At 43.8% G+C, this 288,358-nt stretch overlaps 1 protein-coding gene across 1 annotated transcript; it reads left to right on the top strand.

The window, feature by feature from the left end:
* Window positions 1–74,312: 74,312 nt before the first annotated feature.
* On the top strand, window positions 74,313–256,325 carry SLC45A4 (solute carrier family 45 member 4). The gene is made up of 8 exons (XM_033933011.1): window positions 74,313–74,553; window positions 163,536–164,189; window positions 208,353–208,541; window positions 211,176–211,355; window positions 227,825–228,897; window positions 229,452–229,551; window positions 239,458–239,669; window positions 247,545–256,325. Exons 2-8 carry the CDS (start codon window positions 163,952–163,954, stop codon window positions 247,905–247,907), a joined length of 2,355 nt encoding a protein of 784 aa, XP_033788902.1. The 5' UTR covers window positions 74,313–74,553; window positions 163,536–163,951; the 3' UTR covers window positions 247,908–256,325.
* Window positions 256,326–288,358: the final 32,033 nt, after the last annotated feature.

Genomic DNA, 288,358 nt, shown 5'->3' with positions numbered 1-288,358 from the left:
TGCAGAACTTGCCTGTCCCTCACAATTGAAAAATGTGACAGTAAAACAGCACCCTCTATTGGTGAGACTGTGGGTGGAGGACTCCTGCTCAGCTTAGAGGGAACGGTCCCTAGGCTTGCAAAAATGCCTACAATGTAGACAGCCTGCCTCGGATTGTTGTTTTTTTAAAAAAACCTGCGTCCCGATTGAGTGGTTAGACAGCGGCAGGATGCCTACCGCTGCCTACAATTGGGACGCTGTTAATAAAATTTAACCCGAACGCTGCTGGCTGAATGTCCATCCCTGCATGTTTATGATTGTGGTAGCTCTGAGCATTAGGGCCTGTATTTTCTTTATTTTTAATTCTTTATTCATTTTATAACTTTCATCAAGTACATCAACATTGGTATTAACATTTTAACATAGAGAATGACACGGTGACAAAATTCTTCACTGTTCCCATTCCCGCGGATAACCGCAGGAAACCATCTTCGTGTCATTCTTTAAGGAGAGAGGGAAGAATCGGAGTATGAATGGCTACAACCACTGACCCACAAGCTTTGCTTTGAAGAATGCTGGTGTGAAAGGACTGAGGTTGAAATAGACACTAAAAAATGACATGGGATTATTTCCCGCGGTTATCCACAGGGACGGGAATGGTGATGAATTTTGTCACCCTGTCATTCTCTATTTTAACATAGAAATATCACTTGAAATTCTACAATTAATCTTATCAAATTAAATTTATCCCCTTCCCTCCCATCCTTTAATATTTCATAAAAACATTTTCCAATAATAAATTTCCCCCTCCCCCACCTTATTTTCATTTGTACTAATCGGGGAAGAAAAATATATACTCATTCTTTCCAATATTCTGATAATGGCCTCCACACATCCTGAAATGTATTAAAGTTCCCTTTTTGAATGGCTAATGTTTTTTCCATTTTATAAATATGGCATACCGAATTCCACCAAAAACTAAAGTTCAGTCTATTCCAACTTTTCCAATTAAGTTATTTGTTGTATGGAAACTCCTGTCAAAATGAGCAATAGTTTATTATTTTTAGAGGATATTTGACTCTTAGCCCTCATCTCCATGCCAAATAATATTGTATCATAGGATAATGCCACATGATTTTCTAATAAACAATTTATTTGACACCAAATTGATTTCAAAAATTCCATAATAAATGAACAATAGAATAATAAATGGTCTAAAGTCCCTGCTTCGAGATGACAATGCCAACATCTATCAGACTTAGAGCTATCTAATTTTTTTAAACGAACAGGGGTCCAGAATGCTCTATGCAACAAGAGAAACCATGTTTGTCTCATACATGCAGATATTGTACATCTCATCCTCCAAGACCAAATACGTGGCCATTGAGAAGCAGAAATTTGATGCTTAATCTCAATGCTCCAAATGTCTCTAAGACCTGTCTGTTTTTTTATTCATGAATCCAGATATTAATTTCTACCACTGCGCAGCCTGGTATTCCAAGAAGTCCGTCTGAAAGCATAAGAACTCTAAACTATATTGATTATTAAGATTTTTCCATTCAGGGAACCCTGCCTGAATGGCCTGTTTCAGTTGCAACCACTTATAACTTTGTGATTTATCAAGACCAAATTTTGTGTTGCAACTGTGAAAACTCAAGCAGTTTACCATTAGATATAACATCATGTAAACTACGTATTCCTGCTATTATCCAATGCTTCCAGACGACCTTAAATCCGCCTATTTGGATCTTGGAGTTAAGCCATATAGTTTGATTTGTAGATTTTTGTATTGGAATAGGTGTTAAATTATTAACATATCTTATAGTTTTCCATGTATCTATTAATATTTTGTTTTCTTTATACAACCTAGGCATTTTAATGCTAAGAACATGACACAGCCTTAGAGGAAACAGGAGTTGCCATTCCAACCTCAGCCAATCTGGAAAGCTTTTCCATGAGTTCTGGGAGGACCCAATACATACCCTGGTGCATAATATAGGACTGATGATACCTATAAAAATTTGGAAAATTTACCCCTCCCTCTGTAATTGGTTTTTGTAGGGATACTAAGGCAATCCTAGCATGTCTACCCAGCCAAATAAATTTTGTAAGAATATTATTTAATTTTTTATAAAAAGACCCCTGAAAAAAAACTGGTATCATATCCATTTGGTAACAAACCACATGGGAAATCATCATTTTAATAGTTTAGACTCTCCCCCACCAGGATAGATGTAAAGGATTCCATTGCTCACATAATTCTGTAACCTTCTGTAATAAACATTTTCATTTATTTTTATTGTTTCTTCCAGTGTGTTTTTTATCCAAATACCTAAATATTTTATTCCCTCCTCTTTCCAGAAAAAGGGAAATGAACTGAATAAACCTTTTGTACAATAGACATTGAGTGGAAGAACTTCTGATTTATTCCAATTTATTTTATAACCGGAAAATCTTCCAAATTTCTCTATCAATTCTAGCAGGCATGGAATGGTTGTCTCAGGATTTCTCAAATAAAGCAAAATATCATCTGTGGAGACCTTATATTCCTGATCACTATGAGGAATACCATGTATCTCCTTCGCTTGCTGAATAGCTAATAATAAGGGTTCTAATACAATATCAAAAAGCAAAGGAGATAATGGACAGCCTTGTCTAACCCCCCTCTGCAGACAAAAAACATTCTAAAGAATTATTATTAATATATAATCTAGCAATAGGGGAGCTATACAATGTTTGGATCATTTGAATAAATCCTGATCCAATACCAAACCAATTTATTGCTTGGTATGTGAATGTCCACTCCACACGGTCAAAGGCCTTCTCTGCATCCAAGGATATAGAAAAGGCTGGATCATTAATGGCTTTTGACAAATTTAACATATGCATAGCCAACCTGGTGTTATTTGAAGAGTGTCTCTGAGCAACAAACCCTGTCTGGTGCATATCAATAATAAAGGGGAGAGCCTTAGCCAAACGTAAAGCCAATATTTTAGCTAAAAGTTTTCCATCAACATTAATTAAGGAAACAGGCCTGTAGTTTGAAACCAATGTGGGATCTTTATTTGGCTTTAGTAAAACTATAGTAACTGATTCTGCCATAATACCCTTTATGCAACCATTAATTAGTTGTACCTGATATAAATTTAACAGATATGGTAACAGAGTAATTTGAAATGTTTTATAAAACTCTACTGTGAAACCATCACCACCTGGAGTGGATCCAACTCTACGGGACCCCAATGCTGTTTGTAATTCTTTTAGTGATATTGGCTTTTCTAAGCTTTCTTTTATATGCTCAGGAATTTTTGGTCCCTTAATTAAATTTAAAAATTCTAATCCTTCCTTTTCTTTATCTAAATAAGGCTCAGAAGAATACAGGGCTTTATAAAATTTTAAAAATTGTTCTAGAATTAAACCAATTTGAGAGTAAGTATTCCCTTTTTCATCTTTCACCATCACTATTTTTGTTTTTGTTTTTTGCTTTTAGATAATTTGCCAATAATCTTCCCGCCTTATTCGAATTTCCATAATGCATCACCTGCTGAGAAAATAAGTCTTTTCTTATCAGTTTAGAAGAAATCTCATTATATTTCCTTTTAGCTTTCAAGAGATCTTGTAGTGTAGAGTATTCCCATTTCTCAATCAATTTTGATTCTAAAATCTTAATGTCTTGTTCCAAACTAGAAAATTGTTTTTTAATTTGTTTTTGTAATATAAGCTGAAAAATAAATAATTTGACCTCTTATAGTTGCCTTAAAAGCATCCCAAACAGTTTCTATGGAGATATTTTCAGTATTATTAATTTGAAAAAAACTCTTATTTTTGACTGAATTTTCTCAATTAAATTTGGTTCTGCAAGCAATGTATTATCAAATCTCCATATAGATCTACTATTATCTTTATCACTTATTTTGATTTTAATCCATACCCCTCCATGATCAGATATAATAATTGGATCTATGGAGGCTTGTGTTACTTGTTGAACTAAGGTATTTGAAACAAAAATATAATCTATTCTTGAAAAAGATTTATGAACTTGGGAGCATAAAGAAAATTCCCAATCATTAAAATGAAATATTCGCCATATATCATTTAAGTCACAATTTTGTACCAAATTCTCTAATCCTAATGACTTCATAAATCTACTTGATTTTTTATCCATTAAAGAATCTATAACAGCGTTGAAATCCCCACCCACAACTAAATTAGAAGCAGTCAGTGGTATTAACCATTGTTGTAGAGTTTTGAAAAATTCAATTTGATTCGAATTAGGTGCATATACCGTACATTGAAAAGTGCCAGGGTAGTATTTCCCATTTTCATGTCTACATGTATCCATCTTCCTGAAGGATCAGCATTAATCATTTTAAATAAAGCAGTACATTTTTTATTAATTAAAATTGCTACACCTGCCTTTTTCCCTATAGCTGGGGCAAAAAAACAATGTTTTACCCAATCTCCTTCTAATTTTTTTGACTCTGTAGCTGATATGTAAAGTAATGTATGAAAAGTTATGAAAAGTAAGGTATGCAAAGTTTGTAAAGTAATGTAAATATTGTATTGTCATCGCCTGGAAATGACCAGCCATCTTCTAATGTGATCCGCTTAGAACTGCAAGGTACAAGAAGAATAGAAATCACTAATGTAATGTAATGTAATAGATGAGTCTCTTGGATGTAACATATCTACGTTTTGTTGTTTTAAAAATAAAAGTGTTTTCTTTCTTTTTATTGGATGGTTGAGGCCATTAATATTTAACAAAAAAAATTTAAGCTCCATTTAGATATTTACTCCTATAACATATGAACTTCAACAAATTTACTTTATCTTATTATAATTTTCCTGTGTATAACCTTTTCCCCTTAATTTACTATATAGAAGATCCCTCTTTTCCCTTAATTTCTTAAATATTATATTTCTAAAAACCCAGGAACCCTTCCCTACTCCCTCCCATATCCCTTCCTTTCTTATATTACGATAACTTGAAGACATCAGATCAGACTAGCCTCCCTTCCCTTCCCCAAGCATCATATTTCATTACTTCTTCCATTTTCTTCCATACTTCCATACTTTACATCATATTTCATTACTTCTTCCATTTTCTTCCATACTTCTTCCATTCATTACATCTTCCAAGGATGTGCTGAGACTGGAGTAGGTGCAAAGAATGGCCACCCGGATGGTCTCGGGACTCAAGGATCTACCATACGAAAAACGGCTTGACAAATTACAGCTATACTCGCTCGAGGAGCGCAGAGAGAGGGGGGACATGATTGAGACGTTCAAGTATCATATGGGCCGCATCGAGGCGGAGGAAGATATCTTCTTTTTCAAGGGTCCCACGACAACAAGAGGGCATCCGTTGAAAATCAGGGGCGGGAAACTACGAGGTGACACCAGGAAATTCTTTTTCACTGAAAGAGTGGTTGATCGCTGGAATAGTCTTCCACTACAGGTGATTGAGGCCAGCAGCGTGCCTGATTTTAAGGCCAAATGGGATCGGCACATGGGATCTATTCACAGGGCAAAGGTAGGGGAGGGACATTAAGGGGGCAGACTAGATGGGCCGTGGGCCCTTATCTGCCGTCTATTTCTATGTTTCTATGTTTCTATTTTACAAAACGATTAATCTATATATTAAAGATTTTAAAATCCTTCAATTTCCTCTTTATATAAATCATGTTAATAAAACCTTCATTCTAAATTATAATATAGAATTCTATATGAGATATTAGAAAAAGCAAATGTTTAAATAAAAATTATATGCTGTTCAATATATCATTCAATTATAAAATTACCTAAGATTCTCCCTCTCATTTAATAATATTAAGTTATTTTAATCTAAAAATAGATTACATTACTTCAATTTATCAAATCTAATTTAGAAGTAAAACCATTTAAATTAATTCAAAAATCATCAATATTGCAAATTAAAAGAAATATCCTCCATCTAAAATCCATTTCCTTTTTGTTAATGAATAGAATTTATTAGAATTTATTCTCATAAAACACAAAATAAGTCTCCCTGTGGTTTCTGGTGCCGGCGCGGAACATTTGCCTCGGGCGCTGGGGTATATGAGGACTTTGTGCTCCGGTAGCTCCTGAGGCATATGGAAACATTAGTGCTGCGACGACGTGTTTAGCTGACTTCCTTGTGTCGGGCAAATTTAAAGCTTCCAGTTTCCGGTGTTCAATAGAGGCTAAGGGAGCAGACAATGTCCAAGTGCCTGCTCACTTAAACACAATTTTCATAGCGGAACCGAAGGAAACGGCAGAGCCTGAGAGGGTGAAGATTTTGGACATCGCAGAGTACCAATGCACAGAATGGCCGGGTCCTCGTGGATGTTAGCTCTGCTGAAAGAACAGATTCTGCTGGCTCTGGTGCCTCAGAGAGAGCAGTTTTACAGACAAACCAAGGGACAATGATACTTTGCAGAGGGTTTGTTTACTTTAAATTTAGAATTGAAGGTCTTTTTAACCATGGTCCCTGTAGCAGCAAACTAAAAATGGTAATGGTGAAACTAATTAATTTCAAAATGATGAGCCATGTTAAGTATATTTGATTTACTTTTAAGAAAAATGATCGAATTTAGCAGAAATGGAGGAAGTTATTACAGAGAGTGTAGTACTACAATGAATAATTCTTAAAATAAATATAAAATATTATACTGCTATTTTCTTAAATAAGACTTGAAAATTATTACATTTTCTGATGTTATAATATTAAAAAGAAAATCCTTATTTATTTTATTTTAAATCGTTGATATTTAAATAATCTTATAGATCTGATGGAGTTTAAAATAATTTGAAGATATTTATGAGATGGTTAATTGTTATTTAGGTGCTTAACATACCTAATAATTTATTTTATAAATTAATTCAATTGAACTCTTAACTTAATTGGAGTTGATACATTGAAATATGGTGATGCAATAATGGTTTTTAAATCAACTTACCACTATTAGGAGGGATTGTAAAGGAAATTCTAATGTATTTCTGATATTTAGAATGATTTTGTTAATATAATGTAATTTTGATTTATACATTTCTTTACTGAATCGAATTCATGAAGATTTTTATGTAAGAAGTATGGTATATAATTAAAAGGGGAATTAAGGGGGTTTTAAATATATTGATTGATCAATTTATATAGTAAAGGATAAATAGTTAAAATAGATGCTTATGGGAGGGATAGGGGTGCCAGTCTGTGCTTATGTCTTCAAGTTATCATAATATAAGGAGGGGTGGGATATGGGAGGGTATAGGGAAGGGTTTTTGGAATCATAGAATTATAATATTTAAGAAATTAAGAGAGGGGAGGACTGTTTTATATAGTAAATTGAGGGAAATGAGTTATGTGCAGGAAAATTATTACAAATTGAAGTATTTGTTGAAGTTCACAGATGATGGAAATAAATATATTTATGGAGCTTAAATTACTTTTGCTAAATGTTAATGGCCTCAACCATCCAATAAAAAGAAAGAAAACACTTATTTTTAAAACAACATTATATTGACATATGTTACATTCAGGAGACTCATTTATCAGTCTTAGAGTCTCAAAAATTAAAAGGAAATTGGGTGAAACATTGCTTTTATGCCCCATCTGTAAAGAAAAAAGCAGATGTTGCAATATTGGTGAATAAAAGATGTAATGTTACATTCAAATTAATTGCTGATGATCCTTCAGGAAGATGGATACATGTAGATATGAATCTGGGAAATACTACCATGGCGCTATTCAATGTATATGCACCTAATTCGAACCAAATTGAATTTTTCAAATCTCTACAACAATTATTGTTACCACTGGCTGCTTCTAATTTAGTTGTGGCAGGGGATTTTGATGCTATTATAGATCCTTTAATGGACAAAAATCCTAGCAGAATTATGAAATCATTAGGGTTGGATAATTTGGTTCAAAATTGTGATTTAAAAGATATATGGTGAATATTTCATTTTAATGATCGGAAATTTTCATTTTGCTCCCATGTTCACAAATCATTTTCAAGAATAGATTATATATTTGTTTCAAATGCATTATTTCAGCAAATAACACAAGCCTCCATTGATCCAATTATTTTGTCTGATCATGGTGGGGTGTGGATTAAAATTAAAATAAGTGATAAAGATAATAGTAGATCTATATGGAGATTTGATAATACATTGCTTGCAGAACCAAATTTAATTGAGAAAATTCAGTCAAAAATAAATGATTATTTTCAAATAAATAATACGGAAGATATCTCAGTGGAAACTTTATGGGATGCTTTTAAGGCAACCATAAGAGGTCAAATTATTTCTTTTTCGGCGTATATTAAAAAACAAATTAAAAGTCAATTTTCCAGGAATTGGTGGGAAGGGTGGGAGATAAGAGCATATCATTTATACCATTGATGATTATTAAGTGATATATTTATTGTTAATTTGTTTGGACATATTGTCACACATAAGTTTGAAAATGAATAAAGAATTAAAAAAAAAAAAAGTAAGTTCGTTTTCCAAATGCTGGGATGCTTCCATCATCTGTTTTACAAATTCTCAAGGATCCGTGAATAACTCGCCAGCTCTGTCTCTGACCGTCACAAATGTAGACTCACCGCTCAGTTCCCTGAATCTACCTTAATATCAACGGAACTGCAAGTTCCCCGAGAAAGGGACCTTCTCCTCCAAGTTTAGAAGTGCCACTGGATTGCAAAGCCTTCTTTTCTCTCAATTTCCTACTTCGACTTCCATTTCCACAATCTTGATTGCCATCGGAAATGACCTCCTCTGCCGACGCACTTCACCTCACTCGCACCTCATTGAGCATGCAGTCTGAGCCCCTGAAAACATAGCGGGCAAACGGATCCGCCCACAGATCAGCCATCCGTCATCTGGGTCTCCATTCTCCAATCTCCAAGCCGCCCTGGACTCTTTCCGATTTAGCCCTCCAACAATTGAGCGCGCCGCAGCGGTGGATTTAGTCCAAGCCACGCAGCTGAGGCCCAGGGATCACAGCCCTGTCAGAAGGACTGTTTTTTTTCCGAACCAGCCGATTTTCTCTTGCCGACCCGTTTCCCATGGATGGCTTCACAAAACAATCTCCCCTCATTCAGCATGTCTCCCCTGTCTTCAATCTCTGATGAAGAACAATTAAAGACATCAGAATCAGCAGATCGCACGATTCCATCTTTAGATTCTTCAGATGTCAGCATATTCTTGAATATATTAATTACATCAGCAGGCGTTTTTTTTTTAAACTTAGAATCGTCTCCTGTTTTAAAATGTTTTCTAATTCCAACAGTTCTAACACAGTTAGAAGTCAGTTATAGCAGCCATATTTAAAGTTAAAAATATATATTAATATAGAATATTCATTTATTTCTAAAGTTCTGAATTATTTATATTTTTCAATATAGATTTTTGTTCTTACCATTATTTTAATTCTCAGTTCATGGGTATTTCTTGAGAAGATAGGAACTCCTTAAGTTTTTCTGGGTCTTCGAAGAAATGAAACTTATCTTTATAGGTGATTTTCATTTGTGCTGGGTAGAATAGTCCATATTTTGCCCCCATTTCTCTTAATGGTTGTCTTAGCTGTAAAAACTTTTGCCTTATTTAAAAAGCTTTCTTGGCCAAATCCGGAGTGACAATCAATTTAGAGTCTTTATATATTATATTTTGTGCTTCTCTAGCTGCTTTTAAAATATCCAGAACATGTTGGAATCTCATTAATTTGAATATTATTGTTCTTGGCTTACCTTGATTTTGGGATTTTTATGCTCCAGTTCTATGAGCTTTTTCTATTTCTATTGGTGCTTTTATCCTGAGTGGAAGAATCTTTGGTATAATTTCTTCAAGAAAATAAATCATATTTTTCCCCTCACTTCCTTCTTTTAATCCTATAATTCTCAAATTCTGTTTTCTAGAATGATTTTCAAGATCTATCATCTTCTTCTGCATTACTTTTAACATTTCATGATCTTCTTTATTTTCTTGTATTTGTTCTATTTTTTCTACTCTATTTTCCATGTTGTCAATTCTGTTGGTAATAATATCCAGTTTACTGTTCATATGATTCATTTCTTTTCTTATCTCCATCAGAGTTAAATTTATGTTTTCCAAATTGTCTATAACATCTATAACATCCAATGCATCTATAGATGATGAACTTCCATTTGATGTCTGTGGATCTTCCTTTAGTCTTTTGTTTTTTCCTAAAGACTTTGCTGAGATTTCCTGTATCTTCTGTTTAGTAGATGTCATCTTTGAAGATTTTCCCCCAAACAAAACAAAAATTATTATTTATTGTATATTAAACTTTTGTATTAGATGCTCAGAGGAGGGAGTTCAGTCTTCAGCCAGCCATTCACTCAGCCTCCAAGTTCCGGAATCGGCCTGTATTTTCTTATATTTCTCTCCTCTTTCTTTCAATTCTGTGCTTTAGCCTTATTTGCTTAAAGACTAATTTTGAGTAAACCTTTTGGTTCCGACCCCTAATTCTGGCTGGACTGAGTTATTGAGTACCAGGGGAAGAATATGGATTACTTTTCCCACAGAAACCTGGGTTTACTGATCCCTACCTGAACCCACCACAAAAAATTGCTGTATTCATAGTAATTTGACCCTAAGATTGCTTCCAGGCAAGGTGGGGTTAACAATTGCTTCCTCTGACCAGGCTGGCTGTGTGTATAGCAGAGATCTCATCAATATTAAAGCTGATATGTGCAGATTTACATAACAGTATAAGATGAAAGTTGTGCCAGTCAAGATAAATTATGGTGTGTATGTGTTACTTGGCGTTTCCCTCGGGTCCTGTCTTTCAAGTGAACAGAGAGGAAACTCTCACCATTTCCTGCTTCATTCTACAGGGAGGGGGGATCTTGAAAGAGCTAAGAAAAACCTTGCAAAGCAACTCCTTGGACTGCAAAGTGGAAGGAAAGGAAAGTGTGAACACGGAAACAGTCTTCTCATACAGGAGACAAATAAGATATATTAGCTGCTTGATGAAGTCGATGAGTCAATGAGGCAAAACAGTTTATTTGACTGTAGACGTAAAACATACTGTGCAGAATAAAGAAATTAGTGACTCTGAAAGTGCTAGTATTGCAGCTTATCAAATTAAAGCTTTTGTTGTGTTATATTATAAAGAGATTAGGGATGATATGCTGAACCATAGGTTTATCCATCTGTGCTCACGAGCATACTGCTGAAAAAGTCAATCACAGCTTTTCAACTCCTCCTCCTTCTCCATGATCTCTGCTGATCCCTTCAGTTTGTACCAAAGCTGGTGACAGACAACAGAAGAAGACAGGAGAAGGAGAGATATGGGTAATTCTCCAAAACCAGATGTCTGATCTGCTCAGTTGAAGTTAAAACAATCAATGAAGAAACAGTAATGTAGTTAAAACATTAACAAGCCTCTAAGAGGAACAATGAATTAAAGAAACATAAATAGCCTGAACATTTATGAAGCTCAACTATTACTCTCTTGTAATCCTATATACAGTCTAGTCTGATTGACAGTGAAATCTTAGCTATAGAGCCGACCATTAAGCTTCAATCAGAAAGCAGGCATATCAGATAAATTGCTGGGTAGTGGGGGCCGGATTCTACTGTAGTAAAATCTGTAAACCCTAGCCATACTGGGACAGACCACAGATCCATCAAACCCAGTATCCTGTTTCCAACAGTGGCCAACACAGGTCACATCTACCCAGTCCGTTCCACTTAGGGCTCCTTTTACTAAGCCGCGTTAGGGCATTAACACGCGGAATAGCGTGCGCTAAATTACCACGTGCGCTAGACGCTAATGCCAGCATTGAGCTGGCATTAGTTCTAGTCGCGTAACATGCGCTAAAATACTGCATGTGCTAAAAACGCTAACGCAGCTTAGTAAAAGGAGCCCTTAGTATTTTATAGACTTCTATCATATATCTCCCTTGAGCCGTCTCTTTTCCAAGCTGAAGAACCCTAGCTGCTTTAGTCTTTCCTCATAGGGAAGTCGTCCCATCTGTTTTTTGAAATCATATTTCTCGCCTTTCTCTGTACCTTTTCTAATTCTGCTATATCTTTTTTGAGATGCGGCGACCAGAATTGCACACAGTATTCGAGATGCAGCTGCACCATGGAGAGACCACAAGGACCTTATAACACTTTCATCTTTGTTTTATTTCTTTCCTGATAATTCCTAACAGAGTCAGCATGGGTTTGTGTTTCTTATAACCCGCTTTTCCAGTTTGCTGTATTTCTTTGAAGGTGTGAATAAACATGTGGATATAGCAGAGCTGGTTGACGTAGTCTATCTAGTTTTTCAGAAAGCTTTTGACACATTTCTCAGGAGAGGCCTCTGAGAAAATTAAAGAATCGTGAGATCGGAGGCAATATTTTGTTGTGGATTAGGAACTGGTTAATAGACAGAAAACAGAGGGTAGGGTTAAATGGCCATTTTTCTCAATGAAGGAAGGTAAATAGTGGAGTGACGCAGGGATTTGTACTGGGACTGGTGATATTTAACATATTTATAAATGATCTGGAAATTGGAATGAGGTTTTTAGTGCTGGCTGGCGCGCTGAATGCGCTACTCCGACGCTCACAGGAACTCTATGACCATCGGAGCAGCTCAGAGCATTCAGCGTACTGGCCGGTGCTAATAGCCTCTTGCGCGGTCTTGTAAAAAGGGGAAAATTTGCAGATGACACTAAACTGTTCAAAGTTGTTAAAACGCATGCGGACTGTGGAAAATTGCAAGGACCTTAGGAAATTGGAAAACTGGGCTTCCAAATGGCAGATGAAATTCCATGTGGACAAATAGAAATTGATGTGCATTGGATAGAATAATCCAAATCATAGTTACCAGGTGCTAGGGTCCACCTATGAAAAAGATCTGGGTGTCATTGTAGAAAATATACTGAAACCTTCTGCCCAACGTGTGGCAATGACCAAAAAAGCAAACACGATGGTAAGAATTCTTAGAAAAGGTATGATAAATAAGACTAAGAATATTATAATGTCTCTGCATTGCTCCATGGTATGAGCTCACCTTGAGTTTTGTGTTTGATTCTGGTTTGCCATATTGCAAAAAGATATAGCAGAAAAGGCTCAAAGAAGAGCGACCACGATGATAAAGGCGATGGAACGCATCTCATATGAGGAAAGACTAAAGAGGTTCGGGCTCTTCAGCTTGGAAAAAAGATGCCTGAAGGGAGATATGATTTCAGTCTACAAATTCCTGAGTGGTGTAGACTGGATTCGAGTGGATTGATTTTTTTTTTTACGCCATCAAAAATGACAAAGACTAGGGGATACTCGACGAAGTTACAGGGAAATACTTTTGAAACCAATAGGAGGAAATATTTATTTCTCATAGAGAACAGTTAAGCTCTGGAACGCATTGCCAGAGGATGTGGTATGTGATGGCGGTTAATGCAGGTGTGTTTAAAAAGTTTCAACAAGTTCCTGGAGGAAAAGTGCACAGTCTGCTATTGAGAGAGACATGGAGGAAGCCAATGCTTGCCCTGGTATCGGTAGCACGGAATGTTTCTACTATTCGGGTTTTTGCCAGGTATTTGTGACCTGGATTGACCACTGTGGAAATAGGATGCTGGGCTAGATGGACCTTTGGTCTGACTCAGTATGGCAATTCTTATGTTCGTAAAGGGAGAAAGAGTGGTGGGGAGCAGGAGGAAAGGTAGGGACTGAGGTGGTGGGTGAGAGGGACACCGATTAGAGAATGACACGGTGACAAAATTCATCACCATTTCCGTCCCCGCGGATAACCGCGGGAAACCATCTTCATGTCATTCTTTAAGGAGAGAGGGAAGAATCAGAGTATGAATGGCCACAACCACTGACCCACAAGCTTTGCTTTGAAGAATGCTGGTGTAGAAGGACTGAGGTTGAGATAGACACTGAAGAATGACAGTCTCTGGTATCCAGAGCAGATATTGTGATGTCATAATGCCTCATTCCACCAGTGCCTAAGAGCCAATCACATCAGTGATGTCACAATGGCTTCATTATCCTTGGCTCACATAAGAATCAGAGTATGAATGGCCACAACCACAGACCCGCAAGCTTTGCTCTGAAGAATGCTGGTGTAGAAGGACTGAGGTTGAGATAGACACTGAAGAATGACAGTCTCTGGTATCCAGAGCAGATATTGTGATATCATAATGCCTCATTCCACCAGTGCCTAAGAGCCAATCACATCAGTGATATCACAATGGCTTCATTATCCTTGGCTCACATAAGCACAGCCAATGACCCGCAAGCTTTGCTTTGAAGAATCCTGGTGTAGAAGGACCGAGGTTGAAACAGACACTAGAAAATGACATGGGATTATTTCCCGCGGTTATCCGCGGGGACGGGAACGGTGATGAATTTTGTCACCATGTCATTCTCTAATACCGATTCTAAAAGGAAGAAATGGTTGATAAAGGGGAACTAGGAAGAAATACATGGGGGGAAAGGAAAAAACTAAACAGTTGAGGCTGGAGGAGAGAAGCAAAACCAGTAGGGAAGAGCATGGGAGTCCTGAAAATGTGAATGTTTGAAAAAAAAGTCTTTACATCTAAAAATATGGGAAACCCCTTTGCTAAACATAATAATAATTTGGTGGGATTTTATTTGCGTGTCACACTCTTTATCACGCGCCATTTCAGAGCAGTTGCACGGCACTTCCTGTGGTGTTAGCATAAGAGTAAAACCTGGGGGGGCTGCAGTCCCTGTGGAACATTTGGTGGCATGTTCGGGGGGGGGGGGGGGGGGAGGTAGGAGAAAGCACCAGTCTGAGGGGGATAATGCTAGAGAAGGAGCAGGAAGGTCAAAAACCAAAGAAGCATTGGTCCTTTGTGATGTGGTGTGTTGTGGGGGGAGGGGAGGTACATAGATGAAAACGTGCGGGACAATTGCACGAGGACAAAGGAGCTCAGACAAATGCGCGCAGGACGTCAGCGCGCCAGATTAAAAGTTACATTTAAAGCGCTCCGAGGGGGTGTGTAGAGGGGGAACCCCTCAGTTTACTTAGAAGTGTTGGCACTGCCGTTAGGGGGTTTGGGGGGGGGGAACCCCCCATTACAAAGGAAAGTGTAATTTTTCCCTGTTTTAGTGAAAAATTATAGTTTCCTCTCTAAGTGTGTGTGTGTGTGTGTAGGGGGGGTTCTCCAATCCCTCTCAACAGCAGCGCCAATACTTCTAAGTAAACTGGGTTAGGGTTAGGGTTAGGGAGTGATTTAAATTTAACTTTTAATCTGGTGCGCTTTATTTGAGCTCCTTTGTCCGCGTGCGATTGTCTGGCGCATTTTAGTCCCGTCACCAGAGGGGGTATCTCTGGGAATTTGGAGCGTCTACATCACTACTGCTAATTTCTATAGTGCCGCCAGATGCGCGCAGTGCCGTCCATTGCATTAACCATGTAAACGACAATCCCCACTCGACAGAGCTTACTATCTAATCAACCATCAGCCATTAGCCTCTCTGTACTGCACTATTTTGCATCTCTCGCTGATACATCAGTGATGCGTAGCAGAAAATGTTTGGTTTTAGTCCTGCTCCGCAGTCCTTTGCAGCCTTTTTCCCAAATGGATGTAAATTGATGGCACTCGAGCTTCACGATTCCAAGAGCCACTTTAGCAAGAGCTGCAATAGCACTCTCTGAGCACTTGGCCCTATATCCTTTCCTTTCATCCAGAGTTCTTTCAGCTTGTCTAGTTCCCACTGCTTACGGATGGACCTGATGAGAAGCAGTGCTGTGCCTGCTGAGATCTGGCAGGACCTGAGGCAGAAGAACAAGACTCTCAATATTTTCCTCATTACAAATGGATAAACTAGCAAAGGGACAGGAAGAGTACAGAAAGTGTGGGGCTGCTGCATTAGTATTACTGTATAATACTCAAATATAAACCTAGATATTTGGGGAGTCTTGATTAGGGTTACCAGATTTTATGTCTACTAAAAGAGGATGTATGATCCTGTCCCGTTCTACCTCTAGGTCCACCCCATTCTGCTCCCCCCCCCATTTCGCTCCCCAAACCCAGCTCCACACAAACCTCATCTCTTCAGGCCGGGACTGGAGTGCATCTGCGCATCTGCCTAAACTCCGTCCTCATCTGCACAAGCATCAAACACTTTAAGATCATAAGTAGCAACATTCTAGAGCTCAGATTGTGATGTCATAATGCCTCATTCCACCAATGCCTAAGCTCCGTCCTCATCCGCACAAGCCTCAAACACTTTAAAATCCTAAGTAGCAACATTCTAGAGCTCAGATTGTGATGTCATAATGCCTCATTCCACCAATGCCTAAGCTCCGTCTTCATCTGCACAAGCCTCAAACACTTTAAGATCCTAAGTAGCAACATTCTAGAGCTCAGATTGTGATGTCATAATGCCTCATTCCACCAATGCCTAAGCTCCGTCTTCATCTGCACAAGCCTCAAACACTTTAAGATCCTAAGTAGCAACATTCTAGAGCTCAGATTGTGATGTCATAATGCCTCATTCCACCAATGCCTAAGCTCCATCCTCATCTGCACAAGCCTCAAACACTTTAAGATCCTAAGTAGCAACATTCTAGAGCTCAGATTGTGATGTCATAATGCCTCATTCCACCAATGCCTAAGCTCCGTCCTCATCCGCACAAGCCTCAAACACTTTAAAATCCTAAGTAGCAACATTCTAGAGCTCAGATTGTGATGTCATAATGCCTCATTCCACCAATGCCTAAGCTCCGTCTTCATCTGCACAAGCCTCAAACACTTTAAGATCCTAAGTAGCAACATTCTAGAGCTCAGATTGTGATGTCATAATGCCTCATTCCACCAATGCCTAAGCTCCATCCTCATCTGCACAAGCCTCAAACACTTTAAGATCCTAAGTAGCAACATTCTAGAGCTCAGATTGTGATGTCATAATGCCTCATTCCACCAATGCCTAAACTCCGTCCTCATCTGCACAAGCCTCAAACACTTTAAGATCATAAGTGTTTGAGGCTTGTGCAGTTAAGGCAGAGCTTATAAGAATGGGGCAAGGACAGGGACAAGGACAGCAACAAAACTCATGAGGAGGGGACGGGAAAAAATTTGACCCTGTGTCATTCTCTAATGAAGAGATTCACCCAAAGTGGATACAATACATTGAATAGTAATCAAGTACTCTTAAGTCTTTTCCCTATCTGTCTCTGCAGGCTCACAAACTGTGGTGCCTGGGGGCAATGGAGGGATTAAGTGACTTGCCCAGATTCACAAGGAGCAGGCTGGGATTTAACTCACAACCTCAGGGTGCTGAGGCAGCAGCTGTAACCACTGGACCACTCACCTCCACAGTGACCTCACAAGTCTGACGTGAGTTTGGTTTATATTTGTCGACCTTTTTTTCCCCTTTTCTGGGGGAAGAAGGTTACCTTGGGTTTATATTCAAGTATATTCGGTAAGTGTCTTAGGCAATGTTTGCTCTAAGCTAGGGTTCCCAGACGTCCAGATTTCCCCGGGCATCCGGACGGCTTTTCAAAACCCGGCACTTTGTCTGGGTTTTGAAAAGCTGGTGAGATCGGGGCCGGGGCTGGAGTGCATCTGCGCATGCGTGAATGAATGCAATGTGATGACGTGGTGAGACGAGATTTGTGTGGGGCTCGGTTTGATGGGTAGAATGGGCGGGGCTGGGGGGGTGGAATGGGGCAAATCCAGAGGCGGAACGAGATGGATCCGGGGGTGGAACGGGGCGGTCATGCGTCCTCTTTCACCAGATGGAAAATCTGGTAACCCTACTCTAAGCTGTGGGAGAGTCCTCCAGATGTCTGGATTTACCCGGGCATGTCCTCTTTTCAGAAGACTGTCCGGGTGTCTGGATGATTTCCTGGACAAGAGAGAGTTTGTCTAGGTTTTGAACTCACTCTCTCCAGCCCATCCCCCACCTTGGGAATAGCTCTTGTGAGTCTCCCCTATCCATACATACCCAACGTGACCATATATTTTTTTCATCAAAAGGGGACATCTATTAATTGTCAGTCCCGCCCCAATCCTGCCCTAGCCACGCCCTAATCCTACCCTAGCCCCACCCCAATCCTGCCCTAGCCCCACCCCAATCCTGCCTTAGTCCTGCCCCCAATCCCACCCCCGATTTCTTCCATTCATTTTTCATGTACACATAATATCTTATTACTTCATAATGGTAACCATAAAATTAAAAAAAAACTACAAAGCACACTACGCAGAGAAAATGTTAATTACCACTTATATTTGCGGGGTTTTCAAAGATGTCAAGGCAAATGACTTTAAAATATGCAGTGTCACCTCAGTAACTATAGAAAAATAGACAAATATAGTGCAAAATATAGACAGCCGATATAAATTCTCAAACTGACACATTTTGATCACTAAATTGAATATAAAATCATTTTTCCTATCTTTGATGTCTGGTGATTTCATGAATCTCTGGTTGCGTTTCCTTTTGACTGTGCATCCTTTCTTTCATTTCTTTCTTTCTGCACTCAGGCCCAACAATTGTCCCTTTCTATTCCCTCCCTCCTTCCTTCCTATGTCCTTAGTGCCCCCAGTGCCTTCTGCCCATGTCCTTAGTGTCCCAGTGCCTCCTTCCCATGTCCTTAGTGCCCCCAGTGCCTCTGTCCTGTGTCCTTAGTGTCCCCAGTGCCTCCTTCCCATGTCCTTAGTGCCTCTAGTGCCTCCTCCCATGTCCTTAGTGCCTCCTTCTTATGTCTTGCCTTCCAGCCTTTGTCCCACCCCCTCCCCCAAAGCTAGCCTGCCTGTCTACCTCCTTCCCTCCCTCAAGTGCCTGATTCAAACCCCTTCCCGGCCCGTGTATCACCACTGCCTGCCAGCCTCCCTCCTTCCCTCCCTGTTGCGCCGATTCAAAGCCTGGTCCGCCGCCGCTGCTTCTTGCCTTATTCCTAACGTCAATTCTGACGTCGGAGAGGAAGTTCTGGGCCAGCCAGGCAGCGATTAGCTGGCCAGGAACTTCCTCTCTGACGTCAAAATTGACGTTGAGAAGAAGGCATGAAGCAGCGGCGGTGGACCGGGCTTTGAATCGGCGCGTTAGGGAGGGAAAGCGATCACCATCCCGGTGTCCCAGTGCACAGCTTCGGGACGCTGTCCCTGAAAACAGGACATTTTGGTGTCCCGAAGCAGTGGGTTGGGACAACAAGACTCGAAAACGGGACTGTCCCGTTGAAAAAGGGACGTATGGTCACCTTATACATGCCTCCTCTGGTACTGTAGTTTCAAAGCTTCACTCTGCAGAGCCTGCCTATGCGAGAACAGGAAATGTTGTAGAGTAGGAAATGTTGGGGCAGGCCAACAGCAGCAGGATCACTTACTAACGCTGACAGTTACCCAAAGTTTTGAAATAGCAGCGCCGGAGGAGGAATGTGGGGACAGGGGAGACTCGTTGAGCCATCCCCGACTCCAGGTGTGTGTATGTGTGTGTGTGGGGAGGGGGAGGGGGGGCTAGAGAGAGAGAGGCTGACCTGGGGGTAGTTTTTAGGTTAAACTAGGAGTGGGGAATGGCACTGTGGGTGGGCTGGGAGTGGGGAATGAGCGGAGGCAGGGATAGGTATCATCTTTTTTGACTTACCAAATCTGGTAACTCTCCCTACAGTCCTGCCAATGGTGGGTGCTGTCTCAGTATCACATTTTCAGTCACTAGGGACAGGAAGGTTGCCTCTAGTCCTTCACAGCTTGCCTGCTTCATGCCATTAAAAATATGATACTGAAACAGCACCCCCCACTGGCAGGGCTGTAGCTGGAAGACTTCTGCATAGCTTAGAAAGAATACAGTACTCCCCCGATAATCGCGGAGGTTCCGTTCCAGGAACCCCCATGAATCTTGAAAAACTGCAAATACGGTTTTTAGTGGGGGAGACTGGAGAGGGCAGTTGGAGAGGCAGGAGAGAGCAGCCGGAGCGCCGGCGAGTGAAGGAAATCATTCGCGTTATGCTCCGACTGCCTCTTCCTGCACTAAAGTCGGGCCTCGCCAATCAGGAGTTGCGTGTCAAAGCAGGAAGCGGCGATTGGAGCATACCACGAGTGATTTCCTTCACTCGCTGGCGCTCCGGCTGCCCTCTCCTGCCCGGTCATTCGTGGTCGGAAAATACCATGAATGACCGGGACCACGAATAGCTGACCGCGAATAACCGGGGGAGCACTGTATTGGTCCTAAGCAAAGGTTTAGTCTTTGGCTCCCCTCCCCCATTAACATTCAGGTCCTTAGTTTGTTGGTGCCCAACAAAGATTCTGATATTGAAATTTTACAATCAGGATCACCCTACACAGTGGTTTACAATGGAGAATGACACGGGGACAGATTTTTCCCTGTCCCCGCGGGAACCCATTTTCCCGTTCCGTCTCCGCGAGTTCTTTTCCTGTTCCTGCAAGCTCCATCCTCATCTGCACAAGCCTCAAACGCATTAATGCTGGATTATTGCAACTCCCTATATCTTCCTTGTCCAGCCACTATGATAAAACAACTCCAGACCATACAAAACACCGCCCTCAGATTGATCTACTCACTCAAAAAATATGATCACATAACAACTGCCTTCTTAGACTCTCATTGGCTACCCATACAAGCACGAATCCAATTCAAATTCTACTGCAAGTTTCAAGTTTCAAGTTTATTAGTTGGCTTGTTCAATCGCTTAATCGGATTTCTAAGCGATGTACAGTAAAATATACTTTCATAGGGAAACAAAAACATTACATACACTTAATTAATTATAATATTGCCTGATATTCAAAGCATTACACGGCTCTTCCCCCTCCTATCTAAATAACCGCTTAAACCAAATCTCCACCTCAAGACACAGAAGAACCTCGAACCCTTTCGCCTTCCCCCCCCCACTCAAAGGCACACAACGCAAGAAAATGTTTGACAACTTTCTGGCAACACAAGCAGCAAAAATCAACCATTCCATCTCCAATCTTATGACAATATCAGACAACCTCAAAACATTCAGAAAATAAATCAAAACCCTGCTTTTCAAAAAATTCATCCAAATATCTTAACCCCTCCTCTTTTACCTCCAGAAAATTCACCGACCTTCAGATAACCTTCCCCCAAATTACCCACCTTAACACCTTCCAATTAAACAAATACCATCAATAGATTGTAACCTACCCTCTCTAACTGCATTCCATATGTATTTTTCATACAGTTCTTCATTGTCAGTTTAATTTCCATCCTATAAGTTCACATAGAATTTTTCTTTTTTCAACCATCTTTATTTTCTCTTCTTTATTAATTTCCAGGTACTTTAGTTAGATTGTGAGCCTTCGGGACAGTAAGGGAATTTTTTTAAGTACCTTCTTACTTCTCATTTATAATCTTAATGTATATTTTCTTCAAACCGCTTAGAACCTAAAGGATATAGCGGTATATAAGAAATAAATTACATTACATTAAAATCATATGTGCTCAAGGCTTGTGCGGTTAAGGCAGAGGTTACAGAAATGAGGCAGGGACAGCGACAAAACTCATGGGGATGGGATAGGGAAATTGAGTTCCTACAGGGCCAAATTTGTCCCTGTGTCATTCTCTAGTTTACAACCCAGTTCTTGGGCAATAGAAATACTGCATGCAAATTTATCTCATGTATATTCATTGTGGGTATCCTGAAAACCTTACTGACTAAGTGTGTCCTGAGGATCTGGTTGAGAACCCATGGTTTAACTGGTGTACAACCTCTGACCCCATTCATCCTATGACAAACCTAATTTACCACCCTGTACAGTAACCTTCTGAAGGCGTTTGTGAGTTGCTGCTGTTTCCGTTAATACCTCTTCATTAACTCTGTAGTTGGATTGCCCTCCGGCGAAGCACTAAGATTGCAAAATGTCAGGGATTTAGGGTGATCAGGGGGCAGGACAACTCGTTTATGCTGTCTTGCCACTTGTGAAACTGGGTCAAAATTTTGCAGTGTCCTCTATAGAAGATCACCTTCAGCATGGCACACATACCACTGGGATAAGTTTTACAGTGGTGCCTCGCATAAAGAACGCCTCGCACAGCGAACGCTGCACACAACGAACTTCATGTCATGATTCATACAACGAACTTCATGTCATGATTCATACAACGAACTTCGTGTCATGATTCATTCAACGAACTTCATGTCATGATTCATACAACGAACTTCGTGTCATGATTCATACAACGAACTTCATGTCATGATTCATACAACGAACTTCGTGTCATGATTCATACAACGAACTTCGTGTCATGATTCATACAACGAACTTCGTGTCATGATTCATACAACGAACTTCGTGTCATGATTCATACAACGAACTTTGTGTCATGATTCATACAACGAACTTCGTGTCATGATTCGTACAACGAACTTCGTTTCACACAATGAAGTCGCCCGAGCTTCCACGATCGCTGCCGATGTATTGCATCCTTCCGCGCAGGCACTGCAGGCAGTCGTTAGTCACTGCGCTTAACGCGTTTCACATAACGAACTTTTCGCATAACAAACTTGCTCCTGGAACGAATTAAGTTCGTTGTGTGAGGCACCACTGTATTTGTAAAAATTACTAGAGCTAAGTATGGGCATCATTGTTTTCGTTACAATCCCAGAGTAACTGGCAAGAAAGGGAGGATGTCGGAAATATTCCTGTAAATGCCTTTTACTAAGCTATGGGATAGAGAATGACAAGGGGACAAATTTGTCCCCGTCCCCACGGGATCTGTCTCTGTCCCCGTCCCGTTTCAGGCTTGTGCAGATGATGAGAGAGCTTGCAAGGATGGGACGGGACAGAGATGGAGATAGATCTTGCAGGGACGGGGACAAATTTGTCTCCGTGTCATTTTATTTTACTTTTTTAATTGAAAATTTTTTTTCTCATGTTAGAACATAAGAATAGCTTTACTGGGTCAGACCAATGGTCCATCAAGCCCGGTAGCCTGTCCTCACGGGGGCCAATCCAGGTCCCTAGTACCTGGCCAAAACCCAAGGAGTAGCAACATTCCAGAGCTGAGATTGTGATGTCATAAGGCCTCATTCCACAATGCCTCCGAGCCAACCTCATCAGTGATGTCACAATGGCTTGATTGTTCTTAGGTTCTTACTTGGCACATGTAAGAGCATAAGAACAGCCATACTGTGTCAGACCAAAGGTCAATCTAGCCCAGTCTCACGGTGGCCAATCCAGGTCCCTAGTACCTGGCCAAACCCAAGAGCAACATTCCATGCTACCGATCCAGAGCAAGCAGTGGCTTCCCCCATAAAGGAAAAAAGTCACCAAGCAAATATTATATTAAAATCATACAATTCTTCCTATCAAGCCCACATCAAGAGGAGCTAAGAAGAGTCAACGAAAATATTTACCGTACTTAAGCCAAATACCTGTATATAATTCTAAGAAATTATTTCATCGACTTCTCAGCATTATCCACATGCCCAACCTTATTTTAAAGAAATGTTTCCAAATGAGCAGAATCCAGGAAAACAAAAGGATCAGTACCCCCATGTAATCAGACATTTACAAGGAAATTTTAAGAAAAAGGTGCTTCCTCCTGCCTCAAGACTCTAGGTCTATTTTATAGATCACTAGCTCTTTAAGCCCGTTACATTAACGGGTGCTAGAGACGCTTCCTCCCTTTCCACTTCCCCTTGCATTTCCCTTTGCACGGTCTCCCTCGTGATCAGGACGGAGTGGAGGGGGCTGCCGGCCGGGGCCGGCGGAGAGGAGCTAGGCGGCTGGAGGAGTAGCAGCAGTCGCTGCCGATCACAGCCTCCGTCCTACCTGGATTTGTTTTTTTTTCTGCATCGGGAAGGTGGAGAGCGGCCTGAGAGGTTCGCTACAGCGGCTGGCGAACCTCAGCAGGCCGCTTTGAAGAGCAGCGGCAGCGGGAGGGAGGGGTCTCTGGAAAACGCGCCTCCAGTTAGCGCAGGCGCTGTGAGGTGTGACCCAGAAGCACACCTCACGCCACCAGGAATCACGATCTTTGAAAAGCGCATGCGCGCTTAGCCTTTTATTATTATGGAAGCGGATAAAAAGTTGATCAGAAAATTGTCATTCAGTAGTGTTTCCGAATATCTCCTTATAATCGCTAAAACCTGCGGATAGATTCTAACTTTCCAACAGTTCAGCTAAATTTCTTAAAATACCTTTAACATTCCAATTTCCCATACTGTTCCCATAAAAACACATTGCTTATGATGGAAGGTAAGGGTATCATAGTACAGTAGACTAGGAAGTCAGATCATTGGACCTCTTATGGTCTAGATATCATTTCAAGTCCAGACATCCTGCACCCTTGTTTCTTAATCATGTATGCTCACTCCGCCTCCCTAGCCTAACAATGAACGTATAAATCGGTGATGCGTCCAAACTGCGCCAGACAATCGCGTGCAAAGCCGGGCCGACAATCGCACGCAGGACATCAGCGCGCCGGATTTAAACTCAATTTAATAGTGCTCCGAGGGTGCTCCGAGGGCCTGTGTGTGGGTGAACCCCCCCCACTTAACTTAGTAGTGTTAGCACTGCCATTGAGGGGGTGTATGGGGGGAACCCCCCCCACACACACATTACAGAGGAAACTGAACTTTTTCCCTAAAAAAATAGGGAAAAAGCCTGTTTCCTCTGTAATGGGGGGTTCCTCACCCCCACAACACCCCCCCCCCAACGGCAGCACCAACACTACTAAGTTAAGTGCGGTGGTTCCCCTCCCAAAACCACCTTTGGAGCAGTTTCAAATTGAGTTTAAATCCGGCGTGCTGATGTCCTGCGTGCGATTGTCGGCCCAGCTTTGTCTGCGCGCGTTTTTTAAAATCTGCACGCGGTTTTGACTATGAACCTATAAATCATGCAAGGGTCCTTTTATTAAGGTGTGCTAACCGTTTTAGCGCACGCTAAAGATTAGTGCGCGCTAAATGCCAAGACATCAATTATATTCCTATGGGCACCTTAATAAAAGGACCCCAAAATGACATAAACATCTTTTTTTACCCTTAGAAAATCTTCGTCTTTTAGGCTCAAAAAAATGAAATTGTTTACCCTCAAAAATATTTAAAAAAAAACATTCACAACAAAATCTAGAGCATCAGAATTTAACATGTAATTCTAATAGTCACTGGCAACCAGGCTTTCTCCATTAATAACGGTGAGACGTGATTGCATCTTTTGGCATTTATAAAAGTCCCGCTGCTGCGTTTTTCATGGGTTGGGGCCTCCCAAAATTTGACACTGTAATAGCCACATAAACCAAGTTATAATGATAAAAGCATATATTAGTAGTACATGGAGTGAAGAATTATCCAAAATCTGGCACATGACCTGAATCATTTAAGATCTATCCACAAGAAGTGGTGAGAGGATAAGGCCTGTGTTGAAAACCAGATATCTTCTGATCTAAGGGGGGGGGAGGGGTTTAAACCTCAGCAGATTCCCATTCAGCCAGCTCTTAATAGCCTCTATGACATCACAGCTGTAAAAAAGCTGAATTTCATCCACATATCTATAGGGTTGCTATTCAAAGCTATTTAACCAACCAGAAAAGACTCCTGTTTGGTTTAATTGCTCACACAAGCAAGGAGAAAGGACCAATATTCCATGAACAAAATCGTACGAAAACGCAAAGAGGAACGCAAGCCTCTGGATGTCCAAGAGAAATAATTTATTCAAAACCATCACATTAAAATCAAGGTAAAAGCAACCTCAAGGTAAATTACGAGGTACAAATCGAGTCACCAATGGAACATGCTCACAAAGGTGAGACTCGGACCCTACACGGTCCATGTTTCGGCAAGTAATCAGGACATGATATCAGAAGGTGACTGAAGCTGGCGCAAGCGGGAGGTGGAAGATGCTCGTGCCAACAGACATTTCAAGAGGTACGTGGTGGGGGGTACTCGAGTGGTGGGAAAGAGAAAGGGGTGCTTGGCGGGGCAATGCCAGGCACCACCGTCCCCGGGTGCCTCCCTCCCTTGCTCTGCGTTTTCATTTGGACTTTTAAAAAAAAAAAAATTTTTTTTAATGGTTCAAAAAGATAGACAAACGGAGATCAAGCACTTCTAGGAAATGGCCCTTCGGGGGGAAAAAAAGACTGTTTAAAAAAAAAAAAAAATTGAAAAGTAAGGTGGACAACTTGTTATATATATAATGTGATTTAAATCAAGAGGAAAAAAGACCTCAAAATACCCCAAGAATGTAATCAATAAGTCACAAACTTTTCGGGGTTGGGTATAATCACTGGTCAAAAACCCTTGAATGTATATTTTTAATTCAATTTTAATCTTTTATGATGCTTTTATGATTGATTCTTAAATAAATAATGTGATTGTAAATCAATTTTTTGTTATTTCTTCATTCTTATTAATGAGCGTTAAATGACCAGCAAGTGTATATTTCCAATTTGTATCATTTTCTTCTGGCTTAATTGAAAAACTATAAAAGCACTTATCTTAGTCACCCGACAGAGGCCCAGTCTGTTTCGCACCAATGGGCTTCTTCAAGGGTAATAATAGGGCTTATAAGTTTGCCAGTTGAATTTCAGTATTGCTCATCGCTCGCTCATAGAACTGCTGCTCGTTCTACCCCGAAAAGTTTCTGACTTATTGATTACATTCTTGGGGTATTTTGAGGTCTTTTTTCCCCTTGATTTAAATCACATTATATATATAACAAGTGGTCCACCTTACTTTTCAATTTACCCTTTGGACACTTTATTGTAATGTAATGTAATGTAATGTAATTTATTTCTTATATACCCTACATCCGTTAGGTTCTAAGCGGTTTACAGAAAATATACATTAAGATTAGAAATAAGAAATAATAATAATAATAACTTTATTTTTATATACCGCCAGCTATCTTGCGACTTGAAAAATTCCCTTACTGTCCCGAAGGCTCACAATCTAACTAAAGTACCTGGAGGGTAATAGAGAAGTGAAAAGTAGAGTTAGAGGAAAAATAAAAATAAAATAAACATTTTAACAAGACAGCATTGATCTAAATACTTTGGAAGGTAGAAGAGAGGAGAGAAAGGAATAGAAGCAGAAGGGGGAGCCGTTGAACAGTAGAATTCTGCAGCATCCACTATCTCCTCCTCTCCCTATTGGCTAAGGCTCTTAACATTTGCATATCTTCTTCCCATTGGCTAAGGCTCTTTGCCTGCATTGTGATGTCATAGAGCTTTATGGTTATAGAAACCTAGACACATGATGGCAGATGAAGGCCAAATGGTCCATGTAATGTAATGTAATGTAATGTAATTTATTTCTTATATACCGCTACATCCGTTAGGTTCTAAGCGGTTTACAGAAAATATACATTAAGATTAGAAATAAGAAAGGTACTTGAAAAATTCCCTTACTGTCCCGAAGGCTCACAATCTAACTAAAGTACCTGGAGGGTAATAGAGAAGTGAAAAGTAGAGTTAGAGGAAAAATAAAAATAAAATAAACATTTTAACAAGACAGCATTGATCTAAATACTTTGGAAGGTAGAAGAGAGGAGAGAAAGGAATAGAAGCAGAAGGGGGAGCCGTTGAACAGTAGAATTCTGGAGAAATTTAAATGACAGAAATAGAACAAAACAAAGACAAAAGGCAAAACAATAGATAAAATTAAAGATAAATCATAAGCTGGAAAGAAAAATAAAATAAAACTTTGTCTTCAATCCACGGATTCAGCGTCAGTGATGAAGTGGAGCAAGGAAGTTTAGGAGGAGCGATTGACGTTTCCAGAAAGGGCTTCTTCAGGGAAGAGACTTGGCAGACAGTCCCAGGACTATTGTGTTTTCCATTGTTTCATTCAGTTCATTAAAAAAAAAAAAAAGACAATTTTCCCCCAAAAAAGGAAGAAGACATTTTTCCCAATAAAAAGACATTTCCCCACCCCCCAAAAAAAGAAAGAAAATGGTCATTTTCTTTAGTGGATTTAGATATCATATTGAAAATGCCCCTCTGTGTCATTGTCCCCCACGCTCTGGAATGTCTGCCCCCTGTCCTTACGATTAGAACATTCCTTTGTCAGCAAGAGGAAAGCTGGAAAGCTCTGAACTTAACTAGGCTACTAAAGAGTTCTTCTTTTATAAATTGTATTTCTTGGGCAGGGGGGGTTCTACAATTCTATTATTTTAAACCACTCAGAAGGGCAGTAAACTTGAAACTTCGAATATAGGGCCCCTTTTATCAAACCCTGGAAGAGCTTTTTACTGTGGGTCGGCAAGATAAATGCTTTAACGCTCATTCAGTTCCTATGAGCGTCAGCACATTTACCTCACTGGCGCCTAGCATTCCGAGTGCAGGCAGCGGTAGGCGTCCTACCGCCATCTGGTAGCCAATCAGGAGGCACATTTTTTAAAAAAAGAAGAGTCCTAGGCAGGATGCCTACATTGTAGGCCTATGCAGCAAGTCTATGGAGGCACGTACCCATTCTTAAGCACACCCAAAGTGGGGGCGGGGGTGTGGTTTCACCCAGAAGTGGCCTTAGGCGGGCTTAAGCGTTGGTACGTGTCTCCGTAGATGTGAGACAAATGCCTTATATGTGGGCCTGCAAAATGCTGGCCTATATTTAAGGCGTCTGCTGTAGAATAGGCATGATTCTGAATTGACATGCGATTGCAGGCTCTTCTTAGGTGTCTTAAACAGAATCAGGCTCATGGTGAAGCACAAAACCACAAAGCTATATGGTTTAGATCGAAAAGTAGTGATCATGTTTCAGGGTATTATTTATCTAAAATATTTATATCCCACAAATCCAAGAATGCTAAGTTAAAGTTGCATACATAATTAGTGCTGGGACTACTATTTATGAGTTAGGACTACTATTTATGAGGTCCCATGTAGTCATTTGGCATTGAATATTGCCACATAACTCACAGCTTTTGCCCAATTCGCCCTAGGAACGCCTCTCTCCTTTTCATTTTAAAAAAATGGCTGATTAATACTGATACTTAACAGGACTTCTCAGGGCTTGGAATATTGAGCTGGTCACTTTTTGCTCGTATTATCCTGACCTGAGGAAGAAGGTTTTGACTTTCGAAAGCTCAAAAGTATCTTTCTTTCATTTTTTTGTTCATTACCTTTCAAATGAACCATCACACCAAACACAGTTTTTATGCAGGAAAACTCCACTACATTTGAGGTATTTCCCTATCATTCCAGGATAAAAGTGGCATGTTTCAAAGGAATGGACTTCCTGACTGAGGATACTTTTATGTAAGAACTCTTTGGCCCTCACACTTAATGCATTGCCTTGGTTTTAGAGCACAGCTTCCCAAATTGTGTGACGGGACCCCAAAAGGGATCACAAAACCTGCCTTTGAGATCACAAACTAGGTGGACTCTGCACCTCCAGGGGGTCACACACATTTATTTGGGGGGGTCACATCAAAAAAAAAAGATTGGGAAGCACTGGGTTAGAGAATATTCTAGTACCTCATGTTTCCTTTTGAGTGTGTAGTAATCTGGTTCTGCCAGTAGAGGGTGTAAAGGTAGTCCTAGCAGAAGGAGCTTAGACATAAGTGCCCCTACTAGAATCACAGCCAAGTGATTATCTCATCCAGAAAGGGAGAAACTCTTTAAGTATGACGAAATGCATTCAGAGTGCAAGAAAATGTATTGGAAGGTCGCAGAAATATTACTTATCTAATCTAATGAGGATTTATCTAGTACAGGTTCAAGGTGACTTACAAGAGGCCCTTGCAGCATCATGTGGAAATAGTTACCTCACATTGAAGAGGAAAATTACATTATGTTGTGGAGGACGGGTACATTGTCAAGGAGAGAGTGCAGGGTCATGGAGCTGAAAGGAATTTATCAAATAGGTAGGTTTTCAAACTTTTCCTGAAAGTGAGGTAGTTCATTTCTGTTCTTATGAATGTTGGAAGGGCGTTCCAGGTTCTTGTAGCAACGAACATGAAAAGGGTGTTGAATATATGCTTGTATTTCACTCCCTTGTATGAGGGGATGATCAGCTGGTGGGTGCTTCTTATCCTGGTTGAAGAGCAGGGGGAGGTGGAGGACAGGTAGGTTATTTGCTCCGGCGAGTTGGTATTTAGTGCATGGTGTACAATGCGGGAAAGTTTAAACAAGATTCGGGCATTTACATGCATCCAGTGAAGTATGTGATAGTATGTAGAGACGGAGTTGCAGTTGTAGTATGTGATAGTAGTTGTAGTATGTGATAGTATGTAGAGACGGAGTTGCAGTTTTCTGGATCAATTGAAGTGTGTACATTTGGTAGGAAGTTATGTCCACGTGGAGAGAATTGCAATAGTTGAGTTGTGTTAGGACTAGCATTTGAACTGACATTGTACAGTGGCTGCTATAGAAGAAGTAAGGTTCCAGCGGCTGGATATTTGGGGTGCGTCGGAAAGTGTGAAGTCAAGCGGGATTCCAAGCACCTTGGAGGTCTTCTCAATGTTGAGTGTCGCATCAGAGGGTAGGGTTAGGACCATGGGTGCTGACTGTGTGGCAGTGTGGAACCACAGAAACTTGGGGCGTCTTCTACTAAACCGCGCTAGCAGTTTTAGAACATAAGACCATAAGAATTGCTGCTGCTGGGTCAGACCAGTGGTCCATCGTGCCCAGCAATCCGCTCACGTGGCGGCCCTCTAGTCAAAGACCAGCGCCCTAACTGAGACTAGCCCTATCTGCGTACGTTCTGGTTCAGCAGAAACTTGTCTAACTTTGTCTTGAATCCCTGGAGGGTGTTTTCCCCTATGACAGACTTTAGAAGAGCATTCCAGTTTTTTACCACTCTCTGGGTGAAGAAGAACTTCCTTACATTTGTACGGAATCTATCCCCTTTCAACTTTAGAGAGTGCCCTCTCGTTCTCCCTACCTTGGAGAGAGTAAACAACCTGTTCTTATCTACTAAGTCTATTCCCTTCAGTACCTTGAATGTTTTGATCATGTCCCCTCTCAATCTCCTCTGTTTGAGGGAGAAGAGGCCCAGTTTCTCTAATCTTTCGCTATACGGCACTGCTTCCGACGCTCATAGGAACTCAATGAGCATCGGGAACAGCATAGGCCATTCAGCGTGGCTCTCTGTGCTAAAACCGCTAGTGCGGTTTAGTAGAAGAGGGGGGTTGGTTTTGGTGGTGTTTAGTTTTAGTTTGTTGGAGAGTGCCCAGGAGTAGATTTTTTCAATGCCTTTGGAAACTTTTTTAGAGGGCTCCCTTGCATCGGCATTCAGTGGGATTGAGAAGAATATATTGTCTGCATAGGATAGTAGACATTCGCCATCGGTAAAGTTGCCCAGGGTGCTCATAAAGATGTTGAAGAGCACAGGTAAGAGTGGACACTCGAAGTACTCCACAGACTGCTTTTCTTCCAGTTTTGGGAGAAGGTGCCATTTTTCCATACACAGTATTCTTTGTTTGTCGGTGGGCTGGGGTGGGGGGGAGGAGAGTCAGACCACATGAGAGAGGATGGGAGGAAAAGGAGTACATGCACATTTTTGGCTGCTACCCAGAAGCAATGCAGATACCAGCCAATAGTGCAGAACCCTACATAGCTAAATGTCCAAATTTAGGACTACTATTAATGAGGTCCTATGTGGTTACTTAGCACTGAATATTGCCCAAACCCACATAACTGCCAGCTCCTGCCCAGTTCGTCCTAGGAATGCCTCTCTCCTGCTCATTAAAAAAAAAATGGCTGATTAATAATGATACTCAACAGGACTTCTCAGTGCTTGGAATATTGAGCTGGTCATTTTTTGCTCGCATTGTCCTGGCCTGAGGACAAAGGTTCTGACCTTTGAAAGCTATTGTTAGTGTTTTTGGTGTAATGGTTCATTTGAAAGTTAATAAATGAAAAAACAACAACCCAAAAAGAATAATGAAAGAAATGAAATACTATTTTTTATTGGACTAACAATAGCTCCTCTTCACTGTTCTCTTTCTTTCCCTTTCTCCCACCAGACCTTTTTCTCTGCTCACTCCATCCCTCTCTCCAAATACTCTTTATCCTCTTCCCAACCCTATATTTCTTTTCCTGTCTCCTTTCTCATTCCCATTCTTCAATCAGTACTTTTTCACTCCTTTATAGCCTAATCCTATTGGTTCTTCAACCCTTGCCTCCTTCCCCTCAGCTCTCCTCTCAGGCTGCCTACACTTGATCTCTCTCTCTCTCTTTTTTTTTTTTTTTTTTTAATTGTGCAGCAGTCTGATGGCAGATCCTCCTTTCCTCCCCCTGAAGCCTGCCGGCCTTCCCCCAAGCCGACCTGCCACCGATTCCGCCTCCCGCCACTCACCCCCTGCCCGCTGCCGCTAGCCGACTCCATTTAACCCCCCGTTGCTGCCGTAATTCTAAAAGGGCCAGGCGCATGCAGCAATTGCACCCGCCGGTCCATAAGCCTTCCCCCGACTTCAATTCTGATGGAGAGAAGGTTTAGGGGCCGGCGGCGTACAATCGCTGCACACGCCTGGCTTTGGAGTTGGGGCAGCGAGCGGAATTAAATGGAACTGGCGGGCGGGTCACAAGTAGGCAAGGACCAACAGTAGCATTGTCTATCGAGGCCTGCAGTCATTGTAGCAGCGCATTGAGCCCACCCTTTAATCCGGCCCTGGATGCGTAGGAGGCTAGGGGGGAAGCCGAACACCAGCACTTCAGACTGACCCTCCCCCCTCCCCCTCTAAAGCAGGAGTGGCAGCGGCCGGCCAGAAAGAGGCAGCACTACCGCTCCTGCTTTAGGGGGCGAGGGGGAAGGGTCAGTAAGCGAATCAGGAGGCCGATTTTTTTTTTGTTTTGAATTGATTCGAATTGATTCACCTGAAGTGAATCGGTGAATCGATTCGAATCGTGAATTGGACAGCACTACTGGATAGCAGAGACTGTCATTCTGTCTATCTCAACCTCAGTCCTTCTACACCAGCAAGCTTCAATGCAAGACTTGAGGGTCAGTGGCTGAACCCATTTGTACTCTGATTCTTCCCTCTCTCTTTAAAGAATGACATGGGGATGGGAACGATGATGAATTTAGTCACCGTGTCATTCTCTAATTTGGTGTGTGACACATGCATTGGGCCCTTCTCCAGCTCCCTCATTTAAGGAGCCTGATCTCCCAGTGACCTAGATCTCTTCATTTTCCTTCTTCTACTCTGGCAGCTCAGCATGTCTCATTTTCTATGCTGGCCTTGTTTGTGGTGGTTGTGCTGCAGAGAAGTGGCTTCTAGCTGGCATGGAGTCTTTCTTCTTCTGTGTCCTGCCTTCTCTGATACTGCTTCTAGTTTCTAGGGTGGGGTGCAGCGGAGGCAAGATGACATGTCAGTCAGCAGCCATGTCTCATGCCAAACAGAAACAATTAAGATTGGAGGACCAGGGGGTGAGCAACGGATAAAGTGAGAGATGCTGGGCCATGGGAATGGGTCTGGGATGATTCATTGCGGCCGTTTCACCATGGCCAGTTCAGTGCAGCCATTCAGTGCAATGAACTAGCCACTATGACTCGTCCTCACATGCATTCGGGCACAATAAACCTCACAGTTGTTGAGTTCACCGTCCCTCTATGCCGCCCCTCATTACACCCTCCCCCTCCCCCTCCAAAAAAAGTGATCCTGCACCTCTCCTGTACCGGCACCTCTCCAGCAGCTTTCAATCTGGCACCTCTCCTGTATGATTTGGCATGTGAGGCAATGCCCCCACCTCTCCCCAAAATTATACCATCAGGGCGATGCCTTCTCCCCCCAGTCACCCCCTCAAATTCCAACACCTCTCCCTTACAGCTTTCGATCCGGCACCTCTCCCTTGTGGCTTTCCTTCTCCAGTCCCGAGAGGATGATTCAGTGTGGCCGTTTCATCACAGCCGCAATGAAACGTCCTGCGATGAATCGTCCCATTCTGGTGAGAGTAGGGGAAGAAAAGTGTGAGAGGGAGTTGGGGGAGGAGAAAGGATAGGATGCAGGATGGTGGGGGGGGAGGGAAGGGGGAAGGAAAAACTGCAAAGACAGGGGAGGACCTGCAGGGAAAGAAGAAAGAGGAAGTGGTGCTGGTCCTGCAAAAAGGAGACAGAACAGGAGTGATTAGAATATATCAGTTTTTGGACTGTGCATCTGCCAGAACTAATTTTAGATATGGCTGAGGCCTGTGAGAAAAACCTCACTGATTGTCCTTCAGTCTCCAGCACAGTGGTGGTAAATCTCCAGCTTTGTGGTCTCTATTTTCTGCATACCCTGCCTTAGGAGTGAAAACTGAGCATGTGCAAAGGATGGGCCTCCCTTGCACATGCTCAGTTTCACTAAAACCAAGATTGCGCAGGGGGAGGGGGGAAGCAGGGCAGGCAGCGCGGCAGTTCAAAAAAAGAAACATTGCTGGAGGAGGCCTTATGCTGACGGGGCTTGAGGAACCCCTGCCAGCCTATACAACTGCGGTTAAGGCAGTGGGGGGCAGTGAGAAGCAGGGAGGTAGGGAATATTTTGTGCCCTCCCCCACTTTGGGCTCAGTTCCCCCCAAACCTGAGATCTGGCTACACCACTGGATAATAAATTATTTTTCACCTGATTTAGAAGAGACAATACCCTTAAGGACAAATCCCTGCAGGAAAGAAGGAGCTGCTGTGTGAGAGAGAGGAGCTGTGAAGAATCTGACATATGTCCCAGTACAGGAAAGTTCAGTTCTCAGTAAATTCCATTGAAGAGAAGAGGAAATCCAACCCTTGTCTTCGGAGAGGACTAGTCCTTGAGACTTTCATGTAACCTTTATTTGGCATTGTTGCTCAGAAGCAACATGTGTTTCTATGGCTCTTATGGGAGATCTGCATCTACAAATGCCTGTTACTTGACACTTTTGCTCTCATTCAACATCATGTTACGGAGGAAAAGTCCATAGTCTATAGTCTGTTATTGAGAAATACATGTGGAAGCCACTGCATGCCCTGGATTGGTAGCATGGAATGTTGCTATTCCTTGGGTTCCAGAATCTTTTGTTACTTGTTGGGATTCCAGAACCTTGCTATTCTTTAAGATTCTGAATGGAATGTTGCTACTCCTTGGGTTTTGGCCAGGTACTAGTGGCATGGATTGGCCACCATGAGAACAGGCTACTGGGCTTGATGGACCAGTAAGGCCATTCTTATGTTCTTATGCCAATTAAAAGTTTAAAGCCTTAAGGAGAGGGGAAGAGACAGAAGCTGTGGGCTTTTCATGTCATCAATAATTTCTGCAGATGTTCCTTGCTGTGAAGACTGTCTTAGAAGGAAACTACATCAAGAATGACCTTTTTGCTGGTGAGCAGGAATGACTTTCTTTCTGAAATAATTTCCTTGAACTGTTGAAATCTGTTCTTTAAGTTATCTAAATAGAAGTGTTGTTTGGTTTGGGTTTTTTTTACATTTTTATAAATATACATCCCTGCCAGTTTCAGCAAGTAAAAGACTTTGTTTTCGGAACCACACCTACTCTGTCTACTGAATCTAGATTCTGCAAATGAACTGAGGTGGTAAATCCAGTGTCGAGATTACTGTGCCCCTCCCAACTGTAAGAACCCTGATTGTTCTTTATTTGTATGACAAAGAGCTGGAGTGGGGCTTCTTAAATTTGTCCTTGGAACCCCATAGCCAATCTGATATCCAGGAAAATCCACCACAAACATTCATGAGGTTTGTTTGCAGATATATAGAGGCGATCAATATAACATAGTAAATGACAGCAGATAAAAGACCTGTGTGGTTCATCCAATCTGCCCGACAGTCATGTTCATTCTCAAGGCATTTTTGAAGCAACAAACCAGTAACTATTATAAGAACATAAGAACTGCAATCACCGGATCAGACTTTGGTCCATCAAGTCTGGCGATCCGCACATGCGGAGGCCCTACCAGGTGTACACCTGGTGTAAATTAAGTCACCCATACCCCTCTATGCTTTTAAATCCTAGAACGGTGGATTCTGAAATAACCTCCTCCAGGAGAACATTCCAGGTGTCCACCACTTGTTGCGTTAAGCAGAACTTCCTGATATTTGTCCTGGACTTGTCCCCCCTTAGCTTCAGTCCCTGTCTTCTTGTCCGTGTCACATTGGACATTGTAAATAATTTTTTTTCCTGCTCTATTTTGTCGATTCCTTTTATTATTTTGAAGGTCTCGATCATATCCCCTCACAGTCTCCTCTTCTCAAGGCAGAACAATCCCAGTCTCTTAAGTCATTCCTTGTATTCCAAGTTCTCCATACCTTTTACAAGCTTCGTTGCTCGTCTCTGCACCCTCTCCAGTAGTTTTATATCCTTCCTTAGGTTGGGAGACCAACCTTGGTATTCCAAGTGTGGTCTGACTATTGCTCTATATAACGGCATTATAACTTTCTCTGCTCTACTCGTGATTCCCTTCTTTATCATGCCTAACATTCTATTTGCTTTCATTGCCACCACCGTGCATTGGGCTGACGGTTTCAGTGTCCTATCTATCAGTACACCCAGGTCCTTTTCCTGTTTGCTTTTACCCAGAGTCGCACTTGACATTCTATATTCGTGTTCCTTGTTCTTTCCACTTAAATGCATTACTTTGCACTTTTCCACATTAAACTTCATCTGACATTTCTCCACCCATTTCTCTAACTGACACAAGTCATTTTGGAGTTCCTCGCTATCCTTCTGTGATCTGATTGCCCTGCATAGCTTTGTGTCATCTGCAAACTTGATGATCTCACTGGATGTTCCTTCTTCTAGGTCATTGATGAAAATATTAAATAAGATGGGCCCAAGTACCGAGCCCTAGGGTACACCGCTAGTCACCTCCTTCCAGTCTGAGAACTTCCCATTTATGCCCACTCTCTGCCTTCTGTTCTCCAGCCAATTTCCTATCCATCTTTGTATATCCCCCTCTGATCTAGGCTTTGTATTTTCCTGAGAAGTCTCTCATGTGGAGCCTTGTCAAACGCTTTCTGGAAGTCCAAGTATATTATATCCACCGGTTCCCCACTATCGATTTGTTTGTTCACGGTCTCAAAAAATTGAAGTAAATTCGTCAAACATGATTTCCCTTTTCTGAAGCCATGTTGACTGGCTCTCATCAGGTCATGTGTATCCAAGTGGCGGACTATGCTATCCTTAATCAGTGCTTCAGCCATCTTTCCAGGGACAGACGTAAGGCTCACCGGTCTGTAGTTGCCCGGTTCTCCTCTTGATCCTTTTTTGAAAATTGGCGCGACGTTCGCTATCTTCCAGTCGCCGGTATCTGTCCAGTTCTAATTGACAGGTTGGCAAGTTTTTGCAATAGTTCTCCGATTTCAACCTTTAGTTCTTTTAAGACTCTCAGGTGAATTCCATCCGGTCCAGGGGATTTGTCGCTTTTGAGTTTGCCGATCTGGTAGTATATCTGGTCCAAGTCCACTTCTACCGTGGCGAGGCTGTTCTCTGTTACTCCTTTGAACACTTTCACTGCTTCTGGTATTGTTGCGGTGTCCTCTTTCATAAAGACAGATGCAAAGAAGGAATTTAGTCTGTCTGCAATTTGTCTTCCTTGATGTACCCTTTTCTTCCTTGGTCGTCCAGCAGTCTACTGCCTCTTTTGCGGGTTTTTTCCCTCTTACGTACCTAAAGAAAGGCTTGAAATTTTTGGCCTCTTGCGCTATTTTCTCCTCATAGTCCTTTTTGGCTTCCCTCACCGCCTTGTGACATTTCTTCTGATCCTCTTTGTGTTTGTTCCAAGCTTCGATTGTTTTCATGCGTTTCCATTTTTTACAAGTGTCCTTCTTTTCTTTTATGGCTTCCTTCACCTCTCTAGTAAGCCATGCCGGTTCTGCTTTGCCTTTGTTTTTCCTTTCTTTGGAGATCCGCAGAATGTAGAGATTTTGTGCTTCCGTGATAGTATTTTTCATTAGGGACCATGCCTGATCTAGCGTTTTAACTTTGTCCATCTTATTTTTGAGCCGTCGCTTCACCATGACTCTCATGCTATCGTATCTTCCCTTTTTAAAGTTTAAGGTCGTGGTTAAGGTTTTGGTACGTTTCCCTTTCCCGATGTCAAGTTTAAAGTTGATCATGTTTTGATCGCTCGTCCCCAGCGGGACCGGGACCTCTACTTCTTTTGTCAGTCCCGTAATGCCATTTAGGACCAAGTCCAAGGTGGCGTTTCCTCTCGTCGGCTCTCCCACCATTTGTTCCAGGAAGCAGTCCGCTAGTGCTTCCAGGAGCTTGGCCTCCTTATCGCAGTTCGAGGTTCCCAGGTTCCAGTCTATCCCCGGGAAATTGAAGTCTCCCATGATTATTACATTACCTGTCCTACTTCATGTTTTAATTTCCTCTATCATTTCTGAGTCTGTCTCCTCCGTCTGTCCTGGGGGTCGATAGTAAAGGCCAATTTTTGTGTCTGCTCCATTTTGTCTAGGAATCTTGATCCAGAGGGACTCCAGCTTCTCTTTCCTTTCCGTCATAGCCTCTCTAACAGATTCTACTCCTTCCTGAACATATAGGGCAAGTGTTTGCGCATAAGAGTTTCGCCATAAGTGCAGCTCTTGTGCGCATGCAGCAGGCAAACATGGAAGTGAAGCATATATTGGTGTTGTTCCTGTAAGCCTTTCAATATAAGCCTTTCAAACTTTTTTTTTTTATCATTAAAGGCTTATATTTAAGTGGAGAAAACAGGTACCAACGTGTGCTTTCATTTTCAGCTTTGCTCAGCCTCGCACACGTGTGTTGGTCACTCCCAGAGCTTAGAGGCTTCCTTCCACTTCCAGATTCAATCAACACTGGCAGATTTTAAGGAGCAAAGCAAGAGGTGGAAAGGGAACTTGTATACCACCTTTTTGTTGCTTTGGCATTTCAGAGCTGATATGCAAAGCAGTGGGCACTGGAGGATTAAGTGACTTGCCCAGGGTCATAAGGAGCAGCACTGGGATTTCATCTCACAACCTCTGGGTGCAGAGCCACAACTCTTCCTCAGCTGCCTCTTTTCAAATGCCCTAATGCAGCGGTCTCAAACTCGCGGCCCGCCAGGTACTATTTTGAGGCCCTCTTGGTCACATGTCTCTTTAGCTATAAATTACAATATTATTATTACGACTTAGCCAAAAGGAAAGATTTATAAACTATAGAGTTTTACCTCATGCAAAATTGTAATTTCTTTAATAAGACATTAACTATTTTTTCTGCGGCCCTCCAAATACCTACAAATCGAAAATGTGGCCCCGCAAAGGGTTTGAGTTTGAGACCACTGCCCTAATGCCTGCTCTGAGCTGGTCTTCTTAGGTGCCAGCAGTAACATAGAAACATAGAAGATGACGGCAGAAAAAGGGCTATAGCCCATCAAGTCTGCCCACCGTACTGTCCCTTCCTCTTAAGTCTATACCTAGTGACTATTTATTCAGATTGACTCTCTTAGGGATCCCCTCTTTCCTCCTCTGACCCTCGTAGGTCGTAAGGGTGGTTTTATTTTCCATGCTGTTCTCTGAGCATTGGAGAGGGAATAGGAAATGAACTCACTAACATCCATTTGACTACATTTAAGTACTGTTTGCGCTAATATTTGGCTTGCATGCTGTTTCCCAAGGTAGCACTCTCTAGAAATTCTGCGCAGATTAACACCGGCTCTAGTGCAAAGCTAATCGGCATTAGGAACTGCGCACTAAACATCCGATTGGCTACGAGGTCCCTAAATCCAGATTAGGAAGCCCTGAGCTGGTGGTTATAGCTACATCTTTCCCCCTTCCATTTCTGGAACTGCTGGTTCTTGTGATCAGACAGCATGCTGATTTTACATTGCCATATAGCAGGAAGCATGAAGGGGGTGCTGATAAGTCTTTGGCTTTTCCTAGTTCACCTACTTTTAGACTAATAATACTTTCATCATGTCAAAGTTTATTGTTTTGTATGCGTCTCTCCTAAATTTCACAATTGTAGCCTGATTATTTTATTTTTTGCAGAAATGGCGGAAATTCTAACAAGATGGCGGCCAGTTAAGCCACCTGCTGTGCCATCTCCCTTCCATGTTTCTATTTGATTTTATTTTTTTCTAAGTTCCCCCTACATATTTGCTTTATTTTTCATCATCTTTTAATTTGGTTTTCGTTTTTGATCTGATTTGAATTTTTGACCCTTCAGCTATAAACATTCTTCTCACCTTTGAAGTAGAGTGGGGAGTTTGCCGAGGTGATAAGGAGATGGAAGTTTGCCCGCCGAGATGAAAGCAACACTTCGGATCGGAGGGGTTGGCCTGTAAGGACGTCCTGCGTGCTGCGGTGATCAGGGAGGACAATTGGCCGTCAACTGTGGCTGATGTTTAGTAATATATAATGTATAAGTCTGTTTTTGTTTTTTTTAATTTTAAATTTTTTTTAATTTCTGATTTTATTTAATGTAAAACGCTTTGTATTTGGAAAAGCGTTTAATCAAATAATTTAATAAACTTGAAAACTTGAAACTACAGTGGATTGCTGGCCTGCTGCCTGCCTCCAGGGTATTCTTCCTTCTTGTCGGACTTTTACTTTGGAGATCCGCTGCTCCTGTTCTGATCGTGTGGGGCAGTGGTCTCAACCCTTTGCAGGGCCACATTTTGGATTTGTAGGTACTTGGAGGGCCGCAGAAAGAATAGTTAATTTCTTCTTATTAAAGAAATGACAATTTTGCATGAGATAAAACTCTTTATAGTTTATAAATCTTTCCTTTTGGCTAAGTCTTAATAATAATATTGCAATTTATAGGTAAAGAGACATATGATCAAGAAACTGTTTTATTTTACTTTTGTGATTATGATAAACAAACCGAGGGCCTCAAAATAGTACCTGGCGGGCCGCATGTGGCCCCCGGGGCGCGTGTTTGAGACCACTGGTGTGGGGGGTCTGCTGGCAGAAGAGACTCGGTCATGCCATCTGGAGTGCGCCTGCCCCCGTCATCGGAAGCCGGTGACGATGTTCTGGGGCCTGTGTGGCCGGACATCGGGGGACCTCCTGTGACCTGTTTAGCCCTCCAGCTCTCCTCAGCATAATACCTTCAGCTTTTGGGACCCTCCTGCCTCTTCTGCCTCGCCTTTGATGGAGCCGATGTTTGCTCCAGTTGTCCACTGCCTTTGACTGCTTTTCTACTTACAATCTTCGGCTGTTGACTCCCTCCTGCGATGAGGATCCTGAGATCTTCTTTGGCCAGTGATGGATTGACTCGGCCATTGTGTCCCGCTGTTGCCTTACACTGGACTGAATCCAATTGGACCTTATTTCACTTTTATTTTTATTTTATTTCTCTATTTTTAAATCTCTAATTTTCTTAAATTTACTTTATTTTTATTTTTAAAGTTCTATGGAGTTCCTTCCTGTATTCAACTATTACACTCTAAACCGCTTAGGTCCGTAAAATGCGGGAGCGGTATATCAAATTCTTCATAAACAAACATTGAGGATGCCACATTAGCTGTAGGGTTACCATATGGCTCCAGAAAAAAGAGGATAGATTGAGACATCTGGGTTTTACTTCCATTGCTTTCAATGGAAGTAAAACCCGGTTATCAGCGGGGCAGGAGTGTGGAAAGCTTGCTCATGCCCGCTACACCTCTAGACCACCAGGGATTCCAGTGGCAGAGGTACGATGGACAGGGCAGGGAGGGGGGACAGGGTGCAAAGCCTTGCGGCCCCAACGGAGCCTGCAAAAGCCTGGGAGGGGAGCGGGTGGGCACTAGCCCGAATATAAACTGGGACCTCATTTTTGGGCCAGTTTTATGGCCCCCAAAATCCTGGTTTATACAAAAAAAAAAAATGACAGAACACGTAGACAAACATGGTTTAATGGGACAGGGTCAGCATGGGTTCAAGCCAAGGGAAGTCTTCACCAATTTCATTAATTTATTTGAAGGTATGAATAAACATGTGAGCTGGTTGATGTAGTGTATCTTGATTTTCAGAAAGCTTATGGCAATGTTCTTTATGAGAAACTCATGAGAAAATTAAAGAGTCATGGGATAGGAGACAATATTCTGTTGTAGATTAGGATGGAAAGGGGAAAAGGAAGCGGGTTGGGACTTGTATACTGCCTTTCTGTAGTTATACAACCACCCTCAAAGTGGTTTACATGCAGGTACTTCAAGTATCTTCCCTATCTGTCCTGATGGCTTCACCATCTATCTAATGTACCTGGAGCAGTGGAGGATTAGGTGACTTGTTTGGGGGGTCATGGGGGCGCAGTGTGGGATTTGAGCCCATGACCTCAGGATGATAAGGCTGTATCTCTAACTACTATGCCACACTCACCCTCCGTTAAAAAATACGAGGTAGTGTTAAATAAACATTTTTCTCAGTGGAGGAGGGTACATGCTGGAGTGCCGCAGGGATTTTTTTACTAGGATCAGCACTATTTAAGATATGATCTTGAAATTGGAACAACAAGTGAGATGAATAAATTTGCAGATGGCACAAAACTATTTGAAGTTGTGAAAACATACGAGGACTTTGAAAAATCGCAGGCAGACCTTAGGAAATTGGAAGACTGGGCATCCAAATGGCAGATGAAATTTAACGTGGACAAATGCAAAGTGATGCCCATCGGGAAGAATAATCCAAATCATAGTTACCTTATGCTGGGGACTCAGCACCCAAGAAACAGATCTGGGTGTAGGCTAAAATCTTCTGCCCTGTGTGCGGCTGTGGCAAGACAAGCAAACAGGTTGCTGGGAATTATTAGGAAAGGGATGGCAAATAAGACCAAAAATATTATAATGCCTCTGTATCACTCTATGGTGCATCCTCACCTTCCGTACTGTGCACAGTTTTGGTTGCCATATCTCAAAAAAAGATATACCGTGTTTCCCCGAAAATAAGACCTACCCTGAAAATAAGCCCTAGCATGATTTTTGAGATAGTTCTTAATATAAGCCCTACCTCCAAAATAAGCCCTAGTTGAAGCACTGGATTTGCTGATAGCAGCGCTCCCCCCTCCCCCAACCCCCGGCCGACCCTTCCATCTCTCCCTCCCATCCTGTCAGACCGCTTAAGCCACTCAGTGCAGGAAGTTCGGCAAGTCTCGTGAGATTCTAAACCGTGAGACCTGCCCGAACTTCTCACACCGCACTACTCAAGCTAACCAGGGGGGGAGGGGGCGGAATGGCAGCAACAGGGAGGTAGTAAACGCGCTATTTGCAAGGTGACGAGAGTAAGTGGTAAAATCTGGAAGAGGAGATGATAGTGAGACAGGGTGACTGGAGGGAGGAGGGCAATGTGGGTATGAGAGACAGTGAAGACTGGAGAGCGATATAAGAGACTGATAGGCTGATTGAAGCGGAGATGTGTACGTGAGAGAGACGCATGCAAAAAAGAGAACACTGGAAGAGAGCGAAAGAAGGTTGACTGGAGGGGGATGTGAGAGAGAGACTGGGTGAAGGCATGGGGTATATATGAGAGAAATAGAGACACTGGGTTACAGGCTGAAGGGAGGTATGGGCGTGAGAGGTAGTGGAAAGTCACAAATGGGTCCTGGTTCACCTAAAGTTGTGGTACCTTTGCAGTGGCTAGAGGGGATCCCCAAGCCCTACCAGCTGAGTTGGGGGCAGGAGGTAAGCAGATATGCAGGTTGCTATGAGAAGCACCTGACAATTTTTCATGGTTCAGGTTTTTCATTTGCCTTTGAAAGGGCTGCTGAAATACCGTGTGTCCCCGAAAATAAGACCTAGTGCGTTTTTTGGGCCCCAAATTAATACAAGACAGTGCCTTATTTTCGGGGAAACACAGTAGCAGAATTGGAAAAGGTTCAAAGAAGAGGCACCAAAATGATAAAGAGGATGGAACTCCTCTCGCGTGAGAAAATCCAACCTGAAGAATAAAACAGTACTTGAAATGATTGTGATCTGCTATGAACTCACAAGGGCTATGGCACAATACAAATGGTAATGCAATTTATTTTAAGTATTTATATACCACTTATAGCCTCACGTGGCTTACATTCAGATACTCAAGCATTTTTCCCTGTCTTTCCTGGGGGGATCACAATCTGTCTAATGTATCTGGGGCAATGGGGGGATTAAGTGACTTGCCCAGGGTCACAAGGAGCAATGTGGGTTTGAACCCACAACCTCAGGGTGCTGAGGCTGTAGCTTTAACCACTGCATCACACTCTCCCCATTCTCTTCATGGTTGGGCTGAGAATCTTTCAGTAGCCCCTCATATTGTGATGTCATAATGCCTCATTCCACAATCCTTAAGAGCCAACCTCATCCGTGATGTCACAATGACTTAAGAACATAAGAAGTTGCCTCTGCTGGGTCCAGACCAGGGGTCAATCGCGCCCAGCAGTCCGCTCACACGGCGGCCCATCAGGTCCATGACCTGTAAGTGATCCTTTGTCTAAAAGCCTTTCAATCCCCATTGTTCCTTTTTCTATACCCTTTCATAATCCTATCTCTACCTCTATCCTAATCCTATCTCTATCTCTACCTCTATCTATATCCCTCAATCCCCTTATCCTTCAGGAACTTGTCCAATCCCTCTTTGAATCCTCCAGAAGCGCATTCCAGGTGTCCACCACCCTTTGAGTGAAGAAAAATTTCCTGGCATTGGTTCTAAACCTGTCCCCTTTCAATTTCTCCGAGTGCCCCCTTGTTCTTGTAGTTCCCAATAGGCTGAAGAACCTGTCCCTTTCCACCTTCTCTATGCCCTTCATGATCTTGTAAGTCTCTATCATGTCTCCTCTGAGTCTCCGCTTCTCTAGGGTGAAGAGCCCCAGCCTTTCCAGCCTATCTGCGTATGAAAGGTTATTCCCAGCATTTTTCCCGCTCAGTATCTTCTTTGGATACTCTTGTCCGAACCGTCGACGTCAGGTCGACTGTCGGCTTTCCCCTTCTTCTTAGTTTAAAGTCTGCTCTATTTCTCTCTTGATGTTGTTTGCTAGCAGTCTCGTTCCTGCTGTGCTCAGGTGTAGTCAGTCCCTCCTGAAGAGCTTGTTCTTCCCCCAAGCTTGGTTTCCCTATTCTTGTGCCCATTTCCTAGACGCATTTGCCTCACTGTGGAATAACTTGTAAGTTTCGTGGCTCCACATCATATTTATTTATTCGTTTTTCTATACTGTTCTCCTAGGGGAGCTCAGAATGGTTTATATGGATTTATTTGGATGCTCAAGTATTTTTCCCTGTCCCGGTGGGCTCACATTCTACCTACTTTACCTGGGGCAATGAGGGATTAAGTGACTTGTCCAGGGTCACAAGGAGTAGCATAGGGTTTGAACCCACAACCTCAGGGTGCTGAGGCTGTAGGTCTAACCTCTGCGCCACCTCAGAATGTGCCTGCCAACCCTATACGAATGGCAGGAAGTCATTCAGAAGAGGTGGCAAAGAGGTTAGGGCACAAAACGAAAAATAGAAACACTGATTCACTTTGTCCCATTAATTGCTGATGCTAGGAAGAAACAGTGGCACATTCTTGCCATTCGTCACTGTGCCATGTGGAACGTGCCATGTGATCTGACTATTCTAATTCATAGTTCACTATCAATTATTTCATGTGCAATAATCAATCGCATTCTGGGACTCACGCACTGCTTTACTCAGCACCGATTGCCTGGAAAGATATGAACAGCATGCAGTGCCAAGAGTGGCTGTGTAATTATTTCCTTCCTGCTCTTCAGGTTCTCAATTTAACCATCGTGTGTCCTCTCCAACAGCCCATTCCTTTCCAGGTGATGCTATGTTCATTTCAGTACAAAGGTATGCATGAAAGTACTTGGAGCACATGTGTGGTTGAAGCATAAACAATGGACAATTTCCTGTAGGAAAAGTCTGTTATTGAGACAGACACGGGGGAAGCCACTGCTTGCCCTGGATTGGTAGCATGGAATGTTGCTAGTCTGGGGATTCTGGAATCTTGCTACTCCTTGGGGTTCTGAATGGAATGTTGCTACTCTAGGGTTCCGGAATCTTTTGTTACTCTTTGGGATTCCAGAATCTTGCTATTCTTTAGGATTCTGAATGGAATGTTGCTACTCCTTGGGTTTTGGCCAGGTACCAGAGACCTGGATTGGCCACCGTGAGAGTGGACTACTGGGCTTGATTGACCATTGGTCTGACCCAGTAAGGCTATTCTTATGTTCTTATTTATAAACATTACATTAATTTTCTTATTTTGCTAGAATCACAGATAAGAACAGACAAATAGCCATACTGGGTCATACAATGGTCCATCTAGCCCAGTATCCTGCTTCCAAAAGTGGCTCATCCAGGTCACAAATACCTGGCAGAAACTCAGATAGCAGTAACATCCCATGCCATGGATCCTGGGGTAAGCAGTAACTTTACCCATGCAGTGGCATAGCGAGGGTGAGAGGCGGTTTGCGGGGATGGGGACCGAGCTTACGGGGATTAGTCCAATAAAATGGTATTTTCTTATTTCTTATTATTTGTTTTATTTTTATTTGTTAATTTGTAAAGTGGTGATTGTTATGTATCAGTTTTTTCCAAATTTAAATCTACTGTCTTTATATTTTGCACAGTATTAGAGGACATGTATTACTGTTTTTGTGGTGTTGTAGTGTTGCATTGTATGTAGAGTCTGGTTTCTTGGCGGTTCAGTTTAACTTTTGTTTACATATTTCTATTTTTAGTTTGTGATTATTCCATATTGGGCGAGGGTGTATTTGTCTGTGTGTATGAAAGGGACATGGCTTTCTGATAGCATTGACTGTACAGGATCTGGTTTGTTTAATTTTACAATGTATGTGTTGGTGTTCTAGTGCTCACTGCAGTGTTTAAGATGCTGCCTTTTCCTAGGTACACTCTTGTTGTGCGATATGTGGATTGTTACTAAAAATCATATTTTTCATATAGATGGGGGGGTGTCAAAAAATGATGGGCCCCAGGTGTCACATATGCTAGGTACACCACTGCCTAAGAGCCAACCTCATCAGAGATGTCACAATGGGTTCATTGTCCTATACTTGGCTCACATAAGAATCAGAGTATGAATGGCCAAAGCCACTGACCTTCAAGCCTTGCATTGAAGAATGCTGGTGTAGAAGGACTGAGGTTGACATAGACACTAAAGAATGACATGGGATTGTTTCCCGCGGTGACGGGGACGGTGATGGATTTTGTCACCGTGTCATTCTCTGCATCCGATCTCATTATGGAAACATAATTCACGTTTGTCCAATGCTACCACTATTATAAAGCCATTAACTTACCCGAGGCTGTGCTTTGCTTAGCTATTAAAATAGTTCTGAAGCAAATGAATCATTGGTTGTGTCATATTATATATCTGAGGCACATTCAAAGGCTAGATAGAGCAGTACCTGCCATTCCTTGAGGCTTAAGTCTTAATGCCGCACCCCTTAATCATAGGATTTTTTTCCACTTGGTATAAAGATCAATTAGGGAAGCTGTCCTGATATTATGCAATGAATCCTGCATCTCATGACTTTAATCACTTCTGAAGTCTGGGGATTACGAGGGGGTGCTGAAAAGTTCTCAGACCAGCCAACCAGCTTCCTAAATTCTAAGCATTATTTTACCACTGTAGCTGAAAAGAGTGTTATCTTATTTCATTAAGTGCCAATTTGCAGAAACAAAATTCTATGTTTTTGACATTGTTTCAGATCATTGATTGAACCATACCCACGTCCCCCTCCCCTCATATTTGTTTCACACTTGATGAGCAACAAGTATTACTTTTTTCCAGATTTTTCCAGTATTTTGTCTTCCATAGGATCAGTGGAGTAGTAAAAGAGGGTGGGGTGACTGCCCCAAGCACCATCTTGATGGGGCATCAGCAGCTCTCCGCACCACACGCCACGCTCGTGCCCTCCCTTCCCTGACCCCTCATACCTATTTATATTTTTCACCAACATGAGCAACTACTTCTAGCCTGCTACTCACGCTAGCCTGGCTCCCCCTGAAATCACTTCCGGGTCTCGGGGCCAGGCCAAGAGCAGCAGGCTGGAGAAGCTGCTTGCGCTGGCAAAGATTTTAAGAAGTTTGGAGATGGGAAGGGAGGGCACGAGTGTGGTGCGGAAGGAGTGGGGCTGTGGTTGGCACAAAAGGTCCGCACCTTCTGTGCCAACCACAACCCCACTCCTTTCGCACCATCATTTATTTATTCAATTTTCTATACCGTTCTCCCAGGAGAGCTCAGAATGGTTTACATGAATTTATTCAGGTACTCAAGCATTTTTCCGTCTGTCCTGGTGGGCTCACAATATATCTAATGTACCTGGGGCAATGGGGGGATTAAGTGACTTGCCCAGGGTCACAAGGCGCAGCGTGGATTTGAACCCACAACCTCAGGGTGCTGAGGCTGTAGCTTTAACCACTGCCCACACAGTGGTTAAATTATCAAATTTACTAATTAAGATAGGAGCCTATTTATTTAGGTGCCTCTTATAGGATTTGCTCCTAAGTGTAATTTCCTAATTGTTCATGCCTAAAAAGTATAGGAAATGCCTATCATTACATTACATTACAGATTTCTATTCCGCCATTACCTTTCAGTTCAAAGCGGATTACAAAAAGAGTTGTGGAGGGAGGATTACAAAGTTAGATCAGAAGTCGTTTCCAAGAGAGGGTTAGCTGGGAACAGGGGTTAGGGAGAGGGTGGTAAGAGGGAGGTATTCGTGGTCTTAAGCTTTATTCAGGGATTTCTTGAAGAGTATAGTTTTTATTTCCTTTCTGAACATCTTGTAGTCTGGGGTTGATATCAATAGGTTGGAGATTTGGTTATCTAGTTTTGCTGCTTGAGTGGCTAGTAGGCCGTCGTATAGTTTTTTCTGTTTTACTTCCTTGATTGGGGGGTATGTGAATGGGGTATGTGTTTTTCTATGCCTGGTAGAGGTAGTTTGGATAAGGCGGTTGTTTAGGTAGATTGGGCTGTCCCCGTTTATAGTTTTAAATAGTATACAGTAGAATTTAAATTGTATTCTTTCCTGGATTGGAAGCCAGTGTGAATCGATGTATGCCTCAGTGATGTGGTCATATTTCTTCAATGAGTAGATGAGTCTCAGAGCTGTATTTTGAATTGTTTGTAGTTTTTTAATCATTATTGCCGGGCAGGAGAGGTAGAGGATGTTGCAGTAGTCCAGTATACTAAGGATTAGTGATTGTACTAGGAGCTGAAATTGTGGTCTTTTGAAAAATTTTCAGACTTGTCTAAGGTTTCTCATAACTGCGAAAGATTTCTGTATTGTTTTGTTTATTTGTGGTTGATGGTGCAGCCTCTGTCAATAGTCATACCTAGTAGTTTTAGGGTGGTTTGCATAGTTGATAGAGTTGATTTCTAAGTTGGTTGTGGTTGGGACTTTGTTATTTTCTAGGAGGATGAATTTAGTTTTGTCTGGGTTGAGTTTCAGTTTATGATCTTCCATCCACGTCGTAACTGTAACTAGTGTTCGGTGTAATGTGTCTGGCATTGCGAGCTTTGGTTGGTTGAAAAGTATGAGGATGGTGATGTCATCGGCATAGCTATAAGTGGTTAGGCCTTGATTGTTCAGGTAAACACCAAGAGAGGCTGTATATAGGTTGAAGAGAGTAGGGGAAAGTGGAGATCCTTGCGGTACTCCGCAGGGGTTGGACCAAGGTTTGGATTTTTTTTGTCTGCTTTTACTTTGTATGTTCTGGATTTTAAGAAACCTTCAAACCATGAGTATACTTTATCTGAGATGCCTATTGAGTCCAAAATTTGCAGTAGGATGTTATGGTCTACCAAGTCAAATGCCGCCGTCAGGTCTAGCTGTATGAGCAGCATTTTTTTTTCCAATGCTGAGGTGTTGTCTTGCTGTGTCAATAAGGGAGCATAGTAATGACTCAGTGCTGAAGTTAGTTCTGAAGCCAGATTGCGTGGGGTGGAGTAAGTTATGGTCTTCGAGATAGTTGGTGAGGAGTTTGGCTACTAGTCCTTTTGTTAATTTGATGTATAGAGGTATTGAGGCAATTGGTCTGTAATTGGATGGGTGGTCTGTTGGTCCTTTTGGATCTTTTAGGATTGGGGTGATGATGATTTCGCTGAGGTCAATTGGGAAAATGCCATCTGTGAGCATGGTTTGTATCCAATGTAGGAGTAGGGTACAGAACTTAGTGATCGCTGATGTCAGGAGATATGGTGGGCATTGGTTGAGTTCACAGAATGCATGGTTGTATTTATTGTAGAGTTTGTTGAATTCGGTCCAATGTATCTTAGGGAATTGGGACCAAGTTCTGTCTGCAGCACATGATTCATTTTCTGTGGGAAGTGTTGTGACATAAATTAGGTGGGCTGGGTTATTCTTGAGGGTAGCTCTGGTGTTTGTAATTTTATTCTTGAAGTGTTCTGCTAGGAGGGAGGCTGAAGGGGAGAGGTTATTGTTAGTGGTCATATAGGGTTTGTGTTAGTTAGATCTTTTAGTATTTGGAATAATTTTTTGGTGTCTTGGGTTTCCGTGCTTATTAGGTTGGTGTAATGTTTTTTTTTCTCTTTTCTTTTAATAGAAGTTTGTATTGTTTGTTAATTTTTTTCCAGGTGGTTTTCGTGTGATCTAGGTTGGTTTTTCTCCATTTTCTTTCCAGTCGTCTACATTGTCTCTTGAGTGTGAGTAATTCGTCGTTGAACCATTGGTCTGATCGTCTGCATGTTCTGGTTTTAGTTCGTAGTGGGGCTTGTTCATCAAGGATGTTATTGCTCAATTTGCCCCAGTGTGAAATAAAGTCTTTGGGGTTATCTTCTTGTATTGTTTCATCTACTTTTGACCAGAATAAGGTGGGCTCGATGTGTTTGCGTGATGTGTAGGTTACTATTTTGGATATTGGTTTGTTTTTGTTTTTGGTCCAGTTAATGTTGAAGGTGTATGTGTAGTGGTCTGACCAGAGGGATGGGGACTAGGTTCCATTAGACATTTGAATTTCTGAAGTAGATGTTTGATGGGTCATGAAGGCTGCGATATCAAGTTGGTGTCCTTTCTCATGAGTAGCTTGTGGGTTTAAAATTTAGAAGGATAAGGCATTGAGGAAAGAAAGGAGGTTCTCTACTGGCTTGGATGAATGGTCTTCAAGATGAAGGTTTAGATCTCCTAGGATAAGGTTGTGTGCTGCTGTTAATGAGTTTTGGTATATGAAGTTTTCAAATTCGGGCCTAACCGTGGCCCAGTTTCCCGGTATTATATAACAGAGCATGCAGTTTATTGAGTTTTTTAGTGTGGTGGCTGAGATTTGACATGCTAGAAGGTCTATGTAAGAGGTGGATGTTTTTTCCAGTATGTTTAGGGTTAGGGAGTCTTTGATTAGGATTGCTAATCCTCCTCCTCTTTTTTTTCTCTCTGCAGGTCACTGTAATTTTGTATCCTTGAGGGCAGACTTTCGTAATTCTTGGGTCTGTGTCCGATGTTAGCCAGGTTTCTGTGAGGAAGAGGCAGTCTAGGTTTTCGTTTTTTATCTAGTTTTTTATAAGTTCTGTTTTGGGGCCTAGGGCTCTGATGTTTAAGTTGGCACATTTAAGAGTTGTGGTTTCTGTTTGGTATTTGTGATTCATTTTAGGGTAGACGAGTGAATTTGGATGATGGTGAGGTTTGGTCTTAGGTTGTGTTGCTCTTCTTCCCCATGTTGGGGATATGGGGTGTTGAACGCTTGTTTGGTGGTTAGAGTTTCTGTCTGTTGGAACTCTCCTGTTAGGGTGATGGGTTTTTGTTTGTAATTGAATTGGTGGGTATGTTGGGTAGGTTATTTGCTTCTACCTTACAGCTGGAGATAAGAAGGATTATCAATAGGAGGATCTGGGTGTTTGTTTGTGGGATTAGCTTCATTATGAAGGTTGGGGCAGATGGTTAGAGGCAGCGTGGTTCTCAGTGATTAGGTTGTTGTTCTTGTACTGTGTTTGCATAGGAGTATGTGTTGTGAAAGGAGCTTTTAGGAGTGGAAGTTGTTGTAGAGAAGTTTGGCATAGATGGCAGGTCTCTTCTTGGTCGCTTCGCAAAGGTGCTCTCGTTAAGGCGAGCGCCTTTGAAGCGTACCTTAGATGGCGCGCCGAACGGCTGCGTGCCGTTAGGCGCTGAGCCTTTTATTGGCTCAGCGGTGCACCGTCGGGAGGGGAGGGATGGAGTTCGCTCCCACGCCCAGAGTGTGCCTTACTTTGCTCCTGCTCTGCCCCGCTTGCTCCCGGTCCGTGGAGGGAAGTGTAGAGGTCCGGGATAGTCAAATTTTGCAATTTACCTATTTAAAATATGAAAACACTGAATTTTCATCTTTTCATTTTTATACAGTCATAAAAAGCAACCTATGAATTACAGTTAACATGTATTTATATTGAAGTTATTCATACAAATGTGACCACAGAAGATTTAGGAGTGAGTAGTTTTTTAAGATATGCGATTATATTGTAAGTCAATGTCACAAATCAGCCCCAGATGTAGTCTCTCATCATATTTTCATTATATTGTTCTTGATAGTGGCGTTCGAAGTCCAGGATATCCAAAAAATATATAAATATGATGGTAAATAAAGGCCAAATGGCCCATCCAGTCTGCCCATCCACAGCATACACTATCTCCTCTCCCTAAGAGATCTCACGAGCCTGTCCCATGCTTTCTTGCATTCAGCCACAGTCTGTCTCCACCATCTCTACTGGGAGATTATTCCAAGTATTGTCACCAACCGGCTCAGGACAATGGGCCCTGAGTGGCTGGGACACGGGAGTTGTGCTCTTGTGAGCCGCGGAGGGCTGCACAAGGAAAATTAATGGAAGAAAAATACTGCCACACCAGGTAAGGGTAGTTACTTAAATCAAACTCAGGATTTATTATTTCACTGGTAGTAAACATAAACTCGGTCAGGATATTTCTGTGTTTAGCAAATAGTCCCAAAACAGTAAAAAGGAAACCACAAAACAGCAAACTGTCCCAAAAGTGGAAATGTCCCAGTTCAAGGCTTTCTCTAAGATTCAGGCTATTGGCTTCAGCCCCTACTCATTTCCAAGCAATGAAAAACCAAAATATTCAAAATTCAAACAGTTCTTAAATTGACTACCACAGCACTAGTCAGAGCTACGGCTGTGACTTACCTAGCTGCTAGAATACTGGGCAGGTAGTGCGCTTCACGTGGTGATAAACTGCCAAACAGGCCCACTATCCCACCACAAAATACGTGAGGCGAACCCCCACTACCTGGGCTGGTAACAGTCCTTTCTCATGGAAGAGAAACACAAAGAAAAAAAAAAAACCTTCACAAAAGTCTTTCAATCTTTTGGAGCTCTTGATTACTAAAGCTCCCACAAGGCAATGCATAACCATGGAAGTCCTTCATATAATAAGGTCACAGCTACTCACATTTATTCCTCGAGCGGCTTCCTTCCAGGAAGCCCACTTCCATTGCAAGAATTTCACTCATTGGAGCTGCAGAAGAATCTAGGTCAATTTCCATGGCTTGGGATTCTTCATTATCCTTGAAAGCAGATTCTTCTCCGGCTTCCATCAGCTCCATACATTCAAGTGGAGAACTGCCATCAGTATCTCCCAGCCCTGAGCTCTCCTGCGTGTCCTGTGCCTCTCCTCCTTTTAACTGACTTCCCAGGAGCTTTCCTCTCTGGGCAAGTAGTTTGCAGCCCCGCCCCCAACCCTCAGGTGGGAAGTATTTCCTATCAGCAACCCTGGGCCCGAGAGGGGGATGGGCGCTCTGCACTCGTGCTCTCTGACTCCCTCTAGAGAGCATTCTAGTTTTCAATCTGTTTGGCCACCTTAAGATCATCACATACTATCATACCCAAGTCCCGCTCCTCTTTCATGCACAAAAGTTCTTCATCCCCTAAACTGTACCGTCCCAAACGCATGACCTTGCTTTTCTTAGTTGCCGAATTTCAGACCTTTCTTCAAGCTTCGTTAGGTCCTTCCTTATGTTACTCATGTCATCCTGGATGTCTACCCTATTGCAGATTCTGATGTCATCTGCAAAGAGGCAAACCTTCTTCAGCAACATCGTTTATAAAAATGTTACAATCTCAGTTGACCACTGCCTTCTGTCGCCTTCCACTAAACCAGTCCCTGACCCAGTCCGTCACTTTGGAGCCCATACCAAGAGCACTCAGTTTATTTATTAGTCGCCTGTGTGGAACACTGTCAAAGGCATGGCTAACATCTAAATACAACAAGAAGATTGTGGAACAGAAGATCAGATGTACCAGTTTATAGTTTAATAAGGGTCCAAATAATTGAAAATAATAATCTTAAAAGCAATCCACAAAGGGTGTATACAGTCACAAGTGACTCAAAAGATCAAAACCAAATAATATATGAAATATAAATGACCCAACACAGGCCGCGTTTTGGCAAACTATAAATGTCTTGGCTGTCTTAAATATGAAAACATAAAAATCACAAAAAAATCCAAGTAGTTAAGAGGCTACAAACAAACTTCTGTGGACGGATTGGCTTTGGGGGAGTGGGCACAAACGCGACACAGAAGGAAGGGAAGGAGCATGAACACGGGGACACTAGCTTGGGACATAGGAGGGAGGGAATAGAAAGGGAGAACTGATGGGCATAGAGAGAGAGGAGTGAGGAATAGAAGGATGAGAGGGAGAAATGTTGGATATGGTGGTGGAGAGGGAACAGAGAGACAAATTGAAGGAGTTTGCAAGGGGAGGAATGTTGGACATAGTGATGAAGGGAGAGATGTGGCATTGTTCTGGAGAGGGGTGATAGAAGGAGAAATGGGCATGGGGATGGTGGGCAGTGGTGAAAAATGCTGCACATGATCCGGGAGATGAGAAAGGGAGAAATGTTGGATGTGACAGGAGAGGGGATGGGAGAGATGCCTGGATCTCTCAAGACAGATGGACAGTGAGAGAGAGAGAAGGAGACATATTGCCAATAGGGGTGGAGGAGAGAGGATGAAAAGTTGGACACATGGAGGGACAGAGAGAGAGGTTGTTTGGGGAAGGGAATGGGGTCTGGAGGAGAGGAAGCATGCAGGAAGCAGAAATAAATAAATATTGGAACTGCAACCTGAGACTCGTGAAATCACCAGACAACAAAGGTAGAAAAATAATTTTATTTTCAATTTAGTGATCAAAATGTGTCAATTTTGTGAATTAATATCTGTTGTCTATATTTTGCTCTATATTTGTGGACAAATGCAAGGTCATGCATATAGGGAAAAAGAACCCGTTGTTCAACTACAAATTGGGGGGGGGTATTATTGGGAGACAGCAGACTTGAGAGAGACTTGGGTGTGCTGGTGGATGCATCGATGAAGCCATCTGCACAGTGTGCAGCAGCCTCGAAAAAAGCCAACAGGATGCTGGGCATCATAAAGAAGGGCATAACAACCAGAACACGGGAAGTCATCATGCCATTGTATCGAGCGATGGTGCGTCCACATCTGGAATACTGCGTTCAGTATTGGTCGCCGCACCTCAAGAAGGACATGGCGGTACTTGAGAGAGTCCAAAGGAGAGCAACGAAAATGGTAAAAGGGCTGGAACACTGCCCATACGCCGAGAGGTTGGATAGGCTGGGGCTTTTCTCTCTGGAGAAGAGGAGGCTCAGGGGAGATATGATAGAGACCTTCAAGATCATGAGGGGCATAGAAAGGGTGGATAGGGACAGATTCTTCAGACTGAAAGGGACAGCAAATACGAGGGGGCATTCGGAGAAACTGAAGGGAGATAGGTTCAAAACAAATGCAAAGAAGTTTTTTTTCACCCAAAGGGTCGTGGACACTTGGAATGCGCTACCGGAGGAAGTGATCAGGCAGAGTACGGTACAGGGATTCAAACAGGGATTGGACGGATTCCTGAAGGATAAAGGGATCGTGGGATACTGAGGGAGGAGCTGGGATGTAACACAAGTATAGAAAGCTAATCAAGTAATGAGTATAGAAACCAAAACCAGGTCGTGCATGTGCAAGACCGGAAGGTTAGGACTTCGATAGGAGGACAGGATTTAAATGAGAAACCAAGGTGGCAAGAGAGCCTCTTCTGGTGATACAGACAGGTCGTGACCAGTCTGGGCCGCCGCGGGAGCGGACTGCCGGGCAGGATGGACCTATGGTCTGACCCGGCGGAGGCACTGCTTATGTTCTTATGTTCTTATGTTCTTATGTTACTGATTGCATATTTTAAAATCACCTGCCTTGACCTCTTTGAAAACCCACCAGATTATAAATGATGATTAATATTTTCTGTGCATATAGTGTGGAAGAAATTGCATTACAATTAGCACTATTATTATGGGGATGGGATCAAGGGTGGAGCTTGGGCAGGTTTGGGGGCAGAGCTTGGGTGGGGGTACTCGGTTGGTATTTGTTAAGCTTAGGGGGTACTTGGTTTGAAGAAGTTGAGGAACACTGGATGCAACATGGATTCGCTAGAGGTAGGTCTTGTCAGACAAATCTGATCAATTTCTTTGGGTGTTCAGAGAATTGGATAGAGGGAGTGTGCTAGATGTAGTGTATTTAGATTTTAACACAGGGTACGTGGGCCGCCTGTTGGGGTACACAGCCTGGCCGCTGCCGGGGATCTCTCCCTGCCTCCCGCCGGGGATCTCTGCCTACCCCTCACTGAAGCCGCCGCTGGTGCCGCCGTGGATCACTCCCTGCCTCCCCACCCACTGCACCACCGCTCACCCCCGAAGCCAACCCTGTCACCTCACCGGAGCTGGCACGCTACATCCCATCCCCCAGCAACAACTCCGCGCAGGGATGGGCAACAATGCACGTGCAGCGACTCACACACTGCCGGCCCACAAGCCTTCCCTCCTACATGAATCCTGGCGTCGGAGAAAAGGTTCTGGGCCAGCCAATCGCCGCCTGGCTGGCTTGGAATCTTCTCTCCGACATCAAAATTGACGTTGGGGGGAAGGCTTGTGAGCCGGCCACATGCAGTGTGTGAGTCGCTGCACGCGCCGTGGCCCATCCCTGCATGGAATTGCTGCTGAGAGGAGATGAAACATGTTTGCTCCAGCAAGGTACAAAAGAGTACCCCGAGATTTTTCCCCAAAAACTCCGTAATAGAACCCAAAGCTTGAACTTAAAATAAAGGGTGGGTACAGGTCACCAATACCTAGTGAGTATTAAAGAACAGAAAAAATTAAGAAATACTCACAAAATACTGGTGATATCATCTGCCCATCCCGGGCGTGCCCCCAACTGAAAAGGATTAGGTCCCAATTCATGCCCCATACTTTCTTTGTCTCTGTCATTTCAGAGGTCAGGTACCTGGGGACACATCTTAAAGACCAGAAATCATCTTTCAAACATGTCCAATTTATTGTGAGCTTTACATCTCTTTTATATTATTCTAAATGAATCAGTGTTGTCAGCATGTGTCAACATGTGACGTAAACACAAACCATATATGGACACAGGTCACATGAAACTTTAAAGAAATCAGCATTTTTTCTATCTCAAGACTGGAGTCCAAAAGGTCAGAAAAGCCTTGGCCAGCAGAGCCCCTAATCTAAATCTGTTTGCAAATACGGCTTATAAAAACAATTGAATTCACTTCACAACAAGTTAAGAACATATCTGTTCAAACATAAATGTCCTTTTACTATTTTCAGTGAAGGAAAGACAAACAGGGTCTGGTTTTCTTACAGCTTTAAACAACATATGCCTAAGGAAAACTACCAAGGTACATGATACTGATACGTGTCCCTTCAAGTCCTTTGGCCGATGACTGGAGCAATTAGGAGCAATACTAGGCTGATCTTTCAGTTTGTGATTGTACAGCTGCACGTAGGCTCCAATTCTGAGGCCTGTCGAGTCTGTTGCACTTTTCCGGTGGAGCAGTGTGGTATATATTTTTTGTATTTTGATTATTGATACCACGTGGGATAATTTATTTAGTTTTGCTCCAGCAAGGTGGCAGGGTTGACTTCGGGGTGCAGGCAGGAAGGGATTCCCAGCGGTGGCCTTGTAGGCATTGTACATCTTAGCAGATGCTTCCGTGGAGTACCTTTTCCCTTTTGTCTTGATAAATTGACAACATATGTAGCAAAATGCATCTGCCAGATGTTTGCAGCCTCTGCATGTCATCTAAAACAATGCAGATATGTTACCGCTTAGTCAGCTGGAACTGAACTGAGCTGGTGAGCTTAAGATATCTATAGTTATACTGTACTATTATTTATATTGATGGAAGTTTCTAGAAAGTTCCTGGTTTCTCTAAGAGGCCCATTTACTGAGATCTATGGACAAAATTAGTGCAGCAGGTGCCTACCATCGATTTTGGCCTGTGGCAATTCAGAAATTACCATGGGTCAAAAAATGCGTGACTTATACGAGATGCAGGTTTCTGCCCACATGATCTGCGGTAACAGCACATGTGAAAAGCCCTTATCTGCCTTTTTTTTTTTTTTTAAACAAGCGGTAAGGGCTACTTCACTGTTCTGGCAATAAGAAGCACCACACACCTTTACTGAAGCATGCCAGTGCATTGTGGGAACGCACACCCAGAACACGCCCCTTCCTTCACCCACAGCCTCGGTAAGCCTTACTGCCTGGTAAATCTTTTTTTTACCTGCGATATCGTTTGCCACTCGGAAATACCATACCATGCCTTAATAAAAGAGCTCCAGTTTACCCAGTTTGGAATCAATCTGGAATGTTCTTCAAAAAAGGTCAATTTCAAAATATCAATGTCCTGGGCTACAAAAGCAAATTTTGAGGAGAATGATAGACATTTTCTATACTTTTGTGGCATAGGTAATTAAGTTTTTCTCTTAAAGTTTGTACATGTACTGAGCATTGCACCTTTAAACTGTTGGTTGCTTATACACTCTGTGTTGCAATTGCTAATAAACACATTTATAAAAAAGAACATTTATTACCCAAGAACAACAATAAAAAAATATTATGCTTTAAAGTGCATTCAAATCAATTTTACCTGGCAGGAAAGGCCCCACCTGGCTAAATTACTTTCACTGCTCACCACTGATGTGCAGTTTTAATTCACTGGACATTGCTGCCGAATATCAGCTGTGACCAAGCAGCACTACTTGGTTTGGTCCAGGGGTGAAGTAAAGACAGAACAAGGGTATTGGTAGCATGGAATGTGGCTTTTGGCCAGGTACTAGTGACCTGGATTGGCCACCGTGAGAACGGACCATTGGTCTGACCCAGTATGGCTGTTCTTATGTACCTGGTTAGAGGCGAATTTCATTCCACTAACTGGGTCAGTGCCTTGTTAAAGTTAAAACAGCAAAAAAAAAAAAAAAAAGCCTGTTCTAACTGGTTCATAGACAACCCCGCGAAAGACAAAGACGCGCGCCGACAACTGAGCGCAAGACGGAGGCGCGCGCCTAAGAAAATTACAGTTTTTAGGGCACATTTTACTGTAAACTTAACTTTTCCCCTAAAAACAGGGAAAAAGTGAAATTTTCAGTAAAATGTGGGGGGATACAACCCCCCAAGCCCCCCCCAACGCCCCCACAACGCGGCGCAATCTCTATTAAGTAAAGTGGGGGGGTTCCCCCCCCGTTGGAGCCCTAAAAACAGTAATTTTCTGCGGCGCACGCCTCCGCGCTGCGCGCGCCTTTGTCTCAGCGCACTTTTGACCTGACACCGTTCTAACTTTGTCCTCTTAGGCCCCCTTTTATCAAGTCGCGTTAGGGTTTTTCATCACCAGCTGATGAGGTAAAAGCTCCGATGTTCATAGACTTCCTAGGAGCGTCAGAGCTTATACCACAGTGACCGGCAATAAAAAAAACAACCAACCCTAACGCAGCTTGATAAAAGGGGGCCTTAGTTATCAGGGCACCTGTCTGAATATTTAGACCGTACTAAGACAGACCAATGGTCCGTCTAGCCCAGTTTTCTGTTTCCAACAGTGGCCCATCCAAGTGACACGTACCTGCCTGAAACCCACACAGTGGCAGACACCCAGATAACTGCTGGTGTCTGCAAACGACCTAAGTGTTTAATACTGGTTTCTGGATCAGGTCTGCCACAGAATATTCAGGTATAACTCAGCCCGTGGTTCTCAGTTACTTTAAAGCCACTAACCACTGTGGGCTGAATATTGAGGGGGGGGGGGAGGATATATGCAGATCTATCTCATGTAAGCCACTTTGGTATATGTCTAAAGCAATTTCTGACTTTCCCTAGTTTTTACTAGTATTACCCCCGTGATATCAGAAGGAAATATACTTTGGTATATGTGGCATATATGAGGGTGGTTTGAAAAGTTTGGTTAAAAAAACCAAGTTAAAACAAACATTTTAAATAAAAACCCAATTATATTTCTCGACATTGTCTCCATCAAAGCCTGTACACTTTACCCACCCTCCCCCCTTTTTACTAAATCATGATAGCGGTTATTAGCACAGGGAGCCGCGCTGAATTCTCCATGCTGTTCCCGACATTCATAGAGTTCCTTTGAGCGTTGGCGGCAGCACGCAGCATTCAGCGTGGCTCCCTGCGCTAAAAAACGCTATCACGGTTTAGTAAAAGGGGTTAGTGCAGTGAGTGTCCGGTTTTTCCATCCTATCAGAAAGATAGGTTTTGTCAAATTTTTAAAAATATGTGTTTAACGTGGTTGTTTGGTTTTTTTTTTTTAAACATTCTTTTCAAACCACCCTTGCAAATGTTGAAAATAAATAAATATTCATGGTGGCTATCATAAAAACCGAACTGGCTGGATGTGACTTGAGGATCAGGTGAGAACCACAGCTCGAGTGCTTCAATCTCACTTAAACAGAAGGAAGAAATGTTCTGGTTTTTAATGTCATTCTTTCCCTAAATGTCAAGATGTCACCTCTAACACTGAAGTTGCCTCAGGGCAAATTGTATTGAACATTTAAATACCTTCTCTCTTAAGATAATTTCTACTTGTGATGTTTCATTTTTATGTGACTTACTGATGTGTTTATTGTACCCTGCCTAGTTAATAGACTGGCTATGGATGGAAAATAAATAAACATCTTTCCCCGGTTCTTTCTGGTTCTGCATTCTTGCATCATTCCCAGCTTGATTTCTCAGGCCCCGATGCACAAAAAACTTACCATGGAAGTACGACTGGTTATAACCAGTCTTAGTTGCAAGGTCAACGCGCAAAAGGGTTCTCAGCGGCTTTTACCGATCGTGGTAGCTGGCACTGAGAGCTCTATGCAAATGCATTTCATGGAGCTCATCAATATTAAAATGAGACACTCCCCCCCCTGTAATGCATAATAGGGAAAGCCCACCTCTTACCGTGCAGAATGTTCTGGCAGGTCCGGAGCTATCGGTAGCTTGTGTTATGTGGGTGGGCGTCCCACACCTAACAGCTGCATCCTGACCATAGGCAGGGGCCACGCATGCACAGAAAACATGCACGACAGCTGCATCCAAATTGCACGAAATGCAAAAAACCCAAAAAAACCCAACAACCCAAAAAGACGTGCTCTGTGATCACAGCCCTGCACTGTCCCGAGCCTGCGTGCAAGAGTGGCAACTAACGCTCAGCTCTTGCGCACAGGCGCCAGGCACGGTTCTTCCCCCTTTCACCCCTTTGCGCCGAACCCAGCCCAGCCAATGAAGATCGCACCCGACCCAGCATTTTTCACCGGGTCATTGGAGATCTGTGCGTCCTGCCCTCAGTGGCTGAGCCGCATGCAGTGGCATAGCGAGGATGAGAGGCGCCCGGGGCGGTGGCGTCCCTCCCCATCCTCTTTTCCACATTCCCCACTCCATCCCTGCCCCCTCCTGCTGCTCATGTGTACCCTTTCCCTTTCCCCGTACCTCTTTAATATTCTCAGCGTGAGCAGCACACCCCAGCCTGCTACTCGCGTCGGCGCTGGCTCTTCCTCTGATGACACTTTCTAGATGCGGGCCCGGGAAATGATGTCAGAGGAAGAGCCGACACAGGTGTGAGCAGCAGGCTGGGGTTGCTGCTCGTGCAAGGAACGTTAAAGAGATACAGCGGAAAGGAAGGGGCGCGGTAGTGGAGGGGCAGGGAAGGAGCGGGGAGGGCAGAGAGGACAGGTGCCGATGCCCAGGACGGACTGATAGCATAGCGCGGCACTGGCTGCATGCTCTCCAGCAGAGGACCTGCATTTGGTTCCCAACCTTGACTCATCCAGAATTAACAGCCTCTGGAAAGGAGAGAATCCTGCTCACTGCGCAATGGCGACATCTTGTGGCCACACGATTGCAGCGTTGAAGAAGAAGCCTCAGTACATGACCCTCCCTGCTAGAACCATTGTTGCACACACTGAGCTAAATAAGCTGGGAGGGGGATATAAAATGGAAGAAAACAAAGTGCATGAAAGGTAACTTTATGTGTTGACATGCTACTTATGCATACAAATGTACAAAATACTATAGAGGAAAAATCTGTAAAAGATGCCTAAATATATAGGTGCCTAAATTAAACACCTAACTTAATTAGTATATTGGCTTCAAATACTACTACCATGAATTATTTCTATAGCGCTAACAGACATACGCAGCGCTGCACAGTCACAAAGAAGAAGAAAACAGTCCCTGCTCGAAAGAGCTTACAATCTAAGCAACCAAGACAGACAAACAGGATGTCATGGATACAGTTAAGGGGAACAGTTAATCAGCTGGCTGGGTTGAAAGGCAGAGGGAGTACAGGACAATCAAGCCATTGTGACATCACTGATGAGGTTGGCTTTTATTGGTGGAATTAGGCATTATGACATCACAATCTCAGCTCTGCTTCCCAAAGACTGAAACCCTTCACACTACTGCTACTGCTTTGAATTATTTTTATACTGATACCGGACATATGCAGCACTGTACAGAGTCACAAAGAAGATGACAGTCCCTGCTCGAAAGAGCTTACAATCTGAACAGCCAAGACAGACAAACAGGATGTCATGGATACAGTTAAGGGGAACGGTTAATCAGCTGGTTGGGTTGGAGGGCAGAAGAGCAGGGTTAAGGATTTAAAGCTATATAAAAAGGTGGGTTTTCAGTCTGCTTTTAAACAAGGAAAGGGAAGGGGCTTGACGGACAAATATGAGCTTTAATAATAACAACTTTATTTTTATATACTGCAATACCACAAACAGTTCAGAGCAGTTTACAGAGGAAGAGACTGTATACAGACAGCGATATTACAAAAAACTTTCAAAATTACATTAGCATGGTAAGATAAATCAAATTTTTTCTGGAAGTGTTTTAGAAACATAGAAACATAGAATATGACGGCAGAAGAGGGCCGGCGGCCCAACAAGTCTGCCCACTCAAGAACCCTCCCTCCCTGGTGTACCCATCTTTTATGCATAACTCTGTAGCACCCCCACTTGTTTGTCCCATCAACTTTTGAAGTTGAGTACGCTACTAGCCTCGACCACCTGGCGTGGAAGTTTATTCCATTGATCAATCACCCGTTCAGTGAAGAAGTATTTCCTGGTGTCACCATGAAATCTTCCCCCCTTAAGTTTTAGCGGATGCCCTCTTGTTGCCGTGGGACCCGTAAGAAAAAATAATTCTTCCTCCACTTCAATGCGATTTGTGATGTATTTGAATGTTTCTATCATGTCCCCTCTTTCTCTGCGCTCCTCGAGAGAATATAGGCAAAGTCTGGTCAGACGTTCTTCCTATGTGATGTCTTTAAGTCCTGAGATCATCCTAGTGGCCATTCTCTGGATCGACTCCATTCTCTTCACATCTTTTTGATAATGCGGCCTCCAAAACTGGACACAGTACTCCAGGTGAGGTCTCACCCATGGATCTGTATAACGGTAGTATGACTTCAGGCTTTCGACTGATAAAGCTCCTTCTGATGCAACCCAGCATTTGTCTAGCCTTTGCTGAAGCTTTCTCCACCTGATTGGCAGCTTTCATATCTTCTCGGATGAGAACTCCCAAGTCCCTTTCTGCAGTGGATCTCGCTAAGTTTTCACTGTTCAAGGTGTATGTTCTGCATGGGTTTCCGCTCCCAAGGTGCATTACTTTACATTTTTTGGCATTAAAGTTCAGTTGCCAAGTACTGGACCATTGTTTCAAGTTTCAAGTTTATTAAATTTTTGATTAATCGCTTTGTCATATTTTCAAAGCGATGAACATAAATACAAAGTAATAGGAGTGGATACAAAATTACCTTATTAAAAAAATAAAAATAAAAATTACGTATAATCTAAAACATTAATTATCCATAATCAGTAAACATATACTATATACATACTTGACAAGACATGAATAAAAGGGAAAAGGGATAAGAAATACAAAATTCAATAAAAAGAGAGGTAGGGTCAAAACATGAGGTTGGGAATTAAAATTAATGCATCATTGTGTTCCTATTTATGAGTACTTAATCGAAAGCGTCTTTGTAAAGGAACGTTTTTAGGTTGATCTTAAATTTATCGATATCATGTTCTTTTCTTAAATAGATTGGCAAGGAATTCCATATTTGTGGTGCTGTAACTGAAAAGATGAATTGTCTTCTTGTATTTATAATTTTAAGAGAAGGAACTGTAAGTAAATGTTGTTCATTGGACCTTAATGGTCTATTAGTGGAATAGGGAATTAGAGTTCTATAGATAAAGGCCGGAGTTTTAAAAAGCATTGCTTTAAAAGTGAGCAGACATATTTTATATGTTATTCTGTGCGATACTGGAAGCCAGTGGGCGTTTTTGAGAAGTGGCGTTACATGATCAAATTTTTTTTTTTTTGTTATTAATTTAATGGCGGTATTTTGAATTATTTGTAACCTTCTTATTTCTTTTTGTGTAATCCCTTGAAAGAGGGCATTGCAATAATCAATTTTGGAAATTATTAGAGAGTGTACCAGGATATTTAATGATTTAGAAGAAAGATATTGCGAGAGAGAACGTATTTGACGAAGTCTATAAAATGAAGATTTAATGGTATTGCTTATATGTTCATGGAAGGTTAATTTGCTGTCAAATGTAACTCCTAGAATTTTAATACTGTCAACTATTTGAAGAGGAATGTTTTTTATAGTGATGGGAGTAATAATTTTAGAAGTTTCTTTCCAAGGAAAAAGTAATGTTTTTGTTTTTTCAATATTGAGGGCCAACCTATTTATATCTAACCATTGATGAATTTGTTCAAGTTTATTATTTATTGATATAATGTCTGAAGTACTGTTGGGATCTAATGGATGCAAAAGTTGTATATCATCCGCGTATGCGTAAACATGAAATCCTATTGACTGACAAACTGTCATCAATGGTGCCAGAAAAATATTGAAAAGTAAAGGGGATAAGATAGATCCTTGAGGAATACCATGGGAAGATTGTGAGCTTTTAGAATTTGTATTATTAAATGTAACTGTGGATGTGCGATCTGTGAAATAAGATATGAACCATGATAATACTTGATCAGTAATGCCAATTGTTTGAAGTCTGTCTAATAGAATATGATGGTCAATGGTATCAAAGGCAGCAGAAAGATCAATAGATATTAATAAAACTGATTGGTGATGATCCAAGAAGTAGTGGATCGAAGAAGTCATTCCTATTAACGAATATTCTGTACTGTGGTATTGTCGGAATCCTGTCTGGTTTGGATGAAGGACATTAGTTTTCTCAATAAATTCTGCAACTTGATTGAACAACAAAAGCAGGTCCTTCTCCATAGTGCCGGGCCCAGTTGCTCTGCCCACAATGTTGCATAGTTTTGCATCATCAAGGCAGAAGCGGAGTCAGAGAAGTTTATCAAAGAGATAAGTTTTGATTGACTTCCTAAAAGTTTGATAAGAAAGTGCGTTTGAAATAAAGTTGGTTAAACGTTTATTCCACAACTGAAAAAAAGAAAAAGTAATTGGGTGATTGGTGTCTATCTTCTTAGTCACGATTCTACATAAGATAGGTGCCCGACAGCGCCTAACTCCAAAGTTTAGAGGCAAAGGACTTAGGCTCTGTTAGGTGCTGGATAGCCCTAATGAATATGCATGAGAGAGATTTGCATATAATGGAGGAGACTGGCATGCAAAGCTGCTCCATGCATATTCATTAGGGCTGTCCTGAAAACCTGAGTGGCTGGGAACCACTGCTCTAAAGGAATTAGGGGCCTATAAAACGGTGTCAGGTCAAAAGCGCGCCGGGACAAAGGCGCGCACAGACAATTGAGCGCAGCGCGGAGGTGTGTGCCGCAGAAAATTACAGTTTTTAAGGCTCCGACGGGGGGTCATGGGGGGGAACCCCCTCACTTTACTTAATAGAGATTGCACCGCATTGTGGGGGCATTGTGGGGGGTGTGGGGGGTTGTAACCCCCCACATTTTACTGAAAACTTCACTTTTTCCCTGTTTTTAGGGAAAAAGTTAAGTTTACAGTAAATTGTGGAGGGTTACAACCCCCAAACCCCCCACAATGCCGGCGCGATCTCTATTAAGTAAACTGGGGGGGCTCCCCAACAAAACCCCCCCTTCGGAGCCCCTAAAAACTGTAATTTTCTTCGGCGCGTGCCTCCGTCTTGCGCTCAGTTGTCGGCGTGCGCCTTTGTCTTTCGCGGGGTTGTCTATGAACCCTATAAAACCCCGGCCTACATGGTAGACGCCTAAGTTTCAGTTAGACACGATTCTGTAATGGGCGCCTAAGTGTGACTGCCATACAATTACAGAATCTGTCCCTTAGGCCATGGTTCTATAAAAGGCACCTAGGTCTTTGGTGCTGTTGAGTGCGGTTGCCAATCATCGCTGTTTGTAGAATTGTGCCTACCGGAGACTCACGCGTTCTTAGGTGGCAGTAGGCGTTAAAACCTTAGGCACCCAGCCATTTGAAGCCAGGGATTTCTTGGCCTAAATGTGTGCACTTAAGGTAGATGCCTACTGGCGAAAACATGTCCAAAATCTACCCCAAATCTACCCCTAATGATGCCTACTTGCCGGTAGATGCCTCAGTGTAGACACCTGCCTTGAAGTGGTAGGCGCCTACTGGCTAATTAATTTTTATAATATTTTTTAAATTGGTTATTCATGGCGCTTTCAATTATTAATGCTGATTAAGCCAGTTTAAAAACTTAAGTTAGGCACCTAGATTGGCTAGACATGCCACTCTAGGCGCCAAACTTCAGGCGTAGTTTTAGAATCTGGGCCTTGAGGCTTATAAGTTGTTGCAAATGACTATTCTGAAAGGGTGCTTGGAAGTTGCATAGCGCCTAAATGCAGGTGGGGCGTTCACATGAGTGGGGCATGGGCGGAGCTGTCACTTATGCGTTCAGCTTACAGAATACTGTACCTCTTCCGCAAGTAAATGTACATTCCGGCACCTATCTTTGTCATGAATCGCATCTACATAGGCGCTTTAGGCCACCTAACACCACTTCCAGCCTTAGCCACGCCCACAGTGGCATTAGGCGGCCTGAAGCACCTACGGAGGCACGATTCTGGTGCTGATTTTTTAGGCACTGGTAGGTGCCTTGAAACTCAGTTAAAAATGTGTAAACGGCTTTTTTTTATTGAGCTTGGACCTAAAAAATTGGCGTTGTTTAGAGAATCAGGGCCTAAGTGTGAATTCTGTAACAGTAATTGCGCGCACAAGAGCCATTTTAGAATACTTGGGAGTGATTATGTCGATCACAGGGTGGGATAATGGGTAGAAAAGACAATGGTCAAAGTCAGGAGGATGCTTGCGTGCTTAAGGAGAGGAATGGCCAATAGGAAAAGGGAGGTGATAATGCCATTGTATGAGTCTCTGGTGAGGCCCCATTTGCAATATTGTGTACAGTTTTGGAGACCTCACCATCTCTTAGCGAGAGGAGAAGATAGTGGATGTTGTGGATGGGCAGACTGGATGGGCCATTTGGCCTTTATCTGCCGTCATGTTTCTGTGTTTCTAAATAAATTGGTAAGAGGTCCTGCCAGTATTCTGGGATATATCCTCTTTGGCATCAAAGCTTTCTTCCATGAATGGGGCAATAGCCACTCCATTCCAAGCCATTGGCAGCTTCTTCTCCAAGCGATCCATCTCCAAGATTTTCCTCTATGAACACCAAAGAGAAATATTTGTTTAGCGTGTTTGCTTTGTCCTCATCACTCTCCTCATAGCTGTTCTCAGCATCTTTCTTACAGTTTCATTCCTAGCCTTTCTCCTTTCCCCAATATTTCAGAAAAAAAGGTCTTGTCATCTGTCTGTACATCTGTAGAAGAAAAAGGTCTTGTAACCTCTCCTTACATCTCCAAAAATGAATACATCTAAAAGACTAGAACTCCATTTTTAAAACAAAGATCCCCCTCAAAGACACACTCCCCCCTAAAACATAAACCATACTGTACTCTCTCTACAGCAGTGGTTCTTAACCTGGGTTCGACCAAACCCCAGGGGTTCGGTGAGTCAGTCTCGCGGGTTTGGCGGAGGTCAAAACACACCTCCGAGTCATATAGCGCTTCGGTCATGTTCAATCATCTATCAGTTATTCAGTGAGCAGCAACATTGTCATGCAGATTGCTTCAAAAATTCTGAGTTCATTCTCATTTTAGCGTACATGGCTGATATCTTTGCAGCTCTCAATCATCTCAATAAGCAGATGCAGGGTAGTGGAGTCAACATCATCGAAGCGGAAGAAAACCTGAAAGCTTTTCTAAAAAAGCTACCATTATGGAAACGACGAACAGAAAACGATAACTTTGCAAACTTTCCCCTGCTAGACAACTGTGTAAGTAAGATCGAAGATGCATCTGGAATCGGAGACATTTCTGAACCCGTGGAACTGAAGCAAACTATTGCCACGCACTTAGATGAGCTTGCAAAGTCTCTCGACGGATACTTCCCTACAAGAGAGTCATATCCAGCATGGGTGAGACAGCCGTTCACGTTTAGTGTTGAGACAACAGATGTCAATGATGAATACCTCGATGAAATGATTGAAATTCAGCAGAGCCAGGTTCAACAGCAACTCTTCAGAACAACAACGCTCTCAACGTTTTGGTGTCAACAATTGGTAACGTACCCTGTTATTGCTAAGAAAGCTCTGGAAATTTTCATACCGTTTGTTACAACATATCTTTGCGAGCAATCCTTTTCGAGGATGCTGGACGTAAAAATGAAGAAAAGGAACGGACTTTGTGGCGAAAATGACACGAGAGTGGCACTTGCCAAGGTAAAGCCACGCATTTCTGAACTGGGCTCTGAGAGGCAACAGCAGAAGTCACACTGATTTGCAGTAAATTTCATTATTATGTTGTTATTATTATTTGAAATATAGGAGAACTTTTTTGTTTTCAAAATTGATATTATTTTTTCCCTCACTGTATACCTATGTTTTGAATTTGTAAAAATCATATTTTATTTTTCCAATAAAGAAGGGTTCGGTGAACACGCATATGAAACTGGTGGGGTTCAGTACCTCCAACTAGGTTAAGAACCACTGCTCTACAATGTAAAGTAACTGTATATAATGTATGTATGTATGTATACATTTTCTATTACTCTTTTCCCTAAACAAAATATCTGAAGATTCAGAATCTGTTATTGCTACATAGTAAAGTACCAGGTCTGGGATCACATGGACATCCAACACACTGCACTTGCAGCTGATGAAACATGTCATTTACTCATCTGGGAGGATATTACCTAATAGATGTCTAATGAGGGATGTGACCATTGAAATATGAAGTGACTTGTTATAAAAAATATGTGCACGACAGATTGGGGCACAGAAAGGATTTTGCATGGGTCATTTCTCCCCTTCATGTCCCATGTGGTGATGATACCTATGAGGGGGGGGAGAGTGGCGGAGTAGGAAGAGAAAGTACTGGACAGAAGGCAAGGGAGATCATGAGAAGTTCTGTGAATCTGGCCCAGTGGTCTCAAACTCGCAGCCCGCCAGGTATTATTTTGAGGCCCTTGGTATGTTTAACATAATCACAAAAGTAAAATACAGTGGTACCTTGGTTTACGAGCATAATTCGTTCCAGAAGCATGCTCTTAAACCAAAACACTCGTATATTAAAGCAACTTTTCCCATAAGAGTTAGTGTAAACTTGAACAATTCGTTCCACATCCCCCCCAACTTAATTACTATTAGGGACGCCTCCACCGCTGCCTCTGCCACCGTCCCATCCACGCGGCTCCTCCAATTCTCCTCCTCTGCTGCTGTTCGCTGCCTCTCACTGCGGGTGGTGCTGGCTAAGCAAACCGCCACCATAGAACCCGACTAGACACTGTTGGCTCATCATGACCTATAATGGAGTTGTGGTGAAATGTTTATGTGGCACCCTTTTTGTGTAGTTCACAGCAGTTCCCTAGAGTGCTCTGTTGCCATGTCTGGGTGGCCAGTCCATCATAATGCTGGCCCTTCCCATGACAACCAAACACCTGGACTTACAGATAGACGATTATCGAAAAAACAAACATATTTTAGAAGCACTTTTCAAGAATGGACATTTTCCCGCTGCTGACTTTGGGCGACTAGTGCCTATGTCCAAATCGAACTTAGACGTATTTTTTGATTATGGCCTTCCACACCTTTGCTAAATCACACATTGTTCCAAGAGAGAGGAGATAAGTAAGGGATCAGCAGGGGGATCCGAACCAGACAGACAAGCTGCTGTTAATTCCAGATTTATCTAAGAAGAAGTGAAAGGAATCCAGGAAGAGTGAGAATACATGCTGGATACCTGATATGAAGTAGATCCAAAGTCAGATTGTGAGCCCACCGAGACAGATAGGGAGAAATACTTAGAAACATAGAAACATGAAGGCAGTTAAAGGCCAAATGGCCCATCCAGTATGCCCATCCACAGTAACCATTATTTCTTCCACTTTCTATGAGATCCCAGGTGACTATCCCAGGCTTTCTTGAAATCAGACACAGTCTCTGTCTCTACCACCTCTACCGGGAGACTGTTCCATGCATCTACCATCCTTTCTGTAAAAAAAGTATTTCCTTAGATGATTTCTGAGCCTATCACCTCTTAACTTCATCCTATGCCCTCTCACTCCAGAGCTTCCTTTCAAATGAAAGAGACTCGACTCTTGCGCATTTACGCCACCTAAGTATTTAAACATTCTATCATACCTCCCCTCTCCCACCTTTCCTCCAAAGTATACAGATTGAGATCTTTATGTCTGTCCCCTTACGCTTTATATAGTAACATAGTAACATAGTAGATGATGGCAGATAAAGACCCGAATGGTCCATCCAGTCTGCCCAACCTGATTCAATTTAAATTTTTTTTAAAATTTTTTTTTCTTCTTAGCTATTTCTGGGCAAGAATCCAAAGCTTTACCCGGTACTGTGCTTGGGTTCCAACTGCCGAAATCTCTGTTAAGACTTACTCCAGCCCATCTACACCCTCCCAGCCATTGAAGCCCTCTCCAGCCCATCCTCCACCAAACGGCCATACACAGACACAGACCGTGCAAGTCGGCCTAGTTCAATATTTAATATTATTTTCTGATTCTAGACCCTCTGGGTTCATTCCACGCTTCTTTGAACTCAGTCACAGTTTTACTCTCCACCACCTCTCTCGGGAGCGCATTCCAGGCATCCACTACCCTCTCTGTAAAATAGACAAAGACCACGCACCATTTTGGTAGCCTTCCTCTGGACTGACTCCATCCTTTTTATATCTTTTTGAGTATCTGAATGTAAACCGCTTAGGTTATAAGCATTGTATAAATGTTAAAGTAAATTAAAAAAAAAAGTCCTGCTTGTTTTAGTTTCAAGAAGTCATGTGTGTGTGGAAGAGGGAGAACTGTGAGTCCCACAGAGAAGGGAGAAGGGACTTTGCCTTATGTAAAGTGATTGCACAGACAGGAAGGAAAAGTTGCAGAGCACAAAAATAGCAAGAAAAAGCTGAGAAGGAAGACTTTCCAATCAATTGCAAAGCACTTACAAAAGGAGTGGAGTTTGAGATGGGTCCAAAAACTATCTTCAGGAGGAGAGATAGCCAACCGCTAAAGGCCAAGGGGATATTAAATACTGGGAGCAAGTTTGATACTTCTTGCCATTACCTTACTTTACCTCACCCTTATGCTAAGCCGTGATAGAGATTTCTACCACGGCCTGGAGTGCTAAATGCTCTGATGCTCATAGAAGTCCTATGAGTATCGTAGCAGCATTGGGGCTGTGGTTTAGTTAATGAAAGCCTTTATTTCTGTGGACTATGTGTCTCATTGGTTTTAATTCCCTGCTTTTGTACATGTATGAGTTGTATTCAAAGGGCTAGATTCACAAAGCTTACTGATTGGTTTGCGACCCCAACCTGATTCATTAACCTTGTGGCTGATCTGATTCTGACCTGCGCATGCAAATGAGGGGAAACAGCATGCAAAGCAGAAAGGACGTGATTCACTAAACTTTTTCAGGAGCACCGACTGGGCTGGCTGATCAAAAAAGAAACGACTAGTGGGGACCAGTCGCTCACGACCTTTCCTGCTCTCTGCCGACTTCTTCTGCCTTTCAGCCCTGACTTCTCCTGCCTTGCTGCCCCGACTCTCCTCTTGCCGCCCTGCGCCCCGAATCTATCTTGCTGCCTCGACTTTCCTGCCCTTCCTCCGCAGTGCGAGACCGTGGTTTTAACCCATGGGTTTAAAGCGGGTTAAAACCACGGGCTTGTGAAGTATTAAAAAAGTAAAAAAAGAAAAAGCAGCGCGCAGCTGTGTAAGCATGCGCAGACCATCTACAGACAAAGAAGATGGTCTGCGCATGCTTCAGGATCGCTCACTAGCGATCCATGTGGTCGGTGGGGAGCGTTCCTCCGATCGCCCCCATTTGCATGCTGACCCTTGGTTAATTCATCAGCCTGCCACAGATCGGGCAGAATCGGGCAGGTTAGTGAATCTAGCCCAAAGTGATTTAACCATCCAGAAAAATTCTTGGCTGGTTAAAGTTAGGGCTACCAGATGTCCAGATTTCCACGGACATGTCCAGGGACCTGGACGGCTTTTCAAAACCCGACACTTTGTCTGGGTTTTGAAAAGCTTCTGGCAACGAGCGATGTCGGGATGGCTTTCGCGCATGCATGGATGCAACGGGGTGATGTCACGCACATGACATCGTTGTGTCACACCAGCGCATGTGCAAATGCTGTCCGACATTGCTCATGCGGGTTGAAAGGGTGAGACTGGGGTGCAACAGGGCATAGTTGGCCAGAACGGGGCGTTCCTGGGGGCGGGGCCATGGGTCCGGATTTTCCACTGACTATTTTGAAGGCATTCTGAGGGTGGAGTTGGCACATGGCCGATTTAAATGCCAATATTCAGCAATTAACCAGCCAAGGTAACTGCAAAAATAAGATTGAATAAAAGTCCAGTCCTATATATATATATGATGCCCCTTAATGGGTTACATGCTGACTATCACACTTAACCAGTTCTGCAAACCTGGAAATTCAAAGCCAAGGTTTGGACATGGCCCAGCATTTAATTTCTGGGCATAATGCTGGTGGCAAACAGCCTTGGAAGGGCTCGACAAAGGCTTTTTTAATGCAGATGCCTACCTGCCTTTTTTAGTGTTTTTCCAAATGTAGATTATGTGGGCTTAGAGTGGAGGAGTAGCCTAGTAGTTAGAACAGCTGCCTTAGTGCCCTGAGGTTGTAAGTTTGATTCTCACTGCAGCTTCTGGTGACTTTGGGCAAATCACTGAACACTTCATTGCCCTATGTACAAAATAAGTCAGGTTAGGTGTCATCAACTCGTGTTCGAGTCCTAGCAACTTGATAATGATATCAAGTTTTCATGGCAGAATACAAAAGTAGATTGCCGGACCTTCTATGCAGTATGAATTTGATGTCCACTGCCCATCTGCTGCTGCCCAAATAGGTGGTACATCGTTAGTCTGACATAAGAACATAAGAATTGCCGCTGCTGGGTCAGACCAGTGGTCCATCATGCCCAGCAGTCTGCTCACGCGGCGGCCCTCTGGTCAAAGACCAGCGCTCTAACTGAGACTAGCCCTACCTGCGTACGTTCTGGTTCTGTCTAACTTTGTCTTGAATCCCTGGAGGGTGTTTTCCCCTATGACAGGCTTGGCTAATTTCCTAAAAGAAAAGTCCATAGGCCCATATTGAGATTGCTTGGGGAAATCCACTGCTTAATCCTAGGGTAAGCAGCATAAAATCTGCTTTACTACTTGGGATCTGGGTTGGCCACTGTTGGAAAGAGGATACTGGGCTTGATGGACTCGGTCTATCCCAGTACCGCAATTCTTATGTTTTCATGTACTGGTTAGGTGACTCGGTTTTATTGTCACAGACACTGAGGCGTAAAGTGAGGGAAAACGAGACAGCATGGAAATGACCCTGAAACATCCCCACTCCCCCTAATGAGGGAGAGTGGCCTCCAGACAGCCAACACCTCGGAGAGGGCTATTCTGGAAGCTTTTTAATGGGTTTTTTATTTTATTTTTTTGCCATTCACAAGATGGCGGCCGCGGCGGAGGCTCGCGAGCCCTCTTCCCCTCCCCTTCGCAGTCCTTGAAAACCTGCTGCCAAGGTGATTCCGCCTCGCGCCTCCGCGGCCGCCCAATCCGCTGCCCCGCGGGCGGGCCGGCCCCGCCTCGGTGGCTGTTTGTATATTAATGAAGCGTGCCGCCGGAAGCGTTGCTAGGAGCTCGCTCGCTCGCGCTGTGTTCGTGTCCGTCCGCGGGACGCTCGGATTTCGTTGTGGTGGTTTGCTTTTTTTTTTTTTTTTTTCCCCTCTCTCTCCTTCTCCGTGGCTCTCGCCTGTGGGACGTTGGCGAAGAGGGAGCCCCGAAGGACGAGGAGCATCGCCGAGCCGCTTCGGAGGGGCGGCGGGGGCCGCGGCTGGGCATGGTGCTGCTGGCCGCAGGGCTGTGAGGAAGAGAGCCGCCGGGCTGAGGGGGCACCGTGCACGCGCTCCGCTTGGGCACGTTTCCGCGCAAGGAGGAGGGACTCCAGGTAAATGGTGGGATGGGGGGGCGGTTAGGGGGGGGATGTCTCCCTTTCTCCCGGCGCTGCTGATCCTCTTTCCCCTCCCCCACCCCCTCACCCTCCACTTCCTCTCTGCTCATTATTGCACCTGTCTCGGAGGCGGCGCAGCCGGGGGGGGGGGGGGACAGGCTTTTAAACTTTTCGTTTCAGGGGACTCACGGGTCTGGGAGGGGGTCTGAGAGCGGTAAGGTACCACTGTTTATTATTTCTATAGCGCTGAAAGGCGTACGCAGCGCTATACGTTTTAACGTAGCGTAAGACAGTCCCTGCTCTGAAGAGCTTACGATCTAAATTTAGACAGGATCTCCTCCTCGCTTACCCCCCCCCCACACACACACACACTATGCGCTCTCTTTCCCTCTCCTCCCCGGGGGAAGGAGCCGGGGCCTCCAGCCTGCGTTCTCGTCAAGGAAGCCCGATCGTCCTCTCGCAGATCGGCCCTGGGGCTAACACCTGCAGACCCTTTTTTTTTTTTTTTTTTCCAATCGGGTCGCTTTGGGGGGTCATGTAGTCGCCGATCTGCGGAGGTGACTTCGATTGGACTCTTTTGCAAGAGGTCGATCCTCCTCCTTCCCCCCCCCCCACCTTTAGCTCAAGGCGGCGCTGAGGAGAAGGAGTTTATTTACGTGACGTGGAGAAACTTGATGCCCTGTGTTTTTGTCCTGCTGGTGCATTACAGTACATTGGCCAGGGGCTGTTGTGTTGTAGATTGTGCGTGTGTTTTTTTTTAGCATTCATTGTATTCTGCATCTGTAACAGCTGTGCATGGACAGTTTTGCATTTCTTGAGGCGTTAGGGGATGCGCGTAAGGCTTGTTCAGGCACCTTAAGCGTATGCAAAATCGATTTCTTAGCGTGTAAGATAAAATGTATTAAAGCCTTTGGCTGAAACAAACGGGAAACATTTAAATCGAACAGAGGATTTTTTTCTGCGTATAACCTACGTTGTATAACAAATTTCAATAAGCATATTCTCCCAGTCAGCTCTTTTTGCAGCAGTGCTAATGTTTTGCAGCAAAAAAATGAACGTATAGTTAGGCATCCGTTACTTAATCTAATGATGCTAGTTATTTTAAATATGGGGTATTTTTTTAAGACTGAGTGAAACTTTCTTCCCAGCCAATAAAATATTTATTATGGAATTCAAGAATAGGAATGAAAACACCTTTTTTAAAATAGTCTTCTCCACCTCCTCACATCAGACTTGCTCTTAGTAGTATGGAGAATTTACCATTGTGGCATTTAGTAATTACAATTGGCACACTTAATTCATTAATTTTCCATATTTTAATTTAAAGTTACTTGATCAATTAGTTATAGTTGGGTAAGTATGTATCTTCATACAAATGACTATAGTGGATCACTGACTTGTATGGCTAGTGTTAACTGCAATATCCAGCTGTAAGAAACTTTGTGTGTTGTCCAATTTTGATATACTGTCTGTGGTTTACAAATTAATTAACATAGAATAGATGCAAAATATATCTCTGTAGCTTCCCATCTGAGTACTGTGTATTGATGCACCTGTTTGTCCAGTTTGTCTTGACTAGATGTAAGCTCTTTTGAGCAGGAACTGTCTCTGTTGTGATGTGGAGTGCTGCATATGTCTAGTAGAGCTATAGAAATGATCAGTAGTAGGGTAGCTTGTGTTCTGTACCTACATTGCAGGGGAAAAGGACAGTGGTAGTAGCTTTGCTACTTTTGGCATATGGACTAGTGCAGTGGGGAGGAGGAGAGGAAATGCTGTCCACCTCTTGCTCCCCCCTCCAGCCATTAGATATTTGATCACTTTATTTTGAGTATTTATAATATGTAGAGTAAGCTGCAGAAGAAATTAAACAGGAGCAAAAATGTTTTCCTGAGCTAAGAAATGAGCTCTGTTCTCTGTGGTGTTCTGCTATCTGCATAGTGCTTTAGCTCCTCCCCCTCTGCAAAAGACAAGGTCCCCTTCAACAGAGTACAGTATTTATATTAGGGTCTCTTGTGATCCACATCGCACATCATTTGTGACTTCTTTCTTTAACAGCTGACTTGCTGAAAGATGTGATTTTTTTTTTTCTATCGTGGTAACCTAGGAATGTTTTTCTTTAAAGAAGAAAATGGATCTACTGTAGGTTTTAGTCTAAAGAAATGATTTCTTGAAATATTTAATATTAATGTGGTAAAAGATCGACTTTGGGAGTAGAGTGGCCTCCTTTGTAAGTATTACCTTAAGTGTTTTGCTCTAAACTTAGCTAACCTCGCTCATTTTCCAGAGCAGAACATAATGCAATACGTATATCAATTCAGCTGGGTCAGGGGAGAAGTAGCCAAAATCTCTTGGTCTGAAAGAGGTAGAAGTGAAACCAGGCTTTCACTTCAGATTTTTTTGTGTGAGCGCAGCATAGTTGGATGTTTTATAAAGCTTGCTGTTTGCTATTTCTTGTTATGTAATAACATTGTGTTGAATGAGTAGAGAATTACTAGATGTGGTAACGGAGATGGTCATATCAGACTGCGTGAAATAGAATACTTTGAGCTAATTGCATGTACCTTGGAAAGGGTTGTTAAATAAATGTTTGCTCTGTCTCGATCAGGTAATGTGACTTTAACTCTTGCCAAGCTGCTTGATCATTAAGCATGACTTGGATTTTAGAACTTGGCCATTCTGTGCTGTTCAAGTAATAGGAGCTTCTGGTTATGAAACACAAATTTTTTGAGCCCCTGTTTATCTAGAAGTAGTAGGCAATTCTCCTGTTTGCACGCCTATCTTGGGATTTTAGTCTGTTTCTGGTGCATACATCTGGGCTTCCTAGTGTACCAGTCTATTGCTGGTGAGGTTCCAGTGTGTCATACTGGTGATGAAGGTATGAGTATGAACATTGTTGAATGCATGGTGCTTCTTGTTGGTCAGAAATAGAACAGCACTGATGGATTTTACCCTTGACAGTAAATCTCCCTTTTGGCCCTTTTGTTGGCAGAAACAACCTAAAGTTTAATCTGCCCTAAATATAAAAAAGGGAAAAATAGCATATAATTGAAGTATGGCTGTATCTTGATTAGGTGACACAGAAGCATGAAAGGAATGATGTAAACTGAGAACTTGAGAATGTTGAAATTATAATGCTTTTTAAGGGCCCCTTTTATAAAGCTGCAGTACCGATTCTCCTGTGGCAAATGCACTGAAACCCATAGGAATGGAACGGGCTTCAGTGCATTTACTGCATAAGAATTGCTACCGTGGCTTTGTAAAGGGACCCTGCTAAATGCTGTAAATATTGAATACTGAAAGGCAGAAATACCTATAGCACTTCTCCTCCCCCTTACAAAACCGTAGCACAGTGGTAACAGCTCCGACACTCATTGGATTCTGAGCATTGGAGCAGCTACCTCCGTGGCCGGTGCTAAAAAACAAAACACGCTACAGTTAAAAAAAAAAAAAAGGTGTGTGTGTGTAATGCAAAATCAAGTTAACAATTCCTTGTTTCCAAAAATTTTCAATAAATAAACCTTGACTTAAAAAAAACTATTCTTGTCAAAGAAGCAAAAATGGCCTTCAGAATGTTTAACTCAAATCCCCTATTGTTATGAAGGGTACTGACATAGACTTTAATGGTTGTACTATTTTGTTGCTATGAGTTGTGCTTTAAATGCAGTCATTTTAGGGGGAAGTGTGTGGCATGTGGCTCATGAAATTCTTTGCCTACCCTTGCATGTAAACAGGGTGCGACTGCTTCTCTGGCCATGGTTTGGACCGAGGATGCAGGTCTTATAGAAGGGGATCCCTTGTTGGAGGGACTTGGGGGAGCCCTCTCAAACATTTTCCTTTAATTGCCCAGAGTACTTGAGGAGGAAGTATTGGTTTTTTCCCTGAGGTGGACACCCTTTTACTGCAATTATGAAGGCGACCACAGTCTTGGTTCAGGGAGATTCTGCACTTACCATGATAAGAAAGCAGAGTAGCAGCTTCTTTGCTTTTTCATTAGGGATGTCTGGTGTCCAGGCTGCTATTTGCAGGGGCTATGTCACATGGGCGATGCTACAGTGGGTGTAGTAGTTCTCAGAGTCCCTAGGTGTCTGGCTTGGAGTCCTGTACAGTCTTTTGGCTGACATTCTGTATAATCTGGTCTGCCTTTTATCCTACTTGTTAGCCTCTTCTGTGGGTGTGGGTCCCTCACTAGGATGTAGATGCGACCTCTAAAAGGTTAAGCTAATTGCTCTTTACTGAAGACCTTGAAGTTGATGAAAGATATGGGGGAGACTGTTTAGAATAATTTAATCAAGCTAAGCCTTTCCCCCATAATGATTATGTTTTCAATTTCTCCTTATTATATACGTTGACTACCCCTATTATTATTATTGAGGTCTAAGAAAGGGATTAAGAATTGGATATTTTATAAGAAATTTCATTCTGAATAATTTTCCTTCTCTGTGTTTCTTGCAGCAAGATGTATTCTTGTGAATTTTATTTGAAAGTTATAAATAAATAAATTAAAAAAAGAAAGATATGGGGGAGGTTTGTTTTCTTTGGCTCCCTACTCCGCATCAGAAAAAATCGCAGCACTCTACAGCTTCTAAGGGCCATTTCAAAGGTGCAGGTCATTTTCATCCATGTGGTGTTCCCCGGGTTATTTGGAGGGATGGATGAGGCAGACCTTCCAGCAGGGTTCTTTTCATGGCCCCTGCAAGTCTGTTGCTGCTAGCTTCTCTGGGGGAGTGGCTGCTGTCAGTCTCATAATGTTAGTTAGGGTATTGCTGGCAGTACCTGAGGCAGTTGTAGGGTGAAGGCAAGGAGATAGTGGTCAAGGGTTCCCAGCTGACTTGGTCAGTTATAGGAAAGCTTGAACCTGCCGCTAGCGTGGCAACTACATCAAGACTGGCTGTCTCTGTGTGTTGGCTGCATATGGGAGGTGAGTGGGTATTGAAACCTAGCTGGTGTAGAACATCTTTGAAGGCTCGGACCTTGGGGTCAAGAGTCCAGTGCACATCCCGACAAGCTGCTAAGGCCTGTTGCTTCTACCTCTACAACATCACCAAAATTCACCTTTTTCTCTCTGATCACACTACCTAGATCCTTGTCTACACTCGTAACCTCATGCTTAGATTACTGCAATCTATTTATTTTTAACTGGCAGTATCGCCTCTTCCCCCCACTGCAATCTGTGCAAAACTCTGCTGCACGACTCGCCAACCTTGCTACACTCATGTCATCCCTTTCATTAAGTCACTTAACTGGCTCCCTATTCTCCATCGCAAACAGTTCAAGCTCCTATTGCTGACCTACAAGTTTTCATTCTGCTGCCCCTTAATATCTCTCCTCTCTTCTCTCTCCTTATACACCTCCTAGAGCAGTGTTCTTCAACCACCGGTCCATGGACTGGTGCCGGTCCACAGAAATTTCCTGCCGGTCCACAGGGCCAGCATGTGCATCAGGCCCAAAACTGTGTTCTTCAACTGTCGGTCTTCGGTGTGATCGATGCATTGTTAGTAAGATTATATTGTGTGTATATATGAAAAATGAATGGAAAAAAGTGTTTACAATTTGGACTATGGGGGCAGGGTCTGGGGTAGAGATGGGCAGGGTCTGGCCCATGACTTAGCCCGCTGGTCTGCGGACCAATGCCGGTCCACAGAATAATTATTTTATTTCTGCCAGTCCATAGGTGTAAAAAGGTTGAAGAATACTGTCCTAGAGAACTTCGTTCCTCAGATAAGCTGCTCTTAGCTGTACCTTTCTCCTCCACTGCCAATTCCAGACTTCATTCCTATCATCTAACTGTCCCCTATGCCTGGAATAAATTATCCAAGTTTATCCGCCAAGCCCCTTCCCTTGTTTAAAAGCAGATTCATATCCTTCAATCCATAACCCTACTCCCCTCTGCCCTCCAACCCAGCCAGCAGATTAACCGTTCCCCTTAACTGTATCCATTACGTACTGTTTCTCTTGTCTGTTTAGATTGTAAGCTCTTTTGAGCAGGGACAGTCTTCTTTGTGACTCTACAGCACTACGTATGTCTAGTAACATTACAGAAATAATTAATAGTAGGATGAAAAGTAACCAAAACATTATTCCTTAAGACAACACTGAGCTGTGATTTCATTTGGTTGAAGATGGACCCTAACATGTGCCATGTTTTGGTTTGTAAACCTTTCCTCAGGAGTCCATCTGGTAGACTGCCAAACTGTCCAAATTATATATTATCCCAGGACAAGCAGGCAGCATATTCTTGACTGATGGGTGACGGCACCGACGGAGCCCCGGTACGGACAATTTTAGAGTGATTGCACTCTAAGAACTTGGAAAGCTCTAGCAGGCCGCACCGCGCACGCGCGAGTGCCTTCCCGCCCGACGGAGGCGCGCGGTCCCCAGTTTCTTAGTTTCCGCGGAGCTAAGAAGACGCACGTTTCAACGGCTGTTGAAAACTTTTGTTCCTTATCGCCTTCCCGCTCGCGTAAACTTGTTCGGAAATATTTTTTCCTTCTTTTGCTTTCTTTTCTTTGTTTAAAAAAAAAACCCAAAAAAAAACTTATTTTGTTTTCTTTTCATTTTTTCAGTTTCGCCCCGGCGGGGCCTGTTGCCACCATCGAGGCCTTGGCCTTCGATTTGGCAGAAGCCGTTTTTACCTTCATGCCCCCTCAACCCGGGTTTAAAAAGTGCCAGCGGTGCGCTCGACCAATTTCACTCACAGACCCGCACAACTGGTGTCTGCAGTGTCTTGGTCCTGACCACCGAGCGTCCACCTGCACCCGCTGTGCGACTTTAAAAAAGAGAACTCTAAAAAACCGCCAGATCCAACAGCGGTTATTTGGCGCCGAGATGTCTGATTCCGCAGCACCGACATCGGGCCCATCTCAGTCGGCACCTACTTCGTCGACACCGCGCGATACCGCGCTGGCGTCGCATCCCGCAGGTAAGCCGGCTAAGAAGCCTTCCCCGTTGGAGTGTCCTCCAGTCTCAGTAGCAGCGAGTCCAGTCCTGCCGACCTCGAGGTGGCCACGGAAGCGCTCCGCCCCTATTGAGGTGAGCCCCTCGACATCAGGTTCCTCATCCTCGGGGCGTAGAGCGGCACCGCAGGTACCGCAGAAGAAAAAGGCGGTACCGGTGCCTTCGCTGGACGAGCGGATTGCTGCTGTCCTGCAAGTGCAACTTAAGGAGCAGTTACAACAACTCCTTCCTGCACTTTTGACACCGAGCCTTCCAGTCCCGGTCCGGTCTGAGCCACCGGTACCGACAGTGGAGCGCCCTCTTTTATCGGCATCCACTTTGTCGGTACCAGTCCACACTGCTTCATCGACTTCGATGCCAATCTTAGCACCGGAACCGAGAGCTCAACACCAGGCGGTGCAGACTTCGGTACCGACGCAGCATGTAACATCTCCCAGTACCGTGTCTATGAGATCGGGTAAGTCGGCGCGCAAATCCCGACACCTGGAACCCTCCACTCCGGAGTCTCGAGACCGTAGCTCTCATATTAGGGACCCTGATTTGTGGGGTGATTCCGAAGAGCCCTTTCTGTCTGAGGGTGAGTGTTCCTCTGATGAAGAGGATCAACTTGTTGCAGATCCCTCTTCTAAACATGATTCCACATCCTTTACCTCTTTCTTAAGAGATGTGTGAATCTTTCTATTCCCTTGGAGGCTGAGTCTAAGAAATCCAAGGCATTCCTTGATGCTCTGGACTTTGACCAGCCTCCAAGGGAATTTCTCAAACTTCCTCTCCATGACATCTTACGGGAGACCTTTTATAAAAATCTGGAGACTCCCCCGACTGTACCAGGAGCTCCTCGTAAACTGGACTCCTTGTACAAAGTTATCCCCATTCCTGGTTTTGACAAACCTCAGCTCCCGCATGAGTCTCTTTTGGTAGAATCCACTCTTAAGAAATCAGCGGGAGCTAGTGTATATGCCTCAGTCCCTCCTGGCAGAGAAGGAAAGGCCATGGACAAATTTGGCAAACGTTTATATCAAAATGCCATGTTAGCCAATAGGTCAGGGAATTATGCTTTTCATTTTTCCTTTTATTTAAAGCACCTCATACAAAACATGGCTGCTTTTGAAAAGTATCTCCCTGACCGCAAAAAAATCTGCTTTTCATGCCTGTTCTTCCTCTCTTCTCCAGTTCCGAAAATTCCTAGTTAGGTCAATTTATGACACTTGAATTGACGTCTACAGCCACGGCTATGTCTGTTGCCATGCGTTGGTTGGCATGGCTCAGAGTCTCGGAGCTCAATGTGAATCATCAGGACCGCCTAGCAAATGCTCCCTGTTTAGGTGATGAGCTCTTTGGAGAGTCCATGGATTCCACTACACAAAAACTGTCTGCCCATGAGACTCGGTGGGATACTCTCCTGAAGACTAAGAAAAAGACTCCACCTACTCGGCCTTTTCGCCAACAATCCGCCTACCAGCGCCGCTATGCTGCTCGACCCTTGCCACCGGCTACTCAACAGCCTAGACGTCAGCGCCAACAACAGCGACAACCTCCTAGGCCAGCCCAGCAGCAACAGGTGAAGCCTCCTCCACCTCAAGTCTACCCAACCCTTTTGACGTGGTTCTCCAAAGCATAGCCAGTATTCCACCATCTACCCATCTCCCTCGACCCATAGGAGGACGTCTTTCTTGTTACATCAGCTGTTGGGAGAACATCACATTGGATCAGTGGGTCCTCAACATCATCCGCCACGGCTACTCTCTCAACTTTCAGACACTTCCTGCACAAAGTCTGCCAAGAGAGTCTGCTTTGAACACCTCTCAGTCTTCTCTCCTTCTTCAGGAGGTTCAATCCCTCCTCCTCCTGAACGCCATAGAGGAAGTTCCTCTAGATCAGAAGGGGCACGGATTCTACTCCCGTTATTTTCTGGTCCCCAAAAAAACAGGGGATCTCAGACCCATCCTAGATATTCGCGATCTCAACAAATGCTTGGTCAAGGAGAAATTCAAGATGCTTTCTCTGGCAACTCTTTATCCTCTTCTCCATCAAGGCGACTGGCTATGCTCCCTCGATCTCAAAGAGGCATACACTCATGTACCCGTCAATCTGGCCTCCAGACAGTACCTCCGCTTCATGATCAATCATTGTCATTACCAATACAAGGTGCTGCCCTTCGGTCTTTTAAACGTACGCTGTCAAATTGGCTTGCAGCGTGCATTTCATTCTGTTATGCTCAGGCCGGACTGACACTGGAAGGTTCTGTCACGGCCCATAGAGTTTGAGCTATGGCAGCATCTGTAGCTTTCTTCCGTTCAACTCCTATTGAGGAAATTTGCAAGGCTGCTACTTGGTCCTCAGTTCATACTTTTACATCGCATTATTGTCTGGATGCTTTCTCCAGACGGGATGGACACTTCGGCCAATCTGTTTTGCAAAATTTGTTTTCCTAATGGCCAACCTTCCCTCCATCCCTCTTTTTGTTAGCTTGGAGGTCACCCATCAGTCAAGAATATGCTGCCTGCTTGTCCTGGGATAAAGCACAGTTACTTACCGTAACAGGTGTTATCCAGGGACAGCAGGCAGATATTCTTGCGTCCCACCCACTTCCCCGGGTTGGCTTCTTAGCTGGCTTATCCTAACTGGGGACCATGCGCCTCCGTCGGGCGGGAAGGCACTCGCGCGTGCGCGGTGCGGCCTGCTAGAACTTTCCAAGTTCTTAGAGTGCAATCACTCTAAAATTGTCCGTACCGGGGCTCCATCGGTGCCGTCACCCATCAGTCAAGAATATCTGCCTGCTGTCCCTGGATAACACCTGTTACGGTAAGTAACTGTGCTTTATCCCAGGACAAGCAGGCAGGCTATTCTCACATATGGATGGTGACATCAGCAGAGCCCGGATGCGGAAGCTCGCAAGCAGACTTGCTTAAAGAAACTAGAAGTTTCGAGTCGACCGCACCGCGCATGCGCGAGTGCCTTCCCGCCCAGCGTAGGGCGCGTCTCCTCAGTTCTCAGTTTTCCGCGGAGCTGAGAAGTCCGTCTTTGACTCTGTGTTTAACTTCATTACTTCGTTCCTTCTCTGAACCGCGGTTTGTATTTTTTCTTCACGAATCGTTGTTCTTTATTTCTTTTTTTTCTAGTTAAAAAAAAAAAATTTTCAAATTTCCATCCGATTGCCGGGGCAGGCCACTCGGCCACAGCCCAAGGGCTTCGATTTTGCGGCAGTCATTTTTCCTTCTATGTCCCTGCCTGTAACGGGCTTCAAGAAGTGTAGCCAGTGCCAACGTGCGATTTCCCTTATGGATCCACACCGTTGGTGCTCAAGTGTCTTGGGCCAGAACATCAACCGAAGTTGTGAGAGTGCTGTGCTACTCTTCAACCTCGAGCCCTTAAACATTGTCTTTTGGTGGAGAAGCTTTTTGGGATGGATTCTTCCTCCGATCCCTCAACTTCGAAGGCGACCTTGGCCTCACCTTCAACCAAGACTCCTGCTTCTACCTCAAGGCTCATCAGACCTTCGTCGTTTGCAGCGGCTCTCTCTTCGATGACATCTGCTGTATCTTCCCCTGTTATCTCAGGTCAGATAGCTCAGTAGAAAGTTCCAGCGGTGGTGCTCAAAGTACCTAAGACTTCCAAGTCGAAGCACATTTACACTGCCTCGGTGGAACCTCCAGCCAAAGCAGGTGGTCCGGTTTCAGACGCGGATCCATCCTTGCTGGCTTCTTTCCAGACCATATTGGAGAAGCAATTCATTCAGTTCCTTACTAATATGTGACTGAAGCTTCTTCCTCTCATCCAGCCTGGGCATTCTGCAGACTCCCGAAAGGTCGAGTCGCTTCCTTTGTCTCAGCCTGAGCTTGCACACTCTTTGCAGGGAGCAGAGGCTCTGCGAGTGTCTGGTCTTGCATCTAAGCACGTGAAGCAAGGAGCAGAATCTTTGCAAGTGCCTCAGCAGGAATCCTCACACTCTAAGAAAGGAGCAAAGTCTTTTGAGAGTGCATCGAGGTTCCTCCATCAAGCCTCTAGAGCTTCGATCTACAGCCTCCAGTCGTATCCATTCTTTGGTAGCATTGGCTGCTTCTATCTCCGAGGCCACGTCTCCTCGATCTTCGAAATCTGCTTCCAAGCACCGTTCTCATCGTCGATGGAGACCTTCATCGAGGCATACTTCCAGGCATAGTTCTTCTTCTAAAGAACGTCCCTCTTCCACTAAGCCTCAATCTACTCCTACTTCGACTAGACCGCCGACTCCTCGCTCGAGGTCTCCACTTCCACACCTCGAGGTTGCAGCGGTTTCGATTGCTTTGTCCAATTCTCCATATTCTTTTGATGCCTTTTTTCCTGCCGAAGCTTCATCTTCGACCCAGGCTGCTTCGACATCCTCGAGTCCTGATCGAAGCAAAGCATTGGCAGATCAGCTATCTTTCTCATCTTTTCTTCGTCAGATGGCTGTTGACTTGGATCTTCAATTAGATGCTTGTTCCAAATACTCTAAAGAGTACCTCGAAGTCATGCATCTACCTCAACCTCCGGCAGAATCACTCAAGTTTCTTCTTCACAAGCTTTTGTCTCAGACTTTTGCCAGATGCCTGGAGACTCCTTATACCATTCAGCTGTTCCAGGCAAATTGGACTCTAGGTATAAAACTGTACATCGCAAAGGGTTTAACAACTCAGTTATCTCATCAATCCCTGCTTGTGGAGGAGTCCTTAAAGAGGTCGCATCCTTCCAAGGTCTATGCCACCGTTCCTCCTGGAAGGGAAGGGAAAACTATGGACAAATTTGGATGTCGCATTTATCAAAATTCTATGATGTCCTCTTGAGTCCTCAATTATAACTTTCATTTTATTACTTATTTTGAATTCCTCACAACTCTTTTACCTAAATTTCTGAGTTATTTGGATACTCAAAAACATTTTGAATTTCAAGAAGTCATTGCTTCTTTATCACAAATCAGACTACATCTACTTCAGTCGTCTTATGATGCCTTCGAGTTGTCTGCCCGGGTAGCTGCTTGCTCTGTAGCCATGCGTCTCCTTGCCTGGCTTCGTACCATTGACATGAACCCTAATCTTCAGGACCGCTTGGCCAATATTCCTTGTGTAGGCAATGACCTCTTTGATGAATCTATCGAGGCAGCCACCAAGAAATTATCTGACCATGAAAAATCTTTTGCCTCTTGTCAGACCTAAGCCAAAGTCAGCTCCTGCCAAAACTACACAAAATCCTCCTATATATCAGAGGTGTTTTGCTCCAAGGGCGGCTCCTTACAATCGCCCTCCTCCTAAGAAACAGCAGCTTCAGAAGCAACAAAAATCTCAACCGTCTGCTGCACCTAAGGCTTCACAGCCTTTTTAACTGTCTCAAACAGAGCATAACCTCCATCGTTCTGTTTCTGACTTCTCTTCCCCCTATAGGAGATCGTCTCCATCATTTTTACCACCGATGGATGACAATTACATCTGACCTCTGGGTATTGACCATCATCAGAGAAGGATACTCTCTTCATTTCACTCAGGTTCCACCAGAGCTTCCTCCAAGAGAGTATCCTTCCAATCCTTCCCAGACCGCCCTTCTTCAGGAAGCTCAAGCTCTGCTTCGTCTCCATGTTATCGAACCAATTCCTCTGGAACAGCAGAACAGGGGTTTTTACTCCCGTTACTTCCTTGTTCAAAAGAAGACGGGTGATCTGCGGCCCATTCTGGATCTCGGGGCTCTCAATAAATTTTTGGTCAAAGAAAAATTTTGAATGTTGTCCCTGGCATCCCTTTATCCCCTTCTCAAGCAGAACAACTGGTTATGCTCTCTGGATCTCAAGGAGGCCTACACTCATATTCCCATTCTTCCAGCCTCCTGTCAATATCTCAGATTTCGGGTGGGGAATCTGCATTATCAATACAGAGTGCTGCCCTTCGGCCTGGCTTCATCTCCCAGAGTGTTCACCAAATGCCTGGTAGTGGTAGCAGCAGCTCTAAGGAACCATGGTCTTCAGGTATCACATTATTTATGTGATAATATGCCCTTGTCCTAAGTGGTATGTTGGAATGTCAACTCGACCTTTTAGAACAAGATTAACAGAATACAAATCTAACTTAAAAAATAGAAAAATGACAGCTCCCCTTGTTGAACATTGTGTTCAATTCAATCACAAGTTCAATGACCTCAAATGCTTTTGCATAGATAAAGTTGAGGCTCACGTTAAGAGGTGGGGATAAACAGAGGCAGTTACATCAGAAAGAATGCCGGTGGATTTTCAATCTTAATACGGTTAAACCAGCAGGTTTAAACAGTGCCATAGATTGGTATGCCTTTTTCTAATTACCACCATGTAAGAGTTCTTAATAGTGGGTTGTGAAATCATTTCCGAAGAAGGTGACGTCATCACCTTCATGACATTAAATACAGTAGTACACTTCCGGCAGTTTGCCGGCGCCATTTTTTGACCTGTTAAATACGGGCTTAGCTATGCACAGTGAGTATCTTCAGTTAATGTTTTATTAGTAGCTTGACTGTTTGTATTGATTTTCGAGTACAGAAAACTGATGTCCATTATCTCTTTTACAGCCAGAATAGCTTGACCCTTGACAAAGCCTTAATCGGCGAAAAGGGTCCCGTCGGGCTTCGTATGTACCGGCTGAGCGTTTCTGACACACAAGCGGCCAACTAAAGATAAGTGCCGCTAGTTATGTTATTTTATTTGTAAAGTTGCATACAATACAGTGCATTTTGACTAAAGAACGCAAAAAAAGAGGATATTAAAACATGTAAAAAACGTAAAAGTATAATATGAATACCCAATGAAAGAAAACTGCTTACCTGCCACCAGCTGTTTCAGTAAATTTTACCGAACAGCGCAGGACTCTGAGGGTTTCATATATAAATTTGCATTACTCGACTTGGAAAGTTTTTCAGCCAAGTCACACAAGTTTGTTTCATTTGTGATGTCATCAAAGATTCAACATCTCATGGGGTTATTGTAGTGACCCAACGGACTACATGGTTCCTACAAAGTTTGGGATTCAAAATCAACTTTCCAAATCCCAACTTCAGCCCTCACAGAATCTACAGTTCATTGGAGCTATTCTGGATTCTATCCAACTCGGAGCATTCCTTCTACAACAACGTCTTGAAGCTCTTCTTCAACTCTGTCATACAGAGTTCCCGCTCTTCCATCTCAGCCAGGCACATGATGGTACTGTTGGGTCACATGGCCTCCACAGTACACGTTACTCCTTTTGCCAGACTTCACCTCAGAATTCCTCAGTGGACCCTGGCATCTCAATGGACACAGGTTTGCGACCCACTTTCTCGACACATAAGTCACTCCTTCATTGAAGCAGTCTCTCCGTTGGTGGATGCTCTCTTCCAATCTCTCCAGAGGCTTGCTTTTTCAGACGCCCCCCCCACCCCATCAGAAGGTCCTCACGACAGATTCTTCGACCTACGCTTGGGGCGCTCATCTCGATGGTCTCCGTACACAAGGCCACTGGACCAGTACGGATCATCAGTGTCGTATCAATCTGTTGGAACTCAGAGCGATCCTCAAGGCTCTTGACGCTTTTCAACATCTTCTTCATGACCAGGTAGTCTTCATTCGGATGGACAACCAAGTCGCTATGTATTAAGTCAACAAACAGGGAGAGACAGGATCTGCCTCCCTTTGTCAAGAAGCTCTGAAGGTTTGGGACTGGGCAATCCGCCACAACACCTTCCTCAAAGCTGTCTACATCCAAGGGGTGAAGAATTGCTTGGCAGACAACTTGAGTCGTCTTCTACAACCTCACGAATGGTCACTCCATTCCTCGCCTCTTCATCACATTTTTTCACAGTGGGGAACGCCTCGGATAGATCTCTTTGCAGCTCACCACAACTACAAACTGCCTTAGTTCTGCTCCAGGATATACTCTCCTCATCGCCTCGAGGCAGATGCTTTTCTTCTGGAATGCACAAATCTCTTCCTGTATGCATTCCCTCTCATTCTCAAGACTCTTGTCAAGTTAAAAAAACGACCATGCCACCATGATTCTGATTGTTCCTTGGTGGCCGAGATAACCTTGGTACTCCTTTCTACTTCAACTCAGCTGCAGGGAGCCATACCTTCTACCAGTTTTTCCATCTCTGCTTACACAGTCAGGGATCTCTGCTGCATCCCAACCTGCAGTCTCTACACCTGACAGCTTGGTACCTCTCAACATGACTCCTCTTCAATTTTCTCAATCTGTAAGAGACGTTTTAGAGGCTTCTAGAAAGCCTACCACTAGATAATGTTATCACCAAAAATGGACTAGATTTTCTACGTGGTGTTTTTCTCATAAGGAGCCTCAACATTCCTCCTTATCTTCGGTATTGGATTACATTTTGCACTTATCCACTTCTGGCCTCAAGTCTACATCGATTCGAGTCCATCTTGGTGCAATTGCGGCTTTCCATCAGCCTATTGAAGGGAAACCCCTTTCTGCTCATCCGGTGGTTTCCAGATTCATGAAAGGACTTTTCAATGTCAAACCTCCTCTCAAACTGCCTCCTGTGGTTTGGGACCTCAATGTTGTCCTTGCTCAACTAATGAAGCCTCCATTTGATACAATTGACAAGACTCATCTGAAGTATCTCACTTGGAAAGTGGTGTTTCTCATTGCCTTCACTTCTGCTTGAAGAGTCAGTGAGCTGCAAGCTTTAGTTGCTGATCCACCTTTCACTGTCTTCCATCATGGCAAGGTGGTCCTTCGAACTCATCCTAAATTCCTCCCTAAAGTGGTATCGGAATTTCATCTCAACCAACCCATTGTTCTTCCAGTGTTTTTTTCCAAAGCCTCATCCTGGAGAAATAGCTCTTCATACTTTGGACTCAAAACACACAGAACTGCTCCTCAACTTTTTTATCCTTTGATCCAAATAAGTTTGGACATCCTATCTCTATGCATACCATCTCCAACTGGATGGCTGCTTGTATCTCATTCTGCTTTGCCCAGGCTGAATTACCCCTACACAGTAGAGTCACAGCCCATAAAGTTCGAGCAATGGCAGCTTCAGTAGCTTTCCTCAGGTCTACATCTATTGAGGAAATTTGCAAGACTGCTACTTAGTCCTCGGTTCATACTTTCACTTCTCACTATTGTCTGGATACTTTGACCAAACAGTATTACAAAATTTATTCTCCTAAATTGCCAACATTCCCACCATCCCATTCTGGTTAGCTTGGAGGTCACCCATATGTGAGAATAGCCTGCCTGCTTGTCCTGGGATAAAGCATAGTTACTTACTGTAACAGGTGTTATCCAGGGACAGCAAGCAGCTATTTTCACAACCCATCCACCTCCCCTGGTTGGCTTCTCTGCTAGCTATCTGAACTGAGGAGATGTGCCCTACGCTGGGTGGGAAGGCATTCGCACATGCGTGATGTGGTCGACTTGAAACTTCTAGTTTCTTCAAGCAAGTCTGCTTGCGAGCTTCCGCATCCGGGCTCCGCTGATGACATCACCCATATGCGAGAATAGCTGCCTGCTGTCCCTGGATAACACCTGTTACGGTAAGTAACTGCTTTTTTGTGATGTAAAACACTAGTTAAAATGAAGGTGTATGTGTTGAGTGACAGTCGGAACACCATTGATGGATTATCTTAATTTTTTGGATTTGTTTATAATTTCTTCAATTTTTAATCATCGTATCTTTCAAAAAGAATGTAGAACTAGAAATGGTTCTGAAAAGAATGACAAGGGAGGTGTTCTATCCCCTTTATTATAACAAAAGGCTTAATTGGGTCTCTTCAGCTTGGAAAAGAGACAGCTGAGATGGGGTATTGTAGAAGTTTATAAAATCATGAGTGGAGTAGAATGAATAAGTAGGGGAGGATTGTTTTGTTTTGCTTGGGGGTTTTTTTTTGTTTTTTTTTAATCTCTCAAATATACAAGAGGGCACTCCCTGAAGTTAACCAGCAGACTGAAGAGATTTTACACAATGCACAATAAAGCTGTGCTATCTGCTGAAGGATGTGGTACAGGCTACCAATATAGCAGTGTTCAAATATGATTTAAAAGTATTTGTGGAAGAAAAATACGTAATTTGTTAGCCAGGCTGATTTGAAAGCCCTTGCTTATCACTGGAAATGAGTTTACAGTGAGAGGCTAGAGAAACTGAGCCTCTTCACCCTTGAGAAGAGGAGACAGAGGGGACATGATCGAAACATTAAAGATAATGAAGGGAATAGACTTTCGCTCCTTAAAATGCACCTGACCATAAGACACACCCACCTCTAGACGAGGAAAAACCAAGAAAAAAAAAATTCTGAACCAGTTGGTGTGCCCTGTGCACTGTCCCTCCTGTGGTAGGCTGGGATCAGGGTAAAGGGCACATCTAGTGGTGGGTACTAGTGCTGCCCGATTTTCCAATTCGATTCATCGATTCAAATCTTTGTGTATTTAAAAAAAAAAAATTGACCTCTCCGATTCAGCCCTGAATCGGAGAGGTCAATTTTTTTTAAATACACATCGATTTGAATCGATGAATCGAATTGGAAAATCGGGCAGCACTAGTACCCACCACTAGATGTGCCCTTTACCCTGATCCCGGCTTACCACAGGAGGGACCGTGCACAGGGCACACCAACTGGTTCAGAATGGCCCAGCCCTTCTCCCTGCGCCCGGCTGTCATCACGGTCACGAATCCTGCTGTGCCAATGCTGCCACTCAAAACATTAAAAAAAAAACAACAAAAAACACTCTCACCGTTTTGGGGATTCCCCAGCCTGGCTCTGGTCTAGAGTTGCATCATCAGAGGTGGGACGGCCTTGCAGAGGCTGCAGAAGGGAATTGACTCACTAAAGCTACGGAAGGAGAGAGCGGTGCAGCTGCTAATCCAGGCTAGTGTTACAGAGATGGTATGAAAAATCGAGTCAGGCCGGGGAATCCCCAAGCTGGTGAGAGCCAATGAGAGCTTGTTAATCGGGAGGGGGGAGTGGTGCCGATGGACCTGGGAGATAAGAGGGAGGGGTGCTGATAGGAGGAGAGGAGGGAGTGGTGCTGCTAGACCTGGGAGGTGAGTGGGTAAGGTACTGTTAGTCGGAGGGGAGGAGAAGAGAGAGAAGCCCTGCTGGCTCTGGGGGTGGAAAGGAGAGGTGCTGCAGCTAGTCGGTGGGGGACACGAAAGTAGAGAGGAGGGAAGGGAGAGCTGCTGTTGGAGTTCAGTGGTGGAGGGAGGTGAGAGGGAGAGGTGCTGGATTGAGAACAGAGGAGAGTGTTGCTGGACTTAAAATGGAAGAGGGAAAGCTGCAGCAGGATTGAGGGGGGAGCAGTGGAGGAGGAGAGTGGATGGGGGAAGGGGAAAGAGCAGTGGAGGAGGAGAGTGAGAGGGGAAGGGGGAATAGAAATGCTGCTGCTGCTACACCCAATTGTGGAGAGAGAGAGGGAAGGAGGGAGAAGGAAGACCAGGAGAGGAGAGGAAAGAGAGATGCCAAGACCATGGGAGGGAGGGAAAAGAAAGGTGATACTAGACCATGGAGGGTGAGATGTCAGGGCATGGGGGGAGGGGGTGTGAAGGAGACAGATGCCAGACCAGGGGAAAGGAAGGGGAGGACATGGATGGTTAGCACGGAGAAAGAAGAAAGAAGGAGTCCCTAGCAAGCGAGTTATCAGAAGACAACCAGAGCCTGGGAACAACATGATTTGAATAATGACCAGGCAGCAAAAGGTAGAAAAAGCCATTTTATTTTCTGTTTTGTGATTACAACATGTCGGATTTGAAATGTGTATCCTGCCAGAGTTGGTGTTAGACCACAAACGTGAGCTAGGATTTAACAGAGAGGTAAAGTCTTTTTTGTTTGTTTATTTTGTTTATACCATAGCACCAGTGTGGGTAGGAGAGGGCAAAGGGGGTGAAGAGTCTATAAAATAAACCCACCAGGATGTTTTAAAAAAAACACCCAATTGGGCAGGAAAATCAAATCGAATTGAAAATTCAATTCAATAGGCTGAATCAAATCAAAATTTTTTTTCCTGAATCGGGCAGCACTAGTGGGCACGTCTAATGATAGGGAGCCCCGAGCCAGCCCGCCTGCCCCAAACAAGCGCCCTAGCCCCAAGCCTGCCAGCCAGCCCCAAGCAAGCCCCCCCCCCCCGTACCTTTTTAAATTTTTCCAAAAGCTCCAGCCGGCTTTGCTCCCTCCCTGCCCGCTGCGGCAACCTTCGCTCTTCCGGGCTCCTCATTTTTCAGCTAGCGGCGAAACAAATCAGCAGCACTCTTGCTAGGCCCCGCACTGTTTTCCGAATGGCTGCCGTAGGTTCTCATGAGACTCGTGAGAATTTACGGCAGCCATTCGGAAAGCAGTGCAGGGCCGAGCAGGAGAGTATAAAGCTTGCTCCTGATTGCTGCACTTCTGATTTGTTTTGCCGCTGGTGAAATGAGGAGCTGGCTGGACACTAGACCACCAGGTAAAACAGGAGCGACGGCGGGTGGGCGGATGGACTGTGGGGGGGGGGGTTTAAAAAAAAAAGTGATGCAGTATGTGGGCAGGTTTAAAAAGGAGGTGCTGTGGCAGCGGGTGGGCAGGTTTAAAAAGGAGGTGCGGTGGCAGCGGGCAGGAAGGTCTGAAAAGAAGGTGCAGCGGGTGGGTGGGTTTAAAAAGGAGGTGCAGCGGGCAGATTTTACAATGGTATGGGGGGAGGATAACAATTTGTACCTTCACTTCATAAGATGCACTGAGATTTCCACCCACTTTTGGGTGGGAAAAAAGTGCGTCTTTGGAGCGAAAAATACGGTAGTAGAGAGAGATTGTTTACCCTCTCCAAGGTGAAGAGAACGAGAGGGCACTCACTAAAGTTAAAAGGGGATAGATTCCGTACAAACGTAAGGAAGTTCTTCACCCAGAGAGTGGTGGAAATCTGCAACGCTCTTCCAGAGTGAAAGCACCCTCCAAGGATTCAAGACAAGGTTAGACAAGCTCCTGCTAAATCGGAACGTACGCAGGTAAGGCTAGATTCAAATAGGGCACTGGCCTTTGACCTAAGGGCCGCCGCGTAAGCAGACTGCTGGGCACAGTGAACCACTAGTCCAACCCAGCAGCGGCAATTCTTATGTTCAATTTATTTGATATACCACAAATACAACCACAGTTACTCTAAGCCAGGGGTGTCCAATGTCGGTCCTCGAGGGCCGCAATCCAGTCGGGTTTTCAGGATTTCCCCAATGAATATGCATGAGATCTATTTGCATGCACTGCTTTCAATGCATATTCTTGGGGAAATCCTGAAAACCCGACTGGATTGCGGCCCTCGAAGACCGACATTGGACACCCCTGCTCTAAGCAGTTTACAATAATATATTAAACAAAAAAATTAAAAAGACATAAGTGAGGCAATAAACAAGAATACAACCAACATACAAACAAAAAAGGGTACAAGGGGGATAAAGAAAGGGAAGGTTACAATAAAAACAAAAAATAGTTGGGAAAGGGGAAGGGTAACAGTGAAATTCTGCTCAAACAATTAACAATATAAGCTAAGAAGTCAAGAAGAAGGGTGATCCATAACTTGAATAAAGTAAGGAAAAGTTCAAGAGCATAAAGTCAAAGAAAAATAGTATGACCTTTAAAAGTCGCAAAAGATTTTCGATGCAGATGTAGTAGGGTAAGGAATTCCAAAGGGTGGGAGCCATAACAGATGTACTAGTGCGCCTTAGTAAAAGGACCCCTAAGTTTGTTTGTTTTTTCATTCATATCCCTAGCTCAACACCTAAGATTCCCCCCCCCCCAATTTTTTTTTAATTTTTTAATAGACACATACAAATTAAATACATCAGTCGGAGCACGTACAAAACTTGTTCAAAACTGAAGATAAGAGTCATCTGCGGGGTTTCTGCACAGAGACTAAAGAACTCAACAAGACAATTCAAAAATCATCTCCCAATCCCACCCACCCTCCCCAGCACTCCAGTGTTAAAACGCCAAAAAAATTTTTTTCAAAAATTCAACAGGGCACCAGGAGCCCAAATGGCCCAGAACTTTCTCCAATGACCAGGCCCACAATTCTTAACATCCAAATATTCATACCTCAAAAGAGTGAATAGTTCATTTTTCCATAGTAATAGTAGGTATCTCTGCCTGGCGCCACAATAAGAGTATACATTTCCTAGCCAATAAAGAAGCTTTTTGCAATAACAAAGAATTACCCTTAGACAATCCCAAGGAAGAGATTTGAGAGAAAAGCAGGACATTAGCCCGCAATGGAACTCGCCTTCGCATGATCGTCACACCTAAGATTTTAGTCTTTAGTGAAAATTTTAAAGGAGCTCCTTTCATAGTGAAACTTAGAATGTTTTCTGAAAATTTTTTTTGAAGAAAAGAGCAACACTGCAGTTTTTGGGGAATTAACCTTAAGCTTGTTTATTGTAAGCCAGTCTGCAATAGTGTCCAGTATTACTGAGGTAGATGAGTATGATGCAGGTGAATGAGTTTCTAGTGGAAGAATAATAAGCTGGATATCATCTTCACACATCTACATTTTGTGATCTGCTGGGTTCTCTGGATGTGAGTTTCATTTAGGATGGCTTATCTTGTGTATAGCTACATCCACTATAATAAAACCCTTAGCGCGCATGTGCACTTCAATCTCCCTGCAGTCATGCCGCACATGCGTAGTGCCTGCCTCAGCTAATTTCCTGCCTCCTGCCCCGATCTCTGACGCTAGCTGACTTCCTGCCTTCTGACTACTCTCCTCTTGACCAGCAGCGGCAGCAACTGTGGGGCATTTGCTAGGCCAGCCCACTTCGATAATGTGAGGTGGGCCGGCCTAGCAAAAGCCCTGAGGCTGCCCGGGCTAGTGGATAATGGACAGGGGGAGCAGGGAAGGGAGAAGGAGTACTACTGGCTAGGGGGGAGGTAAAAGTAAGGGAGAAGGGCTATTGCTGGACAGGGGGGATCAGGGAAGGGGTGCTGCTGGACAGGGGGGGAGGTAAAAGGAAGGGAGAAGGGATACTGCTGGACAGGGAGAGCAAGGAAGGGCTGCTGCTGGACAGGGGGAGCAGGAAGAAGAGAAAGAAATAAAGAAAGGCTTCGGCGCCCCATTGTGCTAAAAGTTTACACATCTGTTTTAGCACCCATTAATGTAACGGGCTTAAACACTAGTACATATATAATACTTTTGGTTCTATTTATTTAGGCCAGTTGGTTGCATCAGCTTCCTTAATACTGGGAATGCATGTTTCTAGCATCTGTATTTATCCTGGAGAAAATGGATATTTATCCTGCAAGGAATCCATCAGTTTGCTTGTATGTGAAGGCAGTCTGACTTTTGTGTTTGATCTCATGAATGGAGTAGTTGCCATTGAATGCTAGTTAAGAACTCTTATACTCTGCTAAGGCAAAATAGTCAAAGTTTTGGTGTACTGAATTCACATTTTGAGCTTCATTGTCAACACGGTTTGTGGTCTCTGCTTTAGATAATTGTGCTGTAAACCCAAGCTAATACAGTATTTATCCTGTTAAGTATTTGAAAAATGTCATAATGTGGCTTTATGACCACATGTTTGTTTAATCTTTTAAGATGGCCATTGTTGCAGACAGCTGAGGTTTAATTTCTTAGGGCGTCATTACAGTCTGAACTCTATAGCCTTTGAGTTAAATGTTTTTTTGTGTTTGGATATTTAAGCCACCTCTTTGCTCATGTGAGTCTCTCAGCTGTTGGCAACCAAACAGATTTTGCTTGGCACTATGTAATGTTGCTTAACTGGAATTGTCCTTTCACCTGTTGAAATTTTTAGTTAAAGCAGCCTGAATGTCTGAAACATGGATATGAATGCAGTGTTCTGTTTTGATTTTGGACAAATTCATCTTTTGTTCATGTTGGAAATCCCTTTAAATCTGATTGGCTGGTGCTTCTCAAAATAGGTTTGGGAACAACTGACTTAGAAAAGACTCTAAGCTTGGCAATATTTTGCCATCAACTTTTGGATCACAAGTTTATATCCTACCTAGCTTGATAGAAATTTGACTCGTGTGCAATGCGTGTGTTCTCATTCTAGTGAGCAAGTTGTCAAAATGTATTTTCAGTTTGACACTGGCATCTTGTTGGCAGCCTAGGTAGAAAGGTCAGTGACACTACAGAGTTTTTAGTTTACCATTTATTCTTTGTGGTAACGTTACAGCTTTGGTCATATTGATATCTGTGTTTTCAGCACCTTCCTGAATTGGAAGTAAGTAGGAAGTCAGCGCAGGCTGCTTGGGAGGTTGTTTCAGGTTTTGTAACCAGGTTTCATTCATAGGACCACCACTGGCTCAGAACACAGCCCCATCTAGATCAAACTGTGGCAAACCCACTGCCCACAGGGGCCATCATCTACACTCGCAGTTGATACAACGCATACAAATGCACCGCCCAACAGCTGCAAGCAACGGTAAAAGAGGCCAATACAGGAAAGCACAATCAAGCAAGCGGAACCTGCATGGTCCAAACTCAGAGAAAAACAAAACCGAGGAGCAGCTCCAGCACCAGACTGCATGACCGGTACAGGAACAGTAAGTCTGCCTCCTTGGGCCCCCATGGCAGATTTCCCAAATACCCTATTCTCTTCACTGCACCAACCTATTCTGCAATGGGTTGCAAGACGTCTACACCTCTGTATCACTCTTAATATTGCCAAGTTTCCAAGTTTATTTAAAATTTTCTATCCCACCCTTGGGAAAACCTTCAAGGTGGCTTTCAGTTTAAAACATGTTAATTTCTTTTAATTTACAATACAATACACAAAGCTGCGATTATTCCTAGCTGACACCGTGGGATTCAAGAATTGATATGATATATGAATTTTGGTGGGCTCTTTGGCCGAAAATATCATTTTTGGACTAGTGTATGCACGGCATTGCAGTTCATGGGCCTGGCACACAGTGTCTCAGCCTCAGTATGCTTCCCAGAAGGTCCCAGTTCCTAGTTTCAGGGGTGAGTTGTGATGTAGTGTAGGATTTCTCTTGGATGTCTGCATTGAGAAATGCATTTAAAAAAAGAGAGCCTGCCACCGCTATGCCTTCTGGTAGTTGCTTTCATTAGAGCCTATGCAGGAGAATTGGGCTTTGGCAGGGGTTGGAACTAGGTTTGGTGGCTTCTTGCTGTGGTTCCTTTCTATCCTTCAATTTTTCCTGCCGGAGGATTGGTGCAATTCATCATTGTTGCATAGTTATCCCTTGAATGGAGTAGATTGGGGAAGGTTCTTTCAGCTTTCCCAGGCCTTTTCTTTCTTGAAGACAATTTGCTTTCTCTCTCTAGGAGAAAGGGTTAGAAGTTGAGGATGTACACTTGATATTGGAATCTCTAGTTTATTTGAGATAGTGTCGCAACACTTTCTGCCCAGTACTTTGATGCTGTGGCAGAATGTGACTGCACTACCCTTGATATTCAGGATCTCTTTAAAGCTAACATTTTTCTATGGCCTGGCTAAGTGCACAGTGCAGCATGGTTCTCATGTAGTTATCTGCATCTTCCTTTGAGCCTTTATGTAGGCCCAGGGGCATAGCTTCCTGGGTCAGACCAAGAGTCCTTCTAGCTCATTGGCTACTATTGGAAATAGGAGAATCTAGGGCACAAGTGAGTGGTAGGAACCTATTTAGTAGCAACATTCCATGCTACTAATTCAAGATATGCTGTGGGTCTCCCAAGTCTGCCTTGGTAGCAGACTAATGCCTTTCTTCCTGGCTGTTGGCTAATTTTTCTTTGGAGGCAAAAATCCAACTAGTGTAACAGTAAGTGAGTAGATATACCAGGCGATCAAAACTAATCCCCTCAAACCAAGCCAAAAAGGGGAAAAACTCTTAGTATATAACTAATGGTCACCACACAAATAATAGAAAAAGCCTCATAAAAATACACGTAAATTAGAGGTTATGAAAGGACTTTCAAAAGCTCTCTTCCTCCAGTTATCAGCAGGTTTTGGTTTTATGCCCTTAAGGGAATTAGTTTTGATAATCTTTCTTGGAACCAGCCATGCTATCGGCCTCTGGCAACATCCTCTGGCAGTAGTTTCCAGAGATTAGTTTGTGTTGAATGTTAAACTTTCACCAGTGGGGACCAGCTGTGGTGATCTCTTGGGGCATGACTCCTGTTTGTCTGGCCTCTCAGCTATGGGATGCTGTCCCTTGCCTAGCTGTTAAGGAGTTCCTAGCACTGTTTTTAAAAACTGGGTGTCCAGGCTGTTACCTTGCTTCCAGGTGGCCATAGTCTCCTAGAGCAGATCTACAGCTCTGGAGGGTCACGGGCAACTCAAGGAAAACACTCTGGCGCTTGGCTTCAGTCTTCTATTTATTTTGGTTCAACCTCCTGCTTTACATTGCACTTCTACTATTCATTCAGTGGACTCTGTCTCTTCTGGGTGGTGGTTATGCCCACTCTCAAGTTTATGGGCCTGTGGCCTGGTCTGGTGTACCTATCTACAGAAGTCCAGGTGTTACTTTGGCAAGTTTCAGCTGTTTGCATTTTCTTTGGCTGGACTGTGATTTTCTCTCCAGCTCCAGAGCTAGCATCCAGCCTCACTGGCCTGCTGAGTTGTTAGGACAATGTAGATCAGTGCTTACTTATATTGAGGCCTATCCAACGGAGAGCTGTCTGGATCATGAGTGCCACCCTATATAGGATATAGAGCGAGGCACCTCCTAACATGGGGTTCACTGCTTTACTGTCTTCCTATGAAGATGGGACTTATCTTGATTTCACAGGTCTCCTTTACTCCACTGTATCCTCTAATATAGCATATACAGGTGGGCATTGAGGCGGTTGAGTTCACAGAAGAGACTTTGACCATGGTCTAACTAGTTCCACATTGGATTATAGTAGTCGACTGGACTGCTTCAGTTGCCACAGCCTATTCTTTCAAGCACATTAACTCGTAGTGCATATTTTTGACTCTAGCTCCTTACTTGGCAGCATGGCCAAACACTCTAAGAGCTCTGGCTGTTTAGAAGTATGTTTTAGGTTCTGGTTTTTTTTAATCACCTTATAAGCTCATCTTCTTGGGGTCAATTAGACCAGCTCCTCTTCTGAAGAGAGAGTGTGGCACCTCCTACTTGTTTGGGCTCGGCTTCTTCTATGGATCCACCCCATTTCAGAATATAGAACGAGGCATCTCCTGCCTGTTTAGCCTTGTTCCATTTCTATCTATACAAGTGAAGCATAGTGTCTCCTGCCAATTTGGTATGACTCCATTTATGGGTCCATTCCATCTTACAGTCCAGAGGGAGAGCCTCCTGCCCTTTCAGCACAGATCCATCTATGGCTTGGCTCTATCTATGGCTGTAGAGCGGAGTGCCTACAGCCTGGTTGACATGGCTTCTCTGCTGGATGTAGACTGCAGATCAGGCTGCAGGGGTTCCATTGATCCTTCACTGGAGGTGTAGCTTTGCTCCAGCTGCATCTGTGCCATGGTTTCATTGCTGATGTGGAGCACAGCTCTGGCTGCACGTGTAGAGTGAAGCTTTGTGTACTGGGTTGACATCAGCTCCTGGTTTGACATGGCTTCACTTGCCTTCTTGGCACTACTCCATCTCTAGATGTAGAGCACATCGATTCATCAGACTGCGTGTGCCTCCATGAAGGCATACAGCTTGGATTTGAGCTGTCGACTACATCGCATTTTCGACACTGTACACAGCTCCATTTCTGGGGTCAAGTGATCCCTGAGATGATTGGTAGGCACATTCAGTGTGAGCTGCTGTTTGAGACACCTTCCTTGATTGTCCAGTGCTTCTTCATGGTTGTCCAAGCATCATCATGGAATAGCTCCTTCTTTAGGAGGTGGTGATGACTGACATCGGCCTTGCAGGCTGGGGAGCACATTACTGTCGCACAGTGACCCAGGGGCAGAGGACCACAGCAAAGGCAACCTGACCCATCAATAGCTTTGAACTGCGAGCCATTTGGAGGATCTTCTTTGTGTTCCTGCCTTGGTTGCTGATTAGCCGAATCCTCCACAGAATCGATAGGGAAGCATTGGGGACAGATGATTCTTGTTGCATTGGATTGGCCGCATCAGCTGTGGTATGTGGACCTCATCTGTCTCCTGCTTAACAAGCCCTTGTGGCTTTGGTGGACATGGACCCTCCTGCATGAGGGACCCGTTCTTATGGAAAATCTTGACCTGTTTTGGTCTTGCAGCCAAGATCTTGAGCAGGTGAAAAGGAGAAAGAAGTGATTTTCTGATTTGTCACTTCCACTTTGCTGCATGCTCGCAAACATTCCATGTCTGCAGCATATTCCAGTGTGGTACTTGTATGACTTTGTCAGGTCATTTGCCAAGCAAATGGTCTGGATTATTGCTGCTCAGTGTTCTTCATGGCTTATGAATTGGGTTGTGGATGCGACTTCCCCAAACAACCTCTGATTAAGCTGCCCTTACAGCCTCTCTCTTCCTGGCTCTTGTTTTCTTTCCTCCACTCTTGTTAATATGTGGAATACATTTGGTTTAGGCGTCCACATATCCATGCCTGTTTTACAGTTCTAACCTTTGTCATCAATTATTTTTAGTTTCTTTAACCAATTTCCTCATTTTTATCAGTTCCCTTTTGAAAGTTAAGTACCATATTCTTTTTGAAGCTCCAACATGTTGCACAATGCCAGTTACCACTTTGGTGACAAACCAAAGGTAAGAGTGTTAAGCACAGATGCTGATAGCATGCGCTGTCATATTTTTCCCCCCCCTCCCCCTTAATTTAGTGCCAGTTCGACAAATTCTATGCTTAAGATGTATTCCACCCCCAACTGAAGGAAATGCAGTCACCTATGGGAAGTGTGTGTGTGTGGGGGGAAGGGTGGAATTCCTTGAGCCATGTTTCCACTTGCTAAGATGAATAAAATAAGATTTGATTGAAGCAGTGCACTATAAACAGGAGTGTGTGGCGCGGTGGTTGGATCTACAGCCTCAGCACCCTGGGGTTGTGGGTTCAAGCCCCGCGCTGCTCCTTGTGACCCTGGGCAAGTCACTTAATCCTCCATAGCCCCAGGTACGTTAGATAGATTGTGAGCCCACCGGGACAGAGAGGGAAAAATGCTTGAGTACCTGATTGTAAAAACCGCTTAGATAACCTTGATAGGCGGTATATAAAAATCCTAATAAACTTAAACTTAATCCTTGCAGGAACTCAATTTCCTTAGCAACAGCAGCAGATGAATCCAGAGACCAATGGGATAGCACGCATCTACCAGCAGGCAGAGATAGAGAAACTGATTAACAGGTGGTCCTATTGGCTGGCACTCCTCCTGTATCTCCAGTATGCTCTATCACCCAGCAGGTGAGGGTCACTATTCGAATAGCTCCTGGTTTCTGGCTGTGACTGGAACTTTATTTTCTCCTGTTGAGGTTTCTCTTCAGTGAGCTGGCGATGCTATTTCGCCTGTTGAGATTTTCTCTTCAGTGAGACAGGGGTGTCCGGCTGAACGGTGCCGGCTTTAGGGGTTACACCTGGGCCCCACCAGGTCCCTGCCTCACTCTCCGTCCATTGCTAGAGGGTCTGACTGGGTCTCGATTTTTTTATTTTTATTTTTATTTTTTTTTTCCTTCTTCCCCTCTCTGTTTAAAAAAAACAAACAGTAGACCACAGTTGCTACATTCTGCTCTGTTAGTGCTGCACATCCAGCTCTAACTGGCTTCAACCGGCCCTAACAACAAGCTTGTGAGTATGTATGTATTTTTTACTGTTTGAACTTCAGGTTCTGTTTGGGAGTCTTCGTACAGTGGGTTCGGTCAACATATGATTAAGGAATGGATATTTTATTGAGGCTAAGTTTTATGACCAGAAATCCGTTGAGGGAGTCGGGACTTTCCCGCCGTTTGCATGCACGCGCTTGGTTTCCTTGTTGGTTACAGCGCGGCAGTAGCGGTGTGATTTCATACTCAACACTTGTTCTCCTCGTTGAGTTTCAGTGCAGCAGTAGTAGTCCTGTTTATTCCGAGGCTCTCTTTCGTCGGTGTTTCACGGCCATGTGCAGCTGATTGTGCAGGTGCTGGTTTATAGCAGTGCGCATGAGATGGGACATGTGTTTTCCGGCGCTGTGGGTAGCACCGCACCGTTCTTCTGGTTATTCCCCGAGTCTGATTTTCTTTCTTTGCAGGCCGTGGCAGGGTAAATATTGCGGGGCTTGAATCCGACTATGTTTCTAGGAGCGTTGATGCAGCGGCTACATGTCGGTGAGAATCAGGCGTGCGCTTGGGTCTCCGGCAATGGCGGGAGAGCTGCAGCGTTCTGGTAGTTTATTTACAGCTGACTTTGGTCAGGGTATGCCGCAACTTCTCTCCTTTCTGGTTCAGACAAGTTGTACATGTTTCACCAGCTTTGGGCCAAGCTTGGGCAGATTTATGTCTGTCTGTGTTCCTGCTGTATTCCCTTGAAGGAAGCTGCTAGTTTAATCGGACTCTGGGGTTAGCACTCAAGGGGATTACCAGAGAGACTCTGACCTGTGCTAGGTTACCAGTCTCGGTTTGTCTCCGGACTGGGTCGACATACGGGAAATCACGGCACAGTGAGATCAGCAGTAAGATAGTACCCTGTACTTCACATGGGTATCTTTTTGTCTCTCTTGGGGTCCCTGCAGATTGAGCCTTTGTCTGTTGGTAACTGTCCTTATTATTTTGGCCTCTGTGCTGCGCTGCATGTGTCTGGTAGTGGCATAGAATATATATGCCTAAAGGTAGTACTAACAGTTTCTAAGTTCGGGCTGTCTCCATGGGCATAATGACACTTCATCTTCCTGTGGCCAGGACTCTCTTTCTATATTTCTGAGAGGGCCTGGACTTCAGATTTCCATGCTTATCATGCTGGTTTCTCCTGTCGCCATCTTCTCATGGCACATGCTAGATGGACCCCCCGATCAGACAGGAAGGGCTGTGCAGCTTCTTTTAACCAGGAGCCAGTTACCTATTCTGTCAAACCCGCAGAGGAGCGCGCGCTATGTGGCTGTTAGCCTCATCCCTGAAGCTCTCATTAGCGATGTGAGCTTTGTCTGCTACCTATTAGGATGCTGTTGTTTTCCATGGGGTGGTAGATGCAGCATCTTGATTGTGTCTAGTACGTATTCATTTTAAAGGTCATACGTATTTCGCTCACGTTGCATGGAGTTAGTACTGTTTTTATGGTTCCAATATACTCCTCTTTACATTGTGAAACTTAATTTTTTCCTAGGAGAATTTCTTTCTTCTTACAGATCCTACAGTTCTCATCCTGCCGTTCCCTGACCTTCTGCACTTCATTCTGAGGGGATCTTGACTTCTTCCAATGACTCTTCAGGCTTTCTCATGAGGGAGAAGACGCTATAATGTTAGGTCAGGGGGCTGTGCACATTTTTCAGGATGCTTGCAACTTTACATCCTCCTCAGGTTTCCGGTTCATTCTTGGAGTCTCTGTTTTGTGTTTCACTTTTAAGTGTTACTGGTCCTCAGGGCACTTCTTGTAGTTCTTAGGGAACTAAGGGACATTGTTCCACTTACTGCATGGTGGCCAAGACGGGGGCATTGGGCAGGCTGGATCCCATTCTGCTGAATTAGTTTCTCAGGGTTAAACATTTCTGCAGAAAAACTGGGAGAATATTTACATTTTCACTATGGACTCCGAATCGGCACTAGGTTTGCTTGCCTCTGTTGGAGCAGCACTTTCGATTTTGGCACATGCCATTTCTCCTACCCAAGGCTTCACGAACATTTTAGAAAATGTGGGCAGTGGTAGCGTTTTGGCGCTACTAGGCGATTCATCTAATTTCTTCTTGACTGCCTGCTTGATTCGGACGACTTCCAGTCGGGCCATTTGACTGACACGAAAAAGGTGGTATCTTTTCCTCAGTTCTTTACACGTGCATCTTTGAATTTGCACAGCGCTCTTTTCTCCTGTACTATTTATAGGTATATCGGGGTAATGTTTTTATTCATATAGGGGAGACATGTGTTTCTTTCCGGAGACTTGGGCGTGGGGTCTCGGTCTCAGATTGTTATTCTTCTTCGCTTACCATGACCAAGAGTATGGGATTCTGTACAGTTTCTGGGATCCATATTGCTGACTCCACTGGGAACTTCGGCTTGCTTTCCCCTTCTTAGGCTACAGCAGTCGCTTTTGTTCCGGTGGTTCCCGGTATCTCAGGGATCCAATTATTTGGTATGCTCCTCCTGCATCGCTCTGTTTGATTTGGTGGCTCAGCGCGATTTCTCTTTTCAAGGCATGTCTCGGTCTTTGCTGGACTAGCTCATGACCACCGACCATCCCGGGCTGTCGGGTTGGGGGGGGGGGGCTCGGTGGCTTCCATCCTCAGCTCCAGGAGTCTGGTCTTCAGAGGCGACTCAGTACTTGTTCATTCTTCTACTCTTGAGCAGGGTCAGGCTACCTTTCTGGAGCTTCAGATCATTCTTCCAGATTGCCGTTGAGGGTCCTTTTGGTCAGTATTAGGATGGGGGTATTTCTCTACAGCTTGGGCAGTAGGTGTTGTACTCAGTTGGCAGGTGAAGTTGTTCTGCTTCAATGGGTGAACTCTCATCTTCGTCTTCTGTTGGCAGCTTTTTTTATCAGGATAAGAGTTTGGATAGACTTTCTCTCCGTGGAATCTGAGCATGGCCCATTTCTTGTATGTTACAGTGTACAGCGCTGTGTACGCTCTGGAAAGTATGCATGTTAGTAATAGTGTAATCTTCTGCATCCTGGATATTGAGATTTGTGGCTCAGGCGTTCTAGCTCTTTTTATGGACGTGAGATCTCCTTGACCTAGACCTCATGGCCTCGTCTCTCAATTCTAAGCTTCCTAGCTTCTTCGGCGGGCCCAGGGAGTGAGAGTTAGAGGGGGTAGCTGCATGGCTCCTTTCTCGCCTCTGCCTTCTCTTTTTCAGTGTTTTCCGCTGGCTGATGATGGCTTGGATTTGCCATCTCGAGCTCGCTTTCTGGGCACAGTATTTGTAAAATCTCTGGATTGGCGGCGCCATCCTTACTATGCGGATTTGATGAGTCTTTCGACAACCAGACTAAGAAGTTTCCTGGTATCTCCGGCTTTGCTCGCCTAGGGTCCGATCAACATGGATATTTGTACTACTTTAGTCTTACGACCTAGTTTTTTGAAAAATCTTGGCTGACGTGTAAGGGTTATGCGAAGCAGGTTGTTTCTTCTCTTATCCAGGTGCTACGGACGTCTTCTGCTTCCTTTTGTAGGTTTTTCCTTTCTTGGGTGCTTCTTAACGTTTGAACCACTCCAGAGTTCCTTTTTGGCACAAGTGTATTGCCGAGGGCTTAGCGTTCAATTCCCTTCAGCTTCTAGTGCCATTCTTGGCTTGTTACAAGGGCTAGGTATATTGCTCTTCGCTTACTTCTCAGCTTCATGTAGTTCAGTTCCTAAACAGAGTGCGGTATAGTCATGTGCCTCTTAGAAAGCCCGGTTTGGAGTACAATCTTCATGTACTTCTTCTCAGTTTACCGAAGGCTTCATTTCATCCTTGTCTTTTGGGACTCTAAAGGGCTGTGCCGTTAAACATGGGGTTTCTTGTGGCCATGGCTTCAGCTCTGCAGTTTTCTATGTTGCAGGCCTTGTTCAATGGGGATTCCTATTTCTGATTTCCGAAATATGGGGTATCAGTTCGGATGGTACCACTATTTCTTTTTAGGGGGGTGTCATCCTTTCTTTTATATCATGCTCGCTTTTCCTTCTTCCTGGGAGGAGAAATTGAGAGCAGTGCTTTTATTCACTTCATTTTTTGATACGTACGTAGCGTTCTCCGTGAGCTCGGTTTCTAAGGACTTTTAGTTGTTTATATCTCCTTTTTGTATTCTTTAAGGGACGCCTCAAACGTATGGCGGCGTCTGAAGCCTCAATGGATCCAGGAGGACATTCTTTATGCTTGTTTGCTGGCAGGGAAGTGGTTGGCGAAAGAACTTCATGACCATTCCGCCGGAGCGATGGCTACTTCTTGGGCTCGGCCCAGAGGTTTTTTTCCTTGGAGATTTGTCTCGCGGCTAATTGGTCTTCCGAGAGTGCTTTCTCTCAGCATTTCTGCTTGGATGTGTGGGCGCATGCGGTAGGGGCGTTTTGTGTTCGGTTGTTGCGGAGGCAGCGTTTGCTTCCCACCCAGATTGAGGATTGCTTTGCTACATCCCATTGGTCTCTGGATTCATCTGCTGCTGTTGCTAGGGAAGGAAAAATTATGTTCTTACCTGTTAATTTTCTTTCCCTTAGACGCAGCAGATGAATCCAGAGTCCCACCCTTTCTGGATATTGTCTCTCGGTTTTTTCTTTTGCAACTTTCGCAGTTTGTTATTATGGCAGGTTGTTTTCTGTATTATTGCATTTTGAGATTTGTTATGGGAAAGAAGTTTTTTACATGCTATGCCTATTGATGGTTACGAATGCTTGGGCAAGGAGCTATACTGGATAAACAGGAGGAGTGCCAGCCAATAGGACCACCTGTTAATCAGTTTCTCTATCTCTGCCTGCTGGTAGATGTGAATTATCCCATTGGTCTCTGGATTCATCTGCTGCGTCTAAGGGAAAGAAAATTAACAGGTAAGAACATAATTTTTCCTTCCCACTGCTGGAATTGCTGTCAAATCAGCTTTGCTGTCAAATCATCTTTCCTTCCCATCATAACATATCAACATTTATTTACCAATATCCTGCTGTAGAATTTTTAGGAGGTTACTTGCCTGAACCCAGAAATGTTGTTGATCTTGGAATCAAAAGTGTGTTCTTATTGTTGTTGTGTGTTGTTTTTTTTTTTTAATCTTTTTGAATGGGTATCTATGTAGCATCTTAAGGACCACTATGTTGAATTGGGAAGTTAAAATGCTTAATATCCACCTTCATAGGTTGAGACACCAACCTTTCTGAATTTCTATTCATTCTTAACCGAAACAGTTTGTGCTGAAGGTTTGAATCGAATGTGCATGGATTGCTTAGAGCAGTGCTTCCCAACCCTGTCCTGGAGGAACACCAGCCAGTCGGGTTTTTGGGATAACCCTAATGAATATGCATGGAGCAGATTTGCATGCCTGTCACCTCCATTATATGCATATTCATTAGGGCTATCCTGAAAACCTGACTTGGCTGGTGGTCCTCCAGGACAGGGTTGAGAACCACTGTTTGCTCTGTTTATTTGGAATTAGGGGGTGGGGTCCTCTGTTTAATGTGCTGACAGTATATAAAACTATGGTGCCTTGAAGCATGACCTCTCCCTTTTTCCATGGGGGGGGGGAACTCTCAAACCTGTTGGCTATATTCCTTTTGTGTGGTAATCTCTTATTAAAAAAAAAAAAAAAAATCTAAATGTCACTACTAGCAGGTTGATAGATTAAAGTGGATTGTTTTAATTGGACTACAAAGTTCAAGATGTAAAACCTCTGGCATTTTGATGATGGAGCTATTTTTAGTGATAAGTACTTTTTTGTCATGTGTTGCATGAGTCAATTTTGCTTTTAAATGTGTTAGCAAAATTTTTGGGATGTGGTGGTTTGGGGGGATGGTTAGCTAAAATGATTGGCATACCAGGTGTCATTGCTGTGAAATGTGTTTAGTGCTCTAGTACAATTGTACAAAATGTATCAAAATCCAATGTGGAAAGTTTATTGAATGCATATGCAGAGCCTTTGTAATTTCTCATTTCATAAACTCAGCAAAAATGCAAGTGTCTCTAATCATTTTTAAGGTCCTAGTTCTGTAATTCAAATATTCCCATGAGTCATGCACAGGGCAGTTGGTTAGCCTGTAGTCTTCTGTATCTATAGTTTTTGCTTGGGAGAAAATGGTTGTCTGTAAATCTGCTTCAGTTTTAACCATTGTGCCTTATTTCTCAGTGTTAAGCTTCTCAGTAGAACCTAACTGACAGATGAATTTCGCTATACAGTCCTCTATATTGCACCTTAATTATGAGCATTGTGTGGCACTGTTCCTGTCCAGATTAGATATAACTTCCACAGGTATAGAAAAGTCCTTTATTGCAATAAAGCTTGGTATCAAGTCTAAGCAACAGCCAGCTCTCTGTAATGAAGCAGTTTCCTAGATACTTTGCCAATCTCAGAAACACCTGTTCCCATCCTTCTATTGCCAAGAGATGTTGCTCTACTGGTCTTTAAAATGAAGCCTCCAGAATATTTCCTTGTAATCAAACCTATTTTTGTATTTTTTTTTGTCACCTAAAAACAAATGTTAAACCAGCTTATGAAGTCTTCCCCCCCTTCCCTGACTAGAAAGAATCATAATGTGCTTTATCTATAATAATAAAACCCTAGAGCTTGCATATGCTCTTGAAAGTTTGTGATTCCTGGCGCCGTGAGGTGTGCTTCTGTGGCAGTATTCTATTTCACACCTCATGGAGCTTGCAGGGGCTGGAGGCGCGTGCGGTGGCTGAAGGCGCGTGACTGTGGAGCTTTGTCAACGGCGGTCGGCTTCAAGTGTGTTTGTCGGGGAGAGAGAGAGAGAGAGAAAGAAAAAAAGACATACAGACGGCCAGCGGCCAAGGAGAGAGAGAAAAAGAAAAAAAGACAAACGGCCAGTAGCCAAGGAGAAAGAGAGAAAGAATGATATACAGACAGGGGACAGAGAGACAGACAGAAATAAAGACAGACAGCCATAAGCCAAGAAAAGAAAGAGAGAAACAAAAAAAGACAAGACAGTGGGCAAGGAAGAGAGACAGAAAGAAAAGGGCCAGGGAGAGAGAAAGAAAGACATACATCCTATATAATGCTCCCTGCCGCCATGTTTTCTGATCTGTGGCCGGATTCTATTTTAGAATGCGGCGGCAGGGAACACTCTGGCCACTCCCTCCTCCCGTCCTCGCTCACCAACCGCTGGAGGAAGCACAGGCAAGCTCCCTCCCTGCCCGCCGCCCTGTCACTCCTCACATGCGCACGACGCCAAGCCAATAGGCCACTGCCCAGCAGAAGTCCCAATACAGCGCCGACCACAAGGGAATTGCGCACAGGAGCCCCGCCCCGACACAACCCTCCAAGATAAGCAGCACGGACATGGAGCCCCGAAGGCAGCACGAGAACATGTGCCGACTCTGCCAAAAAGGCCTGGCGCACAGCTCCACTTGTGCAACCACCGCGCACCAACTGAAGAAAACGCCACGGACACCCGCCCGCCCGCCCGCAAGGCAGACCCTCAGGACGACGCCTGCAGCTCCGAGCAGCCAGCGCTCCCGACATGCAGCCCGCCGGGAAGAGGTGCTATTGGACCGGGGGAGCAAGGAAGAGGGACCGTGGGAGCAGGGAAGAGGTGCTGCTGGACCGTGGGAGCAGGGAAGAGGTACTGCTGGACCGTGGGAGCAGGGAACAGGGAAGAGGTGCTGCTGGACCGTGGGAGCAGGGAAGAGGGACAGGGGGAGCAGGGAAGAGGTGCTGCTGGACTGTGGGAGTAGGGAAGAGGGACAGGGGGAGCAGGGAAGAGGTGCTGCTGGACATGGAAGTGGAGTGGGGAGGGAAAAGCTGCTGGTGAGAAAAGGGGGCTTGGGCTGAAAGGGAACAGATGGGAGAAGGGGGCTGGGGGGAGGGTAAAAATGGATTTGGAGCTAGGGGACATGTGAGGGATGGAGGCCTTACTATCGCCCGTTAATGTAACGGGCTTAAACACTAGTAAAGTTACTAAAACCTCTTAGGTTTATACTAGAACTTAAGAATTGTCATTTATATTTTCTGAGATGATGATGATGATAAATTGACTCATATATCCTAGCTGAGAAGAAATGATAAAAGCCAAAGCTGGGCCGTGCTGTACTGGCAGCCAACAAAAAGAAAGTCCAACTGCAAAACAGAAAGCGTAAATAGATCAGAGGCAACTTGAATAGCAGATGTTAAGATGGTACAATTTATTAAACATAACACAAAACAAAAACATTTCGTAATATCCATGTAAACAAACAAAAACTGTTTAAGTCCGGTGGAATAAAATTCATTGCAAGGATTTCATATTGCAGCACTAATTCCTTATCCGAACATAAGAATAGCCTTGCTGGGTCAGACCAATGGTCCATCAAGCCCATTCTCATGGTGGCCAATCCAAGTCACTAGTACCTGGCCAAAACCCAAAGAGTATCAACATTCCATGCTACTGATCTAGGCTTCTCCCCATGTCTTAATAACAGACTTTCCTTAGCAACGGCAGCAGATGAATCCAGAGACTAGTGGGGATAGCACACATTGATTAGCAGGTGGAGATAGAGAACTGATTAACAGGTGGTCGTCTTGGAAAGAACATCTTCAGTATGCTCTATCTCCCAGCAGGCCATGGTCGCTATCTTTATAGCTCCTGAATTCTGGCTGTCTTTGGTCGTCTGCTCGCCTGTTGAGATTTTCGCTTCAATGAGAAAGGGGTGTCCGGCTGCACGGTGCCGTCTTTAGAGGTTACACCTGAGCCCCCCCCAGGCCTCTGCCTCACCCTCCCCTTAGAGCCAGTGAGGGGTGTTAGCTCCCTGTGTTTCTTCTTGCCTTAAAAAAAACAAAAAACCCAAACAGGGAGTTTATAATTGGTGTAGCTGTCTTTTTACTTGGTAAGCAGACTGCAACTACCTCTTTATTCAGCACTTCTTGTGTGGTGCGGGTAAGATTCACTTTACTCGGTTTCTTTCTAGGTGGTTTTCCTGTGCTGAGGGTGCAGAGTCATTTTTCTTTTATTTGGTGCAGTGCCATGGCAGCAGAGGTTGTTAAAAAGGTGTTCCCGCTGTGGGAAGCAGCGAACACCGTCTGGTTCATGCTCTGCAGGGTGCGCGGATGCATTGGGGGAGGAGGTGATAATGGCGCCGGTTGAGTTTGCGTTTTCCCACTCAAACAACGCGAGTTTCGCCGGCTATATCGGCAGGTGCAGCCTCGGCGGCGGTTTAAGACTTGCAGCTGCTTATTGCAGCGCTTCCTTCCTTGCCGGCGATTTCTCTTCTCGACGGGGGGTCGGCTGTAGTGCTAGAGCCTGTGTCGGTGGTAACGGCCGGGCAGAGGGTGGGTGTTTCTGCACGGCAGGACTCTGCTCTACCGGTGGGGCAGCTCGGAACGGCTGCGGTATCCAGTATGTCTAGTGGGCTTGCTCAGTCAGAGTTTGTGCTGCTTTTGCATAAGGCCTTTCTTCTGCAGAGCACTCAGCCTTCCCTTCAGGGGGGGTTACTTTACCTGCTTCTCAGCCTACTGTTATTCTCAGCCTACTGTTACTCTATCTCAGCAGGGTTTACAAGCAGCTAAACAGCGCAGAGTGGCCCCTGTGCATTGCGGGGACGAGCTATTGGATTCCGCTTTATCCTTGCCTCCTCCTGAATCTCTGGCAGATAGAGATTTGGCAGATTCAGAGTTAGAAGAGACTCTGGGTAGAGAGGTGGATGATTCCACAGTGCTCTAGCTTTTCCATAAGGAGGAATTATCCTACTTTATTTCTAAGGCATTGCAAGGTTTGAATATTTCTCAGGCAGATCCACAGGTCTCTGAGGCGGCTAACCCGCTTCTGGCGGGCACAAGGAAACCGCCTAAGACTTTTCCAGTCCATGAAGCTATGACGAACTCATTTTCGCCCAATGGGACACGCTGGAGGCTGGTATCCGTTTGGCGAAGGATATGCGGCAGTTATCCCCGGTGGCGCAGGAGGAGATGGAGAAATTTAAGCTCCCGAGGGTGGACGTTTTGGCTGCGGTTACCAAGACGACTACTTTGCCGGTTGAGGGAGGTGTAACACTTAAAGGACTCCCAGGATAGGAAAATTGAATCTATGCTGAAACTTTCCTTCAATGTAGCGGCTCTTACATTGCAAGCAGCAGTAGTGTGTAGTTCCTATGCAGCACGAGCTTGTTTGCAATGGGCGCAACAAATGCGTTACGATATTATTCGTGCTTCTGCGAAACAGATGTCTCTTTCGGTAGTTTCTCACAGATCGTTATGGCTCTGTCATTGGGCTGCGGATGCGGTGTCTAAACTTTGGCTCGTGAGGCTCCCTTTTTCAGGGGCGTCACTTGTTTGGTGAAGATTTGGATAAGTTGGTCAAAGACTTCAGGGATTCCAAAACACAAAGATTGCCGGAGGATAAGCCTAAGGGATCTTTGAAGCCTGTAACTCCCAAGCCCTGCTTTTGGGATGTTAGAAGATATAGTCCTGGGAAACCGTTCTTTCGGCCATCTTACGGGTCCTCCTTTAAGTCCAAGCCGAGGTTTCAGCAAAAGAATTCCTTTCGTCCTGCAAAACCCCCAACCGCTCAACTAGCCCGTACCCCGGCCTTACGCAGTGCACAATGACGGGGACTCTGCTCTCTCCACCATTCCCATCCTTCTTGGTGGAGTGGGCAAAGATAACTTCCGATCAATGGGTATTGGACATTGTTCGAGAAGGTTACAAATTAGAATTTTCTTCTCCCGTCGCAGATTCTTTCTTGGTGTCCCCGTGTTCGGGGGTGGCCAAGAGAGAGTCCATGCAAGTTACTCTTCAGATTCTTCTGGTTATCGGAGTGGTAATTCCGGTTCCTCCAGAGCAGAGGGGCCAGGGAAGATATTCCATTTACTTTGTGGTGCCCAAAAAGGAAGGATCGGTCAGACTGGTGCTCAAGCAGGTCAATCAGATTCTCATCGTCGGACATTTCCGCATGGAAACAATAAGATCGGTTATTGCGGCGGTTCAGCCGGGAGAGTTCCTTATGGCGCTGGATCTTAAAGAAGCCTACTTACATATTCCCATTTGGCCGCCGCATCAGCGGTATCTGTACTTTGCCATTCTCGGCCATCACTTTCAGTTTCAGGCGATGCCGTTTGGCCTGGCAATGGCTCCAAGGACATTTTCGAAAGTGATGGTGGCTGTGGCGGCATTTCTTCGCAAGGAGGGCATTCAGATTCATCCATACCTGGACGACTGGTTGATTCGGGCCTCTTCCAGACAGGAGAGTTTAACTGTGACCCAAAGGGTAATTTCACTTCTTCTATCTTTGGGATGGGTGGTCAACTTTCCGAAGAGCTCTCTTATTCCCTCCCAGTCTTTGGAACATCTGAGGGTCTTGTTCGATACGAAGGTGGGGGAGAGTCTTCCTTCCCAGAGCTTGGAGAGAAGTTGCAGTCTCAAGTTCGTCTTCTGCGATCTCCCGCTTCTAGAGTGTGGGATAATGTCCAGGTTCTCAGATCCATGGTGGCAGCTCTGGAGGTAGTGCCTTGGGCTCGCTTTCATATGAGACCACTGCAACAATCACTTCTCGCCCATGGTCATCTGTGTCTCAGAATTACAATTGTCGACTTCGCTGGACTCAGCATGGATTGGTGGATCAGCGGGACCAATCTGTTCAAAGATATGTCACTGGTGTCGCCGGACTGGATCATAGTTTCTATGGATTGCCAGTCTGTTGGGTTGGGGGGCACAGTGCCTTCAGTCTTCAGCACAGGGGGTCTGGTCTCTGGTCGAGGCTCAGTGCTCCATCAATCTTCTGGAATTGCGGGCGATCCAACTGGTGCTTTTCGCGTTTCAGGCCTTGATTTGGAATCGGCCAACCAGAGTCTTTTTGGACAGTGTCACGGCAATGGCCTATATCAACAGACAAGGTGGTACCCGCAGTCCTCAGTTGATTGAGGCGATGGTTCTACTTCGGTGGGCGGAAGCTCATCTTCCTCTTCTCTCAGCGGCTCACATTGCGGACTTCCTCAGCAGAAATCGTCTAGATCCCGGAGAATGGGAACTCTCTGATCAGGCATTTCAGCTGCTGGTGCAACCCTGGGGCATTCCAGAAATTGACCTCATGACCTCGTCTCGAAATGCAAAGCTTCCTTGGTTCTTCAGCAGACACAGGGAGCGGGAGTCGGAGAGGGTAGACGCGTTGGCTCTGTCTTGGCCTCCCGGTAGTCTTCTTTATGTGTTTCCCTCTTGGCCAATGATAGGTCATGTCCTCCATCGTATAGCTCTATCAGGGATTGGTGATATTGGTAGATCCGGATTGGCCGCGCCGGCCGTGGTATGCAGATCTGATGCGCCTCTCGATGGGCGAACATTTGCGGTTTCCGGTGACTCTGGATTTACTTCATCAGGGACCAATCGACATGAAAAATCCATCCCGCTTTGGTCTTACGGTCTGGCTCTTGAAAGGGTTGTGACTGAGACGTAGGGGTTATTCTGAGCAGGTTATTTCCAATCATCAAGCAAAAAAGAGATCTTCTACTGCATCTTATGCTAGAGTATGGAGAATGTTTGAATCTTGGTGCGGTGATCAAGTTTCAAGTTTAATCAAATTTGATAAATCGCTTATTACATACTAAGCGAGTAACAATAAAATATGCGTTATACAGCTTTAAAAGGGGATAAAAACAAACTGACAAAACAGACTCAGATACATAAGGGAAGGGAAAAGAGAGGGAAAAAGTTACAAAATTGCTATTATTCAGATGAGAAAAAAGGAAAAGCCAAATAGGGAGCAAACATAAGGAATGGGATAAAATTGTTAAAATGGATTGTTTAAAAATTAAAAGAAGCTTTAAAAAGAAAAGTTTTTAAATTGGTTTTAAATATATTGAGGTCTTTAGTTTCTCTTATGTATAAAGGCAGGGCATTCCAGGTAAGAGGGGCCATTACTGAAAATATGTCATGACGTCTGGTTCCAATAATTTTCAAGGAAGGAATCATAAGCAACCCTTGAGTTGTGGATTGAAGAGAACGAGTCGTGTTGTGTGGAATTAGTAACCGGTCTATAAATTGAGGTTCGTTGGTAGATAGTGTTTTAAATACTAGAAGCAATATTTTTTATGTTATACGTTGATTAATGGGAAGCCAGTGCGAGTCTATTAAAAAGGGAGTTACATGGTCATATTTTTTTCCTTTGTGAATAATTTTAATTGCCGTATTTTGGATTATTTGTAAACGTTTTTTTTTCTTTTGAGTGATGTTTAACAATAGCGAATTGCAATAGTCTAGTTTAACGATGACAAGCGAATGTATTAAAATGTTTAAGGATTTGGGTTCTAGAAACTTGGACATGGAGCAAATCAAACGCAAACGATAGAAGCAACATTTAACTACATTACTGATGTGATCTTGATAAGAAAATTTGTCATCGATGATAACCCCGAGTATCTTTAGTGGTGATACCAAACTTATGATTGTGTTATCAATTAAAAATGGAGCCGATAGTTTTAACCCCTGTTTCATTGGGAAGAGTAATGCCTTAGTTTTTGTTATATTTAAAGCTAGTCTATTTTGTGTAAGCCAATTTTTTATTTTTTCTAATTTTTGGTTAATTAGAAGTATTTCATTAGAATTTTCGGGGTTAAAAGGGTGAGTTAATTGAATGTCGTCTGCGTAAGTGTAAGTAGTAAAGCCTATTGATTGACTTAGACTTAGTAAAGGTGAAAGAAAAATATTGAAAAGTAAGGGAGACAAAATCAGGGTATTTCTCCTTTCCATGCTTCTTTAGCTTTAACATTCTATCCTTTCTACAAGATGGAGTTACCAAGGGCTTGGCTTACAATTCTCTTAAAGTTCAAATAGCGGCAATTGCTTGTTACAAAGGCCGTGTGTCTCATTCTTCCCTTGTGGCTCAGCCTGATGTGGTTCGGTTTCTGAAAGGGGTAAAACATATCCGTCCGCCTGCTAAGAAGCTCTGTCCGGAGTGGAGCCTTAGGGTAGTTTTTGGGAGGCTTACAGAGGGCCCCATTTGAGCCTTTGACCACTGCGATGCTAAAGGATGTGTCACATTGAAAGCAGTGTTTCTTGCAGCTATGGCTTCTGCCCAGTGGGTTTCTCAGTTGCAGGTGTTGTCATGCAGGGACCCTTTTTTGTGAATTTCAAATTCAAGGGTTTCTATTAGGACTGTGCCTTCATTTCTTCTGAAAGTTGTCTCTTCCTTCCATATCAACCAGTCTCTCTTCCTTCCTACTTTTCGGAAGCAGGACTGGGGAGGGGGGGGGGTGCGCTTTTCTTCGCTCCGTTTCCTAGATGTGCGTAGAATTATTCTTCACTATCTGCAGATTACTAACAACTTTCGCTGTTCGGATCACCTCTTTGTGCTGTTTGTGGGATGCAACAAAGGTATGGCAGTGTCCAAAGCTTCCATTGCTAGGTGGATCAGGGAGACCATTACTTCCACTTACTTGGTGGCGAGGAAGCGTTTACCGGAAGGTCTTCATGCTCATTTCACTAGAGCGCTAGCTACTTCCTGGGCAGAATCTAGGGGATTTTCCTTGGAGGAGATTTATCGTGCGGCTACTTGGTCTTCAAAGAATACCTTTTCTAAACATTACAGATTGGATGTGGCGGCATGTGCAGAGGCTGCTTTTGGTGCTTCGGTCATCGCGGAGGCAGCTTTTGCTTCCCACCCTGTTTGAGGATTGCTTTGCTACATCCCACTAGTCTCTGGATTCATCTGCTGCTGTTGCTAAGGAAGGAAAAATTATGGCTTACCTGTTAATTTTCTTTCCTTTAGATGCAGCAGATGAATCCAGAGCCCTGCCCTTTTTGCATACTGTGTTGGGGTTGTCTTTCGCTTGTTTCAGAAGTTTTGTTATAGTTGTAGTTGTGTTCTGCATTAATATCTTTGAAATTTGTTATGGGAAAGAAGTTTTTGCATTCTGATAATTTTCTGGTTCGGGATGCTTGGGCAATGAGCAATACTGAAGCTGCAGGAGAGGTTCTATCCAAGACGACCACCTGTTAATCAGTTCTCTATCGCCACCTGCTGGTCGATGTGTGCTATCTCCACTAGTCTCTGGATTCATCTGCTGCATCTAAAGGAAAGAAAATTAACAGGTAAGAAAATTTTTCCATGGACTTTTCCTCCAGAAATTTGTCCAAACTTTTCTAAAAAAACAGCTACACTATCTACTTTTACCATAACCTCTGGCAATGTGTTCCAGAGCTTACACTATATTCTGAGTGAAAAAAATATTTCCTCCTATTGGTTTTAAAAAGTATTTCTCTACAGTTTCATTGAGTGATCCCTAGTCTTTGTAACTTTTTGACAGAGTGAAAATTCGATCTACTTGTACCTATTCTATTCCACTTGGGATTTTGTAGACTTCAATCATATCTTCCCCTCAGCCTTCTCTTGTCCAAGCTGAAGAGCCCTAACCTTTTTAGTCTTTCCTCATAAGAGAGGAGTTCCATCCCCTTTATCATCTTGGTTACTCTTCTTTGAACATTTTCTAGTGCTGCTATATCTTCCTTGAGATAAGGAGACTAGAATTGAACACAATACTCGAGGTGAGGTCGAACCATGGAGTGATAGAGGCATTATAATATCTTTAGTCTTGTTAATTCCTAGCATCATGTTTGCTTTTTTTTGCTGCCGCCACACATTGGTAAGAATGTTTCATCATATTGTCTACAATGACACCCAGATCCCTTTCTTGGGCACTAACCTCCATGATGGACCCTAGCCTCTGGTAACTGATTTGGGTTATTTTTCCCAATATGCATCACTTTGCATTTGTCCACATTATTTCATCTGCCACTTGGGATGCCTAGTCTTCAATTTCCTAAGGTCTGCCTGCAATGTTTCACAATCCGCATGTGTTTTAATAACTTTGAACAGTTAAGTGTCATCTGCAAATTTAATCACCTCACTCGTTCCAGTTTCCAGATTGTTTATAAATAAGTTAAATAGCACCAGTCCCAGTACAGATCCCTGTGGCACTCTGCTGTTTGCTTTCCTCCATTGAGAAAAATGACCATTTAACCCTACCCCCTGTTTTCTATCCGATAACCAATTCCTAATCCACAACTGAACTTTGCCTCCTATCCCATGACACTTTAATTTTCTCAGGAGCTTCTCATGAGGAACATTGTCAAAAGCTCTCTGAAAATCTAGATGCACTACATCAAATGGCTCACCTTTATCCACATGTGTATGTATTCACACCTTCAAAGAAGTCGAGCAAATTGGTGAGGCAAGATCTCCCTTGACTGAACCCATGCTGATTCTCTCATTAAATCATGTTTGTCTGTGTTCCACAATTTTATTTTTTATAATTGTTTCCACTATTTTGCCCGGTTCTGACAACAGGCTTACCCAGATCTCCCCTGGAACCCTCTTTAAAAATCGGTGTAACATTGGAAACCCTCCAATCTTCAGGTACTACAGTTGATTTTTAGTGACATTTTACAGATCACTAACAGCAGGTCAGATGGAATAATCTCATCACCAATTGCAGATGGGGCTGAAGAGAAACGGCCTTGGGAGTAAGCAAAACCAAAATCTTCAAGAACCAAGAAGAGAAAATGAGTGAGCTGCTCAATGCTTAATAGGAATTCTCGAAACTTTAAGAGTATTTAGTGCTTTAGGCTGCAGTAGAAACCTCTACCATGGCTTAATTTAAAAAAAAATAAAAAAAAAAGGGGGGGGGGAGAATTACTGTCTTTTTGCTTCATAAGACGCACCCCTCCCCCCCAAAAAAGTGGATGGAAATGTAAGTGTGTCTTATTGAGCAAATATAACAATCCCCCTCCCCCATACCTTTTTTTAAAAGAAAAACTCCAGCGGTCCAGCGCTGTATCAGCAGGAGCTTTCCATGCTCCTGCCCCTCCCTCACTGGACGGCTGCCTCGGAGTCATCTCTTGCAGCAGAGCGGCGCACAAGGCAGGCGCGAGCTTTTTGTGCTTCTGCCTGGCCCCGCCCTGCTCCCTGAATGGCTGCTGTCAGTGAAGACATGGGAAACAATAGCTAATGTACAGAATCCCTTTTGTCATGAATCTTGCAGAAGGTATCACTTTGAATCTGACTTCATCTCCTTCTGCAGTGGAGAAAAAGCTCCCCCTTCAGTTTTGCCTACTGCAAGCAAACTCGGAAGGTGTGTTCTGATCTGCCCTGCTGCTTTTTGGTTTTTTGAGTATTTTTGTCATTGGTATTCAGATTTTTCTGTGTGGCTTTGGTGCTCGGAGGTCTTTGACTGGACTAATGATTTTGGCATATTGAAGCTCAGTTTGGACCAAGTTAGTCCTCTGAGGGTAGCCACTGAGGTCCATTAAATTAAAAATTTATATATAAATATAGACGAGAGGAGTCCTTTTTTGTTTTGTATAATTGAGACTTGTTTTGGGATCCTCATTAAGCTCTCTTGAATAGTGCCTGTGGAAAGTTTTTTTTTTTTTTTTTTTTAAGGTAGGACCTATATCATACAGCTATCCTATATAATAAAACCCTAGCTGTGCATGCGCACTCCTGTCTGCATACTTCCATGATCCGTAGGTCTGTGGCCGCAGGAGTGCGCATGTGCGAGTCCCCAGCCTTACACCTACCTACACTCGCCGGCAGGACTCGCCGCCAGCGCTGGATTCCCTTCTCTACAAAGACAGGGGTCTTAGGAGGCCCTAAATCGCCCAAACTCACAGCCCCATATGGCACAAACCTCCCTCCAGTGTTGGCAGCTGCAGCACGCTAAACAGGCTGCTTCGCGGCTTTCTCCTGCCGGTGAGTCTCCTGCTGGTGACGTCATCAGTGACGCGACAGAGTGACTAAACTGCAGCAGAAAGATGCGAAGCAGCCTGTTTAGCGTGCTGCGGCTGCCAACGCTGGAGGGAGGTTTGTTAAGGTCATGTCGCATGGGAAGGAGACATAAGAGAGTCACCAGGGGGTTGGGCTGGAAGGGTAGAGAAGCGTCTGCCTCGGGTGCTTCAGGCAGCAGCAGCGTTTACAATTCGCTGCTGTTGCCGGCTTCAGGCCTTCCTCTCTGGCGGGTCCTGCCTAAGGACCCACCAGAGAGGAAGACCTGAAGCCAGCAAAAGCAATGAATTGTGAATGCTGCTGCTGCCTGATTAAGTTCAAGGAGGAAAGGGAGCAGAGGGGGAGAGAATGGCTTGGAGGGAAGAAGACATGGCAGGGCATGGAGGGAAGGAGGAAGGTATGCCAGACTAAGGGAAAAGGAAGGAGGAGATGCCATATGGAACAGAGAGAGAGGGCGGACACTGGATGGAAAGAGAAGAGAGAGCAGTGAATGGAAGGGGCAAGACAGAGGGTGAACAGTAGATGGAAGGGGTAGAGAGAGGGAGACAGACACTGAATGGAAGTGTGGGGGACAGGGGGAGCAGACGTTGGAAGGAAATGGAGAGGAGAAAGAAAAAAGGGCACAGGCAGGATTGAGGGAAGAGGATAGAGTTAGAAATAAAGATAAGAGAGACAGGGGGCCAGGGAGAGACACAGACAGACAGCATCCAAGGAGAGAGACAAAAAAAAACAAGACAGACATCTACTCTAGCACCTGTTAATGTAACGGGTTAAAACACTAGTTGTTAATAATCTCCACTAGAGAATGACACAGGGACAAATCTTTCCCCGTCCCCATGGGAACTCATTTTCATATCCAATCCCCATGAGTTCTTTTCCTGTCCTTGTCCCATTCCTGCAAGCTCAATCCTAATCTTCACAAGCCTCAAACACTTTAAGGATTATGTGGTTTAAGGCAGAGTTTTACAGGAATGGGACAGGGACAGGGACAAAACTTGCAGGGACAGGAAAGAGAAATTGAGTTTCTGCGGGGGTGGGGACAGATTTGACCCCGTGACCCCATGTCATTCTCTAATCTCACCTGCTAGTTGATGGTCATAACTTTTCCATTAGTCCTTCACACTATTCTAGACCAGTGGGATAGTTATCTGGTAAGATCTAATTTCTCCATTGTTTGGAAGCACTAGTACCTGATTTAAGCTTTGTCTTTACTCCCAAAATGTGTACGACCATGAAACCAGTCAATTTTATACTTGTTTTGGTCTGCCTTCCTATAGGACAGGGATCTCAAAGTCCCTCCTTGAGGGCCGCAATCCAGTCGGGTTTTCAGGATTTCCCCGATGAATATGCATTAAAAGCAGTGCATGCACATAGATCTCATGCATATTCATTGGGGAAATCCTGAAAACCTGACTGGATTGCAGCACTCAAGGAGACTTTGAGACCCCTGCTATAGGAGAATTTGAAGAGACAGATGGAAGTTTCTGTGAATGTTATAGGATAAATAGTATTATCCCAGGACAAGCAGGCAGCATATTCTTGACTGATGGGTGACGGCACCGACGGAGCCCCGGTACGGACACTTTTAGAGTGATTGCACTCTAAGAACTTGGAAAGTTCTAGAGACCGCACCGCGCATGCGCGAGTGCCTTCCCGCCCGACCCCGACGCGCGGTCCCTCAGTTTCTTAGTTTCCGCGGAGCTAAGAAGTCGCATTTTCAACGGCTGTTGAAATATTTTTTCATTCGCCTTCCCGCTCGCGTAAACTTTTTCGGGTTCTTTTTGCCCTTCCGTTTTTCTTTCTTTAAAAAAAAAAAAAAAAATTTCTTTTATTTTTGTCAAGTTTCTTGATTTGACCCGGCGGGGCCTACTGCCATCATCGAGGCCTCGGCCTTCGATTTGGCAGAAGCCGTTTTTACGTTCATGCCCCCCCAGCCCGGGTTCAAGAAGTGCCAGCGGTGTGCACGGCCTATTTCCCTTACAGACCCGCACAACTGGTGCCTTCAGTGTCTGGGTCCGGAACATCAGGCCTCTACCTGCACCCGCTGTGCCACTTTGAAAAAGCGGACTCTCAAAAATCGAGAGATACAGCAGAGACTGCTTTTCGGCACCGACATGTCCGACCCCGCGTCTTCGGCGCCGGTCTCGGTACCTGTTTCGTCGGCACCCACCTCATCGACGCCACGCGATACCGCGTCGGCGTCGCAGCATGCAGGTAAGCCGGCTAAGAAGCCTTCCCCGCTGGAACGTCCTCCGGTCTCCATTGCAGAGAGTCCAATCCTGCCGACCGTGAGGCGCCAGCGGAAGCGCTCCGCCCCTATTGAGGTGAGTCCCTCGACATCGGGCTCCTCATCTCCGGGGCGTCGAGCGGCACCGCAGGTACCGCAGAAGAAAAAAGCGGTACCGGTGCCCTCCCTCGATGATCGCATTGCGGCCATCTTGCAGGTACAGCTGAAGGAACAGCTCAAACAACTCCTTCCAGCTCTCCTGACACCGAGCCCTCCGGTATCGGTCCCCACTGAGCAACCGGTACCGAGCGTGGAACAGCCAGTATTGTCACCATCCACTCCTTCGGTACCGGTACACTTGACCTCATCGGCATCGATGCCTGTCCTCGCACCGGAGCCTAGGTCTCATCACCAATCGGTGCAGACATCGGCTCCGGTGCGACCGATAACATCGCCCGGTACCGCGTCGGTGAGGTCCGGTAAGTCGGTACAGAAGTCCCGACACCGAGAACCATCCACCCCTGAGTCTCGGGACCGTGGTCCCCATGTTCGAGACCCTGATCTGTGGGGCGACTCTGAAGAACCTCTTCAGTCAGAAGGGGAGTGTTCTTCAGAGGAGGACGAGCCTGTTCTGCAGGATATTTCCTCCAAACCTGATTCCACCTCTTTCTCTTCTTTTTTAAGAGATATGTGTGAATCTCTTTCCATTCCTTTGGAGGCTGAGTCTAAAAAGTCCAAAGCTTTTTTGGACGCTCTTGATTTTGACCAGCCTCCAAAGGAATTCTTGAAACTCCCTTTACATGACATCCTGAGGGAGACCTTTTACAAGAATCTGGAGACTCCTCTTACCATCCCGGGAGCCCCTCGCAAATTGGATTCCCTTTATAAAGTAATCCCTATTCCTGGTTTTGATAAACCACAGCTCTCTCATGAGTCTCTTCTTGTAGAATCCACCCTCAAGAAGTCCTTAGGAGCTAGTGTCTATGCCTCTGTCCCTCCTGGCAGAGAGGGTAAAGCCATGGACAAATTTGGTAAGCGACTTTACCAGAATGCGATGCTTGCTAATCGTTCTGGTAACTATGCTTTTCATTTTTCGTTTTATTTAAAGCATCTCCTTACCACCATGGCTTCCTTTGAGCAGTACCTTCCTGTGGGGAATCGTGAGGCTTTCCATCAGTGCTCTTCAGCTCTTTTCCAGCTTAGGAAATTCATGGTAAGGTCTATATATGACACTTTTGAGCTTACCTCTCGAGCAACAGCCATATCTGTAGCCATGCGCCGTTTGGCTTGGCTCAGAGTCTCTGAGCTTGATGTTAATCATCAAGACCGGTTGGCTAATGCCCCATGTTTAGGGGATGAGCTGTTCGGAGATTCTATGGACTCAACGACCCAGAAGCTCTCGGCTCATGAAACCCGCTGGGATACCCTTCTTAAGACCAAGAAGAAACCTCCACCTTCACGGCCATTCAGACAGCAAACGGCCTATCAGCGGCGTTTTGTGGCTCGCCCCTTGCAGCCTTCCACTCAGCAACCTAGGAGGCAGCGTCAACAGCAGCGGCAAACACCTAGACCTCAGCAGCAACAACCAGCTAAGCAGCCTCCTCCACAAAAATCGACTCAGCCCTTTTGACTTGATCCTCGAGGGCATAGCCAGCGTTCAACCATCTCCTCTCCTCCCTCAACCGATAGGAGGACGACTGTCTTTCTTTCTCAGCCGGTGGGAAGTTATCACCTCGGACCAGTGGGTCCTCAACATCATCCGCCACGGCTACTCTCTCAACTTTCACACCCTTCCGGGTCAAAGTCTACCAAAAGAGTCTGCTTTGCACACTCCTCAATCTGCCCTCCTTTGTCAGGAGGTTCAGTCCCTCCTACTTCTAAACGCCATAGAGGAAGTTCCTCTGGACCAAAGAGGGCAAGGATTCTACTCCCGGTATTTTCTAGTCCCCAAGAAAACAGGAGACCTCAGACCAATTCTAGATCTGCGAGATCTCAACAAATGTTTGGTCAAAGAAAAATTCAAGATGCTATCTCTAGCTACGCTTTATCCTCTCCTCGATCACAACGACTGGCTATGCTCTCTCGATCTCAAAGAGGCCTACACTCACATTCTAATTCACCCGGCCTCCAGACAGTACCTTCGCTTCATGATAAATCACTGTCATTACCAATACAGAGTGCTCCCCTTCGGTCTTGCCTCCTCTCCAAGAGTGTTCACAAAATGTCTGGTAGTGGTGGCAGCATTTCTGCGCTCCCACCACCTTCAGGTTTTTCCCTACCTGGACGATTGGTTAATCAAGGCCATTTCTTCTCAGACTGTTCTTCTGGCCACCAACCAGACCATCTTTTTTCTACAACTCCTGGGGTTCGAAATCAATATACCCAAGTCTCACCTTCTTCCTACGCGGAGACTTCAATTCATTGGAGCGGTACTGGACACGGTCCAGATGAGAGCCTTCTTGCCGGACAACCGTCTTCACAACCTCCAATCGCTCTGTCAGCAGGTGCTGTCCCAGCACTCCATTTCTGCAAAGCAGATGATGATTCTCTTGGGTCACATGGCCTCCACAGTTCATGTCACACCCCTGGCACGGCTTCACCTGCGCACTCCTCAATGGACCCTGGCTCTCCAGTGGTCTCAAGCGACAGACTCTTGCTCACGACACATATCTGTGACATCGTCTCTTCGTCAGTCTCTGCAATGGTGGTTGATATCCTCAAATCTCTCCAGGGGCCTTCTGTTCCATCTGCCTCCTCATCATCTGATCATCACCACCGACGCCTCCCCTTATGCATGGGGAGCTCATCTGAACGAGTTCCAAACTCAGGGCCTTTGGACTCCTCAGGAAAAGAAGCATCACATCAATTTCCTGGAACTCAGGGCAATGTTCTATGCCCTCAAGGCCTTCCAACACCTTCTATTTCCTCAAGTCCTTCTAATTTGCACAGACAACCAGGTGGCTATGTACTACATCAACAAGCAAGGGGGAACGGGCTCTCGCCTCTTATGCCAGGAAGCCCAGAGAATCTGGTCTTGGGCATCCTCGCGCCGCTTATTCCTGAAAGCGATTTATATTCAGGGAGAACAGAACTACTTAGCGGACAAGCTCAGCAGAGTTCTCCAACCCCACGAATGGACTCTCGACCCATCGACTCTACAGTCCATCTTTGCACAATGGGGCACTCCTCAGGTGGACCTTTTTGCAGCTCCTCACAATCATCAGTTGCCCCAATTCTGCTCCAGACTTTACTCTCCTCACCGTCTGGCAGCGGATGCGTTTCTTCTGGATTGGTCCAATCTGTTCCTTTATGCTTTCCCTCCTCTGCCTCTCATGCTTCGGACCTTGTTCAAACTAAAGAGGGAACGAGCCACCATGATCCTGATTGCACCACGGTGGCCCAGACAGCATTGGTTCTCCCTTCTACTTCAACTCAGTTCCAGGGATCCATTTCTACTTCCACTGTTTCCATCTCTGCTTACACAGGATCAGGAAACCCTCCTCCATCCCAACCTGCAGTCTCTACACCTGACAGCTTGGTATCTCTCGGGCTGACTTCAACTGATCTTTTGTTATCTCAGCCTGTTCGCTCCATCCTGGACGCCTCCAGGAAACCAGCCACTCTGCAATGTTACCATCAAAAGTGGACGAGATTTTCTTCTTGGTGTCTCCTACATCATCATGACCCCAAGTCTCTTGCAGTGGAACCTCTATTGGATTATCTGCTTTCTCTGTCTACTTCTGGTCTCAAGTCTACTTCCATCAGAGTTCATCTCAGTGCCATTACGGCTTTTCATGAGCCAGTCCAGGGGAAACTCCTTTCAGCTCATCCCCTGGTCTCCAGATTCATGCGAGGTCTTTTCAATCTGAAACCGCCTCTCAAAGCACCTCCGGTGATCTGGGATCTGAACGTGGTTCTCTCCGCCTTGATGAAGCCTCCATTTGAACCCTTGGCTACTGCCTCTTTCAAGTTTCTCACTTGGAAGGTACTTTTTCTTATTGCTCTCACCTCTGCCAGGAGGGTCAGTGAGCTACATGCACTAGTTTCTGATCCACCTTTCACTGTTTTTCATCACGACAAGGTGGTTCTACGTACACATCCAAAGTTTCTCCCTAAGGTTGTTTCTGAGTTTCATCTCAACCAATCTATTGTACTACCTGTTTTTTTCCCTAAACCTCACTCTCATTCCGGGGAACAGGCTCTTCATACTTTGGACTGTAAGCGGGCTTTAGCTTACTATTTAGACCGTACTAAGCCCCACAGATCATCTCCCCAACTTTTTTTGTCCTTTGATCCGAATAAATTGGGACGTCCTGTTTCCAAACGTACGCTATCTAATTGGCTTGCTGCGTGCATTTCATTCTGCTATGCTCAGTCCGGACTGACACTGGAAGGTTCTGTCACGGCACATAGAATTAGAGCTATGGCAGCATCTGTAGCTTTCCTCCGTTCCACGCCCATTGAGGAAATCTGCAAAGCTGCTACGTGGTCCTCAGTCCATACTTTTACATCTCATTATTGTCTGGATACTTTCTCCAGACGGGATGGACATTTCGGCCAATCTGTTTTGCAAAATTTGTTTTCCTAATGGCCAACCTTCCCTCCATCCCTCTTTTTGTTAGCTTAGAGGTCACCCATCAGTCAAGAATATGCTGCCTGCTTGTCCTGGGATAAAGCACAGTTACTTACCGTAACAGGTGTTATCCAGGGACAGCAGGCAGATATTCTTGCGTCCCACCCACCTCCCCGGGTTGGCTTCTTAGCTGGCTTATCTTAACTGAGGGACCGCGCGTCGGGGTCGGGCGGGAAGGCACTCGCGCATGCGCGGTGCGGTCTCTAGAACTTTCCAAGTTCTTAGAGTGCAATCACTCTAAAAGTGTCCGTACCGGGGCTCCGTCGGTGCCGTCACCCATCAGTCAAGAATATCTGCCTGCTGTCCCTGGATAACACCTGTTACTGTAAGTAACTGTGCTTACTCTGTACAGGGTTGCATACATCTGGAGGTGCTCTAGAAATAACAGTAGTAGTATACGTTAATAAATGAGTAGAAAGTAGGGACTTGCAAATTTTGGGGTTGAAGTTCCAAATAAGGCTAAGAGGTCCTTTTTACTAAGATGCACTAATGGTTTTAGCATGACTACGGACCTTTATATGTAGAAAACAAATAAAAGCAAGAGAAAAAGGAAACAGATATGGTTCTCCAAACTAGTGGCAGAGAAAATAAAGGCAAAAGAGTTGGCGTTCGTGAGATATAAAATAACCCAAGAAGAGGAGTGCAGAAAGGACTACAGGGTGAAACTGAAAGAAGCCAAGAGAGAGACGTCTGGCGGAAGAACAAATGGCTAAAAATGTAAAAAAAGGGAGATAATTTATTTTCAGATATTAGTGAAAGGAGGAAGATGAAAAATGGAATTGCTAAACTAAAAGATGGTAGGAACCAATATGTGGAGAGTGATGAGGAAAATGCAAACGTGCTAAACAAATACTTCTCTTCTGTGTTCACTGAAGAAAATCCTGGAGAAGTACTGAGATTGTCTGGCAGTTACACAAGAAAATGGAGTAGATTCTGCGCCGTTCATGGAGAAAAGTGTTTATGAGCAACTTGAAAAACTGAAGGTGGACAAAGCAATGGGACCAGAAGGGATCCATCCCAGGATACTGAGGGAGTTCAGAGAGGTTCTGGCGGGTCCTATTAAAGACTTCAACAAATCTCTGGAGATGGGAGTGGTTCCTGAGGATTGGAGGAGAGCGGATGTGGTCCCTATTCACAAAAGTGGTCACAGGGATGAAGCGGGAGACTACAGGCTGGTGAGCCTCACTTCAGTTGTTGGAAAAATAATGAAAGTGTTGCTGAAAGAAAGGATAGTGTACTTCCTTGAATCTAATGGATTACAGGATCCTAGGCAACATGGCTTTACAAAAGGTAAATCGTACCAAACGAACCTGATTGAATTTTTTGATTGGGTGACTGAAGAGCTTGATTGAGGACATATGCTAGATGTAATTTACTTAGATTTCAGCAAAGCCTCATAGGAGGCTCTTTAACAAACTTGAAGGGATGAAGTTAGGACCCAAAGTGGTGAACACCAGAGGGTGATGGTTAATGAAAGTTGCTCGGAGAAAGGAAAGGTGAGTAGTGGAGTCCCTCAGAGTTCGGTGCTGGGGCCGATCCTGTTCAATATGTTTGAGTGACATTGCTGAAGGGTTAGAAGGAAAAGTTTGCCTTTTTGCGGATGATACCAAGATTTGTAACAGAGTAGACACCAAAGAGAGAGTGGAAAATATGAAAAAGAATCTGCAAAAGTTAGAGGAATGGTATAATGCCTGGCAACTAAAATTCAATGCAATGTAATGCATTTGGGGATTAATAATCGAAAGGAACCGTATATGCTGGGAGGTGAAAAGCTGATATGCATGGACGGGGAGAAGGACCTTGGTGTGATAGTGTCCGAAGATCTAAAGGGAAAAAAACAGTGTGACAAGGCGGTGGCTGCTGCCAGAAGGATGCTGGGCTGTATAAAGAGAGGCGTAGCCAGTAGAAGGAAGAAGATGTTGATGCCCCTGTACAGGTCGTTGGTGAGGCCCCACTTGGAGTATTGTGTTCAGTTTTGGAGACTGTATCTGGCGAAGGACGTAAGAAGACTTGAAGCGGTCCAGAGGAGGGCGACGAAAATGATAGGAGGCTTGTGTCAGAAGATGTATGAAGAGAGACTGGAAGCCCTGAATATGTATACCCTAGAGGAAAGGAGGGACAGGGGAGATACGATTAAGACGTTCAAATAGTTGAAGGGTATTAATGTAGAACAAAATCTTTTCCAGAGAAAGGAAAATGGTAAAACTAGAGGGCATAATTTGAGGTTGAGGGGTGGTAGATTCAAGAACAATATTAGGAAATTCTACTTTACGGAGAGGGTGATGGATGCCTGGAATGTGCTCCCGAGAAAGGTGGTGGAGAGTAAAACGGTGACGGGAGTTCAAATAAGTGTGGGATGAATACAGAATATCTAGAATCAGAAAATAATATTAAATATTGAACTAAGGCCAGTACTGGGCAGACTTGCATGGTCTGTGTCTATATATGGCCGTTTGGGAGAAGATGGGCTGAGGAGGGCTTCAATGGCTGGAAGGGTGTAGATGGGCTGGAGTGTTTTGATGGAGATTTCGGCAGTTGGAACCCAAGCACAGTACCATGTAGAGCTTGGGATTCTTGCCCAGAAATAGCTAAGAAGGGGGAAAAAAAAATTAAATTGAATTGGGCAGACTGGATGGACCATTCGGGCCTTTATCTGCCATCATCTACTATGTTAAGTTGCCCTGGGAACTGCTTTTTGCTTGGTTACTCGCTTATAAGCAATGATCACTGTAGCATGGCTGTCCCTTGGACTGCAGCAGGGACCAGTACACCACTGATCATAGGCCCTGGCGTGCTTCCCCAAAAGGGAGGAAGACCCTGCACTGTTGCGCTTATTAAAAAGAAAACAGTTATTATGCAGTCAGGTTCTAACAGATGAGATTTATGGAGTCACTTTTATTCAGCAACTGCACTCTAATCAGGCAAAGATCCACACTTGCCAAAATCAAAATAGAGTTCAGAAGGCTTCATAAAGCCCAGATTCCCTGGGTCAAGAAAGCTCAGATACTTATCAGCTCACAGGTGAGCACAATTCCACTACTGGTGAGTAGTGCTGCCCGATTCGCGATTCAAATTGATTCACCGATTCACTTTGGGTGAATCGATTCAAACAGATTCGTTTTTACAAAAACCCGAACTCACTGAAGTCGTCCCCCTTGCTTTCCCTCTGCCGCCGGAGTCTGTCCATCTAATGTAACTTCCGGTTTTGCAAAACCGGAAGTTACATCAGAAGCATGGACTTAACAAAGGGAGGCTAAATAGTAATAGTAAGTTTTAAAAAAAGTAATAATGAAAGGTTCAGAGAAGTGTGCGTTTCGGGCGTTCTGGCCATTTTCCGTCCCGGATTGATTTCTGATGATCCCCCCCCCTTAGTGGGAAGAGCGGATTGCGGGGAAGGGGGAGAGTGTGCCTGCCCGCCCCATAGCAAAAGCCTGAGAACCGTGCCAGCCAATCGTCCTCCACCTGCAGTGGCTGCTTCCAGTCAAAGTGAGAGGAAGGACCCGGGAAGGGGGGCAGTTGAAACCCCCCCCCGCCAGATGCGCGAGGATCTCGCCCGTGGTAAGTGCTGAGCCGACATGTTGTGAACGGCTCGGTCGGCCTGGGCTTCCCCCCCCCCTTCCCCCCCCGCAGAACCTGGCCCGCATGGTGTTGTTTGAGTGGCTCTACGAGCATGGCCGCTGGCAACCTTACTCGGTCACCGTGTGGCTCCACATCGAGAACGTGCTGAAGGAGATGTCCGGGGCAGCACGGTGCTGGGCAAGGTGTACCTGCAGCTGGTGTCCTACGTCATCGACCTGCAGTCCATGCACCAGTTCCGCCAGGACAGAGTTGAGTGGCCGAGGGGGCTGCACTGACGGGCATTTTGCCTGAAGGGGGCGAAGGATGCTTCCCCTGGCACTGCTGACCAGCAGGTATCGATGGCATCCTCACCTCAGCAGTCTTGTACTCCTATTCTACCTCTTGCTGGCTCCTCTCAATGCACCCAGCAGTGAAGTTCTCCTTGCCATTCTCCCCAGAGCCAGTTTGCAGCTTCTCCCCTTCCCCATCACCCACTTCTGTCCCAAATTCCTCAGTCCGAAATCCAAGAGCCTGTTCTCTCTTCCCTCCTACATCTCTTCTTATATGCAGCATTTCCCTTCTCTCGCCCCCCCCTCCCCCTCCATAGTCCAACATCTTAATGAGCCATAGGTATAGAGTGCCTTCAGTGACTTTATGGCAATCCCCCTCCATAGCATATTAAAAAAAAAAAAATATATATATATATATATACATACAGTAAGCCAGAACAGGGCTCAGGAGAGGAAGGTGCCAAGGGGTGGTGGGGAAGGAGGGAGAGATGCAGGATGAAAAGTGTATCCTGCCAGAGCTGGTGTTAGACTGCAAATGTGACTTAGGATTAACAGAGAAAGGAAAAGTATTTTTTTGTTTACACTACAGCGCCAGTGTGGGTAGGAGAGGGAAAGGGGGGTGAAGAGGCTATAAAAGGGTTGAAGAGGCTATAAAATAAACCCACTAGGATGTTAAAAAAAAAAACCACCCAATTGGGCAGGAAAATCGAATCGAAAAATCGATTCAATAGGCTGCATCGAATCAAAATATTTTTTCCTGAATCGGGCAGCACTACTGGTGAGACTTTGTTATTTACACTCCATAGCACACTTCTCACCAGTATACTGTGGCAAAAATCAGTCTCTTCAGATTCCAACAGTTCAAAAACGCATCTCGAACAATATAATCTTCCAATGGCTTCCTCAACTGTGCCAAGGATGTTGCACAGCAAGTCTCTGCACATCAGAGCTGCAGAAGGAAGATTCAGTGGACGCCAAAGTATGCATTAATTCATAAATGCACTTCACAATTCAATGCCAAAAGATGATAGGGCAAGTCCTCCCCTGAATCTTCTTCAAGATTGTTAAACAGCTCAAGAAAATCTTGTCCCAAGCAGGGTGACTGGCAAACCTGAAAGGTAAGTCAACTTTCTACTTGAGCTAGATTACTATAACCCTCCTTTCCTCAGGTGGCAGCCATTTTGTGCATGACCCAGCCACCCAGGCATAAAGGAAACCCCCTCCAAAAAGATATCACATTCTTGGTGCAAGTTTCAAAACTCAAAATCAAAATGCTGCTTTTAAATTCTTTATAGTGTCCACAACCCCTTACTCATTAGACAGTTTCTCTGGCTTGTTAAATGTCCCAAAATTCAGCTTTCACCAAAAATTTCAAACCAAGAAAACTCCTGGTTTAAATAAATGTTTCCCCAGTTCTGGAAATAGTAATGCACTAACTTCCATGCACTTCTCTGAAGTATTTCAGGTGAATCAGTCACTTCAATTAGTTCTGGACAAATGTCAGCTGCTAGCTGGCCATTTTCCTCAGGACTTTGCATCTTTACATCCACTGATTGCTGTGGACCCAGAGCCTTTCCTTCTAGGTCTGCTCTCCTTGGCTGCCTCTAACTCTGGCTTCCACATTTCAGGAACTCTGAGTTGCTGAGCCACACGGGGGAGGTCTGCTATTCAGCTCTGCCTGCCTTTCAACCTCCTTAGCCAGCAACTGCTGCTCTTCTTCCTTGCTTGGAGGTTCCTGTGTCAACAACTTCCTGGCTGTTTGAACCTGGATCTAGGTATCGCCTTAAGAGCAGTACTGTGGCTAGAGTCGGGAAAGAAATTAACTGCAGTGCTATGAATGTTTGGGCACTGGTCAGCTCTAACTAGCCTCACAGGAGTGTTCTTACTGCTTCTACTTGGAACAAAGCTGGCGCTGGTGTTAAGCTTGTGGCACTACGCTGCCAAGGAAGAGCACTTGTCTTTATTTGAGCTACTAATCCAACAGAAAATAGTGCATGGATATAGGGTAATGCAAAGCTTATACATATGAAGAACAAAAAATAGAAACTGCAGTGATGTACAGGACGCCAAGAATTTTATTAAGAAAACATAAAAAAACATAAGACTGAGAGACCCTTTTTTATGTTTGCTTAATAAGTCTTGGCGTCCTGTACATCATCACTGCAGTTTCTGTTTTTTGTTCTTTGTTTCGATATTTGATTGCAGTTGAGTTGGATCTTCTGTTTGTTGTTGCTTCCTAAGCTTATACATATATGCATGAGGAAATATTCATAGATGAATACAATAACTCTGAACACACATGCACAAATAGTAATTCTATGATGCAGACTATGCGTAAGAAACTAGGTCACTCAGAGAGGTTCAGTACTAAATATCTAGCTATGTTTCCTATCACCAAATCTCAAACTTACCCAATTTAAGAACACTGCCTTCTATCTAACCTGCTGAACTATAGAAGGATGCTCTTTCCTGGGCAGTGAGCCAGGGCCTTCTCCTTTTTGTGGGTCTTAGACTGATTACAAAACGCCACAGGTATTCATTCATGGAATGGTTGAAGCCAGCACCAACAGCTGTCAGTCCTTTGATCACTAGAAGTAGTTATGCTCTCTAGCTGGGGACAGTCTCACTCTGTCTCTCTCCTAGAGCAGGTAGGCACAAGGAGACTGTCCCCTAAAACCTTGTTTCAGGGCAGCTCAGGAAGGCACATTAGTCTAAACAGACTCTTCTCCTGACTGCCATGGTCTCTTCACTCCAACTCCAATCTTCCCTCCAACACACAATTTGTTACCTTCTCCATCTCCTCATCAATTCTTCCAAGATACTGACCAAGCCCTTTCTTCTCTTTCTGCCACCGATGTCTCTGGCCAATCATTGTCTCAGTTACCTGGGCACTTGTTGGTCACATACTAAATGTCTAGCAGACTCTGGCCAATGTCCGATGTCAACATAACCACCCTAGAGAGATAAGGGTGCCAAACACTGGTTGTTAGTCCGAGCTGGAGGCTTTCTTATCTCAAAATTCTTCTGGAAGTGAGGGGCCCTGCTCAGTAAGCTGACCTAGCTGACAGCCAAGCAGCATGTAACATTCCAAGATGTGCTGGCAGTAGTGAAATTGATTCTTGGCATCACTAGGCCCAAAAGCCTAAAATGGTAGTGCAGGCATAGCCCTACATTTCTTAGCTGCCACCACACATTGAGCTAAAGGTTTTAGTGTATCCTCAACAATAACACCTTTATCCTTTCCCCGGGTAGTGATTCCTAATATAGAATCCAGCACCACGTAGCTATAGTTTGAGTACCTGTTTCCCACATGCATCACAAATTTGTCCCTGTCCCCGCAGGAACTCAATTTCCCTGTCCCGTACCCCTGAAGTTTTGTTGCTGTCCCTTCCCCATTCCTGTAAGCTCTGCCTTAGCTGCACAAGCCTCAAATACTTATGATTTTAAAGTGTTTGAGGCTTGTGCAGATGCAGGAATGGGGCAGGGACAGGAAAAGAGCTTGTGGGGATGGAAAAAATTTTGTCCCCATGACATTCTCTTAATGTCATCTGCCATTTTGATGCCTAGTCTTGCAGTTTCACACAGTCTTCTTGCAATTTTTCACAATCCTCTTGCAAATTAACAACTTTGAAGAACTTTTTGCTCATCAGCAAATTTAATTCTCACTAGTTTATTCCCATCTCTAGATCATTGATAAATATGCTAAGCAATGGTCTCGGCACAGATCCATGGGAAGCCCCACTATTTACCTTTCTCTATTAACAATATTGACCATTTAAACCTACTGCTTTCTGTCTTTCAACCATTTCTTAATCCATAGTAGGACATTTACCTCCTATCCATGACTTTCTAATTTCCTCAGAAGTCTTTCATGAGGTATTTTATGAAATGCCTTTTGAAAATTCAAATACACAATAGCAACCGGTTCACCTTTATCCACATGTTCGTTCACTTTTCTTTGGGTCTCCTGGGTGGTACTAGTATCCCAGCCAGTTGAGCTCTTCAGTTAGCTGCTGTTTGTCCCTGCCTTAGAGGTTCCTGTGTCGGCAAAAGATAGACATCCAAAGTAGAGTTTTATAGATTCCAATGACAAATAATCGTATCTATAGTGCAATAAATATCCTGTCTCATTACTTAGAGGGAAAAAGACCTCAGACACCCTTCAGATCATTTTAAACAGCCAAAGCTGATCAATTGACTGAATCCTTGTAATCATTGGTCATAAAAACCCTCTTAACTTATTGTAAAATGGCTGAAGGTAACACTCTCAAAATCAAATTCAAAAATGGAACTTTAGCTTTGGTGGGAAATTCTGATCCCAATGGGACCCGTTTCACCCAAGGCTTCGGGGAATCTGTAAGAACGTTTGTATGAAGATTGGTATCAAGACAAGCTCCTCTTCCAACACCAACCAAATGAAAGTATATCCTATAACCCACAATTAAACACTGACAACAAACATGACAACTTACCAAACTTAAAACACAAACCACAAGCCAGGATCATAAACTTTCAATCCTGGGAAAATTAGCAAGCCATGAAAGAAGACCTGCAACCATGCTTCACAGCTGTGACTGTTCAAACTTTACAAAGGCTGAAACAATGCATCTAATCGGGAGAAACATTGTAGTATTCCAAACAAAGGTCTAAACTAGGGGTGTCAAACTCAATTACATAAGGGGCTGAAATTTAAAACATAGGCTAAGTCACGGGCCATATTTTTTATTAAGATACTTACTTCTTGATAGAAGTATAGATACTTCCTCACCCTGAGACACCATTCCACCTGGTTATTTTCACCTCATAGATGTTACCATACTTAATCCCAACTTGATTCAAATAGCCATTCTAGGAATAGGCAGTGAAACTCTTTTTGTGTGGAGGTGGGGAAGGGGCTGAATGCTCTGCCCCAGACCCTGCCCCATAATAGTACTAATTGTAATACCATTTTTTCCATTTTTCGTTTATACACAATATAATCTTATTAACAAAACATAATAGTTAACTACAAAATTAAACTACACAAAGCACTCAACATTCATTCTTCTTCCCGCATAGACAGGATGCTGCAGCAAACACTTCTGGAGCAGGCCAAAGGCGGGAGGCTGGCTTCATTGTGCCATTGGCTGCCTGAAGATTTTACATTTCAGTGGTGGGTGTGGGAGTCGGGTCTCAAGGTGGTTCCTGGAGAGAGTTTCACTAAAGTGTAGGGTCAGGTGCACAGTTACTGCAGGCTGCGTAAAATGGCCAGGTGGGCTGGATTTGGCCCACAGGCCTTGTGTTTGACACATGTGGTCTAAGCTAACCTGTGTTATCTAAAAAAAATTAAGATTTCAACCTCAGTCAAAACCCACTTGTATACATCTACAAATAAATCCCGCCTTTTAAACACTTCTCTTCATTCAAACTAACGTATAAGCAGGTACATCTACAAATAAATTCCAGTGTTTTATATAAGTGGGTTCCATTTCTTAATTTGATTTTGATTTTTTAAAAGTTTGTTCAGCCACTTTATAATACGTAGAGGGGTTTTACCTGTTTGAGTACAAACACAGAGCCAGGATATACAGCTTTTTATTGAATTGATATTTATTGCACTATATTTGTCATTGGGATCTATTATAACTCTACTTTAGAAGTCAATCTTGATGATCACTTGTAGGATTCCTGTGTCAGGCCATTTACTTTGCCAGCTCCCTGATAGCAGTACTGGAAAAGGCAGTAAAAACTGCAGTTTGTGTTGCAGAGCATGCCTTGCCATATTGGGCCATCTGTGTACTCACCATGACTGATCTCCATACTCTTGGCTAGATGGCGGAAGACTCTGTTTGATCTTGGACAGCATGCCAGATCCAATGGAAAGCGGCTCTTTTGTTTGAGGGGACCTGCAGCTCTTCTCGGGAATAGTTATTTTTAGAAGGATGAGGTAGTGGGGGTATCATAGATACTAGGCCAACTTTTTGGGGGATCGGGAGTTGTAGCCATTAGATTTCAGGGTTATTAGAATTTAGGGGGGGGTGTTGTGGCTATGGAGGGAGTTATTAGTATCAGTCATTTGCGGGATCGGGAGCTAATTTTGAGGGCATGTACAAGGGATTTTCTGCACATAGTAGTAGGATTTTGACTCTCTCTGTCAGTTTGAGCTGATCATTGCTCATCCATAAACGGGAAAGAACATTGGCATAGTGAGGATAGGAGGCACCTGGGGCAGTGGCACCGCGTTCCTTCCCCATACCCAGTGCCACATTCATGCCCTCCCTCTCCCCCCAATACATTTTTAACTTCACCAGCACGAACAACTTCTCCAGCCTGCTGCTTGCGCCAGCGTTGGCTTTCCCTTTGTCACTTTCTGGCCTTTGTGACCCAGAATTGATTTCAGAGGGGAGTCAGGCTGGCGCAAGCGGCAGACCAGAGAAGATACTTCTGCTGCTGGCAAAGATTTAATGGAGTACCGGAGGGAGGAAGAGAGCGATTGTGGCATTGGGAGGGGGTGAGGGATGAAGAGTAGTGCTTCCCAATTCAGGGGAAAAATTTTCGATTCGATTCAGCCTATTGAATTGATTTTTCGATTCAATTTTCCTGCCCATTTAGATGTGGTGGTTTTGTTTGTTTTTTAAATATCCTGGTGGGTTTATTTTATAGCCTCTTAACTCCCTTTTCTCTCTCCTACCCACACTGGCACTGTAGTGTAAACAAAAAAGACTTTTCCTCTCTGTTAAATCCTAGCTCATGTTTGTGGTCTAACACCAGCTCTGGCAGGATACACATTTCAAATTTGACACATTGTAATCGGAGAAAAAATAAGAGAAAATTATTTTTTCTACCTTTTGTTGTCTGGTCATTCAAATCATGTTGGTCCCAGCCTCTGGTTGTCTTCTGATAATTCGCTTGCCAGGGTCTCCTTCTTTCTCCATGATAACCATCCATCTTCCATCTCTGTCCTCCCCTTCAGTTTCCCTTCCTGGAGGTCTGGCATCCTCCCTTTTTTTCATCTCCATCTTTGCAGCTGCAGGATATATGCCACCATCCCCAGATCCAGCATCTCCTTTTCTCAACTAACTTTTCATCCACCATCTCTCCCTCCTTCCCCACCACCCCAGGTTCCACAAGCTCTCCCTTTCTCTTCCCAACTACCTTCCTATTCAGTATCTCTATCCCCCAACCCCCTCTACACCATCCCTTGTATCCAACTTCTCTCCCTTTCTGTTCCTTCCCTTCCTAAATCCCATTGTCCACCATCTTTGTGGATGATACCAAAATCCCCAATAGAATAGACACGCTGGATGGTGTGAATAACATGAAGAAAGACCTGGCGAAGCTTCAAGAATGGTCTGAAATTTGGCATCTAAAATTGAATGCTAAGAAATGCAAGGCCATGCATTTGGGCTGCAAAATCCCGAGGGTGAAGAACTTATGTGCAAGATGGAAGAGCGGGACTTGGGTGTGATTGTATGTGATGATCTTAAGGTGGCCAAATAGGTTGAAAAGGTGTTGGCGAAAGCTAGAAGGATGCTAGGTTGCATAGGGAGAGGTATGGCCAGTAGGAAAAAGGAGGCATTGATGCCTCTGTATAAGACTCCGAGACCTCATTTAGAATATTGTGTACAATTCTGGAGGCCACATCTTCATAAAGATATAAAAAGGATGGAGTCTGTCCAGAGGAAGGCTACTAAAATGGTGTGGTCTTCGTGATAATGTGTATGGGGACAGACTTAAGATCTCAATCTGTATACTTTGGAAGAAAGGCAGGAGAGGGGAGATATTGATAGATGTTTAAATACCTACGTAATATAAATGTACATGAGTCTAGTCTTTCATTTGAAAGGAAACTGCAATGAGAGGACATAGGATGTTCGTTAAAAGGTGATAGGCTCCAGAGTAATCTGAGGAAATACTTTTTTACGGAAAGGGTAGTAGATGCGTGGAACAGTCTCCCGAAAGAGGTAGTGGAAACAGAGACTGTGTTTGAATTCAAGAGGGTCTGGGATAGGCTCGTGGGATCTCTCGGAGAGATAGACAATGGTTACTGTGGATGGGCAGACTAGATGGGCCATTTGGCCTTTATCTGCCGTCATGTTTCTTTCTCTCTCTCTCCCCCCCCTCAGTCCTGTATATGCATGTTTCTTAGAACCCGCGCTCTGTTTAATTCTACACCAGCACCCCCCCTCCAAAAGACCTGCATGTTCCACCAGCTTATCCCTGGCCTCCCGAAGTTTCAGCTAATTACCACAGCCTACAGAGAGGATCACTGGTACTGTAGTGATCCTTGCATGCTGCCATCGTCTTCAGCAGCACATTCCCTCTGCCACTGTTCCGCCCCTCCTCTGACGTCGGGGGCAGAATCGCGGCAGAGGGAACGTGCTGCTCAGGATGACGACAGCCTGCGGTAATTTAGGTAAGAGCAGGAGGCTAGGGGGAAGCTGGAGGACACTGAAGCACTTCCCGACTGACCCTTCCCCCCCTTGCCCCCTAAAACAGGAGCGGCAATGGACAGCCAGCAAGAGGTATCGCTGCCGCTCCTGCTTTAGAAGACCTGAAGGCATGGGGAGGCGGTTTAGTCACCAAATCTGGAGGCCGGCTTTTTAAAAAAATTTTTTAAAGGAATCAATTTGAATCGGAAATCGGGCAGAACTAGTGGAGAGGTGCCGGCTAGAGAATGACACAGGTATAAATTTTTCCCTGTCCCCGCAGAAACTCAATTTCCCCATCCTGTCCCCAGGGCTTTTGTTGCTGTCCCTGCCCCATTCCTGTAAGCTCTGCCTTAACCACACAAGCCTCGAACACTTATGATTTTAAAATGTGAGAGGCTTGTGCAGATGAGAACAGAGCTTGCAGGAGTAAGGCAAGGACAGGAATAGAACTTGCGGGGCTGGGGAAAAATTTGTCTCTATGTCATTCTCCAGTGCTGGCTCCTGGGATGGTCAGTCTCCCCCCCCCCCCCCCCCTTGCTACAGTACCGGGAAAGAGGCCTTTTTCAGTGAGTTGCAGATTACTTTTGTGGCATTGTTTTGCACACACACTTCCATGCTCACTGGTTACTGCATCTGGGTGGTAAGTCTTGCATTAGAAGTGATGTAGTCAGTGTGTTCTACCACATTTTTGCATCTACTAGTTTCTGAGCCTGCTGAAAAATTAATCTGTTCAAATCCTGTTCCCACTGGATTCTGCTGTGTGACATTCAACTAGTATTTATAAATTGTTTAGTGACTGCTATTTTGAAACCGGGTCAGAGATGTGGCTGTGCCTTGTTTTGTTGCAAGTCTTGCTGAAATCTAATCCTGGATGTTGGAAGCTTTAACCCTGTGCACCTTTCCTATTGCTCCAGCTACTATATTATACCAGAATATTAGCAGCTCTGCCTTTCCTTTAAATGGCAAAATGCTTGCTGATCTGAGCATCTCTGTACTAACAGTGTGAAGCACTAGATAGACACCGAGGTGAAATTATTCAGTTAGGCTAGAAATGCTAATACTATGGTGGCTCAAGTTTTCATTTTTTATTCATAATCTTTGTATTTTTAATGGCATACTACTTCCTATTTATTTCTATAGCGCAATTTCTCTCACTGTGTACCATGGCACAGTGATGTTCCCTGAAGAGATTCCAGGTATCCCATGAGAGACTCCAGAATTTAACTTCATTTTTAAAAATTTCCTTTATAAGTATACACTAGAATAGATGATTTGTACGTCATGTACGCAAGAGTATCAGTTATGAATGTCTGTGTATGTAAGGATAAAACCATCCAAACAAGCATCATTCTTTGATGTGATTGGTCCTTGAAAACTAATTCCCAAATATATATTCAGGAATAATTAATTGCCCTAAGTGCACTGATTAAACTACAAACAGATATGAACTAATGTGCACACAGGTGATAACACACACTTCTAACACTTCTCAGTGCTCAGAGAACCGTTTTTAGCTTATGAGACTGCAGGGTAAGCAAAATTTTTTAGCCCACTATTGATAAGGCTCAATTCTCAATCATTGCATTGGTTCTTGTAGTATCTATAAGTATAATACTCTCACTTTTTTGATCTTTTTAAAATACTTTTTGTCTTTTTAAATGCTTAACTGCAAAACAGACTTAGCTTTTAATGCAGGGGTTAATTCTGCCCCCACCATGTCTGTTTTTACTTCAAACGCTCTTGCTAAGACATGGTGGGGGACAGAATTAACCCCTGCATTAAAAGCTAAGTCTGTTTTGAAGTTGAGCATTTAAAAAGACAAAAAGTATTTTAAAAAGATCAAAAAAAGTGAGTATTATACTTATAGATACTACAAGAACCAGTGCAATGATTGAGAATTGAGCCCTATCAGTAGTGGGGAAAAAAAATTTTGCTTACCCAGTGGTCTCTATTGCTAAAAACAGTTCTCTGAGCACTGAGAAGTGTTAGAAATTGAAATTATAAAACTGCAAAACAAAAAATTAAATTTGAGTTATTTTATTTAAAGTTCTTTAAGCTATGTAAGGGTAATTGTAACAACAGTAAAACTAAAGTAGATAGAATTGCTAATCAATGTAATGGATATGTCCGTTTCTTAATGCAAATTAACTCAAAATGCAGCTCTATAGTCGACAAGCAAACATGCATTTCATCATCCATCATCTGCACTCACTCTAATTTCTGTTTTCAGCTGAAAATCCAAATTCGCAAAGATAAGATCCATTGATTGCTTTGCTGCTCAAGTTAGAATAAGGATAACTACTGCATAAAAAATTAAAAATGAAAAATTACCTGTCATTAGTTTTCAAGGTGCACACAGGTGTTTATGTGCCACGCAAAACATTTGCTCAGTTTAGTGTGCCGGAGCTAAAGTTCGAGACTGCTGTACTGCTACCAGGTGTACACAACACTGCATGTTAAATATGCAAGAGGTAGTCCTTGCTCAAAAAAGCTTACAAATGGGACAAAAAGTGAATCTGTATATACTGCTCAGACATGGACTTTCAAAGGAAAATGAGATGGATAGGGTAGGGACTAGAGGGAATGACAAGTACGAGTACTTGACAGGTATTTTAGTGTTGCCATGGGGGTCCTGCACTGGCATCACATGGCTAGATTGCCTACAAAGGGTTGAAATGTAATCACAGAAGAAGTGGTTCAAGTGTGTGAACTTGGAGCAGGCACTGTTTTGGACACTCAGGAACTGGTGACATCAGAGAGGGGTCCTAGTCTCTCTGAGCACCCGTTCTATGGTACGCATGTCCAAAGGGGCATGTCCCTTTGGAGCACATAGGAGCGTGAGGCACGAGATTCTACTCCGCTGAGAGGGGGAAGAGAAAAGGAGGATTTAAAGGGAATTGAGCCCCGATGGTAATCAAAGGTCCCATGAACATAAGAATAGCCTTACTGGGTCAGACCAATGGTCCATCTAGCTCAGTATCCCATCTTCACGGAGGCTAATGCAAGTCACAAGTACCTGGCAAAAACCCAAATGATGGTAGCATTCCATGCTACTGACCCATGTCTGTCTCAACAGCAGATTTTGGACTTTTCCTTAAGGAGCTTGTCCAAACCTTTTTTTTTTTTTTTTTTTTTTTTTTAAACCAGCTACATTAACTGCTCTTACCACATCCTTGGGCAGCACATTCCAGAGCTTAACTATTCCCTGAGGGAAAAAATATTTCCTTCTATTAGTTTAAAAAGTATTACTTTGTGGGGGGGTGTGATCATGCAATGAGCAGGGCGGACGTGTTTTTCCTGAGCTCCGTGGTTCTCCCTTTCACCAGCTTCTTTGGACTATATTCTGCTTCTGATTTCTACACCAAGTGACTTCCTTGGCCTTTACTGATCACATGGACAAATTTGTGCACAAGAAAACGGGTCTGATATGAGCACTAAATCTGGGAAACAGGGGCATCTTAAATCGGCAGCTGGAGCGGTAGAAAAAAATGGCAGGCCCCACAGAGACACCTGAGTTAGTGAGTGAGGAGTTGGTTGTTCGTCTAATGGAGGCAATGGTTCAAGCACTGGGAACTAAGCTGGACAAAGTCGATGATTCCCTAGCTATGCTATCTACTACTGTGTCTGATTTTAATGCCCAGGTTACCGAGGTGGAGCAGCGTGTTAGCTCTGCCGAAGACTCCCTCGTGACTGTGCATGTGGAATTTAAGACCCTGCAATGTAAACTGGCTAGCTACGAAGACAAGCTGGAGGATGTAGAAAATCATTCCCGAAGGAATAACATTCACCTGGTGGGAATTCCTGAGACTTTGCTGGACTCGGAGCTGCTCTTTTCCTTGGAAAATGACTGGCGGAGGAGTTGCTTTTTACTAATGCCTTGGGCCACTGCGTGTTGAGTGCACTCATCGTTTGGGCTTAAAGCAAGAGGGAATGCCTAGACCCCGAATGGTCATTTTTCGGATTCTCAACTTTGCCATCAAAGACTCGATATTGAAAGCGTATCGGCAGAAGGGACTTACTTTTCAAAATCATTGCAGGCTTCATGTAGCTTCTCTCCATCGAGGTTTCTCCGCCATTTGCAAACAACTCAGTGAGAAAAAACTGTGTTTCATGTTGCAGTTTCCTGCTAAACTTCAAGTCCTTTACAACGGCTCTAGTGCTCGGGCTCAGGTGCTGCAGTGGTTTCCTGCCACCTGACTTTTCTGCTTAGTTGCTTGGGGCTACTGGGTTTACCTGGCTGACCATCTAGGTGCCTTGTGAGACAGCAGCTGCTCCTGTGTGGAGTGGTTTGGAAGTTTTTCTATTTTTGATCAGGACTGTTATTGTTGGGTTCAGTTTTGAGTGCTTGTTGTCTCATTGCAGGCAGAAAGAACTATGCAGAAGTCTTTTTGATCTGCTCTGCTGCTTTTCTTCTTTTTTGCTAAATTTGTCTTTTTGGTGGCTTTGGTGCCTTGAGACCTCTTTGGAGGGGTTCTCTGCTTGGGAAAGGATGCAGTTTCCGTGGAGCTGGACTGCTGCTTCACAAAGCATGCTTTGGGTGGACCTGTGGAGCCAGCCTGCTGTGTACTACCTTCAGAGTTCAGGGTCTGTCCCCGCTTACCTTCTGCCCCTGTTAGAAGTTGAATGCACCCCAAGTAAGAGCCCTCAGGGTATCAGGGTGTAGGCTGATTTTCCTGCCTCTAGTTGCGTGAGCAGGTTCCGAGGGGGTGGAGGTTTCAGTCTGGGTCTATCTGACTGGCAGCCTATTAGACTGGAGAAAATTTGAGGCAGAAATTCATTTCACTTCACTGCAGCTGTACAGACACAGCTGCCAGACAGGCACTTAGGAAGTAATGAGGCTGCACTTAGTCTTCAATGGGAGAATTGGGAGGGGGTGGGGTCTAAAACAGGGTTTTTAGTAATTTCTGAGGCTACTGGGCTTGATGGACCATTGGTCTGACTCAGTAAGGCTATTCTTGTCTTATGACTTAAAGATAAATCTGAAGACTCATTTTGTTTAACTTTTAGTTGCCATGGGAACTCCTGGCAGCCATTTCCTTTAGTGGCTCTGCATGAGGGAGGAAGCGTAGGATTGCCCCTGCCCCAGTTCACTGCTGGATCACCAGGGCATGCAAGGTAGACCTTTTCAGGTGTGGGACAGATCAATCAACTTTTCTGATAGTCCATAGACCTTGGATGGAACGATCCCCACAATGAGCCCTTTTCAGTTGGGTGGTGCAGAGCTGGCTGGGACAACACATGGGAGGGGTCGCTCCTGTCCTAGCTTACCACTGGACCACCAGGTCTCAAGGCAAGCCCCAAGGAAGGGACAGGGGAGAGCAGAATACTCTATCTGTTGGAATAAGTTGATCTCTGGATTTAAGGCAGGCTTCCAGTGTGTCACAGTCTAGGAAGGGGTTAAAAACTTGTTTGCACAAACTTTTATAACATGAATCGGTGAATTTTGGCATTTATCAGTTAATATTGTTGAAGAGTTGATTTTTAGGGCTCCATGTGTGACTTAGTAAGTTGCACTTTTGTTTTTAATTGTGTTTTTTGTGAATTTAGTGCTTGTTTTTGATGAGGGACAATGTTGTTAGTTTTAGTGACTCATATTTTTAATGTTTTTTGCCATGTTGCAATTATGTTATGTGTATTTTGATGTTATCCACATAGAATTGTTGGATATGCGGGCTATACATTTTTAAACAAACCCTCGAGTTTATACTTGTCAACCTTCTCCCCCCCCCCCCTTTTTTTTTTAAGGGAGGGGGAAAAAAGGGTCACCTCAGTTTATATTTAGATTGGTTTATATTAGATTTTATAAGGTAGTTTGCTTGTATGTTCAAGCATGCACTGTAGAGGAGGGGGGGGGGGGGTCAGCTAAAGGAATACTACACTTCAGCGTTTGCACTGGGGCTTTGTGGATGATTGTCACCCACATGTAATTGGGCTTTCTTGTCCTCTGAGAAAATCTGTTTTACTGGGGATCTTGCCAGATACTTTAACTTGGATAGTCCACTATTAGAAACTGGATACTGAGCTTGGGTCTGTCCCAATATGGCAATGCTCATGTTCTTATGAGATCAACTACATAATTAAAATTTACATGTGAAAAAAAAATTTGGTGCACGAAACAAACCATTCTACAGAAACAAAAATATTACTAAAGCAACCCAAGTTCTCAGTTAAAAACTTTTTTTTAATGTGTTAACAGCTATCACCATTTCCTCCATTAGGAGCTACCATCCTGCCTAATCTTCAAGTGGACAAATTCTAGATAGTGGCTGAAGCTAGCAAACAAAAAGTATAATTGCCTACAAATCTCAACAACTTCCTTTATTGTCCCCATTGTCTTTTAAAAGCAACAGCTGCCAAAGTATGCAGCTTTCTCTTTTGTTACAATGCAGAAAAACAAGCTTACATCTCCTGATCTTTACTTGACTTGCAATAAGTTAAACATGAAGACTCATTTTCTTTAGCCATCAACATCTGGAATTTTAGATACCCCATCTAATTGTGTGTATGATGGGGTGTTGATTCCAGTACAGCAGGAGATTAAAAGCTTGGGAGTGTTATTAGACTCCTCACAATTTCTTGGTCACAATGCTTCAGTGGTAAGGGTGATGTTTAAGATCCATTGGGTACTAAAACTGAAGTTTGCTTTCTCCAGACAATTTTCGTCAAGTGATGCAATATTTTGTTCTACAACATCTAGATTACTGTAACAGAAGATTAGGTTCTTACCTCTGGTATTCTCTTAGTCCCTGATAGATTCCAAACATATGATTTCACCTCAACTCGCGAACCGAGTCTTGCAGAAATCCACATGCTTTTTTTCTTCTGCTCTTCTCACTTGGCTGAGGAATACAGAACCCCCTGCAGTAACGTCCAAAAGCAAAGGGGGCATGGGGAATTTCCCTCTATACAACATCATTCTGTTCTGTTCTGTTTTGCAATATAAAAGAACAATTAAACGGGCAACAGAAAACATAAGCATGAACATGGAACCAACATGCCCTGCGCATCGAGCACTAACTGGAAGGAACATGGCAAAAACATGGAACCAACTTGCCCTGCGCAACGAGCACTAACTGGAAGGAACATGGCAAGAACATGGAAACAACTTGCCCTGCGCAACGAGCACTAACTGGAAGCATGCTTATGGTAGAGATATGCACCCACATATACAGAGGATGAGGCTTCTTCTGATAAAGATCCTTCTTCAAGAGCCTGTTCCTAAAGCAGAACAGACTTCTTTTTCAAAGTTTTTGATGAAAATGTCAGAGACTTTCTATCCCTCTAGAATCTGATTCTAAAAAATCTAAAGCAGTTTTGAATGCATTGGATTTTGATCAGCCTCCTAAGGAGTTCCTCAAAATCCCCCTTCATGACATTTTATGGGAGACTTTTTATAAAAATCTTGAAACTCCTTTGACAGTACCTGGTGCTTAAAGTAAGCTTGACGCCCTATATAGAGTGATTCCTATTCCGGGCTTTGACAAGCCTCAGCTTCCTCGTGAGTCCCTCCTGGTGGAGTCTACTCTGAAGAAGTATGCTGGGGCCAGTGTATATGCTTCTGTTCCTCCTGGCAGAGAGGGTAAGGCCATGGATCACTTTGGCAAGCGTTTATATCAAAATGCCATGCTTGCCAACCAGTCTGGTAATTATGCTTTCCTTAGCAACAGCAGCAGATGAATCCAGAGACCAATGGGATAGCACACATCTACCAGCAGGCGGAGATAGAGAAACTGATTAACAGGTGGTCCTATTGGCTGGCACTCCTCCTGTATCTCCAGTAAGCTCCATCTCCCAGCAGGTGATTGTCGCTATTCGAATAGCTCCTGGATTCTGGCTGTGACTGGAACTTTATTTTCTCCTGTTGCGGTTTCTCTTCAGTGAGCTGTCAATGCTATTTCTTCTGTTGAGATTTTCTCTTCAATGAGACAGAGGTGTCCGGCTGAACGGTGCCAGCTTTAGGGGTTACTCCTGGGCCCCCCCTGGTCCCTGTCTCACCCTCCCTCCATTGCTAGAGGGTCTGACTGGATCTCCATTTTTTCTTCTTTCCCTTCTCTGTTTAAAAAAAAAAAAGGAGACCATAGTTGCTACATTCTGCTCTGTTAGTGTTGCACATCCAGCTCTAACTGGCTTCAACAGGCCCTAACAACAAGCTTGTGAGTATGTATGTGGTTTTTACTGTTTGAACTTCAGGTTCTGTTTGGGAGTTTTAGTACTGTGGGTTCGGTCAATGTATGTTTAAGGAATGGATTTTTTATTGATGCTAAGTAGAAATCCGTTGAGGGAGCCGGGACTTTCTCGCCCTTTGCATGCACACGCTTGGTTTCCTTGTTGGTTACAGCGCGGCAGTAGCGCTGCGATTTCATGCTCGCAAGTTCTCCTCGTTGGGTTTCAGTGCAGCAGTAGTAGTCCTGTTTATTTTGAGGCTCTCTTTCGTCAGTGTTTGTTGCGGCCATGTGCAGCTGATTGTGCAGGTGCTGGTTTATAGCAGCGCGCATGAGATAGGACATGGTTTTTTGTTTTTTTTTTTTTCCTGCACTGTGGGAAGCACCGCACTGTTCTACTTATTCCCCGAGTCTGATTTTCTTTCTATGCAGGCCGCGGCAGGGTAAATTTTGCGGGGCTTGAATCTGACTATGTTTCTAGGAGCGTTGATGCAGCGGCCACGTGTCGGCGAGAATCAGGCGTGCGCTTGGGTCTCCGGCGATGGCGGGAGAGCTGCAGCATTCTGGTAGTTTATTTCCAGCTGACTTTGGTCAGGGTATGCTGCGGCTTCGCTCCTTTCCGGTTCAGACAAATTGTACATGTTTCACCAGCTTTGGGACAAGCTTGGGCAGATTTATATGTCTGTCTGTATTCCTGCTGTATTCACTTGAAGGAAGCTGCTAGTTTAATCGGACTCTGGGGTTAGCATTCAAGGGGATTACCAGAGAGACTCTGACCTGTGCTAGGTTACCAGTCTCGGTTTGTCTCCGGACTGGGTCGACATATGGCAGATCACGGCACAGTGAGATCAGCAGTAAGATAATGCCCTGTATTTCACACGGGTATCTCATTGTCTCTCTTGGGGTCCCTGCAGATTGAGCCTTTGTCTGTTGGTAACTGTCCTTCTTATTTGGGTCTCTGTGCTGCGCTGCATGTGTCTAGTAGTGGCATAGGATATATATGCCTAAAGGTAGTACTAACAGTTTCCAAGTTCAGGCTGTCTCAATGGGCATAATGACACTTCGCATCTTCCTGCGGCCAGGACTCTCTTTCTCTATTTCTGAGAGGGCCTGGACTTCAGATTTCCATGCTTATCACACTGGTTTCTCCTATCGCCATCTTCTCATGGCACATAGGAAGGGCTGTGCCAGATAGGAAGGGCTGTGCATCTCCTTCTAACCAGGTGCCAGTTACCTATTGGATGGTTACTGATGCTTGGGCAAGGAGCTATACTGGAGATACAGGAGGAGTGCAAGCCAATAGGACCACCTGTTAATCAGTTTCTCTATCTCCGCCTGCTGATAGATGTGTGCTATTCCATTGGTCTCTGGATTCATCTGCTGCGTCTAAAGGAAAGAAAATTAACGGGTAAGAACATAATTTTTCCTTCCATTTTTCCTTTTATCTCAAGCATTTGGTTCAGCAAGTGTCTGCCCTTCAGAAGTATCTTCCTGAGCACAAGGTTCCTCTTCTACAATAGTATACTTCCAGTTTGTTACAACTCCGGAAGTTTTTGGAACGCTCAATCTATGACACCTTTGAGCTTACATCTTGAGCTACCGCCATGGCTGTGGCTATGAGGCGCTTAGCTTGGCTTCAGGTATCTGAGCTGGATGTTAACCATCAAGATTGTCTATCCCAGTGTTTTTCAACCTTTTTACACCTATGGACCGGCAGAAATAAAAGAATTATTCTGTGGACTGGCATCGGTCCGTGGACTGGCGGTTGAAGAACACTGGGCTAAGTCGTGGGCCAGACGTTGCAACGTCTCGGAGAAGGCTTCTGGTTCAGTTGCAGGATGCCCGTAGGAGCGACTGCCTGTGGCTTTGTGCACTGAATCAGTTAGGAAGAGGGAGCTGGCTTGAAGATGACGCCGCATTGATCGCACTGTGGACCGGTGGTTGAAGAACACTGTTTTGGGCCTGATGCACGTGCTGGCCCTGTGGACCCGCAGGAAATTTCTTTGGACCGGCACTGGTCCATGGACCGGTGGTTGAAGAACACTGGTCTAGCCAATGCTCTTTGTTTGGGCGATGAACTTTTTGGGGAATCCTTAGATACTAATACCCAAAAATTATCAGCTCATGAAACCAAGTGGGATACTTTGATTAGAAACAAGAAGCCTCCACCTGCTTGTCCTTTCAGGCAACAGTCTTCTTATCAGATGCGTTTTACTGCTCGACCTCTGCAGACCTCTTAGCTTCAACCTCATAGATCAAGGCAACAGCAGCAGCAACCACGCCAGCAGTAGCAGAACAAGCAAGCTGCACAACCCAAAGTTGCTCAGCCTTTTTGACATGTTTTTACGGGGCGTAGCCAGTCTTCTCATTTCTCACCCTTGCCCTCAGCCTATCCGGGGTTGTCTTCAGTTATTCATCAATCGTTGGGAACTTATCACCTCAGACCTTTGTGTCCTCAACATCATTTGTCAGGCTTACTTTCTCAATTTTCAGACTCTTCCACCAGACAGTCCTCCAAAAGAGTCTGCTTTGAACCCTGCACAGTCCTCCTTTCTTCTGCAGGAAGATCTTGGATCTTGTTTTCTCCTCTCACCCCTTATCCTAGTTCAGGGGTTGATATAAGCTGTGTTCTTTACATTATAGTTTTGCTTTGTTTTTCCTGTGCTGTGATATATGAAGAGTTTATTGCTATCACAATTAAAGCTATCAAAATGAAACCCCTTTCCCCCTCCTCTGGACCAGTAATACTTAACTGGTCCAGGGACCTGTCCAGTGGCATCCTTGTCATGACATATTGAAAATCATTTTCTTGTGCCATGGTGTATCAATAAATTTATGTTTAGCACTTCACCTTCAAAAAAATCACTTGAGAGCCTGTATTCAAATCACTCCAATGAAGGAGCAATATTTAATTGGCCTCTCTGTGGCTCCTCTCTATAGATGTTTCTACTGCTGACATGGTCCTCAGATACACCACCTCGGGTTTCTATTGATTCTTAGCCCCAGGCTTTATGCGTGGCCTCCTCATCGGACTCGTGAGTGATATGATACTTTTAAATAACTTATTTTCAATAGTTATAAATAGTTTAAACAGGTTAGTAATATAACTTATCTTAGATGTGGTCTTCAAAACTGAGATAGCTTAGCAGACATATGTCACTAAATAAGTTTCATCAAGGCCGTACATCCCTTTACAGCTCTGTGCTATACTCCACTTGACCACAGTATGTTAACATAACATATTAACATAAAGCCTGGGGCTATGAATCAGTAGGAGCCTGAGGTGGTGTATCCGAGGACCATGTCAGTGGTAGAAACATCTATAGAGAGGAGCCACAGAGGGACCAATTAAATATTGCTCCTTCATCGGAGTGACATATTGAAAATGACATTTGGGTATGACTAGCTATGTTTTTAGGTAGTGTGCTTTAAAAAAAAAAAAAGTATTCAAAACCTCGAGCAAGCTGAGCTGTCTTGATTAGATTCTTCTTGTCCTAGGAAGTCAGACCCCAAAGATAACAGTAGTCCTGGAGTGTGCTTACTTACATTGATAGTCAAACAACTGACCCTTAGCCATTGTCTAGTCTTGCAACTTGAGCATTGATTTAGAGTGTTGCCAAAGGAGGTGCCACTGATTACTGAATGAAGGGTTCACATTCTTCCTATACAAAAGTGGATGCTGTTGAATCTGTATTGAGATTGGTGGGTGATAAAACATCTTATAAGATTCCATTGCCTTCCTTTCTTTCCCAGAGCTATCGATTGAGCCAGGAAAACTGATGATCCAAAACCAAAAGTGCCAAATAAAAGCTCGCTTTCAGGTTTTTCTAGTTGATATCCTTTTGCCTTTGTCTGAATGGAAGCTGAATCTTTGCTTAGGTGGAAGAAGTCATGCATCTGTTATCTGATTGGTCCTTGTAGTGTTTGTGATGACGCTTTCTGACATCACTGGTTATAGATCTATTGGGAGTTATTGTGCGACAGGCTCCAAGGCTTGCCAGTATGCCTGGGAACTGAAGGTGACCTACTTGTAAAAGGAATGACAAACTAGAGAGATTTTAACCTGGGTAGGGGTACTGCTGAACACTGCCCTATGCATTTCATAAATTAGATTTTACTTTGAACAGATCTGCTCAAGATCTGATGTCTAAGGGTTAGGGCTAGCAGCTAAAGTTGTTTAAATTTTGAACTTGTTTGGTTGTGGTAGTGTTTGTTTTCTTTTTTTGAATTCTATATAGTGATTAACCATACTTGGCAATTTAAGCCAAAAATTAATTCTGTTAGCGTATCTTGATTAACATGTATGTGCATGTGTATTTTAGAGTTGGAGGTAGCACTGCTACTAGAAGGGGAAATAGGACTCGTATACCACCTTTTCTGTGGTTACTTATTCAAAGCAGTTTACATATATATATATAGGTACAGTACTTATTTTGTACCTGGAGCAATGGAGGATTAAATAACTTCTCCAGTGTCATGGGGAGCAGAGCTGGGATTTGATCCTACAACATCAAGTGCTGCTTAACTTGTGTACTCAGGTTAACAAAGGAGTAAAGATTTCAAAATGGCTATAATCTTGCGATTTCATGAGATTTTAAAAATTATAGCATGCTGATTAATGCAGTAAAATGTTCATTCTGAAACTTTGAATAAAATTTACCACAGTTTTTTTTTTATTGCTTTGGTGGTGGCATGATTCCAGAATATACATCTGACAAAAACAATGAGCGTACATAGCAGTTTAGTACAAGTGTGCTTGAACATATATTTTTTGTTTTGAAGAAAATGGCAAATACAGGGGATTAAAACTTGTTAAAAGGATAGACTAAAAACCTTTTTTTCCTGCTGCAGCCAATTCTAAGACTTTTGTTTTTGCTTCTTAATTGCACTTTTGCAAAGTTTGGCATTATTTGGAAACCTTTGTACTGTGTAAGGTGCATAGTAATAAGGTTTATTGTCATATAACAAACTTGAAGGTGGGGCACAGATCTCCTAGATGTTTTGTAATCCCTTCTACAGCATTTCTCAAGAAATTCAGCCAAACAAATGGAAGCACTACTTGGTACCTCACGATCTTTAAAGGGTTTGGCATTCATAATGTGTAGAGCAAATTAATTTTGGCACTGATGTCTGTTTACTGTAAGTGGGATTTAAGTAACAAAAGAAGGACCATAAATTGAATAATCTCATTTCCTTTGTAAAATGTGAAAGTCATTTGAAGTTAAGAAACTGGATGTCTTGACATTTAAAAAAAAAATTCTTAATCAGTTTTAAAGGTTTTGAAACCACAATGTTTAGAAAGAAGTTATGTATTGGCAAAATCAAAACATTGATGTTTGACCAGAATACTGCTTATGTTTGGGAGAAATATAGAATATGTAAATTGCTAAAGACCAGAGGGCCAGTCAGCCCAGATTAATATAGTAGAATACCAATTTAACTAGCTGCGAATCCCCCTCCCTCCAGCCCCAGTGGTCCTGAGCCAAGAACCCTCATCCTTCCCCCCCCCCCCCCCCACCCCCTGTCTCCAGCCCCAAAGCAGCAGTGGCAACTAGTCATCAGAGGCAGTGCTGAAAACAGGCTGTTTGCAGCCAGTCCCGGCAGGGCCTTTCCTCTGACATGTTGCTTCTAAGGGGAGGGGAGAGAAATTATCCCAGAAAGAAGGCAGGAAAAATGCTGGACCTACAAGGGGGGGTGTATGACAGTGAGGTGAGAAGGGAGATAAAACTATTTGCACAGTACACAAGTTTCAAGTTCATTTATGGCTTGATATACCGACCATCACATGTATCTGGATGGTTTACAATATTAAAAATTAGAAAAATCTAATAAAATTTAAGATTTAGTTAAAATAAAAGGGCGGTAAAACTAGGAATAAGACAGATTAAGACTTGTTAGAAATGAAAGGTGCTAGGGGATAGGGAAGTTTTAATTACAATATGTAAATAAAAATAAAAAGGAGGGGTAGAGGAATAGGAAGTAACAAGAGGGAAACGGGGATGTCGCTTCTTAAAAGGTTTTTTTCCTCCTTATTGATAGGCATCTTTAAAAAGAAATGTTTTAAGATTTGTTTTAAATTTATTTAGGGAATTTTCACTGCGGAGGTAAAGTGGCATTGCATTCCAGAGCCATGGTGTGACTATAGAAAAAAAATGGAATTTCTAATATAGTATAGGTCTTGATTGAGGGTACTGTCAGCAATTCACATCTACCCTTTTCACTCCATTCAGTATTTCACAGATCTCTTATGACATCCCCATGTATCACCAGTGATACAAGAGCTTTATAACATGTTCATCTTTTGTTTTCCATTCCAATCCTTTCCTCATAATTCCTAACATTCTATTTGCATTCTTAGCCGCCGCCACAGCACATTGAGCTGAGGGTTTCAACATATCCTAAATGATGACACCTAGATCCTTTTCCTGGGCAGTGTCTCCTAATGTGGAACCCTGCATCACATAGCTATAGTTTAGGTTCCTCTTTCCCACATGCATCACTTTGCACTTGCTCACATTAAACATCATCTGCCATTTTGACTCCCAGTCTCACAAGGTCCTCTTGCAATTTTTCACAATCCTTAGAACTTTGAACAACTTTGTGTCATCAGCAGTTTAATTCTCACTAATTCCCATCTCTAGATCGTTGATAAATTTGTTAAAAAGTAGTGGTCCCAGCACAAACCCCTGGGGAACCCTACTATTTATCCTTCTCCATTAAGAATATTGACCATTTAAACCTACTGTTTTCTCTTTCAACCAGTTCTTAATCCATAATGACTGTTGACACCTACCGCACTTCTTAAAACCAGTTAACGGCTGTGACATAGACAGGAAAACTGCCTCGGCTAAATGAGACTCAATGGCTGAGGTAGAAAGAGGCCCTGCCGGCCGAATGCGCACGAGGTGGTGGGGAGGGAGGGAATTCCCCCCTCTCTTATTTTAAGAAAAAAAATGGAATAATAAGGACTAAAGACAAAAAAATGCAGGAGCGGGAAGGCAAAAGATAAAAAAGTTTGAACGACGTTCAAAAACACGTCTTCATAGCTCTGCAGAAAACTAAGAACTGAGGAGCCACGCATTTACGTCAGGTGGGAAGGGACTCGTGCATGCGCAGTGCAGGTGGTTTGTAAACTTTAAGTTCTTAAAGTGGCGATAAACGTTTAAAACTGTCTGTATTGGGGATACGTGGATGACATCACCCACATGCGAGAATATGCTATCTGCTTGTCCTAGTATAATACCACCTGCCTCCAGCCCTGACAGTTGCATTCCCCAAGCATGCTCATTCTGGCATCAGGGGCTTAAACGTTTAAAACTGTCTGTATTGGGGATCCGTGGATGACATCACCCACATGTGAGAATATGCTGTCTGCTTGTCCTAGTATAATACCACCTGCCTCCAGCCCTGACAGTTGCATTCCCCAAGCATGCTCATTCTGGCATCAGTGGCTTAAAGCACTCCACCAACTTCCTAGGTCTTGAGGCAACACACGAAGGTAACTTTGGCAATGGATTTCTTCGACTGGTGAGGCTTCAGCATCCCCACCAAAGGTATAATGCTTAACACAGTGAGGAGGAAGAGGAAATGTGTGGCCCCCACCAATCCTTCTGTGCCCCACCATGGATTGCTGGCTATGCCCAATGATTAATCAATATTAAAATTTTTATCACGTGATTGCAATTAAAAATTATAATCAAAATGCAGCCTTAATAGAAATGTGATCTTCCCTAGCAACAGCAGCAGATGAATCCAGAGACCAATGGGATAGCTCACATCTACCAGCAGGCGGAGATAGAGAAACTGATTAACAGGTGGTCCTATTGGCTGGCACTCCTCCTGTTTATCCAGTATTCTCTATCTCCCAGCAGGAAAAGGTCGCTATTCAACTAGCTCACTGAATTCTGGCTGTGACTGGAACTTTATTTTCTCCTGTTGAGGTTTCTCTTCAGTGAGCTGGCAATGCTATTTCTCCTGTTGAGATTTTCTCTTCAGTGAGACAGGGGTGTCCGGCTGAACGGTTCCGGCTTTAGGGGTTACACCTGGGCCCCCCCAGGTCCCTGCCTCACCCTCCCTCCATTGCTAGAGGGTCTGGCTGGGTCTCAATTTTTTTCTTTCCCTTCTCTGTAAAAAAAATAAAAAAAATAAAAAAACCCACAATTGCTACATTCTGCCATGCTTTTGCTGCAAACTGGCTTCAACCGGCCCTAACAACAAGCTTGTGAGTATGTCTGGCTTTTACAGTTGTTTGAACTTCAGGTTCTGTTTGGGAGTCTTAGTACTGTGGATTCGGTCATCATACATTTAAGGTTTGGATATTTTATTGAGGCTAAGTTTTATGACTAGAAATCCGTGGAGGGAACCGGGACTTCCCGCCCTTTGCATGCACGCGCTTGGTTTCCTTGTTGGTTACAGCGCGGCAGTAGCGATGCGATTTCATGCTCGTACTTGTTCTCATTGTTGGGTTTCAGTGCAGCAGTAGTCCTGTTTATTCTGAGGCTCTCTTTCATCGGTGTTTGTCACGGCCATGTGCAGCTGATTGTGCAGGTGCCGGTTTATAGCAGCGAGCATGAGATGGGACATGTTTTTTTCGGCGCTGTGGGCCGTTCTTCTGGTTATTTCCCGAGTCTGATTTTCTTTCTATGCAAGTCGTGGCAGGGTAAATTTTGCGGGGCTCGAATCCGACTATGTTTCTAGGAGCGTTGATGCAGCGACTACGTGTCAGCGAGAATCAGGCGTGCGCTTGGGTCTCCGGCAATGGCGGGGAGAGCTGCAGCGTTCTGGTAGTTTGTTTCCAGCTGACTTTGGTCAGGGTATGCTACGGCTTCGCTCCTTTCCGGTTCAGACAAGTTGTATGTGTTTCACCAGCTTTGGGACAAGCTTGGGCAGATTTATATGTCTGTCTGTGTTCCTGCTGTACTCCCTTGAAGGAAGCTGCTTGTTTAATTGGACTCTGGGGTTAGCACTCAAGGGGTTTACCAGAGAGACTCTGACCTGGGCTAGGTCACCCAGTCCCGGTTTGTCTCCGGACTGGGGCGACATACGGCAACTCACGACACGGTGAGATCAGCAGTAAGATAGTGCCCTGTATTTCACACAGGTATCTCATTGTCTCTCTTGGGGTCCCTGCAGATTGAGCATTTGTCTGTTGGTAACTGTCCTTATTTGGGCTTCTGTGCTGAGCTGCATGTGTCTAGTAGTGGCACAGGATATATATGCCTAAAGGTAGTATAAACAGTTTCCAAGTTCGGGCTGTCTCTATGGGCATAATGACACTGCGCATCTTCCTGCGGCCAGGACTCTCTTTCTCTATTTCTGAGAGGGCCTGGACTTCAGATTTACATGCTTATCACGCTGGTTTCTCCTGTCACCATTTTCTCATGGCACATGCTAGACGGGCCCCCCGACCAGACAGGAAGGGCTGTACAGCTCCTTTTAACCAGGAGCAAGTTACCTATTCCAGTGTTTTTCAACCGCTGTTCCGCGGCACACTAGTGTGCCGCGAGATGTTGCCTGGTGTGCAGCAGGGCTGCCATCAGGGCAGTACTACCAGTCCTGCATTCAGGGGCCCGGAGCTGACAGGGGGCCCGAGGCAGGGGAGCCAGTAGCTCGCCAAGGCAAAGTGAGTCGATCACCCAGGACTCACTTTGTCTTGGCGATCTAATCTATCAAGCCGATAAGTCTTCTTCTCCCCGACGTCAATTCTGCAGTCGGAGAGGAAGTTCGGGCCAGCCAATCGCTGCCTGGCTGGGCGGAACTTCCTCTCCGATTGCAGAATTGACGTCAGGGAGAGCATGCGTCGGCGTCGGCTTTGGGACCTGTTATCCATTGGTGGGTCATGTTCCCCGATGGCAGCGGCAGAGGCAGTGGCTTGGGGAACGGCAGGGAGAAAGAAAGAAAGGGAGCAGGCAGGGAGACAGAAGGAAAGAAGAGAAACAGAAAAAAAGAAAGGGGGCATGAAGAGAGGAAGAAAAAGTTGGGGGAGGGAATGAGGTGTGGAGGAGAGAAAGCATACAGGCTGATAGAAGGGAAGAAAGATTGGATGCACAGTCAGAAGAAGAAAGTGCAACCAGAAATCACCAGACAAGGTAGGAAAAATGATTTTATTTTAAATTTAGCAAAGTGGAGGCAGTATTACCACAGTTTTCAAAGGAATTTGCCCAAATAACTTAATAGTTAACTGGGTAAATTCCCAGAGATGAAAACGTCCCTTCACTTACTATGCACAGTTCTGAATTTATATCTGCTGTCTATATTTTACAATATGGTCACCTTTTACTAAACCGCAATAGTGGTTTTTAGCGCAGGGAGCCTATGAGCGTCAAGAGCAGCGCTGGGCATTCAGCGCAGCTCCCTGCGCTAAAAACTGCTATTGTGGTTTAATAAAAAGGATGGAGGGTATATTTGTCTATTTTTGTATGCTATAAAAACCAAATACAGAGAGAGACTGAGAGCTGTTGACGAAGAGTTACGTGTGTGTCTTTCTTCGATTCCAGCCAGAATATCAGCTTTGTGTTCAGCCAAACAGGCCCAGGTTTCGCACTGAATAAAGTATTTTTTTATAATTTTTCACTATTCTGTTTACTTAATATTTCATAATAAAGTAATTATAAAATACTTTCTTTGTGTTTATTTGATTCCTATTCAAGAGAATTACTTTATATATAGTCAATATAGGCACAGAGTTAAATTTTTTAACATTTTCTAATGGTGGTGTGCCTCGTGATTTTTTTCATGAAACAAGTGTGCCTTTGCCCAAAAAAGGTTGAATAACACTGACCTATTCTATCAAACCCGCGGAGGATCACGTGCTATGTGGCTGTTAGCCTCATCCCTGAAGCTCTCATTAGCGATGTGAGCTTTGTCTGATACCTGTAAGGATGCTGTTGTTTTCCACGGGGCGGTAGATGCAGCATCTTGATTGAGTCTAGTAAGTATTCACTTTAAAGGACATACGTATTTCGCTCATGTTGCATGGGGTTAGTACTGTTTTCATGGTTCCAGTATATTCCTCTTTACATTGTGAAACTTGATTTTTTCCTAGGAGAATCTTCTTGCAGATCATATAGTCTCATTCTGCCATTCCCTGACCTTCTGCACTTCTTTCTGAGGGGATCTTGACTTCTTCCAATGACTCTTCAGGCTTTCTCATGAGAGAGAAGACGCTATAATGTCGGTTCAGGGGGCTGTGAAGATTTTTCAGGATGCTTGCATCTTTGCATCCTCCTCAGGTTTCCAGTTCGTTGTTGGAGTCTCTATGTTTTGTGTTTCCCTTTTAAGTGTTACTGGTCCTCAGGACAGTTCTTGTAGTTCTTCGGGAACTAAGGGACGTTGTTCCACTTACTGCATGGTGCCTGAGACGGGGGCATTGGGCAGGCTGGATCCCATTCTGCTGAATTAGTTTCTCGGGGTTACACAGTTCTGCAGACAACCTGGGAATATATTTACATTTTCTCTATGGACTCCGAATCGGCACTTGGTTTGCCTGCCTCTCTTGGAGCAGCGCTTTCGGTTTTGGCACATGCCATTTCGCCTACCCAAGGCTTCACGAACGTTTTAGGTGATATGGGCGGTGGTACCGTTTTGGTGCTACCAGGCGATTCATCTAATTTCTTCTTGATTGCCTGCTTGATTCGGACGACTTCCAGTCGGGCCATTTGACTGACACAAAAAGGGTGGTATCTTTTCCTCACTTCTTTACACGTGCATCTTTGAATTTGCACAGCGCTCTTTTCTCCTGTACTATTTATAGGTATATCGGGGTAATGTTTTTATTCATATAGGAGAGACATGTGTTTCTTTCCGGAGACTTGGGCATGGAGTCTCGGTCTCATATTGGTATTCTTCTTCACTTACCATGACCGAGTATGGGATTCTGTACAGTTTCTGGGATCCATATTGCTGACTCCACTGGGAACTTCGGCTTGCTTTCCCCTTCTTACGCTATAGCAGTCGCTTTTGTTCCGATGGTTCCCGATATCTCAGTGCTCCAATTATTTGGTATGCTCCTCCTGCATCGCTCTGTATGATTTGGTGGCTCAGCGTGATTTCTCTTTTCAAGGCATGCCTCGGTCTTTGCTGGACTAGTTCATGACCATCGACCATCCCGGGCTGTCGGGTTGGGGGGCTCCGTGGCTTCCATCCTCAGCTCCAGGAGTCTGGTCTTCAGAGGCAACTCAGTACTTGTTCATTCTTCTACTCTTGAGCAGGGTCAGGCTACCTTTCTGGAGCTTCAGATCATTCTTCCGGATTGCCGCTGAGGGTCCTCTTGGTCAGTATTAGGATGGGGGTATTTCTCTACAGCTTGGGCAGTAGGTGTTGTACTCAGTTGGCAGGTGAAGTTGGTCTGCTTCAATGGGTGGACTCTCATCTTCGTCTTCTGTTGGCAGATCCTTTTAAGGATCAGGATAAGAGTTTGAATAGACTTTCTCTCCGTGGAATCTGAGCATGGCCCATTTCTTGTATGTTACAGTGTACAGCGCTGTGTACACTCTGGAAAGTTTGCATGTTAGTAATAGTGTAATCTTCTGCATCCTGGATATTGAGATTTGTGGCTCAGGCTTTCTAGCTCTTTTTATGGACGTGAGATCTCCTTGACCTAGACCTCATGGCCTCGTCTCTCAATTCTAAGCTTCCTAGCTTCTTCGGCGGGCCCAGGGAGTGGGAGTTAGAGGGGGTAGCTGCATGGCTCCTTTCTCGCCTCTGCCTTCTCTTTTTCCGCTGGCTGATAATGGCTTGGATTTGCGAGCTCGCTTTCCGGGCACAGTATTTGTAGAATCTGGATTGGCGGCGCCATCCTTACTATGCGGATTTGATGAGTCTTTCGACAGCCAGACTAAGAAGTTTCCTGGTATCTCCGGCTTTGCTCGCCTAGGGTCCGATCAACATGGATATTTGTACTACTTTAGTATTACGACCTAGTTTTTTGAAAAATCTTGGCTGACATGTAAGGGTTATGCGAAGCAGTTTGTTTCTTCTCTTATCCAGGTGCTACGGACATCTTCTCCTGTGGCTTCTGCTTCCTTTTTTAGGTTTTTCCTTTCTTGGGTGCTTCTTAACGTTTGAACCACTCCAGAGTTCCTTTTTGGCACAAGTGTATTGCCGAGGGCTTAGCGTTCAATTCCCTTCAGCTTCTAGTGCCATTCTTGGCTTGTTACAAGGGCTAGGTATATTGCTCTTCGCTTACTTCTCAGCTTCATGTAGTTCAGTTCCTAAACAGAGTGCTGTATATTCATGCGCCTCTTAGAAAGCCCGGTTTGGAGTACAATCTTCACGTACTTCTTCTCAGTTTACCGAAGGCTTCATTTCATCCTTGTCTTTTGGGACTCTAAAGGGCTGTGCCGTTGAACATGGGGTTTCTTGTGGCCATGGCTTCAGCTCTGCAGTTTTCTATGTTGCAGGCCTTGTTTAACGGGGATTCCTATTTCTGATTTCCGACATATGGGGTATCAGTTCGGATGGTACCACTATTTCTTTCTAGGGGGGTGTCATCCTTTCTTTTATGTCATGCTCGCTTTTCCTTCCTTCTTCCTGAGAGGAGAAATTGGGAGCAGTGCTTTTATTCACTGCATTTTTTGGTACGTACATTAGCGTTCTCCGCGAGCTCAGTTTCTAACGACTTTTAGTTGTTTATATCTCCTTTTTGTATTCTTCAAGGGACGCCTCAAAACGTATGGCGGTGTCCGAAGCCTCCATCGCTCGATGGATCCAGGAGGACATTCGTTATGCTTGCTTGCTGGCAGGGAAGCGGTTGGCGAAAGAACTTCATGACCATTCCGCCTGAGCAATGGCTACTTCTTGGGCTCGGCCCAGAGGTTTTTTCCTTGGAGGAGATTTGTCTTGCGGCTAATTGGTCTTCCTAGAGTGCTTTCTCTCCGCATTTCTGCTTGGATGTGGGGGCGCATGCGATAGGGGCATTTTGAGCTTTGGTTGTTGCGGAGGCGGCGTTTGCTTCCCACCCAGACTGAGGATTGCTTTGCTACATCCCATTGGTCTCTGGATTCATCTACTGCTGTTACTAGGGAAGGAAAAATTATGTTCTTACCTGTTAATTTTCTTTCCCTTAAACGCAGCAGATGAATCCAGAGCCCCACCCTTTCTGGATATTGTCTCTCAGTTTTTTCTTTTGCAACTTTCGCAGTTTATTATTATGGCAGGCTGTTTTCTGTATTTTTGCATTTTGAGATTTGTTATGGGAAAAGTTTTTTACATGCTATGCCTATTGATGGTTATGGATGCTTGGGCAAGGAGCTATACTGGATAAACAGGAGGATGCCAGCCAATAGGACCACCTGTTAATCAGTTTCTCTATCTCCGCCTGCTGGTAGATGTGAGCTATCCCATTGGTCTCTGGATTCATCTGCTGCGTCTAAGGGAAAGAAAATTACCAGGTAAGAACATCATTTTTCCTTTCTGAAGATGTCACAGAACCCAATATCCTTTACCAGTATCACTTTGGGGGGGGGGGGGAGGGCGGAACACCCCTAATTCCCCCAGTAGAATGCTGTACAAAAAAGTCTCTCCCCAACTTAAAATGTCCCTGGAAACAGATGTAAATTCCAAGGTTAATATAAGTAGACAATGCGTATTCCCCTTGTGAAATGAGGGATATATATATATATATATTTATTTATTTTCATTCAGCTCTAGTCCCATTCAAAACCTCCTAACTATATATTATTCACGTTCTGGATATGTATTGCGTGGCTTTCTAAAGTTTTGATTTCTGAATACTGATTCTGCATATTCCAAAAGCAAATAGGGATTCTGCAGTTGACTGCATTAATCTAGAAGTATTGACATCAACAATCTTCTTCAGAACAAACTTGCTTTGACATTACTCATTTTTTTGAATTTTATCTCCAGGCAGTCCCTGTTTTACAAGCATCCAATTTGCATAATCTCTGCCCTCAACCCGTTGAGTTTTCAGGATTTCTCAAGTGAATATGCATTATCTGTTTGCATGAACTGCCTCTATTCTATGCAAATAGATCTCATGCATTTTATTCTGTCATGGATATTATCATTGGGGAAATCTTGAAAACCTGACTGGATTGTATCTCTTGAACTGAGGTTGGGCATCCTTATTCTACACACAATATTGAGCATAGTCCTTCATTGTGCCTAGGAAGAGACAATTTGGCAATGCCAGTAAATACAATCATTTGCAAATGTTGGTACCTATGGTTATAGAAGGAAGTGTGATCTGATCTAGACTGTTCTGTTAAGCTAGGGGGGTTGGGGTTGGGATGACATAGGGACCTATCAAATGGTAGTTTGGCTTGTATTTTAGCCTAGTTGGAGAGGAAACTGTGCTGCAAAACATCCATATGTAAAAACAAGTAGTTGGACTATAGAAGATTTAAAATATTGTATACTTGTTAACTCTTAACTTTTGTGTGTTTTCTCCTAGATTAATCAGCCACTCGATGGGGATTAACAGTGGATTAGTTGTCCATGTTGCCTTTCCACTTTGTTGCAAAATAAATAACTTCACCACCTCTTCAATGGAAATAATGAAACTGGTATTAACTGAATGGCAATTATGGATTTTTAACTCTAATTCACAGTAAATCAAGCCATATGTTTAAGTTGTTTCTACCAAATACCATTCTGGTTTACTGCACATCTCATAGCTACATGAAAAATTGTGAAGATTCTCCTTGGCAAAGAGGAATATAAGTATTTGCACTTTGCACCAGGAACACAACAGAAGAAGTTGGAAGACAAGACGGCGTCATTTATCTTTGAATATCTGATAGTATTTATACATATATATTATATATAATAAAATATAGAGAGCTCATAAGAGTATATATTTTTGTGATAATGAAAATGGCTCCTCAGAATGCTGAGTCAGAATCTATGCAAGTACAGGTATTACCTGTGGCACCTCTAAAGAAAGAAGAAAACAAGGAAAAAGAGATCCCGGATGAGACTATCAGTGAGAGCTCTATCGACCGAATCCCTATTCGCTTGTGGGTGATGCATGGCGCAGTAATGTTTGGCAGAGAGTTTTGCTATGCCATGGAGACAGCCTTGGTAACACCAGTATTGTTGCAGATCGGTGAGTGGCTTTTTAAATGGTCAGTGCAACTTAGCACTGGATTTCAGAAAAAAATTTTCTTAGGATGCATTTTCATTGTTGTAAACATGTTACATTATTGGATGTGCTGTGGATTCATCTAGCTTCTGTATCACTGGCTATTCATAGGCTGGTTCCAAATAATAATGTCAAACAATTTCCAGTCCTTCCAAATTATTCATTATAACCATATAATGATCCTCAGAGGGCTCCAAAGGCCATTTGGTACTGTGAAACAGATCAGAATTACCTGATCGTCATAGGATCGATACTATGTATATTTCATTGTATATTTCTAAATTATTGAAAAGTATTTCATATAAACTTTACTTAACTTAATTAGTGTAATATATATTCGGGAGCGGATTCATCTAGAGCACATGGCAATCCGGCCCGCCTGACCTTTTTATGTGACCCGCGGCAATACCCCCAAACTTCCCTTTCCTTAGCACAGCAGCAGATGAATCCAGAGACTAGTGGGTAGCACACATCGACCAGCAGGTGGAGATAGAGAAACTGATTAACAGGTAGTCCTATAGGTTGGCATTCCTCCTGTATATCCAGTATGCTCTATCTCCCAGCAGGGGTTGGTCGCTATCCATCTAGCTCGGGTGTCTGGTGCTGCTTGAGATTGTTTCTGACTGTGTAGGGTGCGTTGTTCGTCGGGCTCTCTCCCGCGTGGTGTTTTGCCTTAAAAAACCCACAAAAACAACATGGCGGCTGAGGCACTTAAACGGTGTTTGCGCTGTGGGAAGCGCTGAATACCATCGGGTCTGTGTTCAGCCGGGTGTGCAGACGCGGCTGAGGAGTTGAGTTTGCCGGTTAGCGAGTCTGGGTTTTCCTGCACTGGGGAAGCTTGATTGAGTTCCTCTTCACTCGCGGTTGGGCCTACCACGCTGCAATGCACGTCGGCATCTGGGGGGAGTTTGGCGGCTGTCGGCGCTTCTTGGGAGCTGGTGGAGGACGCGGTGTCTCTCCAGAAAACGGTGCAGGTCGGCCCGGCAGGGTTTGTTCAGGGCACTTTTTCGCCAGAGTTTGTAATGTTGATGCACCATGCCTTTTTATTGCAGAGCTCTCAGCCTGCACAATCCTTGGATTTCAACGTTTCTTTGCTCCCTTCTACCTTTACACCTCCGGGGCAGTCTCAGGCGGCTAAACGTCGTAGACTGGCTACAGCAGAGGAGGGGGGACCCTGCCTCAGTCTCCCCCTTGTCTCCGACTCTTCCCGAGTCCTTGGAAGAGGGGGAGGTGATGGAATTGGATACGGAGGAGGCGCTAGGTAGGGACGTAGATGATCCTATTGCGCTCAGTCTGTTTCACAGGGAAGAACTTTCCTTGTTGATCTCTAAGGCGTTACAAAGGTTGAACATCTCTCAGGAAGATCCACTCGCATCTGGATCTGCTAACCCTCTTATAGTGGGAACGCGAAAGCCGCCTAGAGCCTTTCCGGTTCATGAGGCCATGCAGGAGCTTATTGCGGCTCAATGGGATGCGCTGGAGGCAGGTCTACGGGTGACGAAAGCCATGCGGCAGTTGTACCCACTGGCTCAGAATGAGCTGGAGAAGTAGTTTAAGCTCCCTAAGGTGGCCGCGGTCACCAAGAAGACTACCTTGTCTGTTGAGGGGGTATTGCTCTAAAGGATGTCCAGGATAGGAAGTTAGAATCTTTGCTTAAGATGTCTTTTGAAGTCGCAGTGGTTACCTTGCAGGCGGCAGTGTGCAGTTCCTATGCGGCGCGGGAGTGTCTTCAATGGTCTCAACAGATGGCAGATAGAATGATGGAGTCAGGGTCTGCTATTCCGTCCGAGTTGGCAGATGTGGAATCGGGTTTAGCGTATTTGGCGGATGCCTTATATGATATTATTCGGGCTTCTGCAAAACAGATGTCGCTTTCAGTAGTTTCTCACAGATCTTTGTGGCTTTGGCGTCCAAGCTTAGGCTCGTGAAGCTTCCTTTTAAAGGTCGGCTGCTAATTTTGTGAGGATTTGGATAAGCTGGTAAAAGATTTTGGTGATATCAAAACGCAGTGGTTACCGGAAGAAAGGCCTAAACCACCTTTGAAAGCCTCGTCTGCCAGACCTTGCTTCTGGGATGTTAAGCGATATAGACTGGGAAAGCCATCATTTCAGCCGTCTTACGGTTCTTTCTACAATTCTCGACCTAGATTTACGCAAAAGAATTCCTTTCATGCTGCAAAATCCCCGAATGTTCAGCCAGCCCGTGCTCCAGCAGTTCGCAATCAACAATGACGGGATCTTGGCTCCCTCCAAGATTTCTTTGGGAGGACGGCTGTCTTCCTTTCTGGCGGAGTGGGCCAAGATAACGTCCGATCAGTGGGTATTGGACATTATTCGAGAAGGTTACAAATTAGAATTTTCCTCTCCCGTCGCTGATTCTTTCTTGGTATCCCCCTGCAATGGGGCAACCAAGAGAGGATCAGTACAGCTCACCCTTCAAGTGCTTCTGGATCTGGGGGCTGTTGTTCCAGTTCCCCCAGCAGAGGTGGGCCTCGGCAGATATTCCATTTACTTCGTGGTGCCCAAGAAGGGAGGGTCGGTCAGACCAGTGCTGGATCTCAAACGGGTCAACAAATTTCTCAAGATCAGACATTTCCGTATGGAGACAGTGCACTCCGTCATTGCAGCAGTTCAACCAGGGGAGTTCCTTACATCTCTATCTCAAGGAGGCTTACTTGCAATTTCCGATATGGCCTCCGCATCGGAGATTTCTTAGGTTTGTGATCCTAGGCCAGCATTGTCAGTTTCGGACAATGCCTTTTGGTCTCGCCACGGCACTACACACCTTTTCGAAGGTGATGGTAGTTGTGGCGGCGTTTCTTCGCAAAGAGGGGATTCGGGTACAACCTTACTTGGATGACTGGTTGATCCGTGCATCTTCCAGGCAGGAGAGTGTGTTGGTGACCCAGAGGGTAATCTCTTCTTCAGTCTTTGGGGTGGATCATCAACCTTCCAAAGAGCTCTCTTACCCTGTCCCAATCGTTGGAGCATCTGGGAATGCAGTTTGATACTTGTCTGGGGAAGGTGTTTTTACCCAAGGACCGGGGAGACAAGTTGCAGTCGCAGATTCGCCTACTTCTCCGGTTGCCCAGACCGAGAGTTTGGGATTATGTGTAAGTTCTGGGATCGATGGTGGTGGCTCTGGAGGTGGTGCCGTGGGCTCGCTTCCACATGAGACCGTTGCAAAAGTCTCCTCTGTCACGGTGGTCCCCAGTGTCTCAGAACAACGATCGGCATCTTCAGTGGAATTCTCAAGCTTCCCTCAGCATGCATTGGTGGCTCAGAGAGGTCAATCTATTCAAGGGCATGTCTCTTGCGACACCGGATTGGGTTGTGGTTACGACGGATGCCAGTCTTCTGGGATAGGGAGCTCAGTGCCTTCAATCATCAGCACAGGGAGCTTGGTCTCAGGAGGAGGCTCAGTGGTCGATCAATATGCTGGAGTTGAGGGCGATCAGGCTTGTGCTGCTAGCATTTCAGTCCTTAATTCAGGACCGACCGACGAGAGTCTTTTTGGACAGTGTCACGGCAGTGGCATATATCAACCGGCAGGGCGGTACACGGAGTCCTCAATTGGCCAGCGAGGCACTGGTCCTGTTTCAATGGGCGGAAGCTCATATTCCTCTTCTCTCGGCAGCGCACATTGCGGGTCAGGCAAATGTTCAGGCAGACTTCCTCAGCAGACATCTTCTAGATCCCGGAGAATGGGAACTCTCCACTCAGGCATTCGACCTGCTAGTTTAGAAGTGGGGTCATCTTGCAATGCAAAGCTTCCTCGGTTCTTCAGCAGGCACAGAGAGGGGGAGTCCGAGGGGGTAGACGTGTTGGCTCTTCCATGGCCTCTGGGTTGTCTTCTTTATGTGTTTCCTCCTTGGCCGATGATAGGTTGGGTTTTGCTTCGCATATCTCTCTTTCCGGGCAGAGTGATCCTGGTAGCTCCAGATTGGCCACGTCGTCCTTGGTATGCGGACCTGATCCGGCTGTCGACGGTCGATCGGTTGACATTTCCGGTGACTCCGGACTTACTAACTCAGGGTCCGATCAACATGGAAAATCCGTCCCACTTTGGCTTGGCTCTTGAAAGGTCGCGGCTGAGGCGTAGGGGATATTCCGAACAGGTCATTTCCACTCTTCAGGCCAAAAAGGGATCTACCTCTGCCTCCTATGCTAGAGTCTGGTGTGCTGCTCGGGGTCTTTCGCCCTTCAAGGCTTCTCTGTCTGATATTCTTTCCTTTTTGCAGGATGGTGTCGCCAAAGGGTTGGCCTATAATTCCCTTAAGGTTCAGGTGACGGCCATTGCTTGTTATAGGGGCTGGGTATCTCATTCGCCGCTGGCATCTCAACCTGATGTAGTTCGTTTCCTGAAAAGGGTACACCATATTCGGCCACCTGTGAAGATCTGTCTGAGTGGAGCCTTAAGATTGTCCTTGGGGGGGGGGATACAGAAGGCCCCGTTCGAATCATTATCTAATGCAACTCTAAATGATGTCACATTGAAAGCGGTGTGTTTGGTCACAATGGCATCTGCCTGAAGGATTTCGGAGTTGCAGGTGTTGTCGTACAGGATCCTTTTTTGCGCATCTCGATGCTGGAGTGTCTGTTCCTATTGTTCCCTCGTTTCTTCCTAAGGTGTGTCTTCCTTTCATGTGAACCAATATCTCTTCCTTCTGGCTTTTAGGCAGGAGGATTGGGGGGAGCATTTCTCTTCATTGTATTTCCTTGATGTGCGCAGAATTCTTATCCATTATTTACAGGTCACGAATGGCTTTTGTCGTTCAGACCACCTCTTTGTGTTGTTCACAGGACGCAACAAAGGTATGGCGGCGTCCAAGGCTTCCATCGCTCATTGGGTCAAGGAGACCATTGCTTCAGCTTACTTGATGGCTGGGAAGCGGTTGCTGGAACAGCTTCATGCACATTTCAACACGAGCGATGGCTACGTCTTGGGCCGAGTCCAGAGGTCTTTCCTTAGAAGAGATTTGTCGTGCGGCTACTTGGTCTTCTGAGAATATTTTTTCTAAGCATTTCTGGTTGGATGTGGCAGCCCGTGCAGATGCTGACTTTGGCACTTCGGTTCTTGCGGAGGCGGCGTTTGCTTCCCACCCAGTTAGAGGTATGCTTTGCTACATCCCACTGGTCTCTGGATTCATCTGCTGCTGTGCTAAGGAAGGAAACATTTTCTTTCCTTTAGAAGCAACAGATGAATACTGAGCCCCCCACCCTTTCTTCAGATGATCTGTCCGTTTCTTTGTTGCAAGGTTCGTTTTTGTTATTGTTGGTAGTTGTATTCTGTATTTTACCCATTGTAATTGGTTGCTGGAAAGAAGTTTTTTTACATGCTTGGGCAAGGAGCGATACTGGTTATACAGGAGGAATGCCAACCTATAGGACCACCTGCTAATCAGTTTCTCTATCTCCACCTGCTGGTCGATGTGTGCTATCCTACTGGTCTCTGGATTCATCTGCTCCTTCTAAAGGAAAGAAGATTAACAGGTAAGAACATAACTTTTCCTTCTCAGAGCCCAGCGTGTCCTCCCTCCTGCGCCGGTCCGACATCGCCATTATGCCGGAAAATCTGCCAGCTTAGGCAGTGATTCAATGGTGTGGTCCGTGGCTCCCCCCTCCTGCCTTCCGTTCGTCGCGGTCCACCTGGGTGGAAATAAGTTGTGCATCATTGGAGACAGACTGTGACAGGTGAAAAGCAGGAGGGGGAGCCACGCACAACACGGAGTGAGAGACCAGGGGTTCTGTGCTGGATTAGCAGATCCTCTGGGGACTGTAGATCCTGTGGATGATTCTACAGTTATGCGCTTATTTAAGTTTGCGATGCTGCCAAATCTAATTTCTGAGTCATTGCAGGAGTTGAACTTAGTTTCTCAGCGAGCTCAGTCCACCTCTTCTTTGCTATGTGTTGTGCACTCAGTCCCTGGCACCCTGACATGAGTGTTCTGGTTTTGGAGCAGTTTGACTCTCCGGAAGGGTCTTTGAAGATTGCTTGAGCTATGTCCCGCTTGTATCCTGTGGCACAGGAATGTTGGCAGCTTTTGGCGCAGCCTAGGGTGGATTCCTGGGTTGCGCAGGTGACTAAGTGAACCTCTCTGCCCAGTGAGGGTGGTGTAGTGTTGAAGAATATGCAGGACTGCCGGGTGGATATGATCCTCTGGAAACTTTTTTTTTTTTTTTTATTTGAGGCTGCTACTTTGGATATTAAGGCTGCTTCTGCGACATTGTTCATGGCACGCGCCTGTCTCTATTACATACTCTGGAGAGTAAGGCAATGTATCCCCCTCCTCAACTTCTGATGGCTGGGACCAATTATATTGTGGATGTTTTGTATGATCTCATGAGCTCTGGTTAAGGTGTCTGTGCACTCTTTCTTCTTGCTGGTTGCTATGGGTTCGCCAATGGGCTGGGGATTCCACCTTCAAGGCTACTCTTCTTCAACCTACCTCAGTTTTAGAAAATTGGTAAAAATGAATTTGTTCAATCGTTTTGTAAACTAAAGAATTTTTATACCTCTGCAAATTCAACACGTAACCTTAAGATCTATATAGCTTTCCACTTCTTCCATATGTAAGATTACATTGATGACTTTGAATTGTGACATTTGCTGATTGTCCAGCGCTTCTTGTTGTAAACCGCCTCAAACTTTCATGGCTTTGGCAGTATATAAGAATAAAATTATTATTATTATTACTCTGACAAGACTGACTTAAGGGGCAATTATTGTCTGGATGACCTCATGGATTCTGTGATGGACAGTCGCCCTAAGACTGCCTGGTAGTTGATCCAGACCCTCCAGGGGCTTCCAGACCATATGCAAATGCGACGTCACAGAGATTTTCCCAGGGCTCCCAACACAGATACACTGGCTACAGACATACCCAACCTTCCTCCTCCCAATCTGCGCCAGAGGCCATAAAAGCTCAATGACGCCAGACCAACGGATGCTTTGCGACGCATAGGGGCTGGTTCTCATTTCTTCCTGCTTGGATGCATATTACATCTGACCAGTGGGTCTTGGACATCATTTGATTGGGTTACAAGCTTTTCTCAGACAGGCCCCTCCCTATTGTACTCTCCTTAAATGTCTCACTGTCCTATCTACTCATGAGGTTGGGGGTGAGAACTCCATGTCCCTTGTGTGTTGGTCTAGAACTACAAGTATGTATCGCCACTGATTTTATATTTTTGTACCCTGCTTAGAAGTATAAGTGGAATAACCAATTTTAAGGAAACTTGGAATTTGCTGAACAGATTGGTTTGTGACCTCTTCATCAGGTCACCTGGACAAAGCTCTCTGGTTCCAAGCCACTGTTCAGCGCTTTACTGGATATTCAAGCTATAGAGCTGGTGCCTCCTGAGCTCTCGGGATCAGGCAGATACTCCACATACTCTTATCATGTCAAAGAGAGGCTCAAAAGATTCCTCCATTACGAATGGAGACACTACATTCAGCCATTGCAGCAGTGGACTTGAAGAATTTGTGGCATCTCTGGATCTCACAGAGGCGTACTTGCACATTCTCATTTTTCTGGCCCAATGCAAGTTTTGCGTTTTCATGTCCTAAAGCAGCATTAACTGTTCTCAGCACTGCTCTTTGGACTGGCAACAGCGCCCCGGACCTTCATCAAAGTGATGGTGGTAGTGGAGACTTACCTGCAGAAGATGGGTTTCTGGGTTCATCCTTACTTGGATGACTGGCTGATCAGAGCGCCCTCATTGGAAGAGGGGTGCTGCACAGTGGAGCATGTGCCCCTGCTGCTGGGGATTAGGGCTGGATTGTCAATTTTAGGAAGACAATAAACCAGTCAAAAAGGGAACAAAGCCGTATGTATTAATATAAACAAAACAGAAAACGTGCTGTTAGTGTGTTTAGCAGGAACTCGCATTCATCCAGAAAAGCAACGAAAGTAGACAAAAAAATCATAAATAGAAAAGTGGAGAAAAGCAGACCTCGCGCACGGACAGCTGGGACTGCACTGTACCCTAAGATGTCAGTATCATCACTGGTCTGGAAAAAAACTTCATACATGAAAATTCAATCAATCTTTCATCTAATAGATCACTTTTAAAGCTTTTCCTCTTCAAAGGCTGGAAAATAATCAGTTATCAACTACCTAAAACTATTTGGCAATGGCTACAGCTGGGAAAAATTGCCTGTATATAATAGTTTTAAAAAATATCAAGCGTGAATGAAAGGAGACTTATCTTTAAACAATTTATCTGGGGAGATCCGTTTCTTGCTTCTTCATAGATCGCCCCAACAGCAAAATCCCAATAGTCAGTACTTTTTGTTTTGCCTCTTACAAGGCTACATCAGGGGAAAACTTCAGAACAACTTCTCCTTCGATAGCAAACCTTAAATATTCTCATTCCATTCCAAAAAAGAAAACACTGGGTAATGGCAAAATCCCACTACACGTTTCCTTCTGGGTCGGGGTGGTGACGGATGCCAACCTTTGGGGCTGGGGTGTTGGATGCCCTCTCAGCGGAAGTGGGTCATCAACTAGTTGGAGCGCCGTGCAATTCATCTAGCCGTGACAAGATTGCAAAAAACCCTGAAGGATCTAGCAGTCAGGGTTTTCTCCAGCAATGCAACAGCAGTGACCTACATCAGTCGCCAAGGAGGGACAAAGAGCACTCCTCTGGCTCAGGAAGCCTGCCTGCCGTTTCTCTGGGCACACCGTTGTCATCTAGCGCTGACAATAGCATATGTGGCAAGAATAGACAACGTTCATGCCAACTTCTTCAGCAGATAGATGCTGGATGTGGCAAGTGGGTACTGTCCCCAGAGGGCTCTGCTTCAATCTCATGCTACAGCAAGAAATAAGAAAGATTGCTTCTTCAGTCGAAGATCCAAGCCCAGAAGCGAGGGGCTCGACACTCTGGTGCAGCCTTGGCCTCTGGAGATTCTCCTGTATGTGTTTCCTCCTTGGCTGCTGATTAGCCCTTGTTTAGTGATTACCCCTTGTTTAGTGAGTTTATTGAAAAATTTAATATATCGCCTGGAGCAGTTTCCAAATGAACATTGCTAGTTGCTGTCAGACTAGTACTGCTCTAAAAAGAGTCTTAATGATAAAAAAAAAAACCAAAACCAAAATCAGAATTTCATTGTAGTAGCATTTCTTGCCTCTGCACAGAAAGAGATTGTCGTTCCCCTCCCCCCACCTTCCTGGCAAGGCATCCTTCTCCAAGGCATATAGAAACATGATGGCAGATAAAGGCCAAATGGCCCATCTAGTCTGCTCATCTGCAGTAACCATTATCTCTTTCTCTCTCCAGAGATCCCATGTGCCTATCCAGGCCCTTTGGAGTTCAGACAGTCTTGTCTCCACCATCTCTTCTGGGAGACTGTTCCATGCATCTATTATTCTTTACAGTCCCTCTGCAGGGCTGGAAGCCACTAGTTCTCTGTCTCCTGCTCCTCCTCATTCTCTTCTCAAGCTCGAGTTGATTGAAGCACTAATTAATGCTTGGCACCATGTTGTACAGCCAGATGAACTTAGAAAATGGTTCACTCCATGCCTGAATGCTGAAAGCTTGTTATCAAGAACAAAGGCTGGCCCATATGTTATTAGAATTGAAGGGGGTAACAGTTAAAATACAAATAAATTTAGTACATATTGAAATAGCTAATGTAAAGCCATTTACAAAATATTGACATTTTTTGACATTCTGCAGTTTATGCATTACAAGTCTTAAATCTGAAGTCTTAAATCAATTCAAAATGTGCAGGGTAATAGAGCATAAAATTTTGAACATGTCGGTATATAATATGCTCAAAGAACAAAAAATAAACCCTACAATAATGGAGGTTGAAAAATCACAAAATAGAAAAAAACCTCCCAAACCCCAAGAGTAGAAAATGGTTAGGGGAAAGAGACAAAGGCCAACTAAGTGATAATAACCAAAATTAATAAATATTAATGAAATCAGGAGAGCCCTCAGTCACACAGCCACCGCTGGAAAGTCCAGAGTGCAGCTATCGCGGGGTTACACCCAGAAGAGTGTTAACTGCGGAACATCCCTGGGCTCTCTCCGCGTGAGAAGTGAATAACTAATGCAACAAAAAGTGCAATGCGTGTAAAAAATAATAAAAAACACACACCTTCATAAAGTTAAGTTGAAATTTGTCTCTATCCCCCAAACATGGGGCCAAAAGGAAAAAGAGTGTCCAAATCATACCAGGCAAAACACAAACTGGAAGAACTTAGCTTCTCCGTGTGAGCAGTCCGCGAATGATGACTTCGTCCTTCTTCAGGAACTTGACTGCGCTGGGTCTCTCAATTCATCCGACACAGCTTGAAAAAGCGAGGTAAGAAATTTTTTACACGCATTGCACTTTTTGTTGCATTAGTTATTCACTTCTCACGCGGAGAGAGCCCAGGGATGTTCCGCAGTTAACACTCTTCTGGGTGTAACCCCGCGACAGCTGCACTCTGGACTTTCCAGCGGTGGCTGTGTGACTGAGGGCTCTCCTGTTTTCATTAATATTTATTAATTTTGGTTATTATCACTTAGTTGGCCTTTGTCTCTTTCCCCTAACCATTTTCTACTCTTGGGGTTTGGGAGGTATATAATATGCAGCAGTAGGCATCAGAAATATTGCTCTGATCCAGCAAGAAAGGCGGAACAATGTATTACTCGGCGGTGATGCAAAACTTTTGCATGGCTCTGTATGTAGAGGAGTGACATGGTCTACTCTTCATACCTTTATAAAGTTCTATAGAGTAGACATGGTAGCCAGGAAGGATTTTGCCTTTGGCTTCTCAGTATTAGAGGTGCAGGCTCAGTAGTTCCACCCTAGACCCAAGGGACTGCTTAGAGTCCCTAGCATTCAGGACTACTAGACACATTGCATTAGAAAGAAATATTAGGTTAATACCTGAATCTTTCATCTAGATGTGTCTAGTAGTCCTGAAGCCCTGCCCTCTGAGGGGGCTTCACCTGCCTTTGGTCTCAATTTCAGTCTGTATCCAACTATGAAGAATTTCTCTGACTCTCTCAGCTAAGCTGAGGAAAAGAAGAGATATCCAGTCTGTGTCTTAGCGACATGCGAGTAGCTACGAGCTTCCATAAATGTTAGTGCTGGTTGCATGTAGTTTTGTATAATTTTGATGTCATACTCCTGTTCTGCTCAGGGGGAAAAAAGTATAGTATTGGAGTTCTCCCCGTTGCCCTCCTTCAGGTGATTTCTTCTATTACAGTGATTCTCAACTACTTTTATACGAACTGAGGGGGTAGGAGGAAGGAGTCATAGATGAAACATGAGTGATATCATTCTGCAAGTAACTTGTGGGTTCAGACGCACAACTCTAGCGTTCAGGACTACTAGATACATCTGCAAGAAAGATTATCAAGGTAAGAACCTAATATTTCTATTTTTTTCTTTTGCTTTGATTCTCTGTTACCACCACCCCTCCTCCCCATTGTATATGTGTGTTTTTTTTTGTTTTGTATTTTCTTCTATTTTTCTTATAAACTTTCTTCCCCATCCTTTCTCCCCTGCAGCCTCTCTGTACTGCCTGGAGATTTTCTAATGTTACTATTCAACATTAAGCACCATTGGACATTCTAAACACAAGCCCTATCTTTATGAAGGCTGTTTTTTAAATGCAGTGCTCTTTACAATGTAGGCAGTTGCTCATTAAGCTAGATTAATGTTTAGCAGTAGCAGAGTAAAATGGAAAAAGGAATGGAGGTCAATAATTCTGATTTCATTTCATGCACTTTCAGGAAGCACATTATGGAAAAAGATTTTGTATCACTCTTGACAATACCTGTGTTTTTTTTTTTATTTGCGATGTCCCTGAAAAGGTTAAGTTGTAAGTAGCTGTCATTGACCTTGCTGCAAAACAATCATGAGGTAGAAAATTGTTCAGCAAAAGTGTCACCCAGCTGGTTCTGAATTGCAGAAAGATTACAATAGGGTACATATAGAACACAGTATTTATAAAGAGCTTTCTGGTCCCTATTGGCAGTGTTTCATTAAGGCAGGATTATAAAACAATTTGTCCTTCCCCCCTCCCATGTGCATACTGTTTTTTATTGCTTATGTGATAAAGGGAGGGCAGGAGGTGCACACTTTTAGACATCTTAAGAGTTCTTGGTCCATTAGTGGCAGTGCCCGCTTTCCCTGTTGAGTTAATTCCCCCATAGTGAAGGCTGTTAAGTGTATAGTGAGCTTCAGTATATTTGCTGCCTTAAGACATTTATGGAAGCCAGTTTGTGTGGACATACATGACCTTGCATTAAATATTCCTGTTTTTGTAATCTGTTTAGCCTAAAATATATTCAGGTAGGGGAAGAGGAGGGGATAGAAACAGGCAGTTTTATGTGAATTTTGGTATATTGATGATTTATAGAAAGCATTTAAGTTTACAAAAATCACAAAAACAAATGAGTAAGGTTAAAGAACTGGAGAGAACAGAACACAAATGAGAGGAAAGGTGCAAAGCAGTAGTAGAATGGCCAGTCCTTACGCATCTTTTTTTTCTACCTTTTTAACTATTGGATTGAATCATGCCTGAATACCACTGCAAAACAAGAGGTCAGCAGTCAAAATTAACTATAGCTTTTCTGAAGTAGCCAAATTTTAAGCCCCATTTTTAATCCCTTATAGGAATTTTCCTACCTTAGGTTTATAGGCAATGGGTTCCATATTTAAAGGGCCAAAAAGTTAACGCAGAATTCTGTGAACTGTCTGGGCTAAGTTTAGTGTGTGAGGAAATAGTTAAGAAGAGCCTGTGATGACTGCTGCTCAAGGGGAAACAAATGTTAAATTTTTCTTTCCTTAGTTGTGCCTTTGAGCATCTTTGGTGTGTTTTCTAACTTTTTTTTTTTTTGTCTTGGGGTGCAACCATTGAGTTTCGACAGCCGCTGAGATTTTTCCTCATATGTCGAGGCCTTTTGCTGGGTTCAAAAAGTGCACTTGTTAAAAAAGTGCGCTTGTTGCCAACAGCCCCTTGTGTCTGGGCCCAGAGCATCGAATGGACACTTGCATCCGCTATTCTACTTTACAAAAACGCTCTCAAGTCTCAATGCATCCAGCAAGAGAAGCTGTTTGGACCGGCCATGGCCTCTGGTGACAAATCGATGCCATCGGTACTGACGGTATTGGCATTGATGGCTCCATCGACATTGGATGTCATTCTGCATTGCGTAAACCTGCTAAGAAGCAATCCTCTACTCCACCAGCATTACAGGCATCTTCAGCATTGAGTCCCTTGATGCATGCTAAACACCAACGCCAGCATCGATCTCTTGTCACTCCTATAGGGTATGCTTCCTCATCAAGGTCGCACACCCATCGGCATCCTGCAGCACCGATGGTACCAGCTGTTGAGCCAACAGTACCAGTACAGGAGTTATTTGGAGGGAGCTCAGTGACCTGTTTAAGCTGCATGCAGCACTGGTGCTTACATAACTCCCTTGGTACCAGCCTAGCCTGAGCATGGTGCATCGAGGCCCAAGGGTACCGAATCCAGCTCTTCATTGAAGCATCAATGGATATTGAAATCACATGGTACAGATGCTCACTCCTCTGAATTTAATCGTGCATTACATGGTACAGATTCCTGTACATCTCGACGTAGATCATGGTCTAGACATTCTCGATGAACTTAATCTTCCTCTGACCAATACTGAAATCATTGAAAGAGCCCTCAACACTCTGTTAAGAACTGAACTGGGAGACTCCTTTCAAGAAATATACATCTTATCAAAGAAGGATTGTATTCTGTATAAAGAGGAATAGCCACATCAGTCTTTACTAGTGGAATATACTCCTTTAAAAATCCTCCAGAACCAGAGTAGATCAAGAAAGTTTATAGCAAGATCAGCTTTTGATGCATTTAATGAAATGGCTTGCATGGTTGCCAGTCTGACATGGACATTAATGTTCAGGATAGTTTAGCAAACATTCCCTGTCTTAGTGAAGAGTTGTTTGGGGCCAAAGACTTACCTGTCGTGAACAAAGCTTAACGGGATCCAGGACTGACTCGGCCATCTAAATCTTTCCAGAGATCTGCTTCCTTTTTATATGACACTTCAAGCTAGTACTACTGACACTGGCTTTTTAGGAAAAACTTAAGTCCAGTGTAATTGAATCAAACATGAAAAAATTTACAGCAGGAGTCGGATGACAGCGGCAGCCCCGGGAGACCCTTGAAACAGCACTCAAGCAGTGCGAAACATGTCGGGTCTGGCTCCCAAGGCGGCTGAGATAAGTCAATATTTATACTTTTACTAAATTCAGCATCAGCACAAATATATGAATGGAGAAATATTCACAAAATTAAAAATTATATATAAAAAAAGATATTGTTAATGGACTGCCGATGATGAGGCACCACACAGCCTTCCCGGTGTAATACTAAACTTAATTACAGCGGTGGAGTGGTGGGGCTGAGGCGTCCAAAACTACATACTAAAGTGATTTCAAGCTTTTCTTGTTCCAAGTGTTTAAAGGTATTCCTTTTTATATGAGGCATTATCCAACAACTTCATCCTCTTCAAACCCCCCACCACAGAAGAGAAAGAAATTGCAAAAGCCTCAGATTTCTGCTTTTCAAAAACCAGCTAAGTCTTTTTTTTAACATGTTTCTAGAAAGCATAGCCACAGTACCCCCGTCTCAGCTACCTCCTCAACCCATTGGAGGCCAACTTATTTCATCAGTGCTTGACTCTAATTAACACAGACACCTGGTCCTCAGTCATTCAGGAGGGTTACTCTCCATTTTATCACTATTCCTCCAAACATCTCTCCAAGAGTCCTCTTTCACATCTCAACAAATCGAAGCTCTGCTTCAACTAAATGCCATAAAAGTAGTAACCCCTTCCCAGAAAAGTCAGGGGTTCTACGCTAGGTATTTCCTAATTCCAAAGAAGTATTCATTCCATTCTCGACTTCCAAGCTGTTAACGTATATTAAGTCAGAGAAGTATCACATGCTATCCTTGGGAACCCTGTACCCACTTTCTAGAATGAAACAATTGGCTATGCTCTCTAGTCCTCAATGAGGCCAACATACACACATCTATACACCCAGAACATAGAAAGTTTCTTTTTTTTTTATGGATCAGCATATCCAGTACAAAGTTCTAGCATTTGACCTTGCTTCATCTCCAAAAGTATTCAAAAAGTGCCTGGTGGTGGCTGCAATCCTCTGTACCTATGGGTTTCAAGTGTTTCCGTATCTGGCCAATTGGTTGATAAAAGCTGAATCACCTCAAGCAGTACACTCAGCAACATAAATGACCATAGCTTTTCTCCAGCTTCTAGGGTTTTAAGTCAGTTTTCCAAAATCTCATCTTCAACCTTCTCAAGTGTTAGAGTTCATAGGAGCTGTGCTAGACATGACTCTTCTATGAACTTTCCACTCTGCAATACATCTCAGCAAGACAAATGATGCATCTCATGGGTCACATGTCATCCATAGTTCATGTAACTCCTTCACTCGACTTAATCTCAGATCAACTCAGTGGATCCTAGTGTCTGTGGTCTCAGGCCATGGATTCCTTATCCCAACGGATCAGTTACCTTACCTCTTTGTCAATCTCTCCAGTGGTTGAAGTGGATGGGTCTCTCCAGAGAATTGCTATTTCACATCCCTCCACATCACAAAATACTCATGACTGATGTGTCCATGTATGCTTGGGAAGCTAACCCTAGACCAGAGATCTATTTGCATGCACTGCTTTCAATGCATATTCAGTGGGGAAATCCTGAAAACCTGATTGGATTCCGGCCCTCGAGGACCGAAGTTGCCCACCCCTGCCCTAGATGGTCTCAGAACTCAGGGTGTGTAGTCTGCTTGAGAGAAGACATTCTGCATCAACCTGTTAGAGTTGCGGGCAATTCGCAATGCTCTGAAAACGTCCTCCTTATTCGCACAGACATTAAAGTAGTCATGTACTACATCAGGGGTGTCAAAGTCCTTCCTTGAGGGCCGCAATCCAGTCGGGTTTTCAGGATTTCCCCAATGAATATGCATGAGATCTGTTTGCATGCACTGCTTTCATTGTATGCTAATAGATCTCATGCCTATTTGTTGGGGAAATCCTGAAAACCCAACTGGATTGCAGCCCTTGAGGAGGGACTTTGACACCCCTGTACTACATCAACAAGCAGGGAGCGAACAGGCTCTCTTCCTCTGTGTCAAGAAGCCGAGCACATTTGGAACTGGACAATACCTTGAAACACATTTCTCAAATATGTAGAATGGAAACAGAATGCTCTAACCAACAAGCTCAGCAGATTTCTTCAGCCGCATGAATGGACTCTCGCTCCAAAGTCTTATGCCACATCATCTCACTATGGGGGACTCCTCAGATAGACCTGTTTGTGTCTCCCCCCACAGCTATAAGTTGCCTCAGTTCTGCTCCAGACAGTGCTCTCCTCATCGTCTGGAGGCAGATGCATTTCTTCTGGATTGGACACAAGTGCCTATGTATTATTGCCAATTCCTCTGGTCCTGAAGACACTAAACTCAAATGGATAGCTACCATGATCCTGATAGCTCCTCAGTGGCCCAGACAACCTTGGTTCTACCTTCTACTTCAACTGACTTTCAAATCCAGTTTCATTACAGATCTTTCCATCTTTTTTATCCCAATCTGCAATCTCTGCACCTTGGTACCTCTCGACCTGACTTCAGCAGATTTCAAACTTTCTGACCCAGTACAAGCCATTATAGCTGCTTCCAGAAAGCCTTCTACTCAGCACTACTATCGATTTAAATGGACATGCTTCATTTCGTGGTGCAATTTCCAACTTGATCCTTCCACATCTTCTCTTTATTCAGTATTGGACTACCTTCTCCATTTATCCAACTCTGAACTTAAGGCCAGGGCTCACCTCTGTGCTATTGGTGCTTACCATGCCTCTTTCAACAATAAATCTTTGGTTACTCATACACTAGTTTCTCGGTTTATGAAAGGACTTTTGAACTTGAAACCTCTACTTCGCCAGTTTGATGAAGCTGCCATTTGAACCACTGGCATCTTATCTTAAAGTTTCTCACTTGAAGAGTGGTCTGCTTGATCTGTGTCACTTCTGCTAGTCCAAATGAATGAACTTCAAGCACTTGTTTCCAATCCACCTTGTACAATGTTTCATCATGACAAGGTGGTTCTCCAAACTCATCCTAAATTCCTTCCCAAAGTAGTCATGGAATTACATCTGAATCAATCCATTGTTCTTCCTGTCGTCTTTCCAATGCCTCATTCTCACCCTGGAGAAACTGCTCTTCATAGCTTGGACTGTAAGCGTACCTTGGCTTACTGTTTACAAATCTAACCCACACAAGTCTTCACCTCAACTGTTCATCTCTTTTGACCCCAACAGGTTAGGCCTGCCAATAACCAAGCAAACTATTTCCACATAGTTAGCCTGCATTTCCTTCTGCTATGCTCAGGCTGGGCACAAAGTCCGAGCTATAGCAGATTTTTTTGCATTCCACTCCCATTGAAGATATTTACAAAGCAGCTGTTTGGTCTTCAATTCACAGAGATCTGTCTAGAATCCTATTTTAGATGAAATGGTCATTTTGGCCAAGCAGTTTTACAGAATTTTTCTTCCTAATAGCCAACTCTCCCACCATACTATTCAGTAAGTTAGGGAGTCCACATGTGAAAATATGCTGCCTGCTTCTCCAAGGATAAAGCAGTTACTTACCGTAACAGGAGTTATCTAGGGACAGCAGGCAGATAGTCTCACATTCCTTCCACCTCCCATGTTTGGCTTTTTAGCTTATGAAACTGAGGAACCATGAGCCGACATGGGTGGGAAGGCACTAGCGCATGCTTGGGGTGGGCAGTTTCAAAGCTGCTTAAGAAGTTTAAAATGACAGTATACTTATAGCACTGTCTGTACTGGGTTCTATGGTTAACATCACCCATATGTGAGAATATCTGCCTGGTGTCCATGGATAATGCCTGTTACAGTAAGTAACTGTGCTATACCTGCATAGAGGGTTTTCCTATTGGATAATCCCTTTTTCTGAGCATCATTTGTTCCACTGGCTATTACTACACTTATTCAGATTTGGTGCAAAGATGATGAGCAGTGCACCCTAAGTAAACTATCGGCCTTTATTTATTTATCAAGCAATTTTCCCTGTCTGTCCAGACAGGCTCGTAGTATGTCTAATATGCCTGGGGCAATGGGGGACCAAGTGACTTGCCCAGGGTCACAAGGAGCAGTGTGGATTTGAACCACAAACATAAGGCTGCTGAATCTATAAGAACATAAGATTGCCACTGCTGGGTCAGACCAGTGGTCCATCTTGCCCAACAGTCTGCTCACTTGATGTCAAAGAGCAGTGCCCTATTTGAGTCTAGCCTTACCTGCGTACGTTCTGGTTCAGCAGGAACTTATCTAACCTTTTCTTGAATCCCTGGACGGTGCTTTCCCCTATAACAGCCTCTGGAAGAGCTCCAAATCCTGCGCCACACTCTCAGATATAGAATGGTAGAAGATAGCATGGCAAACATTGTCTAACAGAGATGGCAAAAATAGTAAGGCAAGCGTGCAACAGCATGGAAGACCTGGAGTGGCAAACATTTGTGTGGAGATTTGGGCATCTCAGTTCAAGTCTAACAGTAGGTACAGTTGTATGTCGGCGGCAAATGAATGAATCTTTGCGGTGTTCTAAGGCGATGTCTATCACTGGTTTGATATAGAGATTGAAAAGTAGAGGGGACAGGAGAGATAGCCTTATGCCCTCCTTCCCCCCCCCCCCCCCAGGCTAATAATTATGTGATCATGATTGTTTTTAAACACCCTTTAAAAATGCAGGTTAAAATTTTGCTGATAGTCAGAACCTGCTGTCCTAGGTGACTATCTAATCTTGCTTATCAGATCTGATCACCCTGTGATCTCATATTTAGGTGACCCCCACTTCACCATTGCATATTTCTTTCAATTTCTATACCCATACTCTTATCTGCACTGTTGACTGAGAGGCCCTGGAAAGTCACTCTCTCCCTGTTTTGTTATAAAACTGGATAATTCTTTTTACTTTTTAATCTTGAGGATCCTTTTTGCAGTTCAAATGGAGTATGTGGAAGCAACCCTCCCCAATGTATGTTGCTGAAATACTAAGCAGTAAAGTGCTTTGGGAAGTTGCATAGTTAAAACATGCACTGTAGTAACTCGTTCCACTGCAGTCCATTGTAAACCTGTAGAATGGGCAGAGGGCCATGCTGCTTTCACAAAAAATAGGAATCTATGATAACCTAAACTTGTGTCCTGCCATCTAATATACCTTTAAACCTCTCGCCCCCTTTATATTTTAAGAAAAAATATAAAGAACAGACCAGGGCTGTGGAGTCTGAGTCGGAGGAAATTTCGGGTACCTGGAGTCGGAGTCAGAAGTACAAAAAACTGAGGAGTCGGAGTCGGAACATTTATCTACCGACTCCATTTTTGAACTTGGCATACCAATCACGAGCGATTCTTTCAGCTATAGCACCCACTATATACACAGCACAAATGTTGCGAGCAGCTTCTGCGGCCTTAGAACCTTGATTAAAAGCAAAAAGAAAGTGGTGTCGAAAATGCTCATTTCTCTCAACTTGACATTCCATTTTAACGATCTGAAAATTAACCAGTGCTGTGGAATCAGAGTCGAGGAGTCGGAGGAAATTTCGGGTATCTGGAGTCGGAGTCAGAAGTATAAAAAACTGAGGAGTCTGAGTCTGAACATTTATCTACTGACTCCACAGCCCTGGAACAGACACCTATGGAAAGTAAGAAGGAAAGGGTGCATTAGTCCCCACCCACTCCAATTCATTAGTACTGTAAATTGGCAAGTGCCTCCACGGGAGCAAAAATTAAGTCAAGAAGAGGTCTTAAACTGAAGCCACTATGTGCAAAATCATAAGTAACCAAAATTGCAAATCGTTTGTTTAGCAGTATATTACATTACATTAGTGACTTATATTCCGCCTTTACCTTGCAGTTCTAAGTGGATTACAGTGTAAGACAGCTGGACATATCCAGGAAGTTACAATTCAGGGGATGTATACAGATCAGGTGTAGAATAGAGGGGGATAGCTGGGGTTTTCTAGGAAGTTATAATTGGATGATGCTTACATAATAGATGCCGGAAATTACAATTTAGGAGAAGGATTTAGGCTTGATTGCTTGTTTGTTTCGGTTGGGAGGTTGTATAGTTTTTTTTGAAAAGTAGGGTTTTGATTTCCTTTCGGAATGATTTAAAGTCGATAGTTGTTGACAGCAAATTAGAGATTAAGGGGTCCAGTTTCGCTGCCTGCGTTGCTAGGAGACCACTCCTGTTCAATATATTTATCAACGACCTGGAGGCAGGAACAAAATGTGAGGTTATTAAATTTGCGGATGACACTAAACTATACAGCAGGGTCAAAACCATGGAGGACTGCGAAGACCTCCAAAAAGATCTGACAAAGCTGGAAGAGTGGGCCAAAAAATGGCAAATGAGCTTCAACATAGGGAAATGCAAGGTCATGCATGTAGGGAAAAAGAACCCGATGTTCACTTACAAAATGGGGGGATCACCGCTAGGGGTGAGTAACCTTGAAAGAGACCTGGGAGTGATGGTAGACGCATCATTAAAGGCGTCGGCGCAGTACGCCACAGCCTCAAGGAAGGCGAACAAAATGTTGGGCATCATTAAGAAGGGTATCACGACCAGGACGAAGGAAGTAATCCTGCCACTGTATCGTGCGATGGTGCGCCCGCACCTGGAGTACTGTGTCCAGTACTGGTCGCCGTACCTCAAGAAGGACATGGCGGTACTTGAGAAAGTCCAGAGAAGAGCAACTAAGCTAATAAAGGGTATGGAAGACCTCTCATATACTGACAGACTGAAGAAGTTGGGGCTTTTCTCCCTGGAAAAGCGGAAACTTAGAGGAGATATGATAGAAACCTTCAAGATCATGAAGGGCATAGAAAGAGTGGACAGGGACAAATTTTTCAAATTACGGGGAACCACAAGCACAAGGGGGCACTCGGAGAAATTGAAAGGGAAGAGGTTTAGAACAAACACCAGGAAGTTCTTTTTCACTCAGAGGGTGGTGGATACATGGAACGTGCTACCGGAGGATGTGATAAGCAGAAGCACACTACAGGGCTTCAAAGAGGGTCTGGACAGGTACTTGGAAGACAAAGGGATTGAGGGGTACAGATAGGAGTAGAGGTAGGTAATAGGGATAGGATTAGAGGATTAGAGGCAGTTACAAAATTAGTCATGGACACTGTTCAGGCAATTAGGCCTGATGGGCCGCGGCGGGAGCGGACCGCTGGGCAGGATGGACCTCTGGTCTGACTCAGCGGAGGCAACTTCTTATGTTCTTATGTTCTTTCGCTGAGTTCCCTTGAGTGGGGGATAGGCGAATAGGTTCTTGGTTCTTCTTGTTCTGGATGAGCAGTTGAAATTAAGGCGGTTGTTAAGGTAGGTGGGTGCGGATCCGTTTATTGCTTTGTATAGTAGACAATAAAATTTGAATTGGATTCGGGCACTTATTGGTAGCCAGTGAGAGGCTAGGTAGGCATTGGTGATATGGTCAAATTTTCCGAGGGAGTAGATCAATCTGAGGGCTGTGTTTTGAATGGTCTGCAATTGGTTTAGCAAGTTTGTGGGGCATGGAAGATAGAGGATGTTGCAATAGTCCACTATTCCTAGGACAAGGGATTGAACTATGATTCTGTAGTGGTCTTTTTCGAAGAATTTTCTTATTTTTCGGAGGTTGCGCATGGTGAAAAATGCTTTTTGCGTAGTTTTATTGATTTGTGACTGCATTGTGCAGCATCTATCTGTCGTCACTCCAAGGATTTTGAGGGAAGGTTGTATGGGGTATTTGGTGGCGTTAATTACTAATTCTGTTGTGGATGGGGTTTTGTCTTTTTTGAGTAGTAGGAAATTTGTTTTGTCTGAATTCAGTTTCAGTTTGTGTTTTAGCATCCAATCTTCCACTGCTTCTAGTATTGTTATTATCTTGCTTAAAGAAGTGGGGTCTAGGGTATCGAAGGGGAAGAGTATTGTTATATCGTCTGCGTAGCTGAAAGAAGTTGCGTTTAGGGTATCAAGAGTGAAGCCCAGGGAGGATATGAAGAGGTTGAAGAGCATAGGCGATAGTGGTGAGCCTTGTGGAACTCCACAGGGGTTGGACTAGGGTTCCGATTTTAAGGTCGTTTGACTTGACTCTGTAGGATCTTGATTTCAGGAATCCTTGGAACCAGTTGTACACTGCTCCGGAGATTCCTATGGCGTCCAGTATCTGGAGTAGTATGGTGTGGTCTACTAGGTCAAATGCTGCTGAGAGATAGAGTTGGATTAGTAACATTCTTCCTCCTTTACTAAGGTGCTGTCTGGCTGTGTCCAGCAGCTTTGCTAATAAAGTCTCTGTACTATAGCTGGATCTGAATCCTGATTGAGAGGGGTGAAGTATGTTGTGGTTTTCTAGGTAGTTGGTGAGGTAGTGCGCTACCAGTCCATCTATTAATTTGGCATAAAGTGGGACTGATGCGATGGGTCTGTAGTTGGTGGGGGTATCTATTGGGCCTTTGAGATCTTTCAGTAGAGGGGCGATTATAATCTCACCTAGTTCGAGTGGAAATTGACCTTCCATGAGTGTGAATTGAATCCAGTGCATGAGGTTGGCTCTGAACTTCGGGGTAGCGTTTGTAAGGAGGTAAGAGGGGCAGTTGTTTAGGTCGTATGATGCTTTGCTGTTTTTTTTAAATAAACGGTCCATATCCGACCATTGGACCAGCGGGAAGGTGGTCCAAGTTCGATCGGCTGCTGTAGGGTCTTCTGAAGTAGATGTTGTTTTAATCTCGTCGAGGTAGGCTGATGAATTGTTGAAGGTGGATCTGATTGTGGTGATCTTTCTTTTGTAGTGGTCTGCTAGCTGGGAGGCTGTTGGAGGGTGGATTCCTTGTGTGGCTAAGAGAGGCCTGGTGTCTGTGAGGTTTTTTACTAGTTTGAAGAGCATTTTGGTGTCTGGGGATTCGGTACCAACAAGTTTGGAGTTGGTAGACTTTCTGTTTTTCGTTGAGTTTAATCTTGTACTGTTTGATTAGTTTTCTCCATTCGGCTTTGGTTTGTTCAAGGTTCAGCTTTCTCCAGGCTCTTTCAAGTTGTCTGCAATGTCTTTTTAGTTGTAGCAGATCATTGTCGAACCATTTGTCGGATGGTCTGCAAATTCTGTTTTTGGGTTTTAGTGGGACTAGATCATTCAGTGTAGTCTCGCTTAAGTAGACAAACAACCTCCCTCTTGGGCTGGAGGATCCACTTGTCAGTGTTGTAGTGTTGTCATCCAGTACTCATTCACTCAACAAAGCAAAACACAGAATGGTTTTTGAATTTTACAGATACCATCTCTTAGAAAAACAGTGCTATTAAAGGTGGTGAAGAACTTTTAGGTGAGAAAGTAAATGCTAACATTAAAAAAAAACAAAAACCAAGGGAATTGACCGAAGTGATTCTGTTTACTAGACTGGAAGTCGTAAACTTCCGAAGTCCTGCATTCAATCGATGAGAAAAAATCTCTCGGTGTTCTTTCAGCTTCTAGGGGGCACCGCCACTGAGACTTTCTCAGCCTGGCACTTCCCAGCAGGCTATAAACAGAGAGGACAGCAGCCAGGAGTAAATAACTTGTATTTTCCCTTCAGAGAAAATGGTTTAAACAATTGTGAGAGCTGCACAGCTCCTGGTTCACAGGAAGTGCTGACTGTGTCACTACTAGTCAGAGGGCTGTGTGAGGTCACGAGTTTCACTACAGTGAAAAAAAAAAAAATCAGCCCTGTCCTGTCACAGGCTGGAAGCTGTCGCAAAATCTTTAAACAATTTGATACTAATCTCCCAAAGAATATTTGAAGAAAACAAAAAGGCACGTGAATTAGAAACAAAACAAAAAGCAGGATCTTTTTTTAACCTTGCTTATATGAAACAAATATTCCTGAGAGAATATGCTACTTTTGTGCTTTGAATAACATGTCAAAAACAAGCAGTGTTCAGTTGTGAACTTCAGCCAAGAAATTATTTTGAACTGGACTGTCTTTCCACCCACCCCCACCAACCAGGAATAATGTTTTTAGATTGTATCAAATGCCATTCAATAGATCCCCCAGGCTACTGGTACTTGCCACCATTGCTACTAAGGCAGTTCCTATGGAGTCACATATGGGGGAAAGGGGAAATGGTACTGGAATACTGCCTTTTTGTGGTTATACTGTACATTCAAAGCGGTTTACATATACAGTCAAACCTCTGTTTATGAGTGCCGCGGTTTGCGAATGTTTTGCAAGATGAGCAAAACATTTGCAAAATCTGCACCTTGGAAACAGAGCTTGCCTCGATTTGTGATTTCCCCCCCCCTGCATCCCTCACTCACCCACCCAAACACAATCACTTACCCCGCTCTGGCACCAGCACCAACGCACAGGACATGCCCAGCACAAGCAACAGGGAGGATCTTCGGGCACTGGCATGTCCTGTGCATTGGTGCTGGTGCCGTTGCCAGAGTGGGGGTAAGCGATTGTGTTTAGGTGGGTGGGGGATGCCGGATCGCGGCAGGGAGGGGCGACATGAGCGGGAGAGATGCCAGATCGTGGGGGGGGGAATGGAGCAGCACAGGGGCTTCAGGGGGGGGAGGTAAAGTGGAGCAGCGCCAGTGGCCGCGGGGGGGGGGGGGGGGGGGAGGGGGGGAAGAAGAAGTGGAACCAATCAAGCAAGTTTCCCTTACTTCCTATGGGGAAACTCGCTTTGATATACGAGTAAATTGGTTTACGAGCATGCTTCTGGAACGAATTATGCTCATAAACTAAGGTTCCACTTTATACAGATATTTTATACCTGGGGCAATGGAGGATTAAGTGTCTGAGGTTCACAAGGAGCAGCATGGGATTTGATCTCACAATCTCAGGGTGCTGAGGCAAAAACTCTGCCACTCTTCCATTCATTACCTTTTAAGAATTAAAAAAACAACACATATATATTTTACACACACATATAGTAGTAGTTTTAATAAATACACCTCTACTGCTTATATTTTTGAAATACAGCACAACACTAAAATGTTAAAGGTCTTTTATCCCTAGACAAGCAGGCAGCATATTCTTACATGTAGGTAACATCCACAGGGTCCAGTACAGACAGTGAAAAGTGTAGTGTCACTTTAAGCTTTGATTGTCTGCACCACACATGCATGAGTGCCTTCCTGCCTGATGCCAATTCGCGAGGTAGTCAGTTTTCTGTGGAGTGAAGACAACATATCTCTTGTTACTCCATCGAGTTGCCTTCCCGTTTTTCTTTTAAATATTTTTTCAAGTATTTTTATCAGTTGCGTACTTTGAAAAGAAAAAGGAAAATAAATTTTGTACTTCCTTCAACTTCTTTCATTGTTCAGCGGCCTTCACACAAATTTCCATCCTTTGTTCCTCTGTGATCGATGGATTTTTGACCTTGTTTCTGTTATCACCCTGACTCGTCCTCTGACTGGATCCAACTTCAGGGCTGTATATTAGAAGAAGACAAACACTATTAATGAATGTCATAGTTTTTCTTCTCTTCTTTCTTTATTTCAGAATATTAGGTCTGGAGTTGGACTTCAGCGACTGGGACTTATCGGTACTGGTAGACATCAATCCCTCCATCTATATGCATTAGTGGCATATTAATATCAAGTCAATTTGATGCATGCCTTTCTGTGGCCAGTATCTCGGCCAGTTTCTCAACTACTTAGAGCAGGGATCTCAAAGTCCCTCCTTGAGGGCCGCAATCCAGTCGGGTTTTCAGGATTTCCCCAATGACTATGCATTTAAAGCAGTGCATGCACATAGATCTCATGCATATTCATTGGGGAAATCCTGAAAACCTGACTGGATTGCGGTCCTCAAGGAGGGACTTTGAGACCCCTGACTTAGAGGACTTATTTGTATCAAGTATTCATGCATGCCCTTCTCAGCAGAGATGCATCGCAGAGGATAGTATCCTGCCAATTTTAGCATAGAGTCTACTTGATGAATGGCTTCATGGGTGATGCGGGTTGTCATTCCGAAGTGCTTCGCCTTTTCAGGCATCCACGCTTAGACACCTGTGGCACTTTCAATACCTTTTGATGTAATATAGTATTGGTGCCTCCTCTTCATGCATCGACTGAGTTGGTACCTTCTCCAGGTTCTTCTTTCATCATAGCATTGATGAACATTGAGTCTTTATGGAGCATATTATTGCAGTAGCAGTCTTTTCTTCAGTACTGCAGGGGTTAAATCGATGGTACTGGCCCTGGATTCAAGGGTACAAGTGTACATCGAGGAATACCTCCATATATTGTGCCGGAACGGATTTGTTGATGCTATTACTTACATCACCTCCCTTGGTACTGGCTCAGTCTAAGGGTAGACTTTTGCAGCCACACAGTACAGATTTTGATTTTTACATCAGCACAACACTATCGATGTGCTTCTAGTACTTTGAATGGACTTGACGTTTCATCTTGAATTCAGCTGTGACATGAAACTCTCTGAACAAGTCAAGCTTCTGAGGCAACTCCAGATCACCTACTTACTCTTAACAGAGCTTCACATCACCTGGAGTTGGTGGCAGTTTCTTTTCATTCGAGCGGTATCGAAGACATCTGGGCATCATCATTCTCCTCTCCACACTTTCTTCGATCCTATTCTTTTCCTGCAATGTTTTGAGTACTTTGGACATTTCTGATGGAAGATGGATCAAAGAACATTTGCCTTCCATATGTGTATCTTCAGATTTGAAAGGCTCTTCTCGACCTTGGCCATGGCACAGCATTCCAGCTCTAGCTTAGACTTTGGACTTCATCTAGCTTATGACCTCTGCTGTGTGGACTCGCATAAGAAGGGAATTCTATGTCCTATTATTTTGCAGGTGACATCAATGCTTATCTTTGTAGCATCAGTCTGTGTTCAAAAGGCATCGACACTCTTGTTCTTAGTGCTGGTAATCTTCCTTGGAACATCGATCATTATCGAAACATCGATGCCCTTCACCTCGAGATACTGCTGTGAGATTTCATGCATTGTCTAAGGGTCACAGGGTTGTACGTTTGAACATCGGTGCATACTATCAAATTCCAATAGAATTAAGATAATTCTTTTTTTTTTTTTTTTTTTTTTTTTTTTTTACAGGCAATATACTCATTTATTATAGTCCTCAAATGGGGAGGAAAGCAAGACATAAAGAAAAACCCCCTGGGAAGAAGGGGTACACTTAAGAAAAACATAAAGAATATAGCAGAACTAAGATATTAACCTACTATTAAACTAAATTCCGCACAAATCACTTGATTCATTCTGGCTGCAATGAAATCCCTTTACTCTCTAGGAAAAAACCTAATTGGGCAGGCTCAAAAAATATATATTTATTCCCTTGATAGGTAATAAAACATTTACAGGGAAATCTTAACTGAAAAATTGCCCCCATTGAAATAACTTTAGGACGATATTGCAAAAATTCTTTCCTCCTGGATTGTGTCCATTTCGAGACGTCAGGAAATATGTATACCCTTTCACCTAGAAAGGTAACTTGTTTCAGCTTAAAGTATAATTTCAACAGCATTTCTTTATCTTGTAAAAATACAAAGGAAACTAATAATGTTGCCCGACCTAATAATTCAATTTCAGAAGATTGCAATATTGCTGATACATCTAATTGCTCAGTTCCACCTTCTAAAACTTCTTTTTGGACATTCTTTAAATAATAAATTTTCTGTATCGGTGGAAGATTCAATTCTGATACTTTTAGAACTGTGATCATAAAGTTCTTGAAGAGTTCCTGAGAAGACATAAATTTTGCTATAGGAAAATTAAGAATCCTTAGATTCAAGTTTTTTTGCTGATTTTCCAAATTTTCTATCTTCCTGAGAAACATCATTCTATCAGTCATTTGTTTAGACAGTAAATTTTTATTCTCATTTGTTAGTTTCTCTAATTTTGAAAAGTCAATCTTCTGCTGTTGAACAGATGTCTCCAAAAGGGTTATCCTGGAAGAAGAGTTTAAAGTAATAGAGAGAAAATTAGTACAAACCGAGTGCAGGTTTTCAATTGCAGACCATATGGAGTCAAGGGTCACTGCCTGTGGTTTCTCCAACGGCTTGAGGGGGGGAATGACTGCCAGGTTCCCATAGGCTGAGTCCCCAGAGGGCAAACTCCGGGCTCCCTCACCCTCCCCACCGCTGGTTCCCTCAGGTTTAGCGCTCCCGTGTTGCAACAATTCCTGTCCCAGAATCGGCACTGCTGTAATTACATCCGGGTCAGCCTCGGGGGCAGTACGCATCATGCTCGATGTGTTCGGCATGTCCTCCAACTGCGAACGCTCATCCGAAGTTTCGCCGGGCATTGGGGGCGTGTGCGGTCCTCGTGGGCTCAGCGAAAGTTCGCCGTCCAAGCTGTGATCCACCCCAATCACAGCAGCAGATACGCCCGGTGAGTAGGTTGGGACTGTATAAGATGTTATAGCAGTCTGTCGTGGAGTTGAAGAGCCAGATAAAGGTGGAGGAAAACCTCTCTGTTTTCCCCTTCTTTTAGGCATCGAGAAAAATTTTTTAAAGCAATTTAACACATCTGGGCATCATCATTCTCCTCTCCACACTTTCTTCGATCCTATTCTTTTCCTGCAATGTTTTGAGTACTTTGGACATTTCTGATGGAAGATGGATCAAAGAACATTTGCCTTCCATATGTGTATCTTCAGATTTGAAAGGCTCTTCTCGACCTTGGCCATGGCACAGCATTCCAGCTCTAGCTTAGACTTTGGACTTCATCTAGCTTATGACCTCTGCTGTGTGGACTCGCATAAGAAGGGAATTCTATGTCCTATTATTTTGCAGGTGACATCAATGCTTATCTTTGTAGCATCAGTCTGTGTTCAAAAGGCATCGACACTCTTGTTCTTAGTGCTGGTAATCTTCCTTGGAACATCGATCATTATCGAAACATCGATGCCCTTCACCTCGAGATACTGCTGTGAGATTTCATGCATTGTCTAAGGGTCACAGGGTTGTACGTTTGAACATCGGTGCATACTATCAAATTCCAATAGAATTAAGATAATTCTTAACCTGTTCCTGTTCTGTATTCTATACAGGTCACACTCTCTTACTTTTGAAATTTAAATTTCTAAAAAAAAATGGAACTTTTATCTACATGGGTGTAGTCTAAAGACCTCTGACTCAGTCGCAGCAAATTGATAAGGATCTGATTGTGGATATCCAAAAGTTTGGAAGGAAAGAGGAGGTTCTGCTGTTGGGAGATTTCAACCTGCCGGATGTGGACTGGAATGTTCCGTCTGCGGAATCGGAAAGAAGTAGGGAGATTGTGGATGCCTTTCAAGAGGCTCTGCTCAGACAAATAGTGACGGAACCCACAAGGGAAAAAGCGATATTGGATCTGGTCCTCACAAATGGAGAGAGTATCTCTAATGTTCGAGTGGGTGCTCACCAGGGAAGTAGCGATCATCAAACGGTTTGGTTTGATATAACGGCTAAAGTGGAGAGCGGCCGCATGATACTTAAAGTCCTAGATTTCAAACATACGGACTTTAATGCAATGGGAAAGTACCTGAAGAAAGAGCTGTTAGGATGGGAGGACATAAGAGAAGTGGAAAGACAGTGGTCTAAGCTGAAAGCGATAAAAATGGCTACAGACCTTTATGTGAAGAAAATCAATAAAAACAAGAGAAAAAGGAAGCCGATATGGTTCTCCAACCTAGTGACTGAGTTCAAAGAAGCGTGGGATGAACAGAGGATTTAGAATCAGAAAATAAAATTAAATATTGAACTAAGGCCAGTACTGGGCTGTTTGGTGGAGGATGGGCTGGGGAGGGCTTCAATGGCTGGGAGGGTGTAGATGGGCTGGAGTAAGTCTTAACAGAGATTTTGGCAGTTGGAACCCAAGCACAGTACCGGGTAAAGCTTTGGATTCTTGCCCAGAAATAGCTAAGAAGAAAAAATAAAAAAATTCAAATTGAATCAGGTTGGGCAGACTGGATGGACCATTTGGGTATTTATCTGCCGTCATCTACTATGTTACTATGTATTGCTTGTATGCAAGTTTCCTTCGCAACAGCAGCAGATGAATCCAGAGACCAATGGGATAGCACACATCTACCAGCAGGTGGAGATAGAGAAACTGATTAACAGGTGGTCCTATTGGCTGGCACGCCTCCTGCATCTTCAGTATGCTCTATCGCCCAGCAGATGATGGTTGCTATTCAACTAGCTCCTGGATTCTGGCTGTGACTGGAAAATTATTTTCTCCTATTTTTCCTATTATTGAGGTTTCTCTTCAGTGAAACTGCCATTCTATTTCTCCTGTTGAGGTTTCTCTTCAGTGAGACAGGGGTGTCCGGCTGAACGGTGCCGGCTTTAGGGGTTACACCTGGGCCCCCCCCCCCCCTTGCTTCACCCTCCCTCCAATAATAGAGGGTCAGACTGGGTCTCGATTTTTGTTCTTTCCCTTTCACTTCAAAATAAATAAGACCACAGTGCCTATTAAAACATTTTCTATCCTCATAGTGCTGAGCAACCAGCATCTCCCAGCACTATTAACAAAGTTGTGAGTATATGTTTTATTTGCACTTCTTTTATGGTTTCTGGTTGTGGTGGAGCTGCGGGTTCGGTGCGAGTCTACAGAAGGAATATGTTTTTTGTTTTTTTTTTAAATCAAACGCTATATTTTGTAGAGTTGTGAAAATGGTTTAGTGACTGATAAATTTACATTTGTGTGAAGTTTATTCAGTAAAGGGCTTCAGGTGTATGGATAGAGCTCTGTTGACAGAACTAGTGCCTTAGTGCCTTCCCGCGTGTTGTAAGTGCACGCTTGTTTTCATACTCTGGCAGCAGCGCCACAGCAGTAGTGGGATTTCTCCCCGAGGCAGACTTTACTTGGCAGTTCCCTTGGCCGGGTGGAGGTAAATATTTGGACGGCTCCAGGTGTGTTCTTCCCATAGCCAGTTCCTGACTGAGCACAAGAGGCGTGCGCTTATTTTCCTAAGTTGAGAACGAATCAGCATTCCTTTATTTCTCTCCAATATTTATAAGGATTTTATACCATGATAGTGGGAAAAATATTTTAATGGTTGGCTCCGGGTAGGTTTTTAATGCATTGTTGATAGAGCCAGCTCATTTCAGTATGAAACAGGCACACGCTTGGGTCTCCGGCGCTAGCGGGAGCACCGCAGCGTTCACAGAGTTTATTTTGCAGCTGACTTAGGTCACTATCCTGTGGCTTCCCTGTTTTCGGGGTTCTACGCGTCAGGAGTGGTTCAACAGCTTTTGCCACTGTTGCGGTGATATACCTTGTGTGTGTGTTCCCCACTCTCTCCTTGAAAAGACTTAACTACTTTAATTGCGACTGTACCGTTATGCTACACGGTGCTTAAGAAAGAGATTCTGCCCTGTGCTCAGCCGCCCAATCTCGTTTTTTTTGCCGTTATGGGTCGGCAGAAGGCAAATTGCTGCACAGTGATGTCAGCGGCATGAGAGTATCCTGTGTTTCATATGGGTATCTTCTTGTCTCTCTCGGTGTCCCTGAAGACTGAGTCTATGTAGATTTAGAGGTTTTCTTATTTTTTGTGCCTCTGTGCAGTGCTGTGTGTGTCTGGTAGCACTATAGAATTGATTCCTGAGCTGTCTTTTCTATTTCTAGTGTGCCAGGGACTGCAAGTTTCAGAGCTTCTCGCAGAGATTTCTCAGGTCGCCATCTTCTCCTGGCACTTGCTAGACAGTCCCTCAAACTGGCAGGAAGAGCTGTGTTGTTCCTTCTAACCAGGGACAAGTTACCTATTCTCCCAAACCCACAGAGTAGCAAATGCTATGTGGCTGTTGGACTCATCCCTGAAGCTCTCTTTAGGGATGTGAGCTTTATCTGATAACAATTAGGGTGCAGATTATTTCCCATGGGGTGGTCAATGCAGCTTCTAGATTACGTCTAGTACGTCTTCACTCTAAAGGCAGTAAGTTTTTGGCTAACATTACATGGAGTTAGTACTGTTTTCAGAATTCCAGCATACTCCATCTTAACATCACAAAGCTGGATTTTTTCTTGGAAAGTTCCTTTCTTCCAGAATTTACAGCTCTAGTCCAGCCGTTCCCTGACTGTCTGCTCTTCATTCTGACGGGGTCTTCACTTCCTCTGGCAACTCTTTATGCTTTCTCGTGAGGGGGGAGACACTATGTCAAGTCAGGGGGCTTTGGGCATTTGTCAGTATGCTTGCAACTTTGAATCCTCCTCCCATTTCAGATTCTTTCTTAGAGTGACCATGTATTGAGCTTCCAAAGGTTACGTTCGTGCGAGACCCCTTTTAAGTGTTACTGGTACTCGGGGCAGTAGTTTTAGTTCTTCCAGAACTAAGGGAAGTTATTCCATTTACTTCATAGTGCATAAGATGGGGGAATTGGTCAGAAGGGGACTGGATCTCATTCTGGTAAATTAGTTTCTCAGAGTTAGACATTTCCAGAGAAAAACTGTGAGAATATTTATAATTTCTCTATGGACACCGAATTTGCACTATCTTCACTTGGTTCTCATCGAGCAGCGCTATCAGTTTTGGCAGATGCCATTTGGTCTAGCCACGGCTCCATGAACATTTTAGAAAATGAGGGCAGTAGTGGCGTTTTGGCGCAAGCAGGAGATTCAGGTACTTTCTTTCTTAGATGACTGCTTGATTCGGATGTCTTGCAGCCAGGTCAATTTGTCAGACAAACGGGTGATTTCTTTTATTTGAACTTCTTTTCTTCAATTCTTTGGATGTGAATCTTCAAATTTCCAGAGAGCTCTTTTCTCCTATACTAATTATTGGAATATCAGGGGATGTTGTTCACGTAGGAGCGGAATGTGTTTCTTCCCTGATACTGGGGCGACAGGTTACAGTCTCAGGTTTGCCTTCTTCTATCACCAAGAACAAGAGTATGGGATTCTATACAGATTCTATTCTAGAATCTATGGTGGTGACTCCACTGGGAACTTCGGCTCGTTTTCACATGAGAATGCTACAGCAGTCGCTTTTGTTCCAGTGGTTCCTGGTATTTCAAGGCTCCAATTGTAGTATCTAGTAGGCTCCTCAAGCATTGCTCAATATAATTTGGTGGCTCAGCGAGATTAATCTTTTCAAAGGTATGCCTCGGTCTTTGCTGGAATGGCTCAAAGTCACCAAACATCAGTGGCGTACCAAGGGGGGGTTGGTCCGCTCCGGGTGCACGCCTTTGGGGGGTGCACAGACGGCCAGGTCCGGGTCCTCCTGCCCTATTGTGCAACTGGACTTCCACCTCCTTCCTTTCCCCCAGTCCGTGCCGCTGCTGCTAATCGCCAACAAGAAGTCTTCTTTCAGAAGTGAATTCTGACGTCTGAGAGGACGTTTCGGGCAAGCCCATCACTGCCTGACTGGCCCGGAATGTCCTCTCCGAAGTTAGAATTGACATCAGAAAGAAGACTTCTTGTCGTCGATTAGCAGCAGCGGCGCGGACCGGGGGAAAGGAAAGAGAGAGGCTTTTTTTTTTCCATGCGGCAGGGAGGGAAGGATGTAGGCAGTAGAGAATGACACGGTGACGGTTTACCCGCGGCCACCGCATTTAAGCCGCGGGTCACCGCCGAAAACGGGGAAGAAAACTAGCAGTCGCTGCGGTGACGGGGACAAGGCCATTCACCGACCGCGGAAACGGTGAACAGGTTTGTCCCCGCGGGCCAATGTACCCCCTTCTAGGAACCGCTATTTACCGCCCGACGCCCGATTCACCCCCCCAGCAGGACCGCTCGCACCCCCACCCCGAACGACCGCTCGCATGCGCTCCCACCCGCACCCGCGATCGGAGCAAGAGGGAGCCCAAGCCCTCTTGCCCGGCCGACTCCCCGACGTCCGATACATCCCCCCCCCCCGGCAGGACCACTCGCACCCCCACCCCGAAGGACCGCCGACTTCCCGACAATATCGGGCCAGAAGGGAGCCCAAACCCTCCTGGCCACGGCGACCCCCTAACCCCACCCCGCACTACATTACGGGCAGGAGGGATCCCAGGCCCTCCTGCCCTCGACGCAAACCCCCCTTCCCCCCCAATGACCGCCCCCCCCAAGAACCTCCGACCGCCCCCCCAGCCGACCCGCGACCCCCCTGGCGACCCCCACGACCCCCCTTCCCCGTACCTTTGGTAGTTGGCCGGACAGACGGGAGCCAAACCCGCCTGTCCGGCAGGCAGCCAACGAAGGAATGAGGCCGGATTGGCCCATCCATCCTAAAGCTCCGCCTACTGGTGGGGCCTAAGGCGCGTGGGCCAATCAGAATAGGCCCTGGAGCCTTAGGTCCCACCTGGGGGCGCGGCCTGAGGCACATGACCATGTGCCTCAGGCCGCGCCCCCAGGTGGGACCTAAGGCTCCAGGGCCTATTCTGATTGGCCCACGCGCCTTAGGCCCCACCAGTAGGCGGAGCTTTAGGATGGATGGGCCAATCCGGCCTCATTCCTTCGTTGGCTGCCTGCCGGACAGGCGGTTTTGGCTCCCGTCTGTCCGGCCAACTACCAAAGGTACGGGGAAGGGGGGTGGGGGGGTCGTGGGGGTCGCCAGGGGGGTCGCGGGTCGGCTGGGGGGGGCGGGCGTTGGGGGGAGGGGGGTTTGCGTCGAGGGCAGGAGGGCTGCAGTGCAAACATAAGCCTTTCATTAAGACAATCCTGGTTCGCTTTTCCAAGTTAAAACAATTAGAAAAATATTTCTGGAGTGCTGTAATAAATTAAAATTAATAGTGCTCAGAACCCCCAAGGTAACTTCAGGCATCATTTTGAAGCTGGGGGGGGCGGTCGTTGGGGGGAGGGGGGTTTGCGTCGAGGGCAGGAGGGCCTGGGATCCCTCCTGCCCGTAATGTAGTGCGGGGTGGGGTTAGGGGGTCGCCGTGGCCAGGAGGATTTGGGCTCCCTCCTGGCCCGATATTGTTGGGGAGTCGGCGGTCCTTCGGGGGGAGGGATGTATCGGACGTCGGGGGGGGGGGGCATCAGGCTTTCAGGATGGGGACAGACCTTCAAGGGGGGACAGTGCAGGGAAGTCAGGGAATTTATATTAATTAATTTTTTCTCTGCGTGTTTTGTTTTTGTATAGTTATTAACTAATATTTAACTAAGTTTTAAAGAATGTTTCCTTTATACGTAAATAAAGAAAAGTGAATGGGATTGCAGTGGCGGTGACGGGGCGGTGAATGGGGTGGCAGTGGCGGTGACGGGGCGGTGAAGAGGATGGTGAGACGGGGACGGGGCGGTGACGGGGATGGTGAGACGGGGACGGGGCGGTGACGGGGACCAATTTTTTCACCGTGTCATTCTCTAGTAGGCAGGCAAGCTGGCTGGCTTTAGCACGGCAGGGAGGGAGATAGGTAGGCAGGCAGGCTGGCTTTGGAGGTGGACAAAATCTGGAAGGCAGTGGGGAACATGAGGAGGCACTGGGGCACTAAGGACACGGGACGGGGGCACTAAGGACACGGGATGGGGCACGGGACGGGGGCACTGGGGGCACTAAGGACATGGGAAGGAAGGAGGGAGGGAATAGAAAGGGACAATTGCTGGACCTGAGTGAAGAAAGAAAGAAATGAAAGAAAGGATACATAGTCAATTAATAGATGTCCCCTTTGATGAAAAAATAAATGATCACGTTACCTCTGACTTGCTTTCTCTGCAGCAGAGTCGGCAGCTGCGCTGAGGTACAGGAAGGTCCCGTGATGACTCGTCTGCCGGCTCTGCTCCGGAAGAAGTAAGTTACATCAGAGGGGGTGGACCCAGCAGACGCAGTCATAGCTGGACTTTGCTGCAACTCTCTGCGTCTGTTGGGTCCATCCCCTCCGACATAACTTCTTCTGGAGCAGAGCCAGCAGACGAGTCATCGTGGGACCTTCCAGCATGCGGCTGCCGAGTCCGCTCCAGAGCAGGAGGTGATTAGTGGAGTACCACAGGGCTCAGTCTTGGGCCCAATCCTATTCAACATCTTTATAAGAGACTTGGCAGAAGGGCTTCGAGGTAAAATAACATTATTCGCCTATGACGCCAAACTGAGTAATGTAGTGGGCAAATGCACAACAGACGAAGATTCAGTGCCCGACAACATGATGCACGACCTACTCCTACTGGAGCGATGGTCTAGGACATGGCAACTCAACTTCAATGCCAAAAAATGCAAAGTTATGCACCTGGGCAGCCAGAATCCATGCAAGTCTTATACCCTTAATGGCGAGATCCTAGCAAAAACGGTAGCAGAACGAGACTTGGGGGTAATCGTCAGTGAGGACATGAAGTCTGCCAATCAAGTGGAGCAGGCTTCGTCCAAGGCAAGACAAATCATGGACTGCATACGAAGGGGTTTCGTCAGTCGTAAGGCGGAAGTCATTATGCCATTGTATAGATCCATGGTGAGGCCCCACCTGGAATACTGTGTGCAATTCTGGAGGCCGCATTATCGCAAGGATGTGCTGAGACTGGAGTCGGTGCAAAGAATGGCCACCCGGATGGTCTCGGGACTCAAGGATCTACCATACGAAAAACGGCTTGACAAATTACAGCTATACTCGCTCGAGGAGCGCAGAGAGAGGGGGGACATGATCGAGACGTTCAAGTATCTTACGGGCCGCATCGAGGCGGAGGAAGATATCTTCTTTTTCAAGGGTCCCACGACAACAAGAGGGCATCCGTTGAAAATCAGGGGCGGGAAACTACGAGGTGACACCAGGAAATTCTTTTTCACTGAAAGAGTGGTTGATCGCTGGAATAGTCTTCCACTACAGGTGATTGAGGCCAGCAGCGTGCCTGATTTTAAGGCCAAATGGGATCGGCACATGGGATCTATTCACAGAGCAAAGGTAGGGGAGGGACATTAAGGTGGGCAGACTAGATGGGCCGTGGGCCCTTATCTGCCGTCTATTGTTTCTATGTTTCTAAGTACGTCGGAGTGGAGTGGACTAGCAGCCGGCAGCTACAGTCATCGCAGGACCTTGCTGCGTGAAGGGAGAGCTGGAATGGAAGAGTGGTGAAGGGAAAAAAAGGGGGCAGGGTGGTATGGAACGGTGGTGCTGATGGAATTGATGTACAGAGAAAGGGGAGAGACATAAGGGGGAAGGATATTGGAGGGAAAGAAAGGGGGCAGATGCTGATTCAAGAGGGTGGTTGGAGAGAGAGAAAGGGCAGACATTGGATGGTAGTGGGGAGCCTATGCTGGATGGAAGTGCAGATGGGAGATAAGGGAGCAAATTCAGGAAGGAAATGGGAGGAGAGAAAGAGGAGAGGAGATGCTGGATGGAAGTGGACAGAGAGAGGAGAAGGTACTAGATGGAAGGGTTAGAGAAAGAGGGTACATGATGGAAGGAGAGGATAAATAAAAGGAGGGCACATGATGGGGAGAAAAGGATTGAGTTAGGGAAACACTGAAGGGGTGAGGGAAAGAGGTGGCAAGTTTTAGGTAGACAGTATAAAAGGAAATTAATGAGGGTAGTAAGAACATAATCTAGACAGATGCAGAAAATAAATCAAAAAGGAAAATGAGGGAAGAAAGGGATTGCAGAAGAGAGGTGTGGGAGAGGAGAGATGCCAGGCCAATGGGGGTGAAAGGAGAGATGGAAGGGGGAGGCATACAGTTTCTGGAAGGGGCACAGAAGGAGAGAAGATGCCATATAGGGGAAGAGAAACAGCAGACAGTGGATGGAAGGAAGAGAGTTACAAGAAGATGAGGAAAGCAGAAACCACAGAAGACAAAGGTGGAAAAAAATTTTCTATTTATTTATTGCTTTAGGAGACATGTGTCACTGTTTCTGTGGTGCATTGTATGCAGAGTCCAGCTTCTTGCTGGTTCAATTTGACCTTTGTCTATGTATTTCTATTTTATCCCCCCTTTTACAAAACTGTGGAGCGTTTTTTAGCACCAGCCATGGTGGTAGCAGCTCTGATGCTCAGAATTCTATGAGCGTCAGAGCTGTTACCTCTGTGGCTAAAATTCACACTACAGTTTGTAAAAGAGGGAGGGTTAGTTTGTGATACATATTCCATACTAGGCGAAGGTGTTTTGTGTGTTCGAAAGACATGTTTTTTTGTTAGGATTGACTGCAGGATTGATCTGTACTAGTCTGGCTTGTTTAATTTTACACTGGGTGTATTAATGTTGTAGTGCTCATTGCAGTATGTAAGATGCTGCCTTTTCCTAGGTACTCGTGTGTGACGTGTGGATTGTTACTAAAAATCATGTTTTCATACAGAAGGGGGGGTGTCAAAAAAATGATGGGCCCCTGGTGTCACATATGCTAGGTACGCCACTGCCAAACATCCCAGGCTGTCAGGTTGGGGGGCTCAGTGCCTTCAATCCTCAGCGCAAGGAGTCAGCAGATCTGATGATTCTTTCGATGGCTGAACTGTTGAGATTCTTGGTATCTCCGGATTTACTCACGTAGGGTCCAATCAACATGGATATTCGTCCTACTTTGATATTACGACCTTGCTTTTGAAAAGTTATGGCTGACGTGCAAGAGTTATGCGAAACAGGTTATTTCTTCTCTTCTCCAAGCAATACAGGTGTCTTCACCTATGGCTTATGCTTCCTTTTGGAGGCTTTTCCTTTCTTGGGTATTTCTCAACATTGGCACCCTTCCATAGTTCTATGTTTTTTATATTTCTTTTTTGGCACAAGTGTATTGCCAAGGGCTTGGCGTTCAATTCCCTTCAGCTTCAAGTGGCAATCTTAGCTTGTTGCAAGGGCTAGATATCTCGCTCTTCACTTACTTTTCAGCTTCATGTAGTTCAGTTCCTAAAAGGAGTACAGTCTTAAGCTACTTCTTCGCAGTTTACAGAAGGCTTCGTTTCAACCTTGTCTTTTGAGACTCTAAAAGGCTATGACGTTGAACACAGTGTTTCTTGTGGCCATGGCTTCAGCTCGACAGTTTCTGAGTTGCAGGCCTTGTATGGCGGGGATTCTTATTTCTGATTTACAAATTCTGCGGTGTCAGTTCGGACAGTACCACCATTTCTTTCTAAGGTAGTGTCATCCTTTATTTTATGTAGCTCTCACTTTTCCTTCCTTCTTCCTGGGAGGAGGAATGGGGAGGCAAGCTTTTCTTCACTGCGTTGTTTTTTTTTTAACAGTGCATAGAATTCTCTGCAATTTGTAGGTTTCTAATGACCTTTTAGTCATTTAGATCACCTCTTTGTATTCTTCAAGGGATGCGACAAATGTATGGCAGCATCCAAAGCCTCCATCGCTCGAAGGGTCCAGGAGGACATTCCTTATGCTTATTTGATGGCAGGGAAGCGGTTGGCGAAAGAACTTCATGACCATTCAGCCAGAGTAATGGTGGCTACTTGGACTCAGTCCAGAGGTTTTTTTCTTGGAGGAGTTTTGTCACGCGGCTACATGGTCTTTATCTCAGCATTATCGGTTGGATGTGGGGGCGCATGCGGAGGCTACGTTTAGTGCTTCGGTTGTTGCGGAGGCGGCGTTTGCTTCCTACCCAGATTGAGGATTGCTTTGCTACATCCCATTGGTCTCTGGATTCATCTGCTGTTGCTAAGAAAGGAAAAATTATGTTCTTACCTGTTAATTTTCTTTCCTTTAGACGCAGCACATGAATCCAGAGCCCCACCCTTTCTGGATATTACTGTCGTTTTTTTCTTTTACAACTTTCGAAGTCTTGTTATTATTGATAGTTGTATTCTGTATTATTACCTTGTGAAATTTCTTATGAGAAAGAAGTTTTTTTACATGCTAAGCATATTGATGGTTACGGATGCTTGGGCAAGGAGCAATGCTGAAGATGCAGGAGGCTTGTCAGCCAATAGGACCACCTGTTAATCAGTTTCTCTATGTCCACCTGCTAGTAGATGTGTGCTATCCCATTGGTCTCTGGATTCATCTGCTGCGTCTAAAGGAAAGAAAATTAACAGGTAAGAACATAATTTTTTCCTTCTATAGCATTGCATATTACCATTGGCTATCGATCCAGTATTGCAGCCAAGCCGTACCTCTGTCATGGGTCCTTTGATTTTATATCAATCTTCTTTAAGTGTGTTAGTGTTCTACCTGTTACACTCTGGAGTGTGATGGGATTATGTATCATTAACTCTAGACCAGTCATATGTCACCTCCCTTTTCTTTTTCACCTTTCTTAGTATATCTGTTCATGCTAAGTCACTGCTTTTTGTAAGGCTCATTCCTACTTTTCATTTTTCTTTTGTATACTTCATGAGCAGAATCAGAGCCCCTCCTATGGCACCAAAGCATATAATCTCAATTTACCATAGGTATCATTCTAGATCAGTGTTTTTCAACCGCTGTTCTGCGGCACACTAGTGTGCCGCGAGATGTTGCCTGGTGTGCCGCAGGGCCGCCATCAGGGCAGTACTACCAGTCCTGCATTCAGGGGCCCGGAGCTGACAGGGGGCCCGAGGCAGGGGCGCCAGTAGCTCGCCAAGGCAAAGTGAGTCGATCACCCAAGACTCACTTTGTCTTGGCGATCTAATCTATCGAGCCGATAAATCTTCTTCTCCCCGACGTCAATTCTGCAGTCGGAGAGGCAGTTCAGGCCAGCCAATCGCTGCCTGGCTGGGCGGAACTTCCTCTCCGATTGCAGAATTGACGTCAGGGAGAGCATGCGTCGGCGTCGGCTTTGGGGCCTGTTATCCATTGGTGGGTCCTGTTCCCCGATGGCAGTGGCAGTGGCTTGGGGAATGGCAGGGAGAAAGAAAGAAAGGGGGCAGGCAGGGAAACAGAAGGAAAGAAGAGAAACAGAAAAAAAGAAAGAAAGGTCAGGGAAGAGGAAGAAAAAGTTGAGGGAGGGAATGAGGTGTGGAGGAGAGAAAGCATACAGGCTGATAGAAGGGAAGAAAGATTGGATGCACAGTCAGAAGAAGAAAGTGCAACCAGAAATCACCAGACAAGGTAGGAAAAATGATTTTATTTTAAATTTAGCAAAGTGGAGGCAGTATTACCACAGTTTTCAAAGGAATTTGCCCAAATAACTTAATAGTTAACTGGGTAAATTCCCAGAGATGAAAACGTCCCTTCACTTACTATGCACAGTTCTGAATTTATATCTGCTGTCTATATTTTACAATATGGTCACCTTTTACTAAACCGCAATAGTGGTTTTTAGCGCAGGGAGCCTATGAGCGTCAAGAGCAGCGCTGGACATTCAGCGCAGCTCCCTGCGCTAAAAACTGCTATTGTGGTTTAATAAAAAGGATGGAGGGTATATTTGTCTATTTTTGTATGCTATAAAAACCAAATACAGAGAGAGACTGAGAGCTGTTGACGAAGAGCTACGTGTGTGTCTTTCTTCGATTCCAGCCAGAATATCAGCTTTGTGTTCAGCCAAACAGGCCCAGGTTTCGCACTGAATAAAGTATTTTATAATTTTTCACTATTCTGTTTACTTAATATTTCATAATAAAGTAATTATAAAATACTTTCTTTGTGTTTATTTGATTCCTATTCAAGAGAATTACTTTATATATAGTCAATATAGGCACAGAGTTAAATTTTTTAACATTTTCTAATGGTGGTGTGCCTCGTGATTTTTTTCATGAAACAAGTGTGCCTTTGCCCAAAAAAGGTTGAAAAACACTGTTCTAGATGATCCTGACCAACTCTGTTTTTCAAGGTTATTAAACAAGTCTATTTTCTCTTACTTTGCTAAGGATCTTGTGATGGTTTCATGCTTACCGGCATATTGTTTAATATGCTTCCTCTTCTGTACTAACTTGCTGGGTTCAAGGCTTCTCTCAATTCTTTCTCAGTCTTTGCAAAAACAAAACAAAACAGTAAAACCTTGGATTGCAAGTAACTTGGTTTGCAAGTGTTTTGCAAGACAAGCAAAACATTTTATTAAATTTTAACTTGATATACAAGCAATGTCTTACAATACAAGTACACATACAGTATACACACATCACAACTGAGACGATGTTCTCCACTCTCTGATGCTGCAAGAGTGTAGAGACTGTTCTAAACAAGCAAAGTCTCGGCAATACGAGTACACACAGTATACATGTGTCACATCATCACAACTGAGACGATGGTTCTCTCTCTGACGCTGCGGGAGTGTAGTGACTGTTCTAAATGAGCGAGGTCTTGCAATATGAGTATGTATAGTATTTTGTATTAAAGTTTTTTTTTCGGTTGTGGAACGAATCGGTCTGAGTTTCCATTATTTTCTATGGGGAAATTTGCTTTGATGTACGAATGCTTTGGATTACAAGCATACCTCTGGAACGAATTATGCTCGCAAATCAAGGTTTTACTGTATATATCCATCCGTTTTATCATAGCTAGGGAATCCCATATGTGAGTTTATGCTGCCTGCTTATCTAGGGATAAAGCACAGTTACTTACCATAGCAGGTGTTATCCAGGGTAGAGAGCTGCACGGGAACGGGGATGACGGGAATCCCGCGGGACCCGGGGATCCCACGGGTTCCCCCTTTGGGTCACGGGGATCCCGTGGGGACGCCCCCTAGGGTCGCGGGGATCCCGTGGGGACGCCTCCGAGGGTCGCGGGGTTCCTGCAGGGTTGGATCGCAGTGCACTCAAGCCGCGAGGGTAGTCTCCTCCTCCTTACCTGCCCTATCGCAGCACACAGCCGAACGGAAGTCTTCCCGATGTCAGCGCTGACGTCTGAGGGAGGGCTTAAGCAAAGCCCTCCCTTCCTCAAATCAAATCAAATCAAAATTTGAAAAACAAAGTTAAATCAGTGTTAGAATGCTGAAAATGCCAAAGTTGGAAAAATGTTACCAAAGTTAGGAAAAGTGCCACATGGCTCTTATAAATCTATCACTGATTGTGGCGTAATAAAGCATTTTTCTAACTCCAATTTAACTTTGGATTTCAAATTTTGACACCTTTTTGTAGGCATTTTGTATAGTGGAAAGTTGAGCAAGGACAGAAATTTCATCCATACTCGCTTGCACTGGTTAAGATCCATTCCATCCCCACCTGTACCGCAGGTAATTCCTTCAATACCTCACCCAAACTTTCCTTCAGATTCTAGAGTATTTAAACATAAATTATTTTGCTTCTTTTCAAGCCTCTGCAGGACCGGTGAGTGTTCCAAACCTGTGTTCTAGCTGCCTCTAGGCATTCCCAGCCTTATTCTCTCACAGAAAACTTGTAGCAACTTCCGTCTCGCAGAATTTTTGCAAACTTGGAAGCTGTACCCATGGGATTGCTGTTATCCCCATTCCTCTACAGAGAAGACTGCTCCTTAATTGAGGCTCTCCTTTTCTATACATTTTTTTTTCTACTGTCCCTTGCAGAGAACAGGAAGGGGGGAGAGGGCAGAGAAGAGACTTTCCCTAATTCATCCCCTGCCCCTCCCCCCACACACACTTTTGTGTTCGCCAAGACCAATAAGAGAACAAAGATGTTGGTACTTGTGGGAAAACACTATTTCAGGCAATATCAGTTAAAGCTTATAAAGCTCTCTGGAAAAAAGGAGGCTCAGGGGAGATATGATAGAGACCTTCAAGATCATGAGGGGCATAGAGAGGGTGGATAGGGACAGATTCTTCAGACTGAAGGGGACAGCAAATACAAGGGGGCATTCTGAGAAACTGAAGGGAGATAGGTTCAGAACAAATGCAAGGAAGTTCTTTTTCACCCAGAGGGTCGTGGACACTTGGAATGCGCTACCGGAGGAAGTGATCAGGCAGGGTACGGTCCAAGGATTCAAACAGGGATTGGACGGATTCCTGAGGGATAAAGGGATCATGGGATACTGAGGGAGGAGCTGGGATGTAACAAAAGTATAGAAAGTTTGTCAGGTAATGAGTATAAACCAACCAGGTCGTGCATGTGCAGGACTGGAGGGCTGGGACTTCGATGGGAAGGCAGGACCAAATTGGGAGGCCAAGGTGGCAGGGGAGCCCCTTCAGATGATTCAGACAGGTCATGATCTGTTTGGGCCGCCGCGGGAGCGGACTGCTGGGCAGGATGGACCTATGGTCTGACCCGGCAGAGGCACTGCTTATGTTCTTATGTTCTTAAGTGATCATTAAATGATTGTTCATGTTTAGATATAGTATGTACAGATGGGAATTATTCAGTTCTTAGACTTTGCTTTTAAAAAGCAGCACATTGACCATTTTCTTCCCCCTTTTTGTTTTAGGTCTTCCTGAGCAGTACTATAGTCTCACTTGGTTTCTTAGCCCTATCCTGGGCCTGATCTTCACTCCATTGATTGGTTCTGCAAGCGACCGCTGTACACTGAGCTGGGGGCGACGGCGGCCTTTCATTCTTGCTCTCTGTGTTGGAGTTCTGTTTGGAGTTGCACTTTTCCTTAATGGCTCGGTTATAGGTAAGTGAGGACTGTCCTTTTCCTCTGTGTACCAAAGCTTGCGTTATTATCTTAATGTCACTGTTGCTAATACAGTGGGTGAACTGGCACTAATTTAAATGTTCAGACTCTGATCTCAAGTAACGATGCCCACCATGGGAGACGGGCATAGCAGCATTTCCAAATGTCTATCGAAATGACCAATGTTTTCAGGACAGAAAAATATAGTGATCAGAAATTCTATGACTCGGCATCCACTTGTGGCTGGCATAATTGCCCTGTTTATTACAGGACAGTGATGGAAGTCCAAAAAGCAACAAGAATGAGTAAAGCTACCATCTTCAAATAAAAAGCAGTTCATGTGGCATAGTTAGAGGGTTGATGCCCATGTTTGACAGACTCTTCTCCTCAAGCTTATGCCTTTTATAGGGTAGTGTGTCCAAATAGATTAGATAGGAATGACCCTTGTAAGCCAACATAGGTTGAAGATGTGAGGAGATTTCCCACCTGATGGTTTTGGAAACATTCCTATCATCTGTAGGTGAGAATTAAATCTTCATGTGACTGGTAATCAGTGAAGGCTCTTGCCCAAGTTGTGTGTTGAGATTTTTGTTTGTATGGTTTTCATTTTTTCTTTGGGGGGTAACTGAACTCTCTTCAAAGCTGATGTATAGGGTAGGAGTGTGTTTCAAGACTTTTTAAATGTATTAAATTTTACATGGGATCTTATGATCAGCAGACTGTTCAGTTAATTGATTCATATATATATATACACCATGGTATACCATGTTTCCATGAAAATAAGATAGTGCCTTTTTTTGTGCCCCAAATGAATATAAGACACTAGGTCTTATTTTTGGGGTATGCACATGATCGTCTCTCCCTCCCTCTCTAACCCAATTCTTCCTCTTTTTCCTTTCTCTCCTCCACATGTGCAGCATCTTTCCTCTCCTCCCATCCCCCTGTGCAGCAGAAATTTACCCAGCTTCTATCCTCTCCCTCCCATCCGTCGTGCAGCCTTGTCCAGCTTCTTTCCTTCCCTCCCTCCCATCCCTTGTGCAGCAGAACCCTTGAGCACCCCCACCACTTAGCCGAACCCCAGCTGATCCTCTATCCTTCCCGCCGACCGCAAGCGAACCCTACCTTCAACCGAAGCAGCGTTGGGCCGGCAGCACTCTAAACAGGCTTCTTGGCCTTGTCCGTCGGGAATTTCACTTTGTCGCATTACTGATGACATCAGTAACGTGGCAGAGTGAAATCCCCACATACACATACTAGTCTTTAAGCCTGTTACATTAACGCGTACTAGAATAGATGTCTCTCTTTCTGTCTCTCTCCTTGGCCACTGTCTGTGTCTTTCTATCTCTTTTTTTTTTTTTTTGTGAAACTTATTCCTTCCAAAACATGAGTTTCACATTTATACCAGACTTTAACTGCTGCTATTCAACTGCAAGTACTGTGGTGCCTAGAGACCATTAGTGAGCTTTGAGGTACACTCAGCTCGTGCTCGACATGGGAAAACTCTAGGAACCTGTTCACAGGGAAATGTTTCCTGTTGTGATCCGTTTTCTTTTTAATGCATATCTGATAATACATCCTGTTTCCACAATTATTCCCAAAATTATCTGTTATACTTTTTTTCATGAGCCTTTTCTTGAGAACTGTGTTTGAAACAGACCAGAACCTTTTCTGTGTTTAACTTAAAATAAGAGGTGGGAAGCTAATTTTGCTTTTGTCTCCAGAAACATTGTTGGCAAAGTGTTATTGAACAATTTATTATTGCTATTTAGTTGAGATCTGGATTCCTGATACAGGATGATTCAAGCAGCATGGATTGACTTTTTATAATGTGTATTACTCTTGCAATATACAGTAAATATGTTTCTCTTATGGTGGCCTCCTTTTAGATGACATGTCTGTTGTACATGGTGGTCATGATGGGGGCAGCAGCATAATTGCTCCAGCTAACATGAACTTTTAATTACATCCTTTTCCAAACCTTAAGATCAGAAAGTTTTAGATGCTTATTTGATTAACAACTACTTAGAAACTGAAGCAGTTTATAAAATGAAGTATAGTAGATAATTTAATGTAAACCGTATATAGTTAATATACAGTATATAAATTTTTAAAAAAATAACGGTGTACAGTATTTAATATGCTGAAACCCAAAAAAGAACCAGTTTTATCCATATGAAGGACAACATAGGCACCTCTGTCTTAAAAACCCAAAACCACCTATAACCCTAATATTGCATGAATTTAAACATGCTCTGAAGCAGATGTCTGTGCATGTACTCTATTGAATCAGTGGTTCTGGTTCTGGTTGTGGTTGGTCCTTGCTGAATAGATAGACTTTAGAACATGGCTGTTTGAGTCTTCCTTCATCTAAAGCACCTCTCATACAGAGCTGAAATAAAGAATAAAAGGAGTAAATAAATTATGGAACAGAAAATGCAGAGCTAATGCTATAGTGCGCAGTTTCCAGCAGTTCTGAGCTAGTGCTATTTTAGTAGTAAATCAGTTTAAATAGCTAGCTTATTACTTTTGTTTCCTGTATCTGAATCTTGATTTTTAATTTGCACCCCTTCCCCCTTTTAAATGGAGACTCTAAAAGATTTTTTTTTTTTTTTTTTATTAAATATGTATTCCCAGGTCTGTCTTTTGGTGATGTTCCAGAAAAGCAACCAATTGGTATAGTTCTGACTGTGCTTGGTGTGGTGGTGTTGGACTTTTGTGCCGATGCAACCGAGGGGCCAATCCGGGCCTATTTACTGGATGTGGCAGACAATGATGAGCAAGACATGGCCCTCAACATCCATGCCTTTTCAGCTGGTAGGCAAAAGAATCCTTTTATATTGTTAGCCTGATTAAAATGGACTATAGGCCCTTGAACTGAGCCTCAATGGTAAGGGTAATGCATTTGATATACTTCCTTTTCTGTGGTATAACCAAAGCAGTTTACAAATTATAGTCAGGTACTTTCTGTTACTAGTGGGCTCACAATTTAATTTTTACACCAAGGGCAGTAGAGGCTAAATGACTTACCCAGGGTCATAAGGAGCTGCAGTAGAAATTAAACACATTCCCCCTAATTCAGTCCACAATGCTAACCATTGGGCTGCTACTTCTGTCAGTGGCATGTCAAACTATAGCTTGAAACCCCAAAAATTAAATTGCAAAAGACAAGGCAACAGTTTCCTAAGTTATTTTGTCATGTAACTTTATATTTACAGAGTTAAAGCTTTGACAGTCTGACCGCCAGCTCAGATTGTGAAGATATTTATATTTTGGGCAGGTCCCTTTTGATGTTAGTGTAACGGACTAGAAAAGTTTGTGATCTCTTCTAGCCTTGAAGTGGTAGAAATAAGATATATGCAAAGATTAATAGAAGGTCATCCTCTATAATAAAACCCTAAGCGCGCATGCGCACTTACAATGCCGTGATCCCTGCCTCTGTGATTTGTGCCTCCTTGGCCGTGCTCCATTTAAGGTACGTGCAGCTGTTTGCGGCACGTGGCAGTTGGAAGCCGGCAATAAACAATGCCGGCCTACATGGAAAAAAAAAACCCGGAGACGAACAGGAAGCGAAGGACCGCCGCATGCAGTCACGCAATCAACTCTAACTCATTATCCCTCCCTCCTCTTCATCCTGATGTCTCTGATTCCCTCATCTGCCCCTGTCCGTTTCGGGGAGGGGGGGGAAATCAATCACCCTGGAGCAGGAGGACAGGGAAGGGAGTATGAGCGTTGGAGATAGGCGGCGCTGCAGGCACCCCGGCAACGGGAAGAGGAGGAGAGGACCCAATGATCCAGATGATAGGGAGAGACCGCTGGAATTTGGAACAAATGGTGCTGCTGGACAGGGGGAAGATAAATGGAAAGGATACTGGCTACTGTTGGACAGGGAGAGCAGGGATGGGGTGCTGCTGGACAGGGAGGGAGGTAAAAGTTAGGGAGAAGCGCTACTGCTGGACAGGGGGAGCAGGGAAGAGGTGCTGCTGGACAGGGGGGGAGGTAAAACCAATGGAGAAGGGGTACTGCTAGACAGGGGGAGCAGAGAAGGGGGGGGGGTGTTGCTGGACAGGGGAAGAGAAAAAAGTAAGGAAGAAGGGGTTCTAGCACCCGTTAATGTAACGGGCTAAAAAAGCTAGTCCAAAATAGTCAGCTAAAAGACAAAATAGTACCTTGTTGAAACAATATGCATTGTCTGGGGCAGTACTTTTTAGCATTTCAAAGGCATTTTCATATTTACAGTTTTGGGCCCAGCTGTATTTCACTAGAGTACCAGAAATATTTGCTGTTACTAAATACTAATGGTTGGGTAGTGCTACTGTCAAATCTTTTCTATTTATTATATGTAATTTCTGTATCGTATGTCATTTTCAGTATACTGAAGGGTTGAAAGTTGCTTGTTAGAAGTTTAGCTGGTTACCTCGCTCATCTTCCTGATAGTTGTGAAGCATCTTCAAAGATTATGTACCACTGAGTCATGCAGCCACATATGGAGTAGCTTAGTTGTTAGTGTAGTGACCTGAGAACCAGGGAAACTAGACTCATTCCCACTGCAGCTCCTTGTTTCTAGGCAAGACATTAACCCTCCATTGCCCCAGATACAAAATAAGTATAATATGTAAATCACTTTGATTGTAACCACAAAAAGGCATTAAATCAAGTCTCATCCACTTTCCAAGTGATACTAAGCGAAACTAGTAAAGACAATTTTGCAAAATTCATATGGGACTTTTGTGTTCAGGCCCCATAGCTTCTTGATCTGCAAAGTTGAAACAAGTCATCCATCTATTGACCTGTCTGGGATAATAGGTTTGCATTCTTCTCTCCTTTTAAACTTCTTGGCAGGTAGAATCTCGTTTTGCTAGAGCTCATTCTATAATTTGGAATTATCTTACTACATAGTCTTCACTTGCCACACTATTAGGGACATAATCAAAACACAAAAACGTCCAAAAAATTGCCCAAGTCAGCACTTGACATTTTGCTTGCCAAAACGTCCAAATGCCGATTTTTAAAACTAGAAATTTGGACGTCTTGCAGGTCATTTGTCCTCCAGAACAGTGGTCCCCAACCCTATCCTGGAGGACCTCCAGCCAGTCGGGTTTTTCTGATAGCCCTAATGCATGGGAGAGATTTACATACAATGGAGGTGCTCCATGCATATTCATTACGGCTATCCTGAAAACCAGACTAGCTGGTGGTCCTCCAGGACAGGATTGGAAACCACTGCTCTAGAACATAAGTCTACAAGGAGTGTGTAAGAGGCATGTTATGGGTGGGCTTTGGGGTAGAGAATGACATGGGAACAAATTTTTTCCTGTCCCTGCAGGAACTCATTGTCCTGTCCTGTTGAGTTCTTTTCATGTCCCTGCCCATTCATGAAAGCTGTCCTCATCTGCACAAGCCTCAAACACTTCAAAATCATAAGTGTTTGAGGCTTGTGTGGAAGGTAGGGTTTACAGGAACGGGTCAGGGAAATTGAGTTTCTGCGGAGATGGGGACAAATTTGTCCCACTAGATTACTGTAACGCCCTTCTCCTCAATATTACCCAAAAAGAAAAAAGGAGATTACAACTAATACAAAATATGGCCATCAAACTGATATATAACGCAAAAAAGTATGACCACGTTACACCTTTACTAATAGATGCACACTGGCTACCAATCAGTCATAGAATCTCTTTCAAAATAATACTATTTAGTTTTAAAACATTAGCAGCAAACAAACCTTCTTTTATACTCGGATACTTAACCCCACATAATACCCAACGTCCACTCCGTTCTTCAGGACAAAATCTTCTTTCAGTACCCTCTCTAAAAATTATTGGAACACGAAGATCAGATATGTTCACAGTTATGGGGCCTCAATGGTGGAACGCCTTACCACAATATATTAGAACAGAAAAAGACATCACAACATTTAAAAAATTATTGAAGTCATACTTATTTAATGATGCGTTTATTACTTGAAACTTTTATATCCTCTAGAGACTTATTTATACTTGAAACTTATTTTTTCTGGAGATGCTCTTAATAATGTTATGGTTTATATCACAGTTCTTCAATCGCTGGTCCGCGGACCGGTGCCGATTGGCAAAAAAATCTTGCCGGTCCGCGAAGGATTCGGTCCCCGCTGCAACGAAAGGCCGGCGTCAGCTGACTTGCAACTTCCTGTTGCAGTCGCTGTACCGGGACTCCTGCCTTCCACCGCGTTTGCCTCCTGCCTTGTCTCCGCACCTCCAGACCAGCAGCGGCAGCTCTGTATGCTTTTAACTTCGGCACAGAGCTGCCCCTAATCAATAGTTTAGCGCGGTTTCATAAGGCAGCCTCGGGGCCTTTGCTAGGCCGGCCCACATCGCATCATCGAAGTGGGCCGGCTATCAAAGGCCCCGAGGCTGCCTCATGAAACCACGCTAAACTATTGATTAGGGGCAGCTCTGTGCCGAAGTTAGAAGTACACAGAGCTGCCGCTGTTGGTCTGGACTCTTGGGCCGCTGAAGGAGGGCAAAGAGCAGCTGTCCTGGAGGTCTCCCTTCCTCTCGCCTTTGCAGGTCCCTTTTTTCCACCTTTTTTTTTTCTTCCTTCAAACGGCAACGGGCCCCAGCATCGACATCAATCAAGTAAGTTCCACTGTTCTTTGCAAGCGGTTCTGCTCGGCCAAAGCTTCCCCTCTGACATGAGCCACCCTCAGGGGAAAGAAAGTGACCCGCAAAGGTGAGGGGAAGGGGGGCAGATGATGGAAGTTGGGGGGGGGAGAGAGAGAAAGGGCAGATGATGGAATGGAGGAGATGAGAGAGAGAAGGGGACAGATGATGGAAGTGAGAAGAAGAGAGAGAGAGCAGAAGGCAGATGGATGTCAGTTGAGAGGGGAGAGCAGATGCTGAATGGAAGTGGGGAAAGAACACATACTGGATGGAAGGAGGAGATAAATAAAGGGGGAAGAAAATAGTAAGATAATGGAGGGATGAGGGAAAGGGGTGACAAGTTGTGGGTAGACACAGGGAAACAGGACTAAATAGTAAGAAAAAATTTAATTTAGATGGAGGCAGAAAATAGAGAAGGAAGACCAGAGAAGAAAAGGGAAGAGAGCAGAGAATGATAACAGATCTGAGTGGAGGAAATGAGAAGAGAGATGCTAAAAACCACAGGGGGGAGGGAAGGACAGAGATGCCAGACCATGAGGGGAACAGAAGGAAGATGATGGATGCCAGACCAAATTGGGGGGGGGGGGGGGAGGAGGAGGAGTGATGGCAGGGAAAGACAGACAGTGAATGGAAGGGGCAGATGCTGGACTGAAGAGAACAGAGAAGGTTATCATGCCACTGTACGCCCTCACCTGGAGTATTGCGTCCAGCACTGGTCACCGTACATGAAGAAGGACACGGTACTACTCGAAAGGGTCCAGAGAAGAGCGACTAAGATGGTTAAGGGGTTGGAGGAGCTGCCGTACAGCGAAAGATTAGAGAAACTGGGCCTCTTCTCCCTCGAACAGAGGAGATTAAGAGGGGACATGATCGAAACATTCAAGATACTGAAGGGAATAGACTTAGTAGAGAAAGACACTATTCACCCTCTCCAAGGTAGGGAGAACGGCAATCTCTATAGTTGAAAGGGGATAGATTCCGTACAAACGTAAGAAAGTTCTTCTTCACCCAGAGAGTGGTAGAAAGCTGGAACGCCCTTCCAGAGGCTGTTATAGGGGGAAACACCCTCCAAGGATTCAAGACAAAGTTAGACAAGTTCCTGCTGAACAAGAACGTGTGCTGGTAGGGCTAGTCTCAGTTAGGGTGCTGATCTTAGACCAGAGGGCCGCTGCGTGAGCGGACTGCTGGGCATGATGGACCACTGGTCTGACCCAGCAGTGGCAATTCTTATGTTCTTAGGGCAGACGCTGGATGGAAGAGAGTGAAAAGGCAGTGAAAACAGAAACCAGAGACGACAAAAGGTAGAAAAAAATACATATTTCAAATCTGATTTGATTTGAAATATGTATCTTGCTAGACATAACTGGGGAGTGCAAAGCCCAGGCAGTGCTTCTTTAGCTTCCAGCTGGCTTAGGGCTCTCTCTGACCAGGGGGCAGTTGCCCTAATTCCACTCCCCTAACACCATTCCTGTCATGTGTGACTGTGGTATTCTGTTACATGATATTTGTGTAGCATTCTGTAATAATTTGGCTTATTCAGTTTTCTTGATAGTAGAGGGGATATATGTGAAGGGAAGGGGGAGACAGGGGTTTTGTTGATCTTTGCCCTGTATTATTTGTATTTATAAAAGACAATTGTATAGAATATTGTTTCTGTTTATAGTTTAATAAAATATGTTCAATATAAAATCATAACTATTTGAGGCTTGTGCAGATGGGATCAGATGGTTTGTGGGACCGACCTCGCGGGGACGGGGCGGCGATGGTTTTTAAAAAAAAATTTCAGTCTTAGTAGTTTGCCGGTCCACGAAATAATTATTTTATTTCCGCCGGTCCATAGGTGTAAAAAGGTTGAAGAACACTGGTTTATATAACCCTTACCTTTTGTTTTTACCTTTGTTTTTCTACCAATAACTTAAAATGTAACTTTATTCTTTTTCCTCCCGAGTCATGTTTGTAAATATGTAACAATTTTGTTAAATGTTAGCCCTCTTTTATGAATTGTATTAGATTATGTACATCGCTTAGTAATTTTAATAGGCGATCAATCAAATGCACTAATAAACTTGTAAACTTGTAGAAATAAATACTCAAGGATTAGGGCCTGAATATATCCCTTTTTCACTCAAAAACAAGCCTCACATGGACAAACGACACACACACCCAGCAACACTACAAGGCCTTACTTACAACCAACAACATTCACACTCTCCAAAGAGAAAGGGAAAAAGAAAAGAAGTGGAGAGAAAGGCCTCAGTTCAGCTTCATCTGGCCAAAAAAACTCCACTCCTACAAAAGCTGTTTATGTGTAAATGCTGAAAAATAGTCCAAGAAAACAAGGCAATTAAAGTAGCCTGCCATTTGGTATCAAACAGCACGCCTAATACAGATGAAAGTCAGTGGGTGAATGTAACAAAAGGCAGTATAGTCCAGCTCATAACATCCACAGCAAAAGCAAGAAAAATAACTTAACTGCTAATGGCCTCCAAATCCAGGCCAAGCAGTCCTTACACCCAATGGGGAACCCTCCGTTTCGCATCAAATCGCTGCGTCAGGGGTGTTCATATCATTAAGTAATGACTCCCACCCACCCCTAGTGATCACTGTCATCGTCCCTCCATTTCCACCCCTACATTTCTAAATAGAAAAGTACATACCTGCCTGTAGAACAGCAACATGTAGTTTGAGAAATCCTACTAAAGCATCACATAGGTGTCTTAAGTAGCCTAGTGGGTGGGCTAGTGCAGTGATTCCCAACCCTGTCCTGGAGGAACACCAGGCCAATCGGGTTTTCAGGCTAGCCCTAATGAATATGCATGAGAGAGATTTGCATATGATGGAAGTGATAGGCATGCAAATTTGCTTCATGCATATTCATTAGGGCTAGCCTGAAAACCCAATTGGCCTGGTGTTCCTCCAGGACAGGGTTGGGAACCACTGGGCTAGTGGACCACAGAGAGGAGGAGCCAGGCCCATAAGCCACTCGTAACACTACATTTATGGTGGAAAATATGAGCCCATCAAAACCCTACTCTACTGCCAGAGTGTGGCACAGTGGTTAAAGCTACAGCCTCAGCACTCTGAGGTTGTGGGTTCAAGCCCATACTGCTCCTTGTGACCCTAGGCAAGTCACTTAATGGTTTACATGCATTTATTCAGGTACTCAAGCATTTTTCCCTGCAGGCTCACAATCTATCTAATGTACCTACTACAATGCCCCCCATTGCAGTAGGTACATTAGATAGATTGTGAGCCTGCAGGGAAAAATGCTTGAGTACCTAAATCAATGCATGTAAACCATTCTGAGCTCCCCTGGGTGAGCAGTATAGAAAATTGAATGCATAAATAAATACAGGTGCCACCTGCAGCCATAAGGGCTATTAGGGTGGTAGACAGATGGATATAATAGGTTTTGGGGGAGTTTTTGAAAACTTAGCATAAATTTTACAAGGGTGTTATGGTGAGATATATACCATATGTGAAGTTCACAGCAATGACCTCTAAGGTGCCCCACTGCTCTGTTGGGCATGTCTATGCCATGACAATGCTGACTTCTCCCACGTTAAAATGGTGCTGATTTAGACTTGGATGTTTTTGTGGTTGAAAATAACAAATAACTTTAGACATCCTGGCAGTGTAGATGTTTTGGTGGCCAAGATGACCGAAAAGGTGATTTAAAAAAAAATAATTTGTTCAAAAATGGATGTTTTTCTACTCCAGAATTTGGATGTTTTGTGGGAAACATCCAAATTCGAACTTAAACAGTTCTATTGAAAATTTTCCGCCATATATCTAGAAAAGCTGTTATCCTTGGACAAGCAGACAACATATTCTCACATGTGGGTGATTTCATCCACGAAGCCCAGTATGTACAATGGTAAAAGTGTTTTGCAACTTTGTTTTTAGAAACTTCGTGACTGCCCACACTGCGCATGCATGAGTGTCTCTCCTCCCGATGCCAGCTCGCCGTACCTTAGTTCTTCGTTTTCCACAGAGTGAAGAAGTGCTTTTTTCTGGACTCTGTCCAGTGTGATTGCCTTCCAGTTAACGTTTTTTTCTTGTTTTTTTGCCAAGATCTTTTCTTTCTTTTCATTATTTTATGTTCGATTTAAAAAAAAAAACAAACCAAAAAATAAACAACCTTTTTTTCTAGTCTTGTACAACCAGGTCTTTGGCCCTTTTTTTTTTTTCTCTCTCTCTCTTTTGGCGGGGGGGGGGGGGTTCTGTCACCAAAATTGAATTTAACCTTACCACCAAGCCACCAAGATTTTCCCATCCATATCAAAACCATCAAGCAGGTTTAAGAAATGCTGGTGGTATCAGTGCCCTATTCATCACTGACCCGCATAGTTGGTGTTTGCAGTGTTTGGGGGCCTGACCATTGGGTAGACTCCTGTACATGGTGTTCAACACTGCAAAAACATATGTTGAAAGCTCAACACATCCAAGAAGAGATCTTCAGCTTGGCCATGGACTCTGTGGGTCATTCAGAGCCCTCGGTACTGGCGACACCGACATCAGAAGTTTATTCCAGCATCAGGGAAGCTTGCTCAGAAGCCATCCTCTTCCCAGCAAGTGTCACAGGCCTCTACAGCATTGAGTACCTCGATGCAGGTCAACTATCAACACTAATACTCTCCTTCAATGCAGGCTGTCTCCTACAGGGTGTGCATCATCCTGCTGCACTGATGGTACTGGCTATTAACCATAGGTTACCAGTGCAAATTTTCAAGGAACAACTCTATTAATTTTTCCAGAGGGAGATTGGTGATATGCTCACATAGCTTTTGTCGACTCTCTCTGTACCATATTGTTTTCTCCCCACTTTATGGCTCTTGTTCCGTGCAGGTTTTTCTTGCTCAATTTTCCTCCACGCGCTTCCCTTGCTTTTTTCCTCTTCAGCGCATTTTCATGTAGATTTTTCAGAAGCAGTTTCCTGTCGGCGCCACCAGGAATCCAGCACCAGCCGACATTCAGTCCGCACCGACTTTGACAGGCCCGATCCTCTCTTGGTAAGTTGGTGCTACTTTCTTCCTTGGGGTTCAGGTCATTGTAGCAGCGAGTCTAATCCTGCCGACCTTGGTCATTGTAGCAGTGAGTCAAGTCCTGCCAACCTTGTTCAGCTCCATCTCTGGCTCCGCTCCATTGTTGATGAGTGCCTTGATACGGGCATGCTCATCTTGGAATCGTGGAGCGACACCGATGGTACCAGTCATGGGCCAAGGGTACCAGTGTTCTTTTATTCTTGCTGAATCATTTTTTTTCTGCTCCGCTAGTGATGTGTGCCTTGATACCAGCATTTTCATCTTGGGAGTGTAGCACGTTGGTACCGGTGCTTTTTATTCAGCAGTATTTCCTTCATGTCCACAACTTCTGTCGGCATCGACATGTTTCACTATACCTGTCGACATCTCTGATCGGTGTTGACGTCTCTGATCAATGTCGACCTGTCGACGCCCATGTCAATGTCGGAGCTCCTTTGTCGACATAGACAGGTTCAACTGTGTTTCCAGTTGTTCGGGTCGTCAGCCATGCCGACAACATTTCTTCTGGTGCTGATCTGGTTGAGTTATTGATACCGGTAGCATTTTCACAGGAGTCTCCTATGATTTTGATGACTCCTATAACGCTGGTTTTCTTTGAAGTTACTGGTGTTGATCTAGTATGGGAAAGCTTTGCAGTCATTAAGCTGTATTCTGCCTTCGACATCGACTCCCTGGCTGTATTGGGATTGACTTTCTGAGAGGGTAAGGATGTCTTTTAGAATTACACCCCATATCTCTCTGAAGCGGTGTGTGTTTTTGCATCGCATGTTTCTTTTTTCCCTTCTATGGGGTTGAGGAATAAATTTTTTACAAATCCCTTAGGGAACTGTCCGTAACTTGTGTCACTCCTTTGGAAGTTGACTCTGTACAGTCATTCCCTTCCCTAAGGATTTTCTTTTCCTTGATTTGTAGTTATCTACTCAAGGTTTGTTTGCTTCCCTCCCATGATATCTACGGGAACTTTTTTGACATGCCTTTAGAAACATTCAGCATGTTTCATTGAATCCCTACTGGGTTTATTCTACCGGCTAGTGTGTAGGCCTCTGTCTTTCTGGGCAGAGTGGACAAGGCGAGGGACCGGTTAACCAAATAGGCTTACTAGATTCCTATATTGCCTGAATGTTTTTATTGTCTATTTTCCTTGGCATACATTTTGTTCACATTCAATGTTGTTGCATTTCACTTTCTCTACTTACACGTACAGTGTCTATGTTAACAGTACTTGTTCTTAGAGATCTGGGTTTTCCAGGTCTGGTCTGAAATTGAGTATCTGTTTTTATCATCACTCACTAGGTCAGTTTAATGAAAATGCTTGGTTTGGGGAATGCTTTTTGGTGTTCCCAGGACAGTCGTCTCTTCAAGGGACCAGGTGAGACTTTCTGGTCAGTAGCAGTCTTCACCTTCATCTCCATCTTTTTCTCATTGGAGATTTGCGTTTACGTTTTTTCCTGTCCTCTCTCGGAACCTGTTTTTTCTGCTCTTCTTGTACTTCTAAGAGCCTCTGCTCTGAGTTTTTCCTTTATATGGCAGGTTTTATACACTTAATGTTTTCACCCTGCTCTCTTACTCTCTTTTTTTCTAAGAGAGTCTAGTTGGGATCTTATGCAGTCCTTCCTCGTTTGTTCTGCTGATTCTCCTTGAAGGGTTTTCTTCATTTAGTGGAGTTAGGGATTCTCATCCCTTCTTTCTTTTGATTTTCAAGTACACCGGAGGACTGCATTTTTTTCTGGATCTTAGATCTCTTTTTAGTCGAGAGGTTCGTCAGGACTAGTTTTTCCTTATTCAGACCTCATGGCTCTGCTTCCTGGTTTTCAAGGCAGCCCGCCACATGCTCCAATTCATACGGCTTCCAATCTATACTTTTTAGTTCAACTCAGCCGTTGTCCTTACTAGGTTTCTTCTTTTGATCTGGCCTTTGCTCCCAGATTCTTTATGATGTATCTGATTGTGCTGGCATTATCTATTCGTTTACAGGGCCTTCATGTTTTTCCTTTTCTAAACACTTGGTCTGGATGTTTTTTCTTGGAAAAGGATTCGAGCACCATCTCATTTTCTTTAGGTTTTGAGTTTACGTACCCCGAATTCATGTCTGTGTTTCATTGGGGTACTCCTTGACACCACTCTTATGAGAGCGTTTCTTCTTTAAGATTACTTTCCATCTCTGATCCGTCTGTGTCTTCAGTTGTTTCCTTTTTCTGCCAGACACACGATGGTTCTTCTGAGCAACAGGGCTTCTCCTGTTCCTGTTATACCACAGGTCGGACTACATTTTTGTACTCCTCGGTGGGCTTTTGTTTTCCAGGGGTATCAGGCGAGGGCTCGTCTCTCAAAGCATGTATATCTTTGATCTGCAGTTGCCTCAATAATAGCTGATCTCCTTTTTTTATTTGTCCCCTACTTGCATGGTCATCATGACTGCATCTTTTTCTGCTTGGGGGTTGGGGGGTTACTTAGAACAATCTGCAGTCTCAGGGTCTTTCCACTGCCAAGGAACAGAAATTTCACATCAATTTCCTATTCTTTTGAGTGATGTTTTAGTCCCTTATGGTTTTTCCATAATCTACTCTGCCCTCAAGTCCTCCTCCCTTGCACAGTCAATTCAGTAGTTTTTCGTTACATAAATAAACAAGGAAGATTCGGCTCTCTCCTGTTGTGTTAGGAGGCCCAGCATATATGGACTTTTGCAATCTGCTCTTGCTGCATGTCTGTATTCAAGGGGAACAGAATTCCATAGCAGACAACCTCAGCAGATTTTTTCAACAACTGGACTCTCCACTCTACAGCTCTCCAGTTTTGTCCATTGGCTCCCTACAAGTGGACTTGTTTGTGCCTATTTGCAATCACCAATTGCTCCAGTCTGGCTTCAGACTTTTCTTCCTTCTTTATCTGATAACAGCTGTTTTTCTCCTGGCTTGGAGGGGCATGGTTTCTGTATGCATTTCCTCCACTTCTTCTCTTACTGAGCATTTTATTCAAGCTCAAGAGAGAAGCAGCCACCATGTTTTTCTTTACTTCATGGTGGCCCAGGCAACATGGGTTCTCCCTACTTCTTCTTCAACTCAGTTTTAGGGAGCCCTTATTTCTTCTAATATTTTCTTCTCGGTTCACTCCGACTCAGCAATCTTTGATTCATTCCAATCTGCAATGTTTTTTCTTTGCCAGTTTGGTTTTTCTCAGGCTGTGTCCATTTCATTTACATCTTTCTTAGCCTTTTTGTGATTTCTGGATGTCTCCAGGACACCAGCCACTCAACCATCAAAAGTGGTCTAGGTTTTTTTTCCTGGTGACTTATCTGCATCTTCCACCTTCCTAGACTGTGGAATTGATCTTGGATTATTTTCTTCTTTTGGTTGATTCTAGCCTCGAGTCTATATCTCTCAGACCTTTTCAATTCTATAAGTACAATGCAAAGGAGGGGGTGAGGGGGAGGGATTTTAGAATTTTATCAAATGTTTAGATCAATAGTAAAGAATATTGTATATAATGTTTGTGATTGCATTTTTTTCCCTTTGTCAGTCGAGGGTCAACCTCTTTCTGCTTATCCTCTGGTTTCTAGATTCCTGACAGGGTTTTTTTTTTTAAATTTTATTTTATTCAATTTTTTCTATATTGTTCTCCCAGGGGAGTTCAGAACGGTTTACATGAATTTATTCAGGTACTCAATCATTTTTCCCTGTCTGTCCCGGCAGGCTCACAATCTACCTAATGTACCTGGGGCAATGGGGGAATTAAGTGACTTGCCCAGGGTCACAAGGAGCAGCGTGGGTTTGAACCCACAACCCCAGGGTGCTGAGGCTGTAGCTTTAACCACTGCGCCACACACTCCCAATGTGTGTAACCACACCTCGTATCTAATCTAATCTAAACCTCATATCTTCTCCTATCATTTGGGCTATAGCCTTTTCCACTGGATTTCCAGGTTTATGATGGAATTTTTTTTCCCTGTGCAACCATCTCTACAGTCTCCTCATGTCATTTGTAAGAAACTCAAGATGAGTTTCTTGCCTGGCAAGTGGTTTTTCCTTATTACTCTCACCTCTGTCAGCAGGGCCGGTGAGTTACAAGCATTAATAGCAGATTCATCCTTCACAGTTCTTCATCATGACAAGGTGGTTCTGCGTACATGTCCAAAGTAGAGAATGACATGGGGAAAATAATCTGTCCCTTGTCACCAGACCACCGTCCCCTTTACCGCCTCGTACCCGCAGTATCCATCCTTCCCTCGTGCCACCTCACCGCCCTTCAGCGGCCCGAGAATCTCCTTCCTCCTTACCTTTGCAGCATAAAGAAACTTAAGGGAGGGAAGGCGCACGGTCAACAATTGCGTGCACCGCACCTTCCCTCCAGCCAAATCCATCTCCCTCCCTCCCCCTTACCTTCACTGTAGTGCTGTTGGAGAAATTACAACAATCAATGAGAAACTTTCTAAAATATCAAAATGGTTGCATGACAATAAATTGGCCCTCAACACATCCAAAACTGAGATTATGCTCTTTCCGTGTATGGAGGGTCAGAAAATAGGAGCAAATCTAACCATAAATACAATTAACCTTAAAGTAGTTACTAAGGTAAAGATTCTCAGGGTCATATTAGACCAAAAGCTCAACTACCACGATCAAATTAGTTCACTGGTAAGAACTTGTTTAGATCACTGTCCGCGTTTCTCGATAAATCATCACTAAACATCTTAATACATTCCCTAGTCATTTTTAAAATTGACTATTGCAACACCCTATACAAAGGGACTACCTTAAAAGAAATACGTAGACTACAAATTCTCCAAAACACCGCAATAAAAATTATCATGAAAAGAAAAAAATTTGATTATGTAACTCCACTGTTAAAGGAAAATCACTGGTTACCGGTAAACCATAGAATTACTTACAAAATAGCCTTACTCACACATAAAATATTAGTAAATAAAGCCCCAGCATTTTTAGAAAGATTTCTAATACCATACACCCCTGTAAAATCTCTAAGATCAGAAGAAAAATCTCTGTTAGTATTCCCTCATTAAAAATCATTTATTCAAGGAGGGATTTGATCTTTTCTGTTACAGCTCCTCAAATTTGGAACTTGCTTCCTTTCAACATAAGAGAAGAAAAATTACTTAACAAGTTCAAAGGCCTACTAAAAAGTTGCCTGTTTAAGGACGCCTTTAACTGACCCATTTAAAATCATATGACCTCATTCTGGAATATATCTGGACAAGGAACACTGCTAAGTAGAAATTAAGTGGGTAACGTTCCCTAACCTTTTGTCTCTTTACCCATCCTTTTTCATTTATTTTGGAATTATATTTACTCCAATTTTTTTTTTTTTAACCCCCCCCTCAACTGCATCTTTGTCATAATTGTTTTTAGTGTCCTGTTTGTTGGATTTTTAATTTTTAATCTTTGTAAATCGCATTGGATTTGGATATTGCGATCATATCAAGTATTTTAAATAAACTTGAATAAACTTGAAGCTTTAGAAATTAAACTGATGCCGGAGAAGCCTGCCTGTGCCGCCCTGCAATTGTGTGTGTGTGGGCGGAAGCTTCTCTGACAATTGTCATTCTATAAACACAAATAAAACAGAGCAAGGTTCAACAAAACCCATCTCCCCTCCCTTTCACAAATATCCCCTTCAGTATTGTGAAAACTGAACAAACCAAATTACTACAGAATGCTACATAGAAAAATCAAGCTAACAGAATACTTTAGTCACACATGGCAAGAATAATGTTAGGGGAGTGCAACTAGGGCAACTGCCCCCTGGTCAAAGAGAGAGCCCTAAGCCAGCTGGAAGCTAAAGAAGCACAGACTAGTCTTTGTGGTCCCCAGTTATGTCTAATGCCAGCTTTAGCAGGATACATATTTCAAATCTGAAATATTCTAATCACAAAATATAAAATTTTATTTTATTCTTTTTGTTGTCTGGTAATTTTATTCTTCAAATCACATTGGTCTCAGGCTTTGGTTTTAGGTTCCTTCTGTCTTCATCGTGGCATGGCTGGCTCCTGAAGGTAAAATAGGCGCAAGAGGAGCTGGGGAGAAGATGCTGAATCTGACATGGGCACAATTTTTTTTTTTTACCACAGGAGTAAGACTTTTCACCGCTCCCATGGGAGCAGTAAAAGATCTTGTCCCCATTCCCACGTGGCGGTGAAAGGTCTTGTCCCCATTGCTACGGTAAACCAGTTGCAAATGTCTCCATTCCTGCGGATTTACTGTGGTGACCTGCGGTAAACAGTCCCCGTGTCATTCTCTAATCCAAAGTCTCTTCTACAAATTGTCACACTTCATCTCACTCAATCTCTTTTTCTGCCTGTGTTTTTTTCCTACACCTCGTTCTCCTACGGAAGAACTTGCTTTGTATACTTTGGAATGTAAGGGGGTTTTTGACCTTCTAAATTCATTGGTCAAAAGCCGCAGCGATTTTCTCCCTAACTTTTCATTTCTTTTGATCCAACCACGTTATGGTGTCCTAGATTTGAGAACGATTTTCAACTGGCTGATTGCCTGCATCTCGTTCTGCTATACTCAGACTGGACTGGCACGGGGAAATCGTGTCACGGTCCACAGTGTTCGAGTTCTGGCAGCTTTTGTTGTTTTCCTTACAGCTACATCATTGAGGAACTCTTTACAGCTGCCACCTGATCCTCAGTTCATTCCTTCACTTCTCACTATTGTCTGGATTTTTTTTGCCAGACGGGATGGGCACTTTGGCCACTCTGTATTTCAAATTACATTCCCACCATCCCATCTATGTTAGCTTGTAGTTTACCCATCAGTGAGAATATGCTGCCTGCTTGTCCTGGGATAAAGCACAGTTACTTACCGTAACAGGTGTTATCCAGGGACAGAAGGCAGATATTCTCACAACCCACCTACCTCCCCGGGTTGGCTTCTTAGCTGGTGTATCTTAACTGAAGGACCTTGCACCCTCATTGGGCGGGAAGGCACAGTTCGGGCTATCGCAAACTTTTAAATTCTAAAAGTTGTCCATACCGGGGCTCCGTCGGTGACATCACCATCAGTGACCTTCTTTAAAGACAACAGTTCATCAGTCATATGAATGAACTCAGCCATTTCCCCTTCAAAGTTCTGTCCTGTCTCATAAACCTGGATAGATATGAACTGAGGAGCTATAACAGCAGAAACATTCCATACATAAGTAATAGATTTATGATGGCAGATAAGGATCTTGACTTTTATCTGGTTTGCCCAGTTTACAGTGTAAAGTTTGTTTCACTTGGTGCCTCATTTGACTCCTTGTGTAAACACTGAACTGTTGTCTGCAGAGATCAGCAACTTTTGCTTTACTGGCTTCAAGAACTCACAAATCTTAGAAGCCATACATTATTGAAGTGAGTCATTAAATATGTACAGCTGATAGACTGAGCTGTTAAACTGGATAAGAGATGAAATTAAATAGCATCCCTTTCATGTTTGATGTGTCAGTATAAAATTAAGCTGATAATTTTATATATAGTATTTAAGACAGACTTACATGTGAACTCGGTTTAGCTACTCAAACTGCTGTAACACCATCTGACAACTTTTATTTAAAAACTCTAGAGTTATCTAATAGCAAAATTTGTTTTTTTGTCTTTCAGGCCTGGGAGGAGCAGTTGGCTATATGCTTGGTGGATTGGATTGGACTCACACTTTCCTTGGGAGTCTATTTAAATCGCAAGAGCAAGTCCTTTTCTTTTTTGCAGCCATCATTTTCACGGTATCTGTTGGCCTTCACCTTTTTAGCATTGATGAGGAGCAATATAACCCTCAACAAGATAGAATGGATGATGAAGCAGATACTGTTTCTAGCGTCAAGTGCAGTGGGAGCTTGCCACCAGTTTCACGACTAAATGTTATTAATGAAGAGGAGCCCTATTCAAGCTTTCCAGATGAGGTGCAGTCTGAAAATGACCTTAGTATGGATTTTCTTGATGTGGATATTGTCAGAAGCAAAAGTGATTCTGTTTTGCACATGCCCGATGCTACTCTAGATTTTGAATCTGAGCTGCTTTTTCTAAATGACATTGAACCATCAATTTTCCAGGACTCATCGTACCCAAATATCCCTCGTAGTACCAGCCAGGAACTTATCAAATCCAAATTTATCAGACTATCTACCTTCCTCAGGGAAGGCGAAAGAGAAGAGGAGATGTTGCTCGATAATCACATGAATGAAGCCAAAATTCCAAATGGCAATGGTTTATTACCAAGAGATCATATTAATGGACACGCTAGAATTGGCATGAAGCAATCTAGTACTTCAAACTCCATGCGCAGGAGAAGACACATGTTCTACCGTCAACCATCTTACACCTTCTCATACTATGGCAAAATAGGCTCTCACTGTTATCGTTACAGACGGGCTAATGCTATTCTCCTGATCAAGTCCTCTCGTAGTATGAATGATATCTATGACATGCAAAAGATGCAGCAGCGCCAGAGGCAGAGGCACAGAAACCAGAGTGGTAACACTAATTCGAGTGGGGACACGGAGAGTGAGGAAGGGGAAACCGAAACCACTGTCAAACTTCTTTGGCTTTCCATGTTGAAGATGCCCAAGGAGCTAATGAGGCTTTGCATATGCCATCTCTTAACTTGGTTTTCAATCATTGCTGAAGCAGTGTTTTATACAGACTTTATGGGGCAGGTCATCTTTGAAGGAGATCCTAAGGTAAGCTAATGGCTTAGAAAAGGCTGTGCTATTTAATTACTACTACTACTGCCAGACAGACAAATGCACTGTACATTACATTAACTATGTAAGAGACAATCCCTGCTCGACAGAGCTTGCAATCTAATTGGAGAAGCAGGACAATTGGGGTAGGGAATTAGAGGGAGTGACAAAATAGACATGGGTACTTTTTACAAGTGGGTCGGAGTTTAGGAGTTAAAAAAGCTTCAAGGTGAGATTTTAGCCTGGATTTTACTGCCAGAGATGAGCTAAACATATTGACTTAAGTAGTTTGTTACAGGCATATGGTACAGCAAGATAGAAGGGACGGAGTCTGGAGTCAGAGAGATACCTCTACCTGATGAACAGAGTTCCTGGGGAGGAATGTAGAGAGAGAAGAGGAGAGATACCAAGGAGCTATAGAGTGAACATACTTTGGTAGTCAGTAAGAGGAGCTTGAACTATATGCGGAAGTGGATAGGGAGCCAGTGGAGTGACTTGAGAGGGGTAACTAAATGTTTTACCATGCTGAAACATTTTGCTTTTCTACACAGGCCCCTTCCAATTCTACTGAGTTACAAAACTACAATGCTGGAGTTCAGATGGGGTGCTGGGGGTTAGTTATTTATGCTGCTACGGCTGCTGTTTGTTCAGGTAAGATGTTTGTGCATATAGTTGGTGACTCTGACTTGTGGCTTGTTCTCATTTTCTGCCTAACCGTAGAGTCATGGATTTAGGATTAGATGTAAAGATCCAATAAAAAGCAGAATAAAATTTTTAAAAAAAGACCTTTCCAAATCCATTGCAATCTGTTCTCAAGCGTTTAGACTTCCTTGTATGGAGTATATAAGTAGTAACTTTGAATCATAGCCCAGGTTTTCTTTACTACTGCCGACTGCTGTTTCAGGAGCTTGGAAAAAAATATGGGAAAGCATCAGGGTTCAAAGTGAATTATTCTAAAATGGAAGCTTTAAATATTATCCTGATAGAAGCCATAGAGGGAGCATTCCCTTGCAAATGGCTGAGACAGAGCGCCTCATCTACACGTTGACTGCTTGTAGCTCCGTCTGCCTCTTCCCGTCGGCCCTAGGTACCGGCAAGATCTCTGAGAACGCTACCCTCAGTGTTCTGGTCTTCAGCTTCCTTCCTAGCATCCGGAACTGGTCCTTTAGTGCTTCCCTACTGTAGTTCCTGTTGCTCATGTTGTTTGTCCCCACGTGGATCACCACCACTGTATCTCCCCCTTCCACGCTGTCAATGATCCTGTCGATGCGGCTCACTATATCTTCTACCTTGGCTCCTGGTAGGCAGGCCACCAGCCGATCCTTTCGTCCTCCCGCTATGTGGCTGCCGACTTGTCTGATGATGGAGTCCCCCCGACGATTACTGTCCTCTATCTTCTCTTGTCTCTCTAGCCTCAGGTCCGTGTCCCCAATGTATGTCCATCTCTCCAGCCATAGATATGTGTCCTCTGTGCACTTCCATCTTCCCTCATCCTGGCACTGGCTTGCACCAAATTCATCTTCCTGTGGGTTCCCTCTGCTGTTTCCAGGTCTCACTGCTGTGTCGCCTATTCCTTCCTTGTGGTTATCCTCCAGGTGGTCCTCACTCACTGTAGGGGTATCTTGGGAGTTCCACTGTTGTTGGTGATTTTCCACTGCCTCCCTGTATGGCTCCTCGACGAACTTCTCTAACTCCCTGACTTCTTCCTCAATGGTTTCCTCTGTCATGAAGTTTTCTGCCTCTCTATCCTCCTCCTCCACTGCTTGAAGTGCTTCTAGTTCCAGTATTCTGCTCTTCAGGAGTCTGACTTGTTTCTTCAGGCCCTCCAGTTCCTTGCATCGACTGCATACATAAGATCGCCTCCCAGAGAGAAGGTAGTCATATATATGGCAAATGATGCAGAAAACTGGGTAGCTCAACATCCTGCTTGTCTGCTGCTTCCATTGCTGTCTGCTTGCCAGTCTGCCGTCTGAAGTAGCTTCTCCTTGTGTAGGAATCTGTGGTAGTGTCCTTGGTGTTACTGTGAAGTCCTCTCCTGATTTTAAACCTTGTCGATTGTGTGTGTGTGTCCTCTGTGTCTGCTGCGATTGCCTTCTAATACTACTGTATTTATCTATCTACTGCTTGTCTGTCCTGTTGCCCTTGTGGTATTTGCCTGTGTAGGTGTCCTTCCCTAGTGTTCCCTCTTTGCAGTGACTCTGCCCTTCACACGCCTAACGGCTGATCATAAAAAATCCGAAAGAATCCAACAAACTGACATTAAACTACAGACCTATTGCAAGCATCCCATTATTTGTAAAGCTGATGGAAGGCCTAGTTAACCAGAACTTAGTAATGTATTTGTACAACTTCAGCATACTGCAAGAGAATCAGTCAGGTTTCCGCTCAGGTTTTAGCACTGAAACAGTTATAGCCTCACTACTAGATCTCCTCCATAATTTATTCAGCCAAGGTTCTAGTGCACTAGTCCTACAACTAGATCTAAGTAGTGCCTTTGACTTAGTCGATCACGACATTCTAATTGACTGTTTGGAGTCAATCAGTCTTTCTGGCAAAGTGTTAAATTGGTTCCAGGGTTTTCTGAGTAATCGATCTTACCAAGTCCACAGTGATAATAAACAATCCTGCAGTTGGACAAATACTTGCAGAGTTCCGCAGGGTTCCCCTCTATCTCCTACCCTGTTTAACATCTACCTTGCCCCTCTGGGGAATCTATTGCAAAGCTTAAAAATCAAATTCTATATCTACGCAGATGACATCACCATAGTTCTTCCCCTCATAAACCTAACCTCCGAGACAAAGAATCACCTGGCATTCGTCCTAAAACAAATCGAATTATGGATGACAGAATTCAAACTGAAACTTAACTCAGATAAAACCAAATTTTTTCTGGCGAGCCCAAACAATAAAATCAAAGATTCAATAATTTCCTTGAATGGACAGGACTTCCCTATTGTCGATTTCCATAAAAATTCTGGGAGTGACTCTCGACCGATACCTTACTTTAGATGCTCACACAGACTTATTGACTAGAAAATGCTTCTCAACATTATGGAAACTAAGAACTAGAGAATGACACGGGGAAAAAATCTGTCTCTGGCCCACCATCCTCTGCACCGCCCCATCACCATCACCGCCGTTCCCTTCACCGCCCCGTCACCGTCACCGCCATCCCTTTCACCGCCCCGTCACCGCCACTGCCATCCCATTCATAAGAACATAAGAACTGCCATCTCCGGATCAGACCTTCGGTCCATCAAGTCCGGCGATCCGCACACGCGGAGGCTCTGCCAGGTGTACACCTGGCGTAATTTATAGTCCAAAAAATAGCAAGAGGAATATAATAAAAGTTCACAAAAATTATTCCAATTTATGTCCACTACTGTAGAGGAATGAAGCACAAGATAGGATATATATTTTTAAATGGAGAAAAGACCTCAGTTTCTTCCAGGAAAAGACAACATTCACCTGGAGGATCTCTATGTCTGCCGTATACAACTTAAAGCAGCATAGGAAAAAACATCCCTGGTCAAAAACTCCATTAGCAAATAATATCTGAAAAAACTGTTAACATACAGTCCAGAATATCACAGATCACTTATCTTTTAGATTCATTGTCCTCCAGGTGGAAATAGAATCAAAACAGTTCAATCAAAGTCCCCACATTGACTTTCTTCCAAACGTGGGAACAGATATTGTTGAGACTCCCGACAGGCCCTGTTTCGCTATGAAAAAACGCTGCATCAGGGGAGGTCTACTGAAATTTTGAGCTACCGCTTCACAGATTCTTTTAAGAGAATCTGTGAAGCGGTAGCTCAAAATTTCAGTAGACCTCCCCTGATGCAGCGTTTTTTCATAGCGAAACAGGGCCTGTCGGGAGTCTCAACAATATCTGTTCCCACGTTTGGAAGAAAGTCAATGTGGGGACTTTGATTGAACTGTTTTGATTCTATTTCCACCTGGAGGACAATGAATCTAAAAGATAAGTGATCTGTGATATTCTGGACTGTATGTTAACAGTTTTTTCAGATATTATTTGCTAATGGAGTTTTTGACCAGGGATGTTTTTTCCTATGCTGCTTTAAGTTGTATACGGCAGACATAGAGATCCTCCAGGTGAATGTTGTCTTTCCCTGGAAGAAACTGAGGTCTTTTCTCCATTTAAAAATATATATCCTATCTTGTAATTTATAGTCCACCATATCTTTATATGCCTCTCTTAAGGAGATATGCATCTAGTTTGCTCTTGAAGCCTAGGACGGTCGATTCCGCAATAATCTCCTCTGGGAGGGCATTCCAGGTGTCAACCACTCTCTGAGTGAAGCAGAACTTCCTGACATTAGTCCTGAACCTGTCCCCCCTTAGCTTCATTACATGTTCTCTAGTCCGTGTCAAATTGGACAATGTAAATAATCTCTGCTCTATTTTGTCGATTCCTTTCAGTATTTTGAAGGTCTCGATCATATCCCCACGCAGTCTCCTTTTCTCAAGGGAGAACAATCCTAGTGTTATAAGTCTATCCTCGTATTCCAGTTTCTCCATACCCTTCACCAGTTTTGTTGCTCGTCTCTGCACCCTCTCCAGCAGTTTTATATCCTTCTTTAGGTAGGGAGACCAATGTTGGACGCAGTATTCCAAGTCTGACCATTGCCCTATAAAGCGGCATTATAACTTTCTCTGATCTACTCGAGATTCCTTTCTTTATCATGCCCAACATTCTATTTGCCTTCTTTGCCGCTGCCGCGCATTGTGCCGACGGCTTCAAGGTCCTGTCTATCAGTACACCCAGGTCCTTTTCTTGTTCACTCTTCCCCAGAGTTGCACCTGACATTGTATACTCGTATTCCTTATTCTTATTGCCTAAATGCATTACCTTGCATTTCTCCACATTGAACTTCATCTGCCATTTCTCCGCCCATGTTTCTAACCGACACAAGTCGCTCTGGAGTTCCTCTCTATCCTCCTGCGATCTGATTGCCCGGCATAGTTTTGTATCGTCTGCAAACTTGATGATCTCACTGGATGTTCCTTCCTCCAGGTCATTGATATAAATATTAAAAAGGATCGGCCCAAGTACCGAGCCCTGGGGTACACCACTAGTCACTTTCTCCCAGTCGGAGAACTTCCCATTTATGCCCACTCTCTGCTTTCGGTTTTCCAGCCATTTGCCTATCCATCTTTGTATATCTCCCTCTATGCCATGGCTTTGTAGTTTCCTGAGAAGTCTTTCGTGTGGAACTTTGTCGAACGCTTTCTGGAAGTCCAAGTATATTATGTCCACCGGCTTCCCACTATCAATTTGCTCGTTCACGGTCTCAAAAAATTGGAGTAAATTCGTCAAACATGATTTCCCTTTCCTGAATCCATGTTGACTGGGTTTCATCAAGTCGTGTGCGTCCAAGTGCCGGACTATGCTATCTTTGATCAGTGCATCAACCATCTTGCCGGGGACAGACGTAAGACTCACAGGCCTATAGTTGCCCGGTTCCCCTCTCGATCCTTTTTTGAAAATTGGCGTGACGTTCGCTATCCTCCAGTCGTCCGGTATCTGTCCAGTTCTGATTGTCAGGTTTGCAAGTTTTTGCAATAACTCTCTGATTTCAACCTTCAATTCCTTTAAGACTCTCGGGTGAATTCCATCCGGTCCAGGGGATTTGTCACTTTTAAGTTTGTCGATCTGATAGTATATCTGGTCTAAGTCCACTTCAACTGTGGTGAGGCTGTCTTCTATTTCTCCTGCAAACACTTTCTCCGCTTCAGGTATTGTTGAGGTGTCCTCCTTTGTAAAGACGGATGCAAAGAAGGAATTTAGTTTGTCTGCGATTTGTTTCTTCCTTGATGTACCCTTTTCTTCCCTGGTCGTCCAGGGGTCCCACTGCCTCTTTTGCAGGTTTTTTCCCTTTCACGTATCTAAAGAAGGGCTTGAAGTTTTTGGCCTCCTGGGCTATTTTTTCCTCATATTCCTGTTTTGCATCCCTCACCGCCTTGTGACATTTCTTCTGATCATCTTTATGTTTGTTCCAGGTTTCGGTTGTCTTTATGCATTTCCATTTTTTGAAAGAGTCCTTCTTTTCTTTTATGGCTTCCTTCACCTGTATGGTAAGCCATGCCGGTTCTCTTTTGCTCTTTGTTCTCCGATCTTTGGAAATCCTCGGAATGTAGAGATCTTGTGCTTCTGTGATAGTATTTTTCAGTAGGGACCATGCCTGATCTACTGTTTCAAGTTTGTCCACCATCTTCTCGAGTCGTTTTTCTACCATGGCTCTCATGCGATCGTATTTACCCTTTTTAAAGTTTAAGGTGGTGGTTAAGGTTTTGGCATGTTTCCCCGATGTCAAGTTTAAAGTTGATTACATTGTGATCACTCGTTCCCAGTGGAACCATGACTTCCACTTCTGTTATCGGTCCCGTGAGGCCATTTAGGACCAAGTCCAAGGTGGCGTTGCCTCTTGTCGGCTCTTTTACCATTTGTTCCAGGAAGCAATCCCCTAGCACCTCCAGGAACTTGGCCTCCTTGCCGCAGTTGGAGGTTGCTAGTTTCCAGTCTATCCCTGGGAAATTGAAGTCTCCCAATATAATTACATTGCCTGTCTTATATTCTTGTTTGATTTCCTCCATCATTTCTGAGTCAGTTTCCTCCGCCTGTCCTGGGGGACGATAGTAAAGGCCAATTTTCGTGTCTGCTCCATATTTACCAGGAATTTTTGATCCAGAGTGACTCAAGCTTCTCTTTCATTTCTGTTGTAACCATTTCAACAGAATCTATTCCCTCCTTAACATATAGAGCAATACCTCCACCTTTCTGCCCTACTCGATCTCTTCTATACAGTTTGTATCCCTGTAGTACTGTGTCCCATTTGTTTTCTTCATTCCACCATGTTTCTGTTATGCCAATGATATCCAATATGTCATGTCTCGCTATTGTCTCTAGTTCCCCCATTTTGTTACCTAGCATTCGTATACATACATCTAAGTTCCCTTCGTGTTACCTTTTTGGACCTTCTACTCTTGGCCGTCCCTATAGTTTCAATTACGGTATCCTTTACTGCTCCTGTGTTATCACCCTTGTTTGCTGTGTGGTCATCCCCTCCTGTGTCTGAGTTGTCCCTTCCTGCTTTTTCTCCCTTATTGGCTGTGAGGTCGTCTTCTCTTGTGTAGGAGTAGTAGTCCTTGGCTTCTTCGTCGGGGCATCCTGCTATCCGTGCCATCGACCGGTGGTCAACTGTCGGCTTTCCCCTATCTTTCAGTTTAAAGCCTTCTCGATTGCCTTCTTCATGTTGCCTGCCAAAACTCTTGCTCCTTCCTTGTTGAGGTGTAGTCCGTCCCTTCTGTAGTACTTGCTTTTTCCCCAGAACGCCGTCCAGTTGCGCACTAAGTCGAAGCCTTCTTCTTCGCACCATCGTCTCATCCAGGCGTTGATTACTTGCAATTCCCCTTGTCTCTTTCCATCCGCTCTTGGTACTGGGAGGATCTCAGAGAAGGCCCGTCCCGTCACCGTCCCCGCAGCATCCATATAAGCCTCAGTACTGCGAAACACCATGAAGACAAAAGAGAGTTCTGCCACTACTACTACTGCACTGAGAATCTGTTTCAGTGCCTCTGCTCTGTAGTAAAAACCGAACATAAAATAAATCAATTAACTTGTCCTCCCATTCAATGACGTGTCCCCCCATGTTCACCTATAGCTCGAATCAGGTCAATTGTGCACACTAAAAATGCAGGAGGATCTGGAACGTGAGCGCAGGCAGGCAGTGATACAAAAACAGCAGACACCCGACCGACTGCAGTGTTCCGCCATCTCCCTCCCTCCATCTCACCTTAGATGTAGAGTATGCCGGCTTTCTTTTTCACCCAGCCGCATGTGCGGGTGTTCATTTGTTCAATATTCTCCTCTGATGCAACCGGAAACAGGAAGTTGCAAGAGAGGAGAAGATTGATCAATGCAAGCGCGGCTTGGCGAAAAAGAAAGCCGGCATTCTCTACATCAGTGGTTTTCAACCTTTTTACACCCGTGGACTGGCAGAAATAAAATAATTATTTTGTGGACCGGCAAACTACTAGGACTAAAATTTTAAAACCCCGTTTCTGCCCCATCTCCGCAAGCTCGGTCACCTCAGTAACTATAGAAAAATAGACAAATATAGACAGCAGATATAAATTCCCAAAACTGACACATTTTGATCACTAAATTGAAAATAAAATCATTTTCCTACCTTTGCTGTCTGGTGATTGATTTCATGAGTCTCTGGTTGCGTTTCCTTCTGTCTGTGTATCCTTGCTTTCATTTCTTTCTTTCTGCACTCAGGCCCAAGAATTGTCCCTTTCTATTCCCTCCCTATTTCCTTCCTATGTCCTTAGTGCCCCCGGTGCCTCCTTACCATGTCTTTAGTGCCCCCGGTGCCTCCTTCCCATGTCCTTAGTGCCTTGCTGTCTTTAGTGCCCCCAGTGCCTCCTTCCCATGTCTTTAGTGCCCCTGTGCTTCCTTCCCATGTCTTTAGTGCCCCCAGTGCCTCTTTCCCATGTCTTTAGTGCCCCCAGTGCCTCTTTCCCATGTCTTTAGTGCCCCCAGTGCCTCCTTCCCATGTCCCTCTCACTGCTTTCCACACTTTGTCCCACCCCCACCCCCGAAGCTTGCCTGCCTGCCTGCCTGTGCCTGTCTACCTTTCTCCCTCCCTATCCAAAGCCAGCCTGCTGCCTCCCTGCCGCTCAAAAAAAAAAAAAGCCTCCGTCCTTTTCCCCTTCTCTTACCGCCATGCTGCAGCTGCTAAAGCCGGAAGTCTTCTTTCCGACTCAATTCTGAAGTCGGAGAGGACGTTCTGGGCCAGCCAGGCAGCGATTGGCTGGCCCAAAACGTCCTCTCCGACGTCAGAATTGACGTTGGATAGATTTCCTTTCGCTTTAGTAGCTGCAGCATGGCGTTAGGAGCAGGAGAAAAGGAGAGGCGCTTTTTTTTTTTCTTTCTTCGCGCGGACCGGCAGAAATTCAACCAGCGGTGCTCTTCCAATTCAAAGATGAGGTGGAGGGAGGGAGATGGCGGGGACCGCGCGATCTTGATTGCCTCACTGCGGGGACAAGTCCATTCACCGCTCCACGGGGCGGTGAATGGCTTTGTCCCCGTCCCGCAGAGGCCACTAATTTTTCTTCCCCGTTTTGGCAGGTTACCCGCGGCTAAATGCCACCGTGTCATTCTCTACCAAGAACCATCAAAAAATACTCTGATGCAGCATTATTCCGTTACTGGTGCAATCTTCTATTCTAAGCATGCTGGACTATTGTAACATTATTAATCTGGGATCTTTTAAGAAAACCCTTTGAAGACTCCGAATCATTCAAAATTCGGCAGTACGTCTTATCTTTGGTTTAAAAAAAATGGGAGCACGCAAGTCCCTATTTTCAAAAACTTCATTGGCTGCCCCTTGAGGCAAGAATTTTATTTAAATTTTCTTGTCTCTGTTTCAAATTAATCTTTGGTTTGGCCCCTATGTACCTAGTTTCCCACTTCAATTTGGGTTGTACTATCAGGCCCACATGTAGAATCCACATATTTATACACCCAACAATAAAGGCCTGCCGTTACAAAAGATTCCTGGACAGAACTCTAACTTTCCAGGCAGGTAAACTGAACAACTGGCTGGGTAACATTATCGTGCACTCTTCATTAGTAAAAACGAAACTGTTCAACCGATTTTTCACCTAAGAATTTGTTGTTCATCATCTCTCCTATTCTGTATACTGAATTCATTACTTCTTCAATCTAACTATGTCGTTGACTGTCCAGCACTTCTTATTGTAAACCGCCTCGAACTATCATGGCTTTGGCGGTATATAAGAAATAAATTATTATTATTATATGAAGAGAATTACACCATATTGATATCTATAGTAAGGGGTTTACTTTGGACTCCTGGGAGAGGCTGGTAGCTTCATAGACTAGCAGGATTCACATGCTGAGAGACTACCCTCTCTAGGCTGATATGCTTAGCACCCTGCTGATTATCCCCAGGAAAACTTTGTATTGGGAGAGCCTAGGGGTGCCTAGTGTTGAATGGTTCTTTTAAGTGCTGCCCTTTTTTGCTTCTCCCTCAATCTGACAAGTAATTAAGATTTTTAAGTGGTACAGAACATGCAGATAGTTATGAAACTCAGACACATAGTGGCTCATGTTTTATATTCAGGCATCCCAACATGTTTAAAGATTAGTTTATTGATTTTGACAAATATGACCTCCTGCATCAGAGCTCTACCATCTCTGTAATTAAGTTAAAATGTAGCCAAATGTGGTAATATGGTTGGTGTTATGAAAGTAATTTAGACACAGTAGAAGTTTTGATGCCATAACCTTTTCTCCCATTTAATATAAACTTTATTCTGCTGGTACAAAATCATCTTTGGGGTAATCACCTTTTTGCTTTCATTGAAATTCTAATGCATGTGAACTAAAAAACCATACCTCAAAACCTGTACTATCCTAACTGGAACCCTGTATGTGGTTCAGTTGGGTCTGAAATGAGGGTAAATGGATATGCTTTGATTAAATTCTCTGTGCATTTCTTGCAGCCTTGTTACAGAAATACTTGGACAACTATGACCTTAGTATAAAGGTGATCTATATTTTGGGAACGTTGGGGTTTTCCATCGGCACTGCAGTCATGTCAATCTTTCCAAATGTTTACGTCTCGATGATCATGATCAGTACTATGGGAGTTGTCTCGATGAGTATATCATACTGTCCTTATGCACTTCTAGGACAATACCATGAAATTAAACAGGTAACTGTCAAATTTGAGATGTGCTCTAAATTATGTTCAGAGAAAGAAATGAATAATCAGTTTGGCTCTTATCAATACCAGCTACTAAATCATACCAGTGAGCTATATTTCAGTAGAACTTTATCAGTGGTGGTAGAACAAAACAAAAGTTTGAAAAATGCAACTTGAAGATTGGACTTTTGTGTATAGCACAAAAATGACTTTGAAGTTTTCATACCATTAAGTTAATCCAAGGTAGCAATTCTTAATGTTTTTTGGAAGCATGTGCATTAAAACAATGTCTACAGAACCCACAATATCATGGAAGCACATATTGTGAATGCTCATTCCTATAGAAATCACCAAAGGTCTCAAGGGGGCATGGTGGGCACTTCCACTTTACAAGTGGAATATGTATGTATTTCAAAATTTCCCTCTTGGTATTTTAAACCTTATTTGAATTTCAAGTGTGAGCAAACTCCTCATTTGGACCTGCAGTTTTGATAAATGATAAATGAAGTGACAGGGTAATTATGCTTATTCCCTTGTTCTCTAAAACTTTAGAACCCAGCTCCTTAATTGGCTTCTCTAATAGTGCATTTTTACAAATTAACACGTGCACTTGTCAGCACTTTAAATATGGACATTTTAAACTTGGTATTTAGCATGTAAGTATCATCACTTGCAAGTAATGGTGCTCTGTTTTCATTGCACATCCTTTATAAGGCTGCACATTGAGCAAGCCTTTTGTAAAATACCCAGCACATTTTAAACATCGTAATTTGGACATCCCTTTATGACCTAGACATCTTATACAAAAATGGAGTTCCGCATCACATTAGAAAGCTGTTCTGCATGCATCTTAGCTTTTCTCTAAGCTTTTCTTTAAACTGATTTTTTTTTATACTATCTAAACTATTTTCTATTTAAGATACTTTACAGCCATGAAATAAAGATTAGTTTTTAATTATGTAATATGAGGCTCTATAGTTATGCAAAGTTTAAATTTTTGGGTAAATTCCATTAATCCGTTCCTAATGTCACGGGCAGTTTTTCTATGTAGAATATCACAGATGTTTGGTTTTACATTTCTCAAAACTGTGAATTTATGATGGAGAGAGAACATGCTGCTTCTCCACAGAAAAATGTAATAAAATAGAGTTGAGAAAAAGACCGCCCCATTGTTCCTTTGCAAATCAGTGTACACAGAACAATCCCTTACCTCTTAAGTGCTAAGTTCATATATCTGCACATTTGCAGAAGGAGCTAAGTGTGAGGAGAGAAGGGCAAGCACTGCTAAGCAGTAAAAATGAGACCTTTTGAGCAGAATATTCCATAAAATCTTGGGATCTTTGTGTGTATAGCCTGAGGCTGATCATATTCTCTCCTTGGAGGAGAAAACATATGACAGCAGGCCATGAGAGACCCAGGTTTGGTAATATTTTAATGATATTTCTCTACCTATGGGTAAGGCAGGCATGCATGCAAAATGCAAACCTTCATCTGGTTGTAAATATTAAGAGTATACCAGCAAAAATGAGTCTTTCTACTACTACTACTACTATTAATTATTTCTATAGCGCTATCAGAATCATGCAGTGCTGCACAGTCAGAGTAAGAAAATAGTCCCTGCTCAAGAGCTTACAATCTAAACAGGCAAGACAGACAAACAGGATATCATGGATACAGTTAAGGGGAATGGTTAATCAGCAGGCTGGATTGGAGGTTAGAGGAATAGGGTTAAGGATTGAAAGTTATATCAAAAAGATGGGTTTTCAGTCTGCTTTTAAACAAGGGAAGGGGCTTGACGGACAAACTTGGGTAATTTATTCCAGGCATAGGGGGCATCTAGATGAAAGGAAGTCTGGAATTGGCAGTGGAGGAGAAGGGTAATGTTAAGAGTGACTTATCTGAGGAACAGTTCTCTGGGAGGCATATAAGGAGAGAGAAGCGAGGAGAGATATTGAGGGGCAACAGATTGAACACATTTGTAGGTCAGCAATAAGATCTTGAACTGTATGTGATGACAGATAGGGAGCCAGTGAAGTGACTTGAAAGGGGTGACCTCCCTCCTCTGGTCATACTGATAAGTATTTGCATGACTGGTCAACCTAATTATTTGCATGTCTAGATAAGTATTTGCATGACTGGTCAACCTAATTATCTGCATGTCTAGATATTCTAAGTCTGCATTACCCATTCCAACCTGTACTTGCCGCCACTGATCGAGTGCATGGCTGAACCACCTCAGTTTGCCGACTTGGTTCTTCTATTCCAGCCTGTACCTGCAGTACGAGACAACCCAGGGTGTATATAACTTTAAAACTGTTGCTACTGAATTGGATTCAGGGCTACCTGATTTACTTCTAATCTAACTATTAATTCAATTGTTAATTTAACTGCGACCATCGAATCTGACTTAAGGATATCCGATCACTATCTATCTGATCTAACTGTTAATTTAACTGCGACCATCGAATCTGACTTAAGGATATCCGATCACTATCTATCTGATCTAACTGTTTAATTTAACTGCGACCATCGAATCTGACTTAAGGATATCCGATCACTATCTATCTGATCTAACTGTTTAATTTAACTGGTCTTATTGAATCCGATCTAATACGAGCTGATTCACTACCAATTAATTATCCTAGAAACTGGAAGTAACAGATATACCAATAGCCATTAGGACAAGTAGGAATCAGTTTAATCTACAAACATGCATCTCCTACTGATTCTACTAATCTACCTAATATGCAATAACATCAAGGACGTTAAGTCACTCTATCCACAGCTACACTCAGCCAATTATCCTGATCTACCCATCAGGCTTATAATTACCCAACAGGAAGACAGAGCAAACCACATCAAGGTAATCTCAAGCAACGGAAAACATCAACGTGCCCCAAAAAATAAAAAAGATAAGGGAAGTAAAAACTATCAGAACCACTACATCCATTAAACCTATCACATCTACTTCCATTCCTTGTGCATATCTTAACACCAGATCTGTTCGGAACAAAGCATTTTTAATTAAAGATTGGATCATCAACAAACAAATAGCTTGTCTTTTCTTAACGGAAACGTGGCTACTGTCTGAAGATGACCCTATAATAAATGATCTTCTACCAGATAATTTTAAAATTCACATGTTAAATCATGATGGAAGAAGAGGGGGAGGATTAGCAATTGTCGCCAAGGAAGGATTTGTAGTTGAACTATTAGATTCCAAAATGACCAATAAACTAGAAATATTAGCCTGTAAAATTAGCAATAAGGATCTAGAAGACTCCCTCTCTCGTATACTATTCTATGTTCCACCAAAAAGCTGGCCAAAAGCTAGAGAGGACTTCTGCGAATTCGTCCTACACAACTCAATCACCTCATCACATAATCTAATTGCAGGAGACATAAACTTACATCTAGATGAAATAGACAACCCAGAAACGAAAGACTTTAAAAACTTTCTTTCTTTACTCAATTACAATCTCCCTTCACCCACTCAAACACATGAAAAAGGCCATCATTTAGATGTGGTAGCGATGTCCGTAAAGGAGATTATAACCCCTCCCATCTCTCTCTCGGACGGTACTTGGTGTCATGATATCTGGTCTGACCATTTCACTTATTTCAATCTAATCTGGACTCAGCTAAAATCTATGACACACCCACTGAGAACACCTCACAAGGGGCCATATCAACCCAGAGGAATATTGGTCACAATATGACCAACAAGCTAAGATAGAAGGAGTTGACTTCTATGATCACTGGACGATTACTAGCACATCCATTTTAGATAAAATTGTCCCGAAACGAAATAGTAAAAGCTGCTCAAACAAATAGCCCCAGGTACGTTAGATAGATTGTGAGCCCACCGGGACAGATAGGGAAAATGCTTGAGTACCTGATTGTAAAACCGCTTAGATAACCTTGATAGGTGGTATATAATTTATTTATTTATTTTATTTATTTATTCATTTTATTTATTTATTCTTATTCTTATATCCCGCCTGTAATCTTGCGACTTCTAGGCGGTTAAACTTGAAACTTTTTTGACATCGAACTCCTAACAATGAAACAATCAGTAAGACGATTAGATAGAATCTGGAAAAAAACGGGAAAACTGTCAGACCGAAACAACTGGAGATCCAACATAAAACTCTATAAACAACAAATAAAAGAAAAACGTAAAACGTTTTACTCATTCAAAATTAAATCATCTAATACTAATTCAAAAGGAACCAACACAAAAGAACTGTTCAACATAGTTAAATTTATTTGACACCACACGCTACATTCAACCCATGCATAATACCAAGCTACCCTCAGCAAATGATCTAGCACAACATTTTGATTCAAAAATCAAAAACCTAAGAAATAACTACTCAACAATTATTGCATATGAACATCAGTCAATTTATATGCACAGAAATGAAATACCAGTGGATATGATCTGGAGCTCCTTCCATAAGTTAGAATGGAATAACTACATCAAGCTATATAACAAATACTCAGAATCATACTGTGTCCTGGACTCATGCCCCCCAGAAATTATGAAAGCAGCTCCATTAGACTTTAAATTATCTCTACTGAATTATCTAACCAATAACCTTAACAATGGAAAATTCCTCACTAACAATGGGCATATTATAATAACCCCAATCCCCAAAAATCGTAAAGAATCATCATCAAAAACAGTAACCAACTATAGACCAGTAGCATCTATTCCATTCATGGTAAAAATCATGGAAGGATTGGTACACACCCAGCTAATGGAACATCTCGACCAATTCTCTATTCTGCACGAAACTCAATCTGGTTTTAGGCCTATGTTTAGCACTGAGACAGTAATTGCGGCTATCCTGGACAATTTGCGCTACCTATTTAGTAAGGGCCTCAACGCCCTAATCATGCAATTTGACATGAGCTCTGCATTCGACCTGGTGGACCATGGTAAACTGTTACAATGCCTAGACGCCATCGGAATCAGAGGAGATGTACTGAACTGGTTTTGAGGTTTCCTTATATCATGCACCTACCAAGTCCGCTTTAATCACGATCTCTCTGACTCCTGGCCATCTGGCGTGCCACAAAGATCACTACTATCCCCTTTGCTCTTCCAACATTTTCATGTCCTCCCTTGTCCCAGCTGGGGATAAAACTATATAGCTACGCTGACAACTTCACGATAATTATCCCATTCACTAACTCCGTCTCAGAAGTCACCCCCAAAGCAACAGAAGTACTAAATCAGATGGAGCAATGGATGACTGAATTCAGACTAAAACTAAACTCAGAGAAAACAAAATTTTTCATAGTATTGCCAAACCCACTTGACACAAAATCACCATTGTGTATCAATAACCTTAGCTATCCCATTCAACCCACTATGAAGGTATTGGGAGTAACACTGGACCAGAGCCTGACCATGAAAGACCAGGTAGACTCCTTGATTAGAAAAATCTTTCTCACCCTCTGGAAGCTTCGGTCCATCAGAGCTTACTTCGATGTCTCATCATTTCAAATTCTGGTACAATCCTTTATACTGAGTCAACCCGATTATTGTAACATCGCCTACTTGGCACTCCCCCAGAAGAATATGCGGCGATTGCAACTAGTACAAAATGCAGCGGTCAGACTACTTTGCGAACTGAAGAAGTTCGACCACATAACACCTTCCTATCGACTTACACACTGGCTACCGATGGAGGCATGTGTGAAATTCAAGTTTGGTTGTTTTTGCTTCAAGGTACTTTATGGCTTAGCCCCTAAATATATAACGGATCTTTTCTCTTTTTCAACCAACAAACATAGGCGAAGCTCACACCCGAACTTTGTTTCCCCACCGGTCAGAGGCTGTAAATGTCATCATCAACATCTTTTCTCACATCAAGCAGCTCTGTGGGGTAAAGGCCTAGAACAATTACTTGCGCCTACTACCTATAGGGAATTCAGAAAATGTCTAAAAACACATCTGTTCCTGAAATACTTAGGAAACCAACTTATACAATCCTAGCCCTCTAACAAATGATCTCCAGAACTGTCAATCACCAAGTCTATACTTTGTTGATTCCACTCTCTCTGTAACTTCTTTAATCATTGTAAACCGTATAGAACTTCACGGTCCTGCGGTATATAAAAAACTATTATTATTATAAGTATAGCAAGATTGGAAGAAGATAATAATAATAATAGTAACTTTACTCTTCTATACCGCCACAGTCAAAAAGACTTCTAGGCGGTTCACATCGAAGAAGACTGGACAATCGGCGAATTACAGAATGCAAGAAGGGGTACAGCATATTACATAAGAAATAGATAAAAGGACAAACATATTACACCAAGGTTGAATAGAGGGAGAATATAACTTAATAAGTGGTGAGGTTTCATGCAGTACAATTTTGGACAGATTGCAAGGTGGAGAGGCAACACTGAGGGATACCAGTTAGGAGTAGATTGCCGTAATCTAAGCGTGAGGTTACGAGAGCTTGGACAAGGGTACTCAGAGAGGAAGGGGTGAATTTTGGTGATATTGATTAGATAGAAGCGACAGGTCTTAGCAGCTTGTTGGATATACATAGAAAATGAGAGGTCAGAATCTAAGACCACTCCAAGGTTGCGAGCAGAGGAGACTGGACCAATGACAGTATTATTTGCTGAGATGGAGGAGGAGCAGAGGGTTTAGGAGGAAAGGAAAGAGGAGCAGCTCAGTCTTGGACTTATTTAGTTTCAGATGACGGCAGGGAATCCAGGCAGCAATGTCAGCCAAACAAGCAGAGACTTTTCTGTAGAAAAACAAACAAACATACAATACAAATCCCAGTTGTCTATGCCAATTATACTGCCCAGGTACAGCACTTCATCTGATAGAAGGAAAAAGGCCTCAGAAGTTATTGGGAAAAGTATTACCCCGGAGCTGTGAAAGAAGGAGTTGCGTGTATACACAGGCTCCCCTGCATGCTTCTATCATTGGCCACTGGAAAAACCTCTTTTCTATAATAGGCGTAGATTTTAAATGTAAATCTTATGCGTAAGCTTTACACATACTGAAATTTATAAAAGATGTAAAAAAATGCTTTTCTTAATGCTGGTCTTTAATTAGGTTCTACCAGGGTTCTATCTTTTCTTGCTGTCATCGGACTCTGCTTGCAACAGATTACACATTGTCTTAGCCTTTCTGTAGAAAACCATGCTTTAAATCAACTCTGACTAGCGATTTAAGTCAAATCCACCCTGTTTAAGTGATGTTGAGCTTTCTCCTTAACCACTCAATTATTCTAACTACATTTCCCCCTGTAAAAGTGAAAAGACCTTTCTTGTTTGGATTTTAGCTCACTTCATTTTTTTCTTTTGCAAGCGAGCCTGTACTTGGTGCATGCTTGAGATTCTAAAGAATATACAGAGCCAATGAGCCATAGTTCATTAAGCCTATCCAAGTTCAGTCCTTGGGGGACTGCAAACTAGCCAGGTTTTCAAGATATCTTTAATGTGCTTGAGAGACTTCTGTATCCATTACTTCCATTGTATGAAAATCATTCGTGTGTATGTTCGTTAGGGATATTCTGAAAACCTGGCCAGTTTGCAGGGCCTAAGGACTAAACTTGGATAAGCCTGCTCCACATAGTTTTCATGCAACAATTTGATGCTGTTGCTTTTACTGAATGGAGAAGGAAATGGAAGAGGTTTTTGGGTGGTTTTTTTGTTTTGCTTTTGTTTCTTGCAGTGAGTGTGGGAAATGTGGTAAGGAGGGTGGAGAAAATGAGACCAAGTAGAGCCCTGGAAGAACAGTTTAAAGCAAAAGAAAATGTCTCATAGATCCATTGATAATGTGAGGTAAGGATAATACAGCTTGCTTAGATCCTACTTGACTTTTCTCAATTTCTTGGTTTTCAGTATATTCACCACAGTCCTGGGAATTCGAAACGTGGCTTTGGCATAGACTGTGCAATCCTTTCCTGCCAGGTTTATATCTCTCAAATCCTGGTAGCGTCTGCGCTTGGTGGAGTGGTTGATGCAGTTGGCACAGTTAGAGTCATTCCATTGGTGGCATCTGTAGGATCGTTCCTGGGATTTTTGACCGCAGTGTTCCTGGTAATTTATCCTGACACATCAGAGGAGCCGAAAGATGATGCAAAAGGCCGGAAATCCATAGAGGCCCCTCGGAGTGATAGCACAAATGCTGAGAAACCAACCATCTTGAAGCTTTCTCGGAAAGGGCAGGCTTTAACAGAAGGAGAAAAAGAGTCTACCTTTTGATGTGGTCATCCTTCACACATTCCAAACTGTTCCAATACATGAACTGGGGTAGGGGTGGGAGGGAAAGATGTTTCAAAACACTGACATGCACTTTTGAGTTGCATTGCAGCAAACATGGTGGTTTCATCCATGTTTCATCATTAGGATGAGGTTCGGTCCCAGTAATTGCTTTCCATACAAAGATTTAAACTGCTTCCTTTGTTAGCAGGTCGGTGAAAAATGAATTTTAAAAAATAATCCCACTGCGACTTCAGTTATTCAGCAGGTATATTGATCTACATGTTTTTCATATCGCAGATTTACAATAAATGAACCTGTTGAGAAAAATGAAAATTTTTGCAAACTTAAAGTTGGTTTTTTTTGGGTTTGTTGGTTTTTTTGTTTTGTTTTGTTTTGTTTTTTTAACTCATGATGATATTCTAGTAATATTTTTGCCTGACTCTTTCAGATCCTGAGTATTTTATTAGGCAAACCTAATGCATCTTCCTCACTGCCCCCCCTAAGAGGCACATCTGCTTCCTACAGCTTTCTTACTCCCTCCCCACCTTATTTAGGTTTTATTTTGCCACAGGTCTGGTATAATTAATACCAGATGTGGATATGTGTGATTTTTGTTTTTAAAATTTACTTAAAAGCAAATTTTTCTTTGAGTAGAAATACTTAATCTTATTGAACTTTTGACAAATCACTTCAAAATGTTTTGAAGATTGAATGTGTTGGTTTGTATCAGCCGCGGAGCTGACGTTTAGACTGGTAACTTATTGAAGTCCAAAAGCATCAGGTCTTACAGGTCACCTTGTTTGATTTGGTCAACCAAATTTACCTGCCTCAGGATTTAACCTAAAGCATCATGCAGAACCTGAACTAGCCATCTGGATAGGACGAAAAGCATTTTTTTTTCCTGTAGGCATAATGAGATGAATGTGTTAGTGGATAAGACTTTACATCTGCAAAACTTGTGTTCTGAATCGGAGCAGATGGAAGGATGGGGGTTGTGTTCAAGAAGTGTGTTTGGCAGTAGAAGCAGAGTTTATAACTGGCATCCACTGGAACACTTTGTGACCATTTGAGGCAGAAGCATGTAAGCTAGTGAGATCTGTGTGCTGCTCTCTTGGCACCAAGGTTGATCTTTTTCCTTTGATCTAGAGATGAAAAGAATTCTGTCAGCTTTGTGAAGAAAGTGGCCATGAGGATGCACATTTTATTTAATCTCTTTCTGCAGAGAAAATGTGATATATATTGCACTTTTAATAATTCTTGAATATTTTGGTTTAACTGGGAAATCATGATGGTGCAGTGTTAATACAAAAAAAACATACTAGGAATCAGTCCATTGCAAACCTGAGGCCTACCTCTCATATTTTGGAAGGTAACCACAAATATTTACATTTAGAATCTACCAATTGTATAAATTCAGGCATTTTGGTTTTCAATGGACTTACTGTATAGATCACTGACTAAGGATATGTAGCTCTAAGATGCAGAGCCTTCATCATGAGGGTTTACTTATCTGCTGCTCCCTGCATTCCATATGTGAGACCAGGAATGCTTCCATAGGAGTTACATGAGTTTCATTTGCACTTGTGGCTTGCTAAGTCACTGACTAACTTGGTAGTTATTAATAACTTATTAAATACATGATTGCCCAGATAGGTGTCTTTAACTAAATGGGTGTTTCTTGAGGCTTTACCTCCTATAGAAGGAGCTATGCAGAGCATCATTCTGGAAGTTCTTGGAGGTGTGCTAATTGTACCCAGAGCTCTGAATTCAGGAGAGGCCACTGCTGTAAACTCACAAATTTTATATCTGTCAAGTAGAGAGGAAGATAGGTAGAATGTGAAGGGGGAAGGTCTGGCCTAGCGATTTTTTTCCTCTTACCTCCTTTGGGCTTCCAGCTCAGGTGTAGCCACCCTCAGTAGGGTTGTGGCACCATGAGCCTTCCTCCTTTTCATTGTGTTCCCTTCCAAGTGAGTCTAGCCACTGCAGCAAGATGACTAAAGTGGACCTGTTATGCAATACAGATGCTCCCTTCATCTGGCCTAAGAACATTTTTTCTGCAGGTTCCCTAGCCAGTCCAGGAATCGAGTCCTAGGTCCTCAGCATTGTAGTGCACAGTAGTGTCCCTGAAAGTCGAGGCCAGATTTTGGTGAAAGGTGCTTGATTTGGTGCTTTGGCAGTGCTAGTATTTCAGCTAGTTCCACACTCAGACTCCAGAAAAGCTGGTCAACCCCAAGATACAGTAGCCTTTTAAAAAGATTTTTGAGCATCAAAGCCAGAGGCTCCATCTAAAATCTGTGAACTCCTTCACAATGTGTTAAATTGTGTTCACTGAAGTACTACAGGAATGCAGGACATGAGGGGAAGAAGGGGCACTACCTCCCTGATTCTTCTCAGGAAAACAAGTGTTGCAATAATTGTGCTGCCTCAGCATTATCTTAGAGAAATACTGCATGAGTGAATTATACTGCAGTTCAGTTCAGCAGAAAGATGAAACAAGCAGTTTTCTGTGAATTTACTTGAAATTCAGCATATTTGAAATAAAATTGTATATTCAGTATAGCTCAAATTAGCATGCTATTGTCAGCATTTTTGACCAGCTACAGAGGGCATCCTCTGCCATTCAGTGCATTGAGTAGCAGTGAGAATGAATTTGTCATTGCAGGCTACTTGAAATCCATAGCACTGAATGACTGAACTGCCCAGGACCTGGGCAAGAGAAGACATCTCACAAGTTTTGATATTTTTTCTCAAATGTTAATATTTTGTGTTGGGCACTTTTAGTTGTATTCTAAAAGGGGAAAGTGGTAACTACTGGAACCGTTTCAAACCATTTCATATTCAATGTTGACCATCTCATGTACTAGAGATGAAGCATTGTTACATCCCTAAAACATCTTGCATGCCAGAGAGTTAAACCTAACTAGAATTTATAATGGCTTTAAAAAAGAGATGTTTATAGAAATATATTTCTAATTATATATAATTCTGAGCACTGCCTTTGCTAGGAAAAGAACATTTTATTATCCATAAAATTGTGCTGTTAAGTAACAAGCAATTAATCTGATTAAATCTGGTTTTTAGCTTTTTATCCTTAGAGTGCATGGAAGCATGTAACTTTACTGCATGCAGTGAAGTGCTGCTATCTATTTACCAGAAAAAAATCAGTGCATGTTTTAGTAACTAGTCAACACTGCTAAGAAGCTTGCAATCAAAGTGTGTAGGCTTAACTGCATCATGAATTCTAGAAACGTGCTTAGAGTATTTATTTGTAGTCATCATACCAGAACATTTTTGATTCAGAGATTCATTTTTACCCTCTTATCTTTAAATGATTACTAAAGGTTGCAATAACCCAATTTTTTAAACTACTTAGTCACTTTGAAAGTACCCCTCTAAAGGGGTGACTATATTTAGGCCCAGAATGTACCTCTTTGGTGTCTATTTTTATAAATGAAAAATTGGTGCCTAATTCTTTATAGAATACTAGTGTAACAGGTCAAATATTGGCCTGTGTTTAGGCTCAAGCTCTTTATATCAGCCAGAGAGCTGGTGTAAATGTTTGCTCCTAGATTATGACAGGACATGCATAGATCAGTGTTTATGATAAGTTAGGGCTCCTTTTACAAAGGCATGCTAGCCGCTACCTCCTCTTTTTAAGCAGGCAGTAATTTTTCAGCTAGCGCGCGCTAATCTTGTGCGTGCGCTAAAAACGCTGGCATACCTTAGTAAAAGGAGCCCTTAGTTACTTCATATATTTCTGGAAAAAAATCTTTGAATTAAGGACTGGTAGGAATCTCAAGAGATCGCTTTATTCGGCCTCTGCTACCAGGAGGATCCCTTTTACCTATACCCATCTATTTGTTTCCAAAACCCTTGCATGGTGGACTTCCCCCACCTTTCTGTATAAACCAGGGGTGTCCAACCTGTGGCCCGAGGGCCGCATGCGACCCCGTGAAGTATTTTGTGCGGCCCCGGTCAAGAGCGATGCAGTGTTTTCCTCTGCTGCCCCCGGGTGTTTACCATCTTGCCGGCTCCCTCCTCTGTCTTGCTGCAGCTTTTGTGCGGCCTCAGAAAATTTATTTTCGGCCAATGCGGCCCAGGGAAGCCAAAAGGTTGGACACCCCTGGTATAAACTTTTGCATTTATGGAGTTCTTGAAGTATATCTGAACCTGCAAAATGGTGTCTGTCTACTGATGTGCAAATTGAACGGTTGTGAGATTAAAAGAAAGCAAATGATTCCACTGTTAGCAAAATAAGGTTACACTGAAATATATTGATTTATGAATGATAAAAAAAATACCCATCATACAAGTGCAAAGAGACTTTTACTGTTTTGTACATCATGAGGATAATTTTCTAACAGGCTGCCTCTTTTGAAGCTATTATATAAAGACACAGATGCCTTTATAAAATATTAGGGGCAAAAAAGCAGATATTGCTCCTAGATTAAAGCCACAGACATAAATGTTTGCATATGACATGCATACTATATAATATGGCCAGTGGTGTAGTAAGGAGGGGGGGTGGATTGCCCCAGGTGCCATCTAGGTGGGTGTGCCGGCACCTCTCCACCTCACCAGTACTCCCCCCCCCTGTGCCTCTTTGCTGGGGCGAGCAGCAGCTCTAGCTTGCTGCTTGCGCTGGCCTCTGCTCTCCCTATGAAGTCACTTCCTGGTCGTGGGACCAGAAAGTGACATCAGGGGGAGAGCCAAGGTTAGCGCGGGCAGCCAAGTTAGAGGTACAAAGGAAGGGGTGCGCACACACAGCAGGGGGGTAGAGGGGGGGCACCTCCTATCCTCGCTATGCCACTATATAAGGCACATAAAAATTGCAACTTTCCCTCTGAATATATGTGCAGATTGCATGTATGTCTCCCTGGCAGTACTTTTGCACATGAAAAGACTGGGGTGATTTTAATAACATTCATGTATTTAAGACTTTTACATGGCAAAAATCCTTTATCAAATCACATATCTTGTCCTGTGTGCTCAGTTCTTGTCATCAGTTGTTAAGGAGGTTTTTGCCCTCTTGCATATGTTGTTAAACAAATGTCAGTGTTCAAGTCAGTAGGCTTGCTTGGGTGGCTGGTATACCAAAAGTTTCAGAAAACATATTAGTGCATATCTTATTGTATTTACTGGCACAGATGTTCATTTCAGATAAATGTTAAAATGTCTTCTCTAACAGAATTTAGGGGGCAGGAGGAGATAACAATCATGAGGGAGAAAGCACTTAACTTCTGTTATTGAGGTAAAGAGACAAATTTTCCTGGAATTTTATATTTTGAGTACTGATCAATAGCTGTAGCTCTACCTCTCAGTTGCTGTGGAAGAAGGTGCAATCTTTATGGCAACATTAACTTGTTTGTTTTGTTGTTTGGTTTTTTTTCTTTATTATGTTGCCTCCAAAAACTTGCAAAATATACCTTTACTCTTTTTGTCTTGTCTAGATGTTATAATGCTGGACGAAATCTGATTTCTGTACAATTCTGCTATGAGACACTTGGTCTTGGAATTCTTGAAAGGGTTAGTGTCATGTTATCTGGACGTTCTGACACTCCATTTGGTGTTGATGGTTTGACTTTACACTAGAAAGCAAGAGGTAGATGCTCAAATGTAAACCCTTTGAAGATGAAAGTAAAACCATCAAAATGACACGAAGCTACAGTTTAATGATCATTACAATAGGGGTATCTGATTTAAGAACACGTATTGTGTCCTTGGATGCAATTGATAATTATACACCTTACTTCACCAGATTGTTCCCTGGAGAGTTTCGGTTTCTTTATTTGTGTTTTTTCTTATTTCTAGCTGACTAGAGATGTTTGCTAAAAGACATTGAATCTTTTGGAGGCATAAACTAGCCACTTGAAAGTTGAGGAAGGAGAAAAGTGGTTTACTTTGACACGTGAGGTTGCATGAAACAAAGTGTCGCAAGAGTGGAAGAACAAGGAACCTCTCTCTACGAAAGCTGTAAAAGGAGTAGGGTTAGGTCTTCCAACAAAACTTTGTCACCTGATGGAAATGAATGATAAATCAACAGCTGGGACCAACATGGTTCTATCGTTTGCCTTCCTTGCGGGTCTGCTAATGTTTAACCAAAACAGAGAATGGCATGGGAACAAATTTGCCCCTGCCTCATCGCCGACATGGAGACAAATTTGTCCGTGTACCTGCAGGATCTAACTCCATCTCTGCAAGTTCTGTCCCTGTCCTCATCTGCACAAGCCTCGAACATTATGATTTTAAATGTGTCTGAAGCTTGTGCAGATGGTGACAGAGCTTGCAGGGATGGGACAGATCTCGATGGGAATAGGAACAAATTTGTCTAAAGACTTAATTCTTTTCTTGTAATGAAAATGTAAGGGAACACAGCATAGTATCCTGCTTATATAATTTGGTATAGATTTCACAGCTCATTTTTAATTTCACGGGCAATGAAATTAAAGCGCATAGTGAAACACGGCTCTGTGTTGGATCCCAGCTGTTGATTTCTTTGTGATTAAGCAAGTGTTTTATTGGAAGACCTAACAAGTCAATAAGGGCTGAGATTGGGGGGGGGGGGGGGTGACACGCTCAGTGATGGGTCAGCCTTGGTGACCATGTTGGGGAATTCAGCTAATCATTCCTTAGATGTTGAAACCTCAAATTTTTTTTCTCAGACAAAAACAAAACACTGCACTGGGCAAATGCTCAACATATTAAGATTTTTTTACTTGCAAAGGGTTGGAGAGGGCAGAATATACTGCCTACCTATTACCTCTTGGTTCAATATCTCTTGTTCTGAAGGTCAAATGGACACATGGGTCAAAATGTATGACCCTTTTCTGTGCTCCCTTTGTAACTATTAAATATTGCTTTTGCCTGGGAGGGGGAGAGATGGATTGGTTATTGTTTTGTTTTTTTCACTGTAAATGTAACCCATGCCTTGCTATGAAGCACACATTGTACTGTCTTTGGTAAGTGTAAATTATATTTTGTTTTGAAATGGAATTCCCATATATGGACCCCATTGTATCTGGATTCTGACTGGACAAATCTACAACAGACCTGTTTTGCATTTCTGCTCACATTTAGGGCCAAATAAGTGTGGCAAGGTGCACCAAATTTGCACAACAATAAACATGCCTGTGTCTAATAGAGCTTGACTTTTTTAAAAAAAATTTTTTTCTTTGCTCACACTGAATTATAGAATTAGTTTTGCATTCCTAAAACTGCCAAAACAGGTCTGAATTGCTTTTAAAAAGGATGCTCTTGTAAGCAGAAGTTACAGCCTTCTATAATCTTTATACTCTCCCTAATTGAATATTCCTGACAACTGACTGAGGCAAAGTGGTGTCTGCTAATATATGCAGCTTCACCTATTTTGTAAAATATGAAATAAGTTATGGCTACTTATTAGGCTGTGGATTAATGAGCACTTTTTAGTAAGGACCAAACTTCTTAAACCATTTTAAATACTTTTTCCTGTTTCTTTATTGGGATTTACTCAGTACTGCTTATGCAGCCTTTTCCCCAAACCCATCGTATTGTTACACAACACATGGGTTTTGAACATACCCAGAATGACTGTGTGCAATAAACATACAATCTGGCACTGGAAGGTAGTCATGATGTGGTTGGAATGAGACTATATTGGCAACTAAATGCTGAACAGTGGAGGAGGATTGTCCAAAATTTGCAAAGGTCTACAAAGATCAATGTCATAAGCACCTAACTTTGGAAAACTGGCTCCCATTATTGAAAAATTGCTTGACTTAGTTTCCAAATTTAAAATCAGTAGACAACCAGCCTCGTTAACAGCATGATCATTTTTAGAGGAAAACTGAATCTAATTGCTAAGTTGAATTAATGAGATAAATCTTGAAGCTGAAGGTGTAACAATATTTTAGGACTGTCTTTACAGTTAGTTTCCTCACAGACATAACATTAACATCAGACTCTGGTAGCTAAACTGTGCTTGCTTGCTTGCTTATTAAAATGCCTTCTATCAGTGGACACTTGCATTTAGGCATCTCATAAAGAAAATATTTAGTTCCATTGTGAACTGGCCATATAACTGTGTTTTTTATCAACTTATTAAGTTGGGGCACTATCGTAGCTCTTGCTGAGTTTAGCAATGCTATAAGTGTGTGTTAAACACATAAGTTTTATGAGAAAGGGATTAAAAGTAACGTGACATGGATGATTTTGTGCAAGTACATGAAATAACATGTTATTTCTACACTGAGCTTTTTCTTTTGTTTAGGTTAAGCAATTTTGCATGAAAGTTTTTGTTTTTCCTTTATTACTGCACTTTCTGTTCTGTGTTCTGATTTTAGTTATAAATTTAAAATATTGATTGAGATATATATATTTTACTCCACCTGGTTTGTTCTGATATGTTTGACAGTTCAGTCTTAATAAAATGTCAACAAGACTAAATATTGTGTTCTGGTGCCTGATTTATCTATCTGCGAAACACATTGGGTTAGGGGTGTTACCAAGAACTAGGCGCCACAGTGAGGCACACTGCCAGTTTTGTAAGAGCCCTTATATAGTACTAGTGGCCCATATGGTAGCTTAATGGCTGGCATAAAGTTGATGTGCCCAAGTGCCCCATGTAACTGATTAAAGGGTGAGCATGTTTGGCAACACACCTGGCCCACTTAGTGTACACTTCCCCTCACAGGTACACACTAAGCAACTTCACAGAACAGCACCTAGCACTTAAGTGCATAGCACCTCTAATGCACTTAAGGGGTCATTTTATCAAGCCGCGCTAGCGGGGTTAGCGCGTCGGACATTTCATCATGTGCTAACTCCTGTGGCAAGCAAAAAAACTAATGCCTGGAGGCGTTAGCGACTAGCGCGGCAGGCGGTTTAATGTGTGGTATTCTGCCCGTTAAACCCCTACCGCGCCTTGATAAAAGGACCCCTAAGTGTTACTACTCTATAAACCACTGGTTCCCAACCTTGTCCTGGAGGACCACCAGGCCAATCGGGTTTTCAGGGTAGCCCTAAGGAATATGCATGAGAGAGATTTGCATATCATGGAAGTGAGAGGCATGCAAATCCTGAAAACCTGATTGGCCTGGTGGTCTCCAGGACAGGGTTGGGAGCCACAGGTATAAGCCACTTGCACTCATGGCACCTGATAGTATGCTCTAACTTACAGAATGAGGAGCATGGTCAACTCACAACTCACTTTAAGTAGAAACCAAAACAATAGGGTAATTTAGCAGTCATAGTTTTATTGGCCTTTGCTTAAACCATAATTGATTAACCACAGACAGTGATGAAATAAGCTTTATATGACCTGCAAGCACTGTTCTTTATTCTATGGTATTGCCCAGCATTGTTATATATAGAAGAGAGCAGGGGTGACCTAAGAAGCTATAGACAGTAAGCCCTGACAGAGTCTGTGTTTCAGCGTACAAAAGCATTCCTTGAGTCTCTTGTGACTAATAGCAATATGTTATAAAATAAATGAAGGAAGTTGTAAACAATATACTTGAAAGGCTTTGCAAGAGCAACAGTCCCAAGTAACAGGCATCTGGAGATGCAGATCGCCCATAAGAGCCATAGAAGACACATTTCTCATAGTAACATAGTAGATGACGGCAGATAAAGACCCGAATGGTCCATCCAGTCTGCCCAACCTGATTCAATTTAAATTTTTTTTTTTTTTTCTTCTTAGCTATTTCTGGGCAAGAATCCAAAGCTTTACCCGGTACTGTGCTTGGGTTCCACATGGCGAAATCTCTGTTAAGACTTACTCCAGCCCATCTACACCCTCCCAGCCATTGAAGCCCTCCGCTGCCCATCCTCTACCAAACGGCCATACACAGACACAGACCGTGCAAGTCTGCCCAGTAACTGGCCTAGTTCAATATTTAATATTATTTTCTGATTCTAGACCCTCTGGGTTCATTCCACGCTTCTTTGAACTCAGTCACAGTTTTACTCTCCACCACCTCTCTCAGGAGCGCATTCCAGGCATCCACTACCCTCTCCGTAAAGTAGAATTTCCTAACATTGCCCCTGAATCTACCACCCCTCAACCTCAAATTATGTCCTCTGGTTTTACCATTTTCCTTTCTCTGGAAAAGATTTTGTTCTACATTAATACCCTTCAAGTATTTGAACGTCTGAATCATATCTCCCCTGTCCCTCCTTTCCTCTAGGGTATACATATTCAGGGCTTCCAGTCTCTCATCATACGTCTTCTGGCGCAAGCCTCCTATCATTTTTGTCGCCCTCCTCTGGACCGCCTCAAGTCTTCTTACGTCTTTCGCCAGATACGGTCTCCAAAACTGAACACAATACTCCAAGTGGGGCCTCACCAATGACCTGTACAGGGGCATCAACACCTTCTTTCTTCTACTGACTATGCCTCTCTTTATACAGCCCAGCATCCTTCTGGCAGCAGCCACTGCCTTGTCACACTGTTTTTTCGCCTTTAGATCTTTGGACACTTATCACCCCAAGGTCCCTCTCCCCGTCCGTGCATATCAGCTTCTCTCCTCCCAGCATATACGGTTCCTTCCTATTATTAATCCCCAAATGCATTACTCTGCATTTCTTTGCATTGAATTTTAGTTGCCAGGCATTAGACCATTCCTCTAACTTTTGCAGATCCTTTTTCATATTTTCCACTCCCTCTTCGGTGTCTACTCTGTTACAAATCTTGGTATCGTCTGCAAAAAGGCACACTTTTCCTTCTAACCCTTCAGCAATGTCACTCACATACATATTGAACAGGATTGGCCCCAGCACCGAACCCTGAGGGACTCCACTAGTCACCTTTCCTTCCTTCGAGCGACTTCCATTAACCACCACCCTCTGGCGTCTGTCCGACAGCCAGTTTCTGACCCAGTTCACCACTTTGGGTCCTAACTTCAGCCCTTCAAGTTTGTTCAACAGCCTCCTATGAGAAACTGTGTCAAAGGCTTTGCTGAAATCCAAGTAAATTACATCTAGCATATGTCCTCGATCCAGCTCTCTGGTCACCCAATCAAAAAATTCAATCAGGTTCGTTTGGCACGATTTACCTTTTGTAAAGCCATGTTGCCTCGGATCCTGTAACCCATTAGATTCAAGGAAGTACACTATCCTTTCTTTCAGCAACACTTCCATTATTTTTCCAATAACTGAAGTGAGGCTCACCGGCCTGTAGTTTCCTGCTTCATCCCTGTGACCACTTTTATGAATAGGGACCACATCTGCTCTCCTCCAATCCCCAGGAATCACTCCCGTCTCCAGAGATTTGTTGAACAAGTCTTTAATAGGACTCGCCAGAACCTCTCTGAGCTCCCATAGTATCCTGGGATGGATCCCGTCTGGTCCCATCGCTTTGGCCACCTTCAGTTTTTCAAGTTGCTCATAAACACCCTCCTCCGTGAACGGCGCAGAATCTACTCCATTTTCTCGTGTAACTTTGCCAGACAATCTCGGTCCTTCTCCAGGATTTTCTTCTGTGAACACAGAACAGAAGTATTTGTTTAGCACATTTGCTTTCTCGTCATCACTCTCCACATATTTGTTCCCAGCATCTTTTAGCCTAGCAATTCCATTTTTTATCTTCCTCCTTTCACTAATATATCTGAAAAAATTTTTATCTCCCTTTTTTACATTTTTAGCCATTTGTTCTTCCGCCTGTGCCTTCGCCAAACGTATCTCTCTCTTGGCTTCTTTCAGTTTCACCCTGTAGTCCTTTCTGCTCTCCTCTTCTTGGGTTTTTTTATATTTCATGAATGCCAACTCTTTCGCCTTTATTTTCTCAGCCACTAGGTTGGAGAACCATATCGGCTTCCTTTTTCTCTTGTTTTTATTGATTTTCTTCACATAAAGGTCCGTAGCCATTTTTATCGCTCCTTTCAGCTTAGACCACTGTCTTTCCACTTCTCTTATGTCCTCCCATCCTAACAGCTCTTTCTTCAGGTACTTTCCCATTGCATTAAAGTCCGTACGTTTGAAATCTAGGACTTTAAGTATCGTGCGGCCGCTCTCCACTTTAGCCGTTATATCAAACCAAACCGTTTGATGATCGCTACTACTCGGATCGCTACTACTCAGCAACAATTGCCATATAAAGGGTTAATGACATTGCTTACTTCATCAATAATAAATAAAAGTCTCTTCCATGACATTTTTTCATATAAATCATAGTAGACAATTCACCAAACCCACCAATAAAAGGACTGATGCTAGGAAACGAGATGAAGTGGTACAAGAGGAAACTAGAAGCAGCATATTTAGAAGTATTGGTACCAAGTAACTATACTAGATATGGAGAAAGCAGATCATTGGAGTGCTAAAAAAATGCAATTGGAGACCAAGAGCATTGCAAGGGATGCAGACTAGTCCCAGTTGTATTGGTACCACATCAGACTCGGAAAGAAACCTGTATGGCACAATATAAGTATTAAGAGCATTAGCAAGAGAGGGTGAGGGAATCGGGACTACTGCTGGGGAGAAAAGACAGGAGATGGAGAGAATTGGGCCTCTGGCATAGAAGAGGCAAAGAGGTTTTTAGGATTAAGATGGGACAAGATAAACACAAAAATCCATTTATATACTGCAATACCTTTTACTTCTAAGTGTTTACAAAGGAAGAGAACTGTCAAACACAGTAAATTATAAGCTCATTTATAAAATTTGTTGAATAAGGAATTACCCTATTTTTGTCCTCCCTATCATCAAAATGACTTCTCTAGCCTCTCAATGTTCCTCCTTGCACCCTGAGCCTCTAGCCAGCTTCTCAAACTTGCCAAACTGATTCACCTAGCTTGCCTCTACCTATCCCTATCTGACTTCACATCTCTCACCACAATTCTGACCTTACTACTCCCAGTCCCTTTTCAGTTTTCTAGTCTCTTCTCACCCATTCCCATTCTTTTCCCCTTCTCTATTTCCAAGTCTGTGCTCTCTAACTCCCAAGTTGCACCCAATCTTTGTACATTCCCCTTCCCCTAAATCTGACTCCTACCCAATCCCAGCATCTCTGCTTTTTCTTTTTAACCTACCCATCACTGAAAGTGCAGTTGCTTACCTGTAACAGGGTTTCTCCGAAGACAGCAGGGTAATGTAGTCCCACTTGTTGATGAAGTCCTTAGACTGATCCTGTGTGTGTGCGTGCTTTCCCATAGCAAAAGTAAGCCTTTGGGCTTACTGAGCATGTGCAGGAATTCCTACATTCAGTGGCCCCTCACCTTGATACTAATTGTCTCTAGCTGAAGTAGTCATATATAATCTAATCTAAACCTTAAGTTTATATACCGCATCATCTCCATGAGAATGGAGCTCGACACGGTTTACAAGAACTTAAAATAGGTGGGTAGAGAAGAAGACAATAATGAGAAGTGAATGTATGAACCGAGGACCAAGTGGCAGCTTTACAGATTTCCTCAATAGGTGTAGATCTAAGGAAAGCTACTGAAGCTGCCATTGCTCTAATTTTGTGGGCTGTAACTCGACCCTCTAAATTAAAACCAGTCTGAGCATAGCAAAAGGAAATGCAAGCAGCCAACCAATTGTATATTGTTCTCTTGGAAAACTGGATGTCCCAACTTGTTTGGATCAAAGGAGACAAAAAGTTCAGGAGAAGATCTATGTGATTTAGTCCTTTGTAAATAGAAAGCCAAAGCATGCTTACAGTCCAGAGTGTGAAGGGCTGATTCTCCAGGATGATATACACTTCTTAGAGGGGAGAGGAGGAAGGGTAAGTGTAACTACATTCCCTGATGTCTACGGCGAACCCCTGTTACAGATAAGCAACAGCACTTTCTCCAGAGACAAGCAGGGGAGATGTAGTCACACTTGTTGGTGAGTCCCTAGCTATTTGATGTAGAAAAAGGAGGGGGGGTGATTATATTAAGGAGAAAAAGAGTGGTGAGGACAAAGTTGGAAAGTCACAACTGCTATTGTGTCTTGGTGTAAACTGGAAAGGAGTTGCAAAGATGCCTCGTATAAGGATCCATGGTGGAGGCCATTGAAGAAGTTTTTGTTTGGATGGATGTGTAGGTTATGTTTTGAAGAAGTTATTGACATGTTAAGAACAGAATTCCATAGAATGGGAAAAAAATTATATGGAAACAGTAGTGGAATCTGTTCTTTCCATTCTGAGGCTTCTCAATATGGCTGTTATGTGATTTAATGATCAGCTGTAAAGTTGACATCTTGCCTCTACAGCATACTGAGTGAATAAATGTAAAAGACATGTTCCTGATAGCATAAGTCTGGAGTAGGGACTGATAGAGAGCTAATTTTCTCCGAGGAGCCTTTTTACCATCTAGTTGTAGGAGAGCAAGGACTCCTACTGTTCCTATGCTCCCATCTATGCCCACCATCTCCCCTCTTTTTGTATATCTGTGTGTCTAGCTTCTCCCCTCTCTTACTCCCTTACACCAATATGTGTCTCGCACTTTTTCGCTTTCTTCTCTCCATGTTCAATATTTCACTCACTCTTCCTTAGTGCAGCTTTTCTCTTTCCTTCTCTCTCTTCCTCCCTGCAGGTCCTGCACATCTTTCCCCTTCAGCACTCAAGTGTGGATCTGGCACCCTCCCTTCCCTCCACTCCACCCATCACATGGGCCCGGCAGCTGTTTCCCTCCCCCCCCCAATCCCCAGACTAGATCCAGTAATTGTCTCCCTTCCCTTCAGGTCCAGCCAGTCAAGTAGCCCAAGCACCCTGTCCAACAGCCCCCCCCCCCACACCCCCACCCACCCCCTCATACCCACCCCTCCTTGCTCCCGTTCACAGGCAGCAAAAATCCCCAAAACAACAAACCTGCAACTCCTGGGTAGGCCCCTTCATTCCTCCCAGGGCAGGCCTACCAGCCTCTTAGATACTTCCTGCATGCAGGGCTGCTCCAGAATCTTCTTGCTGCTAAGTCCCTACTTTCGATGTAACTTCTGGTTTTGCTGCCTGCGATCAGGAGGAAGGGAGGCTGCTGGACTCGCAACGGGGGCCTGCTGAACAGAAATGCCAGGTTCTTTCCATCTCTCTTGTAGAGAGACAACTGAGGAATTGGAGGACAGCCCAGAGCGATGAAAGACGGAGCAAAAGAATGCAAATGAAGCTCTCTACAAGAATTCTCGCAAGAAGGGGTTGAGTACCCAAAGGTTCAAAAATAAACCCCCTCCTTTACAAAGTCGTGCTAGCTTTTTTGATGCTGGTAACAGCTCGGATGCTCGTAGGAAGTCTATGAGTGTCAGAGCTGTTATCTCAGCGGTTGGCGCTAAATAATTAGCCTGGCTTTGTAAAGGAGGGGGAAAGTGTCTATTGCACCAGAATGTCCATTTTATTCTCCATCCCCTTATCCTTTCAATGTTTGATTTTTTTTTTTTTTAACTAGTAGTCTTCTACTGACTGTGTCTCCAACTATTTAAGTAGAAAGTTCAATTATATTACTTGGCACAGTGATAGCATTTGAAGTTAAATCTTAGACTTGAATGCCTGTACCGCTTAAAGGAAAGGCATGTGAATAACCTTGGAAAGGTTAGCTGGTGACTCATCTACAAACTGGCCTTTTTCTGAAGCACCGAGCCATTTTTTTTGAAACTTTTTAACAATTGAACTATCAAAGGTGACGTGTTCTCTGAAGTTTCCTGTACATTCACATATAAGGCTATAAAACCAAGGTAATTGTTTCTCAATGTGTTGTCTGAAGTTTTAGTGGCAGGGATTTTGCCAGCTAACTTCTTGCTGTTGAGGTATATTTCCTGTTTGCCTGGGAATATCTGGACTGGAAAACATATACATGTGATGTATATAACATAACAGTCAGTTTATATACCGCAGGGCCTTGAGGTTCTATGCGGTTTACAAAAGGTTAGAATGTACATTTAGGAGAAAGTTGAATACCAAAATAGTTTAAAAAAAAAAACAACAAACTATAAGGTCTGAATGGATTACTAAGGGCTCCTTTTACTAAGCTGAAGCTGAGGTAGCGTTTTTAGCACGCGATAACCCCCGCGCTAGGCGGAAAAACTAACGCCAGCTCAATGGAGGCGTTAGCGTCTAGCGCTCACACTAAAACCACTAACACAGCTTAGTAAAAGGAGCCCCAAGTTTGCAATCTCGGTATAGATTCAAACTAATTATCCAAATATTTAGTAAACAAATGCGTCTTTAAGTGTCTCCTGAATTCCACATAGGAGCCTGAAGACACGATCAAATGTTCCAAATCCCTGTCCCATAATGCCGCCTGATATAATAATAATAATAATAATTTATTTTTATATACCGCCAAAGCCATAAAAGTTTGAGGCGGTTTACAAGAAGAAGTGCTGGACAATCGGGGAATAAAACACAATATAAAATCACCAGTACATGCATACAGTGTAAAAATTAAAACAGTAAATTCTTAACTTACAAATCAATTAAATAATTTTGTTTTTACTCATTTTCTATATCGACAAAGAGTCTTTTATATCTTTGATATGACAAAAGGTGTTGATTTTTTTTTTTAATAATTCTTTATTCATTTTATAACTTACATCAAGTACATCAACATTGGTATTAACATTTTAATATAGATATATTTTTTTATGTTTATAACCTCTGACAGGTGGGAAAACAAAGTATGAAGCAGAAAGTATGAAGCAGAAAGAGACTTAGGGGTGATTGTCAGGGATGACATGAAGTCTGCAAACCAAGTTGAGCAAGCTTCATCCAAAGCAAGGCAAATCATAGGTTGCATACACAGGAGTTTCGTCAGCCGTAAACCTGAAGTCATTATGCCACTATATAGATCCATGGTGAGACCGCACCTGGAGTACTGTGTGCAATTTTGGAAGCCACATTACCGCAAGGATGTACTGAGACTGGAATCGGTCCAGAGAATGGCCACCAGGATGGTCTCGGGACTCAAGGAGCTCCCATACGAGGAGCGGTTAGGGAAGTTGCAGCTCTACACACTCGAGGAACGTAGAGAGAGGGGAGATATGATCGAGACTTTCAAGTACCTCACGGGTCGTATCGAAGTGGAAGAGGATATATTCTTTTTCAAGGGTCCCGCGGCAACAAGGGGACATCAGTGGAAAATCAGGGGCGGGAAACTGCACGGTGACACTAGGAAGTTCTTCACCGAAAGGGTGGTTGATCGCTGGAATAGTCTTCCACTTCAGGTTATTGAGGCCAGAAGCGTGCCAGATTTTAAGGCCAAATGGGACAAACATGTGGGATCTATCCGCAAAGATAGATAGGGAGGGTCATTGGAGTGGGCAGACTTGATGGGCCGTGGCCCTTATCTGCCGTCTATTTCTATGTTTCTATGTTATGTTTTCTTTATAATATATACTGTATGCAATACGATTCTGCACTACGGTATAGTTGGTCTCTGAGGCGATATAATATTGCTCTATCAAACATAGAAACATAGAACATGATGGCAGAAAAGGGCCACGGCCCATCTAGTCTGCCCACACTAAAGGCCCACCTCCTAACTACCTCCATGAAGAGATCCCACATGCCAATTCCATCTTTTCTTAAAATCTGGCAGGCTGCTGGCCTCAATTACCTGTTGTGGAAGATTATTCCAGCGATCAACCACCCTTTCGGTGAAGAAATATTTTCTGGTGTCGCCATGAAATTTCCCTCCCCTGATTTTCAACGGATGCCCTCTTGTTGCTGTGGGTCCTTTAAGGAAAAAGAGATCCTCTTCCACCTCGATACGGCCTGTGACATATTTGAACGTCTCGATCATGTCTCCCTTCTCTCTGCGTTCCTCGAGTGAGTACAGCTGCAACTTACCCAGTCGTTCCTCATACGGGAGATCCTTGAGTCCCGAGACCGTCCTGGTGGCCATTCGCTGAACCGACTCAACTCTCCGCACATCTTTTTGATAATGCGGCCTCCAGAATTGTACAGAAATATCACACTCAAAACACCCAGCAAGAGAAAAGTGCTATGGCCAATTCAAAAACACTATACATGGTGTAAAGGGGGTTGCTGTGTTGGATCAGATTTAGTCTTTTTTTGAAATCTGTGCTTGTTCAGGTAGATCAGGTAGGTTTCTGCAAATAGAAAGGCCTAATTTATTTATGCAGTGATTTCTTATTTTCTATTCCACCTTTATCCAAGGTGGATTATAATTTAAAAAAAACAAAACAAAAATACAGCAATCGAGACAAATACAACCCTCATCCATCTACCTTTTACAGATTAAGACAAATCCGATCAATCTCAAAATTTTTATGTTCTAAATCATTTAATATCCTAATTCATTCGTTGGTGATCTCCAGGATTGACTATTGTAACGCCCTTTTTAAAGGAATCTCTTTAAGTGAAATAAAACGATTACAGATCATTCAAAACGCTTCCATCAAACTTATAACCAAAACTAAGAAATTTGATCACGTAACACCCCTTTTAAAAGACGCGCACTGGCTCCCAGTCTCCCACCGGATAACATATAAGCTATGTATACTCACCTTCAAAACCCTTCTTAATAAAACCCCAGCGTTCATTTACAAATTATTGATACCATATTCTCTAATCAGAACCCTGAGATCTAACGAACAGAATCTACTAACTATTCCATCCCTTAAGGTCATCAATACAAGACGACAATTTATTTTTTCTGTTACGGCACCTCAGTTGTGGAACGCCCTTCCAATTTATTTAAGGGAAGAGCAGAATCTTGAAAAATCCAAAAGCAACTTAAAAACATTTCTCTTTAAAGACGCCTTTGATAATTAGCGAAACTTACTGCAGCTCAGAATATTTTATTGTACTATATTACACTGTTTTTCTGTTATTCATCTTGTATTTTTCCTTTTTTGTTCTACTTTCCTATAATGATTTGTATTTCATCTCCCCCCCTTTCCTTGTGTTTTTAGTTTGTAATCGTAATTTTTTTTAATAATGTTAGTTAATATGTACTGTTCTGTTTTGTATTACCTCCCAGAAATTGTAATTTTAATTTGTTCATCGCTTTGAAATACGATTAAGCGATTAATCAAAACAATTATTAAACTTGAAACTTGATAAGGGAAGGGATTGGGACTTGTATATTGCCTTTTCATACTTTTACAATCACACTCAAAGCGGTACATACAGGTACTTCAAGCACTTTCCCTATTGGTCCTGGTGGGCTCACAGTTTATCTAATGTACCTGGGGCAGTGGAAAATTAAAGGGCAAATTCTATAAGAAGCGCCTAAAAATTAGGTGCCTAATTAGGCACCGTTCAGCGCGATTCAAGTCAAATTGGGTGCTGTTGAATGAATCGCGCTGAGCGGAGCCTATGGTGGAGGCGCCCAAGAAATAGGCCAGCTCTAGGCACAACTAAAAGTTAGACACCTAGCTGAGCGCTTAAGCAGGCTTAAGAGCAGCGATTCTGGAAGAAGGCGCCTAACACGTAGCCACGCCCACACCTAACATACATAGCGCCTATTTTATTGAAGTTTTTTAGAGGCGTCTTATTGCAGAATTGCTCTTTCTTGATAGGCGCCTATGTTTCAATCGGTGCTGATTAAAAAGCTTAATTGAGCTTCTTATTCAATTTAGATAGGCGCCTATGAAATTGGTGCTTAACTTTAGGCTCTGGTTACAGAATTTGGTCCCATGTCCATGTCAGATTTCCAGACGAATATGTCTGAATTTCTACTGGTAGAAGATTGTGTCTGTATATGGCCATTTGGTGGAGGATGGGTTGGGGAGGGCTTCAATGGCCGGGAGGGTGTAGATAATAATAATAATAATAACTTTATTTTTCTACACCGCCATAATCTTGCGACTTCTAGGCGGTTCAGAGTGAAAAATAGCTGTACAAACAGCAATTACAACATACAGATGGAGAAGAGGTCACAGAGCGGCCTGTGATTACATGGTGTAGATTAGTAAGAAGAAAGGTATACGTAGGTTACGATAAAATTTTAACTTGTTACAATAGAAATGTATACTTATGAAGGGAATTTTAAAAAAATAAAGTAAAATTCTGGAATCTCTCGTGGCACACCCAGAATCTCTTTGAGACACACCACTGTGCCATGGCACACAGTTTGAGAGACACTGGCCTAGAGGCTCCATCGTTAAGAAACAAAATCCTGACAGCAATGAATGTTTATATATCCTCCCCTTTTACTAAGCCATGGTAGAGGTTTCTACCGCAGCCCAGAGCGCTAAATGCTCTGATACTGGTCCCATTGAATGCTAGGAAGTTCTTCTTTACCCAACGTGTGGTGGACACCTGGAATGCGCTTCCAGAGAGCGTAATAGGGCAGAGTACGGTATTGGGGTTCAAGAAAGGATTGGACAATTTCCTGCTGGAAAAGGGGATAGAGGGGTATAGATAGAGGATTACTGCACAGGTCCTGGACCTGTTGGGCCGCTGCGTGAGCGGACTGCTGGGCGCGATGGACCTCGGGTCTGACCCAGCGGAGGCATTGCTTATGTTCTTATGAGCGAATAGCAGAATACAAATGGTGAAGAAGCCATTGTGCAGTCAGAGAATACGAAGTACAAAGTACCGTGAGAGGGGAAAAAGTGGATTCAAGTATGATGAGCGGTAAATTTAAAAAAGGGGGGAGGAAGAACTGACTATGAAATAAATTTGTTGAACAGGGTGGTCTTTAATTCTTTCCGAAAAGCGCCATATGTCAACCTGGCGCCTTCAATGAGATAGCCTAACCAAGTTTGCTGCCTACCAGCTTGAAACTTGAATGTTCTGTCTAGAACGGTTCGGTATCTCCAGATGGGCTGGAGTAGGTTTTAATGAAGACTTCAGCAGTAGGAACCCAAGCACAGTACCGGGTAGAGCTTTGGACTCTTGCCCAGAAATAGCTAAGAAGAAAAAATTAAAAAAATTTAAATTGAATCAAGTTGGGCAGACTGGATGAACCATTCGGGTCTTTATCTGCAGTCATCTACTATGTAACTATGTTATATTAGTATTTAAAGAAATACAATATATTTGGGGAATACCAGCTTGAACTAGATAAAGGAAGGAAACACTAGCAAAAGGAAGTAATATTTGCTAATGGGTCATTTACATTGCCTTAAATGAATCTTCACTATGGATTTTTTTTCTTCTGAAACATTTTTGTTAGAAACTATTCAGAACAAACGTGTGAATTTTTAATTTTTAATCCCCAATTGTAACACCAATATTTACAAACACATATATACCTCTAGAGTAGAAGATAAAGATTAGCATACTAGTTAGAGTTTCAAGTTTCAAGTTTATTTAAATTTGATAAATCGCTTATTACATACTAAGCGAGTAACATTAAAATATAAGATAGATCTAGAGTTCATGCACAGATGCACTCCAGACTTGGCCCAAAGAGATGAGGTTTGCATGGGGCTGGGGGGGGGGCACAATGGGCGGGCCCACGTGTCCTCTTTTCCCAAATGCAAAATCGGGTAACCCTACCTCAGGGCACCCTGTGGTACACCTTTTTTTTTTTTTTTTTTAATTTTTTTGCTAAGATATACATGCATTAGTGCTTAATGCAGCTTAGTGGTTAGAGCTACAGCCTCAGCACCCTGAGGATGTGGGTTCAAACTAGAGAATGACACGGGGAGCGATCCCCACAGGCAGCTGCGGCGTGGCTGCGGTTTGGCTGCGGGTTATGGAGACTCCAAAGCCAAATCACCGCAGACACGGGGACAAAAGTTTTCACCGCCTGCAAAAACGGTGAAAAGATTTGTCCCCGCAGGCCAATGTTCCCCCTTCTAGGAACCGCTATTTACCTGTGTTTCACCGTGTTCGTGACCGGGTGTTCGATGTCTCCGCCATGTTGTCTGTCTCCTCCAACTCTCGATCCAACTTGCACGTTGCCGCATTGACTCCGCCCCCCAATATACTGGCTCCTCATTTGTCAGATCAACCCTTCCTGCCAATAGAACCTCCCCCCCCCCGACGATCGCCGGCAGGAAGGTGCTCAGCCCTTCATGCCGACAGAACCAGCCCTCCCCAACGATCGCGGCAGGAGGGTACCCATCCCCTCCTGCCTACCCCAACAGCCCCCCCCGACGATCGCAGCAGGAGGATATCCAACCCCTCCTGCCAGCTCCCCAACAGCCCCTCTATGATCACTGGTAGGAGGGTGCCCAACCCCTCCTGCCGGCCCCCCCAACGGCCCCCTATATCGCCAATAGGAGGGTGCCCAACCCCTCCTGCTGGACCCCCCCCCCCCAACGAACCCTCCCACCCCGGAACCCCTTAGTCTTACTTTCCAAGTTGGACCGGACAGCTCCTCGCTCGTCTGGCCAGCAGGCCTGCCTCCGTCCAAATGAGGCGGGCCCGCCCCCCCCCTCCCCTGCCTAACCCACAGGATCCTAGGGCCTGATTGGCCCAAGCACCTAAGGCCCCTCCTATAGCGGGAGTGGCTTTAGGTGCCTAGACCAATCAGGCCCTAGGATCCTGTGGGTTGGGCAGGGTAGGGGCGGGCCCGCCTCATTTGGACGGAGGCAAGCCTGCTGGCCATACGTGTGAGGAGCCGTCTGGTCCAACTTGGAAAGTAAGACTAAGGGGGTTCCGGGGTGGGAGGGTTCGTTGGGGGGGGTCCAGCAGGAGGGGTTGGGTACCCTCCTGCCGGCGATCTTAGGGGAGGCCATTGGGAGGACCGGCAGGAGGGGTTGGGGAGTGTCACATGGGAGAGGGAAAAGATAAAAGCTATTTAGAGAGAGAAAATCTTCCTGCGGCCTCCATTTTTTTTTTTTTAACTTCAGCAAGGCCTACAGATCATAAGCATTACAAACAGGGCCTAATCATCCATAACAATCAATAACACAAGATTAACAGCAAACCTGCTGCGCTGTTACTGCCCTGAGGGTTATATACACTGTCCAGTGACTACCCTTCCCCAGAGCTAAGAGCACCACCACAGGGGTTATTTCAAAGGTCTACCCGTCTGCTCACTCACTTTCCACTGCCCCTCCCACCCCTACTCTGTACCCAGACACTTTACAGTACAGCAATCCTAGCATTAATTGCCTTTTACAAAGGAGCAGAAGGGGTGGAGAGGCTTGCAAGTAAATCAGTCATTTGCCATTGCCCAATCCCATCGTGGCTACCTATATATCACTAAATCTACATTTATACTCTAGGGATTATGGTTATACTGGTAAGTCCGGCTCTCGCTGTGTGCTGCTAGCCGTACGATCCAATGCAGCCGTATCTGGTGATGAGGGGCTTCTTGAGATGATGATGGGGAATTTGGAAAAGGCAGAATAAAGTTTTGAAGGCAGCTAACAAGTTTATTCTTAATGCTTTATTGTTAAGTCCCAAAAATTTGGGGGGGGACTTCTTTTCCCCATAGCAACCCGATGCACTCCTGTTTTTCCTACTTAATGCACATGTGGACAAGCAGTTCTGATTTCCCCCAAGAATACCTACAAGAATTACTCATCTACTTACCGCGTCTACTTACCATGTAGGCTAACATTGTAAGCATTAAAAGTACATGTCGTGTTTGTTTTTGTATAGTTATTAACTAATATTTAACTAAGTTTTAAAGTTTTAAAGAATGTTTCCTTTATACGTAAATAAAGAAAAGTATTTAAAATCGTACCCGTTTGAGGCTTTTATATATGCAGCGGTGACGGTGACGGGGCGGTGAATGGGGTTGCAGTGGCGGTGACGGGGCGGTGAATGGGGTGGCAGTGGCGGTGACGGGGCGGTGAATGGGGTGGCAGTGGCGGTGACGGGGCGGTGAAGGGAATGGCGGTGACGGGGCGGTGCAGAGGATGGTGAGACGGGGACGAGGCGGTGACGGGGACCAATTTTTTCACCGTGTCATTCTCTAGTTCAAACCCCACGCTGCTCCCTGTAACCCTGGGCAAGACACTTAGGGGCAGATTCGATAAGAAGCGTCCAAAAGTTAGGCACCGATATAGGCACGATTCAAGCCCAATTGGATGCTGTTTAGTGAATCACGCCGAGTGGCACCTATTTTGGAGGCGCCCAATAAATAGGCCGGCTCTAGCCACAACTAAAAGTTAGGCGCCCAGGCGAGCGCATAAGCACGCTTAAGAGCAGCGATTCTGTAAGAAGGCGCCTACCACGTAGCCACGCCCACACCTAACATGCACAGCGCCTATTTTTTTGGAAGGCCGGCTAAATTTTTAGAGGCGCCTTGTTACAGAATCTCACTTTCTTGATAGGCGCCTAGGTTTCAATCTGCGCTGATTAAAAAGCTTAATTGGGCTTGTTCTTCAATTTAGATAGGCGCCTATCTAGTTGAGCACCTCCGAAATAGGTGCCTAACCATAGGGCTGGTTACAGAATTTGGGCCGGTTACAGAATTTGGGCCATGGTGTTTTCAAGCTCTTATAAGACCTCTAGCTGAATGCTGAGGCTCAGATTTTGATTGAAGTACTTTTTTTTTTTTTTTCCAAAATGTACAAAGACCCGTTTAGTCATAAAATGTAAATAAAGACCCGCTTATTCACAAAATAACTTTGCCACTCTAGCTTTGGTTAACTTAATGTCAACGAAAAGGAAATGCTCAGTAAAACAGACTGTTATACAGTGTCCTAAGTGGAAATCTAACTTTGTTCCTTGTATTCTGTATGCCCTTCAATCTCTTACCCCATCCTTGGTCCATCAACATAAGACATTGCCTTGAGCCTGTATAGGTACACTTCCCCCTCCCCATTTGCGGTTTCGGCAATCGCGATTTCGCATATTCGTGATTTTTGGGGGAGGGGAAAAACCCCCCAAAAAACCCACAGTTTAGCCTTCCCCCCGGCGTCCTAGCCTTACCTGGTGGTCTAGCGGTCTTTCGGGGCAGGAGCGATCTTCCTACACTCCTGCCTCGTGTAGATCGCCAATAGGAAATGGCTGTGGGGAGTTCCCATTGTAGTCTCGAGAGACTAAGGGAACTCACGGCAGCTATTTCCTATTGGCGATATGCACAGGGCAGGAGCGTAGGAAGATCGCTCCTGCCCCGAAAGCCCGCTAGACCACCAGGTAAGGCCGGGATGCCGGGGGGAAGGCAGGAGGGAGGCGGGGGTGGGTCAAAGATGGACCAGAAGATATTCGTGGTATTTCACCATTCGCGGTCCAGTTCTGCCCCTATCCCCCGCAAATCCAGAGGGAGAAGTGTATGTGCGACTCACAAATGGAAGATTAGATTAGATATACATATGAATTGCAATACTGGGACAGACCAAAACATCCATCAAGCCCAGTATCCTGTTTCCAACAGTGGCCAACCCAGGTCCCAAAGTACCTAACTAAGGCCAGGATTCTCAAAAGCCCGCATTAAAAAAAACGACAGTCTGCTAACGCAGTCGTTTTGATAGCGAATTGAAAAAAAGTGAGACATTCTCAAAAAATCGTGCATGCAAATGAGGTCAGCGGACAGCAGCGATGATTCTCTAAATTTGTATGTGTCCATTCCTGGTGATAGTGATGGGCACGTGTGCAGAAAAAAAACACTTAAAAAAAACAAATCACAACCCCCACCCCACAGCCCAACAACGGGAGAGATGCCGATACTCTCCAACTGCCAAGAAACCTTGCCAATGGCGGCAACACCCCCACCTGCAGTGGGAGAGATGCTGATTCTCTCCCGCTGCGAAGAAACCCATGCTGCCGGCAAAGCTTCTGAAGGGAGATATGGCACACACACAGGATAGGCAATGAGTATGGGTAGTCCTAGAGAAGGGATTCTCGACCGAGTTCTCAGCACACACCCAGCTAGTCAGATTTGCAGGATACCCCCAATGAATATGCATGAGATACTGTAGATCTGCATATGATGCAAATTTATCTCATGCATATTCACTGTGAGAATCTTGAAAGCCTGACTAGCTAATTATGACCTAAGGATAGGGTCGAAAACAAGACTCTTTTTGGTCAGCAGCAGGCCCCATTCACAGGAAATTATTTTGATACTGCTTTTGTCCTCTTCTGTGGGTATATAGGGTTATATTTCACATTTCATTCCTCGAGAGCTATAAAAAGTACAAGAAGGCACATAACTAACATGACTATTTATTTTTTTCACCAAAACGGGACATCTATTAATTGTCAGTCCCGCCCCCAATCCCGCCCTAGCCATGCCCCCAATTTCTTCCATTCATTTTTTTTTTTTTTTAATTCTTTATTTATATTTAACACAAAACAATCAAGAAAAAACTTCTTGTTCAGAATATTGAGAAAGACATTACAATGTATAATAAATGAATATAAAATACAAAGAAAATAGTTTTCTTAATCAATCTTTAGTCCATTATTTATAGATCCAAGAATGTTAATGAGTGAAAAGAGGAAAATGGAATCATCCAATTAAACAATAAGATAGCGATTTCCTGACTGTGGTTACCGGATTAACTATTAAATTAACTTGATGTTATTGGACCCCCTTCAAGGTGTTTCATGGTGAGAAAACCTGTTAACTGAGATGGTTCAAAGAATATGTATGTATTGGATCTATATTTTACAATACATTTACATGGATATCGTAAAAAGAAAACTCCTCCCACTGCTGCCACCCCTGGTTTAAGAAGCAAAAACTGTCGTCTACGTTTTTGGGTTTCCTTTGTCACATCTGGGAACATCTGTATCTTATGACCAAGAAATTCTTTGTCTCTATTTTTGAAAAACAATTTCAGTAACCAATTTTTATCAGGTGTTAATACCACCGTAAGTAAAAGAGTAGTAGGTTTTACTATTTCTTTAAGAGATGTTTCCAAAATTGTTGTTACATCCATTGGAGAATTCTGATTTTGTTCCAACTGAGAAGATTCTTCTTTTATTTTAGTCGGCAAATAAAACACTTGTAGGAAAGGAGGAAGCATATCTTCAGGAATATTTAATATTTCGATTAAATATTTTTTCAACATTTCTTTTGCGGATATCGTTGAAGTTTTAGGGAAATTCAAAATTCTGAGATTATTTAAACGAGAAATATTTTCTAAACTTTCAACTTTCCTTCTTAAATTGGTATTATCTCTGATTAAAGTACCCTGTACCTGTTTTACTTCTAATAGTTCCTTCTCAATTGTGTCCACTTTAGTTTTCAGTAGAGAAGTATCTTCTTTCACAATTTTAAATTCTTCCTTTTGTTCCAAAACTTTCTTTTCCAATTCTAATATTTGTGGAGATAAAGTCTGTCCCAAGCTTGCAACTAGGTCCCAAATTGAATCCAGGGTGACATTAGTAGGTTTTATTGAAGCAAATATACCTGGTTGTATTGATTGAATTCCTCCAGTCTCAGGGCTTGTCTCTCCTTTGCCTTGTTCTTCTGACTGCTCCACCGCTGTTTTTGCCTCAAGATTAAGGACTTCCGGGGCCAAGCTCAAAGTAGCCTCCCGGGGTAGAGAGTCCACCACTTCGGTTAGACTGTCGTTCCTCGGTGAGCTGGCTCTCTGGGGCTATGGAGGCGGGGACCTTACGTCGGGGCTCAGCGTCGACTCAAGCCCAGGGAAGTTCACTGCCGCCTCACTCGTTGCCGGAACTTCCAGCGGGCGAATCCCCGACAAGGCTGGATCTTGTTGTAAGCGCCTCAGAAATTCATCTATGGTTGCCGTAGGAGGGGTATCTAAACGCCGCGAGGCTCCAACTGCGCTTCTACCCCTTCTCTTCGGCATTTTGCAGAAAGGTAAAGTAGGGAGCTATTCCGAGAGCGTCTCACCCACAATCATTCCATCGCGACCATCTTGGATCTTCTGCTTCCATTCATTTTTCATGTACACATAATATCTTATTAATTCATAATGGTAACCATAAAATTAAAAAAAATGCACAAAGCACACTATACGCAGAGAAAATGTTAATTATCATTTATATTTGGGGGGTATTCAAAGATTTCAAGGCAGATGACTTTAAAATATGCAATGTCACCTCAGTAACTATAGAAAAATAGACAAATATAATGCAAAATATAGACAGCAGATATAAATTCTCAAAACTGATACATTTTGATCACTAAATTGAAAATAAAATCATTTTTCCTACCTTTGCTGTCTGGTGATTTCATGAGTCTCTGGTTGCATTTTCTTCCGTCTGTGTATCTTTTCTTTTTTTCTGCACTCAGGCCCAAGAATTGTCCCTTTCTATTTCTTCCCTCTTTCCTTCCTAGGTCCTTAGAGCCCCCAGTGCCTCCTTCCCATGTCCTTAGCCCCCAGTGCCCCTTCCTATGTCCTTAGTGCCCCCAGTGCCTCCTTCCCATGTCCTTAGTGCCCCTTCCTATGTCCTTGGTGCCCCTTCCCATGTCCTTATTCCCCCTAGTGCCCCTTCCTATGTCCTTAGTGCCCCCAGTGCCTCCTTCCCATGTCCTTAGTGCCCCAGTGCTCCTTCCTATGGCCCCCTCACTGCCTTCCAGCCTTTGTTCCACCCCCTCTCCTGAAGCTAGCCAGTCTACCTCCCTCCCTCCCTGCCGCGCTAAAGCCTGCCTGCCTCCCTCCCTCCCTCCAGTGCTGAAGCCGAAGCCTGCCCCCCCAGTCTGGCCTCCACTGCTGCTGCTGCGTACCGCTGCTTCAAACACCCCCCCCGGTCCGCCGCCACTGTCGACCCCCACCTGCTGCAACTAAAGCAAAGGAATGTCCAGGCGCTGGCCTACAAACCTTCTTCCCGATGTCAATTCTGACGTCGGAGAGGAAGTTCTGGGCCAGCTAGGCAGCGATTGGCTGTCCCGGAACTTCCTCTCTGACATCAGAATTGACATCGAGAAGAAGGTTTGTGGGCCGGCGCCTGGACCTTCCTTCTTTTTAGTTGTGGCTGGTGGCAGTCAGCAGGGGAGGCGGACCTGGGGGGTGCGTTTGAAGTGGCGGTAGGCAGCAGCAGCGAGGGATGGTCTTTGGGGGGGGGGCAGGCTTCGGCGCTGGAAGGAGGGGAAGCAATTGCCTGTCCCGTTGTCCCCACACACAGCTTCAGGACGCTGTCCCTGAAAATGGGACATTTCTGCATCCCAAAGCTGGGCGTGGGGACAATGGGACAGGGGATCTAAAAAAGGGATAATCCCGTTCAAAACGTGACGTATGGTCACTTACACATAACAGAAGTGTGTTCAGATAATGTGGCAGAAACATATGATACTCTGTACGTTACATACCAGACGGAGGCTGAAAAGTTCTCAACCCAACCAATGCCCCCCTCACATTTTAAAATGCAAAGGGATTGTTGGTGTGAAAGCGATCCTCTAGCACTGCTCAAGGCTTCCTTGACGCTTTTGTCCTGCCGCGGTCTACCAAGCAGAAACAGGAAGAGGGGCGGACTGAGGAAGCCATGAGCAGCGTTAGAGAATCACTGCTGTGCCGGCGACCCCTATGCATTTTAAAAGGTGAAGGGGGCTTCAGAACAGGGTGGAGAGAAGGGAAGACACCCCTTCTCATGGGGACCCCCCTGTAGGGTTACCAGATTTTACGTCAGTAAAATCTGGACCCCCCTAGACCCGCCCAATTCCACTCATACCTGCCCCAGCTCTGCCCCCCAGCCCCGCCCACGCTGCCTGTTCGTCGGGCAGCTGGCATCCATGGATACGACGCGATGACGTCGCACGCATGCACGCGTGCTTGTGATGTTACTGTGTTGCATACGCGCACACGTGGATGCCCACTCTCGATGCAATTTCTTTTTTTTAAAAAAACAAGACAAAGTGCCGGGTTTTGAAAAGCCGTCTGGGGAAATCTGCACGTCTGGTAACCCTAGCCCCCCTGGACCTGTGGGGCCCAGGGCAGTTGCCCTGTTTGTCTCTTCCCCCATCCCAATGTTGCCCCTGAGTGTAAGACAGTGCTTCTCAATCCTCTCCTGGAGGCACCCCACCCCCCCTCCCCCAGCTAGTTAGGCATTCAGAATTACCACAATGGGATATTTGAATACGATGGGCCTCCAACAAAGCCAAATTTCCCTCATGCATATTCATGGCAATAATCCTGAAAACCTGAGTGGCTAGTGTCTTCCAGAGAGGGTTAAGAAGCACTGGTATAAGGTCATGGAAGATCTGGTGGAAAGTCTTGGAGGCAATTACTGTGGCGTCTAATGATATCTGATCAGAATTTGATAGGTTCATTCCACAATTCCATCCCTATCATATCCATGTTATTCCGCTTGGTGTATAACAGCCGAGTGTAGTCTAGCTGCGTCTTTAATAAGCAGCATCTGCTACACAGTTTGTGCACCTGTACGAGCAAAAGACTAATGCACGGCTGGAGGTCCTGAGCATTCCTGGCCTGTCACAGCATTCTGAGTAGGCTGTGCCAGATGCCTGCAGCTGTCAGGACCAAGGAACAGTTGTGAAGCTATACTTTGCCTGTAATAAAACAGTGATAAAATAAGTTGTAATAAATTTATTTATTTATTCAGTTTTCTATACTGTTCTCCCAGGGGAGCTCAGAATAATTTATTCAGGCACTCAAGCATTTTTGCCCTGCCCTGGTGGACTCACAATCTATCTAATGTACCTGGGATAATGGGGGATTAAGTGACTTGCCCAGGGTCACAAGGAGCAGTGTGTGTTTGAACCCACAACCTCAGGGTCTAACCACTGCGCCACTCCAGAAATCAGAATGTAGTAAAAGTGAGCCAAGTAAAGGACAATCCAGCCAGTGTGACATCACTGATGAGGTTGGCTCTTAGGCATTGGTGGAAGGAGGCATTATGACATCATAATATTGAACTAAGGCCAGTACTGGGCAGACTTGCATGTTCTGTATATGGCCGTTTGGGGGGAGGATGGGCTGGGGAGGGCTTCAATGGCTGGGAGGGTGTAGATGGGCTGGAGTAGGTTTTGACAGAGATTTCGGCAGCTGGAACCCAAGCACAGTACCAGGTAGAGCTTTGGATTCATGCCCAGAAATAGCTAAGAAGAAAAATTGAATCAGGTTGGGCAGACTGGATAGACCATTTGGGTCTTTATCTGCCGTCATCTACTATGTTATTATGTTTTATAATACCAGCTCTGGTATTATAAACTGAAACTTTTCACACCATTTATTCAATTTTCTATGCTGTTCTCCCAGGGGAGCTCAGAATGGTTTACATGAATTTATTCAGGTACTCAGGTATTTTTCCCTGTCTGTCCCAGCAGGCTCGCAATCTATGTAATGTACCTGGGGCAATTGGGGAGGGGGGTTTAAGTGACTTTCCCAGGGTCAGAAGGAGCAGCATGGGTTTGAACCCATAATTTCAGAGTGTTGAGGCAGTCGCTTTAACCACTGTGCCACACTATCTGGGATAGGGGTAGGGTAAGGCGTTGCCAACCTGTTTTGCCCTAATAGCCACACAAAGAATCGTTCAAACCAGGTCTCTGCAGACGTGCTGCCTACAGGAGTGCTTGTATTCAGAGTGTGCATGCAGAGGAAGGGAGGTGTTGATGCCCCTGTATAGGTCATTGGTGAGCGCCAAGAGCAAAGTGGAAATGTCCAATCAGATTGGTGCACAAAAAAGTGTCTTTCAACTCATCTGATAAATCCAATGGTCTTTATTAATCCAAATTAGCTCATACATCCAAAGCAACTCAACGACTCGACATGATCATGTTTCGGCCACCCGGCCTGCATCAGGAGTCTTAGGAGTCTTTGGGTATCAAATAGTCTCAAATGGTCTAAAGCAAAACGAACAAACCGTTGCTCCGAATCTGTAACACCACAGAATAACACAGCTTTGCAGTCATTGGTGAGGCCTCACTTGGAGTATTATTGTGTTCAGTTTTGAAGGCCGTATCTGGCGAAAGATATAAAAAGACTTGAAGCGGTCCAGAGGAAGGCGACGAAAATGGTAAAGGGTTTGAACCACAAGAAGTACGAGAAAAGACTGGAAAACCTAAATATGTCTACTCTGGAGGAGAGGAGGGACAGGGGAGATCTGATACAGACGTTTGACTACTTGAAAGGTATTAATATAGAACCAAATCTTTTCCAGAGAAGGGAAAATGGTAAAACTAGAGGTTGCGGGGAGGAAGACTCAGGAGCAATGTTAGGAAATTCTTTTACCCAGAGAGGGTGGTAGATGCCTGGAATGCCCTCCCGAGGGAAGTGGTGGAGAGGAAAACGGTGATGGAATAAAAAAAAAGCGTGGGATAAACACAGAGGATCTCTAATAAAAAAAAAATAAATGGTATAAATTAAAGAACTAAGGCCGGTATTGGACAGACTTGCACGGTCTGTGTCCCATGTATCGTGATTCGGTGTAGAAAGGGCTGGGGTGGGCATCGATGGGAACTCCACTAACTTGGAACATGAGGATGTTACTGGCCAGACTAATGGTAGATGTCCTGCAAACAACGGGATGGTTGGATAGACTGGAGGGAGCTTGGACGGCAACTTCAGCAACTGGAACCTAGGACAATACCAGACTTTACAGTCTATGGCCCAGAAATATCAAAGAAGAGACAAGTTAATCCAATCAAGTATTTTTAATGAGTATAACTAATGAGCAGATTGGATGAACCGTTCAGGTCTTTATCTGCCGTCATTTACTATGTTACCTGGCAGAAACCCAAAGAGTAGCAACATTTCAGAGCTGAGATTGTGATGTCATAATGCCTCATTCCACCAATGCCTAAGAGCCATCCTCAGCAGTGATGTCACAATGGCTTGATTAGATGGCAACTTCAGCATTTGGAACCTAGGACGACACCAGGTGGACTTTAGTCTGTGGCCCAGAAATATCAAAGAAGACACAAGTTCATTTAATCATGTATTTTTAATGAGAATAACTAATGGACAGACTGGATGGACCGTTCAGGTCTTTATTGGCCGTCATTTACTGTGTTACTATAATTGCTGTGGCAGTGATATATTTTATCAGCTTCTTGGTAACATCATTCCCTTGTGGTTGGGACCAGAGACAGAAAGAATTGCAGACACATTTAATAGGAGCACCTGGCCTGGAATATATCAGTGAATTTTGTGTAGAATGGCTTAGAGTTCTCTGGTGACCCCCAGTTTTTGTTTTCTGGAAGCTTGCATGCAGCTTTGGTTCTTAGATGAGTTATAGGAGATGTCATTTTCAACTGGAAGATCCATTTATAAGCTTATAACTGTTCAATACTGCAAATGTACTCTGCCGAGAATTGTATTTGACTTGGATAATTATTAAATGGTTTCCAAAAAGCAATAGAGCTGAAATAGGAATGGAAAACTCTGTTAATCTCCTATAAGAGAAATGTACGTAGGGTGAAAACATGGCTGAGGAGGTCCTAAGGCTCACCTATAACTGGGCCTCAGAGTTTTACTGCCTAGATCAGGGGTGTCAAAGTCCCTCCTGGAGGGCCGCAATCCAGTCAGGTTTTCAGGATTTCCCCCCATGAATATGCATGAGATCTATTAGCATCCAATGGAAGCAGTGCATGCAAATAGATCTCATGCATATTCATGGGGGAAATCCTGAAAACCCGACTGGATTGCGGCCCTCGAGGAAGGACTTTGACACCCCTGACCTACAACCTGCACCACACACTCCCCCAGGGATAAGGAGTGGGATTTCCCCGAGCCATTTCAATAATGGCCTATGCACTTTTGTTTTAAGAAATGATCCAAACCCTTTTTTAAACCCTGCTAAGCTGATTTCACCACATTCTCAACAGCACCTGGGTGTCCAGATTCCATGATAGAATAATGCTTTGTCAGCAGCGGCAGCAAAAATACGCACGCCTAAAATATAAAAGCAGCACTTTAATGTGACATTTATGGTAGTCCATAAATTCCATGCGTGAATATTAGATACGCCCAAGTAGGTTTACTAAATGTCCAGATTTCCCCGGACAAGTCCTTCTTTTGAGGACATGTCCAGGGGTACGGAGGGCTTTTCAAAACCCTGCACTTTGTTCGGGTTTTGAAAAGCCATCCTCAAAATCGCCGTTGGGCAGGAGGACATCCGCACACTTGTGCGCACGTGCCACCATCGTGTCACATCTGATGCCCTCCTGCCCGATCAGAGCAGGCATGGCTAGGGCGGGACTGGGGCGTGATGAGGCGGGTGATTGGTGGAACTGGGCTGGCCTGGGGGCGGGTCTAGGTGTCCAGATTTTCCAAATGGGGGGGGGTTAATCTTCATGAGTGGATTTAATCCCACCCCCACTAAGGTTTCTCCTTGCTTTTAGATGCTGAGATACAAAACTGATGCCTGATGTTTGCTTGATTCATATATTTTTGCTTATGCTCAAAGCATTCTGGGAGTGTGGGCATAAGTTTGCATTTCATACAAAAAGCATGCAGTGCAGACCTTCCAGGGCTTAGGAGAAAGGATTTCTCTTGGTGTGCAAGAGTCGTGCTGCATGCCACTAAAGTCAATGCAATGTGTTCCAAGCTGGTAGGTTCCTAGGCCATAGGGTTCACAAGGTGAAGCTGTGTATAAGGAGGAGGAGTTGGAGTGAATGTGCTTTTGTAGGTTATATAAGAATAGCCTTATTCGGTCAGACCAATGCTCCATCAAGCCCTGTAGCCTGCTCCCATGGTGGCCAATCTAGGTCCCTAGTACCTGACCAAAACCCAAGGAGTAGCAACATTCCAGCATCTCAAAGAATAGCAAGATTCCGGAACCCCAATGAGAGCAACATTCCAGAGCTGAGATTGTGATGTCATAATGCCTCATTCCACAGTGCCTCAGAGCCAACCTCATCAGGGATGTTACAATGGCTTGATTGTCCTATACTTGGCTCACGTAAGAACATAAGAACAGCCATACTGGATCAGACCAAAGGTCAATCTAGCCCAGTAACCCATTCTCACAGTGGCCAATCCAGGTCCCTAGTACCTGGCCAAAACCCAAGGAGTAGCAACATTCCATTCAGAACCCCAAGGAGTAACAAGATTCCAGAATCCTCAGAGTAGCAACATTCCATGCCACTGACCCGGGGCAAGCAGTGGCTTCCCCCATGTCTTTCTCAATAACAGACTATGGACTTTTCCTCCAGGACATTGTCCAAACCTTTCTTACAATCTCTGGAAATGCATTCCGGAGCTTAACTATTCTCTTTGACATTGGAAGCATAGTAGAGATGAAAATTAGTTTCTAAGCTGAATTTGTTTTAATAAACAGGGTGTTATGTGTAGGGTGTCAGCAGCTAAAGAGGCTCTCTTGATGAATTCCAGGACAAAACAAAATGGTTCCCTTTATATGACTGCCATCTAGTGAGCAATTGAGAGAATGCAATTAGGGAGTTTTGTTCTATACAATGCATTCAACAACCAGTTTATCAGGATATCCACAGTGAATACATATAAGACAGATCTGCATATGCTGGTTCTCCAGTGCGTGCAGATTATCTCATGCTTATTCACTGTAGACATTCTTAAAACCTGACCAGCATGTTTACTTGTTTTTCCCAGCCAGCTTTGTTTCTTACTAGCAGATGAAAATTCCTGGTCTGATCCAATTCATCTAATCCCAGTACTAAAATCACATGTTGGAGCATTACAAACTCTGCTCCAATTGTGGCTAAGTACTTGAAGAAGGAGACGGTACTACTCAAAAGGGTCCAGAGAAGAGCGACTACAATGGTTAAGGGGCTGGAGGAGATGCTGTACAGTGAGAGATTAGAGAAACTGGGCCTCTTCTCCCTTGAAAAGAGGAGACTGAGAGGGGACATGATCAGGGCCGGATTTTCCTATAGGCTAACTAGGCTTCAGCCTAGGGCCTCAAGATCAAGAGGGGCATACATTAAAATTGTTAGCAAAATTAAAATTACACTATTCTAAAAACAAAACACTGAACCGAAAATAAGGAGAAATTCTATGCTTCGGGATCGGAACCGGCTCCGGCCGCAACAAGGTGCCGACTCGGTTTCTCCCTTTCTTTTTCTCGCCCTAGGAGGAGGATCGGGGAGGGAAAGACGTCAGTCCGGAAACAGCTGGGCAAAGCCCAGTCCCGCGGGGAGAGAGGCAAAACGTGGATCCGTCAGGACAGGGTGGCCCAGACTGGCATCGGGGGTGGGTTGGGGTGGGTGGGGGGGGGCTTCAGTGGAAGGGGGATGGGAGGCAGGCGGGCATTGGAGGGGGGGGTGAGGTGAGGTAGGACCCACTGGAGGCACTATGGACATAGGAAGGGGCAATGTTGTATATTATGTTTGATTAGTTATTGTTACAAGTACTATATATGGTGCTGAGAATAAATGTCCAAATAAGTGTTCTCGACTTTTTTTTATTTATTATCCATGTCACATTTTTTATAAAGGTTAGTACCAATAACAACATGTTTCATTTAACATATTGATATATATCACAGTAATGATGTATTTTATTATCTCTCATGTAATTTACAAACTTAAAAATGGGAGGTGAAAGGGCCTCATAAGTGGAATAGCCTAGGGCCTCTTTTCATCTATATCCGGCCCTGGACATGATAGAAACGTTCAAGATAATGAAGCAAATAGACTTAGTAGATAAAGACAGGTTGTTCACCCTCTCCAAGGTAGAGAGAACGAGAGGGCACTCTCTAAAGTTAAAAGGGGATAGATTCCGTGCAAACGTAAGGAAGTTCTTCTTCACCCAGAGAATGGTGGGAAACTGGCATGCTCTTCCGGAGGCTGTTATAGGGGAAAACACCCTCCAGGGATTCAAATAGGGGAAAACACCTCCAGGGATTCAAGACAAAGTTAGACAAGTTCCTGCTGAACAAGAACGTGTGCTGGTAGGGCTAGTCTCAGTTAGGGCACTGGTCTTTGACCTGAGGGCTGCCGCGGGAGCGGAATGCTGGGTGCGATGAACCACTGGTCTGACCCAGCAGCGGCATTTCTTATGTTTTCTCAGTAGTGGGATAAGGAGTTGCCACTTCCGGGTGCTCTCTTATTAGCGTTTGGCAGTGACACGTTTTTTCACTGTAAGGGGGGCACAAACCCCCATTCATTCTTAAAGGATTTCAGTCATACAACCTTTGGAAAGTTCCTGGAAGAAAGGCACGGTGGTCAGAGCGATGGGCTAACGACTAGGGAGGCCACCATTTGAATCCCACATCTGTCGCTGATTCTTCTTGTGATCATGACTCAGGTTCCATCTCCCTCCTCACTCTATAATTTGGCGCTTAAATTAAGCTCCATTTGCACACCTAAATGATAGAATACCAGCCCTTACGTAAGTGTACACTTGATGTGCAAAAATGCTAGGTGCATGTGGTGTGCTAATTTTGAATGATGCATGCAACTTGCTTAAGGGGCACATGCAAGGGGGAGGAGCTAGGGTCAACATTTGCATATGCAACTTACAGAATGATCTAAGTCAGGGATCCCCAAAGTCCCTCCTTGAGGGCCGAATCCAGTCGGGCTTTCAGGATTTCCCCGATGAATATGCATTGAAAGCAGTGCATGCCCATAGATCTCATGCATATTCATTGGGGAAATCCTGAAGACCCGACCGGATTCGGCCCTCAAGGAGGGACTTTTTGGGACCCCTGATCTAAGTCATATGCTATTGGCATGGCGTAAGTGCGTTTCTGAAGACCTATGCTAGCATTCTATAAAAGAACACCTATGTTTGTTTATTTATAGCCGGTCCTGCCTGGAGAGCCCAGAATGGGATAAAAAATTACACACTTAGAACTTTCAATGGAATGAGATTTCATTTGCAGGTGAACATAAGAATAGCCGTACTGGGTCAGAACAATGGTCCATCAAGCCCAGTAGCACGTTCTCACGGTGGCCAATCCAGGTCACTAGTACCTGGCCAAAACCCAAGGTGTTGCAACATTCCATACAGAATCTCAAAGAATAGCAAGATTCCGGAATCCCCAGAGTAGCAACATTCCATGCTACCGATCCAGGACAAGCAGTGGCTTCCCCCATGTCTTTCTCAATAACAGACTATGGACTTTTCCTCCAAGAACTTGTCCAAACCCTTCTTAAAATCAGCTATGCTATCCGCTCTTACCACATCCTCTGGCAACGTGTTCCAGAGCTTAACTATTCTCTGAGTGAAAATTTTTTTTTTCCTTCAATTGGTTTTAAAAGTATTTTCCGGTAATTTCATTGAGCGTCCCTAGTCTTTGTAATTTTTGACGGAGTGAAAAATCGATCCACTCCGGATTTTGTTGACTTCAATCTTATCTCCCCTCAGCCGTCTCTTTTCCAAGCTGAACAACCCTAACCATGTTAGTCTTTCCTCATAAGAGAGGAGTTCCATCCCCTTTATCATCTTGGTCGCTGTTCTTTGAACCTTTTTCTAGTGCCGCTCTATCTGGAGGAGAGTGGCAGCGTTGCTTTGTCGGTTAGTTGCCTGCTAAGTAAAAGCAGTATGGTTTGTTCCTTCCTTGGTGGCTGAAGCAAGGCAATTTAAGTGGTGATTTGAAAAAGTTGAGATAAGATAATAGATTATTTAGATTAATTTGGAGGTAAAGTGTTCGAAAGGATGAATTTGAGAAGCACGGTATATTGAATGTTTTTGTTTTGAATTATTAGATAATCCCTTCCTGAAGAAGCACGCACATTGCGAAACTCGAGTCGAAGGGAGGACTTGTGTTTCTAGGCTTCCAGGAGCTGTTTTAAAGAATATGCATAAGCACTTTATAACGCTGTCACGTGACCATCCTATGCGAAAATAACACCAGAAAAGATAAGTTCTTAAAGATAAGATAAGGTGGGAAATTTCATGGCGACACCAGAAAATATTTCTTCACCGAAAGGGTGGTTGATCGCTGGAATAATCTTCCACAACAGGTAATTGAGGCCAGCAGTGTGCCAGATTTTAAGAAAAGATGGGATTGGCACATGGGATCTCTTCATGGAGGTAGTTAGGGGGTGGGCCATTAGGGTGGGCAGACTAGATGGGCCATGGCCCTTTTCTGCCGTCATGTTCTATGTTTCTATTTGGCATGTGGGATCTCTTCATGGAGGTAGTTAGGGGGTGGGCCATTAGGGTGGGCAGACTGGATGGGCCGTGGCCCTTTTCTGCCGTCATGTTCTATGTTTCTATTTGGCATGTGGGATCTCTTCATGGAGGTAGTTAAGGGGTGGGCCATTAGGGTGGGCAGACTGGATGGGCCGTGGCCCTTTTCTGCCGTCATGTTCTATGTTTCTATTTGGCATGTGGGATCTCTTCATGGAGGTAGTTAGGGGGTGGGCCATTAGGGTGGGAAGACTAGATGGGCCGTGGCCCTTTTCTGCCGTCATTTTCTATGTTTCTATGTTTCTAAGGTGGTATAAGATGTAAATGGTGCTATGATGGTCTGATGGCAGCCTGTGTTTTGTTTTATACACTCAAACACTGAAGGTTGTGAGTCTGAGCACTATTTAAAAAATATTATAAAAATCACAATATTGTGACATTGTAGTTATCTATGCTTATATAACCATAAAGCTCTATGACCTCACAAAGCAGGTCAAAAGTGTAAAAAAACACATATCTTGATAATGTCAGGCAACTTTTGATATTACTTATATATTATCAATGTAAGTTTGCACAGCATGATTTTTGCACATTAATTAAGGGTGGTGGAGGATGGCCAGTGATTGAAATTGTTGTCCAATTAGCTGAATGGCCAGTGGCATGTGACAATGGACACATGATCTGAGGCTTTCCTCCTTTCACAAGAGATAATTGACATATTTTTTCCAGTCTTACATCTACAGTTTTATGATTTTGCTTTGATTTTTGTTACCTTTGGTTGTTAATTTTTTGATTCTTGTTTTTGGATCTATGCTTCTATAACCATAAAGCTCTATGACCTCACAATGCAGGTGTAAAGAGCCTTAGCCTATAGGAAGAGGAAATGCAGATGTTAAGAGCCTTAGCCAATAGGGAGAGGAGGAGATAGTGGATGCTGCGGATGGGCCATTTGGCCTTTATCTGCCATCAGGTTACTATGTTTCTATGTATTTGGAAGAAAATAAAACTATTTGCAGTGTTCCCCCCTCCACTCATTGTTACCCAAGAATGTGTCTAGATGTGACTCTGAACACAATCTTTTGAAATATTTGGAAGCTGAACTACATCTTCATGCCCTGCTGCAATAATGAAAACAAATCCAGTGTCTGGCGTGTCTTGGAAATGTTCAGCTCTTTAATGCCTGTGATCATCTCTGAAGTTCTACCCTGGCTCCACCTATCTTTCCCTTGAACGGAGGAAGCGGTTGACTTCTCTTACCGTGAATGTAGCCTTTCCCGAGTGAATAAAATGTATTTAGTAGACAATTAAGTGTGTTTATAAGAGTCCCATTACTGTTTACGAGGTTTAAATGAACTATTGGATACTTGCACAATGTTCTCTGAACTCTGGTTTCCCTACAAAGCTCACATAACAGTTTATAAAGTCTGAATGCCAACCAATGGTTCGTGCAGTGGGCTGTGAACTTGGGGAGCTGGGTTCAACTCCCACCGCTGCTCCTTCTGATCCTCCATTGCCCCAGGTACAACCCCCCCCCCCAAAAAAAAAAACCAAATTATGAGCCCGCTTGGAATAGGGTTACCCATTTTATGCCATTTTTGGGACATCTTAGTGTTTCGAAAATGCTACGACTTGTTTAATAGTAATTATCAAAGACGATGCAGATTCATTGAAGTACTCGGAAAAATGTATTTGGAATTATTGTTGACTACATTTTACTTCCCCTTAAGTACTAGTTTCTAAAAATTCTACACGAT

This window comes from Geotrypetes seraphini, chromosome 2, assembly GCF_902459505.1.
Source record: "Geotrypetes seraphini chromosome 2, aGeoSer1.1, whole genome shotgun sequence".
Lineage (NCBI taxonomy): Eukaryota > Metazoa > Chordata > Amphibia > Gymnophiona > Dermophiidae > Geotrypetes > Geotrypetes seraphini.
The sequence above is the reverse complement of the archived record's forward strand: the minus strand, read 5'-3'. Positions and strand labels throughout refer to the sequence as shown.

Excerpts from the sequence above, each read along its gene's own strand:
- SLC45A4 (XM_033933011.1), top strand. The coding sequence starts at position 163,952 with ATGAAAATGGCTCCTCAGAATGCTGAGTCAGAATCTATGCAAGTACAG. Across the intron at positions 208,542-211,175 it reads CCTTAATGGCTCGGTTATAG|GTCTGTCTTTTGGTGATGTT; the intron begins GTAAGTGAGGAC and ends ATGTATTCCCAG. Across the intron at positions 239,670-247,544 it reads AATACCATGAAATTAAACAG|TATATTCACCACAGTCCTGG; the intron begins GTAACTGTCAAA and ends CTTGGTTTTCAG.